The sequence below is a fragment of the Leuresthes tenuis genome, unplaced genomic scaffold, assembly GCF_036924035.1.
Source record: "Leuresthes tenuis unplaced genomic scaffold, fLeuTen1.0.hap1 SCAF_5, whole genome shotgun sequence".
Taxonomy (NCBI): domain Eukaryota; kingdom Metazoa; phylum Chordata; class Actinopteri; order Atheriniformes; family Atherinopsidae; genus Leuresthes; species Leuresthes tenuis.
Window position 1 is genome coordinate 4071683 of NW_027325359.1, and position 277050 is coordinate 4348732.

The following is a 277050-nucleotide window of genomic DNA, read 5'->3' on the forward strand; positions in this document are numbered from 1 at the left end:
ATACATATATATATATATATATATACATATACATATATATATATATGTATATATACATATACGTATATATATACACAATAAATATTTATATGAAAACTAGGAATATACATTCCAAGGTAATTTCTGTGAAATTGTTTTGTAGAGAAAAAGTTTTAAGAATGTATTGTACTTTTATTTTGATTTGTTGTTTTTTGAAAATAAAATTTTATGCTTACGTCTGGATAAAATTTCGAATTGTTTTGTTGGTTTATTTATTTCTATATTTTAATTGGGTTGCTTAAGCTTTTCTCCTTGCATATTTGTGAAAATACAACAAAAAAAAAGAACGATATTAACTCAGTTCTCTATCTGACCACATGGTGGTGCTCCAACCGCATCGCTCACTACCATCGGTGGTAAAGTGATTAGAAGGGGAAAAAAAGAGGTATTCAAAGAGTTGAAAATCCCCCTCCTAAACACATTGGCAAACATTCCCACGTTGTCTGTCTGTCCAGATCAGTTCCTCTATGCAAGGAATATAACTGTTGATCAACAAGGATGGGTAACCACCTATCCATAAGGTGACTTCATAGAGCTCATATACAGTATATGAATTAAGCTCAACATGGTTGTCCAAAACATTTAAAGTTCAACATACAGCCTGAGTATTTTCAGTCAAATATTAATCAAGCTTGGATGGGTTTTTGTTTCTATCTTTTAAAAAATGTATAAAACATGACACGATGGTAAAAATCTTGTGGTTTAAACTCATGTCAGAGTTGACAAGACATCGCCATCCCTTTGCTAAGCATGAGATCAGTTCATTGTACATCCCATTCGTTGTGTTTTATGAGCAATGCAGGCAGAAAACAAACTAACGTGTTAAATTCCCATCTGAGCTGACATGTTTTTGGACCACATTTAATCATTTGCAGAGTTGCTGGTCTCCCCTAGTGAGCTGCTTTGTTTTGGATGGTGGAGCACATAATCCCTAACCCTATGATGTAAGGGTTGTCCACACCATAGTTACAGTACGTGGGGTCTGGATGAGGGAAGCGGTGATTCTACCTCCAGTGAAGCTTTGACTAAGAGCAGAGAACTGGGGAGGACTGACAGGTTGACTCCCCACAGTGAATGATTCACGATAGCCATGATGTGAGCATTTTGTGCGTGTATCAGAATGTCTCTCCATTTTGAATGCATACAAAATATGCCCTGTAATAAGTAGGTTCATGTGTGTGAAAGAAAGTATCCATTATAGCCACTGATTCAGTTTCCCAGGCATGCAGAAAGAGTTCTTTACCTTAAACCTGTTAAGTAATAGACTTGGACCTTGTCCCAGTGGAGACACACCCAACTTGTCAACCTGTCAGTGTGAGCACAGTGTGATGAGAGACAGGTAATCACATGCCTCCTCAGCGTGTTTGCCTTATTTCACTTCAAGTATGTTATGGCACATAACCAGGAATCAAAAAAGAGCCACATGATGATACAGCAAGAGGTAACACTTTTTTTGGACACTGCTTCTGTTGAACTGGTGCTGAATGAGCAAAATGTGGACGATCAGTATACATGTTTATGGTTCAAAATCAGAAAAAAAGGGAGAGAAAAGTTCATATATGTTTAAGCCATTACAACACTGTTACCATTGCAATCCCGTATAAGCTTTTAAAATGCCCTTGCAATAAAAACTCTGAGCTGGTGATATTAAAGTAAACACCACCCAATCTCTTACCCTCGCCAGACTGTACAGAGTTCATTCTTGCCACAGACTAGACATAAATTTGGCTGATGTGCATAAGGGTTTCAGATGATTAACAGCAGGATTTCCCCAGAACTGTGTGATGACTGGTGGGGGAATTAAACACTGGATTTATCTATAACACAATCAGTCATGTATGTTCCGAAGTATTCTACATCGTCACATTTTATGTTCGAAAATGTGATCACATTCTATTAAAAACATTAAAATTCGGGACGTTAACGTGATATGAAGTTTGTGTTGCTGTGTCATTGAGTGAGTGTGACAACAGCCTAATGTAGTTAATAAATTAGAATGGATGAATGCTCATTCGAAGTAAAGGTACAGATACTTATTAACTCCGACACAGCGAAAGCTTTTCAGTACAATCTGATTGGTTGAGACAGAAGTCAGCCAACTCCTGATTGGTGATTGAGTCGGTTTAGCGTTGTCGTTCAGACGCTGCCCCGCCTCTCACACATCTGTAGCTGAGTCTCCAGCAGGCTCTACATGACAGGGTGTCGTTGAAGAGCGGAGGAGCAAACACTCAGACTTTTCAATGGTTCTCTTTCAATTTCGCAGTCATTTTCAGCCTGCCTACCGGCTATATTGGACTTTTTCTATACGCGAACTTGAGTCTGTATGGACTCAGTGAGCGGTGAAACATTTTGTCATGTTTTAAAAGAGGTTATTGATTTGGATAAAGTTTAACCCCCCCCCCACTCCGTTTGGGGGAAAGGTGAGACGAACGCGGCACCAGTTGTCCGGACTGTCTGGTTTGTTAGTGATAACGCAGTGGTTTTGATTAAGATCACTCTCTCTACCAGGAACATTATTATTTTGTTCGCAGTTATTCGCTATCCTGCGGTGAACTCTACCTATCAGCATGCCAAGCAAGTGCTGCTCTGTGTAACCAGTTCATCCAGCTCAGCGAGGAGTTTCGACGGCTTCACTAACTCCCAGGTAAACCGCTGACGAGGTTTCCGCTCCTCCAAAGTGTCCCGGTTACAGCCACTGGGCAACAATGGCTGGTTTGGGCAATGTCCACATGAAAACCCTGGAGGACCTGACACTGGATTCGGGCTACGGAGCGGGGGACTCCTGCAAATCCCTCAGCCTGTCCTCATCTAAGTCAAACTCCCAGGCCTTCATGACGGCCCCTCACAGGGGAAACTGGTGGTATTACTCCGGCTCCATGAACAGTAGGAACAACAGCTGGGACACTGTCAACACGGTTCTTCCCGAAGACCCAGAAGACATCTTCTCCAAGTGCCACCGCTTACCTGAACTGGAGGAGTTCCCCTGGACTGAAGAAGAGGTCACCAAGTTACTACGCAAAGTGGCTGAAAGTGGGAGCATTAAGTTGGGACTTACACCTGTGTTTTCCCCAGAGGCAGTGAGGCGGCTGTCCACTCTCCTCCGCAGGGCTCTCATCCGCATCTCCAGGGAGGCGCAGCGGCTCAGTGTCATGCACTGTCGCTGCACGCGTTTCGAGGTGCAAAGCGCCATGAGGCTGGTTCTCAGCTGGGCCCTGGCCGACCACTGCGTCTCTGCTACAGTCAAAGCTATCTCCATGTACTGTATGAGCGCAGGTGAGCTCCTGAGGAAAGGCAAGTCTGCTCGTTGCGGCCTCACGTTCTCCGTGGGGCGCTTCTTCCGCTGGATGGTGGACACTCGCATCTCCGTGCGCATCCACGAATACGCAGCAATTTGTCTGACTGCGTGCATGGAAGCTCTGGTTGAGGAGATAGGAGTCAGGGTGCTAATGGCAGAGAGGGGTCATTCAGGGCCGGATTCAGGGTCAGGATGCGCCCCGGTGAGCGCAGAGGCCCTGGAGGGGGTTGTAAACAATGATGCCGAGCTGTGGGGAGTCCTCCAACACTACGAGCACCTGATCTGTGGGAAGAACGCTAATGGTAAACCAGTTTGAAATGATTTTTTATTATCTGGGTAATATGTGTGTGTGTGTGGACACGGAAACATAATACTCTCACATATTGTCCTGCCTGAATGCTAGTCACAACTTTCCAGTCTCACACTCCTTGTATGGAAAAGGTGAACTGTGGCCTGCTGCTGGATAAAATAGCAGCTCTTTGTGAATGGGGGGTTGATGGATTTGCTCCTAATTTGACTTGTCAGAATTGGAAAAACAGACACATCTTGTGAACACAGAGAATATACTTTCATTGACCACATTTAGCAGAACTAAGTACTGGATTCTGTTTTGGACAGCAACATTTGATTTTGGTTTCTTCACTCTAATCAGTTACAACACCCGAGTCCTCACTTTAATTTAAAGCCCAGACAGGAGATATGTCTGCTTATATGGCTCTCTGTTTACGCCTCTCCGGCTCTTGCTATGTTGGCCACCCTCCTTTAAAAGCATCTTGTTGGATTGATCCCTTTCTCCCACCTCCATCCGCACACATCTCGCATCTCTCTAACACTTCTCTTCCAGGTTCAGCTGTGCATCCTGCTCCTGGTCCATTTGTTTCCTCCACCCCCAGATCCCTACTCAATCAACTCTTTTTTTCAGCCCTCTTTGTCAAACCCTAGCACTCTTTCCATGGCTATTTTGGCAGTCCAGCATTGAGTTGATTCACAAGCTTGTGTTGGGACAATGTAACCAGCCTTTGTTTGTGTCCAACTATCAGCTCCCTATAGGAGAGCTTTTTACTGTAGCACAATGGCCTTTTGTTGTGTGATCATGCGGCTTAGCCCAATTCAGAGTGGGAGAAAACAAATGCTGGGGAAGCACACACACAAATGCACTTTATAGACAAGAGAGAGAGAAAATGAGTAGGGATGGCCAATATTTGAAATATCACTACTGATCTATGGTAAGATGTTATCAAAAAGAAGTACTTTTCTCTGCAAATATGGCATACCTGTGAAGAATAGGCTAATGCTGCAACACTGCTAACTGTACAAAGATCTGGGATCTATGAGCATTTAAAAGATTGCATTTAAACCCATGCAGACTCATTACTGATTTCTTACATTTCACTTTCTGTTCAGCTTCCAGTTTATCTTCTCCATTAAACTTGGTAGTGAAGTGCAGTGGGCTTGCCCACTGCCATATGCTTAAGTTGGAGCTGTTTCATTGCACAAAAAGTATTAGACCAGTCCCAGTATTTAACCAGATGTCTTTTGGTTGGGTTTTCAAATGGCCTATTTTAGTGAGTTCAGTCACTGGTTCCGAGAGAGATGTGTGTGTGTAATAACAACAGCCTATTCTTCTGACCACCCGGGCTTTTTATAGACCCAATACTGTGCTGTGGAAGCCACATACCCCTCTACCACCTTACCACCTGACACTCCCCACCCTGAAAGTGGCTTTCTGCAGCCCCCACCGCTGCCCCTCCCCAGCCCCCAAGTAAAAGTGAGGATCGATTTTTACCCTCTTAAAAGCAAAATGTAGAGCTAGTATCAAACAAATTAGCAGTCTGATAAAACTCCCCTCTTTCGCTTGATTTCTCTTCGTCTTTCTAAGTCTTTCTCAGGGGGCTGGCCCACATCTGGAACTCTTTAAGTCAGAAATGACTTCTACGGCTCCAATAACAAAACTGAAAACTCCCTCCTCCCCTCCCTCGTTCTGTGCTCTCGCTCTCACAGGCTCTTTCTACCTTCTACCTTCTTTTTTTTAACTTTGCCATTATGTTCCCGTCCACTTAATCTTTATCTATTTATTTCTTCTGGTCTACTGGGAGTGCATTAAAGAAACCCGGTTGGGATGTGCCAGTATCTTATTCATTACTCATGCGCACACTCGCTTGAGCGCTTTCTCATGCACGCTGACCCTGAGACCAATTTAGCCTGCTTTGCATGTGTTCATATAGCTTCAAAGCATAGATTGAACTCAATGCACAATACCACTGCACAGAGGAATCCATTTGTCATTCATTTCTCAAGGAAACATGAGTGAGCTCTTCCTGGTATGGTTTGGACTGATTGTACTGTCAAGCATATTTAAGTGCAGAGTAGTAGCTTTACTAATGGACACTGGAAGTAGTTCTGAAATGATTGATCTTTATGAATTGCACGCAGATGTCTGTTAATATCCGGTCTGGATGACAGGACAACTTTCCATGCGTATCTTCATTTGAGTATTCACAGGGCTTTTTAAAGCTCTTCTCACACCTTTCCTATATTTGTTTGCTGATGCTGTTCAAGCAATAGTGCAATATTTAATTATGTAAATGATTGTTTAGTTTAGCTCTTGAGCATCACTCTTAAGTGCATGACATTCACTCATGTTAGAACAGTGTTGTTGCAAAATCTCTTCTGTGACATTGATTTGAATTACTGAATGGACTGAAAATAATATAGCTGGATGGTTAAATGCAGATATGATCCAGGACTAACACAAAGCAAGACCAGTTTTTCTGCTCCAGCTCTGTAGAGGTTGTAAACAGGCTACTTGTAATGGGCTTAGGGTGCACTGAGAAAACATATGATTTGCTGCTCAGTACTTCCCTAAATATGTATTTAGCCCAGAAAGAGGCGTGGGAACAGTGGGCAGAAAGATGCAGGGAGAGCAGCCCAGCACTGTGGTCACACAGATGGGGAAAGCAGCACTCTAAAAAATACACTCCCTATTCCACAAATGTGGAGCAAGATCAAATGCAGTTTTGGAAAATATATGCTGCAGAAGGCATGCTGCAGATTTCCTCTGATATAAAAAAAAAAACAAGCTTAAATCTGTGAAAATCCTTAGCTGGCAAATGTTTAAAAAGTTAAGACAATAACACTTATGGCTTTAGTGGATAATTAGGGTTAATCCTCCTCTTGACAGTACAGCTTGTGTTTGTGGTTGCGTGTGTGACAGTGTTATATGGGGGTGCATGTATCACCCCAGGCTACACATACACACAGTGATGGTCCGTGTCACTGTTTGCATTGGCTTCTTGTCTGGTCCCAGCTGTAAAAACAGTGACCCATCAGAGTGCTGGTGCGCACATGTGTTTGAATGTGCTCATCTGTGGGAGCTTACGTTTGTTTTTACGGGTAGTGGCCATTCCTGTGTAACCATGAGTAATGGTTTCACTGATATGACACCACAAAGGATTTGTCTGGTTATGATAAAGACAACAACATAGGGACAGCTTGTTTGTCATCTGTCTGTGAAGTTATTGGAAATCAAGTCAGTAACTATTTTAACAGAGTTTTAGCTTCTCGTTTGAGTATCTGGTAATTACTTGGACTTCCAGCAACGCTCCCCCGATTACATTACCGCAGCATGAGTCATGCCTCTGTAGAATAAAGCCCTGATAGTGAGGAAGCAAATTGAGATGCAGATGACGGTCAAGAGATATAAATGGAGGCATAGGAATAGCAACTGTAAACTTTAAAACATGCATGCCTTTGGATATTGATAGTCCCTGATCGCTGTTGGAAAGCAGAGAACAGAAGAAGTCCGAAAGATATTAAAGTTCTTTGGCTTGTTGGTGCTGAAAAAGTGCTATAGGTGTGGCAAATGGATGACTACAGAGCCACGGTTGTGGTTCCTAAAGGAATCTGTCCTGCTTGATGGGTTGCATCCCAAGTAGCTAATGCAGGAAGCAGAAGGATTGGCTGGAAGATGGTTGGAATCTTGGATAAGGTCAGTGCATTAAAGGAGCTACAGTGCATCACGTTGTCCAACTATAAAATGCGGCTTATGGAACAAAGTGCCGGTGTCTGTCTGTGTGTCAGATGCTACAGGGCAGCAGTAGACATTGTAGCTCTATTAGCAAGTGTTCAATCAGACGCCCTAATAGCAATGATATCGGAATTGTCAGTATTGCTCGTCACTGAATGCACTTCATATATTTGTTTTGACCACTTTATTTTCTACACAGTAGAAAAGAAGCAAGTGCAAATGCATTTGTCTGTATCAACAAGAAAATGAACTTTTGAGCAGATAAATGAACACAAATTTAACTACTAGTGTTAGCATATAACAGGATTAATGTATGATTAAAAAAAGTTGCCATTATTTCTTGAAGGGAAAAGAGTTAATGACTTGACTTTTATCTTCCCAGATGTGCGGTTGAACTTCCGTTCAAAGATTGGGAGATAATAGGAAAAGTCTGCTCAGACCATATTATTACTCACAACATTGATGATTGAAAGCTGATTAAGAGGAAGGCTCTTACTTGCTGGTATTGAAAGTCATTACAAAGCGATTTGGACTGCTGTTACACGCTCCGCTCCTTGAACTTGGAGTGGATGTTGGTGTTGAAGAGAAGAGAGCATCTATTGTTGATTCTGGATATTTTAAATTGAAACTTCTGCGCTTTGTCTAAGTCAGTTGATGTAATGTACTCAATGTGTGGCTCAGAGCCAAGAACATGATCAGTTTCTCTTTCCAAATCCTTAACTATGTTGTGCAAATATGTGCCATAATTTGAGAAAAGAAAAAAGAGACAGCGAGAGACAAATAATATTCCATTCAGACTTTGCTTTTAAACAGCTCACATATCTCACAAAGGGCACAAGTCTTTGAATTAACCAGGAGTTTCACTACTCCTTTCTGTGGAAAATCCATGCCAAAAATCGTTGTTGCTTGTGAGCAATTCATTGTCATGTATCAGGTTCTCAGCATTTGTGCTCCAGCAAAACTGAAGCCAGCCACTTTAGCTGATACAGAGCCATTTTGTGGGTAATTCGGTTGTAATATTTAATTACACACAAACAGATCAGATAGGATGACAGGGTGTGCACAGGGAGAGGGACACCAGGAAGTGTGTAGTTTAATTAGAAACAGATTTGTGTAACCAAGGATTAGATTTAATTTGGTGAAATCTGTTTCAGTCAACTGACCTAGTCTGAGCCAAATTTCTGCAGCAGAGGAAGAGTTTGTGTCTGTGTGCAGGACTGCTCCCATGAATGCATGTATGTGTGCTAAAGGAAGGGCTGTGATCACTTCAGCCAGCGCTGAAAAAAGGGACACAGCTTCTTTTGGATGTTCTTCAGCCAAGCAAGGAAAGTGTGTTTTTCTCTTTTCCTCCTTTTAAGTCTAAGCTGTTGTTTTTGTAAACTAACTGAAATAGAGAGCTTTTTGTGATGCTCTCACTGACCTCTTTGTCCAGCAGAGTCAGAGAGCAGTTTGACGAGACTGAATGGCTAAGCTCAGATATATTGCCCTGGAAAAACAAACATGCCTGTTTGTAGGCTAGCTGTCGTGCACATAAGTCTATCCTCCTTGATTTTATTAGAGCCTTTCAGTCCGTACATTATATTCAGCTCAATATGCCATGATCCAGATGCCAGGAAGACTCTGACTATCTATTTTACCGTCACTTCTAAATGGTACTAAACAAAACTTAAAACTGAAAATGCCATCTGCAAACAAAGATTCCCATTGATCTAATGCATTAGATAATTTAAGAACGTAAACAGATGCTTTATGGCACCCCATCGAAGACTTTCATTCCGACTTCTCTATTGCTGAACATCTCACAGTTTGATTTCAGAACCAAAAGTCCCTTGAATAAATCAGATCAGTAGAAATATCTCCTTACTCCTTATAGATACAAATTTTCCAGTGGAAAGAAAGGTAAACTCAAAAGGAGTGAGAAGTAAAAGTACCAGCGAGATTTGTGACAAGCATGTTGTAGGTAAGTGTGCCAGATTCAGTAGGCAAAGGGCCCATAAAGGCTCCTTAACCAGTTTTGCGCCTGTCATAAGTAGGCCATTCCACTCTTTGACTTTCTTTTTCCTCCATAGTTTTGCTTTGATGTTGTTCTGTCTTTCTCCTCGGACTGTGATGGTATCAGTGCTTTTGAAAGTGACTGTGTGTGCGTCTGTGTGTGTTGTTCTGAGTTGGTCTTTTCTGGCAGCACGGTTGATTGGGGCCTGACTGTGTAACAATTAATACGAGCAAACTTTCAGAGGAACAAATGGTGACAGGGGCTGCCTGGTTCCATTTGACTTGACACAAGGAGATGCAGCTCTCTTTGGAAAAAGAGCAAAAGAAAGCGAGAGTTCTGCCTTTATTTATTTATTTATTTACTTTTCTTTAAAAAGCCATTTGACTTTGGCAGAAATGGACACAGTGTGCCATGAACAGGGGTAATATTCAGTGTCTTGTTTTTTGGTCTTCCTCTACACTCCCTCTCCTCTCAGCTGTCTTGTGTCTGTTTGTCAGACAGTGGAATGCGTTTGTTTGTGCGTCGAGCCTCCAGCTTCATCAGCAACAACACGTATGTAAACACAGCGACTCAGCAGCTTGTTTTAACCACTTTCTGTCCACATCACAGGGCATACCCCCCCTCCTCCGAGTTGTTCTGTTGGCCAGATCGTTGTGGGTTGAAGTAATATAAAACTGCTGTGATCTGAGTGTTTCTGTTGCATTTTATCCAATCTGGTCATCTTATATTTGACCTCAATAACACATCATAAGACTCCCTCAGACCTCTTTAAACTTACTGCATTTTATCTGCTGTTATGCTTTTGTAGAAGCTTATTCCTACCCCCACACTGATTACAATCTCCTTCTAGCCCACACCCATGGAACTATGTCTGCTCATCTGTTGTCCTGTGTGCTTTTCTCTTTTCTTCCCTTCTCGTACTTGCCAGCACACACACTCCTCCGGTGTATTTTGCAGCTCTATTCTTCAAGATCACGCTTTTTCATTTGCAATCCTGCAACCAGTGCCACCTTCTAAAACCATCACCTGTTGGGTCAGGGTCATCCATAAAGGCACGTGGTGATTAAAAGAGCCACAGCAGCACACACAGCATATTTAGAGCTAAACCGTTTAAAGCAAGGCTTCCTGGAATTCCCTTGTGGTTAGTGGAGGGAAGGAGCACATTTAGACGGCCATTTGGAGAACACATGTGGGCACAGGAAAACAGGCTCCATTAGGACAGACACACTCTGCCAGTCTTTAGTCGCTTTCTGTCGACAGTATCTGCAGTGCATGTCCACCACATGTGGACTCCTTCCTGAAACTAAAATAAACAGTTCAGCCCCCGGAGGAAACCAGAAGAAGATGTGTATTTTTAGGGAGAGTTGATAACAAAACACATTTGGCAAAATGGAGGTGTTACTTCAAGAAGACGATTTAACAATAAGGTGTGCGTGAACATAACTGTTATGAACATAAACACTGTGTCCTTTGAAAATGATGAGGATTGTGTTTAGGTCTGCGTTTAAGGCTTGACTGCCTGTGTGCAGGCTATGGCTTCTGCTGTGAGAAGAAAATCTCTCAGAAAGTTTCTTTCTGTGCTTATCTGTGCTGTGTCCAAATTTGTTTGTATTTTGATGTGTTCTGCGAATTAGTGGCCTCTGTCTATTCAGCCGCATCTGCTCTGTCTCTCTCTGTTGGCCGTGCTCTCTGCCTCAATCAGTGGCTGTGTTGGCCATCTGTGTGTCACTTCAGGGTCACGACAGTGCTGGACATAATACACCCCAGCGATGGTCGCCAAGTTTCCTCCTCAGCACTCATATAATCTGCCTATTGAGCTTGAAATGGTTTGAGAGAGAAGATAGACTAAGGAATAGTGTGGTATGTGGTGGAATTTCACACAGATGAAAGGATGCCTTGTTAAATGGTATTCAGAGGGATGGAACTTTTTATTTGAACTTGCTTATACTTGTGAAGATGGGGCTTCTCTCTAGAAGATGGATGTCTGTAGTTTATTTTTTTCCACTCAAGCTGATAAGTGTGGCTTGTGTTTACAATTAAGGGAATATGAGTTGGTTCGTTATTATCCTGTGCTTGTTGTGCCTTTGTAAATGCATATAAGTCTAACTAATGTCTTGTTTTGATTGCTGGTGAAAGCCTGCTCATATTAGTATAGCTCTTCTCCCTTTTACTGCCTCCAAGAACTCCCTCACTTTAGAGAACAGGATTTGGATCTTACAGTAACATTTGCTGTCTGGCAGGGTTGCTGTTGCATTTGTTCACCATTTTAACCAAAATTGGAATGCTGGAGGGAACCACCTCTGATTTGAGGAACACCATCGCTGTATCCTGGCCTGAGATAGACTTGGTTATGTGAGACTATGCACATGGAGGCTGCAGAGGAAGTCAGTCAGACAGCAGTTAAACAGAGCACGACTTTGGTCAAAGCACCCTTCAATGCTCTCCCCTCCTGTCCATTTCTAAAAGCTACAGCCTCTAAAAACGATCACAACATGTTGATTAGTATATCAAACCGGACTTAGTGTAACTGTGTGTAAGCCTAAGAGATTATTTAATATGTTAATATTTGCTCAACCCGCATGTGTTAGTAGACACTAGTGTTACTCATTTAGGCTCGACTGAACAAGTATTCTCATTATTTTCCATGTGCTTTACATTAGGTAGGAGTCCATATACTGTGCATGTGTCTATGTGTCAGTGCTCTGGTCTTTTGGTGCTTCTGTTAGAGGAACTTCTGTTAAGCAACTCTCAAAGGCAGCCTAACTGTAGTTGAATATAAAACGTAGGACCCACCCATCAATTTACTCACAGAAGTCAAGAAATAAGAAGTTGCTAATCCTGAAAAGTCAAACATTTTCCATTGAGCAAATGTACAAACAGTTAAATGCTTTTTTTGGTAAGGAATGTCCCAACTTGTAAAGTCCCTTTCGTAAGGATCCTTTAAACATTCCAGTTAAGTGAGGAGGAGGTGATTGTGCATCTGCAGGATTGAGTTGAAAGGGGGAAACTTAAAGTTTTCAATGTGGATGCCTGAAGAGCAGCGCATCATCAAACATGCAACACACACTCAGACAGTCACTCCCAGCCAAAGTGAGGAGTGTGAGCAGCCTGTAGTCATCCAAATGCTTTTACACCATCACTACAACAAAATCATGTTACTATCTCATGTTGTCTGCATACAGCATCCAAAGTACAGGCAATAATGCGATGCCTGGGAAACAATGGAGTGGAGCATGTACGTATGACAGCTGACCGTGAGGCACATGTGTACACAGGGGGGGGGGGGGGGGGGGGGGGGGGGGGGGTGATGATTCTCTGTGACTCTGATAAGATTGTGTCTCTATCCTGCTGCCTGAATAGACAAAGATAACAAACAGAACATACTTGCATGCTTACACAAAGATATCAAAAACACTTGTGATTGCCACTTATCAAAGTCTCACAGTTTTTTTTCCCATGATTTGCTTGTGACAGCAAGTACTTGCTAACTTCATTAGGATGCCTGTGATATCTGATGTGTTTCAGAATCAGAAAAGCAGAAAGGAAGCATGGATTTTTACACACAATATGTCAAATGGATAACATTTCCAGCCCCATGCCGGGAAAGACAAACCTTAGCTGAGCCTTATTCTAACCCTGTGAAAACCTCCCTAGAGCTTTTTCTTTCTCTCCCTCCCTTACTTTTCCTCTTTTACTCTTTGCTTCACATATATCTGCTGCTCCCTGTTTTCTGCACAGGGGTCTTGAAATGTCATTATCAAATCCTACAGAGGGAAGCACAAAGAAACCAGTCACAAAATAATTTCTACATGTGGGTAAATGACGAGAGTTTTGTATGAGGCCTTGAATTTATCACAGTTTTGCTTGAAACACACTATAACCTTTACAAGGGTTTTGGTCAATAATTTGTGTGTTTTCAAATTTCAAAATTGTTTTCAAATTATTAAATTATTTTAGAATAAGTCTATACTGGGTGCTAATATTAGGGCTTATGTCTCCACTGTAGCAGAAAAATGCAGTAAGGGAATGGCATGAGTGAGGGAAAAGCAAAGAGGGAAAAAAAACACAGAGGAAGAGATGAACCTGCCTTGCGGTTCTTGGCTCCCATGCACTGCTGCTCTAAAGGCCATAATTTCCCATTTGACCAACTTGTGTTCGTAACTAGAAAGAGATGAGGTCAGCAGTTAGCTGGCTAATAGAGTGAGGTCAAGTACATGCTTTGACTTGGGAATTTCTTCATCTATTTTGCTAACATTTTCTGTCTCTTCACCTCAGCTATTTTTGATGAGTTTATGCATACAAGCAAGGGGGTTTAAGTGCCACCACGGTCTGAAAAATGAATTAGGAAAAAAGACTCATCTCCCCCCTCTGCCACCTATCTTCCAAATAATCTTTTTTTTTCCCCATCTCCTTCATTTTGGCTGTCTCGGTAGTAGTCTTTCAGTCTATCTTGCCAGGTCTCCACTGGCCAAAGATCAGCCAGAGATTTCACATACAGGTCTGCTGTTGCAGTCAGAATCCTGAGAACCTGCTGCTCAAATATGATGGCTGCAGAAAGCATTAATATATCCAGGAGGCTAGATTTTAAATATGTGCTTTATATATATCTCTGGCTGTGCATCCAATTGTTGGGATTACAGCTAGGGAGGCTTTTGCTGTGGGACCAGAGATATCTTTTTTATATTATATTTCCCTCTTGAAATATCATCACTTTACGCAGAACTACTTTTCTTTATACGATATTCCCAGTTTGTTCTCGTCATTGCTTTTGTGTATGCTATTTTCTTCCCATATTTCTTACAAGTGGCAAAAGATAAAACAGAGCTAATTATCACCCTGCTGTTTGTTAAAGCCCTTTGGAGACTTCAGGGGCTGAAATCGGAGAATGGGAGTTGTGAAGTGTAGGAAGTGTGCTGCTTATTGCTTTGGGTAGTCTAAACCCCAACCCTGAACACTTGGCAAGCAGTTGAATGAAATGTCTCATGAGCCTCCCCTCTTTTCTGTCTAGCCTTTTGTGGTTATGGGGGTTCCCGAGTTAGCAAACCAGAGGTTGTTTTTTGGTTTGGAATGGGACAGAAAGTACAATAACTGGAATAAGAAGTTAAAAAGATTAAAAGGTGAACTGTGATGCAGAATGGAGACCAGGCAAACAAGACACAGATACGGGAGGTAGTGGATGATGAAGATGGACAGGGCCCGCACACATGCTCAGCTGTCATTATCACACCCAGACAGACTCTACAGTGGGAAAAGGAGAAAACAGATTTGTCTCTGTTTGTTTGTATAGGCACTGTGTCACTGTGTGTGCAAGAATAGTCATGTCTCCCAAAAGGTTACACACAAACATTCCTTTAAACAGCTCACACACCCACGCACGCGCCCACAAACCATCTCTTCTTAAAGTGTCTCTGGCTGCTGGACCGTCTGGGCTCTACGGTATATGTAGAGGGGTTCGTGTGTTTTTGTGTGTGTGCTCAGGATGTGGTTAGCACCTCTCACTAGTCATGATTTACTAACAATACCACGGTGGTTAGAGTCCAACACTCAGCACATATTACAACTCTGAGTAGGTTTACTGTACAACAATCTGGAAACTTTTCCATCAGGCTCACATTTTGTTCACATGGTAGCATCCAATGCGTGAGTGTCATTCATGTTGATTTATCATTTGTTTCCTGCCAGACTAGGTTTTATTAATTTCTGAAAAGAACTCATAATATACAATGCGGCCAGTCTGAAATTTATGGGTGCCGGAATGTGAGTTTCTGTGTTTGTGTTTGTAAGAAATGGCAGCTATTATTTAACCATTGTGGCTTTGGTTAGCACCATGGGAATGTAAGCTTAAGTGAAGTGACTGAGTTCTCTGCACTGTTCAGGAAGAAATGCATTAAAACACACACACATGCTTATGCACATACATGTACACTATCCACTCAAAGGTTGAATTGCCCTTGGCTTTTACTTTGTTTTCTCTTCTTTAAATGCTCTGTCTGTTAAAGTGATCTGGTTACAGTTAAAGGAAATGTGATGGAATGAAAGTGGTTTGAGTTTGAGAAAGGCAACAGTCATTCTATACTCATTTAGGTGATATCTCACATGTCAGTGATCTTTGTCTTTTTTCCATCTGCTGTTCTTTGAGAAGAGAGTTTCAGTGGGTGGTCCACAGAGACCCGTGGATCAGAAGCCTCTTATGACCTGCATAATACACCAACATGTACACACGGCGGAGCAATCATGGATAGACACATTAAAACAGTCTAGAGAGATTAAATCTGTCAGATGTTGCTGAGATGACCTTATAAAGTATTAAAATGACACACACTGAGACAAGCTTGTCTCTAGCACCTGCAGAGGCAACAGCTGGGAACACACCACGGCAACAAATACTGCCCCTTGTGCATATGCTCACACATTCTCACCTCCTGCAACTTTATTTGCGTTGCTGCTGAGCTTGTGACTCAGGAATGTGAGAGCAGGTGCCCCATGTGGAGATGAAGCAGACACTCATCATGCCATGTGTGAGGTGTTTTTAATAAAGTTCCAACGCTGTTATAGTTGTTGTGTTAGAAGCACAAGATTTCAACAGTAGTGATTGGATTTGATGTGCAGTTGGGATTAAGGTGCATAACTTTAAATCTGATTTTCATAAGATGCACACTAAAGTCAGAACATTCTGATGCAAAACTAAAATCAAAGTGTGTGTCAGGAATAAATTTAGAGACACTTAATTTCATTGCTTTCCATATCCTGAGCTGGAAAAGAAAAGATTGATGTGGCATGCAAGAACACATTTTCTAACAAACATTCACCGCTTGCTGCTTTGGAGGAAAGTATAGAACGATAATTTAATCTTGTGTGCATCTGTGCATTGAGGTACAGTGGGCAGACTTCTGAGAACACGTAAACACAAAGACCAGTTTATTTTAGGCGCTTTCGAGACAAAAAAAAAGAGAAAATATATGCAAAGGAAAATGGTAAAAAAAAAGTGGTTTCTGAAATAAATACCACTCTGTGTCATTATATTGCCACTATTTAAACCAAATCAGTCTGTCAGCCCCCTACTTCAGCACCATTGTACCATAGATATCTATGTGCACTTTTGTGGTGACGATGCAGACACAATAAGGCTTTGTTTGACTTTTTAAGTGCTGACCACCACATGAGAACTCATGGCCATAGAAGGGGCGGCCTGAATGTGTCTTTGTGCCCTTAAGTGTTGCTTTGGGGGTCAAGCGATAAAGAGATGCTATAACTGCATAAGAGGATGGTTCTTTTTTAGCAGAATTCTTTTGAAATATAGTTACTCCCTCTGTCCATTGCATGTGCGTATGTGTTGGGGGAGGCGGGGGATGGGGTCAGATGTGAGCTGTAAACCCCTGTGGGTGTCAGATTGGTCCTACAGCCACTTGAATGAGGTGACTGGTGTAGTTAAAGGTATTTTACTGCCTCCTGCTAAAGAGGAGGACCTCTTGACACACCCTTCAGGTCACCAACACGCCCAGGTCAAACAGACACTTGGAATATTTAGAGCCGTGATGTGCTCTCATGCTGCCACCTACGAGACTGACACATGGCCACATGATTTGTGCTTTCGATGACACCTCAGGCCTCAGCGATTACCATTATTTCAGTCTGTTCTGATATGTGTGTGGCCATACTGCACCCATAAAATTTATCAGAATGACACTGCATGTCTGAGGTTGGGTGGTCCGTTGATTTATTTCTAGTAGGTGGCTTCTACACGTGTTCCATCAGTGACATTGATTTCTTGACTAATTGGATGAGTTGCTCTGCCCACTCTTAACATCCAGTTTTATGGCCATTACGCGTCCACTCCCAGTATCGAACTTTTCTTCAGTCTTCCACAGTGAAGACAGTTGTTGTCAACAATGGCTTGGACAAGAGTAGAGTCAGGCAGATGTAAGTGGGCCAGCCCTCCTCATTACTGCTCACAAAGTACTGCAGGCCATCTGAAACAGACCCACTTCCCTTCATCATGCTGCTGCGAAATGATGCTGAGTTACAATAAAGCGCACTGATCCCCCTTATTTATCATACTCTCTGCAGGTTGTAATGGGATGGAATGAACGTGCAGGTTATTCTTTCTTAATGCAGATTTAATTGGAATGTGATGGTAGCAGGGAGGTTAATGCAGCATTACTCTTACTCTGTCTCTAAAAGACAGCATAGCTTCTATTTTATATGAAGCTGACGGTGCAGGTTTTGATCACTTTAACTAAAGTGTATGTAGCTGGAAATGGAAAGAAGGCAAGTGCATTTAGGTTCTTACACCTTTGCTTGAAGAATTCAATTTTGTGCTGCTTCATACATTTCCATTGGTAGATTGCTTTTTTCATTTATTAAACAGCTGTTGCTTGTTACTGCTCGATCTAGCATGCAAACATGTAATCATTTCATGAATTATGGTGCAGTGTCATACAACTAGAATATAGTTGTATGACACTGCACCTGTATAGACATCTTCGAGCAACTTAGTACCGTAATACAAATACTACTAAGCCTAAACTCACTGTATAGTATTTACTCAAGCTTTCGATCATTTAAGTTGATTTTTCTCTTATTATATCAGACATTGTACTTAAAACTTATTTTCTTGGTTTTACTTTTGTTATTTTTTATGTAAAAGTGTGTCCAAATATTTAGTTTGCGAGTGATAAAGAAGGAGGGATGGTTCCCAAAAGTAGAGGAGAAGCGGCTGAAAGTGTGAGTGGATCACTAATCCTAATCAGAATCTATTCACCACCACCACCCTTATTTTTTCCAGTTTGACTCACCGCTCTGCGTCATTATTTTGCTCCCTACCCAGCCCAACCCGGAATGTTAATCAGCAGAAAGCTGCTTTAGATTTACAAGGGGTAAGTTGGATCCAGTCTTTGAAATGTCAGATTTTTTTTGTCCCTTTGTCAAAACCGCTAGTTAGACTGTGAGAACCATGCAGAAGCAGTTGAGTTTTTTTTGTTTTGTTTTTACCACCTTGAACAGAGATTTTCTGCTCTGGGTACATTTCCCTGAACATTTTGAAAGAAAATCTGTGCTGTGGACGTCACACAGTGATGGGAAGGGCGTTGTATGACACTCTGTGAATGTTCACTTTTCTGTGTAAAAGAAGAATTAAGTACGAGAAAGAAGTGTGATCACAAGCTCAATCTGATAAGTAATTTGTGAGTCACAAAATGTTTTTTATAGATATTTGTCAGGGGTTGAAGTGATAATGGAACAGCATCTGACATCAAACTCAGGTATCTCATGGTGTCTTGACATTGTTGAACTCATTGTGTCTATTTAAGGATGTTGATCAGTGATACAATCAGAGCAAAGCTGTATGCAAACATAATCAGTATGCAGGTCAAGTCTTTCAGAAGAGCTGAACAGTGGATGAGCCATGTTTGGAAATTCCATTTTGTAATATTGTGTGAATGAATGAGCAGGGACTGATAACTCAAAACTTGTGAATTTGTTCTACCAGACCCCCAAACTTGTGTGGTTTCTAACATCCATCATAACTTTACTCAGTTTTCCATTTCTGGGCAGAAAAACTGTGTTTCACCTTTGTCATTGTGTGTGTTAGCATGTGTTTCTGTGAACGGAGTCACTCTAGAGTTCAGCTTCAGACCATTGCTCAATGGGCATGTTGTCTGCCATCCAAACTGACTGGTTCTCTGTTCTCAATCCTGGTTTCCAGCTGAGTGAAAACGAGCTGATCACACAGACCGAAAGAGAGCAATTAATGTGAACACACACTCATATAAATGCACGCACACACACTTTATACTTCTTCGCCCTGCCTGCTGCCCAATAGTGCTGTTTGTTGAGAGCTGAATAAAGGGGTAGCTTGTTCTTTAAAGAGAGGTTAACTGTTTTTGTTTGAAATGGGCAAATAAAGCAGCCCTTGATTTTCTCCAGCCAGTAATGTCTATTTTAGTAAGAACACATTTAGCTGTTGGTAGTTTTCAAAGTGACAATAATTAGAATTGTTCTCTAAACTAAAGTTAGCTTCCTTTTTGTTTTTGTCAAGCCCTTCTTCTGCTGGCAGTGTTTGGGTTTGTGACATCATCGCTCAATAGTAAAAGTGGATTTTATTATGAGAAGGCGGAGTTGAGGTCAGATGTTTATGTGGATGTATTATTGCAGTGTGTGTGAGTGTGTGTGTGTATAATAGCTGTCATCCTGTGTCATTAGAGAAACAAAATGAGCCTCCATTTACAGTATAGCATATTTCCAGTCCCAGTACTGTACAATAAGACATGGGCCTATAAAACTAGTCATCCTGTAATAGATCCATATAGTTCCTTTGCTGCTTACTATATGAAGTGATGGCACATATGGAACAAGGCAGTCTTGAATAAGACTAGATAGCCACAGGCACCACAATTAGGCTGGAATGTAAAATGTAAAATATGATTAGAGAGAAAAGAGAGAAGATAAGGAGAGAAAGTTGTTTAGGATTATGAGTAGATGTGTAGAGCTTATGGTGAGATTTTTTTTCCTGTGCTGTGGAAAACCAAAGCCCCCCCCCCAACCCTACAGCTCCTAATTGGGGTGTTTTGGCAGACCACATTTACAGCTCCACAGTCACATTGTTGTGCTGTTGGAACCACTGACAGTGGTTTATGTTCATGACATTGAGTACCTCAGATTTACTGAGGACCATTTTACAAGACACATCTTTTCTTCATCTTGCTGGATTTTCAGCTAGCTTGTAGCTCATGTTTTCATTGTAAGATTTGTTACAAAACAAAACTAGAACAGATAGAAGACTCACAAAATGTAACTAGAATTTCAGCATGTCTTGGAAGATTAAGATCAAAACTTTGTGTTTTTGCACTCTGGGATTTTGGACAGACCTCTTCTGGCCCAGTTATAATTGGGCCAGACAGCTGCATACACCATGACCCTATGGTTGTTCTCTATGATCTTTTCTGCTTTTAGGTCCTCGTACTAGCAGATTAGCATTTCCAGAAAGAGATATTCCAACCATGTGACTACGAATCAAATTTGCATTCATAGCAAGCTGCCAAAGATGCCGTCTTTCACTGAGAGCTTCTCACACACCCTGTCAAGAGCACGTCTACATTTCTCACGCACTGGAGAATGCACCAAGCACAAGAAAGTCAACAGTAAAACTATGCAAACATCTACTTTAATGTCAGTGTCAAATGTTAGATCTAAATGTCAGGCTCTTCGTTTTTATGCAGAAGACCTATTCACAAGCCAAATGTCCAGCAGTAATTCATGACAGCAGTTTGATCAGACACTTGAAATCTCTTTTACCCAGCATGCGATAGTAAGACTTTCACCACGTATGAGGAATTTTCCATTTACATCTCAGCTGTATTTTCTTTCAGTGATTAATGATGTGTGTGGGTGTCCCGTCTCAGTGGCTTGGGGAAGCCCCTTTCACACAGCTGATAAGTCTACTTCCTCTTTTAGCCCCAGCTGAGCGCCACCTCTGACTTCTCGCAGCCAGGGTCACCAGAGCTGTCAGGGGGACGCTGACCAGACCCCACTTTGCTTGTCTATCATAGTCTGTGATTTATCAGACTCCAACAGGCATGTGTGCATGTGTAAGGGTCTGTAGTCATGTGTGAATGAGATCAGTAACTTTTGATGCCTTTTAAATCAGAAACATACTTATTTGAACATGAATATTTCAGTGAATGGACACTTCAGTCAAACTTGAGATTTAAAGTGTAAGCAGCTTGGGCTTATGAATGCGTTTCTATCTGCCCTCAACTCCATGCAGGTAGTTTATTTTGAAAGACACACTATTTTTAACCCAAATACTAATACACCACTTTAAGTTTCTAAATGCCCCTCTTTCTACTCAGAATTTGTTTAGATAAGGATCTTCAAGCACATGGATATTTTTAACCTCATATGTTGAAAACCTGCAGTTAGTGTAGCAGAATCAAGTTGCCTCTCCAGAGACATACACATATACAGTATTAATGTTCAGTCGCCAGTTTTTCTGTTAGCCTCATGCTCTGTGCCTTTAACAAAATACCCATGTGTGTGGCACATAATGTATGTGATGGTAATGGTGATGTCTGAAAAACAGGTGTTTTGGAGCCTTTACTTGTGGAAAACAAGGGGTCAGGTCTGTGAGTGAAGGATCACATCTGGCATATGGATTCCACCAAGGAGAAATGAAGCATAGGCGTGTGTGTGTGTGTGTGTGAGAGAGAGTTCCTTTTGTTGTGTGAAAGACTCACTCACAGAAAGATGGGGGATCAGGAGGCTGTGGGAGTGACCCACACCCAATGACAGCCCTGTCAAACACTGTACTATTGTGTGTAAAGGGATGTACTTACAGCCTCCTGGACCAGAATCAGAGCTCCTTTTTGGGCAGGGAAATTCACTTTGAAGCCCTGTTCCCCTTACTCTCTGATCCATCCACCCCATAATGAATGAAGAGGTTGTTAAATGAGGAAAGGCAGGTGTCCACTTGTGTGTGTGTGTGCACACAAGTCTTCTGTGTTACTTGGAGATCTGTTTTTCACACGTTCTTTCTACAATAGACAAAACAAACTGGCAAATACACACCAAGTATGGCCAGAGGAGGATGTCCATTTGCTGGTGGGAATAGTAATTACACTAAAAACTATAAATAAAAATGGTCTGTCACTGAAAAAATAGGTTTTGTATTCATTACAAAATCTAAAGTTACTGAAGTGTTGTTGCCTTTTGATGTTATTTTCTACTCATAATATCCATCATGAAGTGACCTTTTAGGGAAAAATTTGAAAAATAAAGACTTTTAAAAGCTGTTCATACTGAACTGTGTGTTGTGAACTGAATAAAAATTGCTGTGGTTTAAGAATTTAAAGCTATGTTTATCTGGCCTTTTATTAATGGTACAACCCAAATACCTTGAGATATGAGAGGCAGCACTGTCCTCCAGAGTCAGCTATCTTATCTAATAATACTCCCCTTGCATGTCTTAAAAACACAAACTTGGAGTCTAGTATTGCAAACTGTGACATTGAGAGATAATATAATAAAACAGGAGCAACAAAGACAGCATGCAGGGGAAGGTGCCGGTGCATTTACTTTAACTCAAAGGGTTATTATGAAGACATGTTGCAGTTTAAATCCAAGGTTTCCTTACTATAAAATGTTGGCTTAACAACAACTTTGTTAATGTGATACAACACGTGAATGAGAGTGGCAACTTTCAGCATAACAAAAGATTGTAGTTTGATTTTTATGACCTTTCCTGACAAAATCTTTAACATCACTGTGAGTGATAGTTTGGCAGAGCTTGGAGGAGCTCTAATGGCATGAGGAGATGCTTTAGATGGGCTGGGAACTGCCAAAGGCTTCGTGGTAAGTTTCAGCTGTGATTTGTAGCTGAGATTCCCACATGACATGTGCAGGGTCAGCCTCAGAAATGGAACCATAATGGCCACAAAAGAATGAATCCCTCGTGTCACTTGTCCCCCGCCTTTCTCTCCTCAGTTTCAGATATTCCCCCAGTACTCCCTCAAATGGTGTCTGTTTTTTGCATGACTCATTTGTCTTCATATAAAGCTCTACACCCCTCTCCCCCACCCCTCCTCTCACCCTCTCCAAGTGCCAGAGAAAAAAGATCCACACGCTAGAGCTGCTGGTACTCGTGATATTAGTGGCGGTGGGGACAGGCCCTGGTTGGCTTGCCGACCAACATCGGGCCCAAATGACGCAGGCTGGGGTTCAGCGGTGAGGCAAGCAAAGGGGTGGGACTGTGGGAAATACTGAGTGGAGTATGAACATTTACCACAGCTTTGAAAGAATATGGTGGAATCAATTGAAACTAAATTAATATTCGCAGATTCTGCTTTAGTTCTGTGTTAAGTGTGCTACATGCAGGCTGAACTTCATACATTTATTTTCTCCAAAACATTTTTTAGATTACATGTGTTTTAAGATAAAAGGCAAAAGAGGAAAGTTTTGCTTTAACAGCTGACTGCATGAACAACTGCGTGCAATCTGTTTCACACCAGCAAACTACATAGTTTTAATTAGTCTTATGGGTATCATTAAGTTGTTTAAAATAGCTTATGCACCTAGGTAGAGGTTGAAGACTGATATAATGTCAGTGCTGCTTTCTCTGCTAATCACAACATTGGGGACACATGTCGGAAAATCTCTTTTAATTTGCATTACACTGTCCACATATTCATTTCTTTTTAACACATACAGTAATGAGACATATTCAAAATGGCTCTTATATCTCATGAGCCAGGATTCTCTCAGGGCAGGAGCTGGAAACAAGCTATTTTTGAATGAACTCTTTACATTACATGCAAAAATACAGGAATACAGTCAGGAAGGCCATAAAGAGAGACCTTCTATATAAAAGGACACAATTTAGAAGAGTAAATGGAGCAAAAAGAATTTAACATGGTAATGTGTGACGTTTGTCAAGTATGTAGCCATAATTATATAAAAAGAAAATGTATTATCTCTAAAAGTGTAGTCCAGGGCCTTAGAAAAAAAATACAGACAATTTGTGCTAAAAGATTCACATAAGAGTTGTGGAAAAAAAACAAAAAGGTACAAGCTCCAGATTCCTCTCCCGTGTTTAAATGTTCAGTGTCATGTAAAGAAATGATTTACACCCTGCAAAAATCAAAGCCCCAACATACCTACATATTTTTGTGCCCAGATGTATGTTTGTGCTTGTAATTGAACAGGGGCGGGTTGGAGCTTGTGTACATTTTGTTCATGTGATTTGAAAGTCCTTTGTTGCAGTAGTACTCTGCTAGAGGCAGCCATTTCCATTGTGTTGGAGCGGAGAGTCAGCACATATTATACAAGTCAGATGGTGCAGAGAAAGAACGAGAGAGAGCCAGAGAAAGCCATGGAGTGTCAGTTTTTGTATGAGACTGGACTCGCTTTGGTAGCCGAGCTCTGCCAGAGTGAACATATTTTTAAATCGATCAATATGGTTTTCATTTTCAAAGAGCCATGTAAGACTGAAGTGACTTTGCTCAGCTTTATTGGGAATTCAGCCTATTATTTATGTTTTGTTATTAGCAGTACATATTGTGCACTTCAATCTTCACCCCTGTTGGTCTTTTTCTGTACTTGCAGGTAGTTGCATAACCAGAGAAAAGACCCTGAAAAATAAACTGTTTCCATTACTTTCCATTTAAGGCAAATGTAAAGTCATCTTTGTTTTTTCTTCATGTTATGATGCAGTACAAAATAGTTTACTTTAAGTATGAATATACAGAAAACAAATTAATAAAAAAACAAAGTGCAAAATGAATTTAATAAAGAAAGAAAAAAACAAAACAGAATTTACAGACAGTGCTGTACAATGTGAAGAGATTTATTAGCTGTCTCATGGCTTTTACCTTTCTTGATTTAGCCCACCATACTCTTGTTGGAGAACTAAAATGAGGAGATTTTTTGAAACATGCAGCAGATTTTTCTTTTCAGCGTTCACCTTTGATACCAATGAGAACACACCACTTGCCAGAGGCACATGAGAATGTCATTTTAGGGACGGTGCCCCATCTTTTCCCCCTTTGGGAGAGTGGAGGGAGTTTTAAGATGATGCAGCTCTTTTCCCCTGGCTTTTTGAATAAATCACAAACCTGATATGATGATCTTACCTTCTTTCCATTTTCTCTTCTATCCTCAGCCTCTCATTTCCACTGAGTTGGCAGAAAACACACGCCAAAATCGGAGAGTTTACTGAGCAGAGTCTGATCAGTTTGATGCACAGTAGCTTACAACACACCCTGGTTTTCACACGCTCTCTGCAGGCAAAGATAATGAAGGAAGGAGTGATCCAGCAGCCAACAGGAAGATACTAAAAAGGAGAAAGAACGTACACTTAGTTCTTGCGATCACTTGCTACTTTTATCTATTTCAGCTGGAAGACAACAATCATAGCAGTGAAAGGACAGGGTGCCATCTTTGGATTATGTAAGAAAGTAGTTATGTCCTTGTTGCATTTGTCAAACAGAGACAGTACAATTTATCTATTTTAAAAACGTTATTATTGTAATATAATATACCCTCTATGTTTTTTTATTTAAATTATACTAGCTTGTCAGAGATGCTTGGGTTGGGCGACCAGATCTCCTGAGGTTCCTTTCAAAGAGGAAATACCACACTTATCCTGAATTGGGCCTTGTTACGCTTGTTTTTGTTTTCCATACCAAACTTTCATCTTTGTTACTGTTCCCTCAGACAACCTTACTGTAAAAGTTCAACCTTTTACAAGCAGTCATCAAGCATGTGTGCTATGTATTGTACTGGTTCAATTATGTTCATAATGTTAAACATTTGCTGTGGCACGAAATTCTTTTCAGAGAGGTCTGCATGTGACATAGTTTGCATTTGTTTTGTCTGTATTAGCCTGGTGTCAGGGTTCACATTCCCTTGAGTGTCTAATTGTGTGTGTCATGTTATCATGATTACAAATACACAAATAAAAGAGCATTAGCAATTATTTTTGGCTTTCTTGGAGGACTTTGGCTGGATGGCTGCAAAAGCTCAATGATATGTCCTATTTAAACCGAATTTCTCTTTGTTTTTTGTTTCCATAGGTGTTCTGTCTCTCCCGGCCCATTTCAGTCCCTACACAGAGAACCAGCAGACGCCTGTGGACAGCAGAGAGGATGCTTATGCGCAGCTGGAGCTGAGGACACTGGAACAGTCCCTGCTGGCTACCTGTGTAGGCAGCATTTCAGAACTCAGTGAGTGCACATACAGAATATTCTGTGTGATCCTGGTCATACTTTCCAATAGCAAACGGTTTCTCTGCTTTTTTAATTGAGTGAATTCCTCTGACTTGTTTGAACAGCAACAAAGAAATAACTGACAGCAAAACAGTCTTGTCAAGACAGATATTCATTCAGAGGAATTCTGTACAAATTGTTAAATTTCAGTAGTATACCGCAGAACCTGAAATAAACCGTTTGGCTCACCAAACAAGGAAACTGATTAACAAGAAAGGGGGGAAAAAAGAAGGAATTGAAAGACCACACATACAGGCATGTTTTCTATTAGCCTTTTTTCTTGGTTGCATCCATTTTTCATTTTCATTTTTCAGTATTCTTTATTGAGATGAAAAATGTATCATGTTGAAAAAATTTTTTTAAGAGAACAAATTTCAAGCATCGGCTTAATAAGGTGATGGTTAGATTGTTGGTTAGACAGAGGCAGAGTAGGGCGTGTGTGAAATGCTGGAGGGGAAAAATTCTGTGCGTGTTTGTGTGTGTGCGTCAAAGTCAGATACAGACAGCTGAGGTCAGAAGCAGCGTGCCTGTAAATGACTCTAAAATGTGATAGACACTCGCAGTATAGTTTATAAAATGACTATTTTGGTACCTGTCAGTGTGGGGGATTCCCTCCTGAGAAAGTAAACACTAATTAGGCACCTCATGGGTTTTAATTTTGAACCATATGCCATATATTAGGCATATATTTGGCCATTCTTGACCATAAGCACCTATTTTACCTTTTGTTTTAAAATATAGAAAATAAAAAAAATTATTCACAGGAAAAAAAAGAAGTAATGAAAAAAAAAACAACCACTGGCAAGTTGTGATGAAGGATAATTACTTCTTTATCACTTTCTGTCCTGCGATAAGTCTCATCATGAGCCCTATTTTGCAAACCCTGTATTGCATATTCTTCTAAAAATACACATCGGAATAGCTTATCTACACATTGTGCTCTCGAGAGTAAAGTGATAACGCCTGTGCTTGTATAATGTACAGTCAAGTTTCAGCTAATGTGGATAAGTGATGGGACTTATTTAGTGTTCTATTAATAAGATTCTAGTTGTATCTGTCCTTTTGAATTTATTTGGGTGCCATTCTGCAGATTAATCCTGTCATAAAATATGTAAAAATATGTCCAGGGGAACCAGACATTACTGTGGTTTGAATCATTTAATGGATTTCCTTGCATACTGCCAGTTTTGGATGCTGACACACATGTTGGTTGGGTAAACATAGAGAAATCTAGGCACACACCATCTTTGCTACTGTACATGTGGTCTGTTTTAACTGGAGCTTGTAATGGAGTTGGCATTGCTAAATAGCATGAATCAGGTTATTAATAAGTGACAGAAACGCACAAATAGAAAGAGATTTAAGGATGAAGTTGGAGAAGTAGTGGAGTAGAGAGGTGGTTGGTTTAGATCTGTGGAGTGTAGGGGGTCAGGGGGAGATGATGGAGAGGAAGAGAGGTGAAGACTGAGGCTGTTGGGGCAGGCAAAGGGGAGGAGAGATGGAGATTAGTGTTGGTCAAAGTAGGGATAGGTTTCCTACTCCAAATGAGCTAACACTCTGTCATTTGTTCCTCCAGCACAAGGCCACGTTCATACACTGCTGCTGTTAGTGAGGCATTAAGAAAGTACAGACAAACTCTTTCTCTCACTTTCGCTCAGTGGTCTCTTTGTGCCACATCTCTCTGGAGGGGTGAAGCCGGGCTAATCCGGGCAGGCATGGCATCCAGATTCATTCACGCCTAGAAACACACACCGACGTGTGTCCACTGATTCATGTTTACACAACAAAAACAGACTGGGTTTGGCACAGTGATCAGAGCCCAAGAGACCGAGCAGACACAGGAGCATCTGTGCTGAGCTGTTTAGTCCGGGTGGATTTTTGCACTGGACACATAAACACATGGCATGCATAAATATGATAGATAATGGATAGCACGTGGTATTGGATATTCAGCTAAATGTCTAAAATTGTTGGAAATGTTGTTTAAATAATGTGATTGATCTGAAAGTGTCTTTATTTTAGGGTTTCATATTCAAATAGTCTTCCATCAGCTCTGGCAGACTCAGATAAAAGATATGACAGTCAGGTTAACCAAGGGAAATGTTTAAAAGCAAGATTGCAAAAGCCCATAATAAAATGACTTTTTCCTAAAGCCTACAAGGCCAATGCAAGTCTGCATAAAAATATGTTTGCATTGAACTAACATATTGGGCAATATCTTGCAAATATCTTATTCTTTGAATTCATCTTGCTTTATTAACTTTTACTTTTCATCCATATGTGTTTATAAAAGCATCCATTCCACAATTTATTGACCTCACGACTTCCACAAGAAATCCAAAATAATTTGTAATCTAAGAATGGAGTATTTCATATCCCTCTGACCCCTGGAGCTTAGTTTTGTTTCAGGGCACAATATAAGCTGGAAGTTCTACATCTTGTGCAGGAATTCCAGAGAGACCTCCTGGAGGGACATTTGGTGGTGGTTAGCACAAAGGAGGCCCGTCAGCTTTAAGTGGGGTCTGTTTTGGGAGAGCTACCCCAATCCTACCCCCCTTGAAGTACCCCAAACCTCTTAATTTTGATACAGACACACCCACATTGTTTAGCTCTTCAGGTTTGGCCTCTGCACACTGTCCCATCTGCAGTGATTTGGTTAGATATTAGCCCAGTGGTAATTGTGCTAAAAGACCATTACATCCCAAGCTCAGAGTGGATACTACACCTTTCTGCTGCTTCTCTGCCCTCAAGCTGTGTTGACAAAGATGGTCTCTCACCTAGATCTACGAGCCTTTGTCCTAGCAGCCTTGTGCCCTCTTTTTCTGTGCTCTGCGTTTCTGTTTGTGTGCATGATTTTACGACAGTAATCTAAATTAGCCTTTCCTGAACTGCTTGTGGTTTTCCACCAAGTTCATATTATGGATCAATGACTCCTCTGATAAGCTGCATGTTTTATGCTTTTCTCATAAAAGTTTTTGTGCAAATGGTAGATTAGATAAGGTTAAAGCAAAAAACACTAAAGCATTCATATAAAACTGAGCTTGATTTTATCTTGTTACTGATACACACTTTTTCCAGGCTAAGTGCAGTGATTGAATTGTGCCAGTACATAAACAGTTGAACAGTTCATTAGAGCCTGTGATCATGTCTGTTTGTCCTTCAACTCTTTCAATTATTAAAATGAATGGTCGTTTTAGGTTGGCCATCTTGGCTTTGCTCACTGATAATGATACTGCTAATGGCAGATACCCCTGGAGACATGGAGTAAAGCACAAGAGGAAAGTGGTTAAGAAAAAAAGGAAATCCGGTTTGACTGGCAGCCCACAGGGTTTATTCTGAACAACGCAGCACTCCAATTATTGTTCTTTTTTCTTTTTTTTTCTTAATCTGCAACGTGACATTTGGCTCACATAAGACTTCACTGATATTTTTAGCACAGGTACAGTATTACAGTATTAAGAAAATGGGATGAATAAGCCTTATGTCTTTAATTAGGGCAAACATTTTCTCAACCGTCTAACTTTCCCATACTTCCTTTGTTCCAGGTGACTTAGTGTCCCGTGCCATGCACCACATGCAGCGCCTCAGCTCAGTGCGTCCAGGGCTGAGTCCAGCCCGCCACGCCCGTCCCCAGCAGCCCGTGTCTTGGTCGCCTGACGCCCTCCACACCCTTTACTACTTCCTGCGCTGCCCACAAATGGAGTCCATGGAGAATCCCAACTTGGATCCCCCACGCATGGCTCTCAGCAGAGAGAGGTAGGAGTCATGGATGACTCGATACAACCATTTTACATGTTCTCTGTAAGTGTGTAGCAGGAAGGGAAATTCCACATTTAAACTTGGACAGTGAACTTTAGAAGGTTTTTGGATCCAAGATACATTTTATCATATTTCTGTTTGTATTTTAATTCAATTTGTACTTTTTTTGTCTTCCTGCTTTCATCTGGGATTAAAGAGGAGTTTATTTGGTTCATGATTTGGTTAATATAAATGTAAATGTAATGGTTGTTAATGGTCTACAGGTTAATTACAAGCAAACAAAAGCTTTCAGGTGTTAAAGTTAGTCTGATTGAAGGCTAAGAGCACCTTAGGGTGAAATCAGGCAGAAGACTGATTGTCTGAGGGAACTTGAGAGGCACAAATAGTCTGTAATTCTGTTCAGGTCTCCTCAAATCTTCCTTGAGTTGTCTTTGTTGAACAATTATGGCAATTTCAGTGTCTTGAGAGAAGCAGTGAAAAATATTTGCACAGTCCAGATGTTACAGAACATATCAGTTATGTTTTAATCAAATGCTCTGCCTTTATCTGTATAGCTGCTGATTATGACAACATTTGATTAATCTTTGGCTTTAAAAATGTCCAAGGAATTATGAGTCATAATGTTTGATTACCACAGAAATCAGGGAGTTGCACTGTAGATAAGTGTAACTGTGCATGGGTATATCTTTTCTTTCATAATTAACAGATAAAACCTGTGAAAACTTTTTTTTTTTTACCCTAAGCACTCACAGGAGTCTCTCTAGTTCAGTAATAGCGATATTCAACAGTTCAGCTAAATGTTGGAGATTATGTACCTTAAGTAGAGCTTATTACCCATAATTGTGAGTCTGTGTCTTAGACAAGTACTTGCAGTCTGCTCGCACATCTGTGTTTTTGTGTCAGAAAAAAACAGACTTTAATGTGCGTCTGTGCCACGGTGCAGCTACATGTTAAAAAGTGGCTTTGGAAAGTGCTCTCAAATGCCAAAAGATTAATTGCATTTTTGAACTTATGTACGGTATATGCACTTGGTGCAACTGTCATTGAAGTGAGAATAGCTATGTTTCGTCCTTCAATTATTCTTTTAACTTATTCAAAACCCCATTTTTATTGCTGTTTAGGTATGACAGCTTTCCAAAGTTACATTAAAATGTTTGCATTGAAATCAGCCATATCCTCATCCTGTCTTACAAGTAGTGTATGTGCAAGGCCTGCTGGCTCTGATACATTTAATAATGAACGGACTCAGTGAGTGAACAAAGGTGGACTTCTTATAGCATCAAAGAGGACACAACAGCAAATACTCCCCCATCCTTTTCCCTATTATAGCTTTTTCTTCTATGTCCTCAGATGTTTTTAATAATGGATGTATATCAGCTTGGTTTATGTGTGCAGGATGAAACAGTTATCCTCTGCTTATACTTTATGCTTTAGAGGCTCTTCAACATTCTCCCTGTGACTAGTTTGCGTTTCTCTTTCTCTGTGAATGTTAGCATACAGAGCCAACTCAGGTGGTAGGTTTGAGCACTGCAAACCTGGTAGTGATTACAATGTGAGAGCCTGGTATTAATACAGAGTTTTCTCCTTCAGTGGGCCTCTCCATCTTTCCGACCCACCCTCTATTGAAAGCTTTATAAAATCTTGGTGGAAACCCAAAACCACCAAATCTGTGTGGCCCACATCATCAAACAATATAGCGAGCCTGCTGAGAGCCTTGTTGCAGAATCCTTTTTACTACACAAGATGACCCTTTTTGATCCTTTAAATCTGGTCCTTAGCTGCAAGTGATGATTGTGTACTAGATGCCATATAATGGGAGGACAGGCACTGGTGCCTGTAAATCTGCTTCTTTTGTTAATAAATACAAAGTTTTTTATTTAGGCTAAAAATGATCTAACAGACTTTTCAATGGTCATATCACTAAGAATAAGCACCCCATCATCCCAACCCCCAAATGTTTCCTTTGAAGGGTAGAAGGGAGAACTAATGGATAGATGTGTTACTGATAAGAAGCAACCAGTAGAGCTTACATCCAACCACAAATACATCAGATTTGATTACATCTCCTGTTCTGTAGCACATATACGTGTAATCTAACTCTAGATCAGTGGTTAACCTTGACCCTTTGCAAACCATGATGGGATCTGCTTTAAGACCTCATTGAGGTTTCTCACCATGTAAACTCAAACATTCTGGCTTCAGGTTATAGGGCATACCGGATATATGAGGCAAGTTAGGCATGTGTGATTTTTTTTTCCTCTTAAGAAGGAAAGCCTTTGCTTTTCATGTTGAACAGTTCAGAATTCAAACACACCTGACCATGATTTGAGTTGACTGTCATTTTATGACCTGCCAGGTGGTGGTAAGCAAAGCACCATGAATCAGAGCAAACATTTATATGTGCATGTGTGCCATGGTTTGTGTATGTAGGTCTGTGTGTGTGCCTGCAACCTGCTGTTTTCAGTGTGTAGCCCTTTGCTAGTCAGGTCAATAGGCTAGCCATAGGCGCTATCTAGTTTCAGTGTTAACAGGCATCAAGGCTTTGATGTTGCACTGAGTTTCTGAAAAAGCTGAAGTTTATGTTTCAGGCTGAGGGGCATAACCCAGACACCGGGGTCATATTGGGGGGTCTGTGGGGGGAGCAGTTTAGATAATGAGAGAGGGAGATCATGAGAGAGAGATTTTTGTGACAGAAGACAAGCTGCATCTGTCTGCAGGTCTTAGCCACTGACATGTAAATAGACATTATCGCAGTTGATTTGTAAAGTAGCACATTTTTACCTAAATCCTCACACACTGCACACACACACATACATCAGCAGAAAGTATTAAAGACTAATGGGTACAATAAGATAAGCTTAAGAAAGTATTTAATGTGGAAGGAACCACATCAGTCCTTAAAAGCAAAACTCTCCCACTTTAAAGATTTTCTTTATTTGCTTCACAGCGGCAGACCATGGAAGGGGAGAGAATATTTTTCTGATGGATCAACTTCATATTAAAGACTAAAAGTTGGATATGGCTAATTGGAGCTGGTGTGGTTCTGGATTTGTGCCTGTGTTGTGCGTTTGCCTGGAAGCAAGCCCACAGTAAAGTAGCAGGGTGTAAGACTTGTGGCATTCAGGAAGACAAAGACACGTGCACAAATGAATGAACACACACACAAGCAAAGCCTGATTTGTGTTGAGTAGAGGTCATTAAGAGAGGAATAAACACAGATTCTCAAGCCAACCAAGCTTCCTCTCTTCAGAAACACTACTTTCTTATCTCTCTATGCCTGCAGCACTATCCACAAACTGCCACCCAACCCCCTTCCTCATCTTGACATACCCCACCTGCCTCCTAGTCGTTTCTCAAACACTTAAACCTTCATTATATGCACCCATCAGCCACACTTAACTATCCCCTCCTCCTAAAGCTCATCAACCCCAAGTCTGCTTGTTAAATGTTACGCCTGGCTGACAGCAGGACCCCTCCTCCTGACTGATCAGCAACTGATAAAACACAGAAGCCACATCTGACAGAATAGCTAAAAGACTTTAGAGAGTTGACATCAGAGTGCAAGTACCTAAATGTATTTTCAAGGCCTTTTATGTTTCATGAAAAAAATAATTTAAGGTCAACTAATGAGAGAAAAAGGTTTTATTCATCATTATATTCATTTAAAATATATACAGTGTGTTGTTAAATGAAATGAGTGTTGTTGTACAGAAGGAGCTTTTCTAAAGTAAAATACAAGGCACTGCAGGGGGATTAGTACTCATTAACAGCAACCACAATCCCACGTAGCAACCGTATGTGCTTATAGTCTGCCTGTGCTTTTGAGTCCATCTGTATTCGCGTTATACATTCAAGTCTTTGCAGAAAAGAAGTAAAGCCACTAATAGGAATAACATCACAGCAGGAGAAAGGTAGCTTAAGAAGGAGACACTGTTCAAACAATCATTAACACACTGTAACTGAGGCTTCACAGCATCAAAAGCAAACAGCAATCCCATTGACACTGATGTGTTATTGTTCACAGGCACATTCTATGCACATAAGGTGAAGACAAGCTGGGAATAATACCAGATAACTGGCTAGACGTGACATTGCTAATAGCCACATCACCAGTGGTTTCTAAAAGGATTTAGATAAAGGAGGAAGACGATGAATAAAAGTGAAAAAACAAGTGTTAAAATAATCCATATGATTTTCAGAATACTACGTTCACAATTACCGCAGCTTATTCTGGTTGCTTCTTCTGGATAAATGACTTTTTTTCTTGTGGCTTCAGGCTTAGGATAAGTTTGTCTGTCATTTGTAGTTTTAACATTTCATCACGTCTTTAGCTTAAGTTGGTTCTCGTTGGTTTTCTAAGCCATTTGTTTCAATGCCAGCATACTGCTCTGCATGAGAGCTGAAGAGATCATTATCAGTGCTTATTGTATCAAGATTATGAACAGAGGTTCAATGATTTCACTTTTTCTTTACAGGCCATTCCTGTTGCTACCACCTCTGATGGAGTGGATGAGGGTGGCCATTGTTCATGCTGAGCATCGCAAGAGTCTACTGGTGGACAGTGATGATGTCAGACAAACGGCAAGACTTCTCCTTCCAGGACTGGACTGTGAGCCAAGACAGCTGAAGTAAATGAGAACACACATACATGTGCTGGGTCCATCGTGCTTGAAATACAGTATTAAATCTGAACCTACATTACTTCAGATGATTGCTGATGATAATTTACTTTGGGACTTCATATGCAATCTTTGGCCCATTCACTGGGGGCTTGGTCTTTATGATTCAGCATGTTCTCTCTTTAATAAAAACAACTACTACCTCACACATAATGGTCTTTGAACATCCTAACAATACAAGGTGTACATGTACATTGTAATGTATGGTGTGCAAGCGCCACAATTAATGTTTTCTTAAAACAGACTGAGCAGATCAAATCTGATAATTTACTCTTTTGCAGGCCTGAGTGCTGCTTTAGCTCCTTCAAGCGTCTGGACTCCAAAGCTGCCACAGATAAATTCCACCTAGACTTGGGTTTTCGGATGCTCAACTGTGGTCGCACAGACCTCATTGGCCAAGCCATTGATTTGCTTGGGCCAGACGGGGTCAACAGCATGGACGACCAGGTACTAAATCCGTTGTACATGTTGAGCAGACATACTGAAAGGTACAAGGTCACATTGTGGCAACAGCATCCCTTTTCAGGCAAAAAAGCAGGTGCTCATAAAAATGAATAAATTTATTATGTATTAAGCGTTTATGGTTAAGTTTAGGATAAGTTTTCAGATAATTGGGCAGCTGCAACTCAAGAATTAAAGCTGATTGCCCAATAATTGCCTCAGACTTCCTCTTGAGGGCAGTTTCCTCGGCTTCTCTGCTGCAGCTGGAGTGCGTTTGTGAATTTGTGTGAATGGGAGCAAATCATTGTTAAAAGCTTTACAGTACCTAGTTACGGTTAAAAAACTCTATACATGTGCAATCCACTAAAAATTCAGTGTTACAGTGCTTGTAGGGATAGAAACACAGCTGTGTGAATTATGATTTTTCAAATCTTCATATTTCTATTCTCGCTCTAACCTGTATTTACTGCACTCTGTCATCCAGGGTATGACCCCCCTGATGTATGCCTGTGCAGCTGGAGACGAGGCCCTTGTTCAGATGTTGATTGATGCTGGGGCCAACCTTGACATTGCGGTAAATATAAAATACACACACACACACATTTTTGTCAACAGGGGACACATTCATTCATATTATAGAATCTAAAATCACATTGGCTGTTATGAATATTATGATTTCTTGGTGTTGCCTAGAGAATATTCTTTTGGTGTGCACGACTCATTTGTCCCGTCTTGACAGGTTCCACCATGCTCCCCCAAGCACCCTTCTGTGCATCCGGATAGTCGACACTGGGCAGCCCTCACTTTTGCCGTGTTGCACGGACACATCTCCGTAGTGCAGGTTGGAAACACACACATATAGTAGCTGCCACCACATCATCTACTGAATGAGCTCTTGTTTCGACACGCCTGTGCAGCTATGCACTTTTTCCTCAAGGGAAAACACTGCGTTGTAAATGGAAAAACTGAATAAATGATCTTGTGTTTAATGTGAATGTGATGTTATAAAAGGTGGATTGACAAATGTGAGGTCAAAGGTCAAGCCATAAAGGAGTTACAGGATGTCAGACATTGCTCAGTATAACAGATGTGGTGTTTCTCTGCAGCTTCTGTTGGATGCAGGGGCCAATGTGGAGGGGGCAGCCGTCCGTAACGGACAGGAGAGCACAGCAGACACTCCGCTGCAGCTGGCTTCAGCAGCAGGTGGGCAAATGCTCACACATTGTGGCACAAGGCACAGCTGATGTTAGAGTGCAGTCAAACTTGCTGTTTGTGTGTATTTTGATTAGATTCATTGCTGGTAAATGACTACTCTCTACTAAATTATAGAGGTGCAACAATTGTAGGAGGGTTAAGCTAAGAAAAAAAAGAGCGCAAGAGAGCTGCAGTTGCGGCTTTCTACAAAACAACTCATAATAACTCTCACACTTACTTGTAACCAATACTATAATGTGCTAGTTTTCCTGAAGACCACCAAGCTGTGAAGGGGTAAGAGTAATGAGGAAATGAGAGAGTAAATGAAGGTGTGGTGACAAAAGAGAAGTGCCGCCTGCAGTTGTGTAGTAAGCATTCCTGTGTGGGATCATCTGAAAGCATTGCTCTAGTAAAAGAGTAACAGTACCAAGCATTAATAATGTGATTAATTCTAAAATAACACCAGTGAAAACAACAATGAAAGCTGCTCAACATACTGTAACTGAAAATACTGAGCACCCTCTACATAACATAGTGATCAAACAACAAAGTGTGTACAGTCAGAGGCTTCTTCAGCTCTGCTGAAAGAAAGAACAGTGGAAGAGATCATTTCTGCCCCCAGTAATAACTCAACACAATGGCTAATGACTTACAAATGTCAACACTTGTGTGGATGATGAATGGCAAGTAGTGTGGATATTTATGGTTTATGTTAGTAAATTGTTGCATTGCAATTGCTGCATTGTCACATTATTAAGTATTTATGTGCTTCCCAGGCAACTATGAGATGGTGAGTTTGCTCCTTGCACGTGGTGCAGACCCCTTATCAAAGACTCACGATGGAAATGCCCTCACGTCATCCCTTTATGAAGACATGAACTGCTTCAGTCATGCTGCTGCACATGGACACAGGTGTGTATCCCTCAGTCTGACATGAAAAGCTCTGTGCATGTGTTGACAACGGATTTTAGAGGAAAAATTATTGCCCTTACTAAAGAGTTTCAGGGGGAAAAAAACACTTTTGTGACTTTAAATTGACACTTTGAGGGGAGATGAATCTCTTTCACTGAGATGAAATAGAAAATCTCAAAAGTATCATTGTTTGAAAAGTGAGTTCCGATTCTTATTCTGTTCAGAGTCCATTTGTTTCAGAAGACCAACTGGTATTGTAAGTTTTCCACCTGTTTGCTGTGCTGTTAACAGACACTGTAGACTCAACACTTCACATTCCACACTGAGGGTGATGGATTAAGTAATCAGAGAGGAGATTACAAGGTCACAGACACCGAAGCATGTGTTGGTGTTTGGGTATATATCTGTGATTCCATGCTTTCTGTTTCCTTCTTTGTCTGACCTCTTTCTTCCCCACTTTTTCTCTCCATTTATCTTGTCAGAAATGTGCTGAGAAAGCTACTGACTCAGCCACAGCAAATCAAAGAGGATGTCCTGTCTCTTGAGGAGATCTTAGCTGAGGGGGTGGAAGATGAGGTTGCCGGGATCTGCCCTTTCCTCCCTCTGTCCCCTCTGCCAACCCCTTCCAACGGCACTGCTGCCCTGCCAGAGGTGGGAATACCGAAACTCTGCAAAGCCAGGATGAAGGCTCTGCAAGAAGCCAGCTACTACAGCACTGAGCATGGCTACCTTGACGTCACAATGGAGCTTCGTGCTATGGGTATCTTTTTTAGTTGACAAAACAAGGATGTGCCTCCTTTTTTTAATTGTCCAAGAACAAAATATCATACCCTCTCTATGTACAGGTGTACCGTGGAAACTACATGTATGGCTTGAATCTCTTCGCTGTGCCCAGCAGCAGTCCAGGGCAGGGGTCACCCTCTGCCTCCTCAGAGAGTTCACCACAATCCGAGAGGAGGACTACTGTGAGGAACTGGTGACTACAGGCCTGCCCCTTATGTTCAACATCTTACGAACCACCAAGGTACCATCAAACACAAGCTGGACTGCCTTTTCTTTTTTTTCCAGTTTTGATCTGTGATATAATACATTCCTCTATTTTTCCTGTAGAACGATGCCATTATACAGCAGCTGGCAGCTATTTTTAGTCACTGTTTTGGTTCAGCCCCCCTTCCAGCCGTCCCTGAGATGAAGGCATCTCTTTCAGCACAGTTGGGTAAGGAAGCTATGTTTCCAAGATGCATGAGTAGCTATAGCTCATAAATGTGCAACTATTTAGTGTTTGAACTGTCCTACAATGCAGTACAGTCATCACAGTTTCATGAAATCCAATGTGATTATTTATCATTTTTATTTATTTTTTCAATTGTTTAAACAAATGCTCCAAATCCCACAGCCTACAATTTAGTTTAATATCACGCAATATTGATACAAGTACAGGAGCTTGTGGGAGAGGGAACTTTTGGGCTGTATTTAAGTTAACCTAATAGCCATTTGTTTACATTGTCTTAACATTACAAGTAAAACTAACATTGTGCTGGTCTCCATTTCAACAGACCCGCACTTTCTAAATAACCGAGAGATGTCAGATGTGACTTTTCAGTTGGAGGGGAAACCATTCTACGGACACAAAGTCCTTCTGATTACTGCTTCTGATAGGTACGTGCACACAGATAATTCACACTAATCTCTTTCGTGATATTCAAAAAGGAATTACCCAGAAAGATTTGACAAATATATTTGTTTTGCTACAGATTCAAATCTCTGCTGGCATCGACTGGATCAGATGGTAGCCCGAACAAGGAGATCGAGATCACTGATGTCAAGTACAACATTTTCCAGGTAAAAAATGTATTCCACATACAAGAAAAAAACACCTTAATTATGTCGATCAACTATTTTAGTGACTAAGTCAGACTTTTGACCTCTCTGCAGATGATGATGTCATACTTGTATTGTGGAGGGACCGAGTCACTGAAAACTAATGTGCCTGACTTGTTGGAGGTGAGAATAGAAAAGTTTGTGCTCTAGAGCTGTAGAGTATTAGGAAAACATGCAAGAATACTGCGACAATGATATGAATTTTGCAATTTACTATAAACAAATACTCAAACAAATTTTCTATTGTACAAAAGCTCAGGTGTATTGATGAGGGTTGTAATTTACTTCTGCACCTGTGCATGATGGTTAGTTGTAGAACATGTACAGAAACGGAACTTCCTGTAAGTGAAATGCAGCCCTCATTGAAACATTTGTGCATGTCCTACTATTTGAACTCAGACTGTCTATAGCCTTTTATTTATTGCAATCCACAGAATTCTTTGTGAAATTGATATCGCACATGTTGTGGTGTGTTCACTTTTAATGAATGAGAGTAAATCCTATAAAATACTATAGATTCAATGTAGCTTATTGGATAAGTAGATGTGATGGCATTAAACCATCTACTCTCCTTTCAGGAAAGTATTCTGCCTTCAGCCAAATTTTCAACTAATTTCAGTTGAAGTAGAGAAAGTAGAGGAATGTTGAATTACCAAAAAGAACTCAAGGTTATTTAGAATACAGAAAAATGTGAAATGGCAATTGCACTGTGAAACAGCAGTGTCGTTACTGCTTTCACTAAAATCACAAGAACACGTTTAATACTACAAAAGTACGCAAAAAGTTTGGTGCAAACAGTAAATACAAAATGGAAAGGTTTTTACTTTCTTTGTGTAACATTTTCAGTTCTGTCTGTTAAGTTTAACACTCGGGTAACCCAGCAACAGCCTGATTTAAGACGATGTGAGTTTATGATATTTGAGTTCACAGTCTCACACATATTACTCACATATGGCTGTGACTCAAAGGGTAGAAACAGTGTTCATAAACTAAACAACTCCCTGTCTGGCCGAGCCTCAGCACATGCATAAATACGTTTTTTTTGTGCAATCTACTCTTCTAAGTGAGATCAGAGGGGTTTTTGAATATTTACAAAGCTGGTGCGCATGAATATATGCTTCCTTTTAAATGTTTTTTTTTTTAAGGATAACTCAGTTATTGATTACATAAACATGAAAATACCATCAACAGGAATCTACAGAGTATGCCTGCACATAAGTATGCATAACAGTTTTTTGCTGTTTTCTTTAAATCTCCCCCCACCCTCAGCTGTTGTCTGCTGCCAGTCTGTTCCAGCTGGGGGCACTACAAAGACACTGTGAACTCATCTGCTCTCAGCACATAAACTTGGACAATGCAGTCAGCATCTACAAGACAGCCAAGGTAACACATACACCGATAAGGACTACGTTGTACTCTTGTGAGCACTTATGTTAAGTTAATGGTTTTCTTTGTTGTTGTATTTTTTAAATCTATATTTTTCACACAGCTAAAACATGAACATGTAACTGTGCTTTCCTTGAAACAGGCACATGGTTCAGTGGAGCTGTGCTCATTCTGTGAAAGTTACTTCTTGAAGCAGATGCCCGCACTGATAGAGAAAGAGGGCTTCAGGAGCTTGTTGTTGGGACCACCTGGAGCCCGACAAGGGAACAACTCCTCTTCCCCACTGGCTCACAGTCGGGGTGACTCACCTCTGGAGGAGCTGGAGGCTATCCTGGCTCAGCGCCTGCGCTCTCTCTACGTCTCATCTCGAGTCTGAGGACATTTCAGATGCTGATGAAGAATCAGATCTTTAAGATCTGTCTAACTGGTCTAAATACATTTGTTGTCGTAGTGACATCTGATTCCCTGTCTGTTAAGGAGCAACTTCTGCAGTTCTTTGAGACAGAGGTACAGATCAGCGAGTGGCCCTGGGAGCAGTTTACTCTGTGGATAATTCAGTGTTTCATACTTTGTGCCAAGAACTTGATGGTCATAGTTATTGTGATGAAAAGCATGTTTACGAAGAAGAAAATTCAATAATGTGATATTCTATTCTCCAAAGCTTTGAAAGCTTGATTGAAGAATGAACAAATTGATGCAATGAGTGGCAACTCTGAATTATGAAACACTGCTGCCATCTACTGGACAAAACTGGTAAACAGCTCATGGCCTCAGAAGATTAGCACACCTGTCTGGTGAGCAGCAGCACCTGTCTGGTTTTGACTGACGTTTTAAAGTTGACTGAAGGATCTATTCTATACACAAAGAAGGACCTAATCAAAATAGTAATGCAGATTGGGAGGCAGTGGGTAGCCTCTGTGCCTCCTGCAGTGATGTAAACATTGAACTAACAAATGTACTATTTTTATGTAACTGTATGTTGTTTCTCTTTTTTTTTTTTTCCAAGTATGACCAGAGCGACACACTATTTGCAAAGTGGGATGGACATTTTCTATTTAACGAGAAAAAAAAGATGTGAGAGTATTTAATGGGGTGTTCCCTTTTTATTGTTTTTTTTTTATTATTTTTTAATCCAAGCTAATTATTAATATTATTATTTTAAAATGCTTCGGTTGTTTGTCCAGGTACACTAACAGTTTATTAAGCTCATATATCCTGAGGTTTATTGTAACTAGATCCCAACGTGGGATTTGGACTAGTCTGTTTTAATGCTGAATACTAAAATAAACCTGGTAAACAAACCCTGTAATATTTCCACATACAAGCGATCCCAAACAGTTTAGTGGCTTTTTCTTTATGTGGAGTGGCGTGTACTCACCTGAGACTGGGAACACATCAGACTTCCAAATGCACAACCTAAAAAACGGATGCAATTACATAGGCTAAAATGAGCTATTAAAATGTGTTCTGAAAACAGTTGCAAAAAAGGTTAAGTAATGGGGAGAAAAATTTACAAAATCCTTGTACCAACTGATACTTTCGTACTTAGACTATTTTTTTAAACTAATTTCTTTAAGGGCTCCACTTACCCATACATGTGCTGGTATGAATAAGGAAAACAAAGACACCATAACTGAATGAGTTTATTTGTTTCAGCACTGAAGATGCTCACAGTTATGTTATATGGGGATTACATCAGTAAGTTTTGTTCCTGCTCTGTCAAGAGACCCTTCTGGGCCTATATTCATTGGATGTCCTTAGTGCTGCTAGCTTCCCATTGTAGAAAACAGAAAGGAGGGTGAACATCAGGTATTGCTTTGTGTTTGTAGTACTGGTATTCCCTCCCTGTGCCTCCTCTACCAGCGGGTAAAGAAAGCTCAGAACTCTGAGCCTCCCAGAGAGGTACAGAGTAAAGGAAGCATTGTTTAAAAATTTGTGCACAAGATAAGCAGGAGGAGGAAGGAGAAAATAAAATCAGCAGTACTAAGGGGACCATTAAAAAAAAAGGTTAGAAATAAAGCAAAAGGAGTGAAAGTAAGAGAAGAGAGAAGGGAATTTAAAACTTTAAAAGGTAGTTTTGTGAAGAGAGAATTAATGAAAGCTGAGAGAAGGAGTGGAGTTTGGCATGAACATTAACACTAAAGCCATGCAAAGAAAAGCTCATGTTTGACATGCACACAGCAATACAAGCTAAAAGCGTTGAGCAGGAATCCCCAGCATGGTTGAGAAGACAATCAACCCCCCACAACTTGTCTGTCTATTTACAAAGAGAAGAAGCAGATTGGGATCTGTGCTGTCCTTCTTCTCAGGCCTGGCCAATACGCACAATAATATGAAACTGACAAATATCAATAGAAGAGCATAATCCCTCTCCAAAAAGAGGCTAATTCTACATTCTTAAATGACTGGTAAATATTTTTTTCTTTTTCCAGAGTTCCAACAAGTTCTCTTTCCCTCTTCAGCGAGGTCTGGGAATAGAGTTTGAGTTGTCAAAGTTCAGAACAAAGCAAAAGAAAAGAAAGATTGTTCTTTTTTCTTCCAATGTTGTCCCATTTACGAACACACAAGAGGGTAATAAATAACATTCAACTGACCTAACAGCTTTTTTCATATAAATAGCCAAGTTATAATAAATTAGGAAATCAAACTGTAAGATGAACAAACATGAATAAATAAGAACAACAATACAAAAAATATCCACAATCGCATTTATCACATCTTTTTTTTCTTTTTTTGTTCCTCTACTCCTACTGCTGGTATGTGAGACTAAGAGAGAGGTACAAATGGTAAATCAAAGACAAAGTGCTGCAGATAACAGGAAACAGGAATGTTTGGATCATTTTTAGGTTAATCAAACAAAGACATAAATGATCATGTAACAAAAATACACAGAAGAATTTAAAACAACAGAATGTGGCAGGTGCAGGTTTAACAACCTGTTCCTATGGTACCTAAACGTGTCACAACTAGACATTTCATATTTTTACATTAGAAATTATATCAGTCTGTACAACAGAATAGATCATTCATATTAAATACCCACATACCCACCCACATCCCTCCCCCACCCTATACTATCATATCATCTCTCCCATTGCCCCCCTTGCCTAGTCCTGCTCATACCCAGCTCCTCTCTGAAATCTCAATTCCAGTCCATTTTGCAGCAATAGTATTAAGTCTAATAAAATCAGTTAGGAATTCAAACCCAGTTCATCACAAAGAATGTACAATAAAAAGCAAACAAATACAATCCAGCAAGCATCCATGTCGGTTGTTTGGACTTTCCACAAACTCCTCTCTTGTCCCTCCTCCTCAGATTTCTGCATGTCTTTGTTTTTTGGATGTGGTTCATCATTAATACATCCCAGAGTTTTCTGTGCATACTGAACCTTTGTGTGTGTGTGTGTGTGTTTTTCGTTTGTAGTGTTTCTGACCGATGCTTGTTTCCAAATTAACAAATGCTTCTTGAAGTCAGAATGGAAAGGGACTGGCTGGTGATGGGAGTACGACATCCTGTGTGCAAGTGTGTATGTGTGTGCGTACGTGTTCATATGTGTGGGCTTGAGTGTTGCTAAGAGGGCGTAACATTGAAGGATTTTCATCTACTTCTACTGATGGCTGCCAGAGGTGGAGAAGGAGCACAGAGGAAGATGAAGGTAGAAGTCTGCATGAAGGGTCTGTTTCCATGGTAACCCATGAGCGCACCTCTAAAAGCAGTCCTCCATCAACAAACGTCCATCCTTCTCTGCGCGCTCGAGGGGGTGGAGGGGTGCTCGAGGGAGGACAAATGAAGCAGGGAGCAGGAGGAGGGACTTTAATAGGTTTTCTGGATAATTCCTGGTATCAGAAACAAGTCAGGTCATTACACAGGTAAGCAGCAGCAGCAAAAAAACAGCAAGGACCACAGGTGATTACATGGTTGGAGTTGAAGGGTGGTTAAGGATGATGGACTTTTGAGGGTTAATGGAAAGGGGAATGGCAGAACATGAACTTGTGTTTGTTATGTAGATGCAATTTGCGTTTTGCAAAATATCACTTTGATTTTCTCAATATATTTCTATCTATATAAAGTCATTTTATACAAAAGATGTCCATAAATGATAATATACATCTAGCTATTTACAGATAGAATGTTCTCTCTGTGCGACTGGTTTGTAAAGATACTGGAAAAGGTTTTGCATTGGTTCAACTACACAGCGTCTCAGTCTAAGACTCTTCCAGCGTCACCACAGATGCAATTGACAACTTGGCTCTGTCTCGGCCTGCAGTTGGAAATTTGGTGTCATTATTTTCTGACTCGTGCCTCCGGACGTGCATGGGTGAGGGGCAGTGCTTGGAGGGGGTGCCAGAGTTGTAGGTCACCTGGCCATTCTTCTCGTCTGAAAAAAGTTGTTTAATTACGTCAAAGAAGTTACTCAATGGGCTGCCTAGGTACACAGGAAGAAAAGAGGACAAACAGGGAAAAGAGGAGAAAGAGAACAAACAAACTAATGAACAATTCACAGGATAGAGACGTGACTACATGTAAGACGGAGCAGAAGCAAGGACGAGGACCGACAGACACGGCAAAGATGAGCACTGCTGAAGCAGCTATGCTGAGACTATGTATTGTGTGAGCTCTTATAAATCATGCATGTCATAGTACATTCAATGACAAACACAATATCACACACACTACACACATAATCTGACATTAAATACGTGAGAGTCAATATAGGTTTTCTGTACACTTGTATTATCGTTTTTTTTGTTTTTTTCTTATAAACTGTGCTCTGTTCAGAAAGTAGGCATGAAGCATCCTAAAGCAGGCCTTGTCAGCCAGAAGCACGACAAATGACTGAAGGAACAAGCAAAGGTTAGATCCAGCTCTCTAAGCTCAGTCATACCAGCTTATGGTCCTTCTTGACCTTGGTGTTCCTCTCAGGAACATCATCTGGCAGTGTCACCCTTACACACAAGTCAGTCTTAATTCAGTCTGTTTTTAACTGTTTATTTGTGATTCTAAGATGGTGAAACGAGCTAGCAAATCAGAGCAGGGGCACCCACTCAAAATTCAAGAATCTCTTGAAGCTTCATCTGTACCTGTTAGCTCTTATGCATAGAATTGTGTTTCTTACTTGTAAGTTGCTTTGGATAAAAGCATCTGATAAAATACTAAACATAAATAAAAGAGGGAAATAAAAAAATTGGAGCTTCAGGAAAGAGCTGCCACTAAAATAATAATAAAAAAAGATGAGTATGTCCACTGATTTTGTTAAACCAAACTAGCTTTCTCAGACATCAGAACACCGAAGAACAACTTGAAACTTAATAACGCTCACCTAAACACACAAACTACCTCAGCGGAGCCTCAATGGTCCCATTGCAGGTAAGGGGACCAAAAATGAAAAATGGAGTAAATTTGTGTTCATTTTGTTAATGGGGCACAACTTTGGGAACTATCAGTCAAAAAAAGGCCTCCTCTATGCTTGACAGAACCACTATTTGCCCCCAAAGTCCTGTAGGGTGACAAATGAACAGTGACAACATCAGTTTAACACTGGTTGGGGCACTGCACAGCAAACAAAGCACACATATGCTGGACCTTTTTAATGTCTGAGCATAAGCATTTGAAAAAAATATATGTTAAAATATCTTGTGTAGACCACCTCCATTAGCCTGTAAACTGCATTTACAGGAATGATTGGTTGTGTTTTTCTTGTTTTTACATATTCTTTATGATTTTGGCTGCTGAATTATTCACCTGGAAAATAATTACAGATACTGTCTTCCCTCATCCCAAATCAGCACGCTTTAAAGGGCAAGAAACATATTTAACTATACAGTTGATCAATAAAACACCATCTTCTAAGCGATTACTCCAACAATGTGTCTTTTACCGTCTTTCCTACTCATTTGATGGCTTTCTATTGTTTTCCTAAGCTGGTCCCCCAGGTATGGTGGCATTACAGGTGATTATAGGGGACATAATGACCAAGACTTGATTAAGCCTTTTGTCTGACAAACATTGGTATGCAAAGCCTTTTCTCCTCATAATTACAGTCACTGGGTTTTATCTGTAAAGGCCTTGTGGTCATGCAACAGTCAAACTCAAAGAGGTGAAGAGGGCAGCTCTGCTTTCAAAAGCAACTTTCATACTAAATCTATCAGCCTTCAGAACAGGGGCTGCTCTACTCCACTATCAATGTTTTCTAATATAGTCAGTTTCTTCTATTGTGCTTTAAGTGGTCTCATATTCTACAAAGTGCTATGAACTGTACTCTTACAATGTCATCCCTGCTGCATAGAAACCCCACAGCAGTCATTAAAACCTAATCTCATGTAATTGAACATAATTTCACCCTTCCCACACCTCAGCCTGATAATGAGTATGGCAATAGGAAAGATCAAAAATAATTGGTAAACTTACTGGGGCAAAGCAATGATAACAGATTGTTATCATAACAGCTGTCGTAGCTGCTGTTAACTCATGAGAGCCCAGTGAGGGCAATAATGCATAAAAGACTCAAAGTAAAAATAGAACACAGGCTTAACAATGACAGCACAAAAGTGGATATAGCATGAAAACATACAGTTTGATGGAGGTATTCAGTAAGTAATCTGCATCTGACATGTATTTAAGAATGAGTGGAAGGGATATACATGTAGGCCAACATTATGACACTCAAACCACAATTTACACATGGGATGAAACCGATACTTTCTCACATCTTCCAGAAAAGCACCATTTACCTGACTGACCAGCAGATGGAGGTATTGTACAGAGGATGAGAACTTAGGCACACGCACAACAGAGCAGTGTCTCACAAGAGGGAACATAGAAGAGCTGAAGGGGAAGACCGGGATCCCTATTTCTCGCTTCTATTATTTTCATGCTGTAGACTATACATTGAGAGAATATAATATAGACACTGTGGGCATAGAACACGCTTATACCTGTTCAGACACTCTGTAATCAACAAATGGTGAGAAGATAAAATGTGACTTTCTCAACATCAATAAGCTCACACGTAACGTGAAGCTGACTGTAAGGGGTTTACATATTTTGCCTTTAAAGATGCCAAAAGAGGCTGGTGGCCAGTCGAAAACTAGGCATCATCATATTTGAACACAGAAATAGAGATAGGGCAAGAGATGGAGAGAACACTTATCAGGTGTGTTGCTGTGTGGCGCAGTGCATTGTGGGAGTGTATTAAGGTGCAGAGGTGTTGCCATGGTGACAGGCTCAGGCAATCAGTCTTGGAAGTAGGAGTAACAGAATGTGAATCAGTTTACCTCTGCTCTAATCCTCAATGCCGGGGCAACAAGACAACATTTGACCCACAGTCGCCCCTTGAGAGCAACTCCCACCTTTTCAAATCAGTGAGGCGCTGACATGCAATGGAAGCCGTTCGGAGAAGCAGAGTGTGGATTGGGGATTTCAAGCACAGCAAAGAGAGGGGCGTCTGAGCTTTGCGTCAGCAGTGAAAGTACTTCATCCAGGGGTGGGATGGGAAAATGAGGCGGTAGGGTAATGGATGAAAAAAGTTTTGGGAGATAAAAGCTGTATTTGTATATTTAATATTTTGAAAAACAAGTTATTACTCACCAGACAACTGTTGGACCCCAGGCTGGTCATGCGTGCTTAACAACTGGCTTTGAATCGTCTCTACCACTCGCTTAAAACGTCGGCTCGGTCCTGAACACAAACACAGGGGTAAAATAAATTTTGGGATAATGGATCCATTTTTTCAATAGAGACACTGGATTGTCCCAAAAGAGAAACACACTGTGGAATTAATGAAAGCTTTTTTCCGTCATCTGTTCCAGTAAGCCATGATAGTGAACAAAAATGCAGAGCTGCACCTCCTCAAAGTGGCATACAGCCATCATAAATACTGCGTTTCTCCAACTGTGACTCCCAAAAACGTGAGCTCATTTACACTGAAATACACAGTCAACGGCATGAAAAGGGCCGAGCATGTAGAGAATATGTGAAGGGAATGATTGAGAGAGGAAAAATCTTAAAATGAGGAGGATCGACCAGTGCAAGCAAGCTGGCAAACAGCAGAAAATCGGATAGAACTGACTTTAGGGTTAGAACTAGATCAGACTAAGAGTAAAGCATCCTGTTGTGTTGGTTGGAGTCAGGGTAAGGGGCTCAGGAATTAATTATGACACTAAATCATAGTCAGTGCCCAAAAGGAGAAAAAAGCAATTGTGTGTGTGTGTGAGAGAGAGGGAGAGACAGAAGAGAGTGAAGAAGAGCATGCATGTGTTTCTGCACAACTAAGCATTCACACATGATTGCGTAGTATGTAATCTTGCATAGCCAGACCTCGTTTTGTTACACTCAGGGAAAATATTATCAAGCACTCAGAACTGCAAGAACTTCAAGAAATTCTCAGGCAGCTGTTCATTCTGGCAGCAAGTTTGAAAATGCCTACCCCTAAGAACAACACTTCAGGTTTATTTGTTGGGTATAAACGTTGCATTCTGCTAAACATGCAAGTGGCAGCTTTCTATATTTTTCAAAGTGTGACTTGGGAGTTGAGATTTCCCAAGACCTCTGTAAGCCCAATGAAATGGAAAACCAGCTTTTCAAAAATAGATAATACCACATGGAACTGTGTCCTACATGATTTGTTGACTCCCAACTGGATGGGTATGGGTTTGAACCAAAACATTTTTATTTTTTGGGTGTCATGGACAACACTTGGTCTACTATGGGCTCACATTTTATGTTTAATCGCATTTACCAGATTTTCTTCTTTGACTTTTATCTCTGTGCACAGTTTTAGTCTACTAAATGCTCCAACTGTGCAAACACATGTAGGCTAGGCAAAGTAGAGAACTGTTGTGAATGTTAATGCTGATATAGTGGTGTGTCTATGTGCCTTTTAGCTAAAAAAAAAAAAAGACTGGTGACCATGTGTGCTGAAATAGACAACTGGTTGTGAGCTGGGTAAACAGATTTCATGTGCTGAAGTAGTCTAACCTGAGAGGAGGGTGAAGGTGACAGAGTAGATGCCATTCTCTTTCGTGGCTGCTGTGCTCTCTGTGTAGGTGATATCCACCTGAAATTTGACCGGCTTTTGGAAGACAGTAGGGCCGGCTGTGGACTTGTACTCCGCTCGGAAACTGGTTTGAGAGATCACACTGTGGCTCAGGCTGGGAATCTGGGAAGGAAGGAAGAGACGGGAAAGGAAAAAATTGACAAAGAGGGAGAGATATGAATGAAAAAAATGGGAGGTACGAAAATGCATGTAATGAGATTATGCATAAGTATCAGTGATGTCCATTTTTTCTCCTACACCTTGCAATAACAGGATGAATGAACCCTGATGAATAAAATACCCTCCACATAGTATGAGCCACAGTTGAGACTCTAAGAAGATTAAAGCCTCAGGGAGTAGCCATGCGTGCCACAGAGACTTAAGCTAATGTAATCTTGAGTCATCCAACAACACTGCACTCTCCCTCCTAAAATGAATTTGTATGCCCAATGAACAGGTGAGCCTTGAAATTGTCACGGTTTGCCGAAGTGCTGGAGAGGGTTTGACATTCCATTAATGTGAGTGTGCTCAGAGGTATGATTCCTCTGATTCAGGTGCCAATCTCCTGTCTGGAATACCAGCTTGCATAACCCAGAGGAGAAAATAGCTGCCTTTAGGGAAGGGGAAACAGATTTGACATTGACCTGCACTGGCAGAGTTTGCATTTACTTTAACTTTGTTGAATCTAACTGGGGTGAGGACAGGTTCCGTTCAATTATGCACCCTGAATATCAACTACCACTGCTGAATGTTTGTTGCTACTGTGCCTGTTGTGCTCATTGATGTCACCTGCGTCTGCATGTAACTGTACATCAACACTATTTTAAAACCCAACACACACACACACAGATGCAATCTACACTATTTCTCAGCCTCTCTCATTGCACAGCTAAATATATAAACACACATACTGAAAACTAAGTATTGAAAGCAAGGCATCTATATGCTAATGATCAGTGATACTGATTTTTCTATTGACCTCAAGTGAGTCTACAGTCAAAGAGAAAACAGAAGCACAGAATACAAGGAGTTTACAGAATTGCTGCATAAATCAGGGAGATGTTAGGAAGCACTCAGATCAAGGCTGCCTAATAACTGCACATGCACGTAACAGAAGTAAAGCCAGGGTAAGAAGAAAAGTGGAAAAAGAAAAAATTAAGCCAAAAGTGTTATACACACCGAGAGGAAGGCTTGAACGATGTCTGCCTTGATCGAGCTGAGGGGCTTGTCTTTGATTACAATAAAGATCTGCTCCTCTTTTTCCAGGTTGATGAAGTTACCAAACCAGGATTTTTTGGCAAGTCTGTAGAAAAAGACAGGAAAAACAATGTTCACATTATTTTGCTTCTACAAGAGAGTACTTGCCAAAATATCATTTTTTGTGCTTCCCTGTTGTATGAACCCATCCGCCTATTTTCCACCCAGTCCAGAAAAATGGAGAACGGGTTAAGATGTCTCTATCTACAACTTGGAAGTAATGAAAAGTAATGAGGTAAATGAGTTAAAAGTATGCAGAGGCCATCTTCTAAAAGTCTTTCATCCATAGTTATAGATAAGTGTCTTCTTCAAAATTCAGATTGTGGCCGAAAGGTGTCACATGTTATTCATTACAATCTGGCTTCTGTGATGGCTATCAAACCTGCATGAAAAACAAGGCAGGGAAGCAGATCCCCACAGAGACCTGGGCAGAGACCCGTAAAGAAGATTAATGTCTTTTTCATCAACTCTAGGTATTGTCTCGTTCAGTTTCAAGTTATCCACAGACTCCACTAATGAAAGTCAAAGCTGTACAAGATATCGCCTCTCAGTTTGATAATAGCAGTACAACAGAAGCATATCTCCTTTATAGCTTCTCTGTCGCAAAAAGGCGAGATATTGGAGAAAAAAAAAAAGAAAAAAGAGAAAAGAAACTTTCACTGATATTCTAAGTTTTAACATTGTCTCTGATTCTGGTCTTAATTGCAATGGGAACTTCAGACTCCAGATGTGAATGGCAAAGCATGGAAGCAAATTTTTTATAGTGTGATTACAGCAAAAAAATTATTTAAACTTTCTAGAGGAAGATAGATGATCACTCTTTTAAGCAGAGTTGCATATGAATTCAATAATATCTGACTGTCTGTTACCTAAGAAACCACCCAGAGTCCCGAGTGTGACAGCTGTTTTTTATAATTTCTAATAGCAGAGGCAGAGAGGGATGATACTGTAGGTGTGTGAGTTTATTCTGTTTTCTTTTATAAGTAAAAATATAAACTGTCTTAGTTGGACATCTTGTATGCTGTACATCTAGAACCCATCTTTAAAAACATGCTTGGCAAATACTATGCAGGTGAGGAAACCTTTGTGTGTTCTATCCAGTGAGGTATGCATAACACAGATGTGCTCTTTTGTGTGCCCAGACCACGCTATACAGGAGACGGTGCAAATTAATTAATTACTGGCCTTAGCCAAGATGTACCTCCAGATTTCTGGGATACTGATATTCTGGGATACTGATATTCTGTCAATACGATGCCGTAACAGACATGTTTTGCAAAAACCTGTTCAAACAAGAAGAGGTATTTTCTACTCAACCCTCCAACTTCTTACAGCCAAGTCATTCTTCCCAAGCATACAGCAGTCTGCCAACACAACAGGCATATCTAGGCCAACCTCGAGTAATCAGGCCTATGGGAGTTTGGCAACTTCACACTAGCCGTCTCCCCACCCTCCTCCACCCATCTACTCGTATAACCCACGACCTCCTGCTAACATGCTGCATCTGTAACCCAGACTGGACCTGAGGTCATTAAAAGGAACTCAGCAGGCAAAAATCAAACATTTATGGATGGTTCACTTTCCAAAACATCACGCTATCAAGAGCAAGCCTGTTTGAGTCAGTGACTGAGGGACTGACAGGTTATGCATACTTAGTAGTGGTGCATTCAAAAGAACACCATCTACTCACTCTGGGGAAGACTCTGGTGTGAGGCTGGACATCTCCTCCTGTGTAGGAACTGTGGAGACAAGAGTCAGTCAGATATATGTGAAAGATTCAGAGAGAGTCAACAAATATACATAGAATTATTCAGTGTTTCCATTTAAATCTTATGTCAACTAGGATGTCAGTACCTTGGAGTTTCCTGCGGTGGAAGCGCGGTGAGCCCAGGAAGCTGTTCTTGATGGAGTTGAGGCGCGTTCTCCAAGGCATGCCTCCAATGGAGGGGCTTGGTGGTGGCGTTGGTGTTGGGGTCCCAGCTGGACTGTCCTTGGGTGTATGCACTGGAGTACCCTTTGGGGTGGGGAGGGGGCTGCCTCGAGGGGAGGGGTGAGGGGTAACCTGTATGAGGGGGATAGATTTGGGTGGGTGGTCAGTAAATGGAGAAGGAGCTGGCGCCACGGGATGAAAATGGTGCAGCCGGATAGGGGACAGGGGCACTACGGGGCTGAAGGGCACAGAGAGTTGTGGGTTGGCGTTGTAATGTGAGCGGCGCACCTGCGGGCTGTTTGGGATGGAAGCACTGCTGATGGATGAGGAGGAAAAGGGGGATGGTGAGATTGGAGAAGTAGGGGTAGGAGGCACAGAGGCAGAGGGAGGCTGCGATGGAGGCTGGCAGGGAGAAGACGGTTCTGATTTGGCTGCAGGTGCTGGATCAGGTGAGGTTTCAGGCAGGGGGTTTGAACGTGTGGCTTGGAGAGGCTTTGGGGCAACTTTGGGCTTGGCAGGGAGTGTCTGTGTCTTGTTAAGCGCTTCCGGCAAGGGCTCAATATTTGGAGCGAGTGAGTTAGGGGTGGAGATACGAGGGCCTGTGCGATTTGGAGCAGGTTCAGGGGATGGACAGGGGCTGGAGTTTGGGGACTGGGTAAAGTCTGGAGACTGAGGTGGAACACAGAACTTTCTGACAGGCTGGATTCAAAAGACATGATGCAAGGAGGCACAGCACAGGAAAGCCAAGAGCACAAGTAGGTGGGAATCAGGAACGGAAAAGAAACCACATGGAGACATATACACATTCACAAAGAAAGATAGAGCCAGGAACAAAGTGACCACACAGACAAAGGTAGAAGCAGCCAAAGAACAAAGAAGCAGGTGAGGAGTGTACACACACACACACACACAGGAAAGGTGGAGGAATTGTGAAAAAAAGAGGACAAGCAAAAAAGTAATCATAACTTAAACCATTCATATCAAAATAAGACAAAACAATACTAAAATGGAAAAAACAATGGCAGCAAGCAATGTGCACAGAATCAAAAAAGTCCAAACAATATTCATAAAAAGATGGACCTTACTTTCATAAAACATACAGGGCTCTGATAGTAGAGAAAAGCAAGCAAGCACAGACAGATGTTAAGACAACTGGGACAGACTCAATAACAGGTGGAAGGTAGCATCTCCGATGAGATATTTCTGACTCCCTCGCAGGTTAACCCATCCGTTTGACTTCAATTTGTAAAATTAAAAGCAGTGCTCCACTACTTGTCTTAAACACCAACCCCATTTTGGAAAAGTCTGAGAAACAACCCCATACAGAGCACCCTGCTGAGAGCATGATCTCGGCTTTGGGTACGTCTAAGAAATCAATTTCCTTTTCAGATCAGCCTGAAAGAACCTTGTGTGGTGTGAGGAGCTCGTCTTGGGATCCAGGCTAATCTTGAGCCTTCTCAGGTTAGTCAGCTGGAAAAGTTTACCTCATGCTCCCCAGCTCTGAGCAAGGAAAGTGGGATTTTCTAAAGCATCCCCTGAGCTGGATTTCCACAGAGCTCAGGCAACAGAAAACAGAGGGAGGGATAATAATTGGGGTGGATTGTAAGTGAATGGAAAAAAGAAAAGAGGTTTCAGTGATGGAGAAAGTTTGATGTGCTGTCACATCCCCCGTGTGTGTTCAATGTGTTTTTGGGGGTTAGCAGAAACATCCAAACAGCATGGACAAAGAAATAACTAATGCAACTTCAGAAGTTGTAGAAGTGTGTAATCATTGTGGATACCAACCTCTTTAAAACATAAAGGTAAATAAGAACTTAAGGAGATGTTAAACATACTATTTGTTTATAATAAATCAGTGGAAAGGTGTACCAAAACCACATTTACATGGATGCACATCTTCATTTTCTCTTGATGACAAAAACATCACTATCCAGTATGAGTCTGTTATACAGTATGTGAGTGTGTCTGTCTGTCTAAGCCTTATGACTTACCCGTGGGCTGCTGAGGGGGCTGGTAGAGAGGCCAGAGGAGGCTCCACTAATAGACCGTGACCTGTGGCACAAACACGTGACAACACACAAAGGGGCAGAAGTGATTTGTAGGATCAACCAGTGACTTGTTCCATGTTTCAATAACCACGGGTAAAGGTGAGAAGCTGGTTACATGTAGTGTATTGTTAGAAAGCAAAGCAGCACGTCATTCTCAGAACATAGACTGCTATGACATCCTTTGCAAACACAACACCTGTTCACACAAAGACGGTAAATGCACTACAACACAGTAACAGCAGCACAGACTTGACAATATACATTACTAGCATTGGCTCCCAGCAATTAGTGTCCCATCACTTAAGCTTTAGGTTAAAATGTATTGATCTCACAAATCCATTGGTGACTTTCCACAGACTACCATTCAAAAAGAAAGCTTTCTTTCCCTCTACAGTTTTTTTTAATAAATCAAATTGTTTTTATGCCTGTAGGCCATGGAAATGTCTTGAGAGGGAGAATAAAGAGGAACATTTGGTCGAGTGCCATTTGTCATGTTTGTCTTTTCCCTCACAGATGCCGTCAATAACCCCAATGAGCAGAGTCCTGCTCAGAAATGAACAATCACAGCACAATCTGTCTCCATCAAGCGCACACATGTACACACACAAACACAAAAACAGCGCCTGTCAACACTTGGAAACACCAGCTGCTCACTGTCACAACATTGCTCCTTTTTGTCATTCAGTCTAATAATACCCCCTCCTCCTTCTATCCATCTCTTTCTGCATCTCAGCATTGATCCATTTGTGAACAAGTGAGTTTACAAATCTTCTATTTCTCTCTGAACATATATGAAGATAAAAACTTTAACTATTTCTTTTTTTTAAGTTTTCTGGTTGGAGATGAAGTCCTTGTTAACAAATGTAAGATATAAATCAAAGAGTTTAAAAGTGCTGGAAGAGACTGGAAAGGAAGGAAGATGGGATGAGAAGGTGGAGGGTGGATTAGCATGCTGCAGATTTAGTAGTGTGTCTAATGTTAGAGCCATCCTACAAGAGTGTCTAGTTATTCTTACAATGAGACAAAACTTATATACCCCATTATATCTTATTATATTAGTACATATCATTCCAAATGCAACAACTCCTAAACAAAGGAGTGAAACAAGAGCTAGAATCTTACTTCTGAGAGTGACAGACACAAAAATATAACAGAAGAAGTGACATAAACAACTACAGAGAGAGAGAGGAAAATGTAAGAACACCCACTGCCAAAGTTATTTTTGTAAATCCTCACTCTCCACTCTATGAGTGTATTTTTTCCACACATTCATTCATACACGAGTAGGCGATACTGAATGCTGGCTAGGATTTCTTATTTCATCGAGCAGCTGACCAGACAGTTGCCATAATTTACATTTATGTCCAACAATCCACTGAGACATGTTTGTACACTAAATCTAAGCATGGCCAAAACCTCAGTCCATTATGAGCATATTGTTAGAAGCACTCTGCATATGTTAGTGTTGGACCAGCAGCTCTATACAGCTAATGTTACAGATGGTTATGCTGTACAGTAATGTGCTGTCAGAGGCCCAACACTATTTCAGAGTGACAATGAATTATTGTTGTTGTATGCTTAATTTAAAGTGAACAACACAGACACACCAAAACAACTTGGGAATCATTTATCATGTATCAGAAAATCAGGACAGCACGTTATCAAATCAGAGCTAGAAGGGATGTTGGAGCAACAGCTATTCTCTGTGTGTCTGTATATAGGCTTGCTTGCTTATGTTATACCAGAGTCCAGATGATATGTGCATTAATTGTGTTTAAATATACACTATTAGCCCGGTTACATTTGGAGTATTGAAGTATTTTGCTTATGTTTTGGTGTCAGGAAACTGGATAAGGTTGAATCCAGATGAGTAGAGACATGCATATGCTAACTGAATAATCAAAGTGAAACTGGAGCACACAAACACTCAAAACCTGAACATAATTTTTTTTCACGAGTTGGGTTTCCATTTACTAAAGAAGCAAATCTGACAAGATGTTCTAAAACAAAACCAAAAAGATAAATAAAAAGAAAGAAGCAAATGCTTTTGGTTGTGAAGCAGACACTTTAGTCAGACACTGATTTCAAGCGAATAAACAACTCTGGGTCATGTCACCAGAGGGTGGCAGTGTAGGCTATGTCGCTCGAAGTTATTCAACCCAGAAACAAACCTCAAGGAGGAAAAATCAACAACACATGCAGTGGACAGAAGGAAAACGGAGAGGACAGCACTCTTAAGGAATTATTTTCTTCTCTGGGGATATCTGGGATATTGTACCATAAGAGATTCATCAGTCCCATAAAGGCAAACACAGACAGGAAACAGCTGAGTCACACTATTTTAATCTCTGACAGGTCAGCTGTGATTCGCTCATGTTCTCCCCCTAATGAATATAAATTCTTCTTCAAAACAGGCAAAACTCAGCTCAAGTAAACATTAAAACTTTTGCGCATTAGTTGAAGTCTTGCTGTTTTGATTTGTTTTTCCTTTCTATTCATCTTTTCTAAAAATCTTCTAAATCTAAATATGAACTTACTATTGACATTGTGTTTTGGTTATTATAACAGAGTAAAAAGAGGATTAGTCCTTTTCACACATTAGTTGGATCTTATCATTGCAAAAATACAAACACAAGAAGAAGAAAAAAAACCTTCAGCCGTCTCCATTCCTCCTTGTTAATTCACAGAGACCAGACAGAGTTGACTAAGTGCTGCATCAGTGTGTGCTTACACAACAAGCCAGAGTCATGGAATCAGCTGAGGGACAACTGCGTCACTGGTTAGAGGTTTGTCCCTTGATGCTGGCTTTGCCTTATTACACACTTAGATGCTTCACTTCAACTCACCCGCTATGCTGTTGTACTTTTGCACATGGCACCACTGCTCAACAAGATTAATCAGTCCCAGCTTGAAAGTGATGTGTGACAAGACCTTTAAAATTGGTTGTTTAAATTTCCATTAATGTATATTTGGCTCAAAAATTTAGGGCAAGTATATATACTATATAAGTATATACAAATACTTACCAAAGTATTCTATTCTACCAAATTTCTTAGAAAAGTGTTATACACTATCCACACAATTATTCATCCACCCTTTTTTCCTTAAAACTGTCTCCATCTGTACCACACTTAACATCTAAATTCATAAAAAGAAACAAAAAACACAGAGTTGAGTAATGACTAATTTTACAACAAACACTATGATCCAATTTTTGATGCAGGCTTTTTACTTGTGAGAAGTTATTTTCATATTGTGCAAATGAAACTTTCACCACTGAGTATCACAATCATATTTGAATAAATTCATGTATCTCAAAATCTGGGCAACTTGGAACATGCCTCTTTAGAAGAAAACAGGAACATGTGTTTATATGTGTTTTTGTTTGTTTTGACACGAATTTGAGTAGCTATCATAGTGTGCCCATTACCCATCACTTAATTACTATAAGCCTATTCTGGAACAGGCCCCATGTCCTCATGTGAGACTCATCCAAAGCACCTGTGGGGTACTAATGTTGCCCTGTGGGAGATGGAACAAGTACAACATATTCACAGATGAGGGCATGGACTGAAATAAAACAAAATGGAAGCAAAAAAGATAGTGTTGCCAGGATCCAAACAGCAAGTGAACGTATGCCAAAAACACAATACTGCTGTTCTGCCATTGATGTAAAGTTCAGTGGAAAAAGTTAAGCTATTTTTCTGTCTCTCTACCTTTGTCACCAACTGTCCCACTACTGGAACTCATCTACATGAGTAGATATTCATATAAATCAACATGCAGCTTAAATTTGTTTCCTTCATTGAGCCCTGAAAACTCCCTGAGGACTCATTGCATTCATTTTCACATCTAAGCTCCTCAAATTTCTAAATGTAGGAAGAACCCTGCGGTTTTTGCAGTTGAGATTCGTGTTAAAGGTGTTTTACTTGTGCTCACTTCAGCCTCTTAAATAAATTAGTGTCAACAATTAGCAGGTGAGCTGGACTTATTAAAGCTGTTCTGACTACTCTACATTCAAACTGCATGAGGCAACTGGAGCAGATCTGTAAAAATAAAAATCTATTGATATTCTCTTCTCCACGCTGCAGTACTTTTCCATATTTCATTTACATATCATTAACCTCCCTTCGTTTCTCCTGGCATGTTGTTAAGATTTAAAATTAAATCAGCAGGATATCTTGTGCTTTGAGTTTAATTTTAAATATGCTTTTCAAGATCCGCTTGGGTATATAAAGACTAGAAAAATAATTCACATGTGGATATTTTCATGTGTTTTAGTGTGCAACACAGCCACTGTGGCATTTATCATGAATCTATTCAATTATACTTCACAGGAGCAGTTAAATCAGAAGTCACAAGTATTGTAACAGCCTTCATGAGATATGTGAGGCAAAATACTGGATAAGGACTAAAGTTCAGACATTTGAGTTATGTTATTCAAGAAACTTTCCCCTCTCTTTCACTCTTCATGCTGGCTTAAAATGATCCCGTCAAAACACATGTTTCAAAGTCAGTCCTCTGTCTGATGCTCTCTGATCTGAAGTTCTATGAATCTTCTGCACTGTCAACAAAAGTTTGCTGTTGTGGGAAGATAAGGTTAGGTTCAGAGAAAGTCAGTCAAATCTTTGGACATTATTCTGCTCCGCATGTGCTTCGCCAACACCAGCATCTATGCACACACAAGCACGTACATGGTCAAACAAAGCATACACATGCATGTGATAAAAGAGAAAAAAAGTTGTATTTTAAAGAAACAACAAACAAAACTCCAAATCTTCCCACAAACTGTCCCATCTTCCCACTGATCAGATAGAGTTCTAATTTGCAGTGAAGAAAGAAGAGACATATAGTGCACAAGATATTTGATTTGATTTGGAGGCAGAGTGGCTGTGGAATAGCAGCCCCCCTCCCACCTCCAATCTACAACAGCTGATAGGAGGCCAGACGAAGTAAAACTTGCGGCATTTCCACATTAGCATAGCAATTCCGTACTAACAGCGGGAGCGTTGGGAGTGAAGGTCAGCCATACACGAGGGACCACAGGAAAGCTAGAAAGGTGCTATAAAAAGTGTTGGGAGGAGCCCCTGGAAGAAATCTGTACAGACGGCTAAAAGCAAAGCTCGTATATAGCAGCATTAGAAGAAAGATGCAGACAAACCTTTTTGGAACTGCTGTTATTTAAAGAATTTAGATGCAAACCCATTTCATTTGCTGCTACCTCAGGTAGAGGAATGATTCTATTTAGAATTAAGTATGTAAACCTAAATGGCAGATTTAAAAAAAAGATTTGAAAGTGTCCTTTGTGATTTACATTTTTTAGTGCTGTGTTATATACAAAGTGGTGTTCTTATTATTTAATTATTAATCATTGCAAACTGGCCTAGTTTGGGATTCTAGGCATGACTGAAACAACTGAGTCAGAATGAAGGGCAGAAGAAAGCAGCTTCTTCACTAATGCAACCTTTAAACAAAGACGCAATAAGTCTTGGATTGCCTGAAGGGATGGAGCTGAGAAGAGGCATTGATGATACAGAAAAAAGCTTAATTCAGAGACACCAGAGGATGGACAAAATAAAACAAAAATATTTAGAGGTGGGAGTTACTGAAATGTATTTAAATCCACTAAAGTGATCCCGATCTGTGAGAAGAAGTGATGTTCTGTTGTAGTTGTTCTGGTGAAGTTCTTAATCTTATATCTGACATTAAGGGAAGGATGTTCAACTTTATGAATTCAGATTTTTTTATTTATATACTACATGAACTTCCTGCCTCTGCATTTATGTTCTATACTACAGATATTTCCAGCACTCCAGCAGAACTTACTATCATTAGGCAGATCACCCGCTCAGATTCAATCTTCCCTGCTGTCACAAATGTCACTGCCCCTGAGCAGAAATGTGTGGTGTGATGATACATTGGTTGTTGAAATAAGATGAGGAAAAGGATTTTAAATCAGTGCGCTGTGCCTTGTGGGGGTGTATTTCTGGCATGATTCGAGCATTTCTAAAATAGCAAAATGAAGAAATTTTCTGCAACTGGAGAAAGTGGGACACAGTATGGGAGAACTGATTATCAATGCATTCAGATTATGAGCGGAAGAGATAATTGATCTAATACTGGAACGGGAGGGGGTGTTGATATTCAGGCTCTCAATTGCAAATGTACAGTCCTTTTAAGTTTCAGAATTTAATTAATTAAGAGAGTAAAGTTAAACTTTCAGAACTGCCATTGTAAAAACATTAGATGAGTTACAAATGTTTGAAATAGACCCAAAGCCGTCACACGCCACATATGTCAACACCATTTCATAGCAAAAAGAATCACTCAGCAGAACACACCGCTGCATCTTTTTCCTATTTTGCTGATGGAGGTGGGTGGGTGTTGGGGAGGTTGTGGGACAGTGGGAAGAAATGGGGGTGAAAGGATGAGGAGTGAGTGGCACGTGAATACCTTTCTTCTTTGCTGCATTTTGTTCTGGCATCAGGAATATCCAAGCTTTTACTGTACACTGATTTACTACAGTGAGACAGGAGACAAAGTGAGCAGAGAATCAGTCTCTGTTTATGTTTGTCCGCAATGAAGTCTGCTGATACAGACTCACTGTCAGAGCAGCTGAAACACTGCTGGACTGAGAGATCCTCCACACACACACACACACACACACACACACACACACACACACACACACACACAAAGACAACCCCACATACCTAAATCTATCTTTATTTATTCATTCATAAACATATTGATTTTTTTTTCTTTTAATTCCCACCACCATGTAGACTCTACCTTTGTCCATGCTGTGTCATGTCGATAGCCCTCCTGGCTGGTACAGGTGAACCTCCGTCTGTAACACTGAGGACCTCCATGGACTTCCTCTCTGGTCTTCTCTTGCCGTGACGGTTCAACATGGGAGAGTCCACCCTCTTCTTTGGAGGATCTGTTTCAAAGGGCAAAACATCAGTTGCGAATAAACATAATTGACCTGACATATCTACATGTTAGTGTGTGTATTTCTACGTACTGAACAATTCTGTGTGCTGCATGCATATGTGGGAGAGTTTGACTAATGTTAAGTACTGATCACATTGACGTTCTGACTAATAGAGAATAAGTAACAGTTTCCTCTCAGACCTTGAACTAATGGCCACTGTATTGACTGTATCACATTCACTGAAGGAGGAATCTATTCATCAAAATGTCAGTTTCTAACAGCAGACACACGCACACATTTGTACATAATACTCCTACTATTCGAGCGCTCCTGACAGAAAAATAACCCTGGTTGGAGTCTAGGTGGAGTATCTCTGTCTACTCAAATATCTCTGGGTGGAAATCTGTGCTTGGTTGTAGGGCACAAATGGTATTTTTCTTGATGAGCTCATTTGAGTGTGAGTTTGTTTACAATAATCAATATATAAACAACAGTTACAAGCTGACTATATTTGGAGAGTCATCAGAACTTATTAGTTCACTGCTACATAAGACAACAATCCAACAACACAGCCTAGTGCAAACATTAGCAGTTTTGGACTAGATCTGGTTGGACACAGAGTTGTTGGTGCAACTTTGATGATGAGATGTTTTTCCTATAGAACAGGGAGATAATTTCTTTATCTCCAGGAGATCACTGTTGCATTTGATTGAGTTGCTTGGCCCATGCTGGGCAAGAAACTTTTATGAGATCCCATGACAATCCTGCTAAAAAAGTTGAATGCACACCGTGTCAGTGAATTTTCATGTTGATATGTTTCCAAATAGTGCTGTGTGGAAGTGATCTTTTATCCGGTTGTGTGTACTAAGCCTTGGTAACTTGAAGAAAAACACAATCTTATTGTTTCTGATTGAAATAAGCTGCCAACAGCTGCTCTCTCTCATCATTTTACTTAGTCAGAAATGTTCATTATACTGTCTCCCCTTTCCTTTTTTAAAAATGTATTCATTGATCTATTACATTTATCAAGTCCAAGGCTTTTTTCTTTCAGTTCATTCTTGCTGTGTTATTTTATATATATTTTTTGTTGTATGAATGCTTGTTTGGAACCCCCCATCTAACACCAGATCATACATCTCATGGTTTTCATTAGATAAGTAATATATTCGAACATTTATTGACTATTTCTTTTAGCTATGAAATCATTTTAGTTTGTTACATTCTTAGTGTGCACTTTTTTCCTATTGTTCCAAGCCTCACCGATCTCATTGCGAGGGGGAAGATTCTGGTCTTCTTGACTTGGGTACCTCTCCTTCCGATCCAGTAACAAGAAGTAGATCATCTTCTCTTGGTTCTCACTAGATAGAAGTGATAATGAAAATGCTTGAGGAAGTCTTTTTACAGACTGGAAAGGCTAAACGGCTTACATAGTTTCAACAATATCATGCACATAATTAGACCGTAATTTATATATCTAAATATATAAATCATAAACATACTGTACACATGTGACATTAAACCACATATCACATAATGATTCATTTCCCTTAATCTTTTTTTTGGGTGTACACTGAAACTGGTTATAAATAGCTTTCATCTTTGAAACAAAAGTTCAGTGTTACAGATCATTAAGCAATCACATTGAACAATGCATATATTTTCTTTAGAATACAGCCCAAGTATTACGTCTAATGAAGGCATCAAAACTTTATGAGCTCGACCTTTCCTTTCTCTGAGAATGAGGAAATGTAATATCTTTAGCCTCTATGCAACATACTCGATGAAAATGCTCGGGGACTGGCCCTCTATAATAAAGACAGATTGGAAAGCAGTAGGAGGCAACGAGAGAAGGACCTGCAACTTCAGCTAAAATGAACCAGAGGAAGGGAGATCGAGATCATAGATTTTTTTTCTCCCATGCAGCACTATTCTCTCAGATTCTCTCAGGAGAGAGGAAGAAAATGGAGGAAATGGCTAGAGGGCATAGTGATCGAGCAATGCTTGTTTAGCAATAAATGAGAAAGGCTGGGCTAAATAATAAAAAAAAAAGGGCAACATATTAAAAGCAAAGCTTGAAGGGTAATAATCTCTAACATAAATGTGTATTAAAAGGAAGAAAACACATATTACTGAGAAAACAAATAACAGCAGCAGAACATCAAAAATGTGACCCATGAGCGTGTTCACGGTGCAAACCTGGATAAGTTTAGGGAGAACGTATCCAGTGACAAGCGGTGTAAGCGCAGTGTGATAACAGTTAAGTGATCTATGGCTTCTGACATCAAAAGCGATAGCTTCACAGGATTTCATAAGAGCTGGGAAAATCCAAGGCTGACTATGCACACCGACACTAGAACAAACCTGTCCTTTTCATGGCAGTTGCCTGTCTACTTTTTTTATCCCCTTCTATTCTACCTTTCTTATGCCATTTCTCTTTTCCCATTATTTTGCTTGCATATTTGAAAGTTCCTACTTTCATTCTGATTTTTCCCATCCCTCCGTATTGTACATCTATTCACTCACTCGTCTGAGAGCAGGTCTTTCAGTAGTTTGTTTTTGTCTCTGAAGCAGCCCAGGGAGTGCATACTGTCCAGTACGTCTGGATCAATGTCATCTGCAGATGGCAGGCTGCGGATGGTCACCTTCCTGGGCACGGGCTGCTCTGGCTCTGGTTCATTTTTCCCCCCTCTGGGAATAAAAAAATTTAAAATAAAAAGAAATTAAAAATCAACAAAAATAATTAAACAGTCAGACATTTTGGTCTACTACTCCTGTGACATCAAGTAAGCAGAAAAATATGCTGTATAGTAAAATATGCAATGTTTCAATGTATGTTTACTCTGGTACACTGGATTATTTCAATTATGACCTTGCTTTATCATAAAAAGAAACCTTCCATAGTCACATATGCAGTCATTTTGAATGCGAGTTTCAGAAGGTGAGAAGGGGACGTCATGCTCTCCAAGATATCCCCACAACTTTTGCAATCGGTTTCTTGTTCTGGCTTGTTTTACTAACTTAGTTCCTTCATTATTCATTCCTTTTATACAAGCACTCTCCCTGATATATCCTTTTTCTAAGTCTCTTTCTTTTTGTCTGGCTGTTTCCAGGGGGTACACCAGCAAGCCTTTAAAGTAAAAGCTAAGCTACGCTGACACCATTTTCTAGATGATCTCTGTTCTAGATATCTAAAAGATATGTAAAAGAAGGAACCCATCCTCTATTTCTACACAGTACACACAATACACACAGACTCAAATATTTAAACAGATTTAAGTCAATATGCTCCTCATTACTTCATTCCCTGAATCTATTATTTTTCCTCAGGTGAGCTCAGTGAAGCATGAACCCCATCAACAGCAATCAGGAAAGCACAAATCTCCTGTTATCTACATATGTACCGTGAACTTATGAACTAGAACTGCAGTGCTGCCTTTACCCCAAGTAACTCCTAACCTAACTGTTCCAGTATGTGGGAATAACATTTGATGGTGGGAGTAAAGGAAAAAAAATAAGAATAAGTAAAAAATGATTACTGTATATCACTCAATGATAAATCAAACTTTCATAACAGCTCAATGACTGTGTTACTCTAATCTTTCTAAAACCCTTTTAACAAAGTTGAAATGTTTACCTTTACTAATGGTGCAAAGTACAATTATAGAAAAACTATTGGGATCACACTTACAACAGAATTGCTGAATGAAATTAAATGAAACAGAATGAAACCTAACTTACAAACCCTTTTGAGCAGCTTGTAGTCAAGATTGAGTCTAGTTTTAATATTCTCCTTGTTAATTAAAAACTGAGGCTTACGAAGTGGTGCGAAAAATGGATATTTGCTTACTCCAGACATGGCAGGGACTCACAAGCATGCATGTGTATGACGGAAGTGACTGTGATTTCTAGAGACAGCATGCTGTATCAAGATCATGGCAGACTACATTTAATATATTTATATGTAAGGTTACATATACTTTAAGGACACTGTAATAACTTAGTTTAAGAATGGTGCAGCTAATAAACTGGGAACTGTGAGTCATTTGGACTCGTGGGAAAAGTTTAGTTTGGTGATCTGTGCACACGACTGTGCATTTCCTGAACAGAGACAAGTTCCCTCACGAAAGCAACCACATTTATCAGAAAAACATTCTTTCTAATTCATTCATTCGTTCATTCATTCCACCAGTCACTTGACAAGCCACCCTGCTGTGCAGAGACAGACAGGCAGGCAACTTCTTCACTGACAACTCATACTACATTAGTCTCGTCTCCCAGCTCTTGTCTCCTCTTGTTTCTTTTATCAGTCTTGCTGTCTGCTTGGATGATCTTTCAGTTCAGGACAGAAACCATAACTCAACCACTTCCAGGACTCACACTTTGCTCCCATAATTCATCTTTCTCATCACATTGCAATAAACATCTATCTTTGTGCATGTCCAAAATAAAAGATTATTATAAAAATTATTATCTGGAGGAGATTGCAATACAAGTAATTTCAAACTAAACAAATTGTATACAGTTTACTGAATGCATCATATTTATAGCAGATAATGTTGAATGTTCGACTAATAAAAGAATATATTTGGAACATCACTCTTCTACCAAATATGGAGGAGAGTGCAAGACATTACCTCATATTTTCTCATCTTCTCTTACTGTTAGCTTGAAAAGGTCGATGCACACTGTTGTAAATATTAAACGATGGGTACACTGAGGTTAGGTGGGTTCAATCTCTAAATCCCTTGTCGTTTCATCTGGCTCTCTTGCTGTTCACCTCACCATATGCTTCACATCCTCGTTCATGCACTACCAATTTACCCACACATCCCCTACAGTAAAGTCATGCCCTGTTTAAGTGTACTCTCATGTGTAGGGCTGAAGCTCAAAGTCATTTTTCACACAGTATCTTTCTTTAGGTCTACAAAGCTATGCAGGACTGTTCAATGAATGACAAGAGTGGGTGTGCACAAAGGTGGGAAAGATAGATGAGTACTTACATGTACCATGTGTGCTTCTGGATCTGTTCTAACTGTAAAAGACAGAAGGAAGGAAAATGCAGATCAGTACACAAATGGATAATGTATTATTTCCTAATTTGTTAATAAAGAAATATTTAAAGTCAACATAATCTTTAAGGAGCAAAGTGAATGCAAAGATCAAGTTTCTGTGCACAGAAATAATTGGTACAATATGGCTTCAGTAAGTGCTGAGTAAGTCCTAAGGTACCACAACAGGAAACCGTACAGGTAGGTCCAACAGTTGAAGTAAATAATGAGGCCTTCAAATATTAATACTGTCAACGGAGGGAAAATGTATTGACAAAAAGAGAGAGACAGGCAGAGGTGCAGCAAGAGTATGAGGGAGAGAGGTGATACAACTGCGCCAGAAACAGAGAATATTATCTCCCTCACACACACTGCTGAGCCTGGCGAGCCCCGTGGTCTGAGGGGAATCACCCATTCTCAATCTCTTTCCATCACTCTGACTTACACACACTCGCTACTTTCTCAGTACCGTTTTTGTCATTACACTTCTAATGTGGCCACTTTGTCACCAACACTGTCAACATGGTCTTTCGCCAATACCACAAACACAAAAAGATACAAAAAGTGAGCCAAAAGGCAACAAAAAGATGTCAACTACAATGACTCCACTGTGTTTCAAGTGTCCACTGAGGGACACAGGAGCAATGTCACCGTTGGGTCTTTTTAATTTGCTCATGCTACCGTTGAACCACAGGAGATACACACAGCAGCTCTAATTATTGTCACTTATTCAGAGGGCTTGTGTATGCCTCCATCAATGTCTAGATGTTTCCACCATCCCAGAGGATCCACCTCTGGTCTGAAACGTTGATGAATACCTTCATATAATATTAGTGCAATAACAGAACCAGGCAGAATATGGTCACTGACAACAGGTGACTCCTGTTTTCATCTACAGAGGTTAAAGTATTGACAGAAACACCTTGGCTGTCAGATACAGGCCAGAGGGTGACCCAATCTGTCTGCCTTTTATTTAAGGCCTGGAGGCAGGAGACTCGAATCACAAGCATGCTTGAAAGTGATGTGGTTTGAAATGCAGAATCACATCAACCAGACTCTAAATGTGCCACTACCAGTCGCAGGTTTCGCAATTTTGAAGCAGAGGGAACAGTGCTGTATACTGGGGCAGACATGGCAGGGATTTAGGAATCCGTTTCCTTGCTTTCTCATTAAATTAATGCTACAATAATCTAAAGTGCAGATCTGATTGTGAATCCACATGGTTCATAGTCACACTGCTGCTTATGGCAGGGACAGACATCAGCTCATCATGGGTTATGACTTACTCTATGTGGTTAGTGTGTTTTGGCATGGGCAGAATAAGTTTAAAATGAGTTTTACAGATTCTGATCATTTTTTTACAATGATAAAAAAAAAAACATGCCAGTGAAATGTGTAAATATGCAGGAACACAACAGGCAAATTCTCAAAAGATAAAATGAAAGCTCAAGAACAATAAGAACAGAAAGATTAGCTGTTCTTTCATGATTTATAAAAAATCAGAAGCACAACATCAATCTAAAAAGGTACCTTTAAGCATAATTTATTGCACATCTTATACCTTGTTTTAAGACCATATGTTGTAACAGTATTTAAGACTGAAGTTGGGAAATGCAAATAAAAATACCAGCAGCAGAATATCAAAAACGTGACCCACATGTAGATGTCGAAAGTCAACATTTACAGGTACAACATACCAACAAACATATAATACCTAACAAACACTGGATGCTGTCCAGATGAGATGTAGACTCCCAGTAAGTGGCCAGTCAAAGAAAAGCAGGCTTTAAATCTAAATTTCTCCTTGAATAGAAATGATCTACAATGGCTTGTTTCAGACAGTGGATAAACTGAATGACTATGAAAAGGGAGAGCATTAAACAAACAAAGATTTTCTATGTAACTGTGAATCATGTCAATCTACTTAAGATGAGTTCCAAAATGAAAATATAGCAGTAAATCAGTATAATAACTCCATTTTAACAACAAATGCTTGCTGCAAAGTTGGGCTAAAGCCTTACACCTTTACATTTTCACTATTTCACTAGTTATAGCTTATTTTGCAAGACATAATTACTGTGAGGGCATCAACAGGCAGGTCCATATATGCCCTACTTCAGGAGTGATTAATTGATAAGACAAGCCAAAATTGGATAATGGAACCTTTTAAAAGCCATACTGGTGTCAAAGGACTGAAACAATTCGCTTCAGTGGATCTGTCAAAAGTTTTTTTTATTATTTCTAATGTGAATATTAACTGACATTCATGAAGACACATAAAATACATTATTCCTTTACTTTCATTCAAGCAACCTTGAAACTATCTGCTCCATTCCTCTGGGGTATTTTATCTGTCTGTTATTAATGTAATGTAACTCTTTTAATGTAATGAGCCAGCCAAGCCTCTTCATCAGCCAGATATCACGAGGAGACAGGCACCTTGCCTGTGTTAATTTCAATAGTGAGGATGAGATGATTGTGTTGAAGCAGATGGCTCAGATGCCTTCAAGGCCCCAACTACAGAGACAGGAAATGAAAAGAAAGTTTTTTGTTGGGCTAAGCCCCTTGAGCTTGGATACATGCCCTCCCACCCAAACACTAAAGGGGCTTTATGTGTATTTGTGCGCGTCTACTAATAAATCTAATTAGCAGAAGGTGACAAAAGTCATATTGAAACACAGCCAACAGTTAACGTCTTAATTTGATCCTTTAAATGCACCAAACAATTGTTAACGTTATTGTGAAAAATAATACAAAGCAAAGACAAATAATGTCAAGTTCTCTTGTGTTTTCATTCCTGCCCTTGACTGGGCGGTCATCACTAAACTGCAAGAATGCTCAAACTAAGTTGCTATTTGACATTCTGCGAGGTTACAACACATCCCCAGAGGTCTGTTTGGAGTCCTGATGCAAAAGAGGGAAGCAGACAGGTAGCATATTCTCTCCCAGCAGCTTGGTCTATGTGTAACCCTTACCGAGGACATTGCTGGTGCCTGGTGGGCATATCTGGGGATCTCAGGGTGACCTGCCCTCGTCAGGTGGAAAGAACAGAAGAATAAAGCGTGTCGTGCGCACACAGCATAATAAAAAGGTGTGATCTTTCTAGCACATGATGCTTATCTAAAGTACTGTACCTTAAGGTTACAACGAGTCTTTCATATGAATATCATTTTCTTTGTAGCTTTCTAATCTTTTTTTTTTTAATTTAATTTTCTTTTGAATATTTGCATTGGTGTCTCTCAGATTTCTGTTGTTTTAATGTTACTCATTGTGACGTTGTGTTGCGAAAGATAAGCTAAGGCATGGAGAAATGAAGCAGCAACATTCATCAGCTGTGGTGTCGCCACATCTACTTAAAGGCAAGTATGTGAGAACAGTTGGACTGACTATTAGAGATACCTCGAGAGCCCAGAGAGGGAGAGTGGGTGCAGTACATCTGTGAAAATCTTGGGTGGTCTTTTTCGTGTGCGCAACTACAGTAACTTGTGACTGTTGGGATATTGTGTGCTTTCATTCTCTGAATGCGAAAGGGAGAGCAAGAATAAAGGGCAACGCCATATATCTACTACTTCAGATCTCTGGCCATTTTAATCAATTTACATTTCCCTTTGTTCATCTATCTCTCTCATCCTGACTCCCTTCATATATGTTCTCACTTCCTCCTCTAGCCTCTTTGCCAAGGTGATCAGTTGTTGTGTAAAGGGACCGGGACTGTGATGAGTAAACAATAAGGCAGGAGAGGGAGTGTACACAAGAAGCAGTTCTGTCCTGAAGTCACCCAATGGACCTAAGGATGAATTCAAACAGAACTGGCAATAACACAAATATTTCAAACTTAATGAAGGAAGAAAGAAAAACAAAACAATATACAATGGCTGGCTTTGCTGTGCTGAGCTCATAGACATTTTAGTTCAAGTGTGTCTGCATCTCTGCCATCTATCCTTAGAGTTTTACCTCTCCTGCTCTGAATTAGAAAAATGATGATCATCCTCTTAACATAGATTAGATGAGTGTGGATTTTCCTAAAATGTTTTTCAAATTGTATCAAAATATAATTAGCTCCATCTACAACATAATTAGAAAGCACTGCTGGCTGGAGATTATGGCAAGTAACATTTCAGTGCAGATAACATTCTAAGACAATAAATGTTTAGGCAATAAAAGGAATGTGAGGATGCTGTTAACATAATAAAGATAAACCATATTAATATTTGGTATAAGGCATCTATGCGTGCTACTTGGGAAAAACATCTTATTTGGTAAATGGTAAATGGACTTGTACTTGTATAGCGCTTTTCTAGTCTAGCTGACCACTCAAAGCGCTTCACTACATGCCGCATTCACCCCACTCACACACATACAGCACGTCTTAGGGGATAACTACGTGCTTTCTAAGCATTCACACAGATTCATACCCCCAATGATACACTGGGGGAGCAACGTGGGGTTCAGTGTCTTGCCCAAGGACGCTTCGACATGTATCCTGGGGAAGCCAGAGTCGAACCACCGACCTTCCGATTGGTGTGCGACTGCTCTTCCTCCTGAGCTACAGCCGCCCCTGTCTGATTATGTTATCTCACTCTGACTAAATGATGGTTACACCAGGATTGTGGGGCCAACTAACTGTTCAATGAGCCCCTATTCCTGCTCTAATTGTTGATAAGAATCTCACTGTATATGGTCTTGTTGTCTCAGTGCAGAAAGAAAATGAGGTTGATCTGTTCCCCTTCTTGATAGAATTGGGTAGTGGTTGAGAGGTCCAACACTTTTGCACAGACATTCAGGCGATGGGTACTCTCTCACACAGTTGGGGCTGTGACACAGAGTACTTTCATAGATTTAGCGCACTATGCATACTTATGTGTCAACACGTGTGTGAGGCAGATATTATATTTGTAACATCTGCCAATATGTGTTTTTGCACAATTTATAGCAAATAACAAAGTTAAGTCTCAGTAAATGTCGAGCTGGTGTCTACTGCTGTGGCAGCCTCCATCCATTTGGGAAGATTTTTCATAAAATGCTGGAAAAACAAACAAAAGCGAACTATAAAGAATTTGAAGTTGACATAAAGCTTTGGCATGTTTCGAGACATTTTGTATTCCCACTTGCTCTGGGGGGGTTCTTCATTGGCAGAGATTGTTGGACTTTGGTGCAATCAGAAAAAACTCACATAAACAGGCTACAATGGCAAACATCAGACTGTGGTAACGAGAGCAGTCCTTACGGGATAGCACTCCTATCTTAGCATTCAACATGTCGTGACATATCTTCATATTCTCCATAACAGCTGCACTTTTCACACTGTGACAAGTTCAAATATCTGGTATGAAAAAGGTCTGTTACATTGTCATGAGGCAACCTTGCACACACTGGAAGCACATAGTTAAAAACCATTTATTTCAATGTTTCCTGTGCCATGTGCATCGAAATGAATGAGCCAAACTAAAACCATAACAAACAGGCACAAACAGATAGAAGTGAAATCATAATGTTGTGTTACCATCCAGTCTCTTAAGTGAACTGACCGTTAGTCTTTTGGAGGCATCCACTTCAATCATGCCACGGAGAAGGTTCTGACAGTCTGGAGGGATGAAGTGAGGCATATGAAACACTCCTAATTTCACTTTTTCCAAAAGATTCCTTAGGTTGTCATCATCAAATGGCAGGGCACCCTGGAACCACAGAAGAAGGGGTCAGATAAGAGAAAAAGATACTAGAATGGCAAATGGAGAAGAAAAAGTAGAGAAGACAGTTTGCACTTATACTAACAGAAGCATTTTATCTGAAAAAAAAACTCTTCATGCGAGCATAAAGGAGGTAAAATAAGATTATGAATGAATAATGAGCCTCGCCAGAAGAAACAAAACACCAACTTTAGTTTTAATGCTGCACATCTTCAAGAATGCGATCGCTTTCTCAGCCTGTTCAACTCTCCAATTAGAGCATTCTGCTGTCAAGTGTGACGCAAAATAAATATTAAACAGCGGTGAGCTGAAAACAGGGCTTTTCTAATAATTACCCAGATTTCTCATTTACGTCTTTCATTTCGCATTCTCTCATCACAGTCATTTATCAGAGAGTGCTGACACTCCACAGATGTGACTGTGTGATGAATGGCAACCTTCACCACAAGAGAAGATGGAGGGGAGGAAAAGGGGGAAAAAGACAGAAAGATTGGCTGAGGAATGAAGAGGTAGAAAGAAGAGGGTAGACTTGTGTAACAGATGATCTGAGCGCAGCCTAGCTGCTGGGGAGTATGTGTGTCCCTCGCAATCAGACAAATGGCTATCTCGGAGCCAGACAGCAGAATAAAACGGGAGAAATAGCACTGTATCTCCAGGCAAAGAAACTTTTTTTGTGGAGTGAAAGAATGTTCATGATCAGAAAATGGTAAACAACGTCAGGTTAACGCAACATTTGAGTACAAAGAGGTCCACAAAACAAGCAAGCACATGCGTATGAGATGGAGAGAGTGAGGGAGGGAGAAAGAGGTAAAAAGATGACAAATACACAGGGCCTGTGGCAAAAAGTTGCCATGTCAGCGTTGATATTTATTTTGGGCTCTCTTCTTTCAGCTTTGCTGTCTGAATTATTCATGAAGCAGGAGTGTGTAGGAACTCCAATACAGCTGTTGATGAAACAAAGCTTCAGGGCTGCACGGCTGGGGAACAACAGACATAATGTAGCTAGAGAATAGACCTTATTATGGATACAGCTTTCTGTGTGGATACAGAATGAATAAAAAGATTCTTCTATTCTCTAATCCAAAGTTGCGCAAGAACAACCTGCTTTAGGGGTCTTTGAAACATTTTTTGGGTAAAACCCAAAATTGGACTTCCTGACAACGGAGTTTAAATTTGAGGCTTCATAGTAACTTCACACCATTCTCTAATCCCACTAAGGACAAACATAATTCTATACCTGTTTTGCAAAGACATACCTTCTTCCTCAAGATTCACTTTTTATCCAGTCAAATAAGGCTGGATATACACATTTAGATGTGATGGGAAAAACACACTTCCTGTTAGAATCGTACTATGCCACATTTACTCTAGAGAACTTTAAACTGTATGTCAGTCTAATCGCTATCAGTCAGTAAAGAACAAGCTGACACTCACCACCAAAAGAGCAAAAAGAATGACCCCACAGCTCCACACGTCTGCTTTCCTTCCATCATACTTCTCTCCCTGAAGGCAACAGAGTTTGTGTGGGGATAGCGTTATAAAAAACAAGATTATTTACAAAAATAAATTGATAAAATAAAGAAAATGACTTACTCTGATGACTTCTGGACAAGCATAGTGTGGAGATCTGTTAAAGAAAAGAGTAAAGTAATAAAAGTGAATACATATGGAGGGAAAAAAAAGACCCCAGAAAAATGTAGGTCATTTAAAAACTTCTCTATTTGTGCAGCTGTACTGCAAAAACAGTCTGCTATACAGTGATTACACAGCAAACATTAAATAAGCATAAAATGCTATCTAAAACAAAAGCAGATAGTAAATGCATCCACTGGACATAGATCAAGGTTTTCTTGGGAAGTTAAGACATCCTGAGGGTGTTTGGATGTCCTCCTGCTTGCTCAGTCAAGGGCATCTTCTCACACCAGACAGCGAACAGACCCACTAATCTTTACAGCCCCTGGATGGACTGACAGTAAAGCCAGTGACTAGATTGACACATCAATATAATATGAAGATTTATGGAGCTTTCTCGCAAAAGCTGCTCCATAAGACAGTGGCTATGGAGGAGTGCAGCAGAGGAGTCTTTCCATACACAAAACTGTTGCCATACTTTAAAATTCTCATATTTCCAAATCAATTTTCTTGGGTAAAAATGAGAGCTATACATTGCTCTATAATAAACTAGATTAAGCAGCCTTTTATATGGCCTTTCATAGTAATTCACTTTTCTCCCTAAACTTCCAAGGACAATGAGCTGTGTCTTGTGCCTCTTTCTCTCACTCAGCTTAATACCAGGATATCTGACTTTAATGAGAGACTATCTCGTCTTTAAACACAGCACCCATTAGCTCACCTGTTTGGTTGTGTACTCATGAATACTGGCCTTGACACCCCATCTCCTCAAGCTGTCAAAATACTGGCTCATAATAACAGTTCCACCATGTCAATGAGGAAAGTTGAAATGCAAGCCTATGCAAATATGTCCTTCCTGATTGCACGTGTCATAGTGCATTATGCAGATGGGTGAGGAATGGAAACAAACAAACATAAAAAATAGAATGACATTTGCACTAGTTATGTCTCATGAGCACCTCAACTACAAGCATCAGCTGGCATCTGCATAAACATAAAGTCATTATTTGCAAAGGCTTGAGGTTGGTCAAGGTGCAGACCGGAAAACGGGTAACTTTCTCAAATTTATGAAAGTGTTTTGCAGCATTTGCTCCAGACGTCAGAGGGTAAGACAACATACAAAGTAGCAGCAAATTTTCCAAAGCATTTACTGTGAGTTAGCAAATGTGCATGCTGGAAAAAGTTGCAGCTTCATACTCTGTTCTTCTGATATATATATGTTACTTTCCACCCCCATTTAATGTTTTGGATATGTTCATATACATGTTATAATTAAATTTGCAAAAATTTAAAAATCAGTCAGTGAGAGGTTCCATCTTCCACATGCAGTACACAAAACCAGCAATCCTGCATCCTGGAAGCTCTAGAAAAACGTACTTTAACCCATCCTTCACATTTCCAGCAGTGAAAGCCCAGCTCGAGCTGAACACCTCCTGCTGTGAATTACTCGTGTAACAGCAACTGCAGAAAAAGTCTGGACATGACTCTTGTCTCAAGAGTCTCTTCTGAGACGCCTATGTGTGAAAAGGATTGGAAAAGAAACTAGATAGACAACTAATACTAATACAGACTTTTAAAAATGATAATAATATAACAATTTGTGTGGAAAAAAATCCCACTAATTCTAATATTTCTCAATATTTGTTTTCCTCTTCTTTTGCTGTAATGGTAGCAGCATTTGCCCTGAATGGACTTCACAAGTTTGCTCAAACCTTATGACCTATATACCCCGCAGGATCTGACACTATTCCAAATGGCTTCTTGCCATGTCTGGAGTGTTTAGGTTTCTCACTTTTCAAATGCCAGATTTCACAGGTCCAGTTGTCAGGTGACTGTGGAGGAATGTCCATGACAATAGTCACTTCTAGGTCTTTTTGATCTTGCAAAGCTTTGAGTTGTGACTGGAGAAAAAAACATGCTCCCACTATTTTGCTGTGGGTTTGACACACCGTGGCATCATTCTCTCACTTGTCTGTATACATATACACACACTTGTCTAACTGACAGAAATATTGAATCTAGATTCCTCTGTAAATATGACTTTATCCATTCATTTACTATGAGATGTTTCTGCCAAACATCATTTGTTAACCCTTTTCAACAGGACCTGCAGTACTGTTTTCGCTTTTTCTAGTTAAAGCATATGTAATGAATACTCCAGTCTCCCAGTGATCTAAGCTTGAGGTGCTGATGATTTCTTAATTATGCTCATAAAGTCTTTACTTTTGGTCTGTGTCTTAACAAGCTTTATAAATAACTGACTCAGACTACAAAGATTTAGAGAACTATGCACTAGCCTTAGAAACTTTAAGGCCATATTAACATATGGCCACAGCCATACTTAGAAAAAATAATTGTTAGCGACTTAACCAACTATATTGTGATAAGATGCCTTAAAATGTGCATATTTAGCTTTCTGGGTCTTTCCTAGGGCTGAAGGGTGGTGTGATGGAAAGCATGGTCACCTCTACAGCAATGGTTCAACCCCGCATCCCCACATGTATAAAGCGCAGACAAGACCAAAACAAATAAATATGACTGGCATGTAATTTTTTGCATCTGTTGCAGGCATCACTAACTATGAGATACCTTCTGGCAAATTTAGCATTTTTGTAGTGGACTATGTGGAAGACTATATATTGTATTAGGCTGTGATGGACACATGGAAGAAGAACTAACCAAATCTAAGGTCTTTCTCCGTTGCTGATCCATCAGTTTTAGGTACCTGTCTCATTCCCATGCTGTCTCTGTTTCGGTACATAGTACACAGTTATATTACATAGAGATTGATTTCTTCTGTTTGGGGTCCAAAGTTAAAACGGTATCAGTTACAGCTTTGAAGGTACTATTTTGACAGTAAGGAAATTGTTTCTTTACAATTTCTCTAACCTGGAAGAAAGGAAGATGGTGTTGGTTTGGCAAGTGGTATTTAGATGACAGTTCTGCAAAGGATGCGAAGACAGCATTGTTGCACAGCTCTTTCACACGAGTGATCCCATTATTGTGCCAAGCTCTGAATGTATTTTTGAAAGTTTAAAGATATGATCTTTAAGTTGTGGTGTCAATTTGGTATGGCCATGCAAACCAAAATCCCTCCTGAGATGGCTGCATATTTTCAACAAGGAAGACACAATAGGGTTCACTCTGTATTAACAACCAATCAAACTGGCTTAACAGCCAAGACTGGTCCTTTCAGGAGTGGGGACTTTAAACAGACACAAGCCTAAAACAGAGTTTTTCAAATAGAAGTTGACAAGATGTAATAAAGCAATATAGACAATGTAAACAATATATCTTTTTCTTTTTATATGATCACATTTATTTAACCTCTTTACAAAACTGTAAATTTGCATGATATGGGCTCTTTAAACTGAGGAGCACATTAGTGTCAGATTGTCAAAACTGCAGCAACATCTCTTTACCATAAGTATTCCTGTGTTTACCATAATATTACAGATCCTACCTAGAATGGAGTCTTTAGAACAGTATGCTGTACCATGATTTTAAAGGGTGTGAATCAGCTTAAAAGCAGTGAAGGAAGCAACAGTAATATACTTGGAGATATTGAGTAAAATCTGCGCCTCCTCTTCATTAAAATGTTTCTTTTTAAACTAAATGCGTACCATTTGTCACTGTATACAAGATAATTTACCTTAATCAATCAGTACAAATTAACTAGAATAAATTAACAACAAGCATGGATGAACACACAGCCGAGCTTGTTTCAATATAGAAAGAGGTTGTCTGGGGTTCATGTTTGAATGTCCTTGTCAGTGGCTCTCCTCATCTATACATCTGGCTGCGGCATGTATGCGAGTGCTGAATGCTCTCTGAGGCTTCCCCCTTCTCTACCTGAGGCAAGTCCCATCTCCACACAGCTCCATTACCCAAAGCAAATGGAATACATTTGTGTCAGACTGCTGCATAGTGAGAGGGGACCCAGATAAATGCGTTTAATTAAAAAGTGTCATATCTGCACTTAGAGATGGGACAGTCAAAGGAGCATGAATAATCAATAACCACAATTACAGTGCGTGTCACATGTATTAGGCACCAGTAGACAGACACATACACACAGTGCGTACACATTTCTGAGGCATGCTTGCAAACAGAATGACGATGGAGCTGAGAGTGTGGAAAAAACAGAGCCTCTTTTGATATATATGTCTGCGTCTCTGTGTAACAGTTCTATGTTACCAACGGCCACAAGTACCTTTAGCACTTTGTAAATGTACACAGGGGAACTGAGCAGATGTACTGCACCTGGAGTGGGTAAAAGAGTTACTCAGAGTGACAGCAGAATGCTTTCAAATATAGATAGAGTGGGTTCACAGGATACTGCTGAGTGAGAGCTAATACATATGGCTTTTTCTGAGAATGGAAACAATTCAGCCTGAAAAATGACTCAGTTTTGTACATCTGATTTGCATAGTACTTACAGCTGTAATACACATACAGTTGGCTTGATCTCTACCAATGAGTCATGAGAGCTTAGACATTACAGCTACAGCTGAAAAAATTATGCAACAGTTCCAACCGAATGCATGTGTCTGCATAAACACATGAGTGCAAATACACATGAAAGTATGGTTTCAGAGACAGACAGAGAGAACCAACCAAAGAGAGGACTAAAGGTTTTAAAGGTTGTGGGATAAACTAACCCTTGCCTGTCCTGTGTTGATTTAGTTCTAAAAGAGAGGCATCTCAATGAAAATACTGACTGTGTTCTACACATTATGCATTCTAATTTGACACTAACACAACCACACAAAACTGACCAAGCTGAACTCTTTGATTTCACTTCTTTGCCTGACAATAACCCGACAGCAGATTGGGAGTTTTATACAAATAAAGTTTGTAATGTCACGGAAGAGTGAAATGAAAGTAATCTTAGAAGAAACTGCGCAGTAATGAGGTGTTTCAGTTAGTTTAGAAGAAACTGTGAAGCAATGCAGTGTTTCAGTTCATCTTTGTTCTGGATGGATTTATGAATCTAAAAGTAAACCGTGATCATCTGTGGCCTTCCATACTGCTCATTATACCTTAGGGTGAAAAAAAAACACTCAAACAATAAAATATAGGGACTGCAGGCCTCTTTTAATTGCAGCCATGCCACTCTGAAAGTGACTTTTTCTGCAAGCAAATTCATTATAGTCATAGGATCAACAGACCTTGTGTGTGTGTGAATGCCTGATCATAAGCCCTTAGTGAAACAGAGGCAGATTGAGAACATTTCTACATTTCTGCTTAGAGCCAGGCAGCAATACGGATGCTTTGAAAACAGTGGAGTGATAGCTCCACTCATCATTCCACGTTGCTTCACATCTTTGTTTCAGTCATGCAAACTTGTTATTAAACCTCCACTCCAACTATGACATATTACTACCCTCAGAACTTAGAATCTTCTGAATTTCAACAGCAGAGGCTACGAGTAAGACAATGCACGAATAAAGAGTTCAATATTTTTGACAGTGCTTACCCACAACTGGTTTCCAACAGACTGTCTCCAACCTGAAGAGAGGCCATTCCAAAGTCTGCTATCCTGATGTTGTTCTTTTCATCTAACAACAAGTTCTCTGGCTTTAGATCTCTGTGGCTGAAAGACAGTGAAAAAGAAACAGAATATAGTCATTGAATGAGGAAAATGCTCATATTAAAGTTAGAAAAAAAACTGACTGAGGAAAGACTAAATGTTTACTGAAGGGTCTATTATTTATCATATCCATGCACACAGCTTTGAAGAACCCAACATCCCAGTCTGATACTGATCGTCCTTCTCTGTGCAACACCTCTCTTTGATCTGTCCATGCTGATACTATGGAGCTCCCACATCAGTGCTGCGATAGTACAAGGTGTGACAGCCCCCTGCTGTGCCCTTTTCTCCTTCTGTTTCCCTCGCTCTTCACCCCTCATCCACTTACTCTCATCTCCCAGACAGTCACCAGCAAACTGGCTGAGAAAAGGGCGTCAGGGGGAGTCAGCCACAGCAGTGTGTTCATTAGCTGCCATTCATTATCACTAAACACAGCGAGGGGGATAATATCCAGCGGACATCCTCTTCCTCTTTAGAAGGGACCACTGAGAGGAATAGCTCTCTCATGTCACATATGTTGTTGCTAGGTTGGAGGTTGAAGTCTTCATTTTGATGAGTGTGTATTCAAACAGGAGTACAGTTGGCAATTTATTGTAGATTTAACATCTCCTCCAGGGTTGAGGGTTGTATTACATCATACTATACTGCACTTTTAATGTCTGCCCAAGCTGAGGGTACTTTAAACAGCACAGAATGCATATGCATTTGTACTGATATCTACCCAGCTGTCTCAACTACTTTCTGTTCTTCATATTGTCATATTGCACGGAGATGTTTGGATACACAATTTCAGTCCAAATCTAATGTAAATAGCTATGCGAGTAAATAATATCCTTCAAGAAAAATCTTTTTTTTCCATAATCCTACATGGTCATGCTTTGTAACACTCTATTTAACATTTATTACCATTATCTTTATGAGACTTTTATTTCTGGGTTTAGATCGATCCAAAGATTTTACTGACATTTAGGTCAGCAGGTCAACTTTTAAACTTGTGCATCTTAAGGTAGTCTATTGTGGATTTTGTGGTGCGATGAGGATCGCGTAAAAGACATCCTCTGTTTATCGTCAGCTTTTTGATAAATTAAATTGTTTGTTTCAATAAATAATTCAACTTCAACACACTCTGGATCGTCAATCCAACTCCACACTACACATCATTTAAAAAAAAGAATTATATTACAAACATACCTTCCTTGTTGCAACTACATAGTTCTAGATTCAACTTCATTAGTCAATAAAACTTGCTTTCAAAATGTAATGACGAGCATCATGTTATGTTGGTGTTCATATTCCCACTTTTAATTCTGTATGTTGTGGTGAGGGTGCAGAAAAAGCTGTTCCCCTGATGACTCTTGAATGGAAGTTAGATTTAAACAGGTGTTGTTAGACAGTAGAGCATTGTACCACTATCCCAGAATTTGCCAATGAAAATAATGTGCACTTGAATATGACTTTTTATTTTCCTTTTTCAATAATTCATAGAAGCAATTATCTAAAAAAATGTTTTGGTCCTTGATCAGTCATTTAGAGCCCTTTGCTTTAGATATAAATGATGAATTCTTCAGTGATAGGCAAACCCTGATGGTCTCTGCTTGGTATTGCTGTCTTTAGGATGTATCAGAGCTCTCTGCAGCACCAGAGGAGCCCATGGCTGCTGATTTTTGAGACACGGTTTAGGTGGAGTCAGAGAATTTACAAAAATTGCATCATGTGACCATTCCTTAAGATAACTGGAAGTACCCATGGTGATAATAAGCTGAAATAGGTCTTTTGATTATCATTGTGTGAGAGCTAAAATCTAGTTGGGTGCCTATACTTTTGCTTTATACTTCTTCCCAATGTTTCCATGTCAAATATATTAATAAAATAATGAATTAAAAATGAATAAATAAATAATCTATGGTCATACAATCTAGGGCCATACTATCTAGGGTCATACTTTGAAAATTAATTCATCTTTCAGCTGCTGACTGTTACTTTAGACAATGTGTGCCCAAACTTTTGCACACTGCTATACTTCCTTTGCCTCTTGTGCTTTTTTTTTTTTTTAATTGTGGGGTGGGGCAGTGGGGTTATCAAGGCACAGGGCTGTCATGGTGTCATGTGCTTTACTCTCATCTTTACTTTAGCCTAAAGATGGAAAAGAACAATAGCTGAATGTGCCTTTGAAGAATTCTTCATCGCAATGGACATTTAACCTCAGATGGCATCAATTGTTGTAAAACTGTCTTCCTGTCCTGAGGGATTAGCTGTCAGCAGGTTTGTTATCATGCTGGCAGTCTCTGTGATCCTTGCTATAATTGAAATAAAACATAGATAGCATCTAAAAGAGTTCTCCCCAGGCTACAACTTCTTTCAATTCACACTACCGTCATTTGACAGTGGTGTCAGTAGCTTGAGAGTTTTAACTAATGCTGTCAAAGCGCATGAAGAAGTAAGAAACATTTACTGATCTGCTCAAGGGTCTGCTCAGTGTGAAACAGTGTCTGAAGAAGCCATCTCTGGGGTTAAATGTGTGCATAAGATTCCCTTTTTTTTCATGTAGTTGACAGTGTCAGATATAAAAGTATACAACATGCCTTATCATATGGGCCTAATGGCAAAATGCTTCATATGGCTAAATTCAAAATCACTTGTGACAGGAGTTTAAAAGGGACAGAGCATCAATTTATACCTTTATAGACACGAGAAACAGACTAAAGGGCTTACATTTGTACCAAAACTGACTAAAAATAATGCTGATTGTGATAAGCATTTTAAATTTGTTAGTCTCAAAAACTATTTTCACTACTGAACACAATGGCTGAGAAAAAATCTTCATCCTAACAGGCCACAATAAGAGAAGCAATGCCTCAGCATAATCTTATGTTCTATAAGTTATGTCTGTGCTGTCTCCAATAGATGCAAAAGTTGAATCTACACCATTATCATGTTTTAAAAGACATAGACATAGCATACTGTGTGAACACTGTGTTATTTTAAGGCTATCATACCCAACATAAAGAGCCAACACTGAAAAGAGTGATTCACAAAAAAAAAAGGCAATAGCACATTTAGCCAGTGGCAGCACCAAGTGGAAAACTGCATTTGGATGTTTTATTGATGGTCAAGACCCTGGTATCTGTAATAGGACTTTAAACTGCCTCTTTACATCACCCTGCACTTTTTACGACAGCAATCTCACAAACACAATGGACCTTGCAGCTGCAATGTCTTATATGTTTTGCAGGAGAGCATACAGTTTAACCAGTTGAACAAATTTAAAAGCTCCAATAAGCTTGAATGCAAACCACTAGGAGTCATTTCCCTCTGTTACTAATACTTAAGGCTAAGTTTTTCCATCCATCATGTTAGCATACACAGTATATGAGCAACACAGTTCTGTCTTGGGCTGTAGCACAGTCCTCACAGTTCACTGTAATGCAGAGGGGGCATGTGTGTCTTCAAGCAAGGTTTATACCCAAGGGGCATGTTAGAAATTACACTTTAATTACTAGTGAACATATTTTGCTAATATGTCCTGTTTTACAGAAGCTTGTAATGACTTTTTACACTGAGGAATCATGTTCCTAAAATTACTCAGATATGATTATGGTGATAAGCGGTTTCATAAGGAAACTATACTTTTTCCATAATGACACAATTTACACAAAATTTGTTTCAATATTGCCATTAATACTAAGGCTGAAATGCATCTTATGGCATTAAAATGCCAGGTAAAAAGCACACCTGTTTCTACATTTTCATGGACTACTAAAATTATGCCAGGATCATTATCGTTGTCCCAAGAGAGCGTTTTTAAACCATCATTGCAAGCTAGCCTCAAGCGCATCTCTTTGTCATCCTCCTCTTTCTATCTTTCCTTTTTTCTCTAAAACTTTTTTGGGCTTCTGTTGACCCAATTAGAGTAACCAAGCACATTTACTAAGAAAAACCTTAAGGGTAACATTTTGTCACATAAGCAAAACAGGACAGTGTTCTGACTGCTAACTTGAATGTGCTAAGCACATTAGTTCTTTAGGTGATGGGGTTAATTATGTACTAGAAGCAATGGGGAGATAAAGTTATATTTAAGCTTAAAGCCAGTGAATTCTAAATATACTTGAAAGCATCCCATACATTTTCTTCCCAAGAAGCAAATAATTATTTGTTGGTAATAGCTTGCATTCCTTACATTAATCTATTAGATACTTGAGTACTTTAGCTTCCATCCAAGTTATTTTCACTAATATATTTACAGTTTTCAAATCTATCTAACAAGGATAACATATTGAAACGTGGGGAAATCTAAACAGTCTATCTATTTTTAAACCTTTTTTTTTCACTTTGTTGTTTAAGTTCAGGTAGAATATGTACACATATATCACGGCATTGTCAACTATACAAGCACCAAACATTGCCAAAACCATAAATAGAAAATATTCAATGGAAACTCTGAAATTTGACCTTAATAATGAAATGTATCCCTAACAGTATTGTGTGGATTTTTTGACATGCTCTAGAGGTCAAGACCAAAGTGTTATGCAGATCAGCTAGAACAGTAAGGACAACATGGATTTATGTAGTAAAGCTTTATTTACAGTTTGGCTTTACATCAACAATTTACCAAGTGCATCACTCTAACTGGCGTTGGTATTCTTATACTTTTGCATTGACTTTATTTGTAAAGTTCATACAATTGCAATTCATAATAAGAGCTTCAGAGGCTGTCCTCAAAGCGTGCCCATGCGGCATTTGTTCAAGAAGGCAGATATGGAAAATAATTACAATCAGGGAATATTGTGAGAGGAACTGCATGTCAGGGATACAAATGCCACTGCGTTGTAAAAAGAACGATTTGTAGCCCTAATCATGAATGTTTTCATAAGCCTAACCAAATTCTGTATTTTTTCAAAATGTAACCAGAAAGTGACATTTTGTCTTAACATGTTGTGTTTACATGTAACAAATGCAACCTGCAAAATGGGGTCCATGATAGTGATGGTCACATTGTATGAACAATACATCTTAGATCAAGCCATGATCGTATTCTAAGCCATACCAAGTAATGTGTTTTAGTAAAGTGTTGTCATGTTTTTAGCGGAAAATATATTGGGACTTGAGCTGGAGTTTCATCTAACTACCCCTTTGTGGCTTCTAAAATGAGAGACTTGAGAATGATATCTGCTGTAAGGGCAGTACTTTACAGGATGCAGTTACGAGCCGTATGGACTGAATCTGTCATGGCCTTTTTAGTTGGAGGACTTAATTAAGTTTTCAATTGTGAGTGTCTGCATAGCCCAGATTGATACTAATACATTAAAAAAAATAATAATTCAGGCACTGAGGGTTGGAACTGATCCCTCTTTGTGGCACAGTTTCTTTGCAAGTTGTTGAAGTGGCCCAAGTTGAGACCAATGAAAATTGGCTGCTGTACATACACAAACTTTTGCCAATTCTTGCTGGAACACTACCTTCGTATATAAAGTTTATGCAGGCTGGAGTTGATGCATACTCCTCAGCACAGCTGACAACAGAGCATTTCTGTGCAAAGCTGGTTTCATTGTTCTAGCTAGTAGAATACAAATAAAAACAGAGGGCAGACCTCAGCGGTCAAAATCAAGTAGGAGAGACCTAAGAATGGCCTAAGTTTACACAGCAAATCTGAACAGCTCACAGAGACAGATATTTTCAAACCTCGGGGGCCATTTTTTATATTTCTGCTGAGCAGCAAAGGAGAAATTAGCATAGTGTGCTGTGCTTTTAGTATGGTGTATGTTTTGGTAATTCACATTATCTTTTATCTCATATTCCTGAAACAATAATGAAAAGTTCAGTTGGATAGCAACATAACTGTCCTTAATGCCTGTTTACACAGATGGCCTTCATACTGCTTTAGTCACCTCTTTTGAATGAATATTTTGAATGTAAATGGGATAAATGACGAGATTACAAGATTTGCCTCTTCAGTGCTTAATTGTACAAGTGTTCCTTGAGCCATCTGGGCCATTGCCATATATTCCTTTTGCGCAGCACTGTGGCATTAACGCATTGTAGCATGTGATGCAGGACCTAAAAAGTGCAATTACAATGACAGATAGATCTGTGACAACAAACTGTTAGTTTTGTTGTTCCAAATCTGTGTGCATAACCCAGCATTTTTCCTTAATCCAGAGATTTTGTCTGGCGATGATGGGATGAGCAACAGACCTTAAAGGCACAAACAAGCTGTCATAAAAGCACTGGAGTGAACAAGTGGCATAGATATAAAATTACTACAGTCACAGCAGGTATTTAACACACAGTGCCATGGCAATGCTAAATTCCTCTTTAGAGAGTTATCCTTCCTTTGAACAAAATCAGAGAGATCGGAACTCTTTATCATCTAGTTATCATTTGTAAATGACTTCTTATTCCTTTAACATTCTTTTGTTTATCCTTTGTGGCCTTCAGAGTCATTATATTTTTCTTTAATATTCTGTTTTTTTTCTTCTCTTCAGCTCTTTTTTTATTTGCCATGCTAGAGGCAAATTTTACCCACCATTCAGTTCTTAACTGTAAACCACTTAAAACCATCCCATTACAATCCCCATCACAGTTTCCCTAAATCGAGCACCATAAACCAACCTACTTTCAGTTTCCTTGTACCTGCTTCATCTTCCAAACTACTTTACTTATCCCCGTTTCATTTTTCCATTCCACCACTTATCAACATCAACTTCACTCATTTTACAACAAGACCCCAATACTTTAACTGGCACAGCAGGAGAAGAAAATATCTTCTGGACCGATACCTTGGATGTCCAAACACGTTACTTCTCATTAAACAGCAAAATATGTGGTTTTTATATAATTGAACATTGCCTTGTCGAAGTCAGATAAAATCATCTATGGTTAACTTCAGTTTTGCTATGTGTGGCTCTTTACTGTGGATAGAGGTGGGAGGGTATGAGATTTAGATAACGACTACAGGATTCAGTGGTGGATTCACGGGAGACATTTGCTCAAGTTATCTGTGAACCCCACAGAGAGAGGCAAAGATGAACATTGGCATCAATATTATTATATCATTGTGAAATAATGAATATATGCAAATGAAAAAAAAATGGAGCGATGTAAAAACAAGTACAAAGAAAGAAATTAGATTACCTCTACGGATTGTTAGCAGTTGTGAGCTGCAGTGATGATGGGCTATGAGTACAGGACTTCTACAGGCTGGCAGACAGACAGTCATCAGGAAATACTCCCCAAAGAATGTCAACAAATCAGCCATAAAAAGCCACAAGGGCATGGGCTTCTACTGATGGAGAAATGGACTTACAGAGAATGAAAAGTGACAAATAAGCAGACATAAATTGAATGATGCTGAAAGATGAAAATAGGTTTAAAAAAGTGACAAAGAAAGCATAACATGTAGTGACATTTTATCCAAATATAGAAGAAATATGACTGAAAACCCAAGGCTACAATCATATTGAGTTGCAATCATTATACTAACCTATCAGTCAAAGTTGCCTTAATAATGCAGAACCTTTAGATTTAAATACAATTTTATGTGCATGTGTGGGTTCTCTCTGGATACTCCGACTCCCTTCTGCAGCCCAAAAACGTGCATTTTAGGTTAACTGGTGATTCTAAATTGACCTGAGGAGAGATGTGTAAGCATTTGTGGTTGTTTATTTCCTTTGGCCCTGTGATGGACTGGCAGCCTGTCAAGGATGTGCCCTGCTTCTCCCCCAACAGCAGGTGGAATATGCACCAGCCCCCCGCTACCCTAAACAAGAAAAAGTGGATTTGGTAATAAATTGATGGAATAAATTCTAATGGGCTGCACAGTTGTGTGGTGGTTAGCACCGTCACCTCACAGCCAGAGTTTTCCTGGGTCAAAATTTTTGTGTGGAATCCGTTTTCTGTGCATGTTCTCCCCATGTATGCGTGGGTTCTCTGCAGGTACTCTGGCTTCCTCCCACCATACAAAAACATGTATGTTAAGTTAGAGTGTTCGGGTTGTTTGTCTCTGTGTGGCCCTGTGATGGACTGGCAACTCGTTCAGGGTATACCCTCTGCCTCTCGCCTAATGATAGCTGGGATTGGATTAGGCCAGTGTAATGGATAGATGGATACATTTTAATGAATGAATAAATTAATGAATGAATGGAGCAATGAAGAATGAAGCAATACTTCAAACAATCAACAGCCACATCTAAAAGCTGATCAATAAAAATATGGCATTTAGTGTTGATTTATTCAACAGAATTAAGATTGTTACAGTTTCCACTTTTCTACATATATATTTGCAACTATTTTTGTCAACATGCAAGAACTCATATGTCCATCTCCGTTAATGCATGTGGCTCTCTGAGCCCCTAATAGAGAGCAATAAAGGAGCTAATGTGTGGGAGAGACAGGAGAAAGGTGGTAACAGATGATATCTGTGATTGCGTCAGTGTGTAGGTTTAATGTGACTTCTGGACCAGGTGTTTGTTTGTGCACGTGTAGGTGGCAGCAATAACGTGAAAATCACAGTATCGGGGATAACAGGAAATGAGAAATTAGGATGAAGCCATGGGTTTTCTGTGACAAGTCTCTCGAGATGCACTTGAAATCTCTGACTTACTAGTTGGAATGGTTGGAGTCATTTCACGTGACTTTTTAATCACCTTTTACTAAACACAATTGCAGAATTGTATGTGGTTACAATAGGAAAAATCTAAATAATGGGCAAGAACAAGAGCAGAGATCATTTACCTGCATACAAAAGGTACTCCTACATGTAGATGTTCTCTGTTGCTGTCAATGTACAAAAGAGTGCATTTGATTCATCGAGAATCCACTGTGTGCTTGGTGCAAAACTTATACAGTGACCTTAATACATACTTTTTAGACACACCGTGTAATGAAGGGTGACCTTGTCAGACAGGCTAAATTAGATGTCTGATAATTAGCCAATCATTTCTGCACTGCACTCCCTTGATTGCAGAGGAATATGGCTGATGAAAAAAGTGCTGCTGTGGAAAGACTGACATATGCAAATAGTGCAGCATGAGACAGTGTTGACTGTGCCCCCATTTAGGTTTCCATTTTGAGATTGCCTGCATGTGAAGCTCCAGCAAGTAACCAAGCTTTATTAGTTGTTTGCACTGTGCTCTTTTGCACTGTAAATTTGTTTCTCATTTGGAACTTCCTAGGTTGCAGGGGTATATTCAAAACTGAGAGATGTTCAAATTGTCTCTGGTCGGATGACTTAAAACAAGTGAGAATGCTGTAGTAAATGTAAATAAAAGCATGATTAAATGATGTGACCACTATGACTGAAAATTGTATTAAGAATGTTGAGAAATGGTATGCTATTTCCACACGCATTCTTTCACAGAGTTGTGAGCCTCTGACTCTGCTAGTTGCTGAGAGACACAACTTCTCTTGGAAGCTATTTCTGTATGTAATCCTGTTAATGACCTGTTCCCTGTTAACCCAAAAGCTTCTGCAAAACAGTGTGAGTCAAAAGTTTGGATAAAGCTACATATTCGATTGTTTTTTGACTGCTACCTTTCTTGAGGAGGAGATTACTATTACTTTTCTATTCTTTTGACACCACTTTTAGATTTTTTATGTTGTGCCTGGCATCAAATTCAAATCACTGTAAATGCACTTTTTGCAACGAGTGAGAATATGAAGTGAATCTGACTGCAACACATCTCTTGGAAGTGGTCATCCATAAGGTTATAACAGGAACTGTTTAAAAGAATTTTATGTTTTTTTTAGATTCATTTTATTTTTCATTTTGTAATATTTTATTTCATGTGTTCTTTCTTTTTGAAAATGTCACCCTACATATATAAATTCTATACCAATGCTCACTGAAAAATGAAAACACTTTCTTAATTTCTTAAGTCAGAGCAGACAACTTTTCTACGAGCAAGCTTAGAAAGAAAATATGACAAATGTACAGTGGCATGGCTATGATTATTCAAGTCAATATCAGTAACATATCAAGTGTTCGGAAAAATATAGACCAAGCAATCAGTGTCTCTGGTGGGTGTTTGCATTGATGGCCAACAGACACATTGACTGACACAGCTTTACACGTCAGCATTTGACTGATCTGTAAAAGAAAGACTGAAATGGGAATTTTAACTAAGATAGATAAAATACCATGTGGTTTGTGTCCTCGTCCTCGACTGACACTCAGTCCATCTGTAACAAGGTTATAAATAACATACAAACATAAGAATCATGCTGCATGTCTTTAAATGATGGATCCTTTTCCTGTCTCTGTTTTTACCCATTTGGACTTTCTTTCATTTCACATTAAAAGACAATATCTGTAATTTCAGAAAGAAATATAATAGAATATACACAGGAAACACTGAGTCACAGCAGCCCTTTCTCTCTACATTCTTTCTCAGTCATAAACAGACTTGAATCCATCTGGCCTAAGAGAGATATTTAGGGAACGAACGTAGGCGGCGGACGGAAGCATGAGGCAATGAGAAGAAGTGAAAATGGGAGGTGTGCACAAAAGGATGGTTGAGGAGCATGTGTGTTACACCCCCCACCCCAACCCCTCTCCCCACACATGCTAAACCCTGCATGATGAGTCACAGAGAAACCAAAGCACTTCTAATGGCCTATGTAGGTCCCCTGCACAAACGAGTAGAAAAGGAAGAAATGCTCACTAAAAACCTCCTCTTTCTCTCTTATTCTAGGGAGGGGGTGCTGGGATCTCATTAGTGGGGATGGAAGGGAGATAAGAGGGATTGTGTTGGTCTGTCTGTTTGCCTTTAATTGAGGCTGGGAGAAGAGTGAGCGGGTGAAGCAACTCTATAAAATAATCCTCCTCATGATAAATTTACAAGACATCATTTTTTAAGAGTGTTAGTGAAGGGATTTGAAGAGCTAAGACAGAGAGACAGCACTAAAGTAAAGCAGGAGAGAAAAAATGTGTTTGTGAATTTTGTTACAAAGGAGCTGAGATAATCTATGTATGTGGATGTTCTCAGTCTAAGTCCCAGATGCTTTCGTCTAATTGGCCTAATCTATTCAACTTTAGAGTTATTATCAGGCATTATTTACACATTCTGATAAAAGACATCCAATTTTCATTCCTTTAGGTAGGACAGTTTTGTTCTATTCCCAGTTAGCAAACGAGCCATCTTGAGGGTCCGTCTCTCAGAATTCAAGGATGAATCCATAACTTCCTGTTTAAAAAGTTCACAAACTAAAATGAACTCAAGAGCAACATAACAGGATAACTTGTAAAGGGTAAAGTACAGGCAGCTCTGTGAAGTAGCTTGTTCATAACAGCTATCACAGTGGCTTTGTTATTTAATGGCAACAGTCAAAATGCAACTGCCCCATCTATAAACCATACAGCATATGACAAGAAAGCATATTCAATCACAGATATTAAGCTGTACAATTACATGACAAATCACCTTAATTCTTGCCCAGTTATTAACCATGTAACATTATGATAATCTATTTTCCAGGCATTTTCTAGCACCAGATTAAAGGCAGTATTTTACTGCATCTATTTTTCACAGATTTAGAATTTCTTTCATCCTCTGCAGAAGTTAATCACCAAACTCTCAAAAATGGGCTATACATGAAGGAGAAGAAAACCTGCATTCTCTCTTACAAAAGTTGCTTGAAATGTTTGAAATACATACTATAACATTAAAAGCCAACAGGCTGGAAACTAGACCCATCGATAAAGATCCATGACCATGGCTGGCCAAATATGTGCTGATGATCGCTTTATAATTGCATTTAAAGCCCCTACCTGTGAATACTAAAGTGTGGGAGTACGATCATCGAGCTACCAAAATCATAATGTTCTTGATAATGATTTGGAAGTTACAATTCTTCTAAGTGATGCAAATAAACTAGCTATGCTTATGTGGTTGACAAGCAGAGCAAAAGCAGAGTGATTCCTCTTGTGCACTGGAGGCCTTTACACAAATCATGCGAAAGAAAAAAACCCTCTAAACTGAATTATAAATAAAAATATGAAACAAGATTAACACAGAACTGAAAGAACTAATACATGTTTGTCCTCTCAAATGCACAGAGCCAAGACTGTTGTATCATCAATGACGTCAGAAGTCAAGCATAAGAGCCTAAATATAGTGCCTTTAATAATGTTGCCTTGTGACGTGGGTGACTCTGCTTTAACTGTAACCCTGACCCCCCTGACCCCCAACAAACCTCAGACAAAATTACACTTACAGGAGGAAATACAATGTGACTGAACAACCTACAGGCTGTGACATTACTTCAGAGTTACCATCTGTCGAGGATAATTTCTTTACCAACCTGGGTCACTTCTTATAAGCCTCGCAAAGACATTATGCCTGACAAAGGGATCAGTATCAAATGTCGGTCAGACTGTAGACAAGTGAAACATAGTCAACTAGGTTTCTGTCCAACATGCTTCAGGGGTTATTGAGTGTAATTTGTGTCCAAAGTTATCAGGAAATGGTCGCACAAAGCTGTACAACACATTCCAAAGAGGCCTACCCCAATGAAGAAGAGGGGTGAAGTGGAGTCACATGACTGACTGGCTGCTATGAACAGATGTGTTCAGCCCTAATGTACCTATGATATTTTGAACAGGGCATGTTGCAAACATTTTGATTTTAGTATCCTCATGACTTGTAAGATGCAGATACAAACTTCGACTGTATGCCTTATCTATGAGTTTCTTTTTGCAAAACAGCACAGATACAGGATATTTACCATGGCAACCATGGCATGTAAAAATCATAAGACATTTCTTAAGCTCCAGTTTACAGTCCTTGAGCCCTGCTGTGGAAAAACATGAGGATAAAATGCAAAACAAGAGCTAATTATCCTGTTTTCTCAGTTGTAAAAGGGATTCATTTACCAACAAACTGCATGATTTTTTTGTGCGCGAGTGTGTTTCTTTTCTTTTACTATTTGCTGGGTTTTTTCAAAGCTATAAGAGTTATAAGAGTTTTCCCACAACAAGCCCACATTCTCTGGAGATGGAAACAAAGTCTCTCTAAGCCTTGGGATCACAAATGCATGTATGCTACACACACATGCAAACAAGAACAAATACACAAAAGAGTTCCTTAATTCAGTCCCTGCTGACAGGTTTGACTTTTGAAGTATATGAATGCCTCTGGTCCAAGAGATGGTAAACACTTAAATTACCCCCTGAAGCAAAACACAATGAGTCAGATTAGAGCCGAGCTACTGAAATAGAACATGTGACAACAAGGAGTGGTGCAGTCTGTGCTGAAATCCGCACCAAACCATGGAAATAATCATCTAGTTAGATGTATCAACTTATCTAGTTGTCATTAGAACTTTATTATTGACTGCTCCTGGTAAGCTTCTTAGAGAAAAATACACAATCAAATATCTATAAAATAACGCAGAAAGATTACACTGATGTGAGATTCAGAAGTACTTTTTATAATAGGTGGAGATACAAGTATCTGTATCTCATCAGCATGCACTCATTAACACCTGACATAAAGCAATAGCAATTTGTTTTCAGTCCCGTAATCTTCGTATCAACTCAGTGGTTTGAATGCTAACCAACACTCTGAAGATCTGAATAAACTTACAGATATTCAAATGAGGAGGAACCTATATCTTTTCAGAATTCTTTAATGGGGAGCTCTTTATTTGTTCAATCGTGTGTGATAACCTAATTGAGTTTATTACGCCTCCTGGGTACAACTGCTTAATGGCTGATTTTCTTGGAGATAATAAATGTGGCTTTTGAAAACCAAAATATCTCATATTACATGCAGTCTAATGTCAAATCTGTCTGTGATCTTGTCTTAGTGAGTATAGAGCTGATACTGCTAAGCTGAGCCTTTGCTGATTTTTATTTTTGTTAGTATATCATCACATATACTATTTTCAATTAGGTATAATGCCAAGTAATTAGAAGAATTTATATTACTTACATTTTCATCTTCTTCTTCAGAATTTTTACACATTTTGGAAATATGCCATTAACAAATCAAGAAAACAAAAAAATCTAATTTGAAAAAATTTTACCTTGATTTCTGTATTTGTTTTCTCCAAACATTAAGGCTATGAATAGCATCTAAATGAAGAATCGATTTCACCAGCACATTTGTATTCAATTCAACCATTTATAACCTAGCAGCACATAAAACTTTTTTTTTCTATTCTGTTTATTTATGTATTTGTTTGCATGACAATTGTTTCACTTACCATATGGAATGACTGTGGCAAAAATCCAGAGCAGACATGATCTGTCTGAAGAATTTCCTTGCTTCTTTAGGCGTTAACCTGCCTTTCTTCACCAAGTAGTCAAACAGTTCGCCACCAGACACATGTTCTAGCACAAGGTACCTGAGAAAGTGTGAAGGAAATTAGTCAGAGAAATGCACATAAAAAAGTCTTTCTCGCAAACCCAGAAAGATTTGAAGAGAATACCTACTTTCTCAGATGTGTCCTGATAGAGAACTGAAGAAAACAAAAACCTTAACAAGTGTTTTAAAAGGTCTGTCAGAACTTAAGTGATTTGGGATCTTGGGTTCTCTCACACCAATCACACCGAGACAAAGCACCCATAATCACTGATATGATCTTCAAAAAATAATGTCATGTTGACCGTTTATTCCTCACTTTGTAACCACAGTCACATGCAGTGGAGTATGGCAACAGTGAATACTTTTATAGCTATATATGAGGGATTCTGCTACAATGCATATTCTGATTTCCCCTGAGAGGCATCAGTCGGAAGATTTAGTTGCAAAAACAGAAAGGTTTAGGGACACTATCTAAGACATAAAGGATTTGAAGCTTGTAAATCTTGCAGTAGATGTAAGCCTCTCAAGGAGTCTTTGTTTTGGCACTTGGTCTAATACAAGCCCCAGAGACAAAAGAGATGCTCTTTGTCATTTTGTATGTGCAATTCAAACGCTTCAGTGATTGTGACACGAATACTTGTCCAGCCACTTTTGTTAGTTCTTAATGCAAACGTAGGCACAACATGATCCTTGCTGTCCCTTTTCATACGGCTGGTTGCCAGGTAGCCTGTGAGGCTGGACTTTTACAGGCTGTCTGTTTTCCGCACTGTACGGTATGGCCATACTTTGGGGCTCTAAGACAGCGGAAAGAAGATAAATCTCGAGCCTAAAGCTGCATCTGTTGGTTGAAAGCGAGCAGTACCCTGCCTCTGCTCTGCACATATATCCTGTATCAAAACCATCTTAACTAGGTCAAATTGAAATCCAGAGAGGCTCCTCCTTTTGGAAACATGGGTCTACATTCACATCTTTAGTTTTACTAACTAACATATGGTGCTACAAACTGTACTGGCTACAGAGTCAGTGCTTACTAAAGCCAAAAAGCTAGCCATGGTAATACTTCAGCAGCTTCTGCACATACAGTAACTAATCCAAACACAAGTCAGTATGCATGTACACATAAAAGACTGACAAATTTGAGCTTCCAACATGAGCTTGTTTGTATGACTGGGATTTTATTTTATCCAGGTTTTTGTTTTCATGTTTCTGTAAACACTTATCATTTCCCTGGTTCTGAGTAAATCTTCAATTCAGTAAACTGCTGATTGCAAAACCAATTAGGGCAATGACAAACATTGAGTGTTTACATTTTGTTATAGAAGAAGATCAAATCAGATCATGTGAGGAGACTGGCACACTCTGTACATAGTCCCTTAAATGGTCTCTCTACAATCTCAAAGCTTCCTTGAGGCAGTAAGCCATTTCCCACAATAGCTGTGCTCCATCCAGCAGTTTCTATGCACAGTGAGTATAAAAGCGACAAATCTTTTAAATCAGTATTGGCAACTTTGTACTCCTTACAAATTTTGGAGGACAACAAATATTCTGAAGTATTCTGAAACTTTGTACTCCTTACAAAGTGATGCCAAGATATAATGGATCTTGTAAATGCATATAACTGAATGTGAAAACGGGTCCACTTAAAATCTTCTTGAGAATTCATATAAAATTGTGCTTCAGTAGTTACATTTTGGAGGACAACAAATATTCTGAAACTTTCTAAAAGTTTGGAATTTTTGTTGCTCTTTTTCTTAATAATGACTCATGCTTTAATAAGACTTAAATAAAATCCATAAAGCTCCATAAACCCCCAACAGCAATACAAGGACACAGTGACCCTGGTATTTGAAAGAGATTTTGTCTCATTTTGTACCAATAGCAGATATCTAACATCAAACATATAGAAACAAGTCTTTAAAATGACATCTCTGCTATAGTTGATTATTTTATTACTTTATTAAAAAAAAGAGAAAAGTCTGACAGAAACCAACAGCAACACTGATACAAACCAAGTGTACTCACATTCGTTATAGTCTGACTCTTGAACATTTTTTCTGATCATTTTTTATTCTCAAAACCACAATTTATATCATCATCGTAACATAATTGTTAATCTATATATAGAAATGAAATATTGATGTGCTAGGGGTCACATTCGCACCCCTTCTATCTCACCTCTTGAATATGTAGGCCATGGTAATTTAAACAGCTTGTGGTTGGATCTTCACCAGCAAAATAATAAATCTTTAAAGCTCTGGGACTGCCAACTCCAAACATGCTGTAAGTCTATCAATCACTGTCTTTCAAGAAATATCTGAGCAAGAATCTGAACCATATTAGGAGCAAAGTAACATCACTGACACAAGTATATTCCAGGTTCTCATCGTGCAAATGCACAGCAATTTGTCTTCTGTAATGCTACTGCTGACCGTCTGTCAAAACTGATGAAGCAATGGGCACAAAATGTAATTTTAATAATCCAATTACAGGATGAATCATAATATTTTGCTCTTCCTATAATCTTAAAAGATGACATGTACAGCACTGCATGCCAAATCCCATTTGGCCTGTAAGCTCAAGATGAAAACTAAATGTATTTAGCTAACAAATAGTCCTCTGTAAATCAAGAGGTCTAACTAAAGGACTGATGGGATTGTCACTCACAACTGTTAAAGTTAGCTAATAGATTTATGTGTGTCTGCATCTATTTGTACACACAGCTGCTGCAGCAGACTTTCCATGGCTAATGTTGCTTAATGCACTGGTGCTGCCACTGATAAGCGTGTCATGGTGTTTACATTACAGAGACTTCCTCTTGCTATTAGGAGTCCCCCAGCGTGCGCAACTAAATTAAATGCTCCATGCCAATACTAATGGAGGACCAAGACCTCCAATGCAATCATTGTTGTACTGCAATCCTAATACACCAAGATGATCTGTAGCATTTTTAACACTGATCTGGCATTGAAAAATGTCTGTGAACATCAAAAGTTATAGTGCAGAAATTCTTCTTATTAGCATATCTATGGTTAATCATATTTCTGTGAAATAAATAACTAATTAACTAGGTCATGATCAACTGCTGATACTTACAGATATTTTTTATTTTCGTAGACGTCATGTAGCTTTAAAACGTGTGGGTGTTCTATGAGCTTCAGAATAGCTATTTCTCGCTCCACCTGTAAGAGAGGATACAAAGAGACAGAGGGAGAAAAAAGAAAAAAAACATTTGATTACCACAACATCAACACAGTCAAATTCATATAAATATCCCATAAATAACAGTCTAGATCTTGTTTAGTGGAGATTGAAACCAAAATCAGCCTGGGATGAGGTCTTGTCAATCATTTTTCAGTTACCTGCGATGGTCATCTTTAAAGGGCCTGTAGCCGTTAACACATGCAGCAAAGGGGCTTCAGATCAATAGTTAAGCCAGGAAAATGAGCTGATTGGCATATTTTTCAAAGAAAAGAAAAAGAGAAGTTCTGCTCATATTAAACATTGATATCATTGCTGAAGAAATATAGCTCGATTAAAAAACAAGGTAAAACTGAATCAGATTTCATAATACGGAGGTTTTCTTGAGGTGAACATTATCAAGCTGTTTTAGATAACCAACACAAAGAAGAATCCCCTGTCAGAGTCAGTTTATGACTACTGATAGCGAGGTCTGTGGCTGAAGAAGAGTCCACTAAAGTACATTAATTTCAACTAGATATGGCTTTTTCCATCCACCAGTGTATCTAACATACCGATTTCAGATTTAAACTCAGCAATGTCCAAAAGATTTTTAGACAAGTTAATAAATTACTATATTTTGCTTTTGCCTACAGAGCAGTTGGGAAACATTTTCAGTGCTCTTCAAGACAGGTGAGAGGTGACTTTCACCATAATTGAGCTGACCAGTTTGGACTTGTGTCACCAGCTCGAGAGATTGATGTCAGCATGCACAGCTGACACTAAAAGTATCCACGGAAACCACTTTGACTGAAGCCCCTGCTAATCCTCTGCACCCCGTGCTCGTGCTCGTGCTTTTCTCAGAGTCATCTGCTCAGTCTTCTCCTCCACATCTCTTGTCCATCTTCCCCTCTACCCTCAGTGCCAAAGTTTTACAGACAAGGATGTAGATGAAAGAACCATGTGAGATAAAGGCTTCTCTGTCTCAACTCAATCTCATCAAAGTCAGTTTCACTATGCCTGTGACAGCCTTCACATCGCTTTAATGTCAGACTCAGTGTGGCTGAGCTTTATGAACATTCCTGTTGAATGAAGTCTAACTCAGTGATCCATCAGCAAACTATATTTCTGCTAAACTCCTACAGAGTTATGCGCTTGACTTGGCATAATCGGGTCCCTCCCTTTTAATTATTCATATATCCTCACTGTTGTCATTTCAGAACAGCCTTTGTCTTTAATGGTCTGCTCAGGTTATTCTTGTAATCTATCTTGACACACATTCATAATTATTTTCTGACAAATAAAAACGTGCTCATCTCTTCTCCTAATCAAAGGCAACATGTCGAAAAAGCAAATAATAAAACCCAGAGGATCCATCTACAGCCTGCAACAATTCAAGTTACGCCCACACGTAGTTTGCACATAAATCCACCCACGATTATTGAGATCCTTGGAACTCACATTTAGCAGGCACTATACATGGAACAACTTTACATACTTGTACTGCTATTATTGGAAGAGCAGATGGCTGCTGAGCACTTGACACAAGTGTTTCAGTAATAACACCAGTTTCTAATTTCATGGTAATGTATACCACTGCTTGCATTAAAATATTCTTTAAGCTATTTGTTGGCAGTACACAATCTTAATGGGTCCAAATTTGTAACATTTAATGTGACGCACTAAATGCAATAGAAACAGGGAAAGGGGAAAAAAAAGTTTTGTGAAACATTGATAGAGTAAATGTGTCAACGTAGATCCTGATTTGCCTGTAACATCTCTATATGATCTGCCAGGTTGACGACTATTTTTTTAGACATCTCCTTTATATTATATATATTTTTTAGTTACTCCCGTCTCTTGCAGTTGACAGACAGATGTCTCACTAAAAACCTACTCATTTAGCATACATTCAGTCTCGTAAGAGAAAAATGCAGCACACTGCAATGCTATTGAAGCCAGGGCTTTAAAAAAAAGCCACAAGAGAATAAAAAGTTAAATATGTTAATAAAAAGGAGCACACCTTGTCTGAAAAGGGTAAAGTGGTAAATGCATAATTAACACTATCATGGAGTATCAGTGGGGGGAAAAGGCTGGGCTTATCAGGACTAATCCAGACACTAATGAGTCCTATCAGCAGAACTACACCATGCCACTTTCTCACCTTAGGCTGAGGTGTACTGTTAAGAACAAGCCTGCAGAGACTGGCTAAGATTCCCTACAAAGACTCTAATGCTACAGGTCTCAGGAAGAGATGAGCTGTTCAAATGCCAAAAAGCCAGCAGCTGGCCTCTAAGCTCCCTCAAATCACTTCTTTTTTTGTAATTGAAATAAGAGAAAAGGGCTTAAAGTGAAGAATTAACTCTAAAACTGCCCGCTTATTACAAGATTAGCTCTTGATTAACACATTAAAGTAAATCTGTGGAGCAGCCCTTGCTCTTCCTAGTAATGAGAGTACAAAAGCTTAATTAAATATCCAATGATTATTATTCAAAAGAAGTGTTTTAATGTATAATGTCAGATCTCACTTGCTGTTCTTGACTGTTGTTGAATGGTTTATTGCACTACTACTGCATACATAACACAACACAGAAATGTCAAACACCAATGAATATCAACAAACTATCCTTGCACTTTTCATCGAAGCATCAAATACACACTCCTTAGCACATTCTTTCTCATGATGTTTCACATCTGTGAATGTAGACAGCTCTATCCACTTGCCATATCTCCATAGCACTTCATTAAGCCCAGCAGGCACTTTGACACTGGTCACTGGGAAACACGCAAACACACAAACACCCACACATGGGCAGGTGATGGATTAATATACTATTCCTATTTCTATGCTTCTTGGTTTTTGTGTTCATCTTGTGTTTGGCCACAATGTGAATTGACAATTTGGAAAATTTCTCCCCGACTATATAGAATTGCAAGATGCATTACAGGGACCTGTTTTAAAGAGATAGAAAATAGAAGGTCTGGAATGACTGGAGCAATCCAGAGAGATGAGGCAATAATTGGTGTCAATCCAAATACAGAGGATGAGAGCAACTTTAGCATAGTTCCATCAGCTGGCTATTGATTCTTAGAATTACAGCCCTGGACCAGAATGACTGAATGGATGAGTAAACTAATGACTGGCGACATCACCATGGTTAACAGTCCAGTGATAGAGGACATAGGACAGAGGATGAGAGACAGCCAGACAACAACAAAGACGCAAAGAGATTAGATTGATGTCAAACGTGTCACAGAGTGATCACACAGAGAAACCAGCCCAAAGTCTCAAAGGGCAAAAGCTTGGATCACAGGCTCCGTCATCTCTCACTCACCACTTATTGCACCTCACGCTATGTCTCCTGCCTTTCCCTCTTTCTGTCTCATGCACACAGAAGGAAAACACAGACATTCATGTCACCTCCCGCAGGCACGCGAGTGAACGGTCCCTTGATGCTGAGATCTGAGGATCAAAGTCAACAGGGCAGCCATGTGTGTCAGATAAAAAAGGCGAGTGGCTATGCCAACATGGAGGCCACAGCGCATGCAAGAACTACTGAAAGGAAAGCAAAAACAAAAGAGAGACAAAAGGAGGATGACTGAATGTGGGAAGGATGAAGCTAAACACATGTCATTCTCAGCACTGAAGAAGCGTAGAATGAAAACTATAGTGGGGGACGGGGCTGATCCACCTACTTCACAACCCCTTGGGTCATGCAGGCTCTTGTGTAGTTAATTAACACCATACGAGGAAAAGACAACCTTTTTAGTAGTGTCATGCTCCAAATAGTGCATGAGTGACAAAGGGAAAGCCTATAAGGCAACAATCTAAGGAGGCATTACAGGACACAAACGGTGGCTCCACCTAGATGGCTTTGCTATATCTGGTGGACAAAATAACTGCAGGATTTGTGAGGTATTGCTTAAATCTCAAAAGATTTATAACCTGTGAATAATTTTACTGATTGAAATCCAGAACAGGGTTTTCTTTGAAAGTGTGTTTTTGGTAATGTTTTTTTTAAAAAAAGCACATTGCTTTCATTTTAAATTATTCTATGAAGGGCTTTATGTTTATGTGATGTAATCTTAACAGCTCAACAAAATTATGTACATGAATCAGTATGCCTAATGCATTTGCATACTCAAATCACTTTCATAATTAAAAAGTAATTCAATCTTCATCTTCCATAAGATTGTACAAGCAGAGACCATCTTTAATTATAGTCAAATTTTAGGCATTTAGCCTCTTTCCTGTTAATTGGATTTAATTTGCTTGAATCTTACTATTTCTGAAAAATAAATCCCAAAACTGAAATTCAGTACTGCATTGTACAAAAAGGTGAATAGCAGATTAGAAAAATACCATATGGATGAAGGAGACGTAGCATATAGATGGGGTAATGCCTGGGGAGAAGAAAATGAGGATCCAACTGCAAGTGAGCAGGGGGGGGCGAGACAGCAGCACTTGGCAACTGGCTCCCAGAACAAGTCAGCCTTTCATCCATTCATACTGGTGACATGTGGACACATTACTTCATGAAGCACACACATGCTACATTGATCATGGCGAGCCATCAGCCACCTCCATCCATCCACCCATATGTCGGTCACTGAGCCAGTAGGACAGAATCTGTCTTTTCTGCCAGTTACAGGGGGAGGCCAAGCTGGTGTGCACATGTATAACTGTGTGTATGTGCTTCCATATTCATGTTAGTGGTAATGAGCTTAGTAGCAGTAAACTGATGTATGCCCATCTTTTTCCAGGAGAGAAGTAACATCATTTTCAAGGACAAACGCACGTAATCTACTCTTTACAGCTGTGTAGAAATACATCAGTCAAAAAGAGTCAGGTCCCGACTCTACTTGTCGTGCAGGGCACGATCACAAGCTTTAGTGTGACATTAACATACATTTCTGGGAAAACCTGCTGATCCGAAATTGGTTTAGGAATTCACAAAGACAGGCTAAGGATAATGGATTTAACAGTGTTTGGTGAGGTGAAGACTATGCATGGGTAACTGTGTTATCGCTCAAAAGTGAGCTGGCCTCCCTGAGAGCAAAACAAATACAAAATAAAATCACATTTGTCTGATTCTTTTCCAGTCAGAGTTGTTGAATTGAAAAAAAAAAAGCAACGTCCAATTTACTTTCTTTCTGCTTATCGCCTTCCCCTCCACCTTGGGGAACTCTCAACCACATGTACACACACGTAAACATACAGACACAGCCAACGCAGCAGGGTTTTCTGATAATCACTTTATCAGTCATCCTTTGTGTAGAGAAGGTAAATTCCCTACACGGGGGAGTTTGATCAATGCCAGAGACATGTAAATCAATCTGGACATAGTTTCTGCTAGCTAGTTAATCCTTATCGTTCATCCATCACCAATCCTTTAAAATGGCACTCATTACCGCTTCCCACCCAAGACCAATTTCTATATCCCTCGTCGTCTTTATTTTTTTCTACCATCTCTCATTCAATCTCTCTAATCATGTCTGTGATATGTTTCTGTTCTGTTGACAGATTCATCAAGATGACACTGAAAGCCATGGCAGGCCACATCATTTCCCCACTAACAGACATGTCCCTGGATAACCTTGGTCCTAATAGAGTCTAACAGCAGAGGTCTCCCATACCCTGAAGACAATGAGTGTAACAATGAACCTATTGAAATTTACCACATGGGCTTATAGATAGATTGGGGTATGCTGAAGAGAGGAGAGTATGTGAGTTGCTGTATTAGTTTGTTTTGCTGTTCTTTTTCTGGACAAGGCCTTCCTCAGAGTGATTTATCAGTGACAGACAGTGGACCCCCCCCCCCTTTGGCAGTCATGTTTTTGTGTTTGAAGTCTCTTTGTCAGCTTGTCCATTTTGCCACTCGTTCCCTAATTTCAAAGGGTTGGGAAGGTGACCTTTGATTTATGAGCAGATGTGAAATGTGGATTAATGAAATGGTTTTCACTGATTAGAGACAGAGAGAGAGAGAACAAAACTGAAGGCAATGATTGGATCATAAGGCCATCTATACTGGTTACAAAAATGTAAATCTAAAATGATAAAATACAAACACACATGAAAGGTTGATTGTTTCTAAATTGTTTCTAAAGAGCGGCACCAGGAGATAAAATTAGATTCTCTCAGGATTCTAAAAGATTTTGGATTAAATTCCATCTGCTGTCCATTTCTTTTTTTTTTTATTCATATTTAGAGAAGAAAACATATTGTGACTGCTTTGGACGACTGCTATTCAAAAATCCAATCCGGAATAACAGCAAATAGGTTCATATTTATCTCATTGATCTGAATAGAAGGACTAGACAACAGAATGCACAAACACAAGTGAACTACAACACTAGTTCTGGTTTGTTAAATGTAAAGTGATACAAAGGAAAACAACTTTAAGAGGTTATTGACAAGGGAATGAGTAATGAGGAGGACTTAGTAATACAGGCAGGCAGTAGCGTAGAGCTTACAATGACTCAGTGACCGACTAATTAACTTCACATATGAATATGTGACTTATTCATTGACACATAAGCCACAGACAGACAGCTGAGTCAATACTGGATAGACAACTGATCAATAGGTAAAACTAGTCAACGGAAACGACTCAAATTAGCTGAAAACTTTGGAAAGAAAGTTATTTTAGCTTCCAAACCTTTTCATTTTAAATGAATACATGAAAGAACTTATTAACTACTACTACTACTAATAATAATAATAATACAAATTAGCATAATAATAAGTTACAATACACACATTTAAAAAGGTAACTTTTTTTCTCAACCTCACAAATTAACAAGGAGCACAGCTCAAACACATCACATGTGCAATGTGTCAGGTCCCTTGACTTCAAAATACTAATCTACTGACTTTAAACATTTTTTTCAGCCTCTTTTCTCCACGTTTAAAAATACCGGAGTTCCCCTTTAATGTAAATTTTAGGGTGAATTTACATTTGCAAAATAGTGCATTGTAAGTTCAACCACAATCTCCAAAATGTAAGTTCCGCAAATTACTCCACCAAAGCCCCTCCATCCTCCTAACACTTTACTCACGAGTCAGTGTTTGCTCCCCGTTTCAAATACTGCAGCAGCTGGTGCATCACTACACTGCTGCCGAAGGACACCCTGTGTATCTTTGAAAAAAATGTAATCATTTGGCACCTGGGAATGACAACATATGGAAACATGATGTTGCTACTGAATTATCAGTCCCACAAGATGGATAAGGGATTATCATAATTCTCAGTGGCTGAGAATGAACACAAATACACGAAAAAGAAAAATATGTTTCATTGGATTGACAGGTAAAATAAAAAAAAACAAAACAAAAATGAATGAATAAATAAACAGGCATAAAAAGCCGACTAAACAAAAGGGAACTTTACTGATCTTCCCAAGACACCATCAATTCACTTAAGGCAAGAGGAATTGGATAAAATATGCCTTTTCCTCACAAAAGGAGAACCAAGAGAGAACAAGTAAAAAAGCAGCAAATAAACCTTTCTAATCTGACAACACAGCGGCTGTTGCCTGTGAAGAGGAGAAACAAATACCATCGATTTAGATGTCCGTCTGTCTCCTGTCGCGCTCAGTGGGGAATCCTGCTATATTCTCTGTTCTGCTATCTTCCATTTCATTATTTTGTCTGCACTCATCTCTGTTTTATCTTGATAAGACATATGAAAGTAAAAAAAACTAAATCAGTCACTACGTGTGTTTGAGGAGTTTTGCCGCCACATTGAGCAGCACGAGAGAAGCAGTTTAAAGCAGCACACATTCACTATTCTCTGGTATGTGTGTGATCTTAAGCCACAAGCCTGAACTGTGTAAAACCAAAAAGTTTACTGTTTTCAGTTAACGATATTGGACATAAAACATATACAGTGACATAATGAGGGGTAAAAGTTCTGTCACAAATATCTGGTACCCTGTAGGAAAAGTAAAATAAATCAATTCCCTGGTTCCATTTCCACTAAGGCCTAATTACCACTCCCTTAAGACGGAAAAAAAAGAGGGAACAAACATTGATTAGAGAGGTGATTGGAAACCAAATTAGGATGTAGAATGCTGAGTGGCCTTCATATTGACTGATAACATACAAAGAGCTTTGTAAGGCTTTGCAGGTTCTGGGAAGTCAATGTAATTTAGGTTCTAAGTCTGTTACTAATCACAAAGAGATTTGTAAATTTCTTTTTTTGCTGGTATTGTATGATCTGTGATCTATGATCTGTCTTGTGGCCTTCATTCTATGGTATAATTCAAACTCTACACATTCAAATATATCTTATGAACAGAGATAGGATAGCCAACGTATTTCTTTCCTTCCTTTTTTTCTGGATAAAATATTCACCCAACATTTGAATGCAACTGAACTGTACATTAACAAACAGATGAAAGAATAGAAAGAAGCAGCAAGAGAGACAGCAGCAGAGAAACAGACTTTGTGACTTTCTGTGCAGTCAACCTGTTAAGATCCAACTGTGTGTTAAGCCCTAACTTCTGCTTCAGCACCATACAAAGCTGATGGATCAACGCGCAGGAGCACAACATATGAAACCCATTTATTTCAAAGAGTGTCTGTGGTCGTTCTGAGACACTGACGTGCACCTAAATACACACACGTACATGACATAAAGTTTAAGTGGATGTGTGCATGTTGGAGGCATTTCTATATCCAACCCACTGGCAGTAATACAGAGACAGGAGAGAGTGGCCAATCTATAATCATTAGCAGGAGAAGAGCAGAGATGGCGGAGAAAGAAAGCTACAGAGCTGTCACTGAGGTGTCGGGATAACATGATTAGAACTTGTGTGATTCATCTGAGGCCATGGTATTCTACTTCTCACCCGCCCACCACAATCTCTGTCGGCTGGTATATACAACCTTCAGTTTTTGGCTTTTTTTTCAGCTTCTTTTTTCCAGAATTTAATATACAGAGTAACTTATATACAGAAATAATATTGTTGCACATTTACTGTAATGAGTAATTAGACTACCAACAAAAATGCATTGACAAATCATACATGTTCAGCTGCTGTGTCACTATTAGAAGACAATAAATCACATTTAAACAGAACATATCTTCTTCATTAGCTCTTAATATTGGTCCCCATCCTTCTCCTTTTATCATGCGCAACCTCAATTGCTCCTTGTTGTCCTCAGCTTATAGTCTTTGGCGCAGTGTTTCAATTATATGCCTCAGGAGGCAATTATACCGCACATGTCTGGATCTCCACACTCCATCTCACACCAACAAATTTCTCATTTGAAATATTACAAGTAACCTCACTGTGTTTAAGAAACCCATCCACTCCTCTTTGCAAGACGTCTGTCCAAAGTGTTTCAATTTCATGTTCGCTTCTCTTCCCAACTCTCTCCCCACTCACTCTTCCCCTCATTCATCCTGCACTTCATCCCTCTTTTCCTTTCTCTCCAAGCTTGGGGACAGTAGAGTGACTTTGATGTTGTGCCGCTTCAGGAGGAGAGAAAGTCACTCTGGCTAATTAGTTGTCCTTATCCCAGCAGCAGCAGCCACCATCAGCTTACTGGCTCAGAGGGAGAACCAGAGCAGGCATCAACAGCAACTACCAGCTGCTGCATGCTAAAGATACCCTTCTCCCTCTGCTAGATGTTAGTGCTAGCGGCTTGTAACCATTTAACTCAACTGTGGTTTTAGCAGAAAATTAATGAAGCCGCTTTTTCCTGTATAATGATAGGATGTGCGGTATGAAATATGGTACAGCTAATCTTCTGCTCACAGGAAATGCTTGTCAGTTAATTGCCGACTGTCAACATTCTAATCAATTTTTTTTAAACTTAACCTCAACTCTATGTAGTTTGATTTCAGAGCTGCTTGTAGTGGCAAGTTCACATAAAACTAAACTGACCACACCATCAAATGTGTACAAAGTCATAATTTTGAATGTCATTCTTTAACAAAAACAATAGGTTCATATTGTGGATGTTCGTATAGATCTGATAATCCCAAGTTGTATTTATTTTATTTTTTTATTTTTTAGGGGGGAAAAGGCTAACCCTGACTAACCATCACATTAACATATATCATATCTCAGTGTCACTTAGCTTCAGTGTCAAAAACAGACCTCTGACATTTAAGCATGCATTTACATTGCACTCAAAACAAAGTTGCTAAATTGCCACTGGCTTGAAATTATTCACGATGAACCAAATGGAAACAAAGTTTGCAATTCATTCCGATGTTTTGGAAAATTAGCGTACAAGCCAAGATTATAGTTGGACGTCCAGCACAACGGAACAATCTTTCATACAGAAGCATGAGGTACACTGCATCTGCCTTACAGATTGCAATTTCTTGGATCAACAACTCATGCCAAATACTGTTAAAACCACAAACAACAAGTATTCCCACTCATAGTAAGTGAGACAAAGGGCTACAATTTATTCTCAATCTAAATGAGCCATTCTCTGTGTTGAAATAAGAACACTGATGTATGCACAGCTGTGATATGAGTGCACAGGGACAAACCAAAGAGCAACTACTTTTGCAATCTCACATGTTAAAGTGGAATACCCAGGGAAACAAATGTTTCCAGTTGGATTTATTGACACAGTAAAGCTCTGTTAAGTAACACGGAGTCCGTCACATTTCTGTTTTGTGAGATTTAGAGAAGGTCCACTATCATGATGCTTAAAGAGCTATTCAATGGAGAATAATCACGAATACAAGTTGAATTTCCCTCAGGAAAAAAGTTACAAAACTGGTTGTGTATGCTGTCAAGCTCTTGGAAAAGAAGAAAATGTGAACTGACAGGTAAGTCTTTCTTCCTTCTTGTATTTGTCTTAATGTTGGAATAAACCAAGAAAACTGTATCAGCACATCTGAACTTTGTCTGCTTTTATAAGCATTAAACATTTTCAATGACTCCGATCCCTACTTATACTTATACTTGTATTGTTTGACTAGAGTCCCTGGTTTGTATCTAAAAATGTTATATACAGTATAAATAAATATAGATCATCAGCAATAAGACAACTGTAGGTTTGTGTAAATTAGAGTTTTAGGTTTATTTTTGGTTAATTCTCAAAGAAACTGAGCAAACTGATAAAGAAAGCTGGCTCTGTTCGGTGACTGCTCTGGAGTCTCAGGAGCCAATTATGCAAAGAAGAATGTTTCAAAAGCTGCTCAACATAATGGACACCACTGCCCTCTATATCACATAGCGATCACTCAACAAATATGTTCAGTCAGAGGCTTCTTCAGCTCCACCACAACAAAGAGTGGTACAAAAGGTTATTCTTGCCTACAGTGATAACTCTACACAATGACTTTTTTAATGATAAATGACAAATAACAGTTCTTGATTCTTTATGGTGCTGAATAATTTCCCTTTTTGAAATTAATAAAATATTATTCAAATTCAGTTCGACCTTTATATCATTATTATTATTGTTTTATTTCTCCAATAGAATCCCTGTTTCACAAAAGAGATGTTTTGAAAATATGTTCAATTTAAACATGTTTAATGTGTATAATCAAATGTACATTTGCCCATTCCAAATGTGTGACTACCATATTAATACATCAATGAGATAGCACACTCACTTCTGACAGGAAATGTGAGTAGAGATGTGGTGTCCTTACACTGGCATCTGCGTTATCCTGTCACAGTGGGGTCCCACACGTGTCCATCTCTCATACTTTACAAATCCCAGAATGGTTTAGGCCCAAAATACATCTGTGATATGTTCAGAGAATATAAACTCAGCAAAGCTCTGAGATCCAAGGACTCAGGTCAGCTTGTCCAGTCCAGAGTCCAGACTAAACATGGAGAAGCAGCATTTAGCTGTTATGCTGCAAAAAGTGGAACAAACTGCCAGTGGAGATTAAACTGTCACCAAATTTAGACATTTTTAAATCCAGGTTAAAAACATTTCTTTTCTCATGTGTCTATGCATGAAATCTGCACGGTATATACTAACTTATCTAAACTGTTGCTTGTTTTTAATCATTTTAATTTTAATTATTTTCTTTCTTTCTTTTTATGTTCCTTTATGTATTTTTAATGCTTCTTCCGCTGCAATGCTTTTATTCTATGTAAAGCACTTTGGATTGTTCTGTACATGGATTTTGTACATTGGCTTGTGCTACACAAATATTATATAACTTGACTTAATTTCTGGGCCTTGCTCTCTTTCACTTTCTCATCTCTTATCCACAAAGGCCCATGACTCAAAGACGACCACTCCCTCGTGATATACATACAAACAGCATCCCTTAGGATTAGATTTCCATGCCCCAAAGACTGCTTACATACTGTCATATGTACAAAAACTATGTATTCTTTATCTGTCCGTTTCTCTCTCATCATTTGAACATGAAAAGCAGTGGCCTCCCACTCAAGGAGACACTTATCTTTATTTGAGTAACTTTATTAGTGACATTTTCCACTTAGAAGTAAAATAAAAAAAACGAAGAAAACACAGACCTCTCTTTGAACTTGCCACGGCTAATTCCCTTGTTACAAATTGACATAAAGTTACTACAAAAATGCATTGTCTGAGACAATTCAATTTCTCTTCAATGCTTCTTAGTGTCACAGCTTGTATGGCCATGAACATTTCTTCTAAAGTTCAACAGAAAGTTCAGTCTGCCAGACTCTCTGAGAGAATTAATTCAACCTCTCTCCTCATCTCGGCAGACCCCTGACTCTCAAGGCCAATCAGGAGAAGGACAGACAGAGAGGGATGACATAGATCATCAAGGATGTGTTTGTGCACATATATAGCAATGTGTGTATATCTCTATGACACATGTGCAGTAAAAATGTTCTTAAATGTTTATTTTCTCTATGTATAAGCTACATTAGTTTTTAACTGTATGCATACACTCACTATATATGTGTTGTCAGCAGTGATGTGCACATATGCACCTGTCCAGGGGAGTCAGACTGTCCCCTAATGGCACCTTGGGGACCAAAGACATTATCATAGTAAAAGGTGACATTTCACAGCCGGAGCCTTGCAGGAGAGTGCAGCCAATCACTTTGACAGTTTGACAGGCAGACAGGCAGGCAGGAGAACAGAGGCACAACAGAACATTGGGTTTAGTGCATTTGGACTTTAGGAAAGTGGCTGCTGGATGTGAACTGGAAAAAACCTGTCCAGGAACTGTAGAGCAGGAGAGCTGATTTCTCATTTGATTTGTAAGATCATGTCACTCCATAAACTACAGGGGATCCCACATGAAACTTCATCTGTAATATATTGAAATTAATCATGCCTTGATAATAATATATCCACCTATACAGTACATGGGCTTTATATTATAATTGAAACTCTAAACTGATGCAAATAATGTGGAGTCCATACTTCATTGATTTCACGTCTAAACCTCATAAATTGATGCTGAGTTTTACTTAAATCATATTGATAAAGCCAAAAAGGCACATGATCACTAATGCGACACTTCCTCACTTCCATATGAGCATTGTTCAGTTACCATCTGTGCACAGACAGGCCAAAACAGGCACAAGCAGACAAAGACCCACAGACAGAAACACAGACTTTATCATCCGATTAAAAAATAACACCTGACAGATTTTGGGAAGAGAAAAATTACATCTGCACATTTTCTAGTAAGTAAAAAAAAATGTTGACTGGCTATTGTTTTTGACAGACTCATGTTATATTAATAAATTTCAAACAGATTTAGTTGCTCCTGGCTCCCACATAATTTAGTCCATGGTGGCACACACAACTGCATGCAACACACGTACATACACACACTCAAACCTTCCCGGGACCAGCATTTGTGAGAAGAACGACAAGGACTGAGTTCAGTAATTGGCTCTGAACTGCAGCTTCAGCGAAAGCCTCAGTCCTGTATAAAACCTGTCAGTATTTGGAATCTGTTGCTCTCGTTTTCCTCTGCAGGGCAGCAAGCTGTTACCTACTGTACCTTACCGCTGTCACATTGTACAGCTGTTCCACCAACCACTTCTGCTACAGCTAATAATACTTCTGTCAGAGTGGAGGCAACAGAAATGACCTCTTTCCTTCAAAGAAATATAAGAGCACATGTTGAGTGGAGAAAGAAAGAGATATTTGAGAACGAAGCACCAAAGTGAGAAAAAAGGCGATTAAAGACACTGACACAGCAGGAAGCTGATTAATACAGATTGTTTATCAAACAGCAATATCCGAACACACAGAGCTTTTCATTTTGAGTCTAATGATGTGACCGCATGAAGTGATGCTAGACTGAGAAGATTTCTAATTTCAGCTAACCTGCAATGTGAGAACACAGATTCTGTTTCTGCTTTTCAGCTCATAAGCCACCAATCACATTCAGTATTCCTCTGTCTGTCTCCAGTGAAAGACAATTTTCATTTTGTTGCTCTTTTTTCCCAACCTATTCTATTGCTACATTGAGCAAATACTCAATAGAGAGGCACAGCAGGAATCCTGAGATGTTTTAGAGAAAGCAAAAAAAACTCCTTACTGTTATCCCTTATAAAAGATCAATGGCATTGGTAAATGAATAGTTTAGGGATAGTTTAGAGGGTACATATAGGGTAAATATAGCTAAAGACATGAGAAATACCATTGTATTACCCCTGGATGTCTTGTTGTCTGATTCCTTTTGAGGAGACCAAACAATCAACTCTTCCAGAGTCACATTTGAAAACAATGTAAATCAGCTGCTTCAAAGGCCAGCTGTCAGTAAGGCACCGAGTGATTCTCCTTTCCACAAGACTTATTGCTGTGTACTGTAAATCACTCATATTCAACAAATTCTGTAAAACTGACTGAAGTTCTAACTCTGCTAAGGCTGTCTGCTACTTTTAAAGGCAAGCTGTCAGTCAGGCAAGATTTGTTTCATCAAGGAGGCTGGTCTAACAAGTATACATGAAATTAATACTGCTTGTTCTAGTGGAGCCAATTGCACAGAAAGCAACAAGCTTCTCATCCACTGGCCTGATTAACAGGGTGAGGACTTTGGCTCCAGGTGATGGTGATGAAACTGCTGCTTTTGAGAAAGGTCAAGGGTTAAATCTAACCCTAACATCCACATGAGAGCAGAAATCAAGTCATTTTCAGGCAACGTAGCGTTGCTCAAACTGTAAACTTTCCCAAACCAAGTTAATTATTTTTGGAACCTAAACCTAACCAAGTAGTGCTTAGCCTACTCTTAATAACACATGGAAGTTAAAAAAATAACCTAACACTGAAGTGTAAGGCACCGGAAATATGGTTATACTCTGTAATCAAACCTGTGTCTGGTTAAAACTCTTCAAAATACATTGATTACATTAAGGGATTAGCTCTTGCCTCCTTCAATGAAAAATTGTGTGCTTAGAAGGAGAGACAAGACGGTGACCATGGTCAGTTACTCCAACTTTATCCATTAATACATGATGCAACATGACAGTTTCCATGTTGCATCTCTCAGGTCTTAAAGGGTTTAGACCAAAAAACACAAGACTGAAATCTGCAAGCATACCTTCATAAGTACTGACTCGCTGAGCTTCTCACGGTTGACAATCTTTATTGCAACTTTCTGGCATGTTACACAGTGTATTCCAAGCTTGACCAAACCTGAAAAAAGAAAAGAAATGAAAGACACACTTAATTAGTACAATTAGATACTGTAGATACTTGGATGTTAGTGTTAGTTCAAATGGCATCAAGAAAAATAATTCAGCTATTACCCAATTACACACGGTGCCAAAGATAAATTCCTTGCAAGCAAATTATGCCAGGACCTGAAATGACCCGGCAATTATCCTAAGGGAAATTACGGTAGTTTTTTCCCCTAATCATTATTGTTCATTGATCAGACTCATATAAAATGGCTTGTGAACCCATGTTTAAAACGCACATAATGATTTCTGAAATGTATGCAGCTGCTTAAATAAACTGCCCTTCTGGGAATCATTTGAGTCATAAAGGTAGTAAATGAGTGATCTTATGTGTTATTGATTCCTATAATGTGCTAAACCACTGTAATGCAGTTGTCAGCTTACATGGCAAAAAAAACAAAAGCTTTGAAAAGCCAACAGCTGGACACTGAACGGAGCTCAATATTCACCTGAAAATTACAAGACTGCGGTATCACATCATATACAACGGTTAAGGGATTAATTGAAATGCTACATTTCAACAGTCAAACAAAAAGCATAACCATTTACTTCATGGCACAAACACACTGACACAATGAGAGAGATTTAGTGTTTGATATACCCTGCCTGTAAGATCTATTAGGATTCCCACAAAAATATTTGGTAAACTCAAACAAAACTTGCGTTTGGTACACAACCACAAAAGCATTTTCCCTGCTATGCTTCACTTTATGTCCCTAGGTGTCATTAGTTAAGTGATATGTCACAAACAATGTAGAAAACAGCCAGGGATGCCACAATGAACATAGTTTCAGTGGAACAAAGAAGCGTGTGCATTTAATACAGGAGGAGCCATGTCAAAAGCACCAAATCAGTTTTCTGCCAGGCACCACTGAGCAGCATACACACAAGAAAGATACAGACAACAGATAGTTTACCAACAAACTGAAACAAACCCATATAAAACAAATGCAGGTTGCATGGTATTTATGATTTCTCCTAAGGCCTTGTGTTGTACCAGATATTTGGAGACATTCAGAGATCATGTTCAACTTTGTAAACATCTTTTGTGCTCTCCAATAACTGGCATATATAGTTTACAGAAACAAGGAAGCAAAATAAAACAGATGCTTTCATTTCCTGCCACTCCTATGCTGATGGTGGAATGATGGAGGACTTTAGGGAGTTGCTTCTTGCAACAAGCTGTCTGGCTGACAACACCCAGACTCACATGGGTTTCAACCTCCCTCACTTCTAAATCTGTCACAGTTTTATTTCTATATGAACCAGCAGAGGAGGAGAGTCAATGGGCGGTGACACGTAGGGCAAAAGAAAGAAGTCCTCTGACGCCACACAGACGTCAAAGGAGTGAGAGATAAGGGGGAGTGGAAGAAGCAGTGGGATAAAGAGAAGGAGAAAGCTAGATGAGGAAAGGCAATAAAGAGCAAGCGCAAGATAAAAAGTTAGAGACTGAGAGTTAGAGATCACACGTTATTCAAATGGTGCTGCACAGATAATTAAGTAATAATGGATAGCATTGCGTGGGAGTAAAGCTCTAGCTGGGATTGTTGAGGGGCCGCAGGGGCCAAGACTGGAGTCACATGGAAAAGAGGGAAGACATAATACAGTATGACAGAGAGATAGGACGGAAGTGCTTAAAAAGGAAGATAAAAGATGTAGAAAAGGGGATGAGGCAGCAGAGTGGAAGTGGGAAACAACAGACAAACCCATTAGCCTTGCGATGGTAATCATATTTTAATGGCCACTATACAGAAGCTCATAAGTCATGATAAACATATTAAAGAGAAAATATCTGCCTGCAAACACATGAAAAGTTAACTGGATTATTTTCCTCACTATTCCTACGATGCCAATGTTCTCTTGAGCAGAGAGAGCAATAGCAAAGAAGAAATGTTCACAGGGAACAACCACTGTGAATTACAAGGAAGTTTAATGCACATGAAATGGGGACAGAAAATATGAGACTCTTTTACAGCACAGACATAAACATCTTGACCAGTAGTGAATAAACTAAAAGCCACTGAAGAACATCCAAGATATGCACTTAAAAGAAAAATGTGGCCCCAACAGATAATAGGTAGCCTCTTGTCATGTCTTGACTTGTGAAAAAGTGAGTACATTTTTATTCAGAAGGCTGCACGTACCACACCACAATAAGTAAATATAATAATCTGGTCCTTTCCAGGTTTTAAACTAAGGTAAATGCAACTTCAGATAATTATTATTTCATTATCTATTCAACAAAAAGTGGTCCATGGTTCAATAACTTGTTAAACAGCGCTTACCAGCCAACACAATGAATCAATTCTGTCTAAAGTTTTCTGTCTCACAAAATTTTTGTCTTTGCTTCAGTTCATAAAAGTTTGCTTTTAAGCACAGCTCTCAGAAAGTACAGTCAAAGAATTGAATCTGTGTTGAGGTCTGGACTTTGACTGGACCATTGTAACATCTTGGTTCTTTTCTTTTTCAGTCATTCTAGTTTAGATTAGCTGGTGTCCTTGGGCTCATTGTCCTGTCACATGACCAACTTTCAGCCAAGCTTTAGCTGTTAGACAAATGGCCACAAATGTGACTCTAGAATACTAAATGTGGTGGTGTGCATTACAGTCTTGAAACATCTTCACTTTGGTCTAATTTGACAAGAGGGCAGACTGATAAGCTGACCATGTCCGCGGAAAAAGGTACAGCAACCAAGGTTTTGGAGATGTTTCAGACAGAAACAGTGTGGTGTAAGGAACACCAGTTCAATTCATAAAGCCATGGCGTTAACATGTAATGTATTTCATACTAAAATCAGGCACAGGGAGTCTAAAATCACAAAGCATGTTATTTATGAGTATCACAACTATTTCCCAAAACACAGAAGCTACTTTTACATAATGTCAAGCAGTGCACTGCAGAAAGACTCACATTTTCTCAACCAAAATGTAGTCCACAGCAAAAAAAGAAAACCAAGAAAGTCATTTCAAGTCCAAAAACATAACATTTAACAAATGAATGTGATCTTAAATGTCTATTGTTTAGAGCAGTACAGTTATGTTAATGTGGCTGAGATTATCAGATTAATACTTGTCTGGAAACACACCCTCTGTGTGCTTGATGAACACAGCTTTCTAAGTTCACAGTGTCCTCACAGGGGCATGTTTTAGCTTTAGTACTATCACAACATTTTAATACATTTTAAACCAGTCGAGTTTATTGTTAGAAGAAAAACTGAGATACCTAATAAAACTCTGTCTCTCAAAGACAGAAATGAACTCCCTTCTCCCTTTCTTCAATGCCCAATAGTGACGGGTGATTGATCACTCACTGTAAGCAATCATCCTGGAACTGGACTGGTTGGCTAGGAAGAGGGCAATTTGGGAAACTCCCAGGAAAACACCAGGGTTTCAACTGGATCTTGTCAGGCTTAGCAGGTAAAATGTCTTTGAACATATAGCTTCAAATGTTTCTTGTTGCTTTCGCCTGATATCACACAGGATCAGAGCCTCATGGGGGGAACAAAGACAAGATTACTGATGTCAGTATGCATGATTATGTATGCGCATATGAAGCTGGTATTTTTTAAAGGGTAGAACTGATATGTGGAATTAACTGTATTTTGCTTCAAGATAGAAGCACTTTGTTGGGATCATATGAAATTAGAAATAATTAGCCACTGGAAAATTCTTGGCAACAGAAATAAAGAATATGTGGGTTTATAGTGCAGACCCTCATCTTTATGTTAGTCACAGATCCTTCTGATTTTAGTCTTCAGCAGGTGGAATTCTGCTAGACTGGTTTGAGATTTTGTGAACGAAGGTAAGAAAGTGAGCTTTTTTGCAATGGTAAAAAAATATTTATTGCTTGTATCTGTATTGTGAATCATCATACAATAAAATATGATGACTCTGGTTTTAGTCTTGGCAAACAAAATATATCTATACTTCTCAGAATTCATTCAGCTGCCACCGTTTACCCTCTCTTTTTTAAAAATACCAGTCACCCGGTACCTCTATATTTGCTCTCATAATACATTTGCTCTGCATTTGCCCTTTTGTAGACCTGAATAATGATATGTCTACCTCCGAGTTTAGTGTTCTGGACTTGGTTGGATGTAGTAAAAGCTTTTTTCTTTATCATTGAATTAATCCTGTGGACATCTTAACATCTTCTTCAGTGGACATACAGGGCTTGTTATGGTGACAAGCAAGTTAGCAACTTTTTTCTTTACAATGCACCAACCTGTTTTGCTCTGCTGTTCGCAAAGATTTTACTACCCATCAACTGCCAATAGCCATGCATTTGAATAATTACCAACAATTGATTAGATAACTCAAATTTTTAAAACTGGACCTAAACCTAAAAAGCTCAACAAGAACTTGAAACATCAACAATGTATCTAAGTTAATGATATTTACCTTTCAAGATCGCAAAATGGGTAAACCACAAGGATTATCTTTAGGACGATTTCTCTTTTACTTATACTCTGTATCTATAAACTACCATTTTAGTTCAAATGTATGCAGATGTTGCAAGGTCACAGGGTTATTGAGGAGAGAAACAATTGGGAGTTTCCCAGTGGCCTGAAAATTATTTTCTGTCCTTCAACTGTATAAAAACGGTTTCAATATGCTTTACAATAGCACAAAAAGTCTGATGGCTTTATAGCTGTAGATCGATCGGAGGAGAACTGAAAAAGTAGAGAAGTTTCCAACAGAAATGTTTAGGTTGTTACGCCCCTCTTCACCCACTGGCCTTACAGCAGTAGTGTAAGTGTCTTTGGGTGGTGCATGAGTTTAATTGCTCTAATTGGCTGCACCTGTGAAGGTGTCCATTAAGCATGCCTCGGGTGGTCAGAAGAGGGGTCACCACTCTTGCTGCTTACAGTGTGTGCTGAGAGTTAACAATGGCTTGCAGTTAACAATAAACAAAGTTTGGTATTTTCTTAACCCCTTATGTTATGTCTCCATTTTATATTGTATCCTCATAACAGAGGCTCATTAGATAAATGTCCTGAGCCATTAAAACAAATCTCGACCGTTTCCGTTTAAAAATTTGTCAATTAACAATTAACACAATCACCCAAAAGATTCTGCTGTTCTAATACAAGCAGGCTTTGAAAGACACCCAAAGACATTACAATGGCACCACAGTAAAATTCAGGAAAAATGTCAAATTTATTACGCTCTGGTGATTCTATACATGTTTCATATAAAAAATGAATTTTTTGAAATGTGTTAATTGCCTTGCTTTAGAGCTACTTAGTCAAATTATGTTAAAATATAGCAGTTCAGAAGCCACTACATGGAGAACAGTTATTGGAGATTGTAAATTTCTTCTTAAAAGATGTATTTCTCTTATGTATGAGACAATGGTTTCAACACTGAAATACACTTATTTATAGTGCACAAATGCTATGCAGGGTTATACTTTTCTTACATTGTTTGTTTAACTTTTATTTCTTTCCATTCTATAAAGTTGTTCTACATATGGTTTTGTCACAGATTCTTACCCAATTCTCCCCATTTTGGATTTTTTTTTCTTTTAAGCCTAACCAAAGATAATGCCTGCAAAATAGCCAGAGCTAAATGTCCTATGTACATTGCAATCTTGTGTATCTTGTATCTAGTGTTTTCCCTGTCAACTAAACTTTATTATTAGAAGATATTAAAATATTATCATTAGAAAATATCTTTAGGAAACAATCTTCATTTGCACTGAAATCTCCCTTGATCACATGTTCTTGGTTCATGCCATAAGCTTCCAAAGGCAAATATCCCACCTGGCTTGAACTCCACATCTTTAACCTGCTTAATTTCAGAAGAAATAATGAAGGAATGACCAACAGTTTTCCATAAAACAGCTTTTAAGCCTGAAAGTCATGGATATTTAAGAGCTGTAATTCTAAAATCCTTTCATCAGTTTAGATGTGAATATCCTCAAAGTGAGCACTTCAGGCTCACTTTCATTATGTGACTTTCAAGATCCAAGATAGGATAATGTAAACCTAAATACAACATAAAACCTACTTGAGGCAGCATTTACACAAATGTGTGAACAAACATGCACATAAGTCTCTTTCATTATAAAGTTCTAGGTGTTCCTTCTCAATATTTTGCACACTCTGGTTAAAAGGACTCTCTCACTGAGAAGATTACACTCCAAGTCCAAATTGGTCTGTTTAATCTAAGAAGGAGAGATTTATCCCTTCTTTAAAAGGCTTCACCTTAGGTTACATCTCGGTTTTCCCGTTGTTTGTTTTGTTTAAATGTTTCCCCAAGGTTGTATATTATAATTTTAACATAAATATGTGTTGGTAAAAAGACAAAAATTAGCAAGTAAAAAAAACTGTAGGTAAATTAGGGCCTGGACAAGGATCATATATCACATCTTGTACATTTGATAAAGAATAGCCCCTTTATAGGAAAACCCTCTTTTATCCATACACTAAGTATCCATACACTATGTATGGATAAAAGGGGGCTGTGCTGTAAGGTTTACAATGACACTGAATCAGCAAGTTTATTGATGTCTCCTACTCTTTGGTCTCCTCCCAAATCGATAGCATCAAAAGCTCTCACCTTCACAACAGTGTCAGAGTAATGGCACCAGCCAGAGACTTATGGGCCTGAGAGGCCACCATTGACTTACCACCAGCCTCAGTCCTGGCCCTAGACTGTTTTATCTCTCTGTGATTAATGATCTAACTTGAGGTATGCTGGAGGAGGACACAGAGTGGGAACTTTGGTCCATGGCATCAGAAAGCATCGGAGCTGAGAAGTGGTTTACCCCACTGTGCTGGAAGCTGCTACATTGCTTCAAAGTAATGGTTTCAATCATCACCCTGCGGTTTTTGACAAATTGGGGTAATGAAGCTTTAGAATAAAATCGGAGCAAATTTTGTGCACAGAGCCAGCCTTTTAGAAGAGACAGACTGGAGAACTGATGGTCAGACAGAAAAAATCAAAGTTATTTAAATAGAAAATGAAAATTACCATTAAAAAATAAAAGAAAATACACAGAGAGCAGCGACTAGATAGTACCTCTTTTTCATCAGTGGCAGAGACAAATCAACAACAAAATGTACACAGTGAAAATCTTACTAATCAAGTCAAAAGTAAAGCACATTCATCAAGTGCATCTCCTGCTCTGTACCACAGAGCCATGTGCCAGCACTGATTTGGTAATGAGCTTTTTGTCTCACTTCACTGTCACTCCATAATTGTGCTTCATGATAAGTATTACCACTGAGCTTGCTGTCCAGAAAATATCTCAAAATGGTGATAGGGTATATTCATCATGACATAATGTAGACAAACTTTTTGAACAATGAAACTTCTTTGCAAAAGATTAAAGTGATAATGACTTTTTAGCTACGGGATTCCATTAATACTTTTAACTAAACTGGCCTCGAACACAACAGCAATCAGCCAATGTGAAAATCTATTTTCTGCTTGCGGAGAAACACAAAGGCAGAGAAAGGTGTTTACTCATCTTTATATTTATATTTCTTTTTGTTCTTTAAGATATTCTCAATAGCAAAACTAACAAAAGAATAACAAGGTGGCATTTTATATGAATAAATTCTAATTTAACCCCAATTCCAAAAAGATGGGACATTGTGATATACAAATATAAACAGAACGCAATACAATACAAATTGAACAAATTCTTATTTTATTCACAATAGAACATAGAAAACAGATCAGATTTTGTAAAAGCCACATTTCAACAACAACAAAAATAAATAAATAAACAACAATAATAATAATAATAGCTTATCACTGTCACGGCAGCAACACGTTTCATAAAAACTTGGAACAGGACCATGTTTACCACTGAGAACTGTTCAGTTCTGTTAACAACAGTCAGTTGCTGGATTTTTTGGAGAAGAATGTCTCAAATTTTTATCTGATACAAGATTCTAGCTGCTCAACAGTCCTGGGTCCTCTGTTGAATTCTCGATATGCCAAATGTTTTCAGTTGATGAAAGGTCTAGACTACAGCTGGCCTGTGCATCACAGGGACTCTACGCAAAGTTTTTTATTGTGAAAAAAATACTGGTTTATCCCAATGTCTTTGGAACTAGGGATGTAGATTCGGGATTGTAGAATAAAATGAGAACTATGTTTTATAGTTTCAAGCGCCTGTTATAGACTTGTTTATGGTTGCCTTCATCTGTCTTTTTTTAAGCCTGAAAAGGAAGGCAGGAAAACTCCACACCTGTGGAGAGGAATCCTCTCTTCTTAAATGTTAATTAGTGAGAGCTTGTCCTGTTCCAGCTTTCAAAGTAGGTTGATAGATGGTTGATTTTTTCATCAACTATCTTATTGTGAGGGGATATGGGGGGATTCTCACAACTCATGTGGTTAAAGATCATTACTGTATTAATTTCTATCAAAACAAAAACAACAAGAGGAGAGCAAAAGGATCAAAAGATGTTCCCACTTGTGCACATCTCTCACTCTCAAACTTGATCTTTCAAAAGTGCTAAACCAATGCCAGCAGATGGTAATAGCTTATGCTGGCTTAGCTTTCTCTCCCTGAGGCGCTGGCTCTGAGAAGCTCGTTGCCCTTAGGCATAGATCTGTGATCTGCTTTCCACTTCTGCTCTCTAACCCTGAATGCTCAACATCAGGGCAACAGCTCTGTTCTGGGATCAGGGTTTGAAAGGAAATGCGATGTGGTACTGTGGCTTATTCCTACAGCTTTCTCTGGCCATATCGAAAGCCCTTTCAGCAGGTCGTGGGAATCTTCTTTGCTAGAGCAAGTGGAAGGATTTGCTGTCATCGGCCACGATATCTCTGTACAGTCCATCCTTTCCATTCATATAAATTGAGAAAGTTGAGACAGATTTACTGAGTAGGAAAGTCAAAAATTGAAATTATGCTTGATTCAGTTTTGTTGGCTTGACAAACAATAATAGATCTTAAGCATACGTGGGTGGTTACCACAAAAGGAATACATGTTCCCTTGCAGCTACACAATGTTCTTTCTTACAGTTTTTGGGTATTAATCTTGACAAAGTGCCAGACACAAATGGTGGTGGCAAATAAAAGCTATCATATATCTGCTATGCCACACATATCACATATACTTGAACAAATATGAAACAGGTTAACTAGAAAAAATAGATCAACAAAATAAGATAGCAACACATTTATGGATCAAGCCAAAATCAATAAAATCATAAATTTTTTTTAATTCTATGCATTCTTGGATACCAACAGTCTACTCAGCTTAGGCTGGACTTTGAACTTTTTGTTGTCCCCTTTTTTTCCAGCATTTCTATTTTTGTCGATTTGTGCTTTCTAATTTTTTAATTGCCATATTTCTACTTATTCTCTTATCTATAAGAGATTAAAGACTAAACAAAAAGAAAATGAAGGAACACAACAATCAGCAACAAAAGGTGTTAAGTAGTAGGAGGAAAACACTATCATAAAAACCAAAATAAAATCACTCACTATTCAGTGGACACAATCTCTCTGTCTCTCACCAACTGCTTCTTTCGTGTCTCTTCATTCACTAAATCTATCACTACCGTTCCTTCACTCAAAGCCTTTTCAGTCATCCGTGACGCTAGTCTACCCAGCCTGAATTCCCCTGTAACTCTCTAAACCCTACAAGCCAAAGCAGCAGCAACAACATCAGAAACACCAGCAGCCCAAACTAACAGAACAGCTTCAAAAGCAGTTTAGCCCTGGAGTGCTGGAGCGAAGAGGAAGGCGCACTGACGCATGCATATATGAAACTGTTTATTTGGCATGTGTGAAGAAGACATTTGTTCAATAGCTCCTTTTCCAAAAAAGGAGGGATGTTGTGTATAATGCAAATAAAAACAGCATGCGATGGTTTGTAAGTCTTTTAAATCTGAACTCAACTCTTAAAAAGTAAAAAGACAACTAAATTTCCTGCTGTTTAAAAAATATATGCTCATTTTGAGTTTGATGCCAAGACAAACATGTTTAAAGACAGAAGGGAAAAAAATAGGTGCAGGGTCACAACAGACTAGAAGGCTGTGCTACAAAAACACTGAGTAGAACATCTTACAACCAAAGATCAGATCAGCGAACAGGTTAGCCACTCTTTAAAAGACTGTGTGGGCAAAGAGTTCAATGATTTAGACATAATGTTTTCTTCTTATAAAGATTTACATTACATGCAAAGCTAAAATGACCACAATGACACGCACTCCTGCCTCCACAGAGATAACTAGACAGCATTTAGCAGGTGTGTATTTATGTGTGTATGCAGTGTATATAAGAGAGCAAGCAAGTTTGCTTTTGGTAAACTATATACGGAGAGGGGGGTGCAAGACATGTGAAAACACACTCCATCTATATGAATGATGTACAATACAACAATAAACAACAGTGAAGTGTGATGTGTTATAATGAAGTTCTAGCTTCAAGGTTCTAGTTTTTTTTTTTTGTTTGTTTTTTACTACACTTAAACAAGTATAAGAACAATTGTGAGCATTGCCCAAAGGCAGCAAGAACTGAGAGAATAACTTGGTTGATAAAAAGTATCTTACTGGTATATATTACATAATCCCCAACCCTTTCTGCATCAGGCTCATTAGAATGTAAATATGTGCATGGATGTGTTCTCAAAAGCTCATCACTTTGCACACTAGAAGTCGGAAGCTTCATACACCTGTTTTTGCCAGCAAGGCAAACAAGTCACATTGCCAGAGGTAACTAAACATTGATTGCACAACAGAAAATTGCTTGAAAGTTCAAGCCTTGATATTCTTCTTGACAAAAAATGTTTCTCGATGCCTATGTCTTCGTCTTATTAGCATGTTACACAATTTCTAAATATTCTAAGCTCTAGTTCAACTGTAACAGGGTCATTTTAAATTTGAGTGTGAAAGGTTGAATTCTCCTGGTGTGGGCTCTGTCGATCAAAGTGAAAGAAAAAAAATAACAGAAAGCAGAACTTCTCAGGTCAAGATTTTGACTATTTTTTTAGGCGACAATGTTCCCATTAAGTTGATCAGCGGTAGTGAAAGCTTTTCTCCTCTGAATCTCTCTGTGGACATGTCATCACAAATTCAAAATATTCAAGTTTGCATTCTGCCCTGATGTGACTGGAGGTCAGGCGACAGAGCCAAATGGGAGAGACACTGTCAGGCGAATGTTCTGCCTGAATCCCAAACAGGAACATCAGTGCGAGCATGAATGAAGACATGGCAGAGGAGAAGAGAGACAGAAAGAACAAAAAGAGGGTTTCAGCAATGAGGTCAGTGACAGGGAGATGGAGAAATACTGATGAGGACAGATAAATAAGAGATACTAAGAGAGACTAGTCAAAACACAGAGAAAAAGTGGGGTCTGGGAGGGCGGGGTGCACAGACTCAGATCTATTTTTAATGTCTCTGACTGGGGATAGGCAAAAGGAATGTATAATTACAGCCTCATGAATAATGCAAGCAGGATTCTTTTAATTAGCCACACCAGGCCCCAATGAAGCAGCAGCCATAGCAGACAGGACAAACACATGCACATACACAAGTGTATACAAACAAATACACTTATCAACAGCAAATACATATTTGTACTCACTAATGGATAAAATAACTGCAAAAGAAAAAAATATCTTTCCAGTTAGCATATGTGGGTACCTATATGTTTGCTAAATATGTAGTCACACACACTCCTCCCAGGAGACAAGAGTGAAATGAGTCGGGTGAAATGATGAGCTATACAGTGATGCCTTGGCAAAGACTCTCTGATAGGCTTTACAATAAAAGGAGACCCTAGACACCACTGAAAGTAACATACTGACTGCCTGTCATGTGTTAGATAACCCCCAATATGAAAATATGAATTATTAAACATCTGACTGGATAATATTGCAAAACCTCACTGTAACCACAAAAAGATGTGCTGGTGGCACAAGTGTACTCTTTCTGTATTTTGTAACACTCACACAAATGTGAAAAGCAGTTTCTGGCACACATGCTATGAAAACGGGCCAATTGTGTGGACTAAAAAAAGAGAAAGGATAGGCAATTAATCAAACCTTCGTCGTCTATGATTCCGTTAGAATTATTTTATTAATTAGCTGTGTTTGGATTGCCTGTGTAACATCTTAATTAACCAACTTGGATCAAACTAGAAGACACTTCAGTGACAGGAGTTCTAATCAACCTGTCTTAATAACCACCTTTCTTTAGGATGAAAATTGAAATTGATGGTCAATGCTCATCCAAGAAAAACTCAACCAAATCCTCATTACACATCAAGAGAAGGCAGGAAGCTGGATCCAAGTTGGAACACCACATCAAGACAATGGCAGGATGTTATTTGGGTATCTGTCAACTCCTATTCTCTTGTGTTCAGAGCCTTAATTTGTAAGCTAATTTGTGGCTGGCAAAGACAGACTCGAGTATGGAAGAGGATATTGGATGTAATTCGATGTCTCACTACATCTTCGTTTGTTGATTGGGGTTTAATTGGCAATGAGTGGGCTGCATTCCCACTTTAGTGCAAACAAAAGGATGAGGGCAACCACACAAATCACAAATTTACAAAAAATATCAAACTTACATTCATAACTCTAACCTTGACTTGGCTTTGAATTGCTCGACAGGAAAACCTTTCATAAACAAGCAGGGGAAAAATGAATAAACAGCAGGAATGATTGCTCAAGGTGAGCACAAACCCCACTATTATGGTCAGTAAGTTGTTTAATCTACCAGCAGTGAATGGAGATAAAGACAGAGCAACAATTCTAAAACACATACGTGCTTGGGGTAGGGGGCTACCTCCTGGTGTGTGACAATGATACATGCACTTTCCCTGATTAAAAACGTCAATAGGTTAAAAAAAACAAAAAAAACACTGGATCCTCTCTGGGCTCTACTTCCTCTTCATATGTCTTTGTAGTACCTTTACTTTCTTCTGGTGTAGAACAAACACTGCTCAGTAGAAAGGTCAAAGCCACCATTAGTTTACAGTCAAGCGAGAAACACCCAGAGGCTACTACACTGAAAATGAACGAGTAGATGTGTTCAAACTTTTGACTTATATTGTATTTATATTGCCAGGAGATAATTCATAAATGTATCCATAAACTTTAACACAGTATTTGTACTGTATACTGTAATGCACGACATCACATTACACTGATGAAAATGGTGTTACTGAATCACTGTACGATTATGCCTCGAGTTAAACAGGTGTAGCATATAGAATCACAAAGAATCCATTTACAAACATGTACATGTACTGAGCGGAGTAAACGTGACTCATCTGATTTGGAACATTTTCTTCTATTTTCTATTTTAACATCCATGCATCACCCTTCAACAAAATGCAATCACAGTCACACACGTTCATTTACATATTGTCCTAATTTTTGGCGTTTACCAAGTTTATATATTCATACATAAAAACTAGGCATATATCCAGATATTTTACTGCTGTATTTGCTACTGTTTGATTATCTACACTAATCCAGAATTCACTACAAACTGAAGTGAATTGCTTTACTGCATTTTCACCAGCAATTCCTAATTGTTCTGCTCATACTGTAACAATCCTGTACACAAGGACACTGCATGTCCCAGTGGGAGGGACTAAAGACGGGAAAAGAGTGGAAACAGTGCATTGTATAGAAGAACAGAATACACATCGAGCTGTGGATAGTGGGAGTAAGCGTTGGTAATCACCCCAGCAGCCACTGCTGATGTTGTTGACATCTCTGTCAAGTAGTGGGATAAATTGAGCCACTCTTCTGGCTAAATCAATGCCTCAGCGGCAACTAGCTCATTGTCCAAGCCACCTCTGCTCTCAATGGGACAACAAGGGAATTTCTATTCACAGTCAAAAGCTAAATCTTCTCCAGTCTATGTAACCTCTCTTCAGGTTTTACCTCACTTTCTTCTACGCAGTCAATAGATCACACTTCCTCCACTCCTCACCTTAATTGTCATTGTAACCAGATACAACTTGTTCCTTTTAGTAACCCCAAGACACATTAAAACCCTAGAAGCAGCGATGTCTCTGTTGTTGCATCATGCATTCCTCCAATTTCTGTTTGTTGTTGCTGTGACAACAAAGACTTACTAATTCAAGAAATGGGTCTTGTTAGAATATTATGAATCCTATGTAATTCTCCATGATTCTACATAGTTGTATGCATATGGATGTGTGCATGAACTGTGCACACGTGTTGCAGTATGTAACATCGCACTGCTGACTGAAAAGAAAAGCAATTCTGGAGACAATCCAATGCCCAGATTGCCTGCTTTCTGAGAGACGAGGCTTACGTCACAGAGCCTGGAACATTGCAATGCACAAAACGTGTGCACACACATATACACACACAGTAAAGTACCAAGTGAAAGCATGCACAGCAGAATATCAGAGGCAATCGCCATGACTCCATTTCATCTGGCCTTTTACTGAACAAAGAGTGATCCAAGAGTGAGATGTTCAACAACTGCAGATGTAAACTCTGCCCAAATGGCAAAGAGTAAAACAATGTAAAAGAAAAAAAAAGAAAAAGAAGTCTGAAGTATGCTGGCTTAACAGAAAGGTAGACTGAAAAGAGAAAGGGTAAGATAGAGCAGATGTCAGTGTACAAGGTTTATGTATGCCAGCACTGAGGGAGCTGAGAGACATCTGTTCAATAAAACTTCACTGCGATGTCAGCCTGTCATCACATACAAGATTGCATGAGTAGATGCATGCAGAGAACTTGAGGTACTTATCTCACACATACATAGACACAGTCACAAAATATAGCATGAACAGTCTCCACTTATTCCCTTCTCCTTCCTCTTGTTTTAAATCCACAAGAAAAACCAATCTTTTACAAAAAGTAAAGTAGAAGGATCATGACACTTCATCCTCTCAGCTTCGAACTCCATTTGTCTAAGCTTCTCAGATTTGGCTTTAATAATGAGTTTGACAAGGGCTTTGTCTTACATACTTAACTGAACAGCACTTTAAGAGAAAATATAATGTAATGATTTGCAAATCAAACTCTGTATATAACTGAAAATGATACAAACATGACATATCTAATGATGAAAAAGAAAATGTTTATTGTCAGTAAGAAATGTATGCTCTTTTCTATTAGATGCCAGCAACACACAGAAAATAGGAGGGGACATTGGCATATTTTTTTAACTCGACTCTGTAAGCTTTGCAGTGAATTTGCAGTGAATTAGATGATGGATTGCAGCATCTGCAATGATGTGGACGTTGTACCGGTCTGCCGTGGTGAGGAGAGAGCTGAACTCAAAAGCAAAGCCTTCCAGTTGATCAACATTTTAAGGTTTACCTATGATCATGAGGTGTGGGTAGTGGCTGGAAGAATACGATTGGGAATGTAAGCGGTGGAAATCAGTTTCCACTGGGGAAAGGGTGGCTGGGCTCACTTTAAGGGATAGGGTGAGGAGCTCAATTATCCAGGAAGGACTGGAATGCTGTTCCTCAGCATTCAAATAAATAACTTTAGGTGGTCCAGGAATCTGGCCAGAATATCCTTTGGATCATCTCATCAAGCGAGGTGATTCGGACATGTCCGACTGGGAAGAGACCTAGTGGCAGACTCAAGGCTCACTGTAGAGGTTGCATCACTCAGCTTTTAGAACAGTTCCTAATTTACAAATATTTTACTTTGAGATACATTATCCTACAAAGGACTAACAGAATAATTAACAATGCAGAGAAACACTGCAATTCTTATATATACATTTTTAACTCAATAATACAAATGAAACTGAATAGTTGACAGATGTTTTACCAGTTTACATCTACCCGTATCACCTGAAGTCTTGGATTCTACTAATCAAATAAAATAGATATTTTGTTGAACTAAAACATTAAACAGTAAAGTCTGCATTGTCTTCATTAGCTGGTTGACTTTTTTAAAATGTCACCAGTCATCACTTGACACCTGACTGCAGCCCCTGGCTGACGATAAAGACGGTGAACCTTTAGAGACCTATGGTGTTGTTCATCTCAATAGCTATCAGCAGGGAAAAATACGGCAGTCATTAAAATGATAATGATACAGTCAGAGAGACTGACGACGTATTGATCAGGCGCAACACCACCCCCATCTGTGGTGCCTCACACAGACATCTGACGAGGAACATTCCATTTGTGTGTTTGCCTGCCTTTGCATGTACATACACAATGATCTGTGTTTGTGTGTTTTGTCAATACAGGAGCTCTTTACTGCTGCACACGGAGATGCAAGAATCATTTACTTGAAAGCTTGGTCAATTTGTATCATCAGGTGATCAAACACAGAGACTGTCACACAGAGACAGCATTATATCCAGTGTCATTGCAGTAGTAGAGGAAAAGTAGACATGTTTGCAGTGCTGATTCTGGTGTTGGTATATAACACTGGACCTGTCACAAGCATTGCAGAGATGGGAGGTATTCATGACATGACTATATGCATGTTGTACATCGCTGGATTGGAATGACAGTCCTGGCATAACATCTTAAACAGACATCTTTGAGGCAGGACGGATAGGACACATCAACTTAAAGTCACTGAAGAACACTACAATACTAATTCACTCATCATTTACTGGCAAAGGGTTACCTGCATAAGATGACGGAAAATAACTTGGGTACAAGCAAACCAATCTCTGCATTCCCGCACTTCCTTCACAGACCTATCTTAAAGAGATGGACTCACCATGCATGTCGGAACGGTAACTGCCAATCAAGATGCCAGAATGGGAGATCGACAATCCTCTTAGCCACTGATGGCAGATGGAGAGGTATGAGAGGGGCAAGTTCATGTCAAGGGCTTGGCTAGTGGCAGTATGGGTCAGACAGGGATTGCTGTAGCAACCCAAGACAGAGGCAGAAGTGGTTTATGATGGACACTTATGTGAGATTAGTAAGTTGGGAAGCAAGCACTTGTGTGTGAGTGAGTTTCCACTTGTGTTTATTTAAGGGTGCTCTGGAGAATTTGCATACATGCAAGAAAGACATCACTTCTGTTGACCCTGTGAGAGTATGTGGGCATCTCTGACCTCTGTATGGGGCTGAAGTAATGGCGAACACACATAGCAGCCAGAGCTTAAAATTCAAACATGTGGAGAGCTAAGGTCAAACAGATAGATACACACAAACACAAGACACAATCTGCCAGAGCCAATGACGAAAACAGCCTTATAACTCTAGATTGGTGCAGCGTTCGAGTGCAGATGTGGAGGGACAGGAGCACCATAAGTGGGATGGAGAGTAGACAAAAAAATATAGAAGAGTGGAGATCATTGTCTGAAGAGCAGCAGCTGCTTCTATAACTGGAACACAAACTGTCCTTCCAACTTATACACACACACAGTGCCTCCCAGGGAAAGTGAAATTACCACTAATCTGTGCAAGCATTTGATCTGTAACCTATAGACTGGGGATTTGAAAAAGAACAAGAAAGAGAGGAAAGAAAGGGGTGTACATGGTAAGGTGGGGTGTTAGGCATCATTGCTACTTCAAGCCAGATGGGGGCTCCATTTCACATGCACTTTTGCCTCACGTGCTACCCACTATTTTACTTCCACTGTTCTGATTCGCATTCTCTTTCTAACTCTGCCAGAGGGATCTTTTGCATGGGCATTGTTGCATTATTTGTATTTGATGCATTTTAACCATTTCTCCCAGTGGTCTTGTTTTGAACCCCCCCCCCCATCTTTCTATCCCAATGCTTTCAATACAACCCCATTCTGTCTTTCTCCCATCATGAGGGTCTCTTTTTGCAGGAGCTGCAGTCCTGTCCAGAAACTGTTATTTTTATGCAGAGACAAAAAAATGGGATACCCAGCACAAGCAGACAGAAATAAGAATAGGTGGCTTATGTAAAAATCAAGTGGTGAAAGAGTGGGAGTGGCAAGCATGTTTTAAAATAAAGGATAAACTATATAATGTAAAAATATAAGCATAAAATACACTCAGATACTTCAGAAAGCAACTCATGGAAAGAGTCAGGGATGCGATACTCATGGGAAGACAGGATTGTTGTTGCCTGGAGATGAGAGAGGTGGGAGGAAGAGAAGTCGAAGAGGGAAAGGGTACTGAGGATAAAGAGGAAGAGAGTGAGTTGAAGAGTGGATGGAGAGATGGTTGGACAGGGAGAGCACAGGAGATGGAGGTGAAAGAGAATGAGTTACACGGTTGGTGCGCCCATTGTTTAAAGGAAAGTGTTGTAGTGGGAATACCAACACCTCCCCCTCTTGTAATGTCAGTGATTTTACATACCATCACCTCACTGCAGAGCTGTGCTCTACTCGCACAAACTCTTATACACATACAGTCAGACATACACATGACAGCTGAATGCTTACTCAACAATGAGGAACAATGAAAGAAAACTGATGACAGAACCAAAGAAAGATGACAACAACAATAAAATACTGTATCTGAAAGAGAAAAGGAGGCTCATGTGAGCTGACGTAATGAGATGTGAAAGAGAGACATGGTACTGTGAAATGAGCTCAGTCTTCAAATAGATCATTTTATGTGCCATGGCAAGCACACTGAATGTATCGTTGGAAGCAGATGACAACTCGATGAACTGCTCATCAAGCCTTGTTGAAGCATTAAAGACGTGTTCAACACAGTTGAAAAAAAATTATCATGCATCCAATTTCTCTTGCAAAGTCTTAAAAGTCTGCAGTAAAAAATGTACTGAAAGTTCTCAGAATTCATTATTGATGCTGCGTGTTACGATTTCACACCAACTCTGAGTTAGAAAAGACAGAAGCCCTCTTCACACAACCTGTTCACGGCAACCTTGTTGAGCTTTTGTTGTGTCTCAGCATTTCGTGCGTGGCATTGTTTCTGCGTCTCAAGTAGGCAGTGGATGTAGACAAGGATCAATCAAAGTATGTGTGTGAACAGGAAAACCTGAACTGGAGAGGACACTACATTAGAAACGGATGCTGTTTACTCATCACTGATTCTGCCACACCAGTACACTATGTTTAAGTGTGTACTGCGACATCTCTGGGAGCCTTTAAGTCACTGGGAATGAGTAAAGGTGAGAAAACAAAAAACAAGTCTTTGCAAAATAGCATCTAATAATAATATCCTTTCATTTTCAAATACAGCTTTTGTGAGTATGGAGGTTCTCTGGTGTGTCTGCCACAGACTTCTCTGTCCTCACGGCATCAATGCAGAGTTTCACAAAAAGGAACATTCGCATGAGAATTGTTTTCATTTAATCTAAACATAAAGTAAGCACTTCTTAAGTGCTGCTGTTTGGTTAACTGTATAGGAGCATATTTTCAATAAGCAGTAATTTCATATCTCATGGTGTCTTACCTGGAAGGTGAGTAAGAGGAGTATATTGAAAGGAAGTGTTGTGGTTCAATTCACCAAGGACAGGCAGGAAGGAGAGAAAAGGAAAAAAAACAACCAAGGTTAGTATCAGCAAACACAGGTGTACAGAAAAACACTTTCAAGTAATGCATTTATCCATGACCAAGCAGATCATGTGGAATCACAAAAGACAACAAAGTGATTAAGAAAGCATATGGGGCATCCTTAGGGTGGATTTACACTATATTACAACCATGTCAATCATTGGACTTTGCTCTAAGCAGCAGGAGCCCTCATCTTCTCACAGTGTGTTCTCGTCTTCCTGCCGGATCCCAGCTCTGACAGTCCCTCATCCCATACAAAGCACCCGCCTTCTAAACACACACAAACATGCAGGCACACACACTTACTGACTTGCAAAAAAAGTCTGTTTACCAAGCCAGAGAATCCCAAACGGAATCACATTTTGCCTTTCAAAGGGTGTTTGAAGTTCCCACACAGATGTTGCTGTCTTCGTTTTTTATTTTTATTTCATGTAAGAGATTTTCCCTTGCTTTTTCAACCACGTTGCTCAGCACAGTGTGACACTCTCTCCTTTTCGCTCATCCTTCCCCCAGCCCTCAATCTCTGTCCCTGTGATCATAAGGAGAAAGTTTCATCTGGCAGAAAAGCATCTTTTGAAAAGTTGCCTGGATCGTCTCAGAAGAGTGCGGAGGAGAGGGAATCAGATGCTGAGCTTGAGAGGCAGATGTTTTATTAGTGTACTAACCTCTGTGTGTGTGCATGCGTGCACACATACAGAGACACCCACAAACACTCATACAATCAGAATACATTTTAGCATAGGCCCACAATCAAACCAAGCCCTTTGCAGTACTATGACAAGTAACAAACAAATACAACAAAACAAGTATAAATGTGAACAAGGTAAGCATGGCTCTTCTCTTCACTTTTTTTCAACTCAGTCTGAGGTAGAACATCCTGGGGCAACAGTGGGTGTCTTCCCTTCAATTTGCAAAAAAGGAAAACATATGTACATCTTATGTACCTTCATAGATACATTGGGTCCAAGTTTTAAGTTTCTCTCGTAAGTTATGCTTTACTTTTTCCTCCATTTGCTTGTGGCTCTTAGTGGCACATATCATCGCTACATCCAGATACAACACTATTAATGACCTCCAGAAGAGACCGCATAAAGGTTCATTGGTAATGAACTTTCAAAAGAAAACCTTAGTAAAAAAGCTAAGGGGAAATAAGTCCTTGGATGAGACTTAAAACATCAGAATTAGGTTTCTAAATGTTGAACATTGAGCAGAGCACTACAAAGAGCTGAGTTAATGCCCAAAGAGGACAAATCGTATAGGAGGTCAACAACTCATTGATAAATTGTGAAGCCACATTGTTTGCCAGAAAAAAGGAGAAAGCCATCACTTTTATAATCTTAAATAAAAAAATAACTCTACAAGATTACCACTACCTATACCCGCTGCTAGTTTTATTTCATATAAACAAACTTGTGAATAAGCACCATTCAATGGTTAATGCATGTGATGGAGATTCTTCATAGAATACATCTTGCATAAATGTTCAGTTATCTTCAAACCCAAAAAGGTCCAACTATCGTCCTTAATAATGTCATGCAAAAAGTATCCCTCTTCTAGCCGTTTGGTGCCTAACAAAGTATTGCTCAAAGTCCATTATTGATCCAGCCACAGACATCTATTGGGTTCATCAAGACTCATTAGAAGCTTATTGGTCCATTAAACCATTAAAGAATCTGTCTTCAGGTATATGTGTTTTTTTTTCTTTTTTTTAATAAAGTGCCTCACCCCTTGTAGACACTGCAGGAAGATGCAGTTCTGATGAGTTTCTGGTAGAACCATGTTCATCGTTCTTATGTTGACTTGCAGCTTTTCTTTTGTGTGTCCTGACAATCCTGAGAATTTGCAACAAAAAACAATTGACTATGCCTTTATAGTAGTAGTTGGCTTATTTCATCTGACTGAGTTCCAATACTTGATTTCCCTGTGTTGGTTAAATTTTTTTTTCTTCTTCCTTTGGATTTCATCTGATGTAGCATAACTGATTCTACACATCAGCGTGGGTGTTGATCAGTTTAGGCCACTTTCTTTCTAATTACGCAAATACATATCTCCTGAAAATTCTACATATTCATAAAGCATTTGAGCTTGAATGTTTTGTAGTTGAAAAACATGCAGAATACTTATCTATGCCATAAGACTGTGTGTGCTGTGTCTAACCCTAACCCTAAAAGGGTACATTGCTCCACAGGAAGCTGTGTAGTCTATTAAATTGATTCAGGTGAAATCAACATTTTTTTGTAGAAATGACCAATTATTCTTTAAGCTAGAGGCCAAATAAGTTTCTGTTAAACAACATTTACTTGATTTGCATGTACTTTTCCTTTAAAACCCGTTTGCCATTAGCAGGTTTGGTTTCAAGAGCCAAACTAGAGGGCAATGAGAGCTATAGTGTTAGAAGGTTTACGACCTAAACAACCATCAGCCTCTCGAGCTGTCATGCTTTGGAATGTAGTACGGCGTTGGGCCACTCATAGGTTAACAGCATGGTGTCACACCATTAAATTCAATTGGTTTTTTATGACCTTTTTTTATCTGTCCCCAAGGGCAGGCTGGAGGAAGGCTGTGATCTCAGAAGAACTGGGATGAGTCAGGGATGCAGCATGAAGTGGATAAAAGTGAGGAAAACAAATGCAGAAGGACAATGAACACCAAAGGGATGAGTGAGAGAAGAAGGAGATAGAGGGGCAAAAACTTTCCAGTAGAGAAAAAAGAGAATCATTCATCCCCCTGACAAGAACAATGTGTGTTATGATTCTGACAGAGTAAAATGAGGCCAGCTTTGATTATGCCTTTCTCCACTATTAAAATGGAGTTCTGCAACACACATAATATTCTATGGAGCCATGCAGGAACATGGGTCAGTATGAAGCACAAAGAAGAACAAAGGCTGTGTTTGAAAGCTTCCTACATGAGCTAATTGCAATATTAGAGGCTCTGGCCAGGGGAAGAGCAGGAGAACAACACTACAACTAATTAAAATAAGAGAAGCATTCCCTGATTGAGCAGCAGCAAAGAGAAAGAAACAGACATAAGTGAGGAAAACAAAAGGAGCAGGCACAGAGGGTGGATGAAATGGAGTGAAGAGACTCAAAGGAGAAGTGGGTGGAATGCTAACTGTGCCCATGTGCTGTGTACGAGTGTGTGAAAGCTATGTTTGTGTGTCCATGTTAGAGTATAATCTAAACGAGTCCGGGAATGTTTAGAGATTAATCCTATCCTGGCTTCAGACGTCACGCTCTAATCCATGAGGGTAAAACAAGCAGCTCCGTTCAACCGGGTCCTGAGCACAACCAAATGCTTACTTAATTTGTGATGACACTGTGTATACAATCAGACGAGATGTGGGAGCATTACTGAATATAGGCCATAAGCTACACATCATTCAAAATGCTATACAGTCTGATGTGGTGTTTGCATAAAAGACCATACTACAACTACAACTTTGCAGGTTTTTTCTCAAACTTAGATTTTCAGTCCACAATCATCATAAATAGTACAAAACATGTTCACTGATTATGTTAGAAGATTTTTGGAAGAGGTTTTTATTTTCTTCCACAGTGGGCCACCGCTGTTTCATTCATTATGTAAAAATGCGCTCAATAAAATGTGCTGATATTGCCTAATGTGTTGTCAGCAGAGACTGTACATAAAAGATGAACACAGCCAGCATGGCATCACCCACTGGTTTGTGGATTGCCATAAATAACCCTTCAGCATTTTGCTGCCACATTTTGGGTTTTTGAAGCTAGAGATTAATTAAGAAATGGATCTCGGCAAGAACACTAGGCACGTCCATTGTTTAAAATCAACTGTGACACAAAGTGACCCTGACCATAATGACATAGTGCTGTATTTAAATATAATGTAAACTGGTTTATTACGAAGATCATTCAACCTACCGAAGTTGCCTTGTCTTCAAGAGACAAACTAGCTATAGATACCAAACCTGTTTTCTTACGAGAAGACATTTTTGGGACCTCCAGTTTGAGTTCATGCTTCTTTCTTAGAGGTCACCTCTTGTTTGTGAGTTGTGTGTCACATGTGTGTGTATACAATAGTCTTATGTCAATTACTGTATGATAACTAGTCTCTTGCACATACAAGAGCAGCAGTATATGAAGCAGTCAGTCTGTATGTATGGAACCATAACAGAATCTTGTCAAACAAGAAAAATGGAAAAAGGCTTTAATTGGTCGCTTTTTCTCTCGCCATCTACCAATATCTTTCTCGTTCCAGTGAAACCACATCCAACCACCTCTGATTTTATAGCTTCTTCATTCAAAGAAACCAAAACTGTTGAGTGCTTTGTCTCTAAATGCACTGCAGCCTCTTTATTATTCAGCCCCTTTATTTCCTGTATCCACCTCCTTCTGACCTGTGTCTTCTCTTCTTGTTGGTCTCTCTCTCCTCCAATTACCTTCAATCACCTCACCTTGCTCAGACCTTCTGATCACTCTGCTGCCTCTGAGCCATGTTGCGTGCGGTGCAGTGAGGGAGGTCAGCGGCTGGCATTTGTCGAGTCCATACAATCAGACATGCTGTTCGCACTGACCTGGCTAGACCCTCTCACATGTACACAACACAGAATTCCACATGGAGCACAGGTACGTATTGTTGTAAAAAAAAAAAAATCTGAACAGCTCTATAGCTCCACTGTCTTGTAAACATTTACATGAAATGCCACCAAAAAAAGTTGCAATGCTAGTGGTTTTAACCCGTTTTATTTTTGCAGGCTCACATTCAGCCCAGTCTCACCACAAAACAAAACACTGACATGTTTGTGCCCATCACCAGAATGTAGAAGTCACAGTTCATCACTATGACTTCCAAGATGGCCACATATCCTGAAGCTGTTGTTTCCTGTAGGTCAGCATCCACATGACTGACGATAATCACAGCCAATGAGTGCTAAAATTTGTATACCATGCCATACCATATATATATATATGAGGTCCTCTGGTAGAAGGGGACCGATAGTGAGTATTTGTTTGTATGTGTGCAAGCATGTGTGTGTCCAGCTCCACTGCTGTGACACCTGAGGAGAGGCATCTGATCTGAATCACAAGTATTTGATTGGCTTGAGAGTAGGGCTCAGGTGCATCTCAGTGAACTGAGAAGAATACTGCAGGGATCTGGGATTCCCTGCTTTGCCAAACACACATACACACACCAAACTACACCACACACTCAAGCTGATTCGGATATTTAAAAGGCAGAAGCATACAGTGTCCATGTATAAATCTATTCCAGGCAAAATCTCCACCTGCACACATGACAACCCACTATACACAGCTTGTGTCCCCTCTCGAGCTGTACCACCAGGCAGTATGCAAGGACACACACACAGAACAATTTATTCATAAACTTACTTATTTTAAAATAAGAAAAGACTGCATTTCCTTAACTCTTTTTTTCCTCTTCTGTCTAAAAATAGCTCAAGTGCTAAAACAATAATGTATTATTACACAGTTAGTATATTAGCAAAAAAAATGTATATCAAATTGACAACGCTTCAATCAGTAAAGTCATTTATCAAAAAGAACGGTTTTCTAAAATGTACAAGTTTCATTTGAATGACAAATTAACTGAATTTGACATTTGGTTTGGAACAGAATCATGAAAAAATAAATAAAATACAATGGAAAACGAATTGCATTGCATCTAATAGCAAAGATCGAAATAGCTGCAGACTTAGTCTGGCTCTTCGATCAAACGGGAGATAGCTTTAGCTTTGTTAATTTCCCTAAATTCAGCAGATTCAGTGTTTTTTTTTTTGTTTTTTTTTTAGTGTTTTATCAAATTTGTTGTTTCTTTTGTTTTTGGGGTTGTTCCTCCACAAACGGTAACTCAGTTCAATGTAGATGGTCCCTGTGTACTCATCTAACAGCTCGCTGCTCTCAGGGACCAGTGACAAGTACCCATCCCAGATGATGGCTTGTTTTGATGAAAATTAACTCATTTTCTACTACCCAAGTTCAAAGGAGCTGCCATCTATCTGGGACAACTTTTTGCTTCCGAGTTTATAATCTTGGACACATATTGTTCTCGCTCTATGTATTTTCGCTGTGTGTAAAAGTAGAGAAAATACATGCAAACATTATTTTTTCTTATCTCACAGTTGGGAGCCTCCATCTCAACAACATGCTGTGTTAGCATGTGTGTGTTTGTGGCTGTGCTGTTACTATTTGTGTCTGCGTACGTGACGTGAGCCATTCTGCAACTTTTGTTAATAAATCAATGGGAGCATCTCTAGAGTGGACTGTCATTTGGACAGAATAAAGCTCGAGGGACTCTTTATTTCTTTACATTATTCAATCATAAACTGCAGCGCCAAACGGCTTTTACTCTATGATTGGGCCGTCAAGCAGAATAATGTGTATTTAAATATCAGGTGTGACAGAATATTAGCTGAGAAGCACCAACACTCATTATTTTTAAAACCTTCTTTCTCTTTGGCCTCTTCACTAATGTCAGATTGCATTTATTGGGCTATTATCAGCTTTTTCATAGAAAAGAATCAAAGTCATCAAGAGAAAATACACAGATTTCTGTTCAAACTACAATCACACACACACACACACACACACACACACACAGTACAGTGTATTCTGCTTCATAATATTTCCAATATCTTAAGCTTGACTTTTGCTGACTACTTCTGCTTTTAGACAATACTATATTTCTTTTTCAATCCTCATCCCTTTCTTCTCTGACTTATGCTCATTTTGTCAAGCTCCACGTTGACCTTGTCCATTATATTTTTTTATCTTTTTTGAGGCTCCCGTCATCTCTGCATCATGTTATTGCCAACATCCTCCTTCCTGCCTTTCTCTGTGTACCCCTCACTGTATCCTTTTTCATGACTTACTGAAGAAAGAAACTGTGCATGATCAAATTTCATGGATAACATGATAGCCAAATTTGTAAAGCCACTACATTTGTGAAATTCAGACACCGTATAATGCTCCTTTGCAAAGATAGTGGGTTAATGCTTGATGGCCCCTATACTGAATTGATTTCTACAGGCAACGTTATTCTCACTGTTTGTTCTTTGACTTCACGCTCTGCGCTTTCTTCACAGAGATGAGTTTTTCTTGTTTTCTGGGAGCTGAGATGAGTTTTTCCTCAAACATGATTAGAGGACGTGACATCTAGATAACCTCCCAGAGACAAATCTTTGGAAATAAATTGTGCTTTTGACAAGAGCAGAAAACTTTAACTATGGGTATAGCATGTCAGTGATTCAGTATGAAGTGGCTCAATCAGACATGCTCACATCACATGACAAGTGATGATTTTTTTTATTCATACTGAAAAAAATCTCTAAGACAAGACTATGAAGAGAATGGCAGGATTTTTTGTCAAATTAAAGCACTATGATTTGTACACAAAAGTACATGCTGTTACTCTTTTTGTGTCGTGTTTAGCATAAATCGTTGAACATTTATTTGTTTGCTTTTCAACACATGCACAAGCACACATTATTCTAGAGGAACTTTGTACAAGATAAGGGATAAATGATTTTATGCCTGCCAAAAAAAAACAAAAAAAAAAACCTAAGCTACAGAGCTTGTATGTACAAAGCACGGAGTACCTCAGCAAGTTTTCTTTTGCTCCGACTCACTGCCACATGAGATTTAAGCAGTTATTCAATTCACAACTAAGTCACCTCTGCTGTAATCTCTATTTACATCTCAGAGGCACAATGCCTGGGCTTGACTCACAGCTTTCCAGCTGTCCTGCTAAAATTAGGCAGCTATTTTTCTAATTGTACAACAGTAGTGTGTACGTGTAACAGGGATCTTTATAACTCTGAGAGCTGAGCTAATTGACAGTAATCGGCTGTTGTTGTGGGAGAGGGGAAGGGGACTATAGAACCTATGTTGTTTGGCAGCCTCTCCAAAGACCGCTCCACTAGAAAGCTTCATTAACACTACTATTAACAGTCCCATAGAAGGATTTGTGTGTGCATATATGGTAGCATGCAGCTAGCACACATTGTAACCATGCTTGGCAGTAAAAAATAGATTGTCCTTATGTTACATGTCAACTTTACCCTCCTTGACAACACAGAGACCCTCGAGTTCATTTCACCTTTTCATTCACACACATGCACACAAAGACAGAGCAAACTACATTTTCAGTCAATCTTTCTAATTGAGTACCACATTCATCAGTTTTTCAGGAAAAGATTTTAAGCAAATGAGCAAGTCAGTGTGAAATGGGATTTCAGTGTTTTATCTTCAATGAATAATGAAAAACTATAATATCTTTTTTAGTTAAGATGCACAAAGCAGATTACCTTTATGCATTGATTGGAAGCTATTGTGCGTTTAAGGATCTCTTCCACATGAATTAGGTGTGTATATAATAGAATATATCTTTGGGGACTTGTGTGGGGCCACAGAAGCAATGACCCACACTAATGTAAATTACACCTACCAGCCCGGCATCGCAGCTCCATTCCATCAACACATATACTGGATAACTCATGCTTTCGCAAGCTGGAAATTTCTGATTCATTCCACACAAACACGCACAATCCGTGAAGGCTTTTCTTTCCCACAGTAAGCATTATATTCATTACATTTAGTTTGGGAGTGGTTCCCCATGTAATCCATTGAATTGTGGATGCAATGAACATTGTTCTCTGATTTGACTTCAATAAGTGGGTGACAAATAGTCCAGCCAAAAATCAATGAAGGGAATTAAGTATACACAAGATGAGAAAGGGGGCAGGAACCAAGACCAATGCAAATGACTGCGTACTCTGATAAAGCATGTACACAGTCTAAGCTATGCAAACATGATGCAAACCAAATCAGAATATCTCAGCAAATCCTTCGTTCAATCCTGGTTTATTTGCATCAGTACAATCTAATAACACAATGACTACAATCACATTCCTGTTTGCATTACTGATGTATTGTATAAACATGTAATCTGTCATTAAACCTGAGGTATAACAGTAACAATAAACAGGACTATAATAATATTTTTTGGGCTCCACGGTGGTGTGGTGGTCACAGCAAGAGGGTTCTTGGTTCGAATCCCAGTTTGGGCCTCTCTGTGTAGAGTTTGCATTTTCTCCCTGATCATGCGTGGGTTCCAAACACATGCATGTTAATTGGTGATTGGTGATTCAAAATTGACCCAAAGTATAAGTGTGAGTGTGCATGGTTGTTTGTCTCGTTTGTCTCTGTATTACCCAGTGATGGACTGCCGACTCGTCCAGGCTGTACCCTGCCTCTCGTTTAATAGTAACTGGGATAGGCTCATTCCCCCTGTGACCCTGAATTGGACTATGTCCGCATAGAAGATGGATGGATGGATGGATGGATGGATGGATGGATGGATGGATGGATGGATGGATGGATGGATGGATGGATGGATGGATGGATGGATGGATGGATGGATGGATGGATGGATGGATGGATGGATGGATGGATGGATGGATGGATGGATGGATGGATGGATGGATGGATGGATGGATGGATGGATGGATGGATGGATGGATGGATGGATGGATGGATGGATGGATGGATGGATGGATGGATGGATGGATGGATGGATGGATGGATGGATGGATGGATGGATGGATGGATGGATGGATGGATGGATGGATGGATGGATGGATGGATGGATGGATGGATGGATGGATGGATGGATGGATGGTATTCCTACCAGTGTCTTTAATGGCGTTATAAGGTGAGACAACATTTTTTTACCCCAGTAAGAAATACGGATACAGGTGAGAGTCTGTTCTTAGAGGACAGATGCAATCCCATCCGATAAAAGCAAGCCCATTCCTGTCATATGTTGTCACTGTCTTTTTTTCTTTTTACCCGACTGTGACTTTCTCAACTTTCTTATCACACATGAAGCACTATAAAAACACTTAACACTTAATCCTCCTGTAAATCTGCAGATGATCAAGATTATTACAATACAAGTTCCATTGAGGATACTGTATATCTGAAAGTTTCATAACCTGTTGTAACCTGCACATCATACATACCACCACGTGGCTTAAATATAAAGCAGAATCACTGTTATAAGGAAAGGTTTGAAAGTTCATCAAGAATCAAAAGTATAAGTATGTCACACTATGTCACAGAAAAGATTGCAACAGTTAAAAGAAAATGCAGTATCACTTTGGTGGTCTAGATACTAAAATATTTCTGTGAAACAAAAACAAAAATCTGCAGAAATATCCAGTGGATAACATAATTAATAGTTTTATTAAGAAAACACTTAGTTCACAATAGTGTTTTCACCATGCCCATTCAAACACCACAGTGAAAACTTCAGCCCAAATTGAGTTGTCTCATTGATTCCCTCCATATCTGTAAAGATGTGGTCAGCCAGGGTGTTAATTTAGCACTGTGAAGCTCCCAGTCCAATGGACTGCTGGAGATGTTATGGCTTCTTTCCAGAGAGGAAAGTCAACTGGGAATCAGAGGGATATAGTCCAACACTGATCAACACAGAGCAAAAACAACCTGCAGGAACCCATTAGAGTGTTCCACTTGTGGGATGCACAGTTTGCACACATTTTACACACATTTTCAGAAATGCCTGAAAATGTTGCGTAGAGAGAGAAAAATGGGTCCAAAAAGCAAACCCAAACTGGCAGAGAAAAAGATCCATCCCTCATTAACCAGAGTGATGCAGACTACATCTCCACAGGGGGGACTAATCAACTCATCATTCTTATCACCACCAACAACCTTAGTGCTCCAAAACATACCGGCATACGCACGTTTGTAGGTACACAGGCACACACAGGGTAACTATTCTCTCCAAAGGGAGTCCTGCCCCTCTCTAATAGGGATCTAGACCTCCTTTTGCTAGCATTAACACTCCACTTGAGGTATTGCTCTTATACTAAACACTAGTCAGCACACATTCTTTGACCAGACATACAACATTTTTAAGAGAGAAGCACAGATCATGTTGACACATACAACAGAAACTAGGGAATATTTTGGCTAGGCTGTGAAAAAAAAAAATGTAATTACTCTACCTTACAATCTAAAATGCAACTCTCATATCATCTTTTTTTTCCTTTTTTTCAAATAATGTAGATCTTTTTAATTAGATAAATTGGCCACTTGAATTGAGCTGATTATATCTGCCTGAGCTTCCGAACTTAAATTGGATTTGTTTTATATTGTGCTGTTATACAACAAACTGTCCGGTTTATGTTATTTGAAAGATAGATAAAAAAAATTTTAAAAAACGTATTGGCTTGAAATGGGGGCCGCAAGGTATTGTGGTGGTTACTATTGTCTCACAGCAAGGAAGTTCCTTGTTCAAATCTCAGAAGCTTCCTTCCACCGTCAAAAAACATGCATGTTAGGTTCTAAATCGACCGTGTGAGTGCATGGTGTTTTCCTCGCTCGTCTGTGTTGGCCTTGTGACAGACTGGCAACTTGTCCAGAATGTACCCTGCCTGTAGTTATAGAGAGACAAGACAGGCCAAGACAGGTAGGCTCTGCAGCCAGTGATTAAAACTGTCCAAAGCATCATCTGAAACCATTAATCATATTGATAAGGTTTCTATTTAGAGCCCAAAGAATAGTAAAAACAATTCTCACCCTGCCACAGCCTCTTCACCCTGCTGCCATCTGACAACCAATACAGAAGAATCTGATGCTGTAACATCAGACTTCTCAAATTATTTCCTCTGGCTGTGAGACTGCTAAATTCATCCTCTACACTCTACACCAAAAACAATTCTATTTCTATAACTTCATCATGTATTCATTTATCATAACATTTTGGCGAGTAGTATAAAAAGACCACATTGATAATTTAATTATACAATGGCTGGTTGTGTGATCATTGGTGAAGTGAGTCTTTAAACTTGAAAATGTTACCCCTGCAGACCTTCTTCATGATGAGCAAACAACAATTCTTTAACTCTGTATCGTATGCTGCAACAATAATACCTTAAAGACATTTAGATGAATTACTTGTTGCTTTCTTGCTTGCTTATGTTGCATCCAAACTGACAATTGGAACAGCAGCTTCTGATTAAACTTAGAATCAGTGGTGTGTGTGACAGCACGTGTGTGGGTGTGTCTGTGTATGCCTGAGGTAGAATCCTTTTCTCCCCCAGAAAAACTTACATTTCTACTGTTATCTTTGTTTGTCATATTTTTCTAATTATTTGCCTCATTTCTCCTTTCAATGACCATCTTTCAGTCAAACATGCTTACTGTGCCCCATTCTGAAGCAGCTGCAAGGAGTTTTACCCTCCCAGGATGGCAGTAGAGTGTTCCAAGGAAGCAACACAAAGAGCCAGTCAGAACAAGACAGCTATCTGCTTCACAGCTTGCAGAGAGCCACATTGCTACCAGCACTGTCTAAAGGCTTCAGTAATGAGCACCATTCAACTCCCATAGCAAAGGGATGTGAGCACAGAGGCTGGAAGAGTTAGAGTATTATAGGGCTGGAGCGATAGAAAGTAGTGAGAGGAAAAAGCAGGCATAATGAGAATAAGGGGATATGAAAGAGTTCTGTTGGGTTCATAGCCCAATTCACTTCTGAAAATGATGGTTTATTTCCCTGTTCAGCTGTGAACATGCTTCAAAAAGCCTTTTGGGAGGCCTGATCACAGCCTGGACCTCCACAGAGTCCTGCTGCCCTGGCTGGACACACTCTGGCCAGCTGTGACCACCATCCCATGGAGGCTAAGGCTCCATCAGTCCGAGTCAAATAAAATGCCAACAGGGCAAAGACACTGTGTTAGGAAACAGAACTGTGACACTCCTACACACAAATATACAAGGAAGAAAACATGCGTGACTATGCGCACAAACACAAGTCTGATGCTACACTGAACTAAAGCTAGGTCAAGCAACAGACCAGAGCTCCACATCAAAGTTTTAGCTCGGTAAATGCATCTGCACTGTAAGAGTTAAAAGCCAGGTCGACCAGTAAGCTCTTCAAGTGGAAAGTAGACAGTGGAGACTAGGGTCAATGGGTTTAGCAAGCAGACGGTAAGAGGGGAAAAGTGAGGATTTGCAAAATACTGAAAATGACAAGGAGAGAAGAGGAATAGTAGAAAAATGAAAAGATTAGCTTTTTATGCCAAAAACAGACATGAAGACAGCATGCCAATGCATCTTAAACAATGTATCGTTCAAATAGAGAGAACAAGTGTGGAGGATATTTAGAGGCTGATTTAAGTTGGTGTAGATGTGCTATATGTGGATGGATGTACTTATGCTGCTAAGTGGTGGTAGCAAAAAGCTTAACTAATAGGGTACCAACAGACTCAGAGAGGGAGGAGGGAAAGGAGGCAGAGAACATGTAAAGGATGGAGGGGCAGGGTATTTCTGGACATCAATAATGAAATGTTGGATGGAAATTGCATATAGTCAGTAATACAGATGGACCACAGAGGACTTAATAAATTACACAAATCTTGTTGTTCTGCTCTTTAGTTGGGTAATGTTGCTGCCATAATACAATCCAAATAGAAGGGAATTCATGGCCTGAAGAAATAACAAAAACCATAGGAGAGCATCTCAGACAAATGTTACAAAATAGCATCTGCTAATTAAAAAGTTAGCTGCTGCTGAGACAATAAATATTACACCCATGATATCGCAGATAAACTTCAGCTCACACTTTATTTTTGTTGCTTCTCAAGGCCCTTCCTGTAACTAAGACAAATAAAATGAAAAAATATTCACATACAAACAGGACACTGGGATACACAACTTGATATGCACTTCTATTAACATTTTCAGCTGCAGCACCTCAGCTATGACTGCAGACACCAAGAAGGAGATGGGGGTAGAAAGAGAATTTGAATCAAACTGTGCTTGTAAAAAAAAATCTAATAAAGTCCCACCTACAAATACGCACTCCATGAGAAAAAAATAAATTCTTAACCTCTAAAGCCTGAACCCTTCTTTCAAAATACCTTTTTTCACAAAGGGGATAAACTGTAAGCATCAAACTTTTCTCCTACTTCACCCCATGGGCTCCGACATGTACGAGTCAATAGGGCAAATTAGATCAAGCATGTACTTTTAAAGCATTAGAGACATTGTTCTCTGGACCCATTCTGCATCTATTCTAGCACAAAGCATCGATCAAAAGATGAAGAGGAGTATCTATCTGAAAACTGCAATGAATCGGTTATTCAACACCCAGCTCATCATAACACTATAGTTGTTCAATGAGGCTTTATGAGGTTGGAGCCTGAGACTAAAACAAGTTTTCAAGTGTGGGAATGAATCTCAGTCTGCATGTGCAAATGCTTCAAACTACTACATCTGTGCATACAACATCATATGTTCAGAAAACAGCTAAAGGTAATTTACTGCAGTAAAACTGGGGGAAATCACTTAAGACATTTCTCATGTAACCGTCTATGTGTGTAGGAGAAAGCACAAAGCAACAGAGGGTAGATGACGATGTCCCTTGTTAGACCCCTAGCAGTGCACAATAGCTGCTTAATGCAGTCACTGGCAGCCGTTGTGGAACAGTACTCCATCTCGCCTCTTTCCTCTCTCTACCCACTTCATCCCTCGTTCCTACCATCATTACAGCTACCACCAGATAGCAATGATGCAGGGAAAATTGTGGAGTGGTCCCAACGTCCCACATCTGCAACCAGTGAGAGCAAGACAGACAGAGAGGGAGGATACTGTGGAGGAAAAACCAACAAGCAGAGAGGCGGGGGACTGACTGTTAACGCTGAGTGCCGAGAGTGTGGGAGTAGCATAGATCAGTGAGGAGACATACAGGAAGAGAAATAGGTACAAATGGAAAGAAAAGAGAGAAAAAGGGATCACAGTCATTATGAGACTGATGTGTAATAAACTGCATGAAGGAGCCTTTAGGGAAACATTATTTTCTAGCTCAACACGCCATCTCCTGATAAACAGACAAACAAGTTAGACGCAAGACACACACACACACACCATTCTGAACTTCGTGTGACTCATAATATTATTCATATTTATGAGTATTCTTACACCACACTGCATTGATAAACAAAAGTTAAATGAGTCTTCCATTGTGTCTGTCTGGTTGATTAATGATTCAGTCTTGCCATAAGGGCCAATAGTTGTCATGTAGCAGTACATTCTAGGCTTTTAGTGGCAAAATATTAGTCATCCAGGTTATGCGGTGCAATTACTTTGAAATGAATTTGGCGTGTTAGTACAGGAGACTCAATATATAATATTGCATCAATATATCATTATCATTTAAAGGCCCTATCAACAATTTTTCACTCCTAAAAGCTCCATCAGGTCACAATACGCCAGCAAATACAGAGCAATCTAACAATTTATAAAAGTATGCGGTCAAAAATTCAATGATCGCAATGTGAGACCGAGGAAGCTGAATTTTAACTTTCTTACTGAACAGGAAAGAAATGTACATATTCAGTTTTTTCAAAATATAATAAATTAATTTTCACCTCAATGGTACACATAAAGGCTGTATTATCAAAAAGAAAAACTTACTCTATTAGCTTATTCCACATAACTTTGCTAACTCTTTAATGTCCTCCTCTACCATACAGTAGAACAACTTTTTCAGTGACTATAGGGTATTATTTCTACCACTCAGTTTAGATACATTCAACGCTAAAAGAAAGTGCGTTTTAACATTTTTCAAGTGTGAACCCAACCATTTGCAGGACAAGCATTGAGTGTAAATATGCAAAAAACATTTTTCTTTTGCTTTTTTCTCCATGTGAACATTAAAAAGTCTTTCTATGAAAGAGAAAAAGCCTTTTCAACGTCAAAAATGCCACATTGGAATAATGCAAAAGTTTGCTTCACATTTGCGTAAAAATTGTTTCGAAACACTACAGTTTTGCGACCAAAAGCATCATACATTATATACCACCAACATACTACTAAGACCGTAGGACTTCATTAAAGCTGAGTGCGCAGTAGCCTTCAATGTAAATCAATTTTGTCACAAAAACATGCAACTCCACTGACTTCATGTGTCTCAGATGTTTTGCTGTTATTGTAGGGTTGGATTTGATGGTTGTTTCTGTCTACCACTTCATGTCTTTCTCTGAATCCAAAAAGTTTTCCGATTTCATCTGTTGTGCATCTTCCTCATTCCCCCCTACTTGATCTTTATCTCACCGCCTCTCCCTCCCTCATTCCCTCTCCCCATGGATCATCCATTAACTATCAGCAGGGCTTCTGTGCAGTAAGAAAATCAATGGATCAGACGTTCCCCTTAAACACCAGTGATTTTCAGAGCCACTTTAAGCATGTGAGTTTCGGGAGGATTTCATTGATGACATGGGACACAGTGTGAATTAACTCATGAATAAAAGTGAGGGAAGGAGAGTCCTGTGGCTGTAACTAGACGTAGCAGACAAATCCTTCACAGCAGGAATGTCCACATTTGGTCCTCGAGGGCCGCTGTTCTGCAGGTTTTAGATGTTTCCCTGCTTCAACACACCTGATTCAAATCAATGCATCATTAGCAGGCTTGTGCAGAACTTAACAATCTTTTGAAGAGATCTATTTCATCTGAATCAGGTGTGATGAAGCAGGGAAACATCTAAAAACTGCAGGACGGCAGACCTTGAGGACCGGATTTGGACATCCCTGCTTTACAGCTTACAGAGAAGACAGGATGAAGAAATGACAGGAAAAGTGGAACCAAGGCAAAGCGATAATGCAGTTTTAAAAAAATTAAAGAAGACGAGATTCGATTTTTTTCAGAAGGCTCCTCACTTCTCCCAGTTTCCTCACCCTTATCCTTCCCCCAACCTTTTTTTGTTGAGAGATTACAGCACAATGTATCTGCCAGTGCAGACAGCAGCAACACGTTGCCATGACCCAAATACTGCAGTGTGCTGTGATGATTGGCTAAGAGAAGGCGAAGGGTGGGAGTGTACTGTGCAGCACATCAGCAGCAGCACCTTTGAAACTCAAACATTTATATAAGCAAAAAATGGGGCAGTCCACTTCAGTCAATTTATCTTTCATATAATGTCCCAATCCCTTCAGCCACTCATCTATTACTCCATTATTCTACTTTCTCCTTACCATCATCTTTCCACATTCTCGTCCCTGATCTAGCTTACCTCTTCTAAAATCTCTACAAAGAGTTTCCTAGGAAAACAGGAGGGATTTAGTGAGAGTGATGGCAGCACACACAAGAGAGGAAAGCAAAGGATAGTCATCCATTCTTAATCAAAGCTGTGGCATCAAATTGTGTGGTACTGCATATTGAGACAACAACATTTGCACCCTCTAAATATGACTGCAACTGTGATTTCTTGCTGCCTTTAGTAATACTCAGTATGTCTGCTTCTGTTATCACCTCGCTAAACAGTGAGATGATTATCCAGTTCTATTTCACTTACTGGTATTTAAGCTGTGGATGTGACTCAAGCTGTCTGAGGACTGACATCTATAAATGTAAGGCTTTTCAAGAATGGAACAACATCCTCACCCTTTTCATGGTTTCTCAGCCTGACAATAAAATTTTGTATGATTAACATTTCAATGGCATGGATGTGAAAATGCCCAAATCCAGTGTATGCCTTGCTCGTGTTCTTTTTACTATTGAGTCGGGAGTTATGCCAGCTTACTCTTGTTTCATCAAAGACTGCAGATTGCCTCAATGTGTGTTATCTCCAGCAGGTTCTTTAATCAATGGAGGAAGTGGGTTACAGTTAAACAAATTACATGTCAACTTTTTATTTGGACAAAACACATTTGGTTCAATGTGGCTTTTAGGTCCTCTTATTCCTCTTAATTTATGCATTGTTGATTTTCATAGCTACAGGTAAAGACAGAGGCAGATGAGAACCAAAGAGCCATCAAAACCTTTTGGAAAAATTAACCATCTGCCTCAATCTCTGCTAAATATACAGAAATATGATTAAGACAGAGTGGTTCTTTGATTTTAAGGGGTACTCTGGCAGCTAAACCCAAAGGGCACACATCAGTGATTGTTGCAAGAGACACATTAAAAGAGAAAAGTCATAACTGATACAGCAGAGGCAAAGATATCCTGTCAAAACAAAACACTGAATCCTGCGATTCACATAATGGGATTCAACAGAACCTTTCAGATAAATGCTAAGTTCTCTCAAACTTCAGGTCCAAGTTTTTAAAGCAGATTTGCTTGAATAAATATGTAGTCTCAAAGTCCAAACTGGGTTATTTTCAAAGATGTTAAACAACTCTTTCTAGAATTAGAAATGAAAAGAAGTGCGGGAGAAATGCAGAAAGTTGGGCATTTTACATTTTGTGATGTTCTTGCTGCAGCAGAGAGGTTGTCTGGAATAAATGCAAGAAATGTTAAACAAAAGGTGAGAAAATGAGAAAATAAATACAATTGTGAATATCTATCATTCACTACTGCATTTGTCTTAAGAATCACTCATATTAAAGAAACAGAACCAGACATTGATACATTTGAATGGTTCAAAACACACAAAATTATACAATTTCTTGGTATGCATTCAAGTTGTTGTCAAGAAAGCAGCCTAAACATCAAGAAACATACTTGTACCTTTCAGGCTGTATAGAGGGGCTCACACTTTTACCATATAGGGGACAGGGATGCAGGTGCTATCATGACCACCCCATTCAGGGACTGAAATTAATTTTAATGGTTCCAAAATGAATTACATCTGTAAATACTTTATGTTTTGTTAAGATTAAAGATTTACAGATGAATTAACAGTTGTATTGCTCTTGTGCATGCAAATACTTAGCTTTCCTTACTTCACCAACAAACACATTCATAAAAGTAAAAAATGACAAACAGATCAAACACAGCTACCTCAGCTAGCTGCAGCCTGGGGTAACGCTACAGGTTGGATTCCCTCTGCAGAAACTGAGGTCGGTGAATGCTGCAACGATGAACACAAACACTATTCATAGAGATTTGTTTTTCAAGCATCTTCCCTCTCCATCCTTTATTTTCTTCCCATATGCTCCTACAGCTTTTCCAAAGCTTAAGAGGAAAGAAATTACAAACACCTTCAAAGCACTGCAATGTGATCACAAGGACACCGTGCTGTTTCTACCCCTCACTCTCGCCCTGCAACCCTCTCAACGATTGTTCTATCCCAGGAGATGTAAATGAGGCCAAATTTTCTGTTATGCAACTTAATCAGAGTGATGATGCTGGTGGCTGTTTATAGTAGAGGAGGGACATTTTTAAACCCTGCCTCTTGCACAAAGCATCCTCCTCATGTTACCCATTCATTCTAACATTTAAGGTAAGAATCAGCTACCTTGCATGTTTTTTTTCCATAAATCACAGCCTAAGATAATATTTCAAACAAAAAATACCCCAAAAATTGTCTAAATTTGTGTCAACATCTCTTGATATCAGATTCATTCAGAATACCGTCATTCTGGTTAGTTTCATTGCATTTCTCCAGTTTAGGGGCTTACTCATTCAAGTGTGGAAGACATTTTTTCCTATTCAGCCCTGCATACCTACAGATCAATTTATTGATCGGTGTATCCATTCAGTTTCCACTTGAATATGCACCCATCCTCATATCTGCAAACACTTGACATGGGTGGTCACACACTGTGCAACATGAAAGAGCAGCCATTTGGCTCAAACTTACATCGGTAGCTAGGAGGAGTGCCCAAGGCCCACAACACAAAACTACTTCACATTCACCAAAACAGCCCTACAACTGTGTGTGTGTGTGTGTATGTGCATCTGTCTTCATTTCTGTTTCTGCTCATCTTTCTATGCACTCACGCAGACATTTTGGGTTCACGAACATAAAGGTCATAAGGGCAGCTGCAGATACAGAAACGATGTGTAGGGGAAACTACCTGGTGTGTGCATTATAAAAAAGGCCCTACAAAACAACTTTTGCCCATAGAAAGAGGCATGATCAGACAAAGAAAAGAGGAATGGTCAGGGTGTCCACAGGGAACCAGAATTTGGAAAGAAAGAACATGAATAAAGAGAAGACTGAGAGAAGAGAAGTAAGAAAAGACAGAACAAAGCAGAGGAGAAACCAACACAAGTGAACAAGTAGATACAACAGCAGAGAAGGGCAGAAAAAAAGAAACAGACACAAATTGGTTGTGAAAGGCCATCTAAAACATGGACATTTTTTTTCCTCTTTGGTCTGTATTTTGAAGAAAATAAAGCTCACTTTTTCCCTGAGCAAAGCAACACCAGATCAATAGCACTCCCAGTACACAGATATTATTTCTCAAGAAGGCTCCAACAAGGAGGAGAGTAGGAAGGAAAAAATAATGTAGGAAGGCACACGAGGATATATGCATCTTCTACTCGGGGAATAACAAACATCCATCCATCCATTTTCTATTCCAGGTGTCATTGGGTGAGAGGCGGAGTACACACTGGACAGGTCACCAGTCCATCACAGGGCCACATAAAGATCAACAAGAAAAACAAATGTGCACACTCACACCTCAGGAGAATTTAAAGTCACCAATTAACCTAACATGCATGTTTTTGGGTAGTGGGAGGGAGCCGGAGTACCCAAAGAGAACCCGCAGACACACAGGGAGAAAATGAAAGCTCCATAGAGAAAGGCCCCAGGCAGGATTTGAACCAGGAACCCTCCTGCTGTGAGGCGATGGCACCAACCACCACACTACCATGCAGCCCTGAATAACAAACAATAGATTGAGAAGGACTATCAGATAAAAGTCTACAGTTGTAGTGAATTAAGTAGATCAAAATAACATAAATTAAAAAAAAGCTTAATGACAGCGCAAGCTGTAAAATTTTGATATACTTCTCATTAAATTAGCACATGGGTCTCAACCTTGGATCCTTTGCACAGCAGTCTGCAGATTAATGCCGCCAGCCATCCAGTACTACCTTCTCACAAGTGTTTTTGGACTTACTTTCATCACAGCTTCCGTACTTATTTGGTTACTGATTTTGTGTTTTGGGTGCCATGTCTGTGTGTTCAAAGACTTTTTGTTCGATCATGTTATCACTGTATGCTTTGCCTTGATGATGACAAAGAGGTATAGTCTTTCAGCCAGGTAACCTAGATGTTGACTTGGAAATGTTCATCCATGTATTTGGGGGGTAGTGCTCTCAATGAGAAGTTATTTTAACAGTTCAAGTGTTAACAATTTTTCTTGGGAATGACTTACTTAACCTGTATATGCCTTACCAATGCATAGATAAAACACTCTATACAGCTGAAACCAACCTACACTGGTGTCTTGGTGGTCATGTTATTTATCTGTATGTTTGAAGTGTTTCTCCCCTATGAGGCATAACCTACTGTATAGAGCTGCTTTGAACCAGCATTCTGTTTGATGTGACTTACACCTCCAGCTTTCTATGCTCAGAGATAGAGGCTTCAAACATTATTACCCCCTTCCTTTTTTAACACACACCTTATGTACACATTCATACAGCAGATACATATTGTTTGCACGAAAACTGTCCACAAACTGTCCCATTCTTCCATTCTTCTGACTGCTTTTCTCCCCTTCTTCTTCATCTCTCTCTGACTGAGAAATACCTGAGCCAGATCACAACCTGACAGATGGATCACATCTTTTACATCTTGGCAACGGAAACCTAAGAATCACCTGGGTCACAGCTCACCTGCCTCCATCTGAGGCAGAAGATCAAGACCTTGTGAAGATCCAGCTGTCCAAAGAAGCATGACGACAGGTGCAGTCCGAAAGAGAAAGATGTTTTCTCTCTCCTTTTCCTGGTGCCTAAAGCCCACCACATCAAACACATGTTTATCCTATACATAAAAAGTGTTTTCCATTCAAATGAAGTGGATGCTTCGGCTTTCACTCAGCACTCAGGAAATTCTTTTGACGATTCTGAACTCAAATGAAAAGAAAATCTGCTTAAAGCACTGAGCATATTTGCATGCGAGTGAAAACTCTGTCTGCTGCCTTTTCCAAGCAACATACTGACAATTTAACATGACATATGAAGAAATAAGAGTTATAAACTCAAAAGTTTTCTGCTTGCACTTAACTAGAGTTTATCTTATGATCCAAGTAAGTCAGTGCTGCGATGAGAAGGGAGCAGTTATGTAATACCAGCTCCAAGAGGAGCTCCACCAATGAACATTCTGATAGGAGACTTCTGCTTAGTAACATAATCACACTCAACACACAGGGGAGCGTCACAGAGGAAGGCAGAGGGAGAGAAAAAGGGTGAGTGATTCCAACAAGCAGGGGGCGAGAAACGATACAATACTTTTTTTTTTTTTAATGGACAAGCTATATAAGACTAAGGAGCACAAATAGACAATGTACTGAGAAAGAAGGGGATTTTTTTTCTTTTTTTAAATCTGCCAACAAAAAACAAAAGATTTCTTAGACCTTGAGCTCTGATGAGAGGCAGAAAGGCATCAACACCCACCTCCACACCCACCTGCAGCTACATGCCACTGGTCTCCTGGGCAACAGGACGGGACGGGAATAACAGTAATGAGATGGAAGGGTGATACCCAGCATTACAGAGTCTTTGTGTGAATGCAAATAAAAGCAGTGTTTACACAGTTCATGCCATCAAATACTTGTGTAAATGTAAGCTAATATCAAACCACTTTATTCTAAATACAACCAGAGGAAACATCTTTTCAGAGGTGAAACACAGACACATTATCTACAATATTACATGAAAAGGATCTCCCCTCTAACCCGATACGCACCTTTTGTAATGCTGGGATATGCTGATGTCACATGTAAGAGCTTCAGAAACAAAAGCCACAAAAACAAGCTTTCTGTGATACACTAAACTTTACTGCCTGCACTCATCTTTTGCCTTTTCAGACAGACAATGCTTCACTTTTAAAAAAAAGTTAAACATCAGCCTCTGGAGAAAAACCTCCAAGAAAGCAATACTCATGGACTGCTGGGAATTTTTGGAAGCAGAGCAATATACTCCCTTTCATGAGATTGATACCATTCTCATAAGTGTAAGGTGCATGAAAGCAACTATGGCTCTTAAGAATGCTACCATCTTAATACATTATTACCACAAATAACTTAATAAAAAATAAATTTAAAATGGCCGATTCAATTTTATTCAGTTTATTCTTCAAAACAATCCAAGCCTGATGAATATATGCATCTGCAGTCATTCCCACACAGGCTCTATACTGTATCAAAGTTAATGTGTGTTTATTCAGTTGAGAGGGTGTGTCCTGCTAATTAGAGAGCCATCTTCAACAATTTCAAGGATGATGGTTGTGTAATTAAAATACAAAATAATTACGATCAGTGATTATACTTCAACTGTAGGTTCAGAATGAGCTCCAAAGTTAGAAGTTTTGCAGCCAAAACTTTTCAGTTTGGCAGCATTGTATTACTCAGTATCCATATGGAAACCCTTGATCAAGTGATGATGATTGAGAATTTCGGTTATATAAAAGCAAAAAGATTTTTCAATGTACAACAAAACTTCATTAAGATGTCATATAATAATTATTTTCATTGATGAGCTAATAAACAGAATAGTGGCTATAATGTCTACTTGATTTATACATGAAGAATGTAAAGAATTTTAACTGGAACAAAATAAAGATAGGATTCAGGTTGAGACTGTGTTGGAGCCAAGAGTCGAGTTTGAGTCATTTCAAGCAGAGTGTAAATTTGTTTAAAATGTATCAATCCCTTCTCACAGTACTGTATTTGCTTATCATCTTCTGATTTAAATTGAATTCATAATTCTTCCGTTTGTAAAAATTTATACAAATATGTAATAATATTCCTAATATTGCATCCACCTTAATAATCATTGCTTTCACATGCACCAGTGGGCTTATTCGAATGATCAAAAACAGAGAATTTTACTTTGCCACACCAGACTGTGAATCTGCCATGCAACTTCTGGATGGATGGATTCAAACAATATTATTGTCAAAGCAAACTCAAAGTACTTGTCAACAGTTTGGGGCTTTTTTTTCCACACATATTGACAGGTGCAATGTCAATGTCACTCAGTTTGACTTAACTTATCCTGTAGTGCGCCATAGAGAAGATATACATAATATATGCAGCAGAAGGAAAATTCTGTGTGGACTTATGTGGTTGTAAATGAGGCATCTTCCGATGATTGTTACATTTAAATGCTGATGGTTTCATGCTGCCTTCAGGCCTGCATTTACATCTACATTGGTCTGAAATGGCTGAAAAGGAGTAGCATCTGGGAGTTGCATGATGCAGAATAAGAACATATGAACTAAATGTGTTTGTGCTAAACTTTCTTGTTCTCTATAATACACAGCAGTGACACTGACATTTCTCTCCCACGCTGATCCCTTCACCCATTGCTCCATTTGAGAACAAGAAGTAAAATGCCTCATGTTGCCCTGTCTTCACCCCTCCATTTTCATGCCCTCTTCACTCGGTGTCCTTTCCTCCTCCTCCTTATCACTTCACCTCTCATCTATGACAGGACTCAGGAGTACTGCTTCCAGGTTCTGATTTGTATCTCTCCAGTAGACCTCTTTGGCTTGCTCCCTCTTTTTCCTCTTCCCCTTCTCTCCCCTCATGATTTCTCTCCCTATCTATGCTCTGGTCTGTACTCTGCAGCCCTTTGTCCATGTCAGAACAGTAACACACCCTGATTCCTATCTCTCTGCTCTCTAAAGAATACACAATATGAGACACCCAGCAGATGATATTTGCTCCCTCTCTATCAGTCTCTCTTCTTCATGACCCTGTGATGTGATGAAAGTAAACATGTATTCCATGTGATTCTGATCTCTTGTCCCAGTGGAGAAGGACATGTAGTCTCAACCGCACTTTGTCAGTATAGTGACCATGATGAGAGAGACATGGGCTATAACAATAACAACACATTCAAATGCATGTTCATGGTGTGCATGCATCTCCTCTTCTTAAAGGCATAGGTTCATCCATAATCTGAGTAAATGTGTACAAAAAGAATGTATGTTTTATCAAAGACAAGTGTTCAATACTCATTTTAATCATTTCACCTTTGCTACTTAAACATATTCCAGAGTGCAGTTTTAATGGATGTGGAAATCTATAAGGGGAAATTTTAATTGTGATCATGTTTTAGGTATGTTTCTTCTCTCCCTCCAGCTTTCATATATTTGCTTTCATGTCTTCTGATTCACATATAAACACAAACAGATACACATACATACACATGTGCCCTGGATGTTGCTGTTCTTTTGCATCGCTGGTTAGTTGCCAGGGTGACAATGCAATGAAGAGTTGGGAAACAAATACTCCTTAATATAAGTACCTGTACCTGTAGTAATATAATATACCTGTCCTATTACCCTGGAGACGTCCATCTATGCCATCATAATCAACTGCACATGCCTTTCCTTGCTGCTATTGGTAAATAAGGGAATTCAATTATCTTTTTTTTGTGTCAAAGAAAAAAATACAAACTTGATTGCATTTCATAAGAAAGTAATCTTAAGACAACATCTGCTGATTAAAAACATTTTTTTATAAAGCACTGAATTGTAAAAGGTGCCATTCCTGTCAGCCAAATCACAAGGAACACTAACTTGAAGTGAAAATGGGAATTTAAAAAAAATCCACATAAAAAAAGGTTCAGACAGAGAAATGTCCCCTGGTGACTGTGTCCTAAATTAACATCAAAGCATGACGGCAAGAGTGATGACTGACTGAGTGAATGTGTGTGTCTACGCACATGTAAGACAGGTCTCCGGAAACTTCAAGGCGTTCCAGCTGTAGCTAACTCACACTTGCCAGGGGCTTAATCTCTAGGCCTAATAAGGATCAATGTAAATGTAGAGTGATACTGTTCTTTCCAATGACAGGCCCTGCCACAGTGCTGAGAGGATCACCCGACACTACTCCCACTCAAACTAACATACAGACTCCTCCAAGCTGCAAAGTCCTATGGCTAGATGTGTATAAGTGTGTATGTGAAGTCAGCTGATGGAGATGAATTATAAGGATACTTGCGCATCTCAACATCCCTCATATCAGATTCTCTTTATCAGTGTCATGTTTTTATAGACACCTACGCAAGAAGGAGGAAAGCCGACACTGTATGCTAATGCAGACCAGAAAAACAATACAAATAATATCGGATTAGATCTCTGCTATGAAAGGAAGGCAGATAGCTGCAGCAATATTAAGACCACCCACTGTAAACTGCAGATAGATTGTGCAAGACTCAACATAAGACATGCTTATTACAGTCTCATGAACAGGTTAAGATTTTTTCAGACAAAATGCACAGCCCAGAATAGAAATACTTTTTGCTGAGGGTGCACAAAACTAATGAGAGTGTTCGTGTGTGAACTCAGAAGCAGCAGAATGTAGGTTTTGGAGTTAACAAGGATTTTTTATATCCAGGCTCAGTTATCGTCTGTCCTATTGTTCACTAACTACTAACTTGTTAGTTAAACCACAACTCATATTCATCCAATTGTAATTGCCTCTCTCTTCTCTTTTTTGGATGGGTTATTGAACCTTGGTTAAAAGTCAAATCTTGTATCTTCTTCTTTGAGTTTAATTTATTGTCATTTGAGATCTCAAGCTTGCATTGTGGCCAAATTGAGCAACAACACATTGCATAAATTTACTCATAAATAATCAGTGGCCATATAACTGCCTATTTGAACATCCGTCAGATGCAGGTAATGTTCATTTAAAACAGAGCTTCTAATATTCACTCTTACTTTAGTTCCAGTTGGGTCTTCGCTGAATTTGGGAACTGTGTCTGGGCTTATGCACATAAGCTGACCTTTATGTTTCAATATTTAAAGCCACACACTGTGTTTTCTTTGGTATTTAGAGCTACACAGAAATAGAGAAACAATTACATTAATGGGAGTCAAACTGAACAATTATGTTAAAAGCAGGAAAGCCACAACACTGAGCCCCAGAAAGCTAAAGAGAGCTAAACTGCAGGTTTGTCTCTAAAAGGAATGCCTTTTATGATACAGTCATTTGGTCACCTGTCATCACACAAAACGCTTTCAAAGGTTTGATGTAACAGAACACGATCTGTTAGATATGTACTACATACCAAACAGATATGCAGGTGTGAGGTTATATGAAAGATTCAGATTCACAGGGATCGGCAACCGGGTATAAACAGGTGCTAACTTCACACCACATACACCCACTCCCAGCCTGACTGTGTCCCAATCAATTAATCCAAGTGCCACTTCAGCTTAACTGCCCTCACAGGGACCTGGCCTCAATAATATATGCACGCATACAAGCCTCTATTACTCAAAATTAATAATACATGAACAGACTTCCTGGCTATCTCCATCTCACAACTCTTTCCTCCTTTGCCCATATCTGCCTCCTAACAGTGATGGGCTATACCATCTGGCACTGAAGAGAGGCAAGAGGCTGGGACTGCAAGAAGAAGAAGGCAGGTGATGAAGTTCATGGAGAGTGTTCAGTTGGCCAAAAGGGCTAAAACTTAGTTTATAAAGAGAACATCTAAAAACAATTTTGAGATTAAACTCTACAGTGACCTTTTAAAGATGTCAAAAGAGAATAAAATTTGTCCTCCTGTTACAAACGAGAGTAATCCCATTTGGGCATGTAACTATTTGGAGATTGTGTATCAACTGAATGTGGATAAATGTGTATCTGAACTGCATTAACTGTTAAGAAGGTCAGGCATCACATTTTATCAGCTTTCCTTTTGCTGTTGCTGTCCATTGCTATGATAGACTCACTACGCTGTTATGATAATATCAAGCAATACATGAATTTTCATGCTTTCTGTTCCTGTTTCCCATACTTGCATTTCTCTCCCTGTGTAACTGTTCGTCCCTGTTCTGGTGCCATATGGCATATGGGCAGATGCTCTACAATCCTGTCAAGTTAACAAATAGGGGAAGGAGGAGTAGTGTCTTCAGTGTCTATGTGATTGCTTTTGTTATGTTTAACTCATCTAAATCTACAGGCCAATTATTTGGTCAAAAAACATTTGAAACATTGTGAAAAAGTGGCAAATACCATTTTGGGGTGCAGAGTTTGTTGTCTTGACACAAGTTCAAAGTCAAAGTATTCCGTTTATGATAAATAATGGAGATGAGTAATAAATCTGGCCTTTTACTCATATCTTTACACGTTAATAACTGATTCACACATAGCCATCTTCATCTTCATACAGCTCAGGGACTGTGACCTAGTAGTGGAACAGACAAAGAGTTGTTTGAAGCGTTGGATGGAGGAGTACAGTAAAAGCCTTAACACTGGGCCTCTGTCAAAAATGGAGTGTGATTAACGGCAGCTGAAAAAAGGCTGTCTGCTCTGGGCCTTGACATGGCTCACTCTATTTCTAACACACACACACATATATATATACACACAGAGGCATAGACAGTCACTGAGGCAGTCAGTCAAACAGCACTCTGGGAAATGAAGCAGCCAATTCTCAGAACAGGATGACCTTAACCAACCATGCATTGCTCTCTGGAGTGAGAATCCATTCCAGTGGGCACTTTGATGACAACTATGTCACTGCTATAGATGTATTTGTGGTATTCTAACTCTTTAAAAGAAATATAAATAAGCCAAGTTCAGTAATTGATCTGATATATCTTTTCCCACCAGAACGCTCCATATCATGTAATATGCTTATTGGAGATAGGAATCAAACAGAGCTCCTGGTGAGTACAAGCAACTTATCTCCATTAACCAGATATCTTCTGTGGAACAAAAACTCACACCCCGCAGTGTATGTTTGTGTGTTGCTGTGGGGAAGCAGGTAGAAAAAGAAGGAGAAAACAAAGGTTGTAAGGTCCAAGAAGGCTAACTTGACAGTTTGAAATGCCAGTACCCTCTACAATATAACCCTGATGTCTGTAAAGATACAAGATGACCTCTAATAATGCAAATGCCAAGGGTTCACTGGCCTTTGCAGCCTCAGGGCATGTGGTTTGTTACCACTCATATCTATCCAGGGGTAAAATAGAGTAAAAAAAGAAAGAAAGAAAGGAAAGAGAAGAAAACCGTGACACTCTTTTCTATTCTGCAGTCAGTGACAACAAACCTATCTCTCTACGACTTCCTCACCCTTGTTTGCCATTTCCTGTTTCTCCCATCTGCCCCATCCACCTGCAGTAATGGATAAAAGAAGACAAATTGCAGCCCGGAGGCCAGTGTGTGTGTTTGTACACCGCAGTGCAGTGCCGTGCTGCGCTGTGCTGCGCTGTGCTGCGCTGTGCTGCGCTGTGCGTGTCTTGTGCACATGTTCATGCTTGTGGGAGCATTAGGAAAATATATGACGTGCAAGTGTAAGAGTGGGTGTTAGTATGTCAGTAGCCTTACCTGTTAGAACATGTGCAAGTCTAGGTGATGATTTGACAAAAGTCCTTCTGGGCTCTTTGTGCATGTGTGCTAGTGTGTGTGTGTACAAATGTACACAGCATGAAACCACAGACAGCTGTGGTACATGTGACACTAGGTGGTGAAGGAAGCTGTCATTCCCCTATAGCACACTGCAGAGCCCCCCTGCGAGCTTTCCTCCTTCTCCAGCACTTGCTCTTCTTTTTCACTTTATTTTTCATCTTATATCTATATTTTATCTACTGCATTCAATCCATGTACATAAAATGGTTCTATTTTCAGTTTAACTTTAAAATATTATAGAATATAATAACATTTTAAATTACTACATATTGGAAATTTTAAAGCATTTTAATGAATAACGTGAAGCTCTGGAGTATTATTCTTTACGATATTGAAAAGGACTCAAGCAAAGTGGCTGCTTTAGAAATTTGCAGATATTCATTAATATTGAAAAATAAATTTACATATTCTTCCAATGAAGCCACTAGAGTAAAAATGACAGTATCTTCCATTTAACTGTTAGCTTATTTTCCATAAGTGTCAGTTTGAACACTTTCTGCTAGTTAAAGTTTAATGATTGAAGTTGGTGTCTATTATATTTACCTTAAGCACATCCATCAGCTCGCTACACAGGCTATAAAAGACAATAGGAGAACAAAGGAAGAGGAAAAAAAAGCATGCATATATGTATGTGTGTGTTTGTGCCTGGTCTCTGCTTTATGTATTTGTGAGGGGATGTCCTGTGGAGACCTCCAGACACAACAAGCGTTTTCCCTGCAGGACTCGGTCTTAGCATGACAGCCTGCTTAACATCACACTCACACAGTTTTGCACAAACACGCATACACAAACCCACAAGTCATCATACATCAGGAGTCACGTCTCGGGGGAACATTATCACAGGTGCGCACTCGTGTGTGCACACAAGAACTCATTCAAGCTTATCGCCCACCTGTTTAGCGTTTTCAGATATGTGCCTGTGTGCGTACAACAACTTATCAGTATCGAGCAAAACAAAGGAAAGGATCTACTCAGAAATATAGTTTAGCCGAAGAGACACAAAAGCAGTGATGTGCAAACCATCATCACTGCTGGCCCAGCAATAATCAGCCGTATCTTTGCCATCGTGATGACGGCATAATAGTGAGAGTGTAAATATCATTCCCTTTGCCTCAATCCTATCGATGCAACCATCAAAGCCTTGCTGGCATTTAGGCAAATCTCTCATGTTAAGCCCCAGAGAAAAGGGTCATGTCACACCCTTCCCTCCTTCCTTGTGCAGTTCCCTTCTCCCTCCCCAAAGCTACCAGGCTTGCAAAAGAGATAGAGTTTGACATTTCCCGACAAATGAAGAAAAAGGGGAAAGCAGTAAGAAAAAACATGGGGGGGATTAAGCAACATCGGGTAGAGAGAGTTAGACATCTGAGGAGAGAAAAAGATCGATCAATACACAACGTCTAATAAAGGGAGGATTTATTGGCACCTTGCAATAAAGTGAAGCAATGTCAATACAGCTCAGGAATTGTCTCTGAGTGAAAGTAAAGCAAGTGGATGCTTCCTTCAGCACCAAGGAGAGCTCCTAACTTCAGTTTATGCTAACAGCACTGGGACAGCTCTTTGAAATCTCCACGTAAGTTACTATTCCCCTCCATACAAACTTCCACCAGCTTGTCTTCATCTGTTAGTTCCATTTGTTATCACTTTCTATTAACATTCCAACCACTCCCTTTTTTTTTACATCCAGGAAAGTTAGATGTGCAGAGGAGGAAAAACATTTTTTTTAGCAATGGCCAGGATTTTATGGAACAACCAGTTGAATGTAAAGCAGAAAAACAAAGACACATTCAGTAAGGAAACCTAAGAAACAAAATTTGCATATGATTTTAAATATCCTGCACTGTGACTAACCTCTTTTCTTTTGATAAAAACATAAATGAATGAACAGATAACTTTAAGAGTAGACTCCCCAAAGTACAAAAGGAAATGGACACAAAGAAAAATCATAAAACACACTTAGAAGAAAAGCTGCTGTCAGCAAAAGTCCTGGAGCAACTGTCAGCATGAGAGGAAACAACATTGTTCATCATCGTGTTTGTGCGCGCGTCTGTAGAGGCTCTCTACACACACACACACACACACACACACACACACACACACACAAGAACAGCAAACATTTAAATCATTCCACATCTCACCAAGTATTGTGTGAACAAGGGCTTCCTACTACATTCTTCCTTGACCTTACAAAACACCTACCTCACAGCACATTCCACTGATGTTTATTACCTGGAGAATTTACTTTAATCATTATCTTTACTTATTCATTTCTCTTTTATTGTTCACATTTCACAACTTTTTCAGTGTTTTGTTGTTCTTTTTGTAAATTATATCAAATACAAATTCATGTATCCATATGAAAACATTCAAATTTCTAACTTTCAACATTTGATGTTACCAACATACTTACAAATCATTGTATTATTTTTTATTTATATCTTAAAGAGCATGCCAAGAAATTTAGGTTGTGTTATAGAGACTCACTTTTTGTCTCCAAGATCATAACGTTTGTTCCAGCTGAGAAACGTGTTAACATTTATGTCCCCACAACACAATAAAGATAAGTACACACACACACTTCCAAAGGGATTCCAGCACCGACAGAAGACTTTTACCCCTCTCTGTGTCATCACCTCTAACTCTCATCATGTACCAGCCAGACAGGATCAGCAGGATACAACCCTCTTTCCACAATCATTTACCCTCCTCCTGCTTTCTTGCCCTTCCTCTCTTCTCTTCTTCGCCCCCCTGCTCTTTTTGCCCCAGCTCTCATAGCTACTCTGCTCCCTCCATCTTTCTCTGTCAGCTCATTAAGCTTGACTTATCTCACAGTGCAAAGCGGAAATTAAATCCTGAGCCCTTAACCCCCTTCGTTGCCTATGCCCCTCATGTTCTTGCTCGTCATCCCCCTTCTTCACCCATGTCACCAAGACAGTGGAGGTAAATTATGCTTATTTTGTGAGTGTGTACATTGTTGCTGCATTTGTTCCTAAACAGAATGCTTAGGAGTTTTTGATGGCTTTGTAGGTTGAGATGGCTGTAGATTTGAAGTTAAAGCACACACATGACAGCTAATCAGCCATGATTTTTTTCTGATAGCTTAGAAGATGCAGTCTTTATGTTTGCTTTCTGTTTGTTGTTGTTCAGTATCCTTCATTTCCCTCTGTCTGTCCCCACTCTTAAAAACCTCTATCCACTGTTGCTTCACACAGAGGGGAGAAGAAGTTAATGTAAGTGATACAAGAGTAATCAGGGTATTCTTAAGCTGTAAGACCATGCTGCACAGGGAATCGAGGCAGATTAAGGAACAGTATTTGGCAGTGTTAACAAGAAATCATTCCATAAGCTCTGCTAATTCAACTTCACTGGAAGGAGAGGGGAGCTGTATCCCTCAAGTAACATCTGTACAGACCCCTGAGACTAACTTATTGCAGACGCACAAATTTTCTCATGCCGAGAGCCCCACACAATCCTGCAACCTAACAAAAAGCCACTAATTTAGCCCTTGCTTAGTTCTGTGTCCTCTACCTCATTCATAACTGTCAAGCTTAAAGTGTAGTTAAGCATTTACTTTCGTCTTGTTCTGGCTCTCTGCTCGACAGTGACGCATACTGCAGAGTGTTGGTGATTCGTCAGCAAGTCAATAGGATTAGAAATACGGAGAAGTGCATTATGGGTATTATCATGCCTGCAAGGCATGAGTTTAAGTTTTATTCACCAACAATGTGAGCGCAAACAAGAGCAGAGCAGAAAATGACAGGGATGTGACAGAGTGTGACCTGAATCTCTAATCCATTCATTAGTAGTCATAGATCACACTGCAGTGGAAGGAAAACATTTGCGATGGGACAGAAACATGACGTCAGTTCCCGCACCATGTGTCTAATCTTTTGTGTGACTGAGCTAAATCTCACTTTGCATCCAACAAAAGCCAAAGTCTGCATGCCTGAAAAATGGTGAAGAAAAAAAGGGAACGTACACATATTATCTGGTTTAAGGACAGGGGAATAATGTAGAAGAGCAAGAACAATATCAACTGCTCTGGGTTTTTCCTTTACAAGTGACTCCAGACATCTCTGACATAAAAGTCTAAATACTAAAAAGTATACCTGCACATATTCAAAACACTCCAACAGAGTCTTCTTTGAAAAAAATGCATAGAAATTTTTCATTTTAAATAATTTTTTGATCATGTAAGTTCCAAGTGTCACTCGTATAAGCCCTGGTGTGATTTGGAATTTTTCAGAAAGCACCTCAGACAATAACTTTTGGTTTAAGTTTCCGAATGTTTGCCAAAGTGATATTTTTCCCCATCCAAAATCATTCATGTCTCACTGTAAACTTGCACAGAAATAGCAAAACTTTTCAGTAAAAAAGGAAACTGTAGCTACAAGATGTCAGTGATGGCAATGTCAAAACACATTATGGTTTGTAATGGCAAGCAGTGACGATCTGGTGTGCGAGTGTTTATCAGTTCAGTGTATTAAGACTCACTTTCCCATGCTGCGCTTTTGGATTTAACTGCAGGCGTTATTTCATGCTCCATCAGAACAAACACGCTCATATTTTGTCTAGAGATCAAACAGTCTGGAGAGCTTTAGGAGGCAAAAAGAAGCAGAAAAAAGAAGCACCTGGCCTGCAGTGCTTTAAAAAATCCTCATAGAAGGATCTCTTACTAAATAGAGGAAAAAGCAAAGACAACCAAATAAACAAACAGTAGACTCACATAATGGCTGCCACAAAAATACCAGACCTTACAGCACAGTATGTGTCTCACTGCCTTTCTCTCCCTGGGGAAAGCAGAAATCGACAGTGAGAGGGATTTAGCAAAATGGAGTGAAAGAGAGTATGTGGGTGAGTGTTAACACTCGACAGAAAGGAAAAAAGAAAAAAAGAATGAATGTATAATAACTGTACCACGTCACAGAAGCAGGAGGTTGGAAAGAAGGAAGAAGCAAGGGCTGAGATTGAAGGTGGAAAGGAATGAATGAATGGATGACAGCAGCTGAGACTTTTCTGTCATACCTTTCAAATGTTTACCATTTCAATTAAATACCTGCACATGGTGAACATACAGTGCGCAAACACACACTGGTGAAGACTGAGGCTATTCATTCTTTCTAAATTCTTTAGTGTCAGAAAACACCTCCCAGGATATACACAGTGCTGCAATACTAATCTCCCTACCCCCTCTCTACCCCAGTTCACCTCTCCATCATCTAACTGCCCCCATTTTAAAAATCTGCGTCTACAGAGGTTGCCTTCAAAGGCCAGTAATCTGTCCGGGGAAGTAGCAGTGAGAGAGAGCAGTTCTGGATTAAATTCCCTCTCTTTTCTCCCAAAATAAACCCTCCTTTCATTTTCTGTCTTTGCCTCTCCTCTGGTTTCACATTTACATCAGGATGTGATTTGACTAATTTGGCTGCAAGCTAATTTCCTATCCCTACTGAGAGCAGTTACCGCACAGATTTTGTTACATTCCTACAAAGCCAGAGTAGCTGTGCTCCTCTTGCTTCTTGTCTTCGATTAGCCAAGCTAACCATCTCCTGACTAAGGCCCTTATATCTAAATACAAATTAAAACCAAACAATAACTTTTCATGAAATTATAATGATAGGTTTATGTTTTAAACAATAACCGATTCAAAGCAAATTGTAGATTTTTTTAAAGATCAAGAAATTGCTTTTTATATATGAATTTTGGAAGATTTAATGGAACACAGGCCACTGAATTAAAATTCTCTCTTGCTACTTTTTTAGCCTTGCAAATGTTTTCCATTTTATAATGATTAATTTAGGCTAGATCATCCCTGCATTAACACTATTTTTTGTAAGAGTTCAACCTTCCTAGACCCCCATAATTAATAGAGCTTAAGAAGACAAAACAAGATCATAGTGTGATTATGAAATGTCTTAAGACCGAGAAACAAGCATCTTATGTAGGCCCTCAATGGCAGTCACAAGAGAGGTATTATGTAGTAGAGGTGTAGCTTAAAAGATTACACTTTGAAGCCTTTTAAATTGGTTTTCTTATTGTAATCATGGGACTGAGGGCAGAGCACAAATACAGCATTTGCTCTCAAATAAAAAAAAGTTTAGCCCCTGGGGGGAAACTGCAAAAGTGCAGAGATACGCCAGACCACTGACTGGCAATTCAGAAGCCTCTGTTTTTAAAAAAGGAAGCATAAATGGGATTAGAGCATGATGTGTGGCCAGGAGAGATAGCTTTCTTAAGAACTAAGTAGGCAGAAAAAAGGATCTGATGAAGAGCAGAGATGGTTGGGGGAATGGGGTAGCAGAATGGAAAGGTAGGATTATGGTGAATACAGGTGAATTTCTTTGCAAAACGTAAATCCAGTGCCATGCATAGATACTAATGGCATGATCTGAAAAAATAAATAAATAAATAAAAAATACCAGTATGAACCTTGTGCCTGACAGTGTGCCAAAAGTGCTGAGTGATACAGAACCAAATGAAAATTAGAAGAAACAGAGTTCAACATTCTCCCACTTGCTGTGCGAATGGACACCTTAATGTTTGACTAACACAGTTCTTGACATCGTCAAAAATGCAGCTTTATGTTCTAAGAGGGAGATCCTGAAGTGTTTTAAAAACTTCTAAATAGATTTACAGTATTTGGCCTGATAATTAATCAACCTTTTTATTTCACTGGAACATTTTCCTCTGGTGCAGCAGTACTACAATAACACAGCAAACATTAAGAGTCTCTGATTACCACAATTGCACACAGCATGGAATCCAGTTTCCACCTTTCAAGTCATTTTCTCTGATTCTGTGCTCATTCACCACCTTTTAGTCCTCGCCATGCATGTTGTCTCTGTTCATGCACCGTTATCCTTGCCCTGTCTGCTCCCAATCTATTCTTTCTCCCCTCCTCCTCAGTGTAACCAGTTGTGGATTAAGCTGTTGTTTTATGCAGTGCAGAAGGAACATGTTCTTAGATAAATCCAACAGCAATGGAGAAAGCATGTGGAGAGAGCTGAGGATAGCTTTAATCTCTATGGAACCAAAAAAGCCAGTCAACGTGTTTAGGTGTAACCTCACTTGTATCCACATTTTTAAAAAAGCTTATCGGAGAAACAGACAGGGGGAGAGGAGAGAAATGGGCTGAGCATGAATTAGATTCAATTGGCCATTAGAGAGAAAAGTGGAGAAGTAGCTAAGCAATCGTCGATTATTAGCGCTGACATGACCACAAAACTATTTGTCTCATACAACTTCATGCTTTGATACTTTGAGTTTGCAAGAACACATCTTATTATGGGATAGCCTTTTTGGAAAACATGGAATAAATGTGCACTATGAAAACAAAAAAAAAATGCAGCGTGACAAACAGCAGGTGAAGAAAAAAATCTGGAGGCCAGAGAAAAGTTATGGTTTTTGGAGATTTTACCAGTGAATAACTATAACGACACTATATATTTTCACTCCATATATGATTCTTTAAATTGATGGAGTAAGTTCTGAGATGAAAGGACAGAAAAATAATATATACTGTACCAACTAACAATGTGTTGATCTTAAGAAAAGCATAGTTGGGCAGCTTTCAGGAGAAGCTCTTTACTGTGTGCTCTGCATATACAAGCAGGTGGTCCTCTGCACATGTCAATATGTCCAGTCTGATGTAATTTAATGGGATAGAAAATGCTGCTTTTCTAATCCATCTCCTATCTCTTTCAGTCTCCCCAATTTCACACACACATAAAAGCGCGTGTACACATAATATGTGCCTACATTTTCAATGCACATATAAAACACATGCAAGCATAAACATGTCTGTGAGCACTCCCCCCCCCCGTAAACAGTTATACACAACTTGCCCTCCAGACCTATCATTCTAAGGTAACAACCTGGCCTCAGTATCTGACAAGGTTACAGACCTGAGACAGTTGTTAACCTTACATTTGCCCAACACACATACACAGTTCAGAAGGCACAATAAATATAATCTGTCAAGCTCTGCCCATACTTTAAATTAATTTCCTTCTTTGCAGTGTATGTTGCTGTGACCATCCCAATACGAGGGCACATATCTAACAGGGAAAGGGAGAAGGAGGAAGAAATCAGTGTAACTATCAAAACACACATACAAACACTTAAACAAAGACCCACATGTCACTATGGTAGTTCTACACATACAAAGCCTACATGTGCAGGGGAGTAGGGGGTAGAAAACGCATGTCCTGAACAAGTCAGCACTTTCTATTATACATGGGATAAATGGGGACAAACAGAGAAGAGGATGGGAGGACCATGACCTTGAAAATGATTGTAAAAGCAGTGTGTCTAGCACAATGGGATAAATACACCTACAGAAAAAGCTCAAAATGACCTACATGCTGTTGCTGAACAAGGGAGATAATGATGCACAACTAAAATATAATCCCATATAATAATAAAGTCCTCTATTTTTACTTGAAATTACATTTCAGCACATACCAGAATTAAAGCTTCACCATCAATGAGTGTCTCCCAAGCTGGTGTTCCAGAAAAGATTTGGTTAAGAAGAAAAGACAGGCACAAAAAAAGAAAGCAACAAGGTTTTGTGTTCTTCTGCTCCTCTCCTTATACTCATTCACCCTTCCTTCAAACACAAAGTAAATTAGTAGGTTAATGAGTAAGTTATCTACAAGCTGACAAAGGCAGAGAGGGTCAGAGCAGGAGTGAGAGAGGAAGATGGGAGGCTGGTTAGGTTGTAATGGGATGAAATTAATTCACTGTTGATCAAGGTTCAGCCATAGCGGAAATGGGAAATTTCATATGTACACACAAACACAAATATAATCACAGAGGCCTTCCTTCATTTCAGTGGCATACAGCTGCAGGCAACATTTTACAAAATGTAACATAAAAGGAAAAGCGCCCCAAAGATGAGTATAAGCATGGTAAACAGCAACGTCCCCTTCGGCAAGTATCACAGATTGTTAATGCTTTCACTTCTCATGGGGGGGATATCTGATCATTATCCTTGAAAAAGACATAGTACAGAGAGGTTCTTGAACCTTCTTGATGCAAAAACCTCCAACTAGCACTAATTTAGGTTGTCAATTGTGATTTTAAGGTGCTTTTAGGGTTATCATTATGCTGTAGTGGACATTGAATTTTACATATGTATATGTTTTAATATATTAACTCAGTTCCATTCCATCCAATCCATTCTTCCTTTCATTAGTGAGATGCTGACCATGACACAAACTGCAACACAAGACAAGTATATAATGATCACAGCAGTACCTGAAAACTGAAGAAGTGTTCTGTTGATGAAATTCCACATCTTTTTTCTCAAAACTTTTCTTTTCTAGGGAAAAGCTTCATTTAAACATCAGCCATCCACAAGATGTATTTCCAAAATGCAAAAGGCTCATTCAAATGTTCACTTGTAAATGTCTAACACTGAATGTATTGATGATGATGCAGAGGAGATTTCCTTAAGACACTTGCATGGCAGCATCATTTGTGCTGGAGTTGCTGCGTAGCTAAAGAGTGCAACACCTCTCTAGAGTATGTTTTTGTGGAGTTTCAATTAGTCTTATCAGGAAACGCAACAAGCTCTTAATGATGCTGAGCTCAACTTCACCACCATGTTAACTGCCTTTTCCTATTCATATCACAAACAGAGGAAATGACTACCTGGATACACTCTATTGATTATTTTTTCTCATTTTGTGGCCTTTGCCTGGTTTGTGGGCAGCAATTATCTTAATTTCCAGAGTGCTGCCTCAGAGAAGCCCATAGCTACAGGTTATTTGAATGAGGTCGGGGGAGACAGAGTTTCACTGCAGCTTTGAAATCTAAAACATGTAGCCTTCCAAAATGATCATTTTGATAATCAACAAGACATTATCTTATCTTATTCTACAAGGTACCTCTTGTTTGAGGTAACTGCAGCTAAGAAAAACTTATCCCTTAATGTCTAAACCCCAAAGTTTTGTATCATCTTTCTTTCTTTTCTAACTCTAAAATGCATGAACATAAATAATGCATTAGCCTTGCTTAAAATGTTTATTGTATAGGAACATTTTATCTTTGACTTTCTGCCTTTTTGGATATCTGTTCATTTTCTACTTTTTACTTTCTAAATTTCAACCCACGGGCCCCAAATTCTACATGCCATTTCTAGATTGCCCTTTAAACGGCTCTCTTTTTTGTACCCTTAATATCTGCAAGTCTAGCCCAAATAATTTTTCTGAGGTAAAATAGCTGAGTCATCACATTGTAGATGTGTGTCTGTCAGCACAGCTTAGAATTAAACAGCCCTGACCAGAGCCAATATTTGTGGTCAAATGGTTAAATGAAAAGGAATTGCTTGAAAACTGCATGCATCAATGGGCCAGTCTTCTGCATAACGAAAATTCAAAAAGAAAGAAAAATTTAAATTGAAGACGTTCTATGCTGGTGTGTTTAGGTACACACAAATGTTCATGCATAAATTCAAATCCTTCCAGGCAACTATGACCTCATTGCTAGAACATGCACACAACCAAATTAGTAGTCCAGAAGCCCCAGAGTAATAGGGAAAATACATTAAGAATAGAAGCAATCTTAGTCAGATGAAAACATTTAACTTACAGAAAATTAACAAGTCTAAGTGTTTATGTACTGGGTTGTTTATGAGAAAAAGAAACCGAGACAGTTATCTGCTAAACAATGTTAAATTCTTACAGACAAACAAACAAAGCTTCAATAACATATAAAGTAATTAACCATGTTCTTTAATCATAAGTTTGGAGTGTATTGAATCCATTTTGCTTTGATTTTGTTTAAAAACAAAAGAAAGAATGTCAAGCTTGAAAAAGTAAGCTGCTTTGAACAGATAACCTGTATTAGGGTAGAAATAGGATTTTGCCAGGAACACAGTTATTGTATCATCCATGACCCCTTTCAAAAAAACTCCATCTGCACACAAAAGAATAGGCCCCGTCTCTGCACCACGCTCTTTCACCCGCCCACCTACATATTCATCTTAAGTTCAATTTATATTCACGGCAGAAATGCCAACGAGAAAATGAACAATTCCAACGCTGTTATTTTGACTATAAAGAATATTCTGCTCTGTTGGACAGATGGAGGTCAGTCATGATCATGTCTTCCTTATGTCTCCCCTCTTTCATGCTTTTTATTCTCAGACCTCTGCCATCACTGACTTGCAATGACCCAAATGTCGTTTTGACGCAAAGATGCTCCTCTTCTCATTTTGAGTTTGCAGCTCTGGGAGCTGACATGCTGTGCCACAGCTTGACAGGCTGGACGCCAACGACGCCCATGGCGCCATTCAGAAGGTTCATGCTCATCAATACTGTCAGCTCCTCAATGCTTGCAAATGTCATCAGGTTGACCCTGTCAGGAGAAGGCCTTCTCTTAAGAGTTACTAAACAAATTTCATAACGATGTTTTACATGACTTCTTATCGTTGGACTGAATGAATTCTGACAGCTCCTCATCAAGTTAAACAAACTGAGCTACATCAACTTAGGTTAACACAACGGGACACTTCTCATTAAAAGGCACTACAGAGATGCAGCCTTGCCCCAGAGGGCAACAATTGGTTTCACCAAAGCACAGATACTTAATGCAACTTACAGCACATGTTATACTTGATAAGACATACTCAGCTACTTGCTTTAGAACTTTAGAGCCCGAGGCCAAGAAGAAACCAAAAGTTTTGCTGGACATCTTTTGTGGCTACACAAGTTTTGACCACTCCTTACCATTTCCCTTTTCTCACTCCAGTCCCAGGTAATAAGGATTTCAATTAAAAGAAGCTCTTATTACCTCTTAAACAGTAATCTAAGAATTGCTTCATCCCCACATGGTCTTACAATGCTGTTTCTGGAACCTCTGTAGAAACCAAAGCCATTTCCCACTTGAAGGTCTATTTAGTCTTACTACTTTTTTCTACATAATTGTGCCTGCAATGCTTATGCGGCCAGGGGTTTAACATTTCCCTGTGGACTTGTCTATTTTTGTTCTCTCATGGGGAAGCCATTTAAACTCCACTTTCCAGGCAAAAAAAATAAAAAATAAAGCCATTTCATTTGAAGAGAGAAAAAAAGTAAGGAACTGAGACTGAAGAAACACAAAACTATAGAGAAAAACCCACTAGGATTAACTGAATATCCAATATCCAAATTGTCCCTCTCAATCCCTCATTCTGAAAAGTCAAAAACCACAGTTCAGACCTGATGCGTCATGGTCTAGAAACTGAGTGTGTATGTGACCTTGACAGCTGTCACACAAGTAGCTAGGAGATATTATCACACCCTCAATATCTGAGAGCCTGTGACATGTTTATGACCACACATATAAACACACTTATACAAACAAGGATGCTGAACAGACACACAAATCTTTGCACCCACTCACACTCACTCTCTTTACACACACAGAGAACACATGCACAAAAGCTTTATACCACTCCACACTCACAGGCCCAGCTGGGAGATGCTGATAAGAATGGTATGGGGTACAGAAGGTTAGTGGGCTACTAAGGGACACACAAGCTTTTTCAGGAATATTCTTATTGATTTTTAGGTATAACCAAGACTGAAATAGCAATGTCTTACTCTAAAAAGGCTTTCCTTGCTACTCTACAACAGTCCTTGACATGCATTTTAGGAGTAAAAGAATGAAAAGAGACAGTAAAACCCATCAAGCTACTGTAAGAGACTGCGAGTAAGATACAGTCCTATTAAAGAAACCAGGCATCTTAGAAAGTGTTCAAATCCTTGCCACTATCTCCATGCTCTCTATCTTCTGCGATTTACTAGACTGAGATGCAGCCAGTTTGGACCAAGAACAGGGCCTCTAGAGAGCTGTAGAGAATAAATACACAATCATTTCCAGAAGACGCCATGAACACTTTACCTTTCCTTTTGTCATTTGGGGTTATGCCTCCACTGAGCTGAGAATAAAAAGGGATGTCCCCGCCATGTGAGCTAATGAAGTGAGGGAGTTATTAAGGTATACACAGCTGAGTCGATAATTCAAAAGTAAAGAGAAGGTGTCATGAAAGGGAGCAAGATAGAAAGAAGAGTTGCACGAGAGACTGAAATGGGGACTGACATCAAACAGATTAGACAATAATTCACAAATGAATATAGTGAGAGAGTTTTCAATATCACCGCTCAAGCAGAAAACACAACTTGTAGTGACACCCATGACATCATTTACTTGCAAAATGGAATCATGGGAACATCTTGTGCTTGCAAGAAAAGAAAAGTGACACGACATCCACCGCAGCCTGCACAAAATGTTAGAACACCGTGAATTCACGCCATTGGACACGGAGGCTGTTCTGCAGTGCCAGGTGCTCTATGGAGCAGCTCATGTTGAAAATCTGTTTTAGAGCCCATTTACTTTTATAATAAATTTCATGTCAACAAGAAATAACAAGTAAAGTGAAGGCAGAGAGCGGGACACTCTGGTGTGACTGTAAAAATCAAGGATAAAAAGTTGCTCCATTTTTTTTAAAACTTCCCTCCGCTCTCAGTCACATTTGACTGAATTATAAAATTTATGCCCTAATGGTAAAAGAGGATGAAGTTGAGAGATTATTTCACATCATTTCATAAGGGTTGACCTGCAGCTAAAAGGTAAAAAGGGCCTGAAGGAAGTGTGTGTGCGCGCGTGTGGGGGTGTCCGTGTATGTGCCTCAGTTACTGGGAAAGGAAGAGAAGGTGAGGAAGACGATGAACATTGTTCTTTCAGCCTCGGGCTTATTTTTGCACCACTCCCAGGCAAAGAAAGTGAGTAATAACGGAACGAAAACTGAGAAAAACGACTAGTAAAACTCCAATAATAATGATGAAACAACCATAAAAGAGCAAATCTGTTCATACCATTTTATTATACCCAGAGTATGTTTTAGAGCATGCAGTTAAGAATATGTGGCCTCTGTCGTAAGTTCTAATAACAGAGACATCCTTTAAAAGTTGTTGTGAGTGTAACAGAAAGGTAGAGAATGAAGGCCACTTCTGCTCATAACTGAATCAAACTGCTGATATTCACGGACTAATTTCCTGACCATATACCAACACTGTCTGCAGAGTGGTCGTGGAGTTCTGTAATGTATGTATAAGACATACTTATGGAAGGAAAAAAACAAAGGAGACAAACGTCTGCTGTGTGCACAACTCCAATATGTTATCCTTGCAAGTGAGAGTGATTGGCTTGGGCAGGGGGTGGGTTGCATGATTGGTTTGCGTGTGTGTGTACATGTGTGCGTAGGAGTATGTTCTAGTTGCCGCAATAAGCCAGTTCAAGGACACAGTGTCTACATCCACCATCTCAGATCTACCTCCCCACGAAATTAATCACTTTTGCAAATAATACAAATTAAATACATTTGTAAATACCCCTGGGACGGCATGATAAAAACAGAGAGGGGGAGAATTTTAGAATTGGAGTGTCTGATCTATGTAATGTTTAACAAGGTTTATCACTCAAGGCATTTATAATTTACCTCACAAAACAAGTGAGATAGGGATACTAATTCCTATAGAAGGTGATCACACAATGCATACAAAAGTAAACATATTCAAAGCAGTCTGAAGACGAATATTTCAGTGTGATAAAAGCCACATATACACAATGAGAAACACACAGGTCGCAGGTCACTAAGACACACATCCTGAGTGATAAATCACAGAAATACACTGTGTGAATTTATCACAGCACTGCAGTTAGCTGTTGACTGAAGTGATGGCCTCATTTATCGTTGGGGACAACTCGTGTTTAAGGAACTGTGATTACATTCAACTCCGTCAAAAGAAACATCAGGCTGTTGTTGGCCATGTGTTGAGTATGAGTGATGTAGCAACACAAAGGGAGCCATTGTGAGTGGTATGCAGCATAAACATTTGGTCGGGGTAACCTGGATTAATGCATTATTTGAACAAGTGGGCACAGCTGGGGAGCAGGACAGATTAACCTGGACAATAGGGTGACAAAAAAAAAATAGGGAGGGAAACAAAGAGTGGAAACTAAAGGGATGGAAAGAGTGATAGAGTTGGAGAAACTGAGAGAAAGAGAAAGAAAGAAAAACTGGAACACTGATGAATAAAAGGAATATCCAAGGAGAGATGGTTGTCCTGAAGCCAGAAATATAAACAGATGGCATGAAAGGAGATGAAAAGACGAGGAAAAGAAATAGGAAAAGTAAAACTCCAAGTGATGGAAAGAGATGAGATGAAGAAGGTCCTTGTACCAGAGATGCTGGCAGATAGCCAAAAAACAATGCAGGTGAAGTGGCAGAGTTAGAAAAACCACTTTGACCTTGGACTTTAAAACTGTGACTCTGCATCAACACACACACATAAACCCTGACACACACACAAGCATGCAAGGACACAGTCAAAAACTACATTTCCAAATGCCTGCTAATATGTTTGGATAGAGGTTTCATTAAAGTTATTGTGGTTGTCATGCTGCCAGCTGGTTGACTGTGTGCTTTGTCTACTCCAATAAAAGCCAAATGAGTGTGTGTGTGTATGTGCATTTGTGTGTGTGTGTGTGCGTGTGTGTGTGTGTGCGCGTGTGAGAGCCTTTTGTGGTTCTTAAGCCTGCACACAATCAAAGCAGGAAAACGCATTTTAACAAAAATAAATACACACAACCAGAGCTGATAGAACAACCTCCAAATCTTTTTATTCATTTATTTATTCATTCATTCCATTTCAACCGGTATAGGGGACAAAGCAGGGCGGCATAGAATACCCCCCCCCCACACACACACACAGAATTCACTGTGTGCCCAAACCCAATACAGTCATTCATACACACTCGCAAATGCAGCATTTCTCAGGGTCAATGAGTCCATTATCATTCAAATCTTGCAGTGGCACTCTAATTTAAAGAATAAACCCTATCAGCAAAAAACATAAACACACAGACACACACAAATATATATATACATTTTTAAAAAATACTGTGCTCAGACATTCATAAATGTGGTCTCACACAGACATACAAACACACACAACAGTGTTTCTTTGTGGCAGCAAACAACTGACTCCCAAGGTTTGAGCTCCCTCAAGGCCAACTCAAACAGTCAGTTCCCCCTAAAGCCGCTGCCCCTCTGAAGTGACAAATCAGACCACCCCCACCCCTCTCCTGCTTTACTGGGACTTCAAGAGCACAAACGCACAAAAAGCCCCCACATACACACAGATTTCCTTCAAATCTTGGACCTTACACGCACAAATTGTACAGCCACAGAGCTCAAACTGACCTCCCATCACACACACTCAAACTCATTCCACCATGCTGCTTGTGTTGAACGTCACCACCTCTCTGGCCTGTCCATCACCCCTAGCAACACCACATCCCCTGGTCCACTGTCTCACAGTCCTGTCACCTTTATACCAGCAGCTCTTCCGACTTTCATTACTACTTCACCTTGAGCTTTGTTGTAGACATACAATTAGCATAACCTGATTCATGCATTTATTCTACCTGTATAATGTGTATGTGGGAGCAGATTTTAAGTAGCATCAAATGGAGCACATAAGTAGGCGTTCCGAGACTTTTGCAGCAAAATGAAGGATTTAATGTACCAAAAATAACTTGTTATCAAGTCTTACTGACCAACAGATAATTAACAAGCACTCCCCCAGAAATGGCAACATTAATCCTGGATGAATACAATACTGAAATGTAACTGGGGTAATCTACATTTCATATCCCTGCAAAATGGTGTGATCTATAAATCAAATTCAAAAAGGGATATGGTGCCATGCTAAAAATGTGTCTTAAGTCTGGTTATTCTTGAGGATTGGAGGCTGTAATGCTGAGGGGCATTGCTCAGTTCAAATCCAAACTAAGCTACTCACTGACATTATCTACAGTACTGAACTCTTCATATTCAGTTTGCAAGAATGAAAGAATGCATTGTGGCATAATTAATTTGGGAGAAAACCAACAAAAAAATATTTGTGCTGTGCTTTGCAAAGTTCTTAAGATGAATACAAAAATCAGTCTTTCTGCTGTGTGTGAGAGTAGGTGAATGTAAACATGAAACACTATACTTCTTCATTATCTGCACTTGGTGTTTCATATACTTTGGTGACCCTTTACACTCCAGGCTGCTATAAATAAAGAACGCTTTTTATTTTTTTGCTCTCTGTATTTGAAGCCATCAGCTAGCCTTCTGAAGGCTTTCGGTGTCTAAACTGCAAACATCCCTCAATTAACCAATGCAACACACACTCACTAGGTGACACTTCCACTCAGCCCATACCAGTGGGAAATCCTAGACCAGCATTTAAACGCTTGGTCAAGCCCTGTCTGAGTATGTCGCTACAGGGTTGACAGGAATCAACTTCACTGGTGCTCTACACTTCTGCAGCACAGACACACACCACCTCCACCACCACTAAAATCGCCTATCCCCTCCCCCAGCACAACAAGCTTTGATGCAGACTGGAAAAACAACAAATCTGACACCAGAGGATTCCCCTCCAACAGGCTGCAGCTCAAGAATGAAAAAAAGAAATCATCATAATATAGTCATAGAATGGTTTGTCGGTTATAACACAGTAATAAAATAGCTCACTGGTCGTTAAGGAACCATATAAATCTAATATGCTGGATAATGAGAGGGAAGCTTTTATGCAATAAATGATGAAACATTTTAAAGATTTCTTTCATGATTATTGAGCTTAAAAGACACTAAGTGTAAATCAGTAACTTTGTGTGGTAAGTTGAGAGTATCTGGAGCCATGACCTTAACTAATACTCTGCTGCAATAAGTTCCATTCACCCAGTCTTCACCCTTATCTCAGCCTTCCTAAGCACCTCACTGATCCTTATTGCCTGGGGCTATTCTGTGCAAGCCAGTCTGTTAGTTTGTGTGTGTGTGTGTGTGTGTGTATGCAGTTGTCAGCTGTATGCATACATACGTGTGTATTTCGTGTGCATGCATATGTACCAGGTGTGTTTGTCCAGCTGCACGAGTGTGTGCCTGTGCATGAGTGTTATGTCAGTTTGAGGAGCACCGAGGGACCACGCAGGAAGAACCGCCCGGGGCACACACGCTGGCCAGCCAAGAGAGGTGCACAGCTCTCTATGCATGAGTCCCAGCATTGAGCGGCATCTATCCCTAAGAGGCTCTAGTTAACGCACACACATAGGTCAGGCACATGGTGCAATCAGCATGCTGATCAAAGCATTTAACTCTAGCTGAACCTGGCTCTGTCAGAGTGATGTTTTAAACATAAATCCTCTTGTGGGGGAAGGCAGGGGTGCTGATGCTGGAGGATTTCAATATGTTTCTCTCTTTGTGTCTTCTAGTCTTCATGTTTTTTTTCTATTATTCCATCTAAAAAACAACATACTGAAAAAAACATTGATTGTTCTTTTTACTGTATCGAAAAAGCAAATGAGCCTTTTAAGCAATTATGGTATCTTAGATAATAGCAGTCATAAAAAAGGTTAACACACAGAATCTATTAGAAAAAAAAGTGGAACAAGCTTTAGCTTTTTTTGTCCTCATTATTGTTTAATCAAATCAATAGTAAGAGTTTTTTATTTTAAAAACATCTTTTAGATATGCCCTCCTCACCGTGTACTCTGAAGAGGCATTTAGAAGGCCAATGCCTCACTTTGCAACTTTAAGGAAACTCTCTTCATCAAGTTTCATGAAATTCTGGTAGTTTTGGACAATCCTGCTGATAAGAAAAACAAATACAATTATATTAGCTGGTGCATCCTCTACACATTTCTGACCTTTCGTTGTTATCTTTTGTGTACACCTGAGTGAATCCAGTCATATCAGAGAATACAACTAGCATTTACCACAGTCCACTCCTTGTGTTTAAACTAATCACATACTTCACTGGCTCTCTTGCAATTATAGGCCTTGTGTAACACACCCCAGAAATCATACACACACACACACACACACACACACACTTAAACACACAGACACCTATAGGTCTGTGACATACTAATGAGTTATAACAGTTGACAGGAAGTGAGTGGTGAGATGGAGCAAAGAGGAAGATGAGTAGGAAGACAGAAAAAGCAGCAGGGAGGAAGAGTGAGACAGTGTTGCCTCTTTATAAAGGCAAATGTGCCCAGGTCCCCATTGTCTCCTGGCTGACAGGGCACCATGGGGGGGCAAAGGAGAAGTGGGGGGATTGTGTCATGTTAGGGATTCATCAGTATCCAGGGAGGTGCAGAAAAAATAGAAATATGGAAGCAAAGTTGAGAGGTAAGGTAAGATAAAAAAAAAAAGTGAGTGTGTGTATATACACACACACACATATATATATATATATATAAATATATATATGCTCCGACAGTAAGTGATTCAGAGGCACAGTGATGACAGTAATGACTCCTCTCACAGAAAACGAATGGATGCTACACTATTATTATCGCTATGTCTGCAAGGGAGTTTTCAATGTGCTTGTGTGTGCACATATGCGAGTATATGTGCAGTGCAGGTGTTTTTGTGACTGTATTACCCAGATTTCAGACTGGCCTCACTTAAACTCACTGCTAAGGTTGTGTGGCATTACCCCTTCTCTCTGTGTTTCCACAGTCAGAAACATGAACCCAGATTAAAGCATGAATATGTATGCACATACAGATATCTACATATGAATAAGAGATGAAGTAATACTAGATCCTAATAGCGGTGAGGAGTCAGACCAAGCGAGGGAAACAGTTTCAGAAGAAGGCGCTGAATACTTGTTTCCCACGAGAGTCACTGAAACGCTAAGACAAACCAGCTGACCTTAGAGCAACCTCTGCTGCATAAATTGCTAAACCATGCAACATCAGGTCCCATTTGTTCCATGAAAACACTGAACACTCGGCTTCACCCAAACTGTCATGTCTATTTTTTTCAGACAAAAATATTAAATGCTGGAGTTTTACCCTGGGTGTGTTGAAATAAACACTCCATATAAACACTCTATTCCCCAATGCGGTATTAAAGGCCCTCCAGTAGTGAGTTAAAATCAATAGAAAGTTTCTACCTTCTGGGTCACATTTAAACACTACTTCCTGATTTCTTCTGACAGTAATACTGTCTAAGCCTTATTTATCCCTTTTTTTCTCTCTTCCAAGGGATGCTTCACTGTGTCACAATGTGGTTCATTTTTTCTCCATCCTTGCAGATTAAAGAATTCCTAGAAAAATGCCTTGAAAAGTAAAATTCTGGATGACATACATCCGTAAAGGACAAACTCTACATAAAGGTAGCCTGTGTCTCTATGACTGAACACAAGCTTTGAGAAATAAAGAGCAACTGAGTAATTAGTGTTAAATGACTGGAAACAGGCAGTGACACTGAACATGACGTTCATCTGAGCACATAGCTGCTTGAGCTGTGTTACGTGCATTTATGCCAATATATAAATGAATGTGGAGTTATCCAGACCCAGTGGGCTTAGTTGGATAACCCTGCCAACTGTCTGTTTCTATAATCTGTAATGAAACCAGTGAATCTCTGTGGCTAATTAGATTCCTGTGTTGTCTGAAGTCTCATCATCAAGGGAGCAGAGATGGGGACAGAGGGACAGAGGAAGAGAGGCTTATGAGCCTCTTGCCACCTTGCTTGCTGCTAATAATGAGTCATACACGGAAGAGCAAGGTGACAGCAGGACAAAGAATAACTCAAAGACGAACAAAGAATGTTGTGACTGAATAACTGTCATAAATTGAGATAGGCTAAAGCAGGCAGGGAAAAGATGGTGAGTCACAAAAAAAATCCCCATTATGGTTAATGTTAATATCTTGTTTTTTCAAAAATCTCCCACCATAACTTTCTACAAATAAGCCAATTTTTCTCACAGATCTGTGAATTATTATGAAGAGGACACTTGTTTTGAAAACTGTGAAAAAGTCATATACTGTACTTCCTTTACTGAGAGGCAAAAACAGACTATGCATCTGTTAGTTTTGGAGGATCTGATTAATGGAAAGAAAAGAAATAAACATGTTTATTTAGCATATTGAATTGGATCATCCATCACATTTAGACGTCTAGACATGAAATGTCAGAAAACAAAAAAAAACAAAAAAACATTTAACTGGCTAACAAGGTGTTAATAGTCGATATTGTATTTTATTTTATGATCATTCACTTATTTGATTTTATTTTTATCAAACCAGTACAGGTCGTTTATCATTTACATCTTTACTGGCCATTTCTCCAAGCCAGAACTCTTATTTGTCAGCAAAAATGAATCGCTCTTTAAATACATCTAGATATATTAGATCCAACCTAATTTGCATATTGAACATATTCAAATATAAAATTAAACAAAAAGGTAAATACAAAATTAGTTTTGCTAATGTAAGTAAGTAAACAGCCATGTAACATTTCCAGCCTAGGTAGAAAAGTTGACTTTTACTGCCTGCTAATGAAGCCTCCTTTATAAAGGCTAAAAACTACTTCTCTTAAATACATTTAAATGACTTATCAATGCTTATGAAGAAGTTACAAGCATTTAATCACACTTTACTTTTCCCAACAGGTCAAATGTTGATAATTGATTGCCTCTGTAAGTTTATGTTGTTGATAAATTGATGCCTTACAGTTTCCTTTCATATGTAGAGCTTCCAAACTGACTAAAATGTATCATTCTGGGAGAGAATGTTGAGCAACTAGTCGACCATTGTTTTAAGAAGCCATCATGAAAGATTACTTACGAGATGCTTCATTATCTGTATTTATTCAGTATGCACACAATGTGCATGTGCGCAATTTGTAATTATTTTCTTTTTTTAAATCCAGCTCCTGATTCTTGTAAATATCCTGAACTGCTATAAAAATTATCTAAAAAGTTCATATTGGAGAAAGCCAAAACCATAAGTCTCCATACTCAAACTGTCCATCTCAACATTTTGTATTACAGTAATTAAGAAGAATTTTGGACTACTCTTGTCTTTTTCAATTTTTTCAAAATTTTCGTAAGAACAATCAAATGTCCTTGTATCCTGGTTTCAGAGCAGCCACAGTTAATGGGTTTCTTGCCCTACAACCACCCCACATTGTACCGTACAGACTTTCTCAATGTCAGCTTGTCAGTGAATACTCGGAGGGCCAGACTCCTAATTTCCCAACTCACACCTAGGTCCTTCCAGCACAAGAAGCAAACACACACACACACACACACACACACACATTTAAGCCCCTGGCCCCTCAACCCATTCCCTCTTTTTCAGCGGCCTCTGACATAGATTGCCACGGTGACAACAGTCAGCCCTGTTGGCATGGTGACCCTCCCACATCACCTAGGCAGGTCACCTTGGCTCACCCAAGCACTCGGCTGGGTGTGTTTTTTGTGTTTGATGTGTATGTGAGAGCATGTTAATTTGGCATTTCTCCAAACCTCTCAGCACTGTGCTACTGCCCTCCCACTAGTTGTTCTGTCTTCTTTCTACATTTCTTCTCTGTTAGTGTACTAATTCACTCATCCCTCACACTTTTTTTTTTTTTTTTTTTTTTTAAAGTTTTATCTTGCAACTTAAATCTTTAATTGCAGGCAGACGATAGGCATGGCCAATTTGAACATAAGCATAAATGACTTGTGTTAGCTCTAAATATACTAGGAAAATATACCATGTTTGCCTGCACAGTGCTCCTCAGTAAGGTTACATAACACCACAAAGGCCAGCCATCTGCTTCACCCAGGCCCTTGGGTTAGCAACGAGGCCTAATCCAGTGCACAGTTTGTGTATTCATGTGCATGCGTGCGGGATGGTGTGCACACATGGGTGTGTGTGCCTAATCTGCCTGTGTTTTCATAGCACTCAAGTGGGGAATGTGGTAATCTCCCTTGGCCAGAGTGAGATTTAATCCTTGCAGCTACCCACCATTTCTTTCTCACATGGGTCATAGCTATCTATTTTATATTCTCCTTCATTTTTTCCATATCTTTCCTTTTATTTTAGCACTGTAAAATTTAAAAGGACATGTAGTGATTGACAGAGCGGCCATGTTCTAGTCTAGTCTACATTAGACTGATCTTTCTGGAGTTATTATGGATTTTGATATGCTGAGAAAAATTTGTCGTCCTGTAGAAAATTATCTTGTTACAACTAAATTTCCCAAGAAGAAATAAACTCTTTTGCTTCCAGCTTCTCAAACATGAATGTTTGTTTGTTTTCTGTTTTATATTACTATAAAAATCCCATGGTATATATTGCAATTATGAACTATAACAAACGTCCTTCGGGCTGCGTGAAGTTGTAATTTTTTTTTTTTTTTTACTCTTTTGTGACATTTTACAGAACAATCCATTTATGCCCTAATCGGAACACTAATGACAGATTAATTGGTGATGAAATGCAGCTATATAGTAGATTTGGATCCTCTCTTGAAATTCCGTCAAATGTACACAAGTCGATGGGAGATGAAGCAGTGATGTGCATCATAAAAGCAGAGACCAACAGCCACACCCATCTCTCTTCAAGAGATCTGTTCAACTTTGATTCTCTTTGTCTTCATCTTTATCATCACAGCTGTTGGGGTGTTAATGAGGCCCGTATCCATGAAGGGAATGAAACAACAAAAGAGAAAAAACAAAGAGATCAAAAAAGAGGCCATCAAAGTGTTTCAAGCAGAAAGATTGTCAGAAGGCTTCAGTACTATTACCAGTGCAGTCATCTGCCCTCACACGCATATATTCAGTGTTTAAGTTACCATGGTGACCATAAGTGACTATAACGGTGTCCACCAATGAGAGAAAGCAGGTACTAAAGAAAAACAGGTGCAGATAGACAGTCACAGTATAGCAATAGCTACAACTCCCACTCTCCCAGCAGCATGCTTTGCTGTAGGGAGCAACTCAGAAACAGCATCTTAATTCACTCTAGCATGCTGTGAATAATTTCAATGCTGATGTGTGCATGGATGAGTGGGTGGGGTTAAGAGAGGGTTACTGCATACATGCACCAGGGGGTCTGACTTCAGCACCCCCGTTTTTATCATAACCGTTTGCTATGGGGTACAGACGTGCTGTCTGAACTCACGGGTGTGAGGGTGCCTTTCTGTGACTATATTCATCATTAGTAAGGTGTCTCTCTGGCATCATGTTTTATGCACAAATGAATTTTACTTTGTGACGTACACATAAGCAACTCTAAAAACAACATTTGCATATCATAATGAGAGACCAGCCATATCACAAAAACTGACACACACAGAGACATATACATAGTGATAGCATAATACATATGCACAACCCACCAACAAAGCCATCTGTGGGGGTAACATGTGGGTGGGGCTTCTGACAGGTAGGGAGGTTTGAGACAACAATAATGGAGCATGCATTACACATACACACCGACACTTCCTCTACACACACACTACACACTACAACCTACAAAAAAAAAAAAAAAAACTTAGGGTCACCGATAAAAGCCTAATATTACCTGTGAGGAGTAAGGGACAAAAAAAGCATTAAAGATAGCGAGATGAGTGGGGATGCAGGTGGTGTTTCTGCTTACTGAGCACACGATATCTTGTACATCAAGATCTTTCGATTTCAATAATAGGTAAGGCTGCAGAATACAGACATTTAAAGGGATTTTGGGAGATAACAATACTGATGAAAGGGAGAAAATGCATTTAAAGCTTTATTGATTGAGTGTAAATAATAGGATTAGGGGTCAAAGACAGGAGAGAGCAGAGTGGAAGAAATATTTTAAAGGAATGGATGGCATGGACTAGAGATTTAGCATCAGAAGAAAAGGAATGACAAGGGTTACAAGAAAAAATAAACTTAGAAGTAGAGATAACAGGTTTGAGGGTACATCAATACTGAATGTAAGAAAGTGGGAAGGAACTGTTAGAGGGAGGGGGATTTCTTGTGCTCCATTTCATTAACCTCAGAGCAATAAGAAAGTGAGGATATAGTAAAGACCAAAGCTGGAGAGGGAGACATGTTCACTGTTGATCCCATTAAGCTGAAAAAGGGTAATGCTGAGAGATGGAGTAGGAAAGAAATAGGAGGGTGAAGCTGAAAGCCACCGGGAAAATGGTGAGGAAGTTTGAAGACAGGTGGAGCAATTTGAAAGGCAGAAATGAGGAAAAGATAGTGAAAATGTGGGGAGGGAAGTGAGGGAGAAGTTAATGAAAAAAAGAGAGGTTTCTCGGGAGAGGTAAAATAAACCTTTGAAAATAGTTAAAACACATTAAAAATACTTCAGCTCTTAACTCAGTCTCACATCTGTGTTGGACAGACAATAAAGATTTAACTCACATACCACAGTAAGCTTGCAGAACTTATGAAACCCAAATGAAAGCAAAGCTCCCGGTGATTTCATTATGATTGGAATCATTTGCAGTGTTCGATTGGAAATATGTGAGCAATCATCCATTTTTTGAGCCGTTACATGTCCAAATAACATAATCATAGGCTAATGTGGCTTGACTTAATTGATTTATTTTACTAACTGGCTAAACCAATATAAATGTAATGTGCCTTCCATTATTTGTGTTATTATAATTAGGTTAATCAGTCACCCAAATTACTATGCAAATTAAATATTGCTTTTCTTAAATAATACAAACACAAGTTTCACCTTTCTTGTGGCAAAAAAGTTGAGCATAGACTGATAGATTTTGTGTTAGGGTTTGTGGTTATCAAACATAAAATCTGATGTGCAGAATGTACTGCAACGCTTAAATAATATTAGAGGGTTATATTTTTTAAAAAGCCTTTAAGGCATAATCAAACTTCCCTGCAAAGCACAGCTAAGATTATCCATCTCTAAATACTCTTGCTAACAGAAATTTATTTCACTGTTTGAATATATGAATATATATATATTTAAGGAGAGCAATCCTCAGCAGAGTGTTGCAGCAGCTTTTGGACCAATTGCAAATTTCTAAAACTGAATGCAACTATTTTCTAAAGGGAAAAGCATGTGCGGGATAACTCCTGTATTTGTGACTGTGAAAGAAAATATAGTAAAAGCAAGAAATAAAAACAGAATTTACTCAGTATTGAAGTCACATTGGCTTCAGAACAGAAGTACATAATGCTGCTTCTGAATGCAGTTACCCATATGCCCACTTCAAATTTAATACACTAAAGGGGTTCTTCTCAGCAGTGTTCTGCTCGTATTGTCAGTGATAAGGTGACTAGTCGCCAATAGTGGGCAACATGTTGAGGAGAAAAACCTGATGAAGGTTAAGCCCCACCAACCCCTAATCTTAATCACTGTCATTAGCTCCACAGGCAGCTCCACTTTGACCCCGTCACCTCGGGCCCTAAGAAATTAATCACACACACAAACCATCCCCTGTTGCACATGTGTGAATGTGCCCACTCATTATTCATCTGTGATGTACTGACTTGGCATCACTAAAGTCACATGGAGATGTTTGGCCTTTTTTTTTTTTAGAAAGAAAAAAAAAACATTCAGAGATTACAATAGCTCCTGCATGCATCCTGTATGCATCCATCTAATCCAACCCAGGGTCACGGGGGGGGGGGGGGGGGGGGGGGGGATGGAGCCCAGCCCAACTGTCACTGGACAAGAGGCAGGAAACACCCTGGACAGGTCGCCAGGTGTATCCTATGAACTGTTGAAAGTAGTACATGCTTTCTCTGTTTTCTATGTTTGAATATGTGAATAAGATCTTTAAATGCGGGACTTCCCATCTGAAAACTAATCAGATTTCATCTGAAGCATGGTTAAAAATTCTTGTTATATGTTGTGGTCATTATTGCAGGCATTCGACCTTGCATGTCAGGTCTCAACATGAGGGCAAAAAATCCAAAAAAACACTCAAATAATCTCTCATTGTCATAAAAGCAGAAGAAAAAACATTTTACATTATTTAATTATATTTAAATTTTTTACATTGTAAATTTCATATACAAACATAATATATTCTATAAGTCACAAATACAGCATTCAGCTATTGCATCTGCTATTAGGAAATTTATTCATTTGGCATATTTCCCCAGTGACACTTTAGCCACAGATATTTTTGTCTGGCACTAAAGTACACATGGTTCCATATGGTGGCTAATGTGTTCAAATGTGTGTATTAGAGGGTAAGTGCATGTAGTGGTAATTTTCAAAGAGCTACTCAAAGATTGTGGGTACGATGTGATCTCTGGCTGTGAGTGGCAACTGTACGCAATGATGGCTGTGAAGCTGCTATCTTCATGCTTTCCATGCATATAAAAAAACCTTTTTCCATTAATAAAATACATTTAAAAAAAATTCTACAAACTCAACCTACCAGAAGTTGTTTTTAAAACCAGTGCCTTTCGTTTGGTTTGACCATTAAACTGAGACAAGCCCCACAGGGAGAACAGTAATCACTGTGCAGAGCTGCTTATATTTGGACAGATAGATAGAGGACTCTTCTCCGCCTATCCACCAATCACTCTTAGCCTCGCCATGAGACATCAGAGACCACCGTGTGTGCAAGGGTCACATCAGGCAGAGAGCTTCTGTGTGAACGAGAATAAGCCCGATGTGAGTCCTGGGACTTGCTTAATGAATCGCTCCGTAGTCTGGACACACATTCCCAGGCCCCCAGAGAGGGCCTCGGTGAGCTCTCTGTACTCATCTCTCACCTTCAGGCCCTCATACATGGGACTTCTCAAACGTGACATATACACTGCTACAGTATAATTCACAGCGAACAAGGGCACTTCATTAAAGTGATCTTCAGAAAGGTAAGAGGGCAGGAGAGAGGGTCTTCCGCGAAAGTCAACAAATGGGAGAATTAAGAACATAGTGAATTGGGTGATTTTCTTAAAGTTCAACCACCTTACTGATTTGATATACTGTCTGCAATCTACTATGTATGTTTCAGAGATGGAGCAGGGGTAGGTATTTCGTGTTTGTCTCCATGTGCTGCTCAGTCCTTTTATAGTGTGGTTACAGCAGAGAAAATGTGCATTTAATTAAAAGGTCTGCTTGATTTAGTGTTGTGCTCAGAGAGACAGCCAGAGACAAAGGAAGAGCAAGAATGAAATAAGAAAGAAGACCCAGGGAAAGGCTAACAAAAACCCAGCCAACAATCATACCTTGCAGCTTTAATGAGGTGGGTCCAGCTTGGAACCCTAGATCAGCTGGTATAATAATCTTCAAATAACAAATCATTGCATGCACCTAAATAAGGCCTATCCGCAATATTTGTAAATGTATTCCTGCATCTTTCTCTCATGACTTGCTGAATCTGTCAGTGCTAAGAGAGCAATCACAAAAGTGCGGATACCCTCCCTGGGATATGAGCGAATACAGAGTAGGGAACAGGCAGAAAGGCAAACACATGCATACACAAAGCTCCTCCAGGTAAAGGTTTGAATATTTCATAAAGTCTCATTAGGAAGTGAATACAAGAGGTTGAAGTTTAATGACACTGGTGAAGACAGCGTAATAAATTCAGGTCCCGTGCAAGACTAATCAGCCCAAGCCATGGAGACACACAGTTGTAAGCTTAAGGGCATCAAAAACGAGTGTGAACAACACCAAATATTCCTCATTTACAATTGAGAAAGTGAAGCATCTCATCTGTCTAGACTTAAGAAGAGGTCTTAATACTATATTTACTAATTAAAAATAAAACTATCCTCAAAATTTCCTATAAGGATTGAAAAAAATAAAAGGATCTTGTTATCAGTTTGTAGGACTGCTATAGGGAAACTAGAAAATGTAATCACTAACTATTTAACTGGAAACAGTTGTAAACTGATGAGGAAAGACTGAGAAGGATAAACTGCCAGCAGGGGTGGCAAGTGTGCAAATGCAAACCTGAAAAGATGTGACACCTGTCCCCATAAAAAAGGCTGACCCTCCAAATTAATGGTCTGGTGTCTACGGTGGGGATGGTTTTAACTCAGGAGGAAGAGCAGTCTTCTGCCAGTTGGAAGGTCAGTGGTTCAATCCTCCCAGCTTTCCCAAAAAGACACTGAACACTGTGTTGCCTCCATAAATGTCTATGATAGCACTGTATAACCTGGAAGACTGTATAGACTAAGAAGCGAATGTGAGAGGTTAAATGTGGTTTGTAATGTAAAAGCCCTTTGAGTGGTCAACAAGACTAGAAAGGTGTTTTATAAATGCAGTTCATTTACCACTCTTGAAACCTTTAAACTGGCAACCAATTGATCTTGGACAATTACTTATGAAAAGAGTCTTTGATTTTTTTTTATTTCACTTCCATGCACACTTGGTATGTGCAGTAAATCTCACCTCTCTACCCATTCTTTGTAGTATTTAACAATGGATTGATTAGTGATGGTCCAACTTGTTCATCTTTACACACTTTAACATGAAATCTAAAATTAAACATCTTACTACGTGATGTCTCATTGCTGCTTTATGCTGACAAACATGCCGGATGCTTAAAGCACTATAAACTCTTGGCATATGCTGTGAGGCTTCAAGAAAAAAAAGTTAATGACAAATGATAAAATGTGAGAGGCACATTAAAATTACACACACTTATATCACTGTCCAATTAGTATTACTGTCTTTACTTGTGCTTTGTTACATAAAGTATGATGACACATTCTGTTCAAATCAGTTTTTACACGCAATTACCAGCATTAGCCCATAAAGCAAACACAGGTTATGCTTCTTCCATTAGACGTGCTATGATGGCTGCCATTTACATCAAATTAGCCCACTTAAGCACATACTCAAATTATAAGTGTGATTTGCTATTTTTAATGCTGCAGATGTTTTTGTGTACGTCTGTGTTCTTGTGTCTCGAAGTAAGAAATGGGAAAAGAGAGATAGAAGAAAAGAAGTGGAAGCTGGCAATATGAAAACAGTTGAACATACACTTTGCAAGTCATTCACATGGAAACAAAAATGATTGTAGATGAACCTATGGGTGAATGAATATCTATTTTACTGTTTTTTCCACATTCATAGTTGTCAGTGTATTTGTGTGTGCAGAAGTGTTTATGTGCAAATTGTTGTGCACATTGTGCACATGTTTCCGCAGATTGGCAGGAATATACTACAATGGGAGTATATGTTAAGATTTAATTGAATTCATCCTGCTACGATGGTGGCCCACTCCACTCTGGCTTATCCGGCTCTGAATTGCTACCAGTAAGATCTAATCATGCTGCATGAAATGAGCCCTACCTGAACAGAATAGTACTACGAGGTCTGGAGGCTGCAGGGGAATACCTCCATTAGGCACAAAGCGAGGAAATGAGGGAGCAAGGGGAGAACAGGTCAAGAAGGCAGGCAGTGGATAGACATGAAGGAAAGGGGTGTAATGGATACAGAAATGAAAACGAATAGTTCAACTCCAATATCACTTTATGTACTACACAAGGGATACCTATAAATGTTGAGTTTTAGTCTGTAGTATATAGTACAATTTTCTATTGAAACCCTTAGCGACAATTTCATATAATTCAATTTAAAGGAAGTTAACCCGCTTTGTCGGTCATTTACCTAAAACAATGTTATTACTGTTTATTTGAGGATGTTAAACAAGTTGAAACATTTCCCAGAGCAGCAACTAGACAATATTTTTCATGAGGATGGGGTAGATGGAGCCCCAAAATGTTTCATTATTGCTCTGTTTTTAACATAAATGTAGAGGAATCCATCCACCAGAACTGACAAGAACATGACAAAAAGACCAAAGCCATAATGATTATAATAATGGGTCATGTGGTGCCACACAGAGACCTAAGTGGCACTGACACTCACATTCATGCTCTCATCACGTAAACCACAACACGTCAAAATAACACTGACGGCCAGCAGAGCTGACCAACCAAAATATCTACATACTGACATTGCCTCAATCATGCCCTCACCATGTGAAATTGCACATGAAAATGTGTCTCTGTGTTGCTATGGCTACTGAGTCATCATGAGAGAGAGCTGAGAAGACCAGGTTAACTTATGTGCAAGTCACGGTGTATCAGTACATACACTGAGAGTAGGAAAACTTTAAAAAAAACCTCTGCTGACGGGTGATCGAGGACTGGATTAACCAGCTTCCAAAATGTCCTGAAGGCATTGGTAAGTGAAGGCGTAAGTGAAGGTGTGTGCCCAGAGCAATCCTCTCTGCTATAGCTGCATTTCCACCAGCAGTGATAGGAGCTCTGCAACAGTCATTCCAATAGAAACTAAAACAGCCACAGACAGTATGGCTGCACAGCACATTCCTCTTTGTGTGTGTGTGTGTGTGTTTGTGCATCATGTGTGACTGTGCATCACTGTGGTTGTGTATGCTGGATTTGAATAATAATAGAGGCAATGACCCTGAGAGTCACTCTACTGCTGTGACTCTTTTTCTCACTCTGAAACTCACTGCTTTGTTGCCGTAGCCCCCCTTCCTCGCCGTCTGTCTCGTGTTCACCAGTGTCCCATGAGTTACAGCTCTCAGACACTGCTATGTATCTGCAGAGAGCCCATGAAACAGAAACAGAAGGAACACTAGCATTCAGACACACTCGCAAGCAGACCAATGCTGCAGCAGCCACCGCAGAAATAGGCAGGAAGGATCAACCATCTGGGATGATGGGATGAACCCCTCTCTTACTTCATCTATTTTTCCCTAAATCGCTCCATCAGTTGTTCCATTAGCCAGAGAAGAGTATAAAAAGGCAAAATGTAGGGAAAAGACAGCAAGACAGAAAAAAAATGCAGGTAAGAACACAAGAATGGAAGACAGAAAGAGTACAAAAGAGAAAGATCAGACCAACACCTGAAAAATCCTTCTCTGTAGTAATCTCACTAAGCTGAAATAGGCCAAAGGGCATTTTACCAATGGATTTTTTCTTCTCACCTAAGTCATTCATTCCTACTTTTGACCTCACAACAGTGCGAAATTGGATTTAGTGACTCCGATTCTTAAAGTAAAAGTGTTCATTTTCAATAAGAAAAATAATAAATACGAGTTTTAGGGTGTAGACTTATGAGATAGGTTACACCACTGTAAAGATAGGAACTTAAATGCAGCTGTAAGCCAATCAAAAAGGAGCAAATTCGAAAAAACAAACTGCTCGAGCTGCTTTAACAGATTTATGTAAGACTACAGCACTACAAGACCATGGACTTTGAGGAAAGTAGCACAGGATGAACTTGAAATTCAGGCCAAAAGAGGGGGAAACACAATGAATCATTCTGGACTCACTGCTTTAATATGCCATCTTCAGTTTTTATCCTAATGCATAGTCCTGGCAAAGAATGTGACCTGGCAGGAGGCTCAAAGCACTTACCCATTCTGTGATCGAGTGGCACCGCATGTGCAAAGTGTGTGTTTTGGCCACACAGCTGCAGAAACACTTGCAATCTGTTTTTTTTTTTGCTTTTTTTTGCTGTAAACTGGCAACTAAAGTAATTGTCATCTGAACAGCAAAAGCAAAAACAACTCTTCTTTCAATGAAAATCACATTCCCTGATTTCCCAAGCTGAGATAAAATGAGAGGAACTGGCTGACAGAGTGATGATTATCTATAGTCTGTCCAAGTGTTAGAAGTCAGTTTCACAGAGACTAGCAGCCAGTTCAGGTTGCTGGTGTATGACCAGTCAAACGCATCTAATCTAATCTCACTGAAAATCGTCAGTTTCACTTCACATGCCAATGCACATCTCAGGTGTTTCGGGCATGAGTGATATTGTGCTTCATAACCTAAAGAGCTGACAACAGAACGTGTGGCAGTAAAACTCTAAATGCATCACAGTTACCCTCCTTTTGCCATCTGGTATGTGGTGCACTCAGTAAATGAGCACACAATTTAATTCATGTACTGTATGTTTTCCTGGAAAACAGTCTGAAGGGAGTTGTAGGCAGGTCTGCTGCAGCAAAAGCACTGGTCCATGCAGTTTATATGTACCATAATTAATTCTGCATATTCATAATTGAAAAGCAATAATACATTTCAGTGTCACAGCATGCCAGTTGAAATGGACAATTAGACTAATTTTGTAAAATAAACAAAGTTAAATACTTCCACAAGCTTTCGACTTTGACAGAAAGCATAAAGTTTGTACTTACTCATTGCAACAGTGGTTTTCATGTGCCAACAGCTATGTTTTATAGGACATTTTTGTAATGTGAAAGGATTTGTCAGTGCCACAATTAAGAAGACATAACTGACCAATAACTCCAAATCAGAAAAAATGCTCATTAATAGAAAGCAGTAATTCTTAGATTTAATTGAACTTTTTGCAGACATCGTGAATCCAAGATATTTCATGTTTTGCTTGTCAACTTCCATTTTGTTTGTTAAAATGGATCAGTTTTTGCATTTCAGGACTAAAACACATTCCAAAATAAAATAAATCTTTTACCACTTTGTACTGTTGCCATTCATTTTTCTTTTCACAACACTTGAAAGGCTTTCTGACATTGAAAACATAAAGCAGTTAAACATGTAGGTTAGGTGTTATTTTATGCCATCATTAAACCAAAAAGGTCTGAAGGTATAGGTTACACTACAAAAGGTACATCCAGATCTTTCAGAGACCAGAGAAGTCAACGTCCTCTCTGGAGACAATGTTAATAAAAGGGGAAAAACAAGAAATGTAAATAGTTCATAATGACCATTATCAATTATTTATCATAATTGATAAAAGTCAAATCAAATGTAGGATTAACTTTTCCCCCTAATTTTCCCTTTATCGCAAACAACTTTTTTTCTGATTTGGGGATGTACATAACCTTCAGAATAAAATAAAAAGTTGCAATGGCAAGATGATGAAGAAGAAATAAATTTCTTAAAATTAATTTTCGGTAAATTTATTTCACTATCATGTCAAAGGTTCCAATGACAAATACAAAATGCAATGTAGTAATAAGAAAACTGCACCTAAATCAAGGTTACAAGCCCATTCATGTATTTGTTAAAGGTCAATGTACAACAGGACAGACAACATTGGAGTGGTGATGAGGAGAGCACAGAATCCTCCCCAGCCCCCGATGTGAGGACAACCTGCCAAGGCTAGCTGAGCTGATGGCAGCTAAAGCCGAGGCTCCCCATATACTAATCTCCCAGATTTAAATGGGAACACAGCACAGAGCACAGAGCACAGAGCAGGGCAAGCCGGTCTGATCCATGACCGTATGTCTGAGCACGGGCAAGCAAAGGCAAGTGTGCACATGCAGTGTACATGTGAAAACACATTTTCACACATTCATCCTACATACATGTGATGCCATAGAGGAGGAACATAAATACTTTAAGGCAGACAAAGACAAAGCTGCATGCACAGAAAGTCACAAAATATTTCTGTCTGAAAACAAGCTGAAGAGAAAGTGAAATGAAAGCAACAGATAGGGAGACTGCATGCGGGAGAGAGTGCTTCCTTTCTTTCTTCATGAGGGAAGACCGGGAATCAGCGAGAGGCAGGGAAACCATGACAACCAGACAACCAACCTTGGCAACCAACCCAGCATTCTCACAGTCAGAGCCAGACAGGCGGCTCAACAAGGGTTAATCTCAACTGGGTGAGAGAGGAGAAAGACAGAACGATTAAACCTACTGGTGTGCACAGACATTTAACACACTATACTGTATGTCTTCAATGTCCCAAGCTGTCAAATAACAAAAGACATAGCAGCAAACTTGAGTGGCTAAATAGCTTTTATTGAAGCAACATTACAAATTACATATAAATGTAACAATTTGAAGCACCGTGAAATGAGAAATGGTGAGTTTCTGTCCACATTCTCTTTGCCTAGCTAGAAAACTAGAAGTGTGAAAATCTAAGTAGCATGAGACAAAAATCACATCAGAGAAAACACAGAAGCTTAGCAGAAGTTGGAACCCTCAGTAACAAAGGACAAGATGGACAGAGTGAGGTGTGTGCGTGGTGGTGGTGGTGAAGGGTGTTAATGGACCAAAGCACCCTGTCATTCTAACCTCATTTTCCATGCTTTATAATATGACAGAGATAAAGTGACAGAAGCTGCACTGACTTAGCCTAATCATCTAATAGGAGGAGATGGAGCCTGTCTACAAAAAATTACACCAAAATAAACGCACTCATTCATGATCACCCACAGAGACTGTTCCAGCGCTCCTTCACTTATTCACTGACCTCCCATCCAAAGATTGAGCCCTTACTTCCCAGGAGGTCAGCAATAGAGAGATGAAAATCAGGGAGGAGGGGAGAGTAATGAAGAGAATGATCAATACTTTGCCTTAATTAATAACCTCCACTGCAGTCAGTACGTTCAAGACCACTTCATGCTCTCTCAGTTCAAGTATTTTTTCCTTTTTTCCACCCCATCAACATCTACTCCTCCTCTTTCTCCTTGCCTTCACTGCGTCTCGCTCCTCCCCCTCAGTTCTCCACCTCTTTCCTCATCATTAATCTCTGAAAATCGTTGGCTACATACATTCCTCCCAATCGATGCAATTCCACCGAGGTCTTGTCTGATTTACCACATGGCTAGATCCCTGTATGAATCTTGACTGGCCAAGGGAAAAGGGACAGAGAGGGAGAGAGATGGAGCAAGGAGAATGGGAAGAGATATGCACTGAATGACAGAGACCATCATCATTATATAACCTCAGCCAAAGTAATAGACAGTATAAAAACTAAAAACTATAAACTGAGTACTTTTAGTCAAGGCATAGCCATGCCTAGAATTGACCAAAACTGTGAAGTGGAAAAAGCCTAAACTGTTCACACAGAGGGGTATTCATAAAAGCTCACAAGAGGAGAGCATAAAGTATGTAGCTGAAATACAGTTACAACAGCACCATTTAAGGTATGTCTTAGGGCTGAGGAGGCCAGGCTTTGGCTTTAGTTGGACAATCAAACAGCTGAGACCATGCAGCCTTGGCTTCCTGCTCTACAGCCCTGATGCAGCCTGCTAGCACAGGGTGCAACCACGCTGGGAGCAATATAGCACAGCCACTGGGTCAGGGCTTCTTTGACCCGAATCTTTGAACAGCCCCATCGAAACACGGACCAATCATTGCAGCCTTTTATTCATTTATCTCCTCACACTCACCAATTTTAGGTCAAAGCTGGCAACATATTCCAGGTAATCTTGTGAACACAGGGGAGATATACACCTGTGTTTGAGCTCAACATGGATTTTAAGATTATCTTAAACGGCATGGAGTCAACAGGTCAACCGGAGTATGAGCAGCTGTACCAGTCACAGGCAACACAGATGTATGTTTCTAAGTTTCTGAGGATTTGCCAAGTGGCTTTTTATTGACAGCATTGACTGAACATGCCCTCCTCACTTGTCATCATCAGGAATATCATGCGCTGTGAAACAGTGTGGATCTCCTCCACCTGACAGGAAATCTTTGGGAATGGCCATTGATCTGGAACAACCATGCCGATCTCACCAGCTTTCAATCAACGTCGAATTAATAGTTTTACATTACTGTGCAATGTACCAGGCATTCAGAGCTCAATGCATGAATCTGGCTGCATGTGTAAATTAACAAAAAGAAAGACAAATGAGGGTTTTTTCTTTCACTCTAATACACACACACACACACACAAAAAAAAAAAACACTGAACAAACAAACACTGCAAAAGACTAAATCTACAATAAGAGTTAAGAACTGCCCAGCCCTTTGCAGAATTGAATACAGCCCGAACAGCAGGATGCTGATTTGAATGTCTCGTACTGAACCCCGAACAAGAACTTCTCAGCACATAGACCACAACAGAGTGCGCTGAAGAGAGCAAGACACAACATCACAGACAATATTTTGTCAGATAAACGGTCAATACGATAGCACAAATGATTCCACTATCGAAACATCAACCAAAGAATCAAGGGGCCTGAACATCAGCCGCTAACTCTTTGCCTGTCAATATACAAGCCCAGGAAAAAAGAAAAAACAACATGGATTTACGCTGGATTAACATGCAATGTTTTCCAAACAATAGGCCTCTATTCTGGTAATAAATATCCCTTAGGAACAAAGTAAAGGCAAAGCATGGCAGTGTTTTCCAATGCATTAGGGAACAGAGCGGTGATTCAGATGGTCTTAAGTCAGCACACTGGCAAAAACACAAATCCAGCAAATTCGGATTTGTCAAACAAAGCTTCACGATTCTGTTAAACGAGAAGTGAGTTAGTATAAATCTAGCTGTGATACATACGAGACATCCAAGTCACAGATTTTATAAGCAGTTTCAATAAATGCTTGCTCAGTCTTTATGCCATAATGATACATTTGAGGGTGATGAGGCCAAGACTGAACATTATCCAGATAGTGAATGAATGTACATCAGTGTTTGAAAAAAGTTTGACTGTCACACACACATACACAATATATACAGTAGGGGACCTAAAAAAACATTAAGTACAACGAACTGGCCAGGTTCTGCCAAACAATTGCTGTAACTCTGTCTTTCAATTCGAAATGGTCTCATGCTTCTGTAGCTTTAGCCCCAATCAGTAGCCAGCCATGCAGACACTTCATATCTATAGACCTCTTCAGGCACCAATGCACACCTGACAAAGGAGGAGTTATACACATGGTCCACAGAAACTGAAGAGAAACAGTGGTGTGACTGTACAACTACTCTTTCAGTCCATTTTGACAAGTAACATTTGTAAAAGGATGAGTATATTGCATGTATATTGTATGTAGTCTGTTCTGTGAAAGTGAAGTTGCTCAGTAACATGGAATTTCTAAGTTGCTAAGCTCAAAAGGGACAGCCCATAGTACCTTCAGGCCACGTGAATGTGTGAGTAAGAGCTGTGAGGACTTTGGCTCTGACGGGGATTAGATCAGGAAGCCAAATCAGAAAGACTAAGGTGGCCATGTGTGTGTGTGTCAGGACAAGACCTAATCACTTAATGAACAAGGAACAGCACAACTCCTCTGGGCTAGACAACCAGATCAAGCAAAGGCCTTCCGCTTTCTCCCCTCTAATAATACAAGCCAACCACAGCCTGGGAAACCTCACAAGGGATTTATCTGATTGGACAATACCTGATGCCAGTCATGATCAACAGCAGCCCATTGGGCACTCACACTTGCCAGGGCAACCCTTTTTGTCAGGACCTGGAAAAAAGATCTGACAGGCTAACGGATGGTTAACAGGCGAATGGGACACTGCATACCGTCATTAATGTGAATCGGTTTGGCATGGAAAAGCAACACATACGCCAGTGACCAAATGATTTTCTAACATGAAGCACACATGCACACAGACAATGAACTCGGACTAAAGATGATTAAAAATTAACATGTGTAATGTAAATTGAAATTTTTGTTTGTTTGTGTATCTGTAATTCTCCAAATTTGAAGTGATATTTGTCAGACATGTGAGAGCCTGCAATGTCGGACACAAATGATGGTACTCCATACCTGCAGCTTACATTAATACACTTTTTTAGGTCCGACATGTGAAGTGAGCGAGAAAAGTGCAGCAAAATCTGCTCCATCACTTACGTAAACAGAATCTGAGCCATAGATGATCTCAGCGACATCACATAATTAAACGTCTGTACAAAGCAGACCAAACCAACTCTATACTACCACAAACACCCATTAGAGACTGCAGAGAGCTATCTGAGAGAAAGCAGAGTGAGACCTCCTCCTGTAAACACAAATTATTCAATAAGAGTAACAGGAAAAAGGTAAAGTCCTTTAACTACTGCATTTCTGAAAAAACAACTGGCATATAGCCAGGATCATTTACTTTCATTGTTAGATCATGGCACAATCACTACACCAGCTTGCATACATGTCTTGTTTTGCAAGTAGAACTTTGATGACGGTGGGTTCAGTGATGTATTTGAATTTAATAATGATATCTGGTGGGAAACATCTGTGTGCAGTGAGAGAGGGGCATGAGTTCTGGGGGTGGCCACACACACTCACACCCCAGAGTGACATGCAGACAACCCATATCATTGAACAGTTAGCAGGTGAATTAAGTGACCAGGAGAATATTTAAAGAAAGCATACTGTTTAAAAGTGCACACAAACATTTTACACACATGGCTGCTCAGCATGACCAGCTGGACCGGGCTGGGGAAGTTACGCCTATTGTAGCCATTTTAGACAACAGATGGGAGGAAAATCTACCCACAGATAGGAGCAGAGAAGACGAAAAGTCTCTGACTCTCTCCCTTTTTAAGGGGTTGGTGAGCTTAAGAGAGCATGCTGCATCAATCCTGCTATTTCTGCCTACACACTGGGCTGTGCCTGCCTCTCCTTTCACATGGCTCGGCTGCATGTACTGGACCATAGCGGATTCTCACCATCCAGTCACCAGTGCTGGCAAGAGGGTTGCATTCACACACACCAACACCACCTAAAAGAGCATGCCATGCCAACCTGCTCTCATTCCCAGGGTATTCTGTGTAATCACTTATTGTACAGAACATGTGCTATGCAACTTTAGAAACTGCAGTGTCATTGCTGTCTTGGCTGAGATAAAACATGTGCTCCACTCTCAGGAAGCCTAGTTGCATCCCCTGAGGTTTTTGAACATAAATTAGTGTATCTTATTTCACATCTCTGAGATCAACTCATGGTGTGTCAAGATGGGTTGCTCTACTAATATCGGAGGAAACCCAGGTATTGCAGTCACAGGCTGTAGGAGAAACGCCTGCCCCTCTCCTTGCGTGCCTGCGGACTAAGAATAGATCAATGTATCAGGCAAATCGGGATTAACGGTGTTGTGCTCCAATCACAGAACTCACAAACGCATACACGCGCACACACACACACATAAACAGGAGAGCCAGCCCAGAAACCAAAAAGTTCATTTTCACTGCCACACTGTCTTTATTTCTGATGCTGGACGGTGTTTCCACGCTCTTCTCCTCATCAATACACACATTTAGTCCAACGCCAACGCACAGGCTACAAACCCGATAAAAGCAACATCACATAAATCCCTCTTCGTCCCACTGTTTGAACAATGATTATGTCTGATTACTGCTGAAATGGCAACCCTTCCTGAATGCCCCACTAGGCTGGGCAGGTGTTTGAAACTAAGCAGTTAGTTATTTATCACCTGCAGACACACAGCCGGCCAAATTTCTACTCGCTGCGAAGCGCTCCGAAAATAAATTGTTCAATTAAAGGGGATGCGGAGAGCAAGCAGTCCCAACTAACCTGTCTGTCCTTTCCCGAGCGTCTTCTCCAAACGGTAAGGTCCCACGTAATTGGCGTGTTGGGCACCGCTGTTGTCTTTACCGGACGATGACATGTCGAATCTTTGTGAAAATTAGACACTTTCTAATAAAGCGCACGCAATTAAACACTCCTCGCTGGAGCTCCAAGCCACCGTGGTCTCTCTGTTAACTCCACAGTCTCTCCTCTTCCTCTCGCTTTCTGTCTCTTTTTCCCTACCTCACTCGTTGTTTGAGGAGGTGAGGCTTTCTTATTCTCTCCTCTTTTCTCCTATCGCCGCAGACGAGTCGCAAGTGCCTTGAATATCATTGTAGGTGAAAGCTGCGCTGCCGCTGTGCGTCTGTGGGAGGTGCTGCGGAGCCGTCAGAGATGATTGACAGTGCGTCAAGCCAACCGTAGAGCGGAAAACTCTCTGCTGCCGCCCCGTTTCTTGTTGCTGAAGCATTTTTGCTTTTTCCGTAAGCGTTGCAGCTTGTGGGCAAACGAGTTTAAGCCAACATCAAACTGTACTTCTTGCTTCAAACTCCAAGACCAAAATGGAAAAAGATTATTGCAAATTCTGGCACAAATCAGAACTATTATGGTTATATCTATCCAACAATAAATCAGTTAAAGACTCAAAAAAAAAAACGGTCAGGACAAAATTTTGAGTACAGATATTCAAATAGTTTACCCATATCAGAAGGTCTTATTCAGGTATGTTTTTCAAGCAAATACAGTTACTGTTTTTCATAATGCTCTGTAATTAATCTATTTTTGTTCCACTGAATAAATCTGAAATTATCCTGTTAAAATTCTTGGAATTATCCATTCCATTTCCTTAACTGACAAATACTTCAGTAAGGGTGTCACAATATACTGGCGTTGGTGTTTAACACATATACAAATAAAATATCACTTTTTTAACAAACTCTTTTATTTTCCATTCCAAAATCCATTCCCGTCACAAGGTATTTTGAGTATAGTTCATCTGTCAAAAAAAGATACAAATCACACACACTTAAAGGTCAATTTGTGTAATGCTTTTGAAAACGTTTGTTGTTCATTTGACACTAACATAGCTGTTGTGAATTTGTTTTGCCACAATATGCATGAGGTGAATATCTTATTTTGTGCACTACTTAACAGAAAAGTCACTTTTCAGTACGATTTCTTCACAAGTATCAAAGGAACACATGGAACTCGTGTAAGATTGATTAACATGGGCATTCAAACCATTTGTGATGCCACTGGAGCCAGACAATTATGTCTGTGATTCCAGCAGGTGAGTGCTGAGAACTCTCCACCTTCAGGAGATTAATGAGAAAACAGAACTTTACTGTCAATAATGTAGACTTGCCCAATTAAAACAAAAATAACCCACTCTTAGTGTAAAGGGGCTTTAGCACTTTTCTTTTTAACCTCTTGTGTTTTGCTTGCCTTTCTTGCGAGCAGTCTGGTGCAAAGTGTACTCCTGCCAGAGCAAAGCTTAACATGATTTAATTTGGAGTCACTTAAACAACTATTTGTTTGTAATTATTCTTCATGTCAGCACTGTACCAAATAAGATAATTAAATTAATTTAACTAGATTCTGAAAAGGTTCCCCTATATTTTCCCCAAATGAATTGATTATCTTAAAAGAAATGATGAAATAGCCTAGTGTAACTGATCTGCTATAAACCTTGGTCTTTTAGGGCTCTGCAGAGTGTTTAGTTGCTGGGCAGTTTCACTCTGTTATTCAGCCTTGGTTACCATTAAAACTGAACTAATGCACATAGTTGAAACTTAGCCAAAAATTACACAAAACACAGCTCCTTGTTGGAGGGTGCTACGGCTTTCGTGAATATTTACCCAAACGCCATTTACTAATGTACTACTAAAGCACCTGCAAAATAGCTAAAAACACAGTGTGTGATAGTTTCTTGTCACTCATCTTTCCTGTGTTTTTGTATGTGTCCTTTCTCATCTCACTTCTTTCTCTCACAAGCCCACAAATACAGCCTCGTAGTGATTGTAAGTGTGTGCAGCAGGAGAAGAGTGTGTTGGCCCTCGGATTCATTTCACACCCCACTGGTCTGAGACCTGTGACTGTGGCTCTGGCCTCTGTCTGTTCCTCACACCCTGAGAGAGTACAGGTGTCAGGAGACACATGCGGGAGAAACATACACACACACACACACACACAGAAACTAATGCACGCACAAAAGCACACAGTGTGACCTCTGAATATTCTTCAACAAAACAAGGTTGAGGAAGCTGTTGAAATATTAAGCAAGAGGAATTGCATCAACAACACACTGCAGGCTACTTCAAAGAGGACATTCACATAATTCTGTCCTGAAATACAAGCACAGCTAAAATTATAGTCATTATGCACTTTATGTAGTGCATCACATTTTGGTTGATCTTTCATTTCAACATCATGCCTGCATATAAATTTAAAAGGCATAATAGCCAACATGAGAAAATAAAACAAACTTTTCATACATATAGCCGTAGATATATATATTTGTTCACACCTAGAAAAGTGTTTCTCCATCCAATTCACTTTCCCTAATAAAGGTTAGTTTACAAACTGCTTATGCCCCAGTTTAGTGCCTTTGAGATCTATGTTGAGAATGTGTGCTATATTCCCTGATGCCCTTCATCACACTGGGAGCCAGGTTTATGCAAGGAGGTGTGACCCAATGTGTCCCCCATGTGACCACATAGTGCCAGGTGGACAGGGTGTGTGATGTCAGAGCCAGGTGCCAGGTGGGCACCATCTTAATAATGCATCATACTCAGCACTAGCCTTGGCAATCGCAACACTTTGAAGTGTTCCAGAAACATCTGTAGCCTGAGTTTTTAATCACCTCGCCTGTCCCCGCTCAGCTTCCCATCAGTCCATCTCTACTCCCTCACAACCTACATCCCTCTCTCCTTTTGCCCTGCAAATAAACTAATGAAAAGACTTCTTACTTTGTTGTTTGAGCTCGTGTGTTAGTGTTTGCTCGAGAATATGTGTTAATGTTTAGATTTAACTGTGTTAACCCATGTGGCCTTCAAGCTGCCAAAATTCAGTCCTGCAGTCCCAATTTATTGCTTTTTAGGATTTTTGTGGAATATTTAGCAAGGCAAGAATCATCAGAGAGTTGTGTTGGATAATATAAGTTTTCCATCTGCCAAATCACTGCCAACATTACTATGTGCACATTAATAGTCATCTCCTGGACAACTGATCAAACTAAATGACTGCATTAAGAGATAATATAAAAATGAGAGGGGGGGGGCAAAAACAAACAGTAGCGGTCAAAAAAAGAGTGAGGTTTATCAAAAAGTGAAACATATTTGATGTGTGGCAACAGTCCAATAACTCCTGGACATGAGCAGCAGGCCCAACCTGCATAATTACTTTACCTTACTACTGTGTAATGAATAGCTGAGTCTGAACAATTCAACAGGGGGGCATAAACGCATTACCTTACACTGGATGTGTGCACATATACAATTCCTCCGGAAATGTTACAGTGTTTCCAAGCTGGAGCAATTGCTGCACATACAAACACAGTTCATTTGAACTCACAGCCCTTAGGGGTTGTACAAACTGGTTACTGCCAACTCGCTGCTTGCTGGAAGCTGCTGGCTGTACTGGGCAGCCATAGCGCTCTTGATTAATTAGCTTGTCATCAATATACAGAGGTTCATAGTGTTCTTTCACAAACATTTACAAAAGGGGACGGAAGAAGAATAAATGAAAGGTCAGTGAAGTTGGATTTAGGAGTCGCCTGTTGGCTTTTTGAGCCATGGTGCGTCACACAAACTAATGAAACCAAAGATGGAGGGAAAATACAACAAAGGAGAGAGATATTAGGGACAAAAAGGTGACAGAAGAGCATAGAGAATGATAACCACAAACAACTTATAACACTGTACCCAAAAAAGACAAAGAACAACTTGGGGATGCCATGAAGGAAGATCCCAGATTAGACAATCGCAAAAGTTATTGTCTTCAGTGTCTGACAAAGATCAGTCAGTTTATGACGCACATTCTGGCTCTAATTTCCATCCCTCACAGGCAAGTTTGTGAGCATACATGTGACTGAATACAGGTTTTGTCTGCTGAAGTTCACAAAGATTATGTGACTATTAAAAGTAACCAAATCCATCCTGTAAAAAAAGACAGATAGCCTTCAAAGAAACATGGAAAAGAATGCTTATAGCAAGAACATGTTGGCTAGTCATATGTAAGAGGGGGGGGGGGGGGGCGACTATATTTTTATCCAGACTCTGGAGGACACTTGCAAACGTCACAGAGACTGTTTGAGGACTTTGAAGTGTAGGACACTCAGGTCCTCAACACTACTGTATGCAAATGTGTTGAATCACACTCACATATGTGCATACATAAACATGCATGCTCCACCACCTAGTATGTAACATGATCAGTTGCCAGTTGGTACTCATTCTAAATGTCACTACAGTATGTTATATGTACACTGACATGCCTATGGGTGGGAATATTCAGCATCCGGAATATACAGTACCTCTCATTCTGTCTTACACACACTTGCAATGAATGCTTCCAGACGCAGGTACAGGGTGGCACCTCTACAGCTGTATTGCCCCCTGCTGGTTAGTGAAGTGAATATCCTTACACTTCACAAAACCCCAACGGGGACCACCATAATGCTCTAACGGCACACTGTAAACCCTACACTTTGGACATTATGTGCTTTTACACTAATTTTGTCAGAGTATATACTTGCAGAGCATCCACTCTGCCTTGGATCATCTTGTTTCAAACAACTTGTCTCTCTTCACATGACATCATGAAATCCCAGCCATAGTAGAGTGACCCAGTTTGCTTCTTTTTCTACTGCATGTGTGCAGCCTCTAAGTGCTGGAGCAGCTCTGGTAACAGAGAATAATACTCAAGAAAACAGTGTTTTTTTCTTTCCTGATATGAGTCTTTAAACAGTAAATTGGATCCCACAGTGCATGACACAGCTTAAGCCACTTGTACAAGCTTAGAAAATTGCTCTTATTTTTTACAATTAGATATCAAATTCACACAGAAAGAGGACCAACTGAGCTGCAATTAATGTGGACAGCTTTGAAGGAATTCAGCAAAACATATTCACTCTTTAATATCCACAAATGCATCCGCTGAGATAGTTGCACATTGGCAAACACACACACACACACACACACCATACAAGCTCGTCCTCTTTAATCATAGCCTTTTTGCAATTACGCAGAACGTAATTGCAGTATAAGAAGCAAACTGTTGGTAATCATGTAGAGGGTTTGGTTGTGGCATTGGATAATTAGGTTTGCTGTGTGTGCCTCACTAATCACAGATACATTTAATGGAAGCTTGGAATGAAGGACTAAAACAACTACGTTTAGCTGTGATAAATTCACTGATCATTCATTGAGCGTGCACAGTCGCTGTTGTCTTTCTCGCTCATGATCACTTTAAGTTTTGAATAATACAACCCATATGGACAACAAAAATAGAATGACGCTTTCTTCAGTGATTACTCAAAGCCTCATTGTCAGATATCAACAGTAAGAGATGCTGTATAATAGATTTTGAGACATAAGACAAACCTTAATTACCACATTTTTACTACTTTTTCCATGCTCAGTATTCCACACATATTCTGAAGCCATTCCAGCATCCTCATAACGACAGAGGCTAAAAGTGTACATTTCTTTACATTTCTTTACATTTACCATTTGAACTATACTCTGTAGATTTCTGACCAGACAACAGAAAACAAACCTTTTTCACAAAACTAACTTTTTTGAACTGTTTGGTGGCTATTAGGAGTTGCTGCTTATGGGGTTTGCTACATACAGGTAACCTTTCTCAGATGTACACTGTTTGTATACCCTTGACAATGACTCACACACACGCAAGCGTTTTGTCTCTGGCCAATTTGGAATCTGCTCCTGGCAATGTCACTCGCCTCAGTCTTTAGAACATGGTTACAGTACATCTGCAAGCTGCACGATCTAATGTGCTTATTTAAAGGGAACACATACGATGCATCATGTATCGTGTACATTGTAATGCATGACACCTGATTATTTATCGCTCCCCAAGCACATTCACTAACCTTTTCACAGTCAGCCTCCACATAATCCCTCTTGAGTTTACTGTCCTATTGTCAAGGGATACTTGCAAGTTCACATATGTCAAAGAAACAATGTGGCATATTTAAGAAGGATTTATAAAATGCTTTATACTTTACAGAACAGAACTTTTGGCGTATTATTAAAAGAGTAACAGGAGAAGAAGCTTTTCAAAAATATGTAAGTGTCTATTTTGAGTGTGTCATAAGAAATATATAATGAATAGAATATAGGATGGTAAAAGCTGAAAAAAATGAAAAAGAGTGCGGCTAACTCCAAATGCCTCCAAGGCGCTATTAAGGAAATAAGCTTAAGAAAAAGGCAGCTGTTGCTGATATCTGGTGAGCTGCAGTGTGGTGACAATGATGCTACACTTTGTTCCTTAAATGATTAAACATAATGGAGCAGGGAGAAAAAACTCAATCTCTTTAGTCGAGTTATTGTAAAATACAAAATCCTTACAAGTTTGTAGCATGAAAAATTTACCCAGATGTTTCCCTGTAGATTAATCTTAACAGCTGAGCATTATACTATATGTGAGATCACAGGCCACCACTTAACCTCACAACACCCATGCGAAAGGAAATTCCATGAATTAGGCAGAATTTAAAAAAGAAAAAAAATATGATATCATTATAAAGCACTCAACATACAGATGAACTAGATACAATAGTCATTAAACAAAAATTAAAAATGTCCTTTGTTTAAGTATGAACAAGAACATGTTTCAAAGTATGTACACTATGTGCCTGTTTCTTTGATGCAGTTAGAGAGTGTTTATTACTGTTATAGTAGACATATTCATGGTCAAAGTCACATTTCTAGCCACCCGCAGAGTTCAAGTAGCCCTACTGGTTGTAAAATCTGTCCATTTATTTTCAATACCCACTTTAACCTGTTTGGGGTTGCAGTGGAGACTGGAGCATATTCCGGCTCTTGTAGGGTGAAAGGTGAAATTAACTCTGGACAGGTTGCATCACAACTCAAACACAGAAAGACAGACAGTCCTGCATGCCTTTACTTATGTTTAAGGTCCAGTCTTTATTGCAAGGAGTCAGTATTACCGTTTCCTCTTCTTTAAAAAGTAACAAATGCAAGAAACAGTATTGTTGCTTAAAATGCAACACATTTTTAAGACCTATCCATAGAAATCCCTTTCTTGATGTGTAGACAGGTGTCACACAGATGGCAAACAGCAATATAGCATCATCTTGTTTGACCAAACGCTTCAAAGTCATACTGCTGTATAGTCACTTGCAGCCCTCTTTGTCTTTGTCTCAATGGGAGGGATGGCATGAGGCTGATGGTACAGAATGGAGGTGGTGTGCAGAGAGTGAGATGGATGGAGAAAAGAAGGGAGGCGACAGACGTGAGCCGTGCAGGGGTGGCTCAGGCTGTTGGGAGCGGGCAACAGTGGCAGATGCATTACCAGCGACATCTCCATCCCTGCTGATGTCGGAGTCTCTGTGTGACACACAAACACACGCTCACATGAGCACTAACACATGTGTCTCAGTTGATTGAAGCCAGTGGTTTGGCTGCACACCAGGCACAGGAGGTAATGACTGTTGCCCTTTTTCCCCATCTACCCCCTGCCTTGATCAACACTTACACACAAATATTCACACGTGTACACACATATGCATATACACGTGTATACTATGTCTACTTTTCTGTCCCCTACTCTTGCCTCTAGTCTCCTGTTCTCTGAAATGTCAGGCTGGCAGGGTGGGGTGGGTGGGTGTGGGTGTGTGTGTGTGTGTGTGTGTGTGGGGGGGGTTCCTCTAGAGAGCAATAAAAGCTGATTGGAGTTAAAACAGTTGGTCAGGCCTCCCCTCCCCAGCATCTGTTGGATTACAGTCGGCCAACCTGTCATCTGTGAAATGAAGGCTAGAATGGGAGGAGAGGCGAAAGACCACAGGAGGGGATGGATGGAGAGAACATGAGACAGAGAGTGATGGGTGAGACAGTGAGAGGAAAGGAGGGGTTGATTTAGAAAAGGTTGTGGTGTAACTTAAAAAGTGAAAACTGATAAAGAGTCAATTTGTCCATATCTACCTGCAGAAAAACAAGCTGAGAGATAAGGAAATCAAAGACAAAAGCAGTGTTGGGCGAGGGGTCACATGGAGGGTCACACAGACACATGTGACCTTTATAAGAATCATTTCATCTCTTCATCCTCAAGAATCACTACCTCTCAGCACTGGAGGGTAGGAACAACCCCTCAGACCCCCACCCTTGCCATCCGTCCCTGTACGCTTCCATCTTACCACGCTTTCCTGGTCTCTCACCGTCACCCACTGCTGAACCCACACACTGTCTCCACCTGCTACGTCTCCCTGAGGGAATCATTTTCCCTCTAACAGCTTCAATTAACCTTACCCTTTCACACACGCAGACACAAACCCATGTGCACACATCCACACTGCCATGCCTGCACAGGCACATCACCCCTCCCACATCAATCACTGGTGGTAAGGTCACTGGACTGGGACACAGGGGCTTCACATAGCCTCTCCAGTGACATGTAGAATAATGTGAGGCTACCTGACCTGGTGGATGAGCATACACTGTCCTTAAACAAATAACAGTGTCACTGACATGAATCCTCTGAAGTTATTAGAGCTTAGACTGCTAAAGGAAATGTATTTAATTTCATGTTCAAACTAAACGCTCGATTTATTTTGTCCTCCAGATTTAACTTTTGGAGGTAATGTACTGAAATACCCCAAGACTTGAGGTCACATACATGTTCAGTAACACTAATGGAAAGAAAATCGTACACATACATACACAGGCTCTGATATTTCTCTCTGCAAGTATCAATAACTACACCACAACATTCTAACACTTGAATAGCAACAATTAATTTAAAAAAAGAGCCATAACTCAAAACTCAAAATCATAGTGTAATAATATTTGAGCTCAACTCTGATGCAAAAATCACTGGATCACAGTTTCTGAAGAAGGACTAATTTCATGAATTCATATATGAAACTGCAAAGCATAACTGCTAATGAAGGACTGATGGGCTTTCCATCTGCACAGCAGTAAACAGCTTCCCAGGTCTTGGTTTGCCACCATAAAGAAGCTCATGTTTTTGTTTCTCAATTCATGAAAGCCCAGATGCATGCAGCCATGCATGTTTCTGCATGCAAAAAGCAGTCTGGGAAGGGGAGGTTAAAGCCAAACGGCTGTTCTTGACATCTAACATGACTGGTGTGTGAATGCCTGCAGGCTGGAAACTCATAGCTACGCTTCCACTCATTTTCAGCATCATCATTTGGTCTCTCTACAACAATGCCAGGAGGCTGTTTAAATCATGATGTCCAAAAACTAACTAGTGCCAGCACTTTATGGGAAGAGTTTTAATGTGCGGTAATGAGTGGAGAGGTTGTCTCATAATAGTTTGCTGGTAGAATAATGATACACCATACTGATGAAAAGGCTTTTTTGATTCAGCTGGTTTGAAACTCTAATGTTTATACTTTTATTTCTACCTTTTAGGCCTATGGACCAGGGCTGATTTTCTATTTTATATCCATGTGCCCCATGAGGGGGATTAAGACTGCAGATAAAAAAAAAAAAGTGTGATCAGTTACACATACTTGTCAATTATGATTAAATACATGCACAGGCACACTACTTAGTCCTGTTTCTAAAACACATCCAATCACTCTTTGACTGCTACATCCTTTCCCACATCAAGCAGAGCTCTCCCTGGGCTTATCAGTGCATAATTGCTGTTGATTGGTGTATTATTGCTCTGCTTAATCTGCCTGTGGGTGGCTAATAAAGGAACTACATCAGGGATGTTATCAGTCTCAGGCAGAAGGTGTGCATGGAGCGAAATTGGAAGACAAGAACATTGGAGAAAAGGAATGAAGAAAAGAAATAGTGAGAAATGATTGCTAGAAGAAAGGGAAATAGGAGAGAGATGGTTTGATGTATGTTGAAGGAAAGGGGTGGACAGATTAGCAAAGGAACATGCAAAAATGAACCATTATTGTAGCTAAAACATTTGTGGCTCACCTTTTGTCCATTTGAGGTGAAAAGAGGACAGATCAGTGAGCTGGAGTTGTTCTGACAGAGTTTTTCGAGCATTATGCTGTTCCCAGGAGAAACCTTGTATGATTGATGAAGCCTTGTTCCTTTTCCTCAGTTCTGTTTCTAAACACATGCTGGAGGAGGAAGAGGAGGCTGCAACTAGGTGATTAGATTCCTCTCTATTACCGTGGCAGCCTGAAACAGGTATCACCCACAGCAGAAACCCCTCAGTCCCAATGCCCTGTGCAATAACAGCATGTTGGCAGCTGACCCTGTGGTGTAAGAAGGGAAACTAACATGAGAAACTAGTGTTTCTGTATTCCACCGGGGGGCTTGCAGTGATTGAACTGGCACACTCAAGAGACTGCTGAAAGTAGTGTTGCAAGCTGGAGATAAAGACGAGCAACTTGATGGCAAGGACAGAGAGACGTTACTTTGAGCCCGGGAAAGTTTGGAATAAATTGCTGTCAGCTAAATGAGCACACTGAACTCCAGGAGATAAATCATTACAAGTACATCTAATTAAACATAATCTGTCTTTAGTCTTGCTATTGTTGTCATAGTTACACAGTGAAGCACCTAAACCCACTTTATAGACGTGTTCATTGTTTTTCAAGTTACAGGGTGAGTGATAGATGTTGCTGCAAACAAACTGCTCCAGTTTAATTTGAGCTGTAGCCCCAGGGATGTTAGGGGATCATTTTGTTGCCTCTGATTCAGAACAGCCTTCTGTAATGTCAGGAACAGTCTATTTAAAGAAAGCCAGTCTAAAAGCAAAATGCATCTTGATCCATACTGGTGGTATCCAAGTCTTCAGTTTTGGTAAAATAAGGATGAATACTTCCATCCATTTTCTATAACCGCATAATCCGTCGGTTGGGGTGGGGGGCAGTTGGGGCTGGAGCATATCCCAGTGGTCATTGGGCAAAGGGCAGAGTACACCCTGGACAGGACGCCAGTCCATCACAGGGCCACACAGAGACAAACAACCACACACACTCCTAGGGACATTTTTAGAGACACCAATTAACCACCGTGCTAACCACAACACCACCGTGCAGCCCCCTATTCTTCACACCACTAAATCAATTCCATTCATGTTCATTTCAATCAATGTCTTGTGTCCGATGTAACATTTTGTCAGACAAAATGAGTGATCTATTCATTTTACAGCTCGACTTTCTTTGACTTAAAGAAAAAATGTGATCACTCCAGTGAAAAGCCTGCAGCTGCTTTTATGACAGCTCCTCCTGCTGGCGAGCAAGAATTGAGTCAGTTCATGATTACCAGATGTATAAGATAAAAGGGAATCCATCCATCCATCCATCCATTTTCTTTACCCGCTTAATCCAATTTAGGGTTGCGGGGGAGCTGGGGCCTATCCCAGATATCATTGGGCAGAAGGCAGGGCATACCCGTGACTGGTCACCAGTCCATCACAGTAGAAAGGAATCCTTACAAACAAAATAAGAAGCCATAACATGTCACAGTGACTGAAATTCTCAGCACTCCTACTAACTAGCAAAACCTGACAAAAGAAAAATGTTGTTTGACAAATTTTCAAAAAGAAACATGGTGGAAGGTAAGGAGACAATATATCATAATATAACTTAATTTTATCTGTTCATTTATCTATTTGATCTGAAGATGCTCACAGCAACCTGATGAAAAACAGCGAAAGACAGCTGACTCAGACGAAATCCATCAAACAGACTTTGGCGTGATTGCCAAAAACATAATTTTGGAATCTGATCCCATAACACCAAATTTACACTGATGCTAATAGAGGATTGTGAACTCAGAGCCCAAAGTTTGAATGTTGTGGAAAAGCTGGAGTGACCACAACTCCAGCAACACTTGATATAATACAATATTTGAAAAAAGTTTTGGTCTAACAGTAAAGCTTTTCTTTGCATGTTAAATATTTTCTGGCCCCTAGTTGTGCCAGAAACACATAATCTGCCCGTTATTGTCCCACATCGTCTGGTCATTTATTTCACATGTTTATTACATACTGTGTTTTCACACTGCATGTTGTTTAGTGTTTTAGACACTATGATCAACAAGTGCCCAAGTTATGAGTATGTTTTAAAGGGGAAGAAGGGCCTCTTGGCCTTTCAACCACTGGCAGTGTTTTGCTCTTGTAACGTTGCCTCTTCAGACACAAGCGCCAGTTAAATTAAAAATATCCGTCTGAGAAAATACGTACATTTACACATATACCTTGCTTATTAAACACTTTTTGTAACTACAAAACAGTTCTTTGGGCTGGGATTCAACATGTAAACTCCTTCTAGTCTGTTACCAAAATGGTTTGACATTAAACTGAACAAACAGCTAATCTAACTGCTGCCGGTTTCATTTGTTTGTGTATATTTTATCCTTAAAAAAAAAAAAAAAAAGAGAGTCATGACCAAACACGCTCCTTTTTCTTTTGCAACAGGAATATTTGAAAAATCCAATAATGTCTGGTATCTATGAGCAGCTACCTCTGGTGTCTACAACAGTACACCATATCTGGAACTGGGCAGTTTGAGGGCATGATTTGTGCAGTGAGTGTTGGCCAGTTGGATCAGAACAATGAGAAATCGATGTTGCAACTGTTATACAGTCACAAAGCCTTTTGTAAGTTAAATCAGTTTTACGAGACTAAGTCTAACACGAGAGATTTTTGTCACACTGGAAAGATTGAGTAATTCGAGAAAGTAAACTTAGTGTCACTGGAATAGAAGGATCATTTTCGGTAACCCAGTTTATAATGTACTGACTGAAACTTGTCAGGAGGTGGCGCAAAAAATACTTTCGATGTTACATTACATTACAAAAGCTTAATTGACCTACCATTTTTAAACTGTGTATTGCTCTTATTGTGAAGAAAAACCAAGCTCATTAGATACTGAGCAAGTTTAAAACAACATAATACTAGACTCTGAGTCATAAACTCATGGTGGAAAATCTGTGGCACGCGGATGTTCATCCGACGGCAGTGAGATGTGACATCATTGTTAATCTGTGGTGCAAAAAATAGAAATAAAAATAGGTGGGAACACAGTAATTCTGTTCGTTTTGTGTTGTTAGTAGACGACTGCAAAAACGGATGAACAATGCTTCCCTTTATTAATCCTCTCCACACGGTGTCAGTGTATTTCAGCAAATGGTGTTAACATAAACCTTCAGAAGCGCTTAAATGCCTTCAAAAATTCAAAAGCGAGATTTCGGTGAGATATCTCTGTCTATTGATATGCGCCGCATCCTGAAGCAAACGTGACACACAACACGCTCAGCAACCTCAGTATAACCACGACGGCGTTAGTATGCGCGCGTGTAACGCCCACAGACGTTACGCGCACGTAACGTCTTTATATACCGAGTGAAACCCCATCACAGCAGCTGCACTTGTGCGGAAAAGTAGGGGAGCCGTGACATTCCACTTCGTGTTTTCACCTGTTCAACTTCAACCCTAAAGGTAAGATCATCCATCTGGCATAGATGTTACACATCTTATCGTTTTTATCCAAACCTCTATGGAAAATATCACATTGCCTCTCTGGACATCCCTAATCGTTTTTTCCATTGAGACGAGGCAGATTTCGTGAGTTAACTGTTTTGACAGTTTCCATATTTTCCAGTTGTATTACATAAGTGATGATTTTCTTTTTGCCAAGCTTGCAAATGTAACTGGACAGTAAGTTTTCTACTTGTTGCAGTAACGCCTATTATTTCAACTGTTGAAATAGCACTATGCCGACTAGATTTAGGATTTTTTTCACTCAGCACATTTATTAATTTGATAATCCAAACAATTATCCCTAAGGATAATGCTAGTTTGAGTCGGCCTCAGGGACTGCAGCAGAGATGTTGTAATATACGCAGTGGTTACGCCCTCAGCTGCTGGTCAGGACCAGCATCCAGATAAGGGAAGGATATAAATGACTCAAGGACAGGAAATACTCTGCATCTACACACGCTGTCCAACGTAAAACCAAACCCAGAGTTGTTTTCGCATGAAAAGTGCTGGCAGCATAGATTGACACGTGAAAAGAGCCCATTTTCCTGATGGTAAAAATTTCCAGGATGTAGATTATTTATAGTGGAAGGAAGTAGATATCTAAATTATTTTAAAGACAAACGTTTGGATTGGCTGATGTTTATGTCTGGTCATAATCTGAAATTCAGAAGTGAGCAACATGTGCAGAACAGCAATGTGAAATAGGAGATTCTTAGCCTCAGCTGTGATACATGACACTCCATCAGAGTTCAGAACAAAGTTAATGACTTGCTGGTGATGGGAAATCATGACAGGACAAGCAAGAACAAATTAGTTGAAATGTCTGTAGCAGCTGCCATCCTGTTAAGCCTCAGAAATTCACCTAATCCAAAGCTTTCTACAAAACATACTGCCATATCTTATAAGTTTTACATATACTAATAATCCTCCTACTAATCCTCATTTTGCTCGTTTTTAATAATAAAGACCTTTGCCCAGTATGGCAAATACAATCCCTAAAGGGCACACCGAGGGTCCAATGCTGGTAAGCTTCCTTCTCATCTCTTAGAGTGTTAACTGGATAATGGGATTTTAAGTATAACTACCCAGCTTGCTATAGCCTGTTATTATGGTTAACCTCACAACACAACCTTAAATATCTTCTAAAGAGAGTAATCTTGCCAGGCACTCCACTACGTGCTCTCCTTCACATCACAGTGGAGAACCAGCTTACTCATGCTGCTGATGCCATGCCTGCCCAACCAGGAAACAAACAGCAGTGTATGACGTCAGCTGGGGACAGTCTCTGCTGCAGTAAATTCCCAGGCAGTGTTTGCCATGGAGATTAAATAAGGCTCTGTGAAGACACATCTGTGAACCACAGGAGTAAAGACGGGTAGACCCGAGTTGTGAAAGGATTTTGGGGTAATGGAAATGGTGCACTTTCAGTTCTGCAGTTTTCATTGTGCGACATAAAGGAAATCCCAGTTTGGATGTGAAAGCAGTCACATACACCTTTGAGTGACCTGTTAGTAGTGAGACATCTATTCTGCCTCATTTAATATGTAGTACAACATTGCTCCATATCCTTTTCAACTGTCATCCTTCCACTTCTCCTTTGTCTAGTTTCTGTGCTGTTATCGTTTTCCCCTCAACCTCCCCACCCCTTCACTACAACTTCCACATTATTACATTTCTTTATCCTTTCCTCTATCTCCCTGGGTTTGTATTTCCTACAGATGTCTACCCGCGAGAAGCTCATTGGCCATGTCATGAAGGAGGAGCCTATTGGCTGCAGGAACAAGGTGACAGTGGTCGGTGTCGGCATGGTGGGCATGGCCTCCGCCGTCAGCGTACTGCTAAAGGTGCGTATGAGGGGTTTTAAATTGATCCATTAAAAATTAAATGTTTAGAATTACTTGCAAGCAAACCAAGAAAAAAAAAGAAAGGGCCAATAAACCTCGGTCATTTAGACCAGTGTTCTTCAACCCTGGTCCTCAGGACCCACTGCCCTGCATGTTTTCAATGTTTCTCTGCTCCAACACACCCAATTCAAATGAATGGCTCCTCATCAGGCCACTGCAGAGCTTGATGATGAGCTGATCATTTCAATCAGGTGTCAAAATCATGCAGGGCAGTGGATCCCGAGGACCTGGGTTGAAGAACCCTGATTTAGACATTGCAGATTTGCATAGTAAAAACAATAGTGTCATTCATGTGCCATAATACAAAAAAAGGCTCAAAAGTTTACATTTGCCTTATATCAGCCTGTTTAAGTTCCAGTTTTTAAGACTGGAGGCCTACTTACTTTTTTCCTAAATTTATCATTCTCAGTTTTTAACGAAGTTGCTGAACAGCCAATATGTAGATGACTGTTGTTGCGGGTTTTGACCTTCAAGCCATTTTTGATTGGGGCTCTAAGTAGCTGTATCTATGAAACATACTGATTTATATCTATAAAATCAGGACCTGTGTGATGAGCTGGCCCTGGTTGATGTGATGGAGGACAAATTGAAGGGTGAGGTCATGGACCTGCAGCACGGAGCCCTCTTCCTCAAGACGCACAAGATTGTGGCCGACAAAGGTGAGAATGCACAAAAATCAGGAAAAAAAAACCAAAAACATGTAACATGTAATTGACACTTAACACTGTGTCAATTTTCAGACTACAGCGTAACCGCCAACTCCAAGGTGGTGGTGGTGACTGCTGGTGCCCGCCAGCAGGAGGGCGAGAGCCGCCTTAATCTGGTGCAGCGCAACGTTAACATCTTTAAGTTTATCATCCCTAACATTGTCAAGTACAGCCCCAACTGCATCCTCTTGGTGGTGTCTAACCCAGGTCAGTTGGGTTGAAGGCGGGGCAAGGCAGCTTGTTAATGGAGGTGATCTATGCAATGTATACGTTACGTTCTCCTTTCATTTTTTGCCCTCCCAGTGGACATTCTGACCTATGTGGCATGGAAACTGAGTGGTTTCCCCCGTCATCGTGTCATTGGCTCAGGCACTAATCTGGACAGTGCCCGTTTCCGCCACCTCATGGGAGAGAAGTTCCACCTCCACCCTTCCAGCTGCCATGGCTGGATCGTCGGAGAGCATGGAGACTCCAGTGGTATGCAGCTCTTTCTAAAAATAAAAAATGTCTTCTCGCCCTACTCTGTAGACATTTTCTAGTCTGTGACCAGTTGTTCAAATACGGTTGCGACACCATTTGAATACTTTGTCATATTTGTATGTACAACTCAGAATTGACTAATTTGCCACTGCCATTTTCTCGTAGTGGCTGTGTGGAGTGGCGTCAATATTGCTGGCGTTTCTCTTCAAAGCATCAACCCAAAGATGGGAGCTGACGATGACAGTGAGCACTGGAAGCAAATGCACAAGAAGGTCGTTGATGGGTGGGTACAGTTTTACTATTATTGCATTAATGCGCTTTCCAAACTGCTTTGTTTTTTCTTGCCTCCCTGAATCTTTAAAGCAATCAGCTATATGCAGACCTGCCATCTGTCCAGCACTCAAGTTGGACCAATAAATGCAAGGTTTAATTTAAACGTATTGTTTGAGTAAAAGCCTTCAGCCACAGCAACTTTAACCACTTCCACTCCACTGTTCCAGGATCTTGTTTAAGGTTGACATTTTTGAGCATGGCACTTTACTGAGGAGCTGAGTATCATTGTGACTATAGATTTTTTTCTTAGTTTTGTATCAACCTTGTGTCTTTAGAGCACGTTCAATAATATCATTATCATAATGTTGTCACTTACATTAGAAGCGCAGTTTTATTACTTTCCATTAAGTTATGTTTGAGTTGTGCCGTGTTGCACTGTTAAGTCTGACTAATCAAAAAATAAACTTGTTTGAGTCGATGATGATCACTAACTCATCTTCAGTACTGAGTTTTGTACCGTAAAGTTGCCATTATGATGTAAAAGTTGACCTTGTAGCACTTGATATTGCACCATCGGTATGTCAGCTGGGTAACGTGACTTATCTTGCTCTTGCTAGGTCTTTAGAGAGGTTAGCCATGTATGACACAATGAGTTGAATTATCACGTTAAGGTATCAGGTGAGAAAAAAGATTTCATCATCAGGATAAAGACGAGGGGTAAACATATCTCAACAATGAAGTGATGTCAGGAAAGGTGCACCTGGCAGTCGCAGAGGAGGAGCGGACCTTTTTGGAAGAACATACCTGGATTTGGAAATGGATTAGTTATGTGAAATCAAGTTCATATTAATTTCTGTGGATTAATAAGCACAGCATATCTGGCATTATTTACAGATAATCAAGTCCAATTCAAATGTACGTTTTTGTCCTTGTGATAGACCATTGAATCCTCAACTTACAAAAAAGATGGGAGATGTTAGAGTAAAATAGCAAAACAGGCTAATTGACAGTTCAGAAGGTTTTCACTTTAATCTTTTTATGTTGATGTATGCTTTCTGCAGAGCTTATGAGGTTATCAAGCTGAAGGGATACACTTCCTGGGCCATTGGTATGTCTGTGGCTGACCTTGTGGAGAGCATCGTGAAGAACCTCCACAAAGTGCACCCTGTGTCCACTCTTGTCAAGGTGGGGAGATTGTGAACAGGCAGTATAATACAATGTGTGGGACTTGTATTAGAACTGCTAACTGCTATTAGATCTGCTAACTGTCCTCTTCTCCTTTATGGAATAGGACATGCATGGAGTGAAGGATGAGGTCTTCCTGAGCGTCCCTTGCGTCCTGGGCAACAGCGGCTTGACAGATGTTATTCACATGACACTGAAGCCTGAAGAGGAGAAGCAGCTGGTGAAGAGTGCTGAGACCCTGTGGGGCGTACAGAAGGAGCTCACCCTGTGAAGAGCAGTCCTTTGAGTTCTTCAAGCTCCCACAACACTGTGGTTGACTCCCTCTTACCTTACCTCCTGTGTCCCTCACAGCAATGAGCAAATGAGACTTAAGAATTTAAAAAGCCAAGATGTTACACTCTGATGTTCACACATTGGTATCGTTTTCCTCTACCATCTCCCACCTGTCCTCGTCCATCTGTGACTGAATTATTAAAAACTCTTACCCTTAGCCTCTAAGGTCAACCTTTTCTGGAGAAAGCTGATATTTATTCAGTGCCCTCTGTCCATAGAAGAATTTGAAGGCCTTTGCATATTCAGTGTATGTTCTCTGTGTAATGTCTGTTAGTTGTATGTTACCGTGTACTGTTGCTGCTTCGTCTGTACACCCCATGTACAGTTTGTATTAATTCTATGGTTGTCACTAGTTGATTTTTTTCCCCACTTGGCAATCTCTGTTTATCATATTTATAACGGAGACATTCCATTCTCTAAAAGGAGGGCTTACCTATCAACCTACAGTCATTATAACACTGCCGAATATTGTATATCACCGGGCCCAAAATCCTGTGGTACCGAAATACCTTATCATCTCAGTAAAGCAATGTTACATCTTAAAGCTTTGCACGGAGGCCTTCTTAATCAAACCTTACCACAAGTGTACTGTCATGCATGTGAGAACAGATGGGGTCACTCACTGTGTATTGCCATAAAGTAACTAAAAGAGAAATAGAGAGCCAGTGGAGAATAGTCAACTAGCATCATCATAAAGAGTCCGAAGGTGGTTGTTTGTGCACCAAAAAGGCCAAACATTTTGTATTTTACAAATACTTACTCCATTCTACTCTGAGAAGAAAGGACACCTGAACGAAAAATTAAACTGTCATTTGGTGGTAATGCAGTAAATATATATTTATGTAATACTATAACATCAGGATTTATCACTTACTGAAGAACTGTACCTTTCCTGGCAGCTGAATATTGATTTTCATTTGCCTTAACATCAAATAAACCTGCCAGAAGAGTAATGAATCTGTCCATTTGTACTTTGTTGCCTTCCAAACATGAAAGTTAGTTTGCATTTGCAAAAAATCATTTCTAACCACTGGATTCCATAATGCTGTTTATTACAGCTGGTTTGTAAATGAGCGCTTTCTGCAGTCTCACTGCCGTGAAAACCCAATTTAGATTGGAATTGTGCTAAATTCCATATATTAGGAAATATAAATATATAAATACTAATAAAGTATAAATACCAAATACTAAAATAATACATACCCTCTGTGGAGACCGGGGTCTGGGTGGGGTAGTGTGCAGGTCCAGGAGTGGGTGGGTAAGAGTTTCCCCCTGGGTACTGGTAAGCTGGGTAACCTCTGAATAGGGATCATCAACAGTTAGGTGTCTTAGTTAAATGACCTACAGGTCAATGTGTTACATTTCCTACTACAAATTATTTACGCCTAAAGTTGCCTCTCCCCGCTGCTCGGGGCTTCACCCACCTGTGGGCACGTCTTGACTCCCAGGGCACTTGGCCAGGGGTGCCGGGGCAGGCGCTGGCCCACTGTGTGGCTGTCTGGGGCGCTTGGCCCTCTCGGGTATTGGGTGGGACCCCTGCCGGGGGGTTTGGGGGCACTCGGGCTCCTGTCAGGCCCATGTCTGGCCGGCAGGGGCCTGGTGGGGTCGGTGCGCTGTTGCCCCTGGTTCCCGGGGGGCCTCTGCCCTATGCTTATGGGGGCTCCGGGGGTTTCCTCTGCAGTCTTCTGGGTGGATGCGTTCCGTTTCTTCTTCTTTGCTCTTCCTCTTTCCCTGTCCTCCGGTCCAGTTCGGCACTATTACATGTGAAATATTGTAACAAAAATAAATAAATAAGCAGTTGGTGGGCATCAAGGGGAGCTTTACATTTATAAAGCTTCCCTTGGCAAAGCAAATCTGTTTGGCATAAAAGGTATTCAGATTACAATTCTGCTTCCGTAATTCTGGACAGGACAAGGGAAAAAAAAGTATATATATAAATGAAAGGATGGTTAAAATCAGACTTTTTTTTTATTATTTATTTTGAATAGATTTACATAAATCTACAGATATAAAAGAACAGGTGGTCTATGGTTGAAATGAAAACAAGAAAAAAAAAATTCTATCATACAATTCAAAGTGCATTTAGTAAAAGTCTAACTTAAGAGAACAAACTTTATACAAGTTAATTTTCTGATTAGTACAATTGTTCTTGACATTTTTTGTATCCTCTAGCCCTCAGTTTTATTCACAACTTTTTTTCCTTGCATTAATGAAAAACCTAACTTTCTCAGCAGGCCCAAGCATGAGTGGACAGCACAAGGAAAATGGAAAAGTAAGCAAAAAAAGAATACAAATTCTTCCTTATACCTTCAAATTTAGTATACCAATACTGCCATCCACCTTAAATAGAGACACTGTACAGAGTTAAACAGCTTTTTTTACATCGCTGACTGCCTAATGCAGTCCGACTGAAGGATAAGCCAGAGCAGCTGACACAGAATCAAAAGACCAGTCTCATACCATCACAGAGGAACAACAAAGGGGAAAAATCTGTAATAAAGATGGTCAGAGGTATAAGAGTTAAAGTTTTAGCTCAGTAGCTCACCCCAGACGAGGCATTTGAGGTCCATGATGGTCATCATTTCTACTGTGAAAAAAGTGATTCTTGTGACTACAAGACTACTTCTGAAAATGAGCCACAACGCATACTGAACAAAGCCAGAGACTGGACCCCTGATATTTAGAAGAGCTGCTCAGGGTTTTCATTTCAGAGCCTTAATTTATCATTATGAAGAGAGGGGACATAAGGAACCCACTGCAAAGCCCTGTCCTTATCCTCCATCATTTGTGCTTACTGGCCAAATGTCTTTGTCCAGCAAAGGGACTGCTAACAGGACCTTTGACAAACCTGTGAAATGAAGCATGATGTATGCAGGTCAACACACAAACTGAGCACAAAGTCCAGATACAGCAGCACTCATGTCAAAAGTTGCATACACTGTGCACACGTTCGGCTCTACACGTACATTTAAAAAATATGGCATGTGTTTCAAGCAACTTTTCATGTCACAGTGCCTAACTCACAAGGGGGGGGGCTTCCATTGAATACAGGGGCGTACACATAATGATGTCACCTGGGGTCAGGGACTTGTTTGTCAATGAGCAATAACTGCAATTACTACAGAGGCCACACTCTCCTGCCATTTCACAATTCTGTTTTGTATTTTGTCTATGTTGTTTCTGTTAAAAAAGAGGCAGCTGGTTGATATACAAGAGGACAGTAAAAAGGGAGTAAACAGCAGGAAGAAGAGTAAGAGTGTGAAGATATGAATATTTCCCACAATAATAAGATTGTGGGTCAGTACAGGTCACTGAGGCCGGCAGTCTTGCGGGCTTTCTGCATGAGAGCACGAAGCTGGAACTGTTTCCTGGACAGAAGGCGTACATGCTGTAACAGAGGAGAATACGAGTCAACCAGGCAAACACCACAGAGGACTGAATGTTATTTCTGTCATGCAACTGCTAGTGGGTACCTTGAGGAAAACTTCCAGTTCTATGACACCTCTGCGGAGGGCTTCTCCCAGATAAAAGATTGTGTCCTCAATTGCATTTTCTTCAGCGTACAGGTTCAAGATCTGTTTGTACAGAGGAGCTGTAGGTACAATGACATCATCAATATCATTGTTCTCCGACTGGTTCTCCATTTTTTCCAAAGCCTCACTCAGCTCCTCATCCTTTCTCTTCAGCAGCTCGATGTTTCTGTCAACTTCAGCCTGGTAGGAGAAAAACAACGACAGTGGAGTGTTATGGGGATAAAAACCGTGAAAGAGGATATATACTGAAGAGTAGAGGGTATCTCACCACTTCTTGGTCAAGCCTTGAGACCATTTCCTCTAGCTTCTGATGTCCCTTTTTCAAATCCTCCTCCGTTCGCTTAAGAGCGTCCAGCTCAGCCTGAGCTCTGTCCATCTCCTCCTTCATCCTCCAGCGAAGTTTGTCACTCACAGCTGAAATCAGAGATGCGCGGATGGTGTCCTCGCCAATGGTGCCATCTCTGTTCGGACCTTTGGAGGAAAAGTTCAAATACGCGGCTTTATTCTCGTTAGGTTCCGTGACATTTCCCTTTCTTGTCTCTTGGGGTGGCCTCTGAGTGTGAGATCTTTTTTTGTAAGCCTCAGATGGAGGTTTGTTTCATATGATAGTGCTGTCACATCCAACAACTGCACGGGGAGCCAAAGGCCATAAAATGTGCCAAGTTCTCTAGTGATGCTTTAGCAGGTGTTATTTCAGTTGACATCTCTGATTCATTGTGTTAAAAAGTAAATAAGAACATAGAGAGAGAGAGAGAGAGAGAGAGAGAGTTACCAGTGACAAACGCAACAGATGGTAACTGGTGACACAAATAAAGCAGATTAAAGCAGATAAATATTTACAGAAAATACCCCTTTATACCAGATACTGCCAGTCCGTCAGAAAATACAGAGGTATTCTTGTTTTTTTTTTTACCACATAGCTGTTCAATATAGTAAAAATTAGTAAATGATGGTTACAAATTCACACCTCTTGACAGGCCACTGAATAATTTGGCATATAAACGCGCACAATATTTTCTCTTATCACAGATGGAGAAGGAGACATAAACGCCAAAACACATACATAATGTACATTAATAATCTCAGTAACCTGGTCATCCTTCAAAACTCTCAAAGTAATGAAAAATTACATTTTTAAAAATGGCGAAATTGATTAATACAAAAAAAAAAAAATGTTCCATCAGTTCTCAACAGAATCAAATCTGATAATTACGAATGACTCTGCATGATATGGCCTTTTGTTATGGAAGCTTCTATACTATATATTATATATATCTAGGTTTTTACACTCCACTAACATTAGTTATAGTAATTTTACATTGTTGTGAAAACATCTTAAGAATTTTACTGTTTTCTCATGAGAAGTTGAAATGCCTACAAAAGCTAAATCAAATTATTCAACAGTCAACATACTTTTGTAAACTTTGAATTCTCTGGAAGTATTTTACCAGACTGTGTTAAACTGAAACACTTTACACACATTACAATTAAATGAAGACAAAACTGAGATCATTCTGTTTGGTAGCAAACTGTAGTTTCAGTCAGTCACAGAATAGATTTTAAAAGCCTGCTGATGGTTTACGAATCCCAGAACGGTTTAGGCCCAAAATACATGTGTGATATGTTCAGAGAATATAAACCCAGCAGAGCTCTTAGATCCAAGGACTCAGCTAGCTGGTCCAGTCCAGAGTCCAGACTAAACACGAAGAAGCAGCATTTAGCTGTTATGCTGCAAACAAGTGGAACAAACTGCCAGTGGAGATTAAACTGTCACCAAATGTAGACATTTTTAAATCCAGGTTAAAAACATTTATTTTCTCATGTGTCTATACATGAAATCTGCACGCTATCTTTTAACTTATCGAGACTGTTGCTTGTTTTTATTCATTTTATTTCTTTATATTCTTTAATATATTTTTAATGCTTCTTCCGCTCCCCGCTGCAATGCCTTTATTTTATGTAAAGCACTTTGAAATGTTTTCTACATGAAATGTGCTATAAATAAGTTTGACTTTGACATTAAATACATTTCACTGATATCATTTTAAAATTGAGTTTTTAAGTTGTTTTTTTTATACATTATATATATTTTATTCCTTTGAATGAAACTGTTCGAAGTTAATGACAACTTTAAGGTTATGCAAGTGTAAATGCACTTACAGATTTCTTAAGAGTCAAGAATACTTTTTGTACCGTCTGAAGTCAGCACCACAAATGTCAGAGTTGATACAGCCCACAGGCAAACCCATTTCTTCTCTTTACTAAAAATAGGAGTCAACTAAAGCTCCTTCTGCATGCTGGTCAAGGACCAGCTTCTCACTGCAGGTCTGTCTTTATGTGCAGTTACTGTCCCCGTCTTAACTACAGCACAGAGAGCGTCTTAGACAGTTTGTGGGGGGTAGGGAAGGTCCATTCTATCCTCTGGCCTTTAATACCCCCCACTCTAGTTACAGTAATGGCCTTTCACTGGTGGCTCAGCGTTCCACTGAGGTCACTCAAGAGGGGGAGTGAGTTTGAGTAAAAAGGTCAAGTGTCTTCATTCAGGCTTAACTAAAGGCCACCAAGGGTTATAGTTTTATCTGGAGAAATTAAGCTTTCGTGTCATTTGAAATGTTGCATTTCATATAAAGAAATAAAATACTTTATAAAGGGAGGTTCAGACAATCTCTGCTTCAGTGAACATGTTTGCGTTTTGCTTTCCCTTCCCTTCGACATGAATAAAGACCTTGGAAAATGTGCTAAATTCCATATATTAGGAAAATTGAAGTACCAAATACAAATATAATACATACCCACAGTGGAGACCGGGGTCTGGGTGGGGTAGTGTGCAGGTCCAGGAGTGGGTGGGTAAGAGTTTCCCCCTGGGTACTGGTAAGCTGGGTAACCTCTGAGTAGGGATTATCAACAGTTAGGTGTCTTAGTTAAATTACCTACATGTGTTACATTTCCTACTACAAATTATTTACACCTAAAGTTGCAAGCAAAATTTTTTTTTTAAAAAATCATTACATTGGATTCCAAACACAGTGGGGATTAGATCATTTTGTTGGCAACTCTATGTGGAACAAGACAAATACGTCGAATGGAATTTTGGGCAAATCAGCTTTCTTTCAGACTTTTTCAAAGAAACATCCAAAAAACTCACATGTAGCTGTTGATTTTATTACAATTTGGTCACGTTAAAATGCACAACGCCCAAAGTGAATACTCGAAACACATTAGAACAAACTTGGAATAAAAAAAATAAATTAATTGTCTTCATGCGAGTAATTAACAAGGAATCGGTCATGGCAATAGGTTATAATAGTATAATATAATAATTAGAAATAGTAAACATGTAGTAAAACTCACAGATTTGGTCTTTAAAAGTCTTATTTTCTCTTACATGAAAAAATAAAGATAAATCCTCAAATCAGTGTACATGACATCTCCAGTAGCACTTTTTATTTTACATCGCTCCGGATCAATATTCCAACTCTTAATACTGAGATTTTTGTCCATATGTAATTCATAATTCATTCATTTTTTTTAGCACTTACTTTTAAAGAATATGTCAAGAATGTAAGATTTCTGACTGTTGACAGCTATTTCAGATTTATGAGAAGAGATCAATCACTTGTTAGAAATTAAATAAAAAAAATAAATAAATCAACAGGGCAAATCCTTTTTGTGACATCCATCAATTTAAAAAGGTGTCTCGTTCAATTCGGAAGACTTAAATCTAAAAATCCGTAATAAATTATGCTTGTTGTCAGATAAATTCTTGGATTTACAGCGGTGTGGTTGCTGAGAAATTAACCATTTATGAGCTGCCTGGGGGACAGTGCTGAGAAGTACAAGAAAACATCTTACCCAGGGTTGGGGTTTGGGCCATAAGGTGAGACCACAGGCATGCCAGGCATGTAGGAAGCTAAGGCAGAGACGGATTAGAAAACAATAAGATTCGAGGAGAAGGGTGAAAACATACTCTTTGTCTCATGTATTCTGACACAGGCAGATTTCTTTTAAGTGTTGATGTTGTGCGGTTGTGACATTTGAGCTCCATCTGGTGCTGGAGGAAATACATGCATCACTAAAAACAGCTTTTCTTTGCATGTAAAGGCAAAAATCTAAAATTTCCATAGATATAACATAATGAAGATTTTTTTTGTGAGATTCTGACATGAAACCAGCAAAACTATGGCTATTGTATGAAAACAACACATTCCCTGACAAATGGATGATTTTTACTCTTTTTTAAAAAGTAAATGCATGAGCAGAAGAACATGTATCACTGTTTTTTTCTGCTGTACTTCCAACATTTTAATTGCCAGTCAAAGATTTTTTCCCAGTAAGACAACAGAAATTAAAAGACATCTATAGATGTTCCTTTGACAAAGCGGTCATCACTCCGTCGCACGTCAACATCTTTGAAAAGCTTACTTTTAAAATAAATTTAAAGAAAAATTACTAAAATTAGAATTTGTTTTAATTAATTTATTATTTGTGAACATTTGAAGGCTGCACCTTGTCGTCCTAAAGAGTGGTAACTGGTAATCCAATCCATTTCCAGTATTTGTTCTGATCAATGGGATAGTACTTGCTAACATTGGCTAAAATATCAGAAAAAACATTTGAGCATGCTGACGGGTATGAATCCTTCATACTGGTAAGAAAAAATGTATCTCACTCACAATTAGGGGGTCCAGCTGCTTGGAAGGCTTGGTAGGGAGCTTGTGTGGTGGGGCGGGAAAACACTGGAGGCTCCTCTCCAAACACAACAATCATCACCTGAATCAGGCCATAGAGGTCTGACTGAGGCTGCAATACATACAGTGCAGTATAAGTTTTACAAATATTTTGTACTGACAAATATGTGATCACAAAGAAAACACAGACTGCATGAACAACTAAATCTAGGTCAGGTGCCAGACAGACAGTAATCGTCCTTTTTGTGGGCTTTTCCTTTTTCAGAGATCCACTAGCATTGAGCCTGGTGGCATTTTTTTTAATGGACTAATGGAAACCCTACATATCAGATCAATAAGTGGTCCTTCGATGCAGCCCAGGACACATTTGCAATTAAGACTGTTTAGAGATTGTGAATATCGTGTGCATCCAAGAAAGTGGTCAGAGTGATTGGATCTCAATGTTATCAGCTCACCCAGGACGAGTTCACATACTTCCCAAAATGACAACAATTAATATTGAGTTGAATCATATTGACCAAAAAACTAAAAAGAATGAAGAATTTAAAAAAAAATAGATAAATCAAATTACATGCTTCCACTCATGTAGATAAGGCAGGTAGATTTTGCCATTCGCATCAATGTGCTTGCCAGTTTTGATCATCATGGCGCTGGTGGGTTTCACAAAACATATGGGAGGATTGTAGGGATACGTGTCGAGCAGCCACAAACACACTGGGATGTTGTAGACATTGCCTACAGGAAAGCAACACACACATGCAAAGTAGTTCAGAATGACTGTTTAAAGCCACAACAATATCCTCCATCCAATAAAAGAAAGTTAAATAGTTTGAATTAACATGTCCTACCTGCTTAATTGCTTCATTAAGCATGGTTTGTTTCATTTTGCTAACTGGGAATACTCTTTTCTTTTTTTTTCTTTTTTTCCCTGCTGACACAATGTTATTCTAAACCTCTTGATCTTCATGAAAAACTGAGTATAAACAATCCTGCACCCTTGTTTTACTGTGAATACAGCCTTTTGTGAGTTGACTAAACCCTGCTGTTTACAAGTTCTGGTTTAGGTCTGGAAGGAGAGGTTTGATTATCTGACTGCAAGCTGTGGCATGGCTGAATAGTGTGAAAATGGTCACATCAAATGACGTGGTTCAGTAAGACTTTTCCTCCCACCATCTGCTGATGTGAAGGGATTTGCTCGTGGTTACTCTAAATGAGACTGTAAAAATATATTTTTTTTAAAGTGCAAGAGATGGCCAGAGTGGCAACATAATAAAAACAATACACTAGTACTAGAAACTGACACTTAGCACTCTATAACATATTGGAGGAGATAACTGTGTGAAAAATCTTTTATACAGAAATAATGGATAAAGTTAATAAAAGAGTGTAAAAGAAAAAAATCTTTACCTCTGTAGCTCACAGGGACAGTCCCCGTCAAGCTCATCAGGTCTCTTGTAGAACCATCATTAAACACTGAAACACAGGCAGATGTATGCCATTCCATGAGCATGCAATGTATAACATAGACATAACAGTCCCAAAATGGGACATTAGTATTATAAAATTTACCGTAAGCATCCATAACTGGCTTCAAGTCCTTATACTGGGAGATGACGTTGGTTATCTCGCGAACGGTCATTTCTTTGTATTTGTATTGCTGGATAGAGAGGAAAAACAAATATGTAGAAAGTTAGCTTAGTCAAAACCAGACACAGTGGCTGACACCAAATAAAATGCTTCTGGATGGAACCGACACACATTTTTCAACAAAACTAACCAGGCTTAGGTTGCATTTCAGACAGGTAAAATGTGTTCACGTGAGATCTCCTCAGATAGAATTACAAAACTAAAGAAAATAGATCTTTTGACTATGAAATGTAGCTCCACAACCAATATCAAAACTCATGCCTGCAACCTGATGGATCGCAAAGAAGCCTGGTTTATACAAGTCTAACTCAAGCTTGCAACAAAAACCGAAGAAAGACTGTTTGTTTTTCATTTGACACAAAACAAGACGTGGTATCGTTAAAATATCTTTTGAAAGAATTCAAACTTTTATCTTAAAATTGCAATCAACTGTGAAGTACACTACACGTATATGTTTCATAATAAATCCCACTCATGCATTATGTGTATTGTTAATATTTGCATGGTCAAAATGGCTAACTAATTTTACCAACCTGCATTGGTAAAAGATAAGCAACCATCTATAGGTCTACCATGCGGATGTATATTTAGTTGCAAGTAATCAAAAGTGGCATTTCCTTTAGAAAAGATATTAATCAAACATATGTCATTCCACAGATTTAGGAAAAAAAAGCTCAATAACATGTGGAATCTTAAAACAAGCCATTGAAAATGTGTGTCCCAAACAGGTAAATCGTGTTTAGTTTAGTGACGTCAGCCAAGCGGCTATGCTACATTGTACTGTAAAGTGAAAAATTAGTAGGTGGTTACTCAACTAAATATATCACAACAGGGAGTCGGTACAGCAGAATAAAATGTTTAACACAAAACATATCAAAAAGTAAAAAAAGAAGAGAAAAATGACTTTTCTTAGACTATATTTTTCAGGAAATGTTAACTTGACAATTTACATTAGATCACAGTCATATCGGTAACATTTGCTAACGTTGTACCATTACCCATGGGAATTAACTCGCAAACCTACCTTCAGCATTTTCTTAAGTCCTCCTTCGTTGACAACTGCCATGTTTCTCGAAGTGTCTTTTAAACACTCTTATAAATTAATGAAGTGACTGAACAGCTGACTTTTAAGCCAGCTACCGTGAGAGCTAACACAAGCTGACGCCGCTAACTAGCAGGACTTTAGCAAAAGCTAGGCTAACGATAGCCCAGCCTTGGGCACACCAGTAAACACAAAATCTGTTTATTTTACAAACCTCTCAGTACAGTATCACTAATACATATGATATACACCTCAATATTCGGCAAACGAATGAACAACATAAACGGATAAGCACAGGTAATTCCGGGTTCTAAGAAGAGGCCAAAAATAAATATATCCGACAGGCAACAAGAGCAATTTCCGGCAGCGCTGTTGACTGCTTCCGGTCTTGAGTTCACGTTGCTGTGCTCGTGCGTATATTATATTTTACAGCCGCTAAGGTGGGGTCCGAGCGCCAGTGATTGTAAAGTTTAATTTTATTTTGTTTGATTACAAACTTCTACATTTTAACATAGACTGTACCTACAGTGACACATGCTACAGACGGGGACTTCCCTCTTTGTCAGCAAGTTCTTTATTGAGAATACACAAAAACTATCATGGTATCTTATCTGGTAATCAGAGACAAATTCCTCATAAACACTGTATCACTGAATTCTGTTTGTTGACATTTTATATTATGCTGTATTTATTTGTTCCTGTTAATGTTCTAATTAGTCTCATTGTATTTTGTGAGTGAAATTTGGTGATAAATGTTTGCCATTTAAAAAAAAAGCAATAAATTATAAATCAAACACTGAGACAACACAAATGGCACTAACAGGTATATGCATGAAGGTATATCCAGTGTCTATTTCCAGCTATGATATCTGAGGGAAAAATACAGGTTTAACCTACTAAATCTTACAAATCAATGGTTCTGACAATAATCAGCAAGGATTTGATTTTTAAAAAAGTCTTTATTTCCAGTAAAACAAAACATTTGAAACACAGTATTGTTTCCACAAGCAGGCTTGTCATGCTGTCAATATGTTTAACTTCATCTTTATTTTGTGTTTCAAAATTTGTGGTTAAAAATGACAATACATTTTTTATAAAGCAACTTACACATTGTAGAAACGATTGGCCTACTCTGCTGAACAATCCTGTAAAAATGGCTGTTGCAAGAGCAAGTTTTGTGATTAACTAGGTTATAATGTTTTTTAGGGCTCCACCTCGCCATATATTTCGTTCAAAAGTCCAAATGACTTTAATGATCATTGCACAAAACTGACCTGTGTGAGCCGTTTTATGACCGGTTTATCAAGCAATTCAAAACAGTTAACAAAAGGGAGTTTGAGGTGGCCGATATACTTTTTTAAAAAGTGAAATTCAGTTCATTTCCACCAACACTCAACAAAAATGCTTTCAATTGGTGCTGCTTGAAATCTTGAAAATAAACAAAAATCTATGTACAGTATGCTGCCCTTTTTGTGCATCAATCGATGAGCTGCACATTCAGCAGATATCACCAACAGACACGATAAAAAAATGACAACATTCAAGCAACCTTTACACAAATTATTCTCAGATTTGACAAAACAGGTCAACAATTGGTTTCGTTTTCTTGTTGGAAAGGTTGACCATCCTCGCTGGTTAAAGACAGAAATAAACTCCCATCTGCCTGTCTGTGGAGCTCTCGCGAACCTAAAGGAAAACAAAATATTTTCCATTGAACAACAAAAATTTAATTTTATGATGTCGTGATAAATGTGGTCACGCTCCTCAGGTGAGGTCTAAACATGGTTTATCAGCATCAGCATGTACCCAGGCCATATTGTTTCCAAACAATGTTCAGGCTTATTTTCTGCTTGCCAGAGGATTACTTACATGACTTTTCATAAACTGGATACGGCTGCATACACACAGGAGGGAACTCTCCAAACATGGCAACCATCACCTGCAGCAGGCTCACCAGGTCACACTCACCCTGATAATGGAAACAAAAAGTCTCAGAAATGCAATGTGGCTCTTTGCCATTATTTGTTTCTTTAAACGTGGAGTTGTTAAATGAAGAATCAAGAAGATATCGTTTCAGTTCTCACATTGTTCCACTGTTCCAAGTAAGGCATCTGGATTTCACCGTTGCTCGACACGTACTTTCCTCTGACGATCATCATCTCACGTGTGGGTTTTAGAAAACAGATGGGAGCCACTTGGGGGTAGTTTTCCTCAATCCAAAGGTTTATGGGTATGTTGTACGTCTTGTCTTATATAACGAAAGAGGAAAAATATTAAATGAAGATTCAAAGCTGTATTGCTTTTACATTTACATTCATTTGGAATAATTGTAATTACACAGGACAAAATGCAAACTCGCTGCTACCTGAAATCAGGACAGGTACAGTTCCAGTAAGACACACCATGTCCTTTCTGGTTCCATCATTGTAAACTTAAAAAGGAAAAAAAGAAAACATCAATACATTTATCACTGAAATTGAAATTTTTCTGATGTTTAATATACGTTTTTTTTTGTTGTTTTTTTACACTTACCAAATCTATCCATCACGGGCACAAGGTTCTTGAAGTAAGTTATTGCAACCTGAATTTCATGGGCCACATGTTTGCGAAGATATTTCTGCAAAATACATAAAACAAGAAAAAAGACTTTAAAACAATATTCACATTCAGTTTTACAGCCATCGGTTATTGTTGTACTTTGTCTTTGTTAGATTTAGCGAGAATAGAAACCTTATTGATGATTGTCCTTACCTTAGGAATCCTTTTGTGTATCGAGCCTTTACGAAATGACATGACTGATGACATGACTCAAAAAAGGAAAGAAGGATATCTGCTTTTTTCTTCTACCAGCAACACCCACCACTCTCAACTTTCGATCTGTCTTAACTTAAGTAGGATCTTTGTCTTTTATAACCCTTGACAGCCAGGAAGAGAACAGCCCCACGGATATGCAAATGACTTGCCCTAGAAAAACACTACCTACACTGTTTGAACAAACAACACCAGAACATGTTTCATCTCTTGGAACAGGATCAATATTAAAATCTAACATCTGTTATAGTCGGAAATATGTCTATACCTGTACCTATAATCATATGTGTAAAGTACTGTAAATGATTTCAAACCATTCATCAAAATCATTTCACCAATCACTCATCAGTGCTAACACATCGATTTCCATACAATACCAACAAAATCCTCACAATTACTATCAGCAATAAGATGCAGAGTTTCCACAAAGGCTGCTCTGAAAAAGAAAGTGTCTTTACAGTATCCTTACAATTGCTTCAGTCCAACAGAGTTGAATTTCATATCTGATAATATATGATTATTCTTCTGACAATATTTCTTGTTTACTTTCTCCGTCTCCCACTCAACTGCAGGAAGTGATCAAAAGACTCACACACACGTGCGAACAGCTGCCCTATTTTCAGAGGGGCAGTTTGGTTCAAAGTATTACAACTCACTAATAAGGATGCTGAACTGATACAAAGATATCAAGATGCTGGGACCAGCTGTACAGTTTAATTAGGTGAGAATCTCTTCCTTCTCGTGGCATACAATGTTTAGCTGAGCTTAAGGAAATAGAGTTTGTCCTGTTCACTTTTACAACCTAAAACTTCATACAAAGGGCACCACTGACTGTTAATTTCTTGAGTAAACACAACATTTATGACAGCCCTTTGAACCTTTACCACGCGTTTTACACCACATTGTGCAACACTTCAGTCAGAGCTGTACTGACCCGTAAAAAGCTTCATTCCTTGCGTTATAAAATGAGCTCCTTTTTGTCAAGAACATTTCTTTCTTTATTTTGATCAGAGTTCCCTTTTATTTTTAAGAGCTGTCCCTCTCAGCCTGCACGTCTTCTTATTCTCAGAGATTTTTACATCATCCTGTAGGTGGCAGCAAATCTCACATTTCAGAATGAAAAGGAAATTTAAATTGAGTTTCATTTTGACATCTTTATTCTCGTCCTGCAATACATTTGCCACATTTTCAAAGGGTAAATACATCTTAAATAGCTGAACAGCCGAAATTTTTTACACAAAATTCTTCCACAGTTTGCAAGGGGAGAAACAAGCCCTTGAGCCCTCGACCTCCTTGTGCAAATCCCCCAATGGTCCGTACAGTCTATGTCATGCTCACCTGGTCGTCTGACATTTATGTATACCAGTGGTTTGTTGGGTCGCTTGCATTGCAATAACATGCTGCTGTTATTCTAAAGCAACAGGAGTTTGAATGCATAGATTTGTGGAATTCTATGACATTATCGTGGGTGTGCTGTTTAGAGATTGAGAGGGTAAAGACAAGCATACATTCAGGACTGTAATTACATGTTATAAATGCCACTTTAAAAAAAAAATCATATTTGAGCACAAAGGATGAAAAAACAGACAGAGGTGGGAAAGACAGTGAAAAGTGGGGCCAGGGATCATGCCTTGCACCATCTCAGTCATTTAAACATAAAGCCTCTTTCAAACAATACGCGAAGAATAACATTCACAGTTTGTGCCCTTCCTCCACACCACCAAATTAGTTCACCGAATAATAAGCGGACCACCACTATCCACAAGAATACCAGACTGTTCAAATTGTTGTAAGCTCTGGCACAAGTAATTTTAACTGTACAAAAACAATGGCCAAAAGATATTCGACGTCTTTCACAGACACCTTTAAAATGTCTGAGGTGTGTATTTTACGTATGTGTCCAAGATAGGCCAGTAGTGTCCATGACATCACCATTTAAGACCAGTTCAATCTGGGAGAATAATCTGTGCAAAATGGAATTACCACAGCATGTTTATACTATCATTCTGACAACTTGGTTTACACTGGGTTATGACTCAAGGTTTATGTATATATTGTTTCTTAATATCAAAGTAAATCTCATCCAGACAGGTGTTATTGGAGAGCGAGCAAACTATCAGGGCAGCGTGAGTTGTCTTTCAAGTTCTGTACATCTGAACACACAAGTATATTTTTGTCGCGCACATATTAAAACATAAACAATACAGTAAACATTATCATCTTGGGCAGAGCGAGCCGCAAACATGAGGTACACACTAGCTAAAAGATAAGGCAAAGAAAACATGGATCAGTCTTTTATTTAGGCAACAAATAAATACAGTTATGGAGAGCACAAGCCTTTCAGTATTAATAAACTAAGCAATGCACTCCCATAACCCACTATCCATCACCGGTTGCACACAATAGTCCCACATATACAGTAAATATGGTTTTTGATAAGATTAGCACCTGATTTGGTATTGTTCCTTGAAAGAGCAGTAGGTTGTGGAGAAAGAGGAGCAGTTTGAGGATAGTACGGTATGTGTGGAAAAACTGATGTTCAACTCCGAGGCAGGACTTGTGCGTTACACTCTGCAAAACCCACTCGTGACATCCTTACCCTGGTTTCCAGGGTTGTTAGTTGAGACGTTCCAAGACACTGATTCCTGAGCCTTATTATCCAAAAGGAGTCATTCTTGCAATCTAAAAATAGCAGTTATCACCAAGTAGTAAACAATAGTTGTAAATCCTAGTTACTGAAATGCAATAAAAACTCATTTTCTAAATTTCTCTATAACCGTATCCAGTCTCTGCTTCTTTAATAAAAGCAAAGATGACAACTGGTTTTCCATGTTCTGTACCCTTCCTTTTAAGCCAAAGTAAAACAGAAGAATTAGTAGTCGTGAGAGATGTTTTATTCCCAACACTTTGTATAGTTTGGAAACTGGAGTCCTATTGCACCAGAACCTACGTACATTAGCCATTACAATTAACATTTTGCAAACATATCTCACGATTAATCATCAAATAGTCATGGTAGCCGCATCCTTGAGATCCATCCATCTCTGTATTTTCCTTTCAAAACATCTATTCCAGAAGAAACTTTACCTCAAAAAAGGTCAATAAAAACATCAAACCAGGTGCCATCTGAAGTAAGCACCCTTGCTCACTTATAGTGGTCAGTGGCTTTCAAATCTACCAATCACACACACATACAAACACACACACACACACACTCACACAAAGCAAATTTCATACCAAAAAAAAAAAAAAAAAAAAAAAACACAAATCTGAGATTTTTTTCTTTTTACAGCATAGGCTAATTGTTAAACAACAAAAAAATGACAGTCTCTCCCACATCCGCCTTCAGCTGCTGTATCCAGTACAATGACGGGACTACACTGCCATTCATGGGAATCCAACACAGGGTGGTGGGTTATTAATGTGAGATTTGTTAGGGAAATTAAATGTCCATTCCAGTCCTTTTTTTTTTTTTAAAAACAGTCAGTCCTTACAGCGACGAGGCAGGAGGAGGGGAATTAGGCTTCAAGGTGGAACGAGGTAAGAGACACCCCCTTTACAACCAGTGTTGAGACTGAAAACAATAAGTTAGCAGGAAAGATGTGGAGCAACCCAGCTTGACGGAGTCAATAGTGGTACTGCTCACAGGTCAATGTGGACCAACAAAAAAAGAATGGACCAGGCCGGGCTAGTTCACATAGCCACTAAGGCAGTAGTCCAAAATCCTCCTTTCCACAAAAGTCTATGGTCCAGTCAGCCCTGGTGGTTTCCTTGAGAGCTTTTGCTTCAATCATCCTCTTTTTGATAAAGTTTGTATTTGATCTTTGTTTTTATCTGTCTTTCTTCGTGTCCATGCTGCCACGTTGCGCTGTAGCTTTTCTCCTCGACATGTACTGAGAGCTAGGAAATAAAATATCAAGCAACAGTGCAGACATTAGTGCATTTTTAACTTTTCTTGGGAGACATAAGTTTGTGTTTTAAACTAAAATTCACATTAGGTTTTTCTTACAATAAACATTCATTGATGTATAAATATCGTGGAAGGAGTTTCCAGCATAACAGACGAATCGGATCACTATTTCCATGTTTCTAATGTCTCACCTGCATCATGATACAACGCATCGGCAGCTCATACAGTCCTGACCGCTCTCGTCGGGTGGGTTCAGCTTCCTCAGCTTATGCTGCCTGATCTCCCTTACCAGTGTGTAGAAGGCGTCCTCTACTCCCTGTAAGCACAAACAAACATACATAAAGGTTACAGACAGACACTGACTCTTTCCGCCATCAATCATGAGCAGAGAACATTGAATGCACCTTTTATAACTGACTTGTAACTTCAAAGGTGTACACAACACTTGGCAACATTACCATGGCAACCCTTATCATTTCAGACTTCAGTTATTCAAAAAAAATTTGACCGAAGATAAGTCACTGCATTTCCTTTTAAGTGACAGAGATTCTGCAGGTTTAACAATGAATGTGAGCTTGTCTTTATCCACATAATGCGTTAAAGTGAGTCACAGACAGTGAAAGCTATGCAGCAATTAGTCCTTATAAGGCCTTTCAAATACTGCAGCTCTGTTTTCCAGCCAAGGTAACCTGGCTATGAGTCATTGCCTGTGGCAAAATGAAACGTTCTCGGCAGCACAAATCACATCACACCACAGGCCACACATTGCTGCGTGAGTTTGAATATGCTTGTAATAATTAGAATAACAGGAGAGAAGACTGGGGTTCCTCCATCAGAATACAAGTGCGGTGAGTTGGTGCAATGCTTCCTGTGCATTACCTACCTGTCGTGTTTTGGCAGAGGTCTCGATGTAAGGGATGCCGTAGGAGCGAGCTAGCTCCTGGGCTTGCCTTGTGTCCACTGTTCGTGCGGGGAGGTCACATTTGTTTCCCACAAGCACCATGGGTACATCATCAGAGTCCTTCACCCGTTTAATCTGTTCTCTAAGAAAATGAAAACAAGAAAGTTACAGTTGATGAAAATTAATTTACGTAAATTTAGATTAAAAAAAAATGTATTTAAGCCATCCAAGCAGTGTAATCAACAACCATGACAAGTCTTAGTGTTTGGGAGCTTCTCTGCTTCAAAAACAACAGCAACTCCACCACTGGAGAATCAACCACCCAGGGAACTTTGGGACCCAGAGGAAGATCTAGGACCTGCCTGTGCTGGGCTGCGCTGCGCTGCACTGCACTGCACTGCTGAAGGAGGAGGGTGGGGAGAAACAGGAGGGGGAGGAGGGATGGACAACAGGCAGGCGGCAAACAGCATTACCTCATCACTACAGCAGCAAGTGCCAAACGCCATGCAGCCAGGAAGGACTGAGTGAGACGAATGGGTCAAATCAGCTCAGCCCTTCTCTGTCAGCCCCTGTACAGCAGGATACCTCCAGCACAGTCAGCCTGGTCCATTTGCAGTCACTGCTTACAGCGATTAAGACCTCAATTGCTCCGGCTTTTGATACACTTAAACCACAGACCTGTTGTCGGCTGGTGAGTAGGTATTTCAAATGTATTTTTATTCATCTGACATTCTTGAGCATGGTATAGCACTGTACTGCCATGCCTGTGCAGCGAGTAGGTACCAACAACAGGGAGAAGTTTAAAAAAAAGAAAAATTCAACAATCTTTTCCTTTGAAAACATACAAAGATCCTTTAATAATTCAACAGCTTTAACTGGGCCACAACCTATTCAAGCACCAAGCCAAAACCTATGCGTGCTTTCACATAAGATCAACAGTTGTGTTAAAGCCAGCGGGGCTGCGACGACGGTAATCAAGACAGATGTGAAGTATGCTCAAAATCCAGCAAAACTGCATGATAAATGCATCCAAACATTTTACTTGCGACATGCATGACTGGCAAACAAGTGTTCAATGTGATGAAAGACCAAATGTGGCAAAGATAGAGAGCACTGTCATCTCCAACTGAAACTCCCCACCCCCTCCCTTTCTCCTTCCCTGTCCTTGGGAGCACTACCTCTGCCTGCTCCTCTAATTGAGTTAGGATCGATTTCATTGGCATCGTGCTATAAGCCTCCAGTTGGGGGCTAAGCTTTCTTTAGCTGTGTTAAATGCTACAGCATGACATCACCCTGCTACTGCAGAGAGCTGGCACACACACGTATACACGCCCCTGTACCTCCAGACCCCGTGGGAGTCCCTGTAGCACACACTGCATATACAAGTGCATGAACAGACGAGCAAGGAGGAGGACTTACAAATAATTTTGTGTCTAAACTCCACCCTAAGTGACAGGCAAATACACATGATCATATCTGCAACATTGACAACCCTCTTCCCTCTTAAACTCACCTGTATTGGTGAATGTCCTCAAAAGACTTGGTGTTGTTGATGGCAAAAACACAGAGGAAGCCCTCCCCAGTTCTCATGTACTGATCCCTCATGGCGCTGTACTCCTCCTGACCTGCAGTGTCCAAGATATCAAGCAAGCAGGTCTCTCCATCAATCACCACTTGCTTGCGGTACGAGTCCTGAAGAAAAAAAGGACAAACTCAAATGTTTACAGTCATGTCGCAACCAAAACAGATGAGATTTAAGGCAACTGGTAGTCCATCACTGTTGAAGTCACATTGCTGGGCTTGTTCACTCTGGGCTAAGGAGCATGTACATACAGTAAAAAGACACAGATACTGTATAAAACATTGTATACCGCATATCAACCTATATCTGTTATCAATGCCCTGTCCAATTTCAGATCAATGAAAATCAAGAGATCAGAGAAGCAGGGTATCAGAACCAATGTTTAGCCATCCAACATTCAGTCACAAAAACATGGAGTGCTGCCTCTTTGTTTGTTAGAGCATGGGGGCCAGGAATGCAAATACACAAAAAGGACATTGTCTGGCCAGAGGCAGGCGTGGTGAGAAAGAGGGAGAGCATGAAGACAGAGAGGCAGAAAAAGAGAGAAAAGAGCGGAAAAAAAAATATTCCCGCTAGCCTCTCTCTGCAAGTCTCTCAGTGCGAGTAAAAGGGTGGAGTAAAGCTTGTCTTGAGGCAAATTTAGGAATTTCTCCCAAGCCTGACCACAACATTCAATTAATTCAATTACTGTAACTTAGTTTAGGCTGAGCTGTCATCTCAGTAGGGTGCAAAAAATACTTCTCAGCACTGAATATGACTTAGAGATTTACATCAGACAAGTGGATCAACTATACATGGACTGCCCATCTTTGATTAATGTGTAAAAGCAGAAATAATACAAGCACACAACATTTAAAGTGGACATAATATATTTTGTTTAGCAATATCATCATCAAGCTTTCACCAAGTCAACCCAGAGATGACCCACAGAAACGACACGTAGAACATCCAGATGAGAGTCATACCTCTATAGTGGGGTCATACTCATCCACAAAGTGGTTCTGGATGAGCTGGATGGTTAGTGCACTCTTGCCCACGCCTCCAGCTCCAACTACCACCAGCTTATACTCGGTCATCTTTGCCGCTGCTGCTCACCACACACCGCTGTTGGAGAGAAGAAAGTAAAGCAGAAAAGGTGCAAGTTAGTGTCCTGCCAGAAACAAACCTATAAGGATAAGCAGTCCTCCGCCACTAAACTGCCATGTTGTGGTCCACGGCTACAGACAAAACATCTGACATTGGCGAGAAACATTTGTGTTGGAGTGTGTGTACAGTAGGGCTGAGGTTGAGACTCTCAAAGGGGAATTTGAAAAATGTGCTGAAGGTACTCAATGTTCCAATCCTCCACCGCTCAGCGTGAGCAGCAGAGTGCACGAGAGGGAGAGCTGGGTACAAAGCGGGAGAAAAGAAGGAGGGGCACGACAGTGGCACACAGATCCTCATCACTCAGGTTTTACCTTATTTATTTACACCTTTTGGCCAACGGTGACAAATGGCATCGCAAAAAAATCTAAAGCACTAAAAACGCACGTGATAAAAATGATAAAAAGTTAAATGGGGCCTGCACATATTCACTGCTGAAGGCAGAACCTTTCTTTGTGGTTTTCTGTGGTTCTGTTGTAGGGATCAATCTACAGCAACAGAGGGAGAGGTCTAAAGAGGATTTCACGACTTCAGGTGGGACTGCTGTTGCACCTTGCGGACGCATTCAACCAACTAAATAGATCTAGTGGATGTAACAGGCTTGTGTTGATCATAAAATCAAGGAATGTTATTTATTAATCCATCTCCTGAGGAAACATAAGTGATGACCATTCACTGGTAAACATTACATTTACAAGAATCCACAAGTATTGTCTGCATTTGTAAACCGGGTATTAAACAGTAACAAATTTAACAGCTCAATTATCCAAACTGTACAGCCGATGAAGTAGGACAACTAATTCAGGTGTGCTCACAAGATGTGATGAACTAAAAGAAAATGCCGTGAGAAAATGATGTTGTAACAAGCACATCGAGTAAGCTGGAGCCACACATGTAGAGAGTTTATCCATGCATAAACAGAAGTTAGTACAATGATGTGCACAGACCCTTTGACGTCACTCCAACCATCGCACTATAAGCCTGTAAAATTCCAGGTGTTAAGCCAATGAGTAGTTGAGGTAGTCATAGGGGAGTTTTCCACTAACCTCTGTACCAAATTGTGACTCAGCTTATCAAAAAATGACCAAAACGTTACCAAATCTATGACCTAAAAAAAGACATGATATCAAACTATTGGAATCAGAATTGGAAAAAAAAAATATCTCTCATGAAGCTTTCACAAGAATAAATACAGCACAATTCTAATGAAGTCTGCTGGAGGCGACGGCAGTGGCAGAAATCTGCTGTGGTTTCAGCTTGGCATTGTAATGCTTTTGGTTTGACAGAACAGCTTCTCTTTCTGTTTTACAGCTGTGACTAAAGTCTCCTTCTAGATGTCTTTATGCCATTCACATTGCTAATCAAAAAAAGATAGATAGACTTATCACCCAGGTACAGGAGTAGCTGTTTTCCTTTGTTCTGATTATGATACAGTCCACTGCACTTTGGTGAACCGTGACCTCTTTCAACAAAAACTTTGTTATTGAAAGCAGAATCGGGAAAACATCATGACACCTAGATGCACATCTGCCCAACTCTATCCCCAATTTGTGGTCCTCTAAAGTTTCTTTTTGCCTCATTGCTTGGACAAAGCCACTCAGAGTACAAGATAAACACGGACAAATGAACAGGCTCAAGTGTTTCACTTTGCTGAATGTTCCTTTGGAGGACTGAAGAAGAGAATCATTAACCCTATTGTGTATTAAGCCTGTTAGGATACCAAGAACACTACAAGTCATCTTTCATAAACAATACAGTCTGTGTTATATCTGTGACAGATTCCTTGGTCACCAAAGAGTGCTGAACTTCAGAGAGAGCAGAGAACACACACACGCCCTCCGGCTTGTGCTTTAAATCCCAAAGGTGCACACACAGCTGGAGTTCATCTTTAACTCAACTTGTAGAAACAGATGAGTGTCAGCTGAAACCAACAAAACCTCTGAAGAGTTTAATCATAAGAGAGCACGGAGGGTCATAACAAAAAAAATTATTTATGAAGCAAATCGAATGAGAGGAAAAAAATAACAGACATACTTCTACATTTATCTCTGGGTGTGGTGTTGTTCTAATAGAGTCAGCATGCAAAAAAACCCTCTTCGTGTTGTTTTTGTCTGAACTCTGTGCGACTGTGCTGCGAGGGCAGACTAATATTAGCTGACATTACGGCTGCAGTGATGTTAATGATTGACAGAAAGGCAGAATTGCTAACCGAAGATAATCATTTAGCTGCTCTCTTTTAATCATAGATACAAACGCAGACCGTATGTTCCTGCAGCACACCCTCGATCCTGTAAGCTATAACTCGCCTCAGTGGAACAGGCAGATCCGAGCATCATCACCAATATCAACAATGACCTTTTTGTAAAACACCCTTACTGCTGTAATTCTGAAGCACAACAGGAAGGGAATTATACTGACCCTTCAATCTTGTGGCCAAACATTTAGCTCCCTTTCACCTCACTGTAAGTAAATCAACCTGGTGTACTGTGCAGCTTACAGAGCCAGCCTCGCTCCTCAGAGCCTCCTCTAACCAAATAAAAGCAGCTGTGCGATGAAGAGGGACTTGTACAGGGCAGACAGACACTGAAACATCGTGGTCACTGGAGGCTATGAACCAGGGAATGGACATCAGGTCGCATAGGGAGCTACTTAAAATACAGTGAGCACAACCAGCTTTTTTTTTTAGTACAACTGTAAAAAGAAAGAAAAGAAGCCAAAAGATAAAAGAAAAACAACCAACATCCTTTCGAACCTGTGCTCCGATTTGACATATATTCTTGACTAGAGATCATTCGAGAGCGCACGGCTGTAAAATTTATTGCTCAAAACAGCCAAACGACTTCTTTGGATTTATTTTAAATGATATAACACTATTTGTTTGAAAATTAATATGTATTAAAATTAATACCAGCTAATAAAACGGTTATCAGTTAGGTAACAGTTAGCAAATGTGAAATGTGCTGTTTTTGGATGATTTAGGTTGATTTTCTAATTGATTAAAATGGATTACATAAAGTCTGTACAACTCAAAGTCCTGCTCTGACAGTAAAGGGTGCTGGCCAAAATCGCAGGATGGCAAAGATTAGTTGCATTACCAGGGGAACTATGTATTCTTCTTCAGTTATTACTCATGTAATACCCTTTGATTTCCACCAACATCACCAACCACAACACAATCCGATTCTTAACACTATCCTTAGTCAGCTGGCCTTGAATTTTCCACAAATGCAGTTCAGAGGTCGTACCAGCAAATAGACACCCAACTCAAACTCTATTTATACGTCAGTGTTCAGTCACTGCCCACACCAGCATGTCATGGCAAAAATAAACCTGTTTAGGGAAACCAAGTAAAAATATCTGATGACGGGAACAGCTTATAGAGTAAAACCTGACCTGATGTCAAAATAAGACGATAAAGATAACACATGTGCTTAATATTTTAGGCGAGAGCACTTTATTTTCATATGTCATAAAAAAAAATTTAAAAAAATTAAGAGCTGAAATCAAACATTTGAATAACACCTTTGGAAGGTATCATAGCTCTAAAAATGCATTTTAATCCTTATGTTTGAGAGGTTCCGTGAGATTCTTGAGCCATTCTTGAGTCTTTTGAAGTCCAGACTGTGCTTGGTCCGGAGACTTTAAGGGCCATGGCAAAATCTTTAGATTGAGCCTCCCATTCTGACCTGATGCAACACATCCATGTCTTTACTTTCCTGGTCTGATGCCGCACGAGTCTCGTATTAATATTTTCATGGCAAACCGTTTCTGTCCATTTTAAAAAAAGTGGATAACCTAATCTAAACTTACTAAAGTAATGGAAATCAAAACCTGAATGTTTTCAACAAAGCCTGAGGGCTGACAGGGTTAATTATCCTCTCGCAGCAGCTACCCTCCTCTCGTCTTCGTTTAACAGATCATGTAATGTTTGCGCACAGATTTGGATGTAATTTCATTGAATCCATTATGTCCTCAAACAGTAAATTTTCCACACACCAGTAGCTGCAGCACAAGGCCATGACTGATCCATCCCTGTTCTACACACTTGAATTTGGGGTCTTTTCATTGAATTCTGCACCCATATCTTTCCCTCCACATATACCTTGCTCACTTTGGCCACATATTTTTTTCTTTCGACTTCATCTGCCCTCAGGACTTGTTTCTACGAAGCATCAGGCTTGTTGAGAAACTTTTGACACTGAACTTTGAGGAAAGGGTCCTCTTTTGATGACTTTTAATAAAAGGTTATATTTGAGAAGGTCTGTCTAAATTACTGCATGAATGCAATTATTCGAGCCGAGCTATCATTTTTCTTGGCCTTCCAAACTTTTATTTGAGCTCCTACCCAACTGCCATTTCTTAATTCAATTTGGAAACTGAAACACAACTTTGATGTTGGGTGGCTGCTTTGAGATGCCCATGACTGCTGAATGTCGGGACAAATCAGCATCTGTTTTAAAGCTCTGTAACCTCCATTATTATTATGACTGTGGAAAAAACACTTTAAGGTCTAACACCTTGTTTTACAAGAGCTCAGAAGTCTTACTCAAACTTTTGCTTTCCTTTTCTGCCCCCTTTTAAAATGAAACTGAACTAATGTCATACTATTGTGCTTAAAATGTTAAAAAGAACATTTAAAATGTGAACTTTTTTCCTTTGAGGCCAACACAAAATATTCCTCAGAGAGCCTTTTTGATAATTAACATAAAATATTTTATATTTAACATAAAATACATTTTATGTTTTTTTAAAATGTTATTTTAGAAACAATGTCTTCTATCTATCTGTCACACTGATACGCAGCTTTTTAGATGCTGACACAAATGTTCACAGCATTTCATCTATATAACCAGAGCACAAGTGTACACCTGCCAGATGACTGAAATTTGGAGCCTAAAATGCAAATTCAACACACCCGCGCCTGCTACTGGGAGACTGGAGGAAGCAAAGCAGCCAGCCATGCCATCTTCCCTCAAAAACTAGGCCAAGTCAACAGCCGATTAATAATCCACACATACATATGGAGATGAATGACAAAATTAATCATTGATAGATGCTGTTGTGTTCCTAAAGCTACTTGTTGTCAGTTTGGGCTCAAACTGAGCTGGTCTTTGAGTAGAATATCACGCAAGCATCAGTCCTTTCACATGCTTAAAGCACACATGGAGTTTTTTTTGTTCTGTGCACACAATCCAAAAATCCCTCCTCTAGCAATCTCAGATATCTGTATTATCTTCTTATTACCGTCAGTGCATGTTAACCATCATCCCCGCCCCCTAAAAGTGTGCGTACAGGTGTGCATGTAAAAACATGTTACAACAATGATGTCATACAATTGTCAGTTTTTCCCTTTACAGACTGCACCTGACATGAGTCTAACATGAGTAATCATTCTACAGCAGACTGACTAGTGATAATCAATTAAGCGGCAATTGGAGCTCCTAGAAGGAGAAGTTTTCTCCTGCCACTGTCACGATAGGCTACAACAGCACTGTTGCCAGAAAAGTGGTGACCTTTTCCATTCCAAACTTCCCAAAACCTTTGCAGAGATGCTCCCCGTTTGATCGACGAACGCCTCACAGCATGTTTGTGTTTAAGTTTTATTTATAGCACAGCACCTCCAGTCTTGGAAATTAACATTTCGTTTTGAAACTCGAGAGCCTCGCTTAGTCCAAGAGGATAATATTACATGACAGCTTACGGAGGGTGCAAGCACACAGCAGCGATAGGGGTGGTGGAAGGAGAGCGGCTGAGGGCGGGGGAGGGCTACTCTTACTATATGCCAAGGTCATAAAAAACATTCGGGATAGGCTTGACACGGAAAATGAAAAATATATCAAGATATAAACAATGACAATTCTAAAAGCCTGTTTTGCTTCAATTGATGCAGAGAAAAAAACCTTTGTTTTTAATTCCATCTAACCTGGCAGTCAGTTCCATTATTTCAGTCCACACGGTGCAAGAAGCAGGGCACATGAATGACCACCTTTCACAACATGCATTTTGCTCTCCATTAAAGCGCTTAATTGGTTAAAGAATCCATACTGGCAGAACCACTGCAGAGATAATAGATTTCTAATGGTGCAATGATGGTAAGAAGACCCTCTCTAGGGAGGTATCATGGTCAGATACTGAGACTCCAAGATCCAGGCTAGAGCTCTGATAGCCCACCACACCCTCCCACCATTCTCCAATGACATCATCACTGTAAAAAGCATCCAAACACAAGTGTTAACCTGTAAACTGAGAAATCACTACTCTGCTCTCTGAGCCCAACACAACACAAGCGAGTCAGGTTCTCCGGAGTCAATTTAAAGATACAGCTAGTTGACCCTAACTCACTGAAAAGATCCACTTATTTCCTCCTGCCGGAGAAAATACCAAATCTGAAGAGAAAATCCTTCAACAAAAAAGTTCCACATCTCTTTTCACCTCTAACAAACATTCATATAACTCTTAATGTGCAAAAGCTCAAGCAATCTGCTCTTAAAAGGCACTGGAGACCAAGTGACCTTTTCCCCACTGGGTCATCCTTTTAGCTCGTTGGGCAGAGTGAGATGGTGGAGGCTGCAGCAGAGATGAAAAGGCCAGCTGACCCCCGCACAAAGGACTGCCAGTTAGAAGAGCCATGAGGCTTATCAGACACCCCCCACCCCCAAACTCTTAAAAGCTTTTCTCCGTGCAAGTTGAGAAAATTGTCCAGTTCCTTCAGTCTGCAAGATATGAAGGGATTAATCAACAGAAGAGTCCATGAATCATTAGTCAGCTTTTCAAAGAAATAATTATCCTTCTGTAGAAATACCATCCAAGTAGAGATGGAACAAAAACAATATCAAGTCTTAAATGACTATGGTTCCAGGAAGGGGGCACATCTGTTTAGAGCTCTTTAATATGCAAGAGGATAGGTTGTCATTTGTACAATCTTGGTTTTCAGAAGAGTCACACTTATTTGGTATGCAGCTTGGCAGTATCCAGGCCACAGCTGTTCAGAGAAAGGAACAACTCATTAATATCACACCTCCATCTCTGGATTTTGTCCAACAGTTTTCCACCTGCCTGAATTCTCACCAAACCTTGCCTGAAAACTAAAGACAATATCTCCGTTGATGCAGTTTATTACACATACATTTCCTTGTTTGACACTTGTTCTTCATATGAGATTGCTTCAGTCAGCAGTGATGATGATATGCTGAATAATCTCACAAAGCAAATGCAAAAAAAAAAAAAAAAAAAGCCACTCACTGCTTTGCTTGCAAAAAGGAAATAAACTACTATGTTTGAAGCCACAATGAAGGATTGAGCCAATTAATTCTGACAAGGAATTGACTCAGCTTATGACTGCACCCTTTGTTACAGCCTAATAGTCAAAAGTGCTGATTTTGCCACGTTTTGCCTTTTCAACTTCCAGTTGTAGCCGTTTTTCCTAGTACAGATTATTCCATACCATCTCTCTAAATGCTATGTAATGGAATCTGACTTCCGCAGTGATACATTCAATTCTAGTGTGATGGGGCGTCACCCTATTTGTCTGTGTGGCCACTATCGGCACCAGTAACCTCACTCTCAAGATTGTCTTAACATTACAGCAGACGGAAACAAAAATTCGCTTTAACCAGGATCCATCAAAATGCCTTCAGTTTCATTTTCAAAGTAACATGGAGAGAAAATCAACGTCGGCCAGGTTATCGTCTCATTACGAAGTTTCAACAGTCGAACTCAGCACCGACTGTTTATCAGAGCTGGTAAACGCTTAGAAAAACTGCAGGTATATATAAAAAAACAACTGGAGAACATTTAAGTCCTTTTGAATACAGAATTAAAAACAAGCGGGGTGGAGAGCAGGATAGATAGTGTTCGAGGTCGCCGGGCGTGAATTAAAATGTTATGATAGCAGGCTAACACGTTTTAACATTGGACCGCAGTCTCCTGTGGTGTTCAAAACATTGAAAGCACATAAAAGACGGAAATATGATGTAAAAATAAACCGTTACTGACGACATACGTCTGACACAGGATTATAAAATGTATACTCACTACGAGCAGAGGTCTAATTAGCGACAAGAGCGACGTTTCGTCTGCCGTAGAGGAAGAAAAAAAATCTTTCAATTCCGTTGCCTTTCAGAACAACACAAAATGTTCCCGGGGTCCCTCCCACAGTCTTGAAGTATCTGTGTCCTTTGTCTGTATGAATGTTTAGTTTTCAGTTGCTAAAATGCACCAAAGCATTCACTAGTCCCGGGTATGATGAGCCTGCGTTGAACAATGTGCTTCCACAGAGAGCAGAGGAGATGAGGAGTATCGAGCCCACGCCCAGCTCTATCAAACATAGAACCGCCCCGGTTACCATGCATGTTCATGCAGCGTTCGGGTGCTGTCAGAAAAATGGTAACTAAACGAAGACGGCCACTTAATTCCCCCGTTTGACCAAATAAACCTAAATTTGCGGAGAGGCACTCAAATCTCACAGACAAATGAATCCCTACTAAAATCCAAATAAGTAACCATATCTATTCTCGAACGAACCTTTGGGGACTGTAAGATTTTAAATGTCCACGACTCCACATTCGCCCATCACAAACCTATCCAAACGTAACGTATACACAGACTCTGTGAAATGCTCCAGCTATAGAATCAATAAAAAAGACAAATCTTCCATTGTATTCCAGATGTAAGAATGTGGGCCTGATCTATACTGCGTTTGGCCTTTGTTAAAGGCGATCACGAGATCACAAGCAAGACTTGACTTGGGTTAGGGAATGTTTTGTATTGGCCAGAGTATCCCCAGTATCATATGACTACTTTAACATGAGTTATGGCAAGTTTTACGAGGACCAGGCATGCCCCAAAGCAAAAAAAAAAAAAAAAAGAAAAAAGAAAATGGCCCATATTTGATGGATATGTAGCCAGTGTCAGTCAAGTCTAGTCAGCCACATTCACCCTGATTCAACATTTTCATTGAAGATAAAATGTGGGCCAGAAATTATTTACTAACAATTTATTTAATTGTTTACTATTCAAAATGTAACCTATTTTTTTCATCAAAGTTATGACCTTAGTATCCTTAGTGTGGTTGCTCGGGTCTAAGATAGGTAAAAAAAATTCAAACTGGGCGGACCTTTCTCAGGGAATCAGTCGGGGCACCTAAATTACATGAATACGTTTTTACTTATGCCTTCAGGAGTTCCCTGCTCCTCCTCATTACGACACTGCTTAAAAAAGCAAGCAGAAAGAGAGGTTAAAATATCATTCTATAATAATAGTGGCAATGAAAGACATGCAAATACTAAAAGCCTTCCGTTCAACGCCTCGCATCCACGAGCACTACATATCCCAGGGAGCCATTGGTCGTATCCAGGAAGTTATCTCCGGTTGTCAAGTAAACTTTTGGTTGTGTAGGCTCTCACTTTGTAAATGTATAGACAGAGCTATTCTCTACACAGGTAAAATGTTTTTGTAATATAGTAATATAAAGTAATTAAACTAGTATTTTTCTTTATTGGAACTTTTGTAGTTAGATTAGATTAGTTGAATTACTCGTTTTCTGACTAAAATTATCACAAGCCGTAACTGTTAACGTTTGTATTGCTAACTTAACGCTATCAGTTTCCTCTTTTCTTGGGATCTTAAATGACATATCCAGAGTAACTAAAATATTTCACCATCTGTTTCAAACAGCCGTGAGAGATGAGTTACTCTCTTGGGTCTGTGGCCCAGGAGGTTCGACCCGGTACAGCACGGGTTCTAGTGACTGAGCTGAGTGGTTCAGGCTACATCAACCCAACTCCTGTCACTAAACCCTCTGAGGACTCCGATACGGAGGTGGAACTTTATCTTTCTCCAGAGAGGCTGGTAAGTTCTCAGGCACTTCAAACTACAGTCTCTAGCCACCCCAGTGATAAATAATGTGACATTAAATTGAATTTTGTTAGTATGTTCATTCTGTTTTTATGCTCTCTACGGCACTGGTACAACATGTAGCTTAATTACCTGTTTTTCAATGGAAACTCGGATTATGCAGTAACATTACACGTACTACTGTAATATGTTGTGTTTTTTTTTTTCCTGAAATAATTCTGGCAGTAGCCTTTTATATAAGGGCTTCTCTAATTAAAAGTGCACGATCATAGACATATACAAAGTGATAAAAAGATGCAATACAGACAGAAGAAGAGTATAAATATCTTGGCCTGGCTCCTCGGGTATGGATTGACAAGCATGTGACATTATGTAAAACTCCTAGGGCCATTCTTCAAATCTTTCAGCAAAGCAGACAGTTCTTGTAATTTCATGCAGTTCTGTAATTTATGCATATTATTATTGTTTTTTCTTATATGTCATACTGAATAATTTCACAACTGTGAACAGACTTTCACAATCATTCTATCCAAGTTCTGACCAAGAAACCATTGAGATTTCATTACCATAATAGTTTTTTAGTTCAGCCTTTTCTGATTTGACAAAATAAATTTCCCCAACTTTTTACTTATATTCAAGTGTCTTCGCCATCTGTTTCCACCTGTTGTTTTATTGATAGATAGACACCACTGTATTGCCATTAATACTGTCAGAGGGAAAATGCACAGTCAGACACTGTGAGAGTTTCTGTGCATTGATTGGTCCCTAAATGAAAGCACAATCTGTTGAACTCCTGACATGTAAATTTGAAGCAGATTTGGGCTTAAAACTGCATCTATATGTCCTGGTTAAAATCTGTTCAGAAGTGTAACGACAGTAACTTTATTTATTTATTTTAAATTTGAGCTCATATGAGCTGATTTTATTGTTTTTATTTGTTTTACTTTGCTATTTTTGTTGTATCATGTTATAGCATTACAATCTGACTTAATGAGAATGACTTTATCTATTTAAATGACCAGAGTCTGTCAATGATAGATTTAATATAAGTCAAAGCAAGGACGAATGCCTAAGATTACTGTTAAATGACGAAGAAGTGATCGTAGACAAGATTGTATCTTAAGTGAAGATAAGATCAAGTTCTGTGTGATGTTATAGGTCAGCTGGTAATTTCTGTCACTTACAGGAATTGTTGTGTGGCACTCAGGACCTTTCTCACGTGACCTCATTGGAGGTCTGTGTACACACCCAAGAAAACACACTGGGTAACTTTGGTAAGATATACCATATGTCAAAACATTTGCAAATGTGTCATGGCCTAGTATGTAAAATGATATTGTGTTGGCTCAGAGCTTTATTTCTTCTGATAAGAGCTTATGGTTTGCATGACAAAAACAGATGTGCCAGCCAGTCCCACATGACTGAGCTGATAATGGTGCTGGAACATGTTGACTGTACTCACCCTCGACCCCCTAACGTTTCTTTTTGAATAACAAATGCACACATGATGGAGCGCTGTCTGTACATGTGTGAGTCATGCTTCCTTTTTAGTAATTAGGGCTGAACATCAGAAAAAAAAAATTTGGAAATCAACCAAGTTGCCAGATTGAAAGAAAATTAAATCATTCTGAATCTTACTGAAAAGAAAGAGAAATATGGCTTTGCTTATCTGATCATCTTGTAGGAGCCTACTTGCCCAGATTAGTGCAGCTCAGAATGAACAACAGCTTGATTACATCAGTAAGGTAAGTTACATATCCCCGGCCACCCTCATGTTTTCCTCCTCGTCTGTGTTCTAGAAAAGCAGGTTACTTTGTGGAATTTTACAGATTTCTAAACTTTCAAAAAGCTGCCAATACCAAAACCCTCCAACAATACCAAAACCCTCAAGACAAAAACAAAATGTGCTGCCTTTAATCTTATTTTCATTGTATGACTTTGTCAGGAGCCATGTCTCTCTTTTAAGCCTACCCTGATTTCTCCAACAAAAGAGATAAACCCAAGGGGGGTTTTGTTTATGCTTGAAACTGTCCCTGGAAACCATAGAATATGTTACTTAGAGTAAGACAGTGCTTTGAGCAGTTTGGAAGCCGTGGGGATTTGTTTCTTAAAAGTTACAATATAGTTGCAGTGCAGGTGTAGGTTTCTGCTCAACTTTACCTAAGCTCTCCCACCAAGAATTTATCATACAATATGTACTTTAAGTGTGGAAGATGCATGTTGGATCTTGTAAATCAGACACCAGCAAATATGATGTTGAGTTTAGTTTTAGAGATGCTATACAGGCATGTGAGGAATAGGTTCAACAAGCTGTTTCACATCTGGACACATTCTGTGGCATATCGGATTTCCAACTCTTTAATTTTGACAGTCTGAGAAAAAAGTTAGCAAATATTTACAGTTTCGGCAAGATTGTCCTTCCAGTTTCCGTGATGAAAAACAACAAACAACCCCAGCAAAATACATTCGTACACACTTTATGATTATCCTTATAATAGGGTAGATGGAAAAATGTTACTAGAGAAAGTAAAGAGGGATAAACAAGTACAAGCAGAAAAGATAGAGAGCTGTCTGCTCCACCCTGAGAGCAGCAGAGCAGAGCCAGCCGGACATGCACTGCCTCTGATAGCATTTCCTGCTCTGGGCTATGGGAGCTGTTGTAGAGAGGGTGTTATAAGGTAAGATACACTAACTCAAAAAGATTAATCTGGAAAAGTCCAAGCAGGGGTGGGGTGTGGACAAGAGGACTGCATTTTGGGGATGAAATAAGGGCTTCACTTTTCAATGACAAAAATACTTAAGAGCTTTTTCCATGATTCACAGCGTTGTGTAACTCCCTGTGTAACTGTCTCTACAACAAGTTTGTCTTATTTTGTCTTCCTAGAGACTTGGGAACCACCCTTTCAAACCTGCAGGTGTTGTCAATGTCCCGTTGCTGCCTCAAAGATCTAGATGGCATTTCTACTTTCACCTTTCTAAAGGTAGACTTGATAGGTAACAGATAGCTCTGTGAGACTCTTCATCAGTTCTCTGAGAGTACATAAAATGTGTTTTCCAAGATTAAAAATCTATATAATGATCAGAACAATTCAAGGCATTGTTTGGCAAAGTTCAGAAAGCACATTTTTAATTTGATTTCTTACATTTATTGCAATTTACATTTCAAGTGGTGCCCTGATAATCAATTGTCACATCCTATAGATATATGTAACAAATACAAACAAAAAAACTAAACATTGATATATGGGAATTTTTCTTTTTGCTTGACAGGTCCCAGTGTTTGTAACACTGGAGATTACAACATTGTGGTATTATGTGTTAAATGCATCTTCTATCTGCTAGTTTTATTTGTTTAATCTATCACTTTTTGATACTCTCTAATTCTTTTTTCTGCCTTTGTAAACTGTCTTTAACCTCTGTCCTTGTTTCCAGGAGCTTTATGTGGCCTACAACAACGTGTCAGACCTGAGTCAGGTTGGCATGCTGGAGAACCTGCAGCAGTTAGATTTGGAAGGGAATGATGTGGATGACTTAGTCCAGGTTCAATATCTGGGTTTGTGTCTCAAACTCCGGACACTCACCCTGGAGGGAAACCCTGTGTGTTTACGCCCAAACCCTACTGCCACTCGGGTAGGAACATTCTTTTCTAATGTTTTTAACTGGATGCAAATGAGAAATATGCATTCGTCAACATTTGAAAACAGACAAGATTTAGCTCCAGATTTTAGCTTTTATTTAACCTATAATAGTCCATCTGTTTTGTCAAACTCCTTCCCATTCTATTTATTCATTTGCATTGTTTATGATTTCTTTATATATTTTATGATACCCAAAATTAGCCACTATAATCATACCTGTGCTGCTCATAAAGCCATACCTTATTCCAGATCAGCGATTGTGTCTACATGGGAATTCATTGATGCAGAGAAAGCATTTGATTAAAATGTGTACATTTGAATATGTTGTGTATTTTCATCTCGAGATGTTTAGTGGACATATTTGTTCACATTCACACATTTTTAACACAACAGAAGTACAACCACAACCAAGTGGTGCAATGCTCAGAGAAACTGTAGTCTGGCAAAAGATACAACAAAACTGAAAACGGTTAGAGTTGAATGAAGCTTGAGCAAGGAGTTGGGCAGAGTTCCTGAACAGGAAGTGTTGTATTCACTTGATGTTGTAAAAACCAACTTAGTCTTGCAACTTGTGCTTCTGATTGCCCATTGGTTTAGATGGTGCCAACAGGCTGTCAGTCTTCATGACTTTCTTAGATAATCATGGATGTCGTCAGTTTGTTTGCTGACACATGAAAAGTATCTTTCCAGACAGGAGTTATAAAAAAAAACAAAAAACAGGCATATCAGCCACAGAGATGATGTCTTCACAGACAGCATAGTTTTATTGTGATATTACTGTACAGTACATATATGATGTCATGGAAAACTAACTAATGCATAATTAATTTGATGTGAATGTGCAGTAGAGAAAGAAATTCACAACAGGTCAGTTCAGAAAAATCAAGTGCTGCCCGGCTCATGGAACAAGCTGCACAAACTGCAGCACAGTGAGCTGTGAGCTTTTTGGGCCACTCTGAATGTGTTTATTTACACCCACTAGCAGAGCATTAATTAGGAAACTAGGGCAATGAGTGGAGATGCTGAGCTGAATATGCATTAGGTCTGTGCTTTGTAGTAACTGTGGGGTTGGCTTTGGGTTTGCGCTTTTGCCAAACTATCACTCTTCTTGCTCTCTCTTTCCATCCGCTCACTTCCTCTCTGTTAAATCTCTCTCTCCTCCACTTTTCTTTTCCGTTTCCTCCTTCCCAACCTCTCGCTCTGTTTTTCATTCACTGGAACTGTGTGGTTCAGTGAAGGCCAGGAGTATCGAGCCCTAATTTGATTTTTCAGTAGCTCTGTGATTTACTGAGCTATCTTTGCTCTTTATCTGTTATTGTGCAAATGTCAGAACATACCTCAGTGTAATATTTTAGTAGCGCTTGTTATTAACCCATCACATTTATAAATATATGTATATATATACTTTTTTTAATGGATGCTCATTCTTGATTTGATGTCAACAACATGCATCATTTGGGACTGGGACAACAAAAAATGACTGGAAAAGTTGTGTAATGCACTAAAAAGTGAAATGTTATTAAAAAAAAAAGTTAGTAGAGTTCATCATCACAATAAACTATGTAAAGATACACATCCATACATCCATTTTTCATCCCAGCTACCAATGGACAAGTGACAGAGAATACCATCGACAGGTCACAGTCCATCGTAGGGCCTAAAGATAATATGTTAGGTTAAGATATTATAATCTATTAGAATTTTTTAAAGTTTCTGTGCACAAGAGAGGAAGTCCTCAATTGGCACATTCAGTAATTTCCACTATAGACTGTGGAGGAAATCAATGCATGTGCTCAGAAACACTTCTGAGATTCATTATCAGATTATCAGGGAACACAGTTTGTCTCCACAAGTGCACGACAGAATAACTTACAAGTTGCCAAACAGTGGGTGTCTTTTTCAGGGAAGGCCTTGCTTATTTCAGCAGTCCAATGTCAAGCTTCATTCTACACTTACAACAACAAAAGATTTCACTAGGTAGGCCTCAAGCTTTTGAGCGATTGTAATCCTATAATCAGCCAAGGAAGGGAAACCTTTTTATTTCAAAACTGTGGTAATTGGTGTCCTCAGATCATGTCACAAGTTAAAATAACTTGTAACATGATATTTTAATAATATTTTAACAGAAAAAAGGTTTTAGTTTCAACATGAAAGATATTGTTTTTGCACTGTTTTCAATTTGATTTAATTCCCCATGCATTCATGGGTTCTCTCTGGGTACTCTGGCTTTCCCCCAATCCCCAAAAACATGCATGTTAGGTTAATTGGTGATTCTAAATTATCCCTTGATGTGAGTGTGAGCGCCCAGCCATTGGGGAGCACAAGCCAGTGTATTTCTAGTGCCGGTCCCAAGCCAGGATAAATGGCGAGGGTTGCATCAGGAAAGGCATCTGGCCAAATCGATTATGCGAGATTGACTCGCTGTGGCGACCCCTGTTAAAAGGGAGAGGCCAAAAGAAGAAGAAGAAGAAGAAACTGTTTCAATTTAATTCCATCTTCATTTACATTTTACACAGCTTCCTAATTTTTGAGTTGGGTTGGTAGTGATATATATTGGGCTTATATCACCAGTTAATAGCATAAACTAATACTTAATAATGATAATATGATACAATAATAATAATATGATACAATATACAGACAATATACAGACAATATAAATTATCTCAAACTACTATCAATGTTCCACATAATTCTGATTCTAACTAGTTGGATGTCACTGGATCTTAAAAGATAAAAGATGTTGCTGCTACATTCACAGTATCCTTCTTGTTTCTCGTCTCCTATCATTTGCTCAGCTGGAAGACTATAATTACAGGGAAGCAGTGAGGGAGTTGGTCCCTCAGTTGCGTTACCTAGATGATGGAAAAGTGGAGGAGGACAGGCTTCCTTGTTGCAGCACCATAGGAGAAGACTGGGACATTCTCCGAAACTCTATCAAGGAGAGCAGCTCCTCTAAGGCTGCCAGTAGAGATGGTTTGTATGTTATTTTGAATCAATCAGGAAAAATCAGTCAATAACAGCCATCTGTATTTTATGGGTTTCTCGCTTCTCTATTTGTAGAAGATACAGCGGACAGTGGATGTCCCTACAGCTCGCACACCTCTGCCATGCACCCTTCTTCCAGTCCTCCCTATGTCAGGCCCCTGTCATCAGATGGCTTCAGACCGTGTACTGGCTCCAGACCCATGTCAGCTACGACATCTGGAGTTCTTTCCCCCCCTGGATCCAGACCTGGTTCTTCAGACTCTGATCTAGCAGCAGTGGAAGCAGAAACCAGCATCCTTACGCATGGTTAGACACCAATCAAGATGTCCTATTAAGTTTAATTGATATTTCTTTATTTTATTTTCATCAGCCTGCAAATGTTAACATTTCAAGTGGCAGCAGCAATTCAAACTCAACAGTGCCACCAATAGGCCTATATTGTGCTGTCAGACAGTGATACTTCGATTTACTGAAATCACTCATCTGCTCATTTTTGAAGGAGCTGGCAAGATCCTGTTCTGTGGAAACCCAGTCCAGGCTATCCGAGCAAGGCGAGAAAAGTTAAGGGTAGGTGACGACAAAACCTCTGCAAATCAGTGCAAAAAAAAAGAAAACATGTTTCACTCAAATCCAAATCAGACTATTTCATCAGTCAGTCTACTACTGTTTATATACAGCAGAGCCTTTAGTGTCAACTGAGAGAAACGATAAGCTTTATGAGCTGTGACAGAAAATAATGGCTGTCTGGCACCAGCAGCTCACCTCTTTAATGTCATGTCAGTATAAACAGAAGCAGCTAATAAGCAGGCAGACAAAAACCAGAGAAGACAGTCACAGTGAAAGGACACAGATGATGGAGAAGTGTGAAGAGCTGTGTCAAAAGGGCATTCTGTGGGCTCTTCCTGCCAAAACCATGCAAACTGCTACAGTCTCTTTTGTGTTTGCCCTTCATTTTAGCATATTTTAGGTTTTTCCTCTGTTTCCTAGTTTCTTCTTCTGCTCCTAATACTCATTCTTCCTCTCCTTTATCTCATAGACAGCACCAACCAGATCCACTTTCCCCCGTCATGACCTGCCCATCTATGTACCAGAACACACGTTTGACCTCGAGGAGCCTGATCTTGGAGAACGCACTAATGTGTTTGCTGAGCTGAGGGCTTGGAGCAAACAACATAGAAGGTACTTAATATTTACATATATTGTACTCATTTCCTTACACTTTAAACACACAAAAGAACAATAAAAGCTTATTTTGAATTCCTATCTTACCTTGCCATGTGAAACACTGAGTAGCACAAGGATTGAAAGTCAAATCTGTGCATTTGTATACTGACAGAGGGCTTTGTCTGTAAATGTGTGGTGCTCAGGTTCATCACTGCCAGTTTCTATAGATCTTGTAGTTTGTCCCTCATGCAAATAGGCTGCCTCGATAGACCTTTACGTGATTGAAACAAAAGATTTAACCTACCTTATTTGTAGGCGCCTTCAGGCCATAGAGAAAGAGAGATTACCACAGATCCTGGCTATTAACCACAGTGGTGAAGAAGAAGACAGAATGCTGAGCAACAGCAGTGATGAAGAAGAAGAAGAGGAGAAACACAGTGAAAACCTAAATACTGCCTCACTGGATTCCTCTTTTCAGTCTCTTTCCCCAGCTGACTGCTCACTGAAAATAAGTGGTAAGGGTGGTATCTTATTGTAATATTTAGATAGAAATAACAAAACTCTTTCAAGTGGTGATGTTTTTTTTTCTTATTGTCAGACTTGCATCAACAAGAAGCCTTATTGCCTGACATGACTCGACTGTTGCTGTCCCCAGACACCATGCTCTCCCCTCCTGTCAGTGTCACTGCAGCGCCTGTTAATAGGAAGTTGCCAGGGATCCGTGCACGCAGGCTTCGTCTCAGCCACGTCGACTCAGAACATTTACCCGATTTTCGCAGAGAGGGTTGGGCCCCTGGAACACTTCCAGCTGCAACAGAAAGAGACTTCATATTCCAAAGGGTCCAGCAGACGACAAGAACCAGTGTGCCTCCTTTGTCCCTGTCTGCTCATGTACCCCACCCACCACCGACAAGTACACGTGAAAGGCTTATGAATTCATGGTATGACATTCTCATTTTAGTTATTTAAGTTATCTATATGTACAAATATCCATCCATCCATTTTCTATACCGTCAATCCGTTAATCGGGTAGCGGGTGGGCTGGAGCCTATCCTAGCAGTCATCGGGCGAAAGGCGGGGTACACCCTGGACAGGTCACCAGTCCATCACAGGGCCATGTACAAATATCCTTTTCCAGATTCTTATTGGTCATTTGACATTAATTCAATCAGGGTTTACCACCTAAAACATTTATTTTGGATTCTCTTTCTATGTATTTGAATTTTTAATGGTGAGAGTAGATTCCATATAAGATGTCAGAGTCATGCCCCCCCCAAAAAATAAAAATGTCCTTTTTTAGTAAGTTTAGGAATCAAGAAAGACTGTGTATGATTGTTGAGCTCCTATCATTTGGCTTACAGGGACAGAATGTACTTTTCTACAAGTTTTTCTGGTCAGTTTGGCACATGTTTTTTTAAATGGACTAAGCTGTTATTCTCTACTTACACATTCAGTTCTGTTAATCTTTTTTAATGTAGTTCATATTATTACTATACATCTTTATTCAAACCTTGTTTTTCTAATCAATTCTTTAGACGTCATTTTTACAAGTGCAGATCAAAATTGAGTTTTTGGGTTCTTCTGCTTCCATCTCTTCTCGCAGACACGTTGAACGGCCATGCACTAATGCACAGTCTATCTCTTACTTTACTGCTCGGTATGGAAAACTGTGCATATAAATTAATGTTAAAGGGGAACTCCGGTATTTTTAAACCTAGACCTTATTTCTGGCATGAAATACGTTTATCTACTCACCGAGAACAGTTTGGCGAAAGTCGGCGTCCTTCGAAAGCTATTTAGAAAACGCACGATCAGCGTATATCCATATAACGGAGTTAATGGGGCAGGGACTATGCAACCTCTAAATAAGGCATTATCTGTCTTCATTTCACCAATTTTTTAAGACAAATGAATGAAGGAACTCGTACTATAGCTCTGTTAGCACATAGCTACTGTTATGTGGCTACTTGCAGCTACCTAAGGTCTAGATTTAAAAATACCGGAGTTCCCCTTTAACAATGAAAGTCGAAACATTTCCCAACACTAATATGATGATGTTTAATGTAGTTTTAAGGAATAAACAAACCAAAAAAAGCCAAAACAATTACTTTAATCAACCATTGTATCACTTCTTAACAAGATGTTTCTCCTTATTAGTTTATAAAACTAATAGTATGACTTTTAAAAAAAAGAGTCATATTTCATTATTCATTATTGAAATCGGTTGAATTGACAGGGAATGCCCCTTATTGATTGTTTTCTATTTCTGTGTTTATTTGATATATATTTAAGTAACTGCAAATGGATGATAAAGTGTGATATCGAAATGTCATTGTGATAAATTAGTTGGTGCAAAGTTATACAGAAACATATGTCTAACTATATCTTTCAGTGTGGATTTGGACTTGTCCAGAGTGCATTCAGGCCACAAGAAAAAGAAGTCAAAAATTGCCGGCAGCCCAGTGCTTTTTCGCCCTCACACAGCCAGAGCAGCTCTACAGAAACATCACCAGCACCACCTTCTCCAGCCCTGCAGAGGAAGCTCACAACCAGATTAACACCAGGCTGTTGTGGCTTGCAAGCATTTGTCTCCCTTCTTGTTTCTCAGATTGTACATCCTTGATTCCGCTCCTCACCTCCATTTTGTACAGCTCAGCCCCTCCCGTCTGAGCAGTGACTGAAAGAGGCTCGTTAAAGAGATGAGTGGAGTTGAGGCAGTGGGTGTTTAACAAAGTGAGATAGTTTTGCTTCTGGGTTGTCTTTGTAACCTGACATCCGTTTAATATCCCATTTGACTCAGCAACGGCATCTGTCCACTGTTTTGATATAGGTTGCCACTGCATCACATGATCTCTAGCATATCTTTTAGCATTTGTTGTGAAAATGTATACATTTAGTTTGAATTTAGTATTCATCTAAGGATAATGTGTCATGGATGCCAAAAAAGACTTCCACATTGTCCCTAACAACTCCTCTAGGAGGTCTTCTCTCTGCACTGTTATCTCCTCCAGATGTGTTTTAAGAACTCAGACATACTCTTTTTCTGGTCGGGGGCAGCAGAATGGAGGCGAGAGAAGATGAGGTGCCACAAAACAAAGTCAGGAGAAGAGCTGTGTGATGGTTCCTCAAAGAGCCATCCTTCCCCATATGTGGCTAATCATTCTGTCATTGCTCATAATTCCTCATTCCCACCATGCTCTGTGGATGCTGGGAGTGCATGCAATTAAAGATGTTTTCTTTTTTTGTTTTCAAGAAAACATGTGCTTTTATTTGAACTGACCATCCTGTCAGGGTTTTAGTATGTTGTCGAAGAATCAACACAAGTAAGAGTTTAGAGTGAGGAAATGTTATACTGAGATAATTCTTCTGATATTACTGTATTGTTTCTTCACTTGGGTTGATATTAAAAGGGATGTCGTTCATACTCAGAGTTCGTATTTCTGAATGTAAATGTTACCTGCAGGATTTTCATGACTGATTTTCCTGCTGTAATAGCCTCATGTTTCCACTTGGGGGCACTATCTGTGTACATGAAATCTGAAACATTGCTTCAACCACCTTAGTCAAAATAATCACTGAAACAGAGCTTTAAACATTCAGCATTTTTCCAGTTTAAGCCTATCTAAAGTACTCGCTTAATAAACGGTAAATATGCATGCAAACATTTGGCCTTGCAGACACAAAAAAAGTTTCATGATGCATTACTGATAAACAACAGGAGTAATGTAGTGGAACAAATGAAGTCCATTAGGACTTATCCCACTGTAGATCAGCAGTGGGATATTTTCCCATCAGATGCACTGTGAAGGAGGATCTATCACTAATTGGTTGTTGTGCCACCCAGAACTATTTCACTGTTTTTGAGTGGATGGGGACGAGACACGACTAATACCCAACAGTTATTGAGGGGATATGATTTTGAGACATGTTTCTGTTGAAGCTATTATAGATGTTATAACATTAAATTTGATTTCACGCAAACTACAACCAGCACACTGATGTTTCTGAACTTGCCCAAACACAAGCCAAAGTGCACTTTGAATAGCACGCTCCATAATTCTGCCATTCATGCTTCAGAGATGTTAATGGTAACACTATGTAAATAAATGAATCATCCCAACAAAGCACATGCAATCATTGCTAATACTCCTCCACACCATGTTGTATTAAAGGATAGCCACATGCTAGAATGTATGAGTTGTGTGTACATAGACATGTCCACAGGTACTGAGCAGGTACGCAGTTATGTAACATGTGTACGTATTATTTATCTTTTGCTAACAATTTCCATAAGGTAACTACCACTTTCAATCGTCTGCTCCCACATTTGCTTCATGACTGGGATTGTAGTCCTCCATCGATTTTAGCCTCTTGCCCATGAAGCTGGTCTCACTGTAACACATCTCAAGACACAGATGGCCGAGAATGGAATGAAACTAGGGGCCGTAGAGGGTGGGGGAGTGGGATAGTGCCATCCTATTCTCTGAAAAGTCGTGTAATTTCTCTGAAAGGCATCATTTTCACAGCTGGTCAGGATTGCAGACTTCATCTGGCCTGTGAAAAGCTTTTTTTTTTTTTTTATCACTCCCCAGTTATTACAGATGATTGGACAAACCAGAAAGGTGTGGTTTCTAGCTGTGGGTTTGGGATGGTAAATAATTTCAGTCAAAGATGGACTGTAAAGACCAACAGTTTCCTCTAATGTCCCTTGTATTTACTGAAGTGAAGGTTTTGGTACAGTTGAGAAATTTCAAGAATGATGATTTGGAAGAGCCAAAAAAAGCTAGCCAGCATATCAACAGATTACAGAGTAAAACAAAGAACTACACATTTCTGTCACACTCAAATGGAGAAAACACATCAGAACATACTGTAAATACCACAAAAATAATCCCACATGTAGTTGATGGAACTCAGTTACAATCATGTTCAGGTGGGTTGTTGTTACATTCCACAAACACTAACCGTGTCTTCATGCTGTAACGGCAGCAAATAAGATGGAACTGACTAATTACAGGGTAGAACACGAGGAAAGTAATTCACTTGCCATCATCTAGTTTTGACTTGAAATGGGTTCATTTTCAGATATCAGGAATTGCAACTGGAAAGGCCTACAGTATGAGTTCAGACAGGCCCACGAGAAGCTGTTTGTACAGTACCGCAATATTCTGCCAGAGGGAAGATTCCTTTCCATGCAAGGTATTTAAGCCTGCTAACTTATCTCCCTTTGACACTTTTACAACCAAAAGCAGACAGGCGGTCCTTAATTGCTAACAAAATGCATATCACTCCCTCATATCTGGTGTCTGATTCAAGTTTATTATTCTTTGTGTCTTTTAAGATGATTAACCTGTAAGACAAAGCAAAACATTGAACGTGTACAATAAACCCTTTGTCTTTGTATTAAGCACGCCACATGTCATGCTAAGGCTTAATGGAGTTATTGATGTGGTCACTTCCATCACCAGGTCTGAGTCATTTCTCTCCTCTTTTCATCACTCTGACTTGTTTTGCAATCCCAAATCAATATGAAGGAGCTAGTACAGCAGTTTCACTAATTTACTGTCAAGGTTATGTTTTTCAGCAGATATTAGTGGCAAATAGCAACATGGATTACCTTCAGTGCAAGAAGATACAGAAAAATCCAACAGAAGTGGGATAGAGAATTTTTTTCCCCCAAACTACTGACATTACATGCAGATCAGATTTGTTGCATATGTTGTCAAATCGACATCATATGCGATTTAGGCAGTACAATATTTGAGGCAGTGTAAATTGAGAATAGATGATAGATGGAGAGTAGTGTATATTATTTCATCTGTCATGATGGGGATCTCAGTAGACTTATTGCAAAATTTCCTTCATATTCAGGAGACTTTGCAGTTGTTTCCTCAATCTTTGGAAACAAATGTTCCAATGCACTTTTGATTGAACAACATACATTTATTTTTTAGGTTACCATTACACTAAGCCCTAATAGTGCTCAGGAAACATGTGTTGTTGCTTTTCAACTTCTAAGCTAAGAAAAAAAAAAAGCCTGCCCTGGCCTGTGGGAGTATTGTCAGCTGCTCCAATCTCAGATAAAATCAGATTTAGTCCAGAGAGCCCAAGACAGGAGATTCAAGTGTTAACTCTCTGGAATCCAAAAATGACCCAGTGTCATCTGCTGACTCTCATTAGATTTTCCAGTACTATTAAAGCTTTATTGTTGTCACATTTTTTAATCAAATTGAGGACCAATCCCAGCTACTCCACCCTGGCTCTGTTACTTGGCCATACCCCTGAATTCTGAAGAAATAAAGGGCAATTTTTCATTTGAGAAGCAAGAAGTACTGGTCATCTACTCATCCAAATGGCCCCAAACACCCCGGTTTTTGGCGCGAGCTGACCAATAGTTCTTGACCTCACCAAAAAACGGCACCTTATCTCTGCAAAATAAAGTATAGCTTAATGGTAGGGCCATGGTAAGTCATTTAAACTAATGCTGATGGCGGCTGCCATCATACTCCATGTCTCTAAAAATCCATGCCACGTGCAGATACAGCTTCAAAATCTGTTATAACATAATAAGCAACGTCTTAATTCCCCAGATAGCTTGTTACTGTTTGCAGTTGCCATGGCATACAACTCCGACCAGTTCCTTTGAAAGGGTGGTGATCCTGTGTAATCAGTCATGTGTAAGACATTTTGGCATGTACGGCTTTACACGAATATCAATCCTGTTTACGTCAATATACTCAATTTTGTCCTTTAACAGCGATCGTAACAATCGCATACCCTTTTATAAGCTTTCATTTGAAAGTGCAAGCCGGAAGCGGTGTCATTTGCATGTCCTGCTTCTTTAACTTGACAACAAGAGGACGAAACAGTGCGCGATGGTCCGTTGAACAGGCATCCAGTAACCTTAACAAGCTGTAAGTGTTTTTCTTTTAACATCATACGTCTTGTGTCTGTCGGAGAAATGTGAGATTAAACTTGTTCCGGAGTTGGACGCAGAATGCAACAAGTGCTGAGAAGTTAGCACAGTGCACCTGCGCAGGGTGTCCACAGACAAACGACCAACTTTACGCATTCATTCTCCTATTATTGCAGCGCGCTGAAGTTGAAGTGAAAACTTGCCTTGAGTGAGTTGAAGTGGCGCGCTTTTTATGTTGTTATGAATAACATTGGGTTGCCTTAAACGAAGAGAAAAGTGTGCAGGATTCAATTATCGCCGTGCTTAACTCATCTGACCCTGCGAAGTTAAGGCTGTTGTATGATCCATGAGTGCAGCAGGGGACAAAATTAGATAAAACATACACTGTCCTACATTAGAAGTCAACTGAACAGATTTACAATTTGTATTCATTTTTTCATAGCTGCTCACAAAATTAGCACATTTCAAAATAATGACAAATGCGTATTTTCGAGCCCATCAGCCAAAGCAGCAAATCTTCACGACTAGAAAATTAGATAAACAAATGAATAAGTAAATGAGGCGTATAATATTGCACGGGGTCTTTTCTATATTTGGGAAAATAAGACAAGATTACATCTGCATGTACACTGAACAGCCATAACCTTATGACCACCTGTTGTCCTCTCCCCTGCTAAAAGAGCTCCGACTTGTCAGGACTTGGTCAAACAACATCTGTGGGAGCCCTGAGGCGCAGGACGTAAGCAATTGGTGCTTTAAGTCTTGTGGTTTGTGAGGTGGTGTCTTTGTGGTTTGGCCTCCCACAGATGCTGGGACTTTGTGAAGTTTGGAGACCAGGAAAACATAGCATTTTTTAGCGGGGCCACTGTTTTCCTGCTTGGGGAGGCTGCTTCTGTAGGGGGGTTATATAGAGGGGTGTGACGGGTCACAAAAATGTTTAGGTAGGTTGCAAATGACATCCATGTGAATGCTGGCTTTTCCCGGCAGAATATATTATTGTAACAAGATGGACATGTTGATGTTACTCATTTCACCTGTTAGACGTGTTAATGTGGCTGATGGATTTATATCCATGGCATGTCTGCTGTGTTGCTCCCTTGTTCTGGTTTTTGAGAACCTATTTATTTCCTCCCATTCATGTTTTCTTCTACTTCCTCTGTTAATCTGTCAATTGAACCTTTCTCTCTTACTTCCTAAAATCTGACATTTTGTCCTCTAGGTTCCTCTATTTTCTTTATCTTTACTGACTGATACCCAGTTAATCAACAGCTCAGCCTTGTAAACTGTTGTTGCGGCCTCTGGTTTTACCAGTTATCATTACATACATACTTCATGCAGCTTTTGAAAATGGAAAAATGTTTTTGTAGAAATGAACCTGGACTTTTCTTGGACATCATCTTTCATTAAAAGTTTTTCGCCCATTCAGACAGACTAATATATGAGAGTTTTCTGGAACAGAACAGAACAAATTTGTGTAAACAGCCGAATGATTCTCTGGCTGAAGTCATGGTGCCACATTTGATGTTTACACTGTAAGAAAGCAACTTTTTTTTGCCTAAACAGGAAATTTGCGTTATTTCCTATTGATTTGTAGCTTAAGTCATAAGGCTGTGATACAAAAACATGTTTAATTGCAGCTTTGCCCCATCTAGGCAAGAAAATTCCTTAATTGTTACTCATTTGCCCAGCTGCATGACACCAGAGATCAGTATGTACACATGCACATACCAGCGGTCTCATTTCCACAATCATTATCTCGCAGATATTAAATCATTCCAACACAAACCTCCCTCACACCCCTTAATGCCAATTTATTGACTCTCCTGAGTATACATTTTTGTGGATACATAATAATTGTAACTTATAGCCATCAGATCTGCCTTTTGAATGAATCATTTGAGCTGAACTCTGGTAAAAGGAGGCTTTTTTTTTTTTAGAAGACAAGCTGCCTTGTAATTACCAAGTATCGATTCTTATGTTTGACTTGTTTTAATTTCTATTTTCAGATGGATTTAGGAGGAATGGATCAGCAGCTACAGTTTTGTGAGCAAACCAAGCAGCTTGCATACTGTGAGTTACCGTTGCACAGATTTTTGGAATTGATTTGGTTGCCATTTTATGAGTAGATCTAATCCCCAGGGTGGATGCTCCATCCGGAACTATATCCTGGTTCAGTAAGCCTGTAGCCACAGTGTGCCTATTATGTATTGGCAAGTTTATACAGGATTCTTAATCCTCAGTTTGTCCTCTCAGTTAACAAAAAAAGGAAAAAAAAACAATTAAATACGGCAGCTAGTCTGACTTTGATTAGCGGTTCATGCATTGGAAATCGTCCCTCTGTTATCTTCTGGGGCTCGTTGCTGCTGTCTTGTCTTGATTCATTTTTTCCAGTGGTAATTGGTCCCCTTTTCACCTGGTAGAGGCTTGCTTTTGTAAGGATGAGAACTGCCGGCGACAGCTGTAGTAGGGTAATTTACTGGCGCTGAAGCAGTGCATTACAAGGCAGATGATTGCGTTCAAGTGCTCAGTATTTCGCTCAGAACGTGGTAGATGTGTGATTTCAGGCCTAAAATTCATAGACTGTATTGTCTCTCTATTCTGTTGGAAATTGGTGCTTGAAAGCTTCTCTGTAATTTAGCATACAGTATCTTGCCCTTGCCAGAGTGAATAGTAAAACAACATTTTGATTCTGAAGGATTTTGATACAGAAGATTCAGTTTCTATAATGTTAAGTAAGCAGAGAGAGATATGAATATGGAATGCATGAGCATTTTCAAAGAATTTTTTTTTCCTGTGATCCACCTAGTTTCATGAAATTCAGACATCATCAAACAAGCTCTTACTTCATCTTTGCCTTGGCAGATTAATAAGTGCTGACAATTTTTATTGAATACAAATAGTGAAATCGTGTTATTTTTGTTGTCAAGGCTTTTTGTTCAGAAGCTTTGACAAAACAACTGAATTGATTTTGAATAAAAATATTATTTGAGAGCACTGGCCTGTCGAGCAGTTGTTCTCAAACTTTGAGGGTCCAGGCCAAAGTGGAGATAATATAAAAATGTAAGTTCAGGTCTCTCTTCAGTTATTTGCTGATATTGGATTTGATTAATCAGCCTGAAAAGGGATCTCCACATCACTGCCTCTTCCAGATTATGTGTCTCTGTCGGCTTCACTGAGCGCTGACATTTGCTTTTGTGTGAGGTTTTTTGTGGGTGGGTGTTAGTTATTTGGGTTGAGGGTCAGCTTCTACAGACCTTAAGGCACATCATCCCCTTTCAGGAGAAGATTTAGCTATTTTTGTGCTAGAAATTCCCACCTCAGTGTGCTGCCTTTTCTTATCTACACTGTATCTCGGGTTTCTCATGTAAAGATGGAACATTTGCTTGATGGTGATAAAAACAGCACATGGTTACCACAATTGTATCAGTTCAACCTTTAGTATCCTAATGAGCTGCCGAGCTTTGCTCTTCTCAGCAAACAGAAACAGACGACTTGTTGAATGGAAAAAGTTATTTCGCTGTATTAGGAGATAGAGTCAGATGTTGTGACCTGCTCTTTAAAACATCTTTATTTGTGGGCCACAGCTTTCTGTGTACTTTTTCTGTTTGTGTTCCCTTCTTTGCATCCTTATTATCTCTTCTATATCACCCATCCACCCCAAAACATCTACCTCTTCTTTTTTTTCTCTTCCTTTCTCTATCAGTGTGGAGGGAGTGATGTTTGTGCAGTCATGTGACTTTTTGTCTGAACACAATTGCTGGTGTTTGCCATTGGCCGGTTTTCTTTGAAAGAGCGTTGGTTTCCCGGGTGACGGGGAATGGCGGCACCGCTTCGCTTTTCTCCCCAGCTGCCCCCTCCCTTCTGCATTGCTCTGAGCCGGTTCCTCTCTGACGCCCTGTCTCGTACGCTGGCAGTGGTGGATCAGGTAGCATGTGAGCACGACACACTCAGTGACAGAATTGTCTCGCTCTTCCTCCTTCTCCTTTTCATCAGGCAGGCCGTCATAGAGATCATTAGGCCGCAGTAGGTGAGTGAAACAAATGGGCCTTCTTATTGGGATCAAAGTGTTTTTCTATCATTAAGTGTAGGCTTTTTCTTATTTACTCTTTATTTGAATACCTGGCTGAGCTTGCACAGATAATTTAAGCCATTGTTTTCAATCTGAACAATAGTTTACAAAGTTGACTAAGTTTGTCTTTTTTTATTTGACTCATACTCTTATATCAGCTGTATTAGTCACCATGGTCATGTGATTTGATATGTGAATTGTCCCTGCTCAGCATTGTGACACATAAAGACACACCAACTGATGATGAATTATTCAGATATATTCTTAAAGCTAGCATGATGTTTGCCTACCAACCCAGCACATGCTTTAGTCTCACTTGGGTCTAAATGAGTCCAGGACAAACTTTGTATGTTTGTTATGGTCTGCATATAGAAATGAAGGTAATGGTGTTTGCTGCAGGTTCTGCCAATGTTGGTTTGAAGTCCAGAATTGAATCTTAGCAGTGTTTTTTTTAAACTGTTGTATGAAGGAGGCTAAGGAAAACCCTCACCAGGCCCCAAAACATTGTGTATGTGAAAATTTATTCTAGATATCCATTTATTTTTAATAAAAATTACGTAAAAGTAAATACGTTTGGGCACTAGTGTCCTTTATTTGACAGTAGGGGGAAGTTCTCAAAGATCTAGAACCCGAGCCGGCTGCATGGAGGAGCTACAGCCTCTGTACATGCGACACCTGCTTTGGTAATTAACAGGACAGGTGGTTAAGGAACCCCAGATGTAGCCTGTGGTTGCGCCAGACTTGCCCTGGCAAGTCCCACTTTGTTGATCGCTTTAATTCTTGAATATACCAAACAAACAAAAGCATAGATTTTAGAAAGTGGTATTTTTGTAAAGCTGACTGTGCCAGTATTACATCCCACATGCCCTGACTGTTAAGATATTTTTTTTCTTTTGGTGTGCACAACAAGATCTCAAGAAAATTCTAGAGTTGCTGCCACCCTGCACCAAAGACAGCAATAGCAAGCTTATTTGAAACACAGTCAGTTGCATATACGAGCCAAAGTTTTACTCCTTTTTCATCAAAATGAGCATTTTTAAGGTTTTACATGCAGGTACAGCTAATAAAACAAGGTGTGTGACTCATTTTCTATTGCTAAAAGCTTCTTTGTTAACCTTGCACTAACACTGGAGTGCACTGGTACACCCATTACACCCAGTAAGGAAGGGATGAAATTTGTTTATACTTCAGGCTTTGGCGGGCTCCCAACTTTTGATAAGCATGACTTTCTGGTTAACTTGACCACTGGAGTTTGCCCAACACAGTGGGTCTGAGAGTCTCTAGTCTCTAGAGTCCTTGTGAGACAGTTTTATCAGTAAATATGTATTTAAGTCAGTGGGTGGATGGGTGTTACCTATTTTCATCCAGTGGGGACGTAATGTAAGTTTAATCAGGTGCAAATATTAAAATTGACAAAATATTGTGTGGCGGCATCCTGTCAAGGTCTTGTCATTATAATTGATTTACCGTACCCTGTGTTTGAAGAACACACTTAATTTATTCTTTAAACAGGTTCTCTGAAAAGAGACTGGGCTTAACTGGATAGAGCAACAGGAGAGTAAACAGTTAATCATTGTTTTCAGTCAACAGCCACAAAGCAGAGATCAAAATCTTCCATAAGCCTTCAAATTCTACTTCATTTATAAGCTATCATTTTCAGTCATTTCTGTAATTTCCACTCCATCAGCATATTGCCCAATGTAAGCGAGTTAAACAATAATGACACATAAAAAAAAGAAAATCTCTTAATTTCTCGACATAAGTTGATACTTGGGAACCTATTGTAGCCAGAAAGTTTTTCACATACAGTTAAACTTAGTCATCCTTCAGCCCCGAGCCGAGGCAGTTGCTCTTTGTTTGTTTACACGGAGCCAAACCGTTTGCGGTTGGCATAGCTTTTCACGTTTCTAACAATTTCTGAAACAATGAGGAGATGACACAGACAAGATTGGCTAAAGTTAAATCTGCTGTAGTAAGACCTGAACAGTAGGCCTTTTTTTTCTCCAATGAAAGATCCAACAGCTGTGCATGATCTCTGCTCCACTTGTGGCACAGAAACAATAAGTCTTGTGTTTGGGAACTGAGTTTCTTTGAGAGGATTTTCTGGCATGATTACCGTCCTGAAGTGGTGCCCTTTGAGCTCCTCGTCTTGGGCTCCACCAACCAGGTGGTCGCTTCTGTGTTTGGTTACTGTGGCAACACTGAAAACTGGTTTCTTGCAACCTCCCTTAGGTGCACTTTATCTGATGACCTGGAGGATTCTTTACACCCACACACACTTACACTTCCATATATAAATACACAATTTTATCTGTTTGCTGGCACTAAACCCTCAGGAACAAGGGACACGTGATGCACAACTTTTCTAATCCTACCTAAGTATTTGAATAAGATAAATCCACTGGAAAGATACATAACCAGGCTGGACTTCTACCTCTTTTTATGTGAGGCCATTGATAAGAATTTGGTCAACTGATATGCTGGACTCAGAGTAGCCACGACGCATTTTAAAAACTATTGTTACTGACAGCTGAGAAGATTTAATTTAAAGCTGCGTTGTCAGGTCATGTGGATTGTGTGCCATTTTTATGATTATGTTTTTATTAAAAGCTTTACTGGATTAAGTGTTTAAAGTATGGCTGGAGTGGCTGTGATTGATCCACAGCCTGGTATTACTTTGCTGACGCAACCGGGAGGAAACTGGTGCTGAGGCCTTGTTGTTGCCTCTGACAGGCTGCGATGATGTCACCACTGCTGACCCAACAATCCTAACATTCTTGCTGATAGGGTTTTAAGCAAACGTGGAGAGGAATATGTGTCAGACATGTGGGAGCGATGCGCCGCCTTGCACACATATGGCCTTTGTCTAAGCACTGATTAATAATCTGGTATTTCCACCAACACACACACGTCATTAATTCAGTCTCATGCACATGCCCACTCGAGCACACACTCAAACACCCTTGAACTTGAAGAAATATGTTGATGGCAGTCTCGCGATCTTAGTTAAAATTCAACATGTCTTTAAGTGTGTGTACTTGAAGTTGTGGTGAATCAGTTGTGCATTTATCCTGGGCTTTAAACAATAATATCTGTCGTCAAAATGATACAATTAGAGAGATCTAACTCCATTATGCACCAGTGTCATGATGTCTTTGGGTATGCTTGCATCCACTTTTCCTGGCTGTGTATGTGTGTGCTTTTAGTGCATGATTGTAACTACAAAAGACTGGCTTGCTATAACACAGCCACAGCTTTCCTTTGATCTAGTAAAGCTACAGAGGGAAAAAGATGACAGGCCTGGTGCAGTGAAAGCTTTTAAATGCTGTTGTTCCTGCAGGTGTTTGGATAGTCCTTTCCCATAGACACTTTGTGGAATAGACCTGTATTGTAAACAGTTTTAAGAAAAACTGACAAAATAATCAGGATGGCAATTTAGTCGTCACTGAGAGCAAATTCAGTTTCAACCATCAGATGTGATAAAAAAAAAAACATTCATAGCAGAAAATTAGGACTTATGGAGATAGGTGTAGACAGACTGGCTGGGCGTGAGTGTGTGTGTGTCTCTCACACAGTATGGGCTCACAAAGCTCTTTGTTCACCTCTGACCTCTGACCTGCACGCACCTGATTGCTCCCCTGTCTCTAACCTGGATTTCCTGTCCATCATGCATCCCACTTCTCTGGATTTTTGTTGTTCTTAGGATCACAATTAAATCAACAGTTCAAACCCCACGCCAGCCTGTAGCTTGCCCCAAATTTTCTTTCTTTATATCTTCTCTCAGTACACATGGCGTGCATCGACCAGGATTGCAGTCTGTGTGTTTAGTCCCTCTTTTGTTTGGGGAAAACTCAGCTTAGCCTGGTTGGGACGCTTGTCCCAAGATGATCAGGAGTGTTTTGTTGACTCTACTTTCTTTTGTTCCCTGTCCATTTTCACCTCTTGCATTGGACAGAGACAGAAACAAGAAAAAGAATGACCCATCTATGACTGAAAAGTTGAGGGCTCCTTAACGGTCACAGCTTTCTGCTTAGGCTGGTTTTATCCTATTTCCATTTACTGATAGGAACAGCACAGGGCAGCACAGTGTGACACTAATGGTACAGCGTTATCTCAAGAGGCAGTGACTTCACAGAGAAAGTAACTTTACATCTACAGGCATGGTGGAAAGAAAAAAACCTTGCGTAGATAGAGAGGATGAAGGAAGGAGATCAGACATTTTGAGGTTTAAGCTACTTCAAGGCAACCACTAAAGCATTAAAAGATGGTGCAGCAGCTTAGATCTTTGTTTAAAATTTATTTCAACTCTCAAAATAGCTTTTCATGCAGCCCCTCTAAAATGCGACATGAGGCCATGTGAGAGGTAGCAGTGTTTTTCAAATGATGGTGGCTTTTGTTCAGAGCCAGTCTGGTCTGGTTCTGGAAACAGAAAAAGAGATGATAGAGAAAGGGTGTCAGAGAGCAGCCAAAATCCTGACAACTTGGAAGCAGCTAAAAGCAACTTAGAATCTCCTGTGCTTTTTTACAGCAGTCTGAAGAGACTGTGAAAAAATGAGCCGTGTACTTTTATGTGGGTTTTTTTGGGTGTGTGCTTTTTAACCATTTTTTCTGGTCTTGTATTTGGAGGAATTAAATGGTTGTTTTCCAGCAGGATCTTAGTGATCCAGGTGGTCATCCTTCATTTGGCTGTACATCAGTGGTGCACCAGTTCCTATTCTTTAAGGGATAATGTAGTGACATGTATTTGCTTTTAAACCATAAATTATCTTCTGAGCCAGGTTTCTGTGAGGAAAACAAAAGTCTTTGTCAGGTCTTAATGTGGGATGCGCTATATTTACATCTCAACAGGGCAATTACCTTCGCTGGCAAACGCCATCCTGCCTGTCATAATGACATACAAGACATAGCCGTACTTCTGAAGCAACAGCATCAGTGTGACCATAATGACACAGTAATGCTATACTTAGGCGTGTTTGGCACAAACAGAGCATTACTATCTCATGTTGCTCACCATGAATATGAAAACCGATGTCAACAAAAGTTCAGGATTTTGTAACTTGTTTGGGTTTCTCGAAATAGATCTGTCGAAGCCTGTTTTTATTCTGTTCACGATCCGTATTTCAGTCTTGACCAACCTATTGGCCACCTGTTGAAGGCTGTTTTTAGTAAAAGCCTGAATAAATAAAGAGAAGAAAGGCTATGGGTTTCAACAGGGAAGATGTTAAGATGCCAGGCATAGCACCAATTTAATGCCACTCATTCTTGGTGAATAATGACCAACAAAGACACTGTCAGCATGTATTCCTCTTTTTTGAACCAATTGAACTGCTGCCAGACCCAAGCAGTTTATTTCTCAGTCTCTGAGCCATCTTCTTGTCTCATCTGAGCTGAGTTATAGTTGGCTCACTACTCTCACGACCGATTTATGCCTACCGACTTGTTAAGGTATTAACATAGCAGTAGGTTGTGATCAAAAGCAGTCAAGTAGCTGTGAAGGTTAAGGAGTTCTGTTTGTTTTCAGTTTTTGTGGAATGTGAATAAATGATCCATAAGTGCAACATGGGGAAGACTTTTTCTGAAGGAGCAGGTTTTAACCTTTTTCAGGCCTCATCTTTGTTCTCTTTGGCTTCTTTGCTGAATGCAGAGGGAGGGTTGGAGGAGGAGAAGAGAAGGGGGTTGCAAGAGTGCTTGAGTCACAGAAAAGAGGGATGATATGTGGAGTTTGACAGAGGAGGGTTTTTTTTTTTAGGAGGGGGCATAGATGGGAGGTGCCCTAAGGAATGCCTGGAAAGTGTCTGCGAAGTCTGGGAGGCTTTGGACTGATAATCCTCAAGATCACAATACAACACCCTCACTCTTGAATGAACTGGATGTGGGCCTAAAGTTGGACACGCATATAAGTCTGTCAAGATCCATGAAGGGTAGTTGCCTCCCTACTACACTGCTTTTGAAATATCACTTCTCCTCGGCACCTCGGACTCGTCTCACTGTGGCCTTTGGTACCTAAGCACTGCGTTGGGAGGCTCTGCTTTTTTTCAAAGTGTGATTTTAGTGATTTGTCCGACAACAGCTCTCATATGTGCCAAAAGCTTTTGCTTTATTGACAGAACAGGGAAGCAGTTTACAGTAATGTGAGGTGACTCTCGATGGGGCTCTGTGACTCATGCTGGCTAAAAGCCACAGCATTCTTTGCAGTGGTCTTTTCTTTGCACGATTCAACTTATCAAATTAATACAAATAATCTCAGAGGTCTATATTTGGAGCATCTGCTTTATACAATGTGCACATTGGTCATTGTTATTGTTGAGAATGCAGTCTGATGTTGAATAGAGGAAAGGAGAAGCGAGAATTCTTCACGGCCTGCTGCTGCATCGTTGCGTTAGAGATCCACACTGAACAGTTTTCACTGCTAAGTTATTTACGGCCATTTCTGGAATTTTATAACATATTGTGACTGGCATTTGATTCAGTATTTATAATCATATCTCCCACAAGGAGGTAGGGGGAATAAATTAGATGAACACACATTTTACCATGATCCATCTCCTATCTTGCATCTTTTAACAAGTTGACCCATATCTGCAACAAAATTTAATGGCTTCTGCTTTTGGCCATGCTCCATTGCTCTACCAACTTTGATCAAATTTGGTCCAGTGGTTTTTCTGTGATCTTGCTGACAGAGACACACAGACAGTACAATGAAAACACATTTCCCCTTTGAAATAAAGTAGTCATACCATGGTTTTAGGAACTAGAGACACATTATTCAGATATGTACAAACAAATATATGTAATCTTTATCTAAATTTTTCTATTATTATGGGCATCTGCAAAAGGAGAATCAATCTCTTCGCATGTGTTTTCACAAATTACAAATATGAAGCTACAAATATGAATTTATTTCTTATTTGCTATTTTAACTGTTCATAAGTGTTGCGTGTAATGCTTGCTCTGATTGACAAATAAAGACCATAGGAACTTTGTTACTCGTATCTGTACGGCTTTTAACTCCAAGCTTTTAAGGTACAGTATATTTTTATCCAAAGTATTTTTTTCTTTTAATCAGTTTGAGTTGCGTAGTTATATAGTTTACAGGCTTCTTTGTTAACGAGGAGGTTTTAACTTTCAAGATAGCTACTTCTTACCATGTCCGACCAGTGTTTAGTGGTTTATATTG

The 277050-nt window shown here is 39.6% G+C and overlaps 7 protein-coding genes across 10 annotated transcripts; 3 read left to right on the plus strand and 4 right to left on the minus strand.

Annotated features, from left to right (window-relative positions):
* The first annotated feature begins 2223 nt into the window (after positions 1–2223).
* On the plus strand, positions 2224–41663 carry abtb2b (ankyrin repeat and BTB (POZ) domain containing 2b). Its single transcript, XM_072385495.1, has 17 exons — positions 2224–3636; positions 25920–26069; positions 29657–29867; positions 34346–34498; positions 34831–34996; positions 35475–35564; positions 35730–35831; positions 36097–36193; positions 36961–37096; positions 37579–37856; positions 37942–38120; positions 38207–38312; positions 38653–38755; positions 38851–38938; positions 39032–39100; positions 40247–40360; positions 40506–41663. Exons 1-17 carry the CDS (start codon positions 2745–2747, stop codon positions 40737–40739), a joined length of 3168 nt encoding a protein of 1055 aa, XP_072241596.1. The 5' UTR covers positions 2224–2744; the 3' UTR covers positions 40740–41663.
* A 1768-nt stretch (positions 41664–43431) lies between these two features.
* brsk2a (BR serine/threonine kinase 2a) lies at positions 43432–201747 on the minus strand. Of its 3 annotated transcripts, XM_072385515.1 has the most exons (20): positions 201428–201747; positions 112502–112596; positions 96927–97012; positions 93733–93873; positions 79417–79533; positions 73899–73932; positions 73740–73808; positions 72147–72293; positions 66571–66602; positions 64094–64258; positions 62831–62928; positions 61426–61576; positions 61087–61152; positions 54577–54637; positions 52510–52717; positions 52346–52394; positions 50578–50701; positions 49341–49521; positions 47952–48041; positions 43432–44200 (listed from the first exon to the last, which is right to left on the minus strand). In XM_072385515.1, exons 1-20 carry the CDS (start codon positions 201519–201521, stop codon positions 44178–44180), a joined length of 2031 nt encoding a protein of 676 aa, XP_072241616.1. In that variant the 5' UTR covers positions 201522–201747; the 3' UTR covers positions 43432–44177. The 3 variants fall into 3 exon arrangements, with proteins under 3 accessions (XP_072241616.1, XP_072241617.1, XP_072241618.1); XM_072385516.1 differs by lacking the exon at positions 61087–61152; XM_072385517.1 differs by lacking the exons at positions 43432–44200; positions 61087–61152 and adding an exon at positions 44217–44790.
* Positions 201748–214952: 13205 nt separating this feature from the next.
* ldha (lactate dehydrogenase A4) lies at positions 214953–220936 on the plus strand. The gene is made up of 8 exons (XM_072385528.1): positions 214953–215062; positions 216823–216948; positions 217550–217667; positions 217749–217922; positions 218019–218192; positions 218361–218478; positions 219530–219653; positions 219760–220936. The coding sequence occupies exons 2-8, from the start codon at positions 216823–216825 to the stop codon at positions 219922–219924; spliced, it is 999 nt and encodes a 332-aa protein (XP_072241629.1). The 5' UTR covers positions 214953–215062; the 3' UTR covers positions 219925–220936.
* A 999-nt stretch (positions 220937–221935) lies between these two features.
* On the minus strand, positions 221936–231277 carry tsg101a (tumor susceptibility 101a). Its single transcript, XM_072385543.1, has 10 exons — positions 230879–231277; positions 229777–229864; positions 229615–229680; positions 228779–228942; positions 228193–228319; positions 227372–227429; positions 226312–226406; positions 223788–223990; positions 223460–223699; positions 221936–223374 (listed from the first exon to the last, which is right to left on the minus strand). Exons 1-10 carry the CDS (start codon positions 230918–230920, stop codon positions 223285–223287), a joined length of 1173 nt encoding a protein of 390 aa, XP_072241644.1. The 5' UTR covers positions 230921–231277; the 3' UTR covers positions 221936–223284.
* A 1480-nt stretch (positions 231278–232757) lies between these two features.
* On the minus strand, positions 232758–233701 carry LOC140306512 (tumor susceptibility gene 101 protein). Its single transcript, XM_072385123.1, has 5 exons — positions 233648–233701; positions 233429–233513; positions 233262–233327; positions 232981–233144; positions 232758–232865 (listed from the first exon to the last, which is right to left on the minus strand). Exons 1-5 carry the CDS (start codon positions 233699–233701, stop codon positions 232758–232760), a joined length of 477 nt encoding a protein of 158 aa, XP_072241224.1.
* A 1140-nt stretch (positions 233702–234841) lies between these two features.
* On the minus strand, positions 234842–249543 carry LOC140306910 (GTPase HRas). The gene is made up of 6 exons (XM_072385548.1): positions 249278–249543; positions 241066–241204; positions 240032–240210; positions 238501–238660; positions 237809–237933; positions 234842–237607 (listed from the first exon to the last, which is right to left on the minus strand). Exons 2-5 carry the CDS (start codon positions 241174–241176, stop codon positions 237814–237816), a joined length of 570 nt encoding a protein of 189 aa, XP_072241649.1. The 5' UTR covers positions 241177–241204; positions 249278–249543; the 3' UTR covers positions 234842–237607; positions 237809–237813.
* Positions 243728–262312, plus strand: lrrc56 (leucine rich repeat containing 56). Of its 2 annotated transcripts, XM_072385541.1 has the most exons (13): positions 243728–243902; positions 250919–251092; positions 252285–252372; positions 252783–252843; positions 253983–254079; positions 254531–254728; positions 257535–257712; positions 257800–258030; positions 258224–258291; positions 258761–258903; positions 259204–259403; positions 259487–259829; positions 261281–262312. In XM_072385541.1, exons 2-13 carry the CDS (start codon positions 250928–250930, stop codon positions 261444–261446), a joined length of 1938 nt encoding a protein of 645 aa, XP_072241642.1. In that variant the 5' UTR covers positions 243728–243902; positions 250919–250927; the 3' UTR covers positions 261447–262312. The 2 variants fall into 2 exon arrangements, with proteins under 2 accessions (XP_072241642.1, XP_072241643.1); XM_072385542.1 differs by lacking the exon at positions 243728–243902 and having other exon boundaries at positions 250810–251092.
* Positions 262313–277050: the final 14738 nt, after the last annotated feature.

What these genes read in the sequence shown, in the direction of transcription:
- abtb2b (XM_072385495.1), top strand. Translation starts at nt 2,745, where the DNA reads ATGGCTGGTTTGGGCAATGTCCACATGAAAACCCTGGAGGACCTGACA. An exon ending in TCAACAGCATGGACGACCAG is followed by an intron (nt 34,997 to 35,474) that starts GTACTAAATCCG and finishes TCTGTCATCCAG; the next exon opens with GGTATGACCCCCCTGATGTA. An exon ending in ATCTCTTTCAGCACAGTTGG is followed by an intron (nt 38,313 to 38,652) that starts GTAAGGAAGCTA and finishes CCATTTCAACAG; the next exon opens with ACCCGCACTTTCTAAATAAC.
- brsk2a (XM_072385517.1), bottom strand. Translation starts at nt 201,521, where the DNA reads ATGTCATCGTCCGGTAAAGACAACAGCGGTGCCCAACACGCCAATTAC. An exon ending in TGCCACAGTCATTCCATATG is followed by an intron (nt 79,534 to 93,732) that starts GTAAGTGAAACA and finishes ACTGTCTTTCAG; the next exon opens with CCACAGAGATCTAAAGCCAG. An exon ending in GCCCCCTCAGCAGCCCACGG is followed by an intron (nt 52,718 to 54,576) that starts GTAAGTCATAAG and finishes CCCCTCATACAG; the next exon opens with GTTACCCCTCACCCCTCCCC.
- ldha (XM_072385528.1), top strand. Translation starts at nt 216,823, where the DNA reads ATGTCTACCCGCGAGAAGCTCATTGGCCATGTCATGAAGGAGGAGCCT. An exon ending in CTTGGTGGTGTCTAACCCAG is followed by an intron (nt 217,923 to 218,018) that starts GTCAGTTGGGTT and finishes TTGCCCTCCCAG; the next exon opens with TGGACATTCTGACCTATGTG. An exon ending in AGAGCATGGAGACTCCAGTG is followed by an intron (nt 218,193 to 218,360) that starts GTATGCAGCTCT and finishes ATTTTCTCGTAG; the next exon opens with TGGCTGTGTGGAGTGGCGTC.
- tsg101a (XM_072385543.1), bottom strand. Translation starts at nt 230,920, where the DNA reads ATGGCAGTTGTCAACGAAGGAGGACTTAAGAAAATGCTGAAG. An exon ending in AGCAGCTGGACCCCCTAATT is followed by an intron (nt 227,430 to 228,192) that starts GTGAGTGAGATA and finishes TCTCTGCCTTAG; the next exon opens with CTTCCTACATGCCTGGCATG. An exon ending in GGCCCAAACCCCAACCCTGG is followed by an intron (nt 226,407 to 227,371) that starts GTAAGATGTTTT and finishes ATCCCTACTCAG; the next exon opens with AGGTTACCCAGCTTACCAGT.
- LOC140306512 (XM_072385123.1), bottom strand. Translation starts at nt 233,701, where the DNA reads ATGTCATCAGTCATGTCATTTCGTAAAGGCTCGATACACAAAAGGATT. An exon ending in TACACAAAAGGATTCCTAAG is followed by an intron (nt 233,514 to 233,647) that starts GTAAGGACAATC and finishes TGTATTTTGCAG; the next exon opens with AAATATCTTCGCAAACATGT. An exon ending in ACTTGGAACAGTGGAACAAT is followed by an intron (nt 232,866 to 232,980) that starts GTGAGAACTGAA and finishes TTCCATTATCAG; the next exon opens with GGTGAGTGTGACCTGGTGAG.
- LOC140306910 (XM_072385548.1), bottom strand. Translation starts at nt 241,176, where the DNA reads ATGACCGAGTATAAGCTGGTGGTAGTTGGAGCTGGAGGCGTGGGCAAG. An exon ending in AGTATGACCCCACTATAGAG is followed by an intron (nt 240,211 to 241,065) that starts GTATGACTCTCA and finishes TTTTTTCTTCAG; the next exon opens with GACTCGTACCGCAAGCAAGT. An exon ending in GAGGACATTCACCAATACAG is followed by an intron (nt 238,661 to 240,031) that starts GTGAGTTTAAGA and finishes TCATTTTCTTAG; the next exon opens with AGAACAGATTAAACGGGTGA.
- lrrc56 (XM_072385541.1), top strand. Translation starts at nt 250,928, where the DNA reads ATGAGTTACTCTCTTGGGTCTGTGGCCCAGGAGGTTCGACCCGGTACA. An exon ending in CAAGGCGAGAAAAGTTAAGG is followed by an intron (nt 258,292 to 258,760) that starts GTAGGTGACGAC and finishes TTTATCTCATAG; the next exon opens with ACAGCACCAACCAGATCCAC. An exon ending in CTGCTCACTGAAAATAAGTG is followed by an intron (nt 259,404 to 259,486) that starts GTAAGGGTGGTA and finishes TCTTATTGTCAG; the next exon opens with ACTTGCATCAACAAGAAGCC.